The sequence below is a fragment of the Molossus molossus genome, unplaced genomic scaffold (assembly GCF_014108415.1).
Source record: "Molossus molossus isolate mMolMol1 unplaced genomic scaffold, mMolMol1.p scaffold_m16_p_17, whole genome shotgun sequence".
NCBI lineage: Eukaryota > Metazoa > Chordata > Mammalia > Chiroptera > Molossidae > Molossus > Molossus molossus.
Genome location: NW_023425352.1, coordinates 59,161,021 through 59,449,378, shown reverse-complemented (window position 1 = coordinate 59,449,378; position 288,358 = coordinate 59,161,021).

Genomic DNA, 288,358 nt, shown 5'->3' with positions numbered 1-288,358 from the left:
GCAGGTTGGCCCCTGGGCTTGTGAGGTGGTCACAGCCATTGGCCTGTGTCTGACTGTTCTAGAAGCTCTGACTGAGAGCACAATCAGAGGATTGATGCCAGTTTGAAACTGCCCCAGTTCCCTGGGATGCTGTGTTTTTCATGTATCGACTCTGCAAGCATCTACCGAGCCTAGGCCCTGGGGTGAGTGAACTGACTTCCCAAAAGAGCACATAGTCTGCAAGGAAAGCAGACGAGGGCCAAGAGACTTGCAATTTGCTCTTGGACCAGGTAACTCCAACTGATTCTGGAAGGTAAAGAAGTTGGCCAGACAAAGATAGAGGTGTGTGTGTGTGAGTGGGTGGGAGGTAGGAGTTTCGAGACACAGGAGATAGGATGGAGAGGAGGGAGAATTAATTCTGAGCGGAAAAGCAACATTCCCCAAAAGAGCATGGTTTCCTTCTTAAACAATTGTAGACCAGGGGCTGGTAAAGGACAGCTCACAGGCTAGATTCAGCTCACTTCCTGGTTTTGTAAATAAAGTTTTATTGGCACACAGCCATGGACATTCATTTCTTTAGAGCTACGACAGCTCTAAACTGAGTAGTCACAGCATGGCTCTCAAAGCCTAAAATATAAAATACAGTCAAGTATCTGACTACAGAAATAATTTGCCAACCCCGGTTCTAGACCTATCAATTAATTTTGAAACCCAGCTTAGAAATCTTGAGCCAACAACAAAATATCTAGCACCCACTGCACAACTCTGGAATCCAGCATGGTTTTCTAGAGCTCCCAGGAAGAATGACATTTGTATAGGGATTTAAAAGTTTACAGTGAGCTTTTACATCAATTATCCCATTTAATCCTTCAACAAGCCTGTGTGAGGTTAATGGTAATTGTATCCCATTTTTTGCAGATGAAAAAACTAAAACAAAGGGAAGTTAAGGGACTTGCTGAAGACACATGGCTGGGAGACAGCCGAGTCCGGGCAGCCTGATTCTAACATTCCACGCTCTTTCCACCACATTAACCTACAGATGTTTCTCTGTCACACATTCCGCTCCTGAGCTGCCCTCCCTGACAGCCACTCCTTCCTGACACCCTGCTGCCACGCAGGAGGCCTTTTGTCCATTGTGCTGCCTTAGTGGAGAGCGGGTTCGGAGAATCGAATTTCCTTTCTGCATCTGTTTGCTGGTGCCCAGTGCACCCTGGGATGCTAACGAACAGTGACAGATGAGCTTTAATGGGCTGGAGCGTGTGAAGAACCACTGGACCAGGTAATTCCAATCCACCTCCTCAGAACCCCATCCAGGGGGGAGCCCTGCCCTTGGGACCTTGGGGTGCTGAGAGAGGGCCTGTGAGGAACCCAGGAGGGGTGGGCACCCTGACTGACCCCTTCTGAACACAAGGATTGCAGCACCTTGCTCATTTGTTTTCACAGAAGCTGCTCTTAATAGAATTTTACTCCATTTATTAGATACAAGGACCCAAGACGTGGCTGCGTTGTATCAGGTGGATTGTGAAGGGGCACACGCGTGCGCGCACTTCCTGCAGCTCTGTGCTGCTGATCGGAGCTCTGCATGCTGTGGGTAACACATTTAGCTCGATAAAATATAATATACGATGGGATCATATTTAACAAGGAAAACAGGGCTCAAACGGACAGAGGAGCAGTGTGGCTGGGTTGCCATGGAAACCCCTGGTTCGGAATTTCCTGACTCCTAGGAGATTACATTTTCAACCTTAATGCTGTATTAACATAAGCTTTGGCACTTAATGTCTCTGTTTTTCACCTCCCCTCTCTCCCTTGCTTACAGGCAAAAGAAAGCATCCGCGATGAGCAGGGGAGGACAGAAGCTCCACTCCATGAAAGCTGAAACAGGATCCAGCTGAAAGCAGCCACCACACCCTGGCTAGGTGCTCTGCAGCTTCCGGAGGGGCTCCCATCCATTGTCTCTGAGCGCAGACAAGCCAAGAGCGGGTGATGTGAGGGCGCTGAGCCCCGCGTGTGCCTCTCCGACGCCTCTTGGGCTCACTCCCCAGCAGCACTGCCCTTTCATCCCTCGTGAGGGTGTTGCAACCGCTTCTCACCCTGCTCCCTGCTCCCCCTCGGCCCTTGTCCTCCCATCCCCTTGCTGCTGGAGGGATCTTTCAACTGCAGAGTTGTTCATCCTGCAGTTACTTCGCAGCCTACCACAGCCCCACCAGGTGCAGGCTGAGGTCCCACCTCCTGTGCATTCAAGGATCGCTACCTCTCTCTACAAGTTTCTTTCCACCGGTTCCCACCACAGGCCCTCCAGCCCTCCAGTCAGTCGAGGCAATGATGTGCTTTCTGAATACACTTCTGGCGGCCACACCTCGGCTCATGCCATGGACTCAGCCTGCGCCCCTGGCCTCTCCTGTCTTACTGGCCAACAATTCTGCTCCTTTAAGACCCCGCTCAGCATCGCCTACTTCATGGGCCCTGCCCACCTGGCTGCCGGTGTTTCCTGGTGCTTGTACCAAGAGCTGTTCAGTCCTTACCATCTGATGCTCTCCTTGGTTCTTCATGCACGGCCTTCTCCCCCAAATTGGGAGCTTGTCATGCCCAGAATGTATGTCTTCTTACTGCCATATCCCTGCCATCCAACATGGTTCTGGTACCTGGTAAGTACTCAAATGACACTGGTGAAATTAAACTGACAGGCACAAACACTGGAGCACAGAAAGGTCAAGAAAATGGGTTGAACACCACTTACCTGGTAAGAAACCCAGTTGGGGTCTCTCTCCTGTCACTCTCTCCCAGCCTCTCTGCTTGCTTTGGGGTCTCAGCACCATTCACAGCCCACAGAACACTTCTCGGTTTCTAGAACTACACTTTCTTTCTGTCAAAGCCTCTCTTCCTTCCCCAAATCCTCTCCACCAGCTGCTCAGCAGCCATGGATGAGCAGGGCTGTTGGAAAGCCTAGGTTTGGAAGAATGAGGCTCAGTAACCACCGAGACCCTTAATCCAAGAAAGCCCATGACTTTCTTCCCATAAGACTTGTCATTCTAAACACAAGGTCCTTAAGGTTGCACAGAATAGCCACTCATCCAAGCATGCTCACACTTTGAAGTTTCACAGTAAGGGTCCAGGGAGTCATGGTGAAGACCAGAATCTTGATCCCCTCAATCAGTGACTGGTTGCCAAGTCCCCTCACCCCCGCCCCACTCAATTGTATCCACCTGGAACCTCAGAATGGGTTACTACTAGGCATAAAGATCTCTGCAGATGTAATTAGTGTGAGGATATTGAGATGAGCTCAATCCAATGGCAGTTGTCCTTACAATAGAGAGAAAGAAGAGACGCAGAGACACCGGAAAGAAGGCCATGGGTAGATCCCTGTGAAGACAGAGGCAGGGGTTGGGGCTGTGTGTCTACAGGCCAAGCAACACCCAGGTTCGTGAAGAGAGAGGCCTGAAATGGAATCGCTCTCAGAGACTTCAGAAGGATCCAACCCTGCTAACACCCCGATTTCAGACTTCTGGCCTCTCGAACTGTGAGAGAGCACGTTATTTTAGCTCTAGGAGGTGAATACCACCATGCAGTGTAAGAACACAGGGAAAGCCCAGCAGGGCCACAGGGTTCCCTCACCCCTCACCATCACAGGTGGGCGCCACCGCATCTCACCCTGGCTCCTCGCAGCTTTCCCGAGTCTCTGCACTGCCCTCTAGCTGCGTTCCGCAGGCCTGCACCCCTCTCCTCTGCGGCCTGAGCTGTCCTGGGTCCGTCTCATTGGTGGTCTTTTCATTTCCCTCACATGTGCTGACCAGCCAACTCTCGTCACATTTAAACTGCCCAGGAGAGATGACCCAATGGTTTAATTAACTACCGCTTCCCCAAATGGGCACCTCATGGGCAGCAGGCCTTAGCTCTGCGTCTCCTGGTCAAGCTCACCTGGTTTGGTCATCGGTGGCCATGCAGGCAGGCCATGTGTTTCAACATGGAAGGGAGGCTCTGAGGGGGCAAGACAGGTGACCAGAGACAACCCTAGACTGGGGGCACCTTCACTGCTGAGCAGCTTCATACACAGTTGAGTAATATGCAGTAGGAAAGAGGGAGAGGGAAGAAGCAATTATTTCAAAGGTAAGAAGGAAGGTGTCACAGTTGAAGCTTTTGAAAAGTCGGAACTACAGCCCACTCACCCCCTGGCTGGAGGAAGTCTGCCTCTGATGGGCTGCAGAGTGTTCATTGCCCTGGGGAAGTGTGACGACCTTGGTGACAGAGGGGTGGGTGGAGAGAGGCTGGGCTGGAGAGGGGCTGCCAGGGCCCTGGCTGAGCGGAGATCAGCTGAGGGCCCAGGGCAATGGCTCTGGGGCACTGGGCTGCTGTCACTCTAATCCACTCCCTTCTTGTGTGTGGCACTGTGCTAGACACTGTCTAGACACCCTCTCGTGAACTCCCCTGGAGTCTCAGGGGCTGGATGTCAGTGTTGACCTTATTGTACAGATCAGGGACTGCAGGTGTGAAGGTCACAGGGCAAGGAAGTGATGAAGTCAGGATTCGAGTTCGGGTCAGAGGGGGCAGTAGACATGACAGCCAATTGCACTGCATGATCCTGGAATGGACCCTGGGATGCAGGGGAGACAGCTATAAAGCATGTTACGGGGAAAACTGGTGACATTTGAATATGGAATTCCAGATAAAAATATAGTTTAGTATCAATGTTAAATTTTCTGGTTTTGATAACTATACTATAAAAATCAAAGTGTATACTTTGGTAGGTTTTGACATATATATACATCCATGAAACCATTACCACTGTAAAGAAAGTCTCTTCAATCATATCCACAGTCTCTTCCTGCTCTTTTGTAACTATCCCTATCACCCCCTTCCCACCCCTACCCTCAGTCCCAAGCAAATGCTTTCTATTACTATAGACTAGTTTTCATTTCCTAAAATTGTATATAAAGGCGTCATATAGTATGTACTCTTTTTTTTTTGCCTGGCTTCTTTCACTCAGTATAAGCATTTTGAGATTCATCCATGTTGTGGCATGTAGAGATAGTTTATTTTTTTTATGCCTGCATAGTATTCCATTGAATGGACATACCACAGTTTATCTGTTCCTCTGCCAATGGACACGTGTGTTATTTCAGTTCAGGGTTATTATGAATAAAGCTGCTATGAATATTTGTGTCCAGGTCTCTGTATGAACCTGGTTCATTTCAATAGAACAGCTAGATCATATGGTAGGTGTGTGTTAAGTGCTTTCCAAAATGACTGTACCACCTGAGTATGCGAGGATTCCAGTTTCCCCACATCATCACCTGGGTATTGACTGATGTGGCATTGCCAGTATCTTTGATGAGATCCATGCTTGTGGACTTGTAGTTGTACGTCATTGTGGGTTTCATGTGCATTTCCCTAATGACTAGTGGTGTTGATGTTATCACCGTGCCATTTTCTCTCCAACTTCTCTGGGGGCACTGGGCTCCTTGGGGTGAAGAGGCATATGCAGTAAGCCTAGGAAGCTCAGTGACTGCCGCTCTGCGGCCCATAGTGAAAGTTCAAGTCCCCAGCAGAGAGCACAGAAGTGAATGAGCCCAGGTTGAAGACTGGAGCCCTAACGTGGGAGCTCAGGGCACTTACAAGCTGCGGTGCTGATTGGCAGACAATGCCCTTCAGATGGGGCACTTATCAGCTTAGTAGCCCAACCTGGGGCTTTTCCACAGGTGATCAGTAAACAAGCTGCATCAGGCCCCAACTCCAGGATTTCATTCACTTACTCAATAATCATCAAGTGCCTTCCGAGTGTCCAGTTCTGTGACCACCTTAAGTCTCCAATCAGCTTTGGTTGGTTCTTAGGTTACAGACAACTTTCAGAATGAAGTCAAAACTCCTAAGACGTATGTTCAAGGCCTCTCTTGATCAAGTTCTTAAATTAAGGTTTCCTACCACATACTTCTACCCAGTCTGTGCTCCAGAGCCAACAAATGCTCCGGTGTCCCAGGTGTGCTGACTCCTTTCTGCCTCTGCCCTAACCCTCTCTCAGCTTCTCCCTCTCGGCCGAAGGAGACCGTCTCAGCCAGCCAAGGCACAGCCTCCCTTGTAGCCTCCCTCATCCTCATGGGAAGAATTAATTGGGGCTAGCACTGTCTGAACTTGCATCCCTTATGCTACCCATGAGGACTGTGGTGGGCTGTGAACTCCTGAAGGGCAGGGCGCCATTGCACACACCTGTCTTTGCACATAGACGGCTTGTAGTCACTTAGTCACCATCGGCTGAATCAAGCTGATTTCTGCACTACACCCTCTGCATTTTAGGACTGAGAGGACTCACCCCCACCACCACCCACATGGTCCACAAATCACTCCAAAAGCCGGAGGTGGCACCTGCTACGTTGTGGAAGTTAAGTGCCTCTGCTACCTTGCCCGCCATTACCTGGAACAGCCATTATCGCGTGGGAACACATGGCCCAGGAGTTTAAATACTATAACCAATTCGTTTCTCGGGGTGCGTCATCTTAAACATGCCAAGCTCGACGAGATACGAGCTGGTCCTAGCAGGCTTCTTTCTCCCTTCGTCTTCCCCTGCTCCAGCGGCACGGACCCATCTGTGCTTCCGCCACCGAGCTTTACCCACTAGAGATGCCGCGAAACCTACAAATAAAATACTGAACGTGTGGATCTGGTGGTTTTATGTTGAGTTATGAAGCCGTTATTTAGGTCCCACCTTTTATTAAGCCCCGGGGTTCTCCTTTGGTCCCTAACGACATTAGGTTGCATCAGAATTAGACAGTTTTTTACAGGGGGCTGCATTATTTGTTGTGACTTGGTAATGCTAATGTTTAGATTTTGAGTCCTTTTACTGCTGATTAAACCTCTAAAGACTACAGCAGAATTTCCGCTTCACTGCGAGAAGAAAAGGGAACAGCGCCGTTTGTACTGAGATCACTTCAGACTGTGCGGGAAGGTTGCCGCATTTATGAATAAAGTGAGGCATTATCATTTTTAATAGGAATTAAACAGCTAGAGGGAGAAGTTGGGCAATGCTGTGATCAGTGCAAAGGAAAACAATCTAACAATTTTAATTAACTGTATTTTAATAGCTTTAGTTATAATTGAATAATTTAAATACCAAGGGAAACAGTTAAATCTCCTAAAAGCCTTTTTTTATTTACATTTTAAATACAGTTCATGGTGAAGAGATGACAGTGTGTGTGCTGGGGGGATCACTGGCTGACTCCTGCAGCCTGGTGAGCCTGGAGGAGGCAGGATGGGACTCGAGTGGTCCCGGGCCAGGGCTTGTGCCGCCGCCTCCGGACGAGACGGCCTCCTGAAAGGACCACGGGGACAGAAGTGGGCAGAAGGCGTTCCCTGCCTGCCCAGGGCCTGCACGCATCTGCTGTCACAACCCCCATTAGTGGGGCCTGGAGTAGGTCTTGATCTTCATTCAGCGTCCAAGTGGTACTTATTGCTAGTCTATAGTAACAGCCACCGTGGCAGTAATAAAACCGTGGACATAATCACTGACACCTGTGGAGGCTTCCTGACTGTTTGGGGCTGGAGATCATGTACGTGAGAGAGAGGTGGGCCCTGCCCTCCTGGAGTTTTTCCATTGGAGGGAGAGAGAGATAATAAATAAGTAAACAAAATTAGTGTAAATTATGATAAGAGGCTTATAGGAAGCAAAAAAGGATGTTAAAATAGAGGATAATGGGGTATTAGGGGTAATTTTAGATAAGGGGACCAGGGATGGTCCTTCCCTGGAGTTGAGAAGACTGAGAAGAATGGGATGGGGGCTGGTATCTAAGCCTGGGGCAGCTAGAGCTTTCCTGCCAGCTTGAGCATCATATGCAAAGGCCCTGGGGTGGGGAAGATTTGGTAGCATATTGGTGGAATAGAGATGAGTTAGCAGTGGGTAGAAACAAGGAGGAGGAGAGGGTGATGCAAGGTAGGTAGAGAAACTGCCAGGCTCAGAGAATCATGGGCAGCCATTGTAAGTTTTTAAGCAGTGCAATTACGCAATTTGATTAGTGATTCTCAAAGATCTTACTATTTTCATCAGCCTTGTGCTGGGGTGTGACCTCTTCCTTCCCTCACACTGCTGGCCTCCCCAGCTCCTTTGTCAGAATTCCTAAAGCCCCTGTTCTCATGCACACCCCATCTGGGAACTGGTCTTTGTTCCTCATCCCTTGCTGATTGGGGCCCAGTTTAGAACTGAGTAGATTCCTCCCAACCACTGCCAACTCCCAAATCACGGAGCTGTCGCCTCCCAGCTCCATATATCAGCACTCACCGAGACACCTGTTACTGCACCTCCAGCCCACATCACTGTCGACCGGCAGCTTCCCTCTGGGAGGCCAGCCCGTGCCCAGTCAGCGCCCCTACCTCCCTCCTCCAGTCTGTGGAGAAGGGCCCTCTGGCCTGGCAGCCAAGTCCTTTGAGGCATGAGAGTCTCGTCAGTGCTGAGAGGAACGCTGGGAGGAAAGAATGCCCACCATCTGCAAGACAGGCCCTGGGAGATAGCGAGGTGCGCTCTGGGGAAGCCCCTGGGTCGCAGCCGACAGTGCCAATGGACACTGCTTTGGATGACCGTCCCCTCCCATTAGAGCTGGGTGCTCCTGCAGCTCCGGGCTACCCCACCAGTCAGTGCTCCTCCTGCGGGGAAGGCTGGGATGTTTCACTCATGGGACCACCAGCCAGCCCGGAGAACAGCATGGTGAGCAGAAGACCTGCTGGGCTGTGCCCTGTTCTCAACTACGATGCCATCCACTCGCTCCAGTCCCAGCCCTGGCCTGACACGCTGGCTGGTGTCCTCGAGCAGCATCACCAAGCTCTGTTGCCCACGCTGTGCCCTCACCTGTTTGCCCCACAAACTATTATCTGTGCCTCCTCTGAGCCTCTCTCCATACCACTTACAGATGAAGAAACTGGTGCCCAGAGACAGGAGACTACATAAAAGACACCACTAGTCGTGTCCTGGAAATGAGCTGGTGGTCCCTCAAGGCCCCACTTCTCCACAGCTCAGTGATGCTTCTCAGAGACAGCTGCCTGGGCTGGGTGCCTCCTCACCCACAGCAGGCTGCCGGGCTGTGCAGAATGGGCCGCGAGGGAGGTAGGGAAGCACTGGCAGTTCTTTAGGGATAAGGGTACAAGAAGCACTGAGAATTAGAGTCCAAAGTCCAGAGATCAGGACCTGGTGGGTGACTCAAATGTCCTTCCTGCATGCAGAAGTTACGTGACCAAGGGGGGTGCAGGCGTGCACCCTGCCAGGGACCGTGGCTCTCTCTGCTCCCGGATCTGGAGTACCAGGTTGAACAGGGAGGACGACCACATTTTCTCCAGCTCCCCAGGCAAGGCTTGTCCTTTGGAGGAGCCCCTGGCCAGCACTAAGGGAGGTTGAAAGGAGGGAAGGCAGGAGCTGGCCTGGGCAGAGAGGCTGGGGGAGGAGGGCACGGATAAGTGGGTGGCAAAACTGTGTGGGGAAGGCTGGCCGCATGGGGCTGTCGAGACCAGTTCTGGGTATGCATGTCTCTCCTGCAGGACCGGAAGACATTTTTCTCCATCGAATGGGAAGGCTGTCAGCTGAGAGCCCTCCGTGGTTCGCCCTCTCCAGCTGTGGACTCAGCTAAAGAGTCACACTGTCAATGTCACGCCCTCTCCCTGGGGATACCCGCATCTACTGGCTGGCCACTGTGGAGGTGAAGAGGCCCTGCCCCTTTGCCTAAACTCTGGACCCCTCTGAAGGGCCGCTGACTTCGGCACTCCTACGAGGCCAGCTGAGACCTGGCCATGACTACATGGCGGCCTGATTTCCCCTTGGCCCACCTCTGCTTGCTTCTCTTTTCTTGCAGGTGTGGATCCTGAGAACATCCCCTAATTAACACCCACACTAATCTCCAGCTCAGAGCCTGCTTCCCAGGGAGCTCAGCCTGCAACAGCCACTGACCTAAATCTAACTTATTCGATAAATCTGCATCTAGTTCCCGTTATGGGCCAGACATGTGGGCTCCGGGGACAGATCACAGATGAACTGTCTTCCTTGTGCTCCAGTCTGGCTGGGAAGCCAGACAGGTGAGCACATCTGAGTGCTAAAGCGCCGGGTGCCAGGGAGGGTTTGCGCCTGGAAGGTACTTGTTCTTCCTGCATGCATTCCAGTGTCCTAGACTGAAAGGTAGGAAGAGGCCACCTTCCTTCTGAGGCTCGACCCCCAGGTAGTCGTCGGCCTTCTGGCCTCGAGCACCTCCAGCGACGGGGCGTGCCTGTGGTCCCAAGCAGCTCAACATAACTGGAACATTCTTATAAAGAATTCAGTCCTGTCTCCTTATAGCTGTCCACACACTGCTCTTGTTTTTGCCCTTGGAACTTCCAGGACAAGCTCATTCTGGAGTTGTGGAGTGAATCGGGGAAACTCTGGCGGGGGTGCAGTCACAGAGAGAAGCTCAGAGCATGGGGAGGGAGCTACACAAGTCTGCAGAGGGGGCGTCTCCTGCTGGCCAGTGTGTGCCCTTCTGGAAGGAATTGTCCTGCCTGAACCTCCGTTTCCCCTCCAGCCTTGGAATGTGTTTTCACATTTGGAACCAGAGCTCTGAGGATAAAGAGCAATTCGGGAAACATTGCAGGACTTTTCAGTGCCTACATCACTGATGTGCACTGGGAACCAGCCAGAGCAAGCAGGGCGTGCAGCTTCTCCCCAGACTTCTCTCTGTCTCTCTCTCTCCATATTTCTCAGGGCCAATGTTTTAGAGAATGCACTTTGAAAAAATGCTGTTTTCAGAAATTTCCAGAACTGCCATTGTTCTTGTTCAAAAGAGTCGCGCAGTAGAATGAAGGGGAAGGGCCGGCAGCGGTATGAGGCGTGCAGAAGGGGGCTGACGTGAGGGGAGGGAGGCGGCCATCGCCTGCCGTGGAAGCAGTGTGAGCTGTGTGGCCGGCCAGGGGCAGAGGCCTGGACACTCAGGTGGCTTCCCTGAGCCCCTGCCTCTGGCAAATGCTGCTCTGCAGTCTGACAGCAAACGCGACTGTGCACCAGGCTGTCCTAACTCTGCCGGTTGCACTCAGACGCCAGGCACTGCGTCCACCCTCCCTGACATCTGAGTTACGGCAGGGCAGGAGGCAGGGCCCTGGCGGCTCCGGAGCGGGAAATGATAAACAGATGTCTGAGGACAAAGGGGCAGGATGTACTGGAAGGTTTGTGGCACCTCAGGCCTGCTTGCAACAGCCCTCATCCCAGGGGACAAAGAGGGCGGGGAGGCCACAACAAAGGGTAGCCAGTGGCAGAGGGGTTAAGGCCATCGGCTTTGAAGTTCCACAGGCCTGGGCACGAATCCTGCCTCTGCCACTTGTTCGGTGTGTGACCTTGGACAAGTTATTTAACCTCATGTGCCAAGTAGGGAAAATAATAGTTCTTTACTTAGAGTGTGGCTTTGGACGGATTAAATAAGATGATGCATGAAAAGGACTTAACACAGTGCCTGGCATACAATACTCAACAAATGGTAGTTGTTTATGCTGCTGCTTGGGGAACAGTTCCTGCAAAATGAAATGTTTATTTGTCCAGCAAATATGGACTGTGCCCTTCTCAGTGCCATGTGCCAGGGTACAAACCCAGACTGGCTTTGACCCTGGCCTTAAAGAGCTGACAGGCAGCAACAGGCTGTGCCAAGAAGCCACAGCTGGTTGCAGAGTAACATCTAGTTACCCAGAAGCCTCTGGGCTAGCCCTCAGATGAGAAGTTGTGAAAGCAAGGGTATGTAGGAGCACCGAACCGTGTCAAGGCCTGGTATTGTCCTCAGCTAGTGACAGTGCATATCTTCCTGCAAGTTGCTTCTTCAGACAGACTCTTACTTAACCTTCAAAGACCAGACCAAATAGCCCTTTCTCCAGGCAGTCTTTTGCACATGGCCAGGGTCCTTCTAGCAGCTGATGCATGCCTTGGTTGAGTCACTTACCAACTTCTGATAGTGCATGTGTTCATTCTTTACTTTACTTGAGTCTATTTTTGTACTAGAGGGTCTGTCAGGGTAGGAAACATGTAGGGAGCAGTATAGACTGATATTTAGGGGTGTGGATTATGGAATCAGTGGCTTGAAATCCTTGGGTGCACAAGATTTGGTGACTTTGGGTGAATTCATTAATGTCTGTGAGCTTCAGTCCCTTTATCTATAAAGCCAAAGCAACATACAGATCTCCTGGAATTACTGTGAGGCTAAAAGAGGGACACTGGCCACAAAGGGCTTGGCCCAGCCCTGGCACACAGGGCTCTCTGAGGACACTCACTAGCATGGGTGTAGTTCCCTCTCTCTATCTGTCTAGTCTGAACTCACTTGGCCCATGTGAGTTAAGTGCTCTCAAATACTTATCAGTTGAATAAAATCAGTTCCCCACCCCAGGACTCAGGATCAAGTCTGTCACATGAAGCAACTTCAGATCAATTCCATGCTGAGGCAGTCCAAACCACCTTTTCAACTGACAGATGGGGAAACTGAGGCCCACACAGTGGTGTGGGAGCAGGGCAGGCAGGCGAGTGCATTCCAATCGTCCTTGGTGAGTTGCAATGGTATTTTGGTTAGTTCTGCAGTGCACGGGTTCTCAATAGCCAGTTTCTTTCCCATCTGACCTGTTTTTGTGTAGAGGAAATATCAAGGTGTATGATGTCAATGCAGTGAAGTAATCCAGCCAGCTGTGTAAACATCTGGAAGTAGTGGAGACAGCCCCAGAGCGAAAGCAGGGATCAGCACGTCCAGACGTCTCAGCGAGGCTCCTCAGCTGGAACCTGCGAGGAGCCAGCTAGGAGAGGCGGGCTCTGGTCAGAAACCCAAGTGTGCATTCTTCCCTCTTCAGGCACGAAGTCCAGGAGGGCCAGCGAGGAGGACAAGACCTCCTCTGTGCTTGTCTGAGCGGCTTTGGAAAGGGGATGTGAGGGTTAGGAAAACCCTGCTAATGACATGTCAGCAGCGGCTGGAAACAGCTTGTCAGATTCACAAGGACTGCAGTCCCTTCTCACTCTTCCCCACGCAGGAAGTGGGCGCGGCCGTGCCCCGATTCCTGAGCCCCGGAGAGGAGGGTGGGTTTGCAGGTTTGGAGTCTTGGGCTGCAGACTGGAAACCCCAGACCTGTTTCTCCTTAGAATCGACTGTCCGTGACCCAGAGCGGCCAGTGAGAAAGGACTCTGGACTCTGTGGGAGCTCCCAGCACAACACTTGAGTGGCAGGTGAGGAAACCGAAGCCCAGAGAAGGAAGCTGCGTGGCTAAGGTCACACAGCTGGGCAGCGAAGAGAGATCAGGGCTAGGAGCCAAGCATCCAGACTCCAGATCCACGCTGGTTTCCCTATAATCCAATTGCCCTCTCTCTTTATTTAAAATTCTTCTAATAGCACAAATTGTTTCTTTTTCATATCAAATTACAAAACTGACATTGTAAGAAATGTGCAAAACACTCAGTAGCACAAAATGAATTTGTCAACAAAATCTCTAGCTAGAGCTAGTCACCGATTTTTATTTTCTCCTCCACACACACACACACACACACACACACACACACACACACAGTATCCAGCTCCTTGACAGGTGTGGTCTGGGGCTTCCTGGGACCAGACACTGTAATTTGCATGTAGAGAACACAAAGCAAAAAGGCGAAGAGGATATGGATTCTGTTCATCCCTTACAAACCAGGAGGTCTCCTATGCATCTCACTTTGCTTATCTGTAAAATGGGTTATCATATGTACCTTAGACTAAATCAGATTAAAGCAAGGAGGTGCAATTGCTCATAAAATACAAAGCATGCTATTCAAAGAACAAGTGAATGACAGTGACAATGGCTGTCGCTTGGGGAGGGTGATGGTGGTCTCTGCGCAGGCCACCTGGATCTCACACCCAGCTCCACTCCGGGGCCGCTTCCTCCTTCCTCCCCAAGTCCAGTTCCAGCCTCATGCTGGTTCCCTCCCACTCCCTCTCCATGGCAGCCCCAGTGTCGAGGCTTCGCTCCAGAGCCCTCCGTGGCTAGGTGGACCGGCTGGACGGCCCAGCAAGGAGGTCAGCGCTCCCCCCCGTCAGGTGTCCATCCTTGGCTGGGCCGCAAAGGCTGCCACGCACGTCTCTCAGATTCCCAGCCCCATCTCGGGACTGTGGACTCTGTCTCAGCCCCTGTGTTGGAATTTCTTCTACAGCCTCTCACAATCTCTTTACTGAGTGCTGGGATTTTCATACCTATTTTTCAGATGAAGAAACTGAGGCCTCCTGCATTCCTCCTTACAGAAATACTTGCCTTTGAAAAGGAAGCTCTCTGAAACCGAAGGGAGCGAACGTGGGTGCTGTGTCTACACTGTTGATGGTTGGAGGGCAGCGGCCAGCTGGGTCTGCCCTCCTCCTCCCTGATCCGGCGGGAGTGTCACGTCCTCTCCTCCTCCCCTGCCCAGCCAGAATGGAGATGAATGGCATCCAGTCATTCCTGGAACCTGGCAGAGAGACGGGGACAGAGGCCGATGCCAGCTTACACCAGCCAGGCTCAAGGCCCAGCACCTGGCTTCCACCATGTCCATCCCTGGGTGTCAGCAGTCCAGGGCCCGAAGCTGGGAAGAGCCTGGGGCCAGGAAGCCACTCTCATTGCCACCTTGGCTAATTCCGGACTTCAGGGGTCAGAGAAGACTGGGGGAGGCCAAGGAGCTCCTCCTGAGATGATGACAGGCAGCTCCCAGGGTTAGCTTCACCCCCAGCCTGCAGAGTCTGAACAGATATTTTCACCCTCACTGCACCCCGATTTTAATGTCTGCAGAGTAGGCACAATAATAGGGCCCACTTTTTCTTTTCCTTGGGACAAATGAAGGCCTGCTTGAAGCTCTGTTTACTGTGAGGACGTGGCCTCAGGCCAGAATGGCAGGGGACCCTGGGGCCAAGGGACACACAGATGCTCACAGTACGGCCCTGCCTGTGGATGGCAATCTTGGCTTTACCACAGATGCCCAGAGTGGGCACCTTCAAGGAGCCAGCGCCAAACCCTGTCCCACCACACCATCCCTTTGTAAGGATCACTGCCAAGAAGGCCCGTTCCCCACCTCCTCCAGCTACGGGGACTCCCTGTCCCCTGGGGCTTCCCGGCACTGCTCCACTGGCTCCCATCCACTTGGGAGTGGGTGAGTCACTGTCTCCCTGGGACTTCTGCATAGTGGGAGATGCTTAGAGCTTGGCTGGCCTGCTTGGCCAGGGTTTGGGAGTTCTGCAGGTGGCAGGGGCTCTCAGGACCCACACTCAGTGTAAGCGTCTGACCTCTCCAGTGGGCCCAGGGTGGCCCAGGGAGGAGTCCTCTGGCTGGGCCCTCTTATCTTCTCTATCGGAAAGCAAGCAGTTTTCAACATCCAGCTCAGGGCGCCAATGGAATCCTAACCAGGTCCCTTTAATGGGTCTTGTCAAGCAGGCCCTGATCCAGTAGTGATAAGGCGGCCCCGCTGCGGGGATGGCAGCCTGGAACCAGCCCGGAGCGTCTATCTTCTCTCCTCACGGACAGTCACTGGAGTTCAGTGCTTCCATTTGTTAGGCAGATGTAATCTCCGCGATAGCTGCCAAGTCCTCCTCTTCCCAGGTTCCTTGAGATAACCGCTTCCCCAGGAGGCGACGGAGCACTTCCTTCACCAGGAAGAGATGCCATCTGCACACGGGTTTGCACAAAGCCGCTTACTTCCAGAGGCAGAGGTTGAAGGCTGCTTTCTACAACATCCATTCTCCCTCTTCTCCCCAGTATCAACGTGTACTCAGGCAGCAGTGCCTCCAGCAAAAGAACTGTTCCTCTCAGCTTCCCTTGGGGCCAGAGGGAACTGTATGGCTAGGTACTGGCCAATAAGGTAGAAACGGAAGTGGTAAGGTAACTTTAGGAAGTCTCCTAAAAGGAACGAGGCTGATCCTACTCTCCTTTTCTGCTTCCTGCTCCCTGGAATGGAGATGTCCTGGCTGGAGCTCTGCGTATATTTTGGGTCTTGAGGTGACCTATACAATAGGAGCCATATGCTGGAATGGTGGGAAAGCCATATTGAAGATATGGCCCCAACAGCCAAGTCCTGGACCCTTTGGAAACACTATTAACAACCCCAGATTGCCACCTGTGGACTTCCTTACAAAAACACGTAAACTACCTTTTTGTTTAAGCTACTATTATGGGTTTTCTGTCACATATTGCTAAATCTAATCCTAACAGATATAATACTTTGAATCCAAAGTCTGACAACATCATATTGCTTTATTTATTCACTAAGTCCTTGATTTCTTTCCAGTCACGCAGCAAACATTCTCTGTGCTAGGTGGTGTGTTGGGTGTGGAGGGCCTAGAGATGATTGACACCCAGCCTCCACCTCCCAAGAGCTTCCAGTCCAGGGTCAGGTGTGGTCCTTGTCTGCTCAACACTCTTCAATGGCGCCCCTTTGCCTTGGGCATGATACAGAGCTCCCCGCCCCTTTTCTCCCCACTCTCCCTCTTCCCCACGCGGCCTTCTTGGCTGCTGGGGCCAGCCAGGAGTACGAGCATGGCTCTCAATCCAGGCGCTGTTGGTCTGAGATCTGACACTGGCTTTCACTAGCTGAGTTGCCCTGACACATACCTAGAAAGTGCTCGCCTCTTTCCTCATCTGTAAAACAGAGATAATAGTCACCCTCTGACAAGACTTCAGAGACTTTGGTGAAATGACATGTGTCCAGCACATAGTGCAGTTCTCAGTGATACAACATGTCATTGTTAGCAGTCTCCATGTAACTCTCGCTTAGTGCTGACTGCTTAGGAAGCAGCTGTTTGCGCCACACACCATGCCTTCCCCAGTGCCCACGCCTCCCCCTGTCTCCCTGTAGGTTCATCTTTTACCCTGATGCCTGCACTTTTGGAACCCTGAGCCCAACTACCCCAGAGGCCTTCCTAATGCTCACAGAAGTCTGAAGTCAGTGGCCCTCTTGGCCAGTTCGTTCTTCTTACCCTGACTTACCCCTGCTTTACGGACATTGCATTTTATGGGCTGAGGTCCCTGGGAGTCAAGACCATGCCCTTATTTTTGTCTTTCTCTCCAACAGTAACTGCTGCTTACTGATTAGATGGATGGGTGGATGGGTGGATGGATGGGTGGATGGGTGGGTGGATAGGTGGGTGGATGGGTGGGTGAATGGGTGTGTGGAGAATGGGTGGATGGGTGGGTGGATGGGTGAGTGGATGGATGGGTGGATGGGTGGGTGGATGGATGGATGAATGGATGGGTGGATGGGTGGGTGGATGGGTGGGTGGATGGATGGGTGGATGGATGGGTGGGTGGGTGGGTGGATGGATGGATGAATGGATGGGTGGGTGGGTGGGTGGATAGATGGATGAATGGATGGGTGGGTGGGTGGGTGGAAGGATGGATGAATGGATGGGTGGGTGGATGGATGGATGAATGGATGGGTGGATGGGTGGATAGATGGATGAATGGATGGGTGGGTGGGTGGGTAGATGGATGGATGAATGGATGGGTGGATGGATGAATGGATGGGTGGATGGGTGGGTGGATGGGTGGATGGGTAGGTAGATGGATGGATGAATGGATGGGTGGATGGGTGGGTGGAAGAGTGAGTGGATAAATGGACTGAAGAGCTGGCCACACACAGTGAAGTAAGCACTGTAATAGATTAGTGCACACTGTGCATTGGAGGAAGAGGGGGTTTCTAACTCATCCGGGTGAGAAAGAACGGCAGAGGAACACTGTGCTGGATGTCGATAGGTGAGCAGTGCTCTCCAGTGGAGACAGTTACCTGTACAGAACTATACAGTGGTGGGATGGCCTGTGCTTCATTGCTCTGACCCCAAGTGCTGGGCTCTTCTACATACGCAGAACTTCCTTCCTGGAGGTGAAGAGAACAGGGGTCCCAAAGTCCTTTCTTGAGACTCTAAACCATGGGGCTAGAACATGTCTTGGATGAACAATTGTGAAACTTTTTCATGAAGAGGCCAAAGGCTGGTCTCGGGTAGCGAGGACAGGGAGGGAACACACATGAAAGGGCCACTGTGTCCCCGTCAGACACCAGGACCTCTGAGCTCCTCCCAATGATCAGGTGAGGAAGTCCTTTACTCCTCCCCTGCAGGTGTGAACATCAGGACTGGGAGGAGTCAAGTCACCTCCTCCCTGTCACCCAGCTGGTGGGCGGCAGAGAAGAACCTGGAACTTTGGATTCATGGGCCAAGAGCCCCACTTCAGGCTTTCCATGCTGCCGGGAGTGTTACAAAGGGGTTGGGGTGCTAGAGACTCATCTGGTGTCTGGCTGGGTGGGAGGGGTCCTGGTGGTAGAATGGGTGGGGCAGAGTTGCACACTGGTACCTCTAAGGATTCAGAGTTCACATTGGTCCTTCATCTGTCCACCTACTCATTCACTTATCCATGTATTCAAACGTACTTTTAGGTACTAAACACGGTTCTTGATGCTGCAGGTAACAAAACAGGTGGGATCTATAGATCTTGGAGTTTATGTTTCCAAGTCGGGCGGTGGAAACAAATAAGATGAGCAGATGGAGACTGCGTGAGAAGACGCGGGTAGGACTGAGATGCAGACCGCGGCCAGGGCAGGCGCAGGCAGGAGGGGCTTGGGGCAGAGTTCCAGGCAGAGAGCCCAGAGGGGTGGGATGGCATCAGAGCTGGGCAGCTGGAGTGCTCAGGGGCCCACAACCCAGGGCCAGAGGAGCAGGGGAATCAGAGCAGCTTTAGAGATGGCGGGGGGTCCCACCACCATAGCTGCGCTCCGGGAGAGGCCAGCTGGGAGCAGGTGGCTGAGACACGGAGATCTACGAGGGGCCTCCTTCTCCCTCACCATGGCAGCCAAACTTTGGTACCAATACTTGCTCAGCTGTGCTCAGTGAGAGAGAAAGTTGGCAGGCTCAGTGGCACAAACCCTGGCTCCCCCCACCCCCCGAGCAGAAGCTATTTGTCTCCTGATGTCCTTTCTCCCTTCTTTCCCTGATAGTAGGACCCCAGTTTTTATCTGAAAACCTGGCTGCCCAAATGACAGCTCACAAGCCCCACCTTCCATTGATGCTTAACCAAGATCTTGTCAATGAAAAGTAAGAGGAAGTGCAGTGTGGCCACGTCCTGTGAGCTGGTATTCCAGCATGCTGGCTGATGCTGTACCGGCTCTGGGACCGCCAGGTGGCCCTAGGAGTAGAGGCCACCCGTAGTAGAGTGACAAGATGGAAGGAGACTTGCTGGAGGGACCCCTGCAGAGCTCCAGACTTCCTCCCTCCCAACTGTGTCACCAAAGAGAAATAAACGCCTGTCTTCTGAAGGGGCTGTTATTTACATCTCCACATATCAGCACACTTACACAGCTCCTCCTGCAGGATGGACACATGCGAACTAGGCCAGCCCGAGGACACAGGAAAGGAGACACCAGGTGAAGGACTGGCCTTCGGGGCACCGCCTCCCTCGCCTGCAGAAGGAGGTGCAGAGAGGCCTGGCAGAGAAGCGGACCCTTCGCCACGCCGCCGCCCTCCAGGGGCCATCGCTGAGGCGGCACCGGCCCGTGCACCGGTCTTGTTAGCGAGTCTCGCCCTGACCAGGCCTGGGGAGGGACAAGAGGTGCACTCAGCATGGAGGGGGCAAGTTGCTATTAGAGTCCCGATGCCTGAGAGTACACACGATGGTTTTGAGTAGGCAGGTGTTCGGTCCAGATCCACAGGGCCCGGGACCCAAACACCTGGCGGCACAGTTTGATCTGGGTGGATTCTCATGTCAGGTGGCTGGGCACACTGACCAGAAGGACCATGTCCCTGTGTGTCTGAATGCCCGTGAGTGATGGTGGCTGTGAACATGGGAGGTGCAGAAGGTGTGACAGGTTGGCTGGCTCCCTGCTGCGCTGTACCCGGTATAGGCACAGAGCAGGGCGTAGGTATTTGGCCCTGAAAATAGGTTTTGTGAAAAGGCCTGGCCGCTCACATGAGTTAGACCACATCGTACCTGCTATTGTCAATCTATGAATGTGAAACATTAGGCTGCTGGATGGGTTCCTCCTGTCACCAGAGGAGAGGTTTTAGGGGACTTGAAGGAGAAATGGCCCGGGGAGAGGGGGCCCTCGGCTTCCTTCCAGCTGAGAGTGTGGCCTTCAGGCCCCTGACCCCTGTTCGCTGTCTGGTCTGACCCTCTGCAACTCCCACCCTAGGCTCTGTTTTGCTTTACTTTTCTTTACTTTGCTGTAAATATAAAAAAGTCAATTTCATAAAAAGTCAGTTGAAGGTCTTTCTGATCTCTAGAGCTGGAAGGCAGCGCGAGGATCTAATGTCTAGATGTCTAGATCTGGTCTGACTGCCCGGAGGGCCCCAAAACTCAGTGCCCATCCCCCGGAGCGCTCCCTGCTGCCTTGCACACTGGCCCAGCACAGACTTCTTTGTCCGGCAGCATGCCCCTCACACTTAACCACTGACTGCGGTTAAGCAGGTACCGGGAACACACCAGTGTCACAAAAGCGTCAAATGGCACAATGAGCATGGGCGGGTCGGCCCGTCCTGCCTTCTCTCTTCCCCGTGGTCCTGAGCCCACCACCATTCAGCGCTGACCCAGCACGGGGAGCTGGAGCAGGGGGCAGACTGCACTGCTTCGAGCAGGGTTTCTGTCTCCTCGGCAAGATCGACATTTTGGCCTCAATAATTCTTGGTTGTTTGGGACTCGGGGCTGTCCTGTGTATTGTGGGGTGTTTGACAGCACCCCTGGCCTCTACCCACTAGATACCAGCAGCACCTTCCTCCCCAAGTTGTGACCAAAAATGTCTTCAGACTTTGCTAGACACCCCCTGGAGGCAAAAGCGCCCAGGGTTGAGAACGCTGATCTCGGGAGAGTCCAGAGTGAGCAGAGGGAGACGAACCTCACCCTTTCCTCTTGGGCGGAGCGGGGCAGCACCATCCCATGGCTGCGGAGCTGGGACCCCCGCGTACAGCCTGTCCCCACCATGTCAGCTGTGTGCTGGGAGGGCCACTGCGTCTCTCTGTGCCTCGCTTTGTTCAGCTGGACACGGGGAACACGGCAGCTCCCGCAGCCGGACCCATGACAGTGACAGTGCCTAGCACTGTGCCACTGAGACACGCGTGCTGCGAGGGAGGCTGTGCTGGTACTCGCGTTTCCACCGCTCCAGAGTGAAGTCCTGGCTGGTGGTCAAGGTCTGCATGTCTAGTTCCTGACCACTTCTCCAGCATCACCTCTCACCAGGTCTCCTCACCTGTGAACACCACGCACAGCCCCGGAGGTGCTATGTTCTCTTCTGCAGCTTCAGCTGTGTTGCTGGTATCTGGTCCTCGGCCAGGACAGTCCTGTCCATCTCCTGCTCACCTAGCCTCCCCAGCTCAGGCTCTTCAGGACTGCTTGCTGCCCTTCCATGACAGGGTTAAGTGTCTCTCTTAGCTCCTGGTCCCCTTGCCACCAACTAGCTGCTAGGCAAGGGCTTGCTTGCAAATATTCTGTTCTGAAAAGTGATCCCAGGATGGGTGGGCAGGAAAGAGAGAAACAGGAAAGGAGAAGCCAATCCTCCGTGTGTCATTGAGCTCGTCACATCTGTGAGCAGCTAGGGCGCGCTCTGAGGAATCTTCTGGAATGTGCCTGGGAAACGTGTGCCCCAGAGCGTGGAAACAGGAGTGTTTCTCCAGCAGCTCATGTTCTCACTGGTCAGGTTGCCCCGGGGGGTGTCCACCCCTCACATGGCGAGCCTGGCTCACAGCTGACCCCTCCAGCGGTGCCGGTCCGCGCTGGGACAGGAGGCAGGAGGTTGCGGCGCAGCTGGGTTTGGTGCAGCCAGGCCACGCCTAAGGGCAGCCAGCGGCCAGAGCAAATGGTGTGCCAGGAGGTGGAAGAGGATATGAGAACACCTGCTGCGACACACCTCTTCCCTCTCCTTCGCTCCCGTCTCTCCTACCCGCCTTCCTCTCCGCACCACTCGCCCTGGGCTGGCATCACCCGTGCTCTGCCTTGCCCTGCCTGGGAGGTGGTGCCGCCTGTGAGCAGAACTAGTCCTTGCTGTACACCCAAACCCCGTAGAGCGGCTGGAAGAACAGATGCTAGTTGAATAAATGAATGGTGAGTGAACGAATGAGTCAGAGGTCGGCCTAGAACCCAGGGCTGTTACACTTCTGGGGCTGTGGGGAAGCCAGGACTCATGGGTGCCTCGAGCCATGGCTCAGTATCATCAGCCTGGAAGCAGCCGGTCTGGAGGTGAGGTTCTGGGTGAGGTGACAGGAACGTCTGGGAGGCTGATTTCCAGAATGCAGCCACTGCCCAGGGCCACAGCTGGCCTTTGCAAAGCATGACCTCAATGTAACATGACTTGACCACATTGGATGTTCCACTTAGCGCTGTTGCTTTGTATGGCCACCAGTCCTGAACATGGGTTAGGCAGCAAGGTCATGAGCGAGCCAGAGTGCCCGCTGAGACCGAAGGCTCAAGAACAGCTGTCAGTACCCAGGGCAGTTTCAAAAGACACCTATTTGTAACACTCAGGACTTTATGGGTAGTAGGAGACTCTGTGAGCACCTGTCCAAGGAGCTCGTTTTACAGACTTGGGAACTGAGACTCTGCCTGAGCCCCATAGAGCTGGGGTTTGGGCCTGGGGACCCTGCCTCCTAGTCCAATCTCTTGTCTCCTGTGTACACTATATACTGCGGAGCTGAGGACTGTTCTCAAGGAGATTTGACTGATTGTTTTACTTTTATTTTCCCCAAAGCAGATGATGATTCAAGGATGGGGTGCAGGTGTCTTATCAGGGAGGTGACTTCAGGAAGTAGGCATGAAGGAGTAGGGTGAGTAAGGCCGAGGAGGTCCCTGCCACCAGCAGTCGGGCCCAGTTTCAGCAAGCATAGAGACACTCTCTGAACTGTCTCAGGGAAGGCCAAGAAGCTGGGGCATTTGTTCACTGGTTCTGGGCCCCACTGTTTTATGCATTACTCCTGGGGACAGCGATTCCCCGTTCTTCACTGTGTGCAGGCCGAGTGACCCCTGACAGTGCTGGCGGGGCCTAGGGACAGACTATAGAGAGCTGCTTCCTGCACCTGAGGGGCAAGGCTGGCAGTGCTGGGTGAGCCTGAATATGCACAGATCTGCTCATGGGACTGAGATCACAGGTGGGTCAGCGAGATGGGACGCAGGCCCTGAAGTGTCTGCTTCTTGTCTGGGGTCAGAGACCAGCCTCACTGCCCACATAGGAAGTTTTACTGAGGTCTCCGGTTCAATCTGGTGCATCGTTCTGGGTTACTTACCGACACCTTGCAATCTGGTGTCATGGCCAACCCAACACTGCATCCCATACGGCCTGTCTGCTGTACCATGCCACTCTCCAATCAAAGCTGCGCATGCTCTGAGTCTGAGAAGGGCCCTCCAACAGGGAGCTTTGCATGCAAGCAACAGAGAACGGCTAGGGAAAACCTAATCAACAACGGATTGCTAGAAGGATCTCGAAAACTTTCGTAAGCAATGGGACAGCTAGAGACACAAGCTTGGAAATGAGTCAGAACCAAGAAAGGTGGGCTTTGTGTGGGTCAGTACCACCCAGTGGTTGGATGTGCAGACCCCTGGTTACTATTCCATAAGACTCTAGATAGTAGAAAATAACGTTTCTCAAAGGGAAACTGGCAAAAGTTAAACGTTGAGTTACTATATGACCCGGCAATTCCACTTCTAGGAATACACTGAAGAGAAATAAAGGCATATATCCACACAGAAACTTGTATACAAATGTTTGTAACAGCACTATTTACAGTAGCCAAAAAGTGGATACAACTCAAATGTTCATTAACTGATAAATAGATATGTGAAGTGTGATACATCCATACAATGAAATATTATTCAGCCATGAAAAGGAATGAAGTACTGATCCATGTAACACTATGAATGAACCTTGAAAATATGTTAAGTGAAAGAAGCCAGTCCCAAAGTACCACATGTTATACGACACCATTCATATGAAAGTTCAGAGTAGGCCAATTCTATAGACAGAAAGTAGATAAGAGGTTTCCAAGGCCTGGAAGGGATGGTGGGATTGACTGAGTCATAGCTAAAGTGTTCAGGGTTTCATTTGGGGGTGAAAAAATGTTCTAAAATTGATTGTTGTGATGATTGCACAACTCTAAATACACCAGAAACCATTGGCTTATACAATGTAAATGGGTAAGTCGCAGAGCCTGTGAATTATATCTCAATAGAGCTGCTTAAAAATAAATGGAGACCTAGGTGGGATTCACATGGATGTGACTTGTGCTCATTCATGGCTTTGCTCACCCTTCTGTATGGGAGTTACACGAAAATGAAAGGAACTCAGGTGGGGCTAAGGAAGGGACATGATAGCTAGATACCAAAGACCACAAACGCCGCTTCCTTTCCCCAGGCAATTTTTATGATGGATACACTTCTAGATGTTTATACCTATTCGTGCTGAGCATGGGCTCAGAACCCAAAGCCAAGCTCTTCAATAAAGCTCAGCTCCTCTGCCCTTATGGGCTGAGCTCAGAAGGCACAAAGACTCAGAGGAAGTCCTGACTCTCTTCCAGGACAAAGGACCTGAGCACCTTGGTCATGTGACATCTATCCCTCCTTTGACCCAGTGTGGGGGTTGCAGTGTCAGGCAGAGGCTGACCTATTTGTTGCGTTGGCCTAGGGCAACCAGTTGGAAGTCTTGGTCAGCGTGTCCAGGAAGGTTGACGGGTGTGAGCCCAGGCCCTGTCTGGGTCCCACGTGACATCCAAGTGCAGCAGCATCACAGTCTTTCCAGTTACTCTCGCCCCAAGGGCCTCTGTTTGTTTACATTTTTGTTTGATACTGCTCCAGATGGTCACTGGTCACCTGATCAGAAGAGCAATCCAGTTCTTAAAGTTGCCCCTCATGTGTGACTCACATGGGCATCCAAGTCCAGATGACTTAATTCTGTAAGGACGATGCAGCAGCTTTGCCATGCACGGTATGGCCCATCCCACAGCTTGTCATCTCTCCTCCCATCCTCCATGGGGGTGGGACCTCGACTCTGCCCAACACTGCAACCCCCACACTGGGCATGGGCTCACCAGCCCACACCACTGTCTCCACAATTTGCTTTTTCATCACTCCCCTCCCTGTCTTCCGCACCTCTGGGGACCAGAGAAGTTGTGCACAGGGAGCACTTCCGCTATCCACACTGGATCCTGTGTGGGAAACCAGGGCTCACTGCAGCGTTGGAGCCACTGAGGCAGGCAGCTTCCAGCTCAGGACTGGCCCGCCTCAGGCCTTTCAGAGCTGACCTGCCTGTCTGCAGATCTAGGGATTAACTGGGCTGCGAGCTCAGAGCCCTGGGCATCAACGCTGGTCCCAGGGACCATGCAGTGTCCTGTAAACAAGCCTTTGTTTCCTTTTTCACAAAGCGGGCATTTTCTTTGCCTTGGGTTCCAAGGTCACAGCAGGTGGACTCTGGAAACTGGATAGTTTAGTAGACACCAGGGCGGGGAGGTACATGGACTCAGAGAGGAGAGATGGGCAGGAACAGCCAATCACAGCAGTGACACCAGCAGGGATGCCCGATGAGAAATGTCTGTGCTTTGTGTCGTCATCTGCTAATCTACACAGAGGGTTATTTTCCCTTTTGAATTCCGCAGCTCTCATGGAGGTGGGCTTGTGGAAGGAAGACACAGGGTCTTTGTGAATTCCCAGTAAAATGGCCCCAGCCGAGGAAATGGAGGGTCAGCTAAACACGAACTGCTCCCCTGTCATCTGTGGCTGCTGTGCCAGGTGCTTGGCAAACATGAACTCATTTAGTCACCATCACACATGTCTGTGTGGTGACTTATTATCTTGTTCAATAGATGGTTCAGAGAGGTTAAGAGAGATGTTCAGACTACTCTGTAATAGGTCATCGGTAGTAAGTGGTGGGAGTGCATTGGACCAGTGCACTGAGCCCAGGCCAGGCAACGCTGAGGCGAGTCAGGCCCTGGAAGGACAGGGACTCCTCCTGTCTCTTCTCCCATCCTCCATGGGGTGGGACCTCACGTGCTCCCGGTACTCATGCCCTGGGCCCACCAGTTCACATGTGGACTCTCCGTTACTCCTCACCAGCACTCTGCAAGGTGGCTGCGACAGCCCCCGTCTACGGTGAGAAGACAGAGGTTCAGAGGGGTGAGTCAGGCGGGCGGTTGGCATTCTTTCCAACGAACACAACCTCTCTATTCTCTGCCTCTGGTGTGATCTGCTAAGTCTGATTTTCAGAACCCCCACCCCCTTGTTCCAGGAAACCACTTGAAAGCTTTTCCACCCTTGACGCAAAGTGTTCCAGGTCAGCTCACTTTCTAGAAGCATCTGTGACCAAGGGTATTTTAAGAGTGAGTGAGCCAGGCAGGGAAATTTGGAAAGTAGCCAACCCCCCCGTATGTGTCTTCTAGGTGGTCAATAGAAAAGATCTAGTTTTCCCTCCCTTCCCTCCCTCCCTCCCTCCCTCCCTCGCTCGCTCCCTCCCTCCCTCCCTCCCTCCCTCCCTCCCTCCCTCCTTTCTTTCTTTCTTTCTTTCTTTCTTTCTTTCTTTCTTTCGAAGGAACATCACTGCTTCTGAAAATACAGACTCAAGTGTGATCAAGTGTGAGTAAGAAAACTTGCACGTGGGTGTGCTTCACACCCTTGCTGCTCCAAGTGTGGTTTCCCATCTGTTGTTAGAAATGCAGATTTCTGGGTTCTACAAGATACCTACTAAGGAAGAATCTATGGTTGAACAAAGTGTCTAGGGTGAGTTGTATGCATTTGAATCAGAGAAGACCTGGTCTGCCATCTCAGCAAAGCACACGGCATGCTTTCATTTCCCACTTCCACAGGGATATGCCGTCATGGCACCACCGATGGGCACTGCCCGACACTGAGCTCGCCGTCCTCTCCCAAACTGGCTCCTGCCTCCGGTTCCTATTTCTACGGCTCCATCTCCTGTTACCGAGGGCCCAGCCAGAGACATTGCTTATTCCTTCTCCCCATCTTCCAGTTCCAAGGGCAGGGCTGCCACACCCTGAATACCTTGTATTGGTACACTGGTGCCTGTAGTCACTGTCAGTCCCATTCCATAAATGCCTCGCCCAGGCGTTCTGACAGTCTGGGGCAGAGTGCTCCTCCCTCAGCCAAGACCTGAGGGTGTCATTCCCCATATATATCTGGCTCCTTGCTGCCCCTGGAATGAGGTTCCCTCTGGCCCACTATAATCTGGTCTTGTTCATCTCTTTCGCTTCTCAACACTCACTCCTCCAAAATGATAGCAGATGTTTGTTCCTCTGTATATAACATGTATTTTTTATCTGGCTACTTTGCAATATCTCTTATCTTTGCTTTTGTTTTAGCAATTTGATCATGATGTATTATGGTTTGTTTCCTTTGTGTTTATTCTGCCAGGGGTTTGTTGAGCTTTTGGGATCTGTGGGTTTATACATTTCATCAAATTTGGAAGTGTTTAGCCATTATTTTGCCAAACAATTTTTAGCCTTACCCCCTTTTATAATTACTATTTGATATTGTCCCATAGCTTACTTAGGCTCTGCTAATTTTTCAATTTTTGTGCTTCACTGTGGATAAATTCATTTGCTACATCTTCCAGTTCGCTGATCATCTTCCCTCCAGTATCTAATCTGTTTCAGTGAAGTATCTAATCTGTTCCAGTGAAGTATTCTTTTCAGATATTGTTTTTTTAATCTCTAGAAGTTCCATTTTTTTCTTTATGTCTTCTACTTCTCTACTTTGTCTGTTCCTATTTTTCTTTAAACACTTTAATAGATAGTTGCTTCAGTGTCCTTGTTGGCCAGCTCTGCCCTCTCTGCTGTCTTTCATTTCTCTCTACGGACAGGGTTTTCTTCCTTCTAGCCTGCTCCTTTTCGTGCTTCTTGGTATGTCTGGTGATTTTAGGGGATGATGAACATTGTGAATTTTATATTATTGAGTGTCTGAATTTAGTTGTCTTCCTTTAAAGAGAGTTTGATGCTGTTCTGAAAAGCACCTAAGTTCCTTGTGGATTATTTGATCACTTGCAGCCTGTTTCTGAGATTTTCTAAGGAAGCTCTGGAACAGTCTTCGCTCTGGGGATAGTTCAGCCTGAAGATTTAGGTGTGACACCTCTGGGGTCACACCAAATGCCCAGTGATTGCTGGGCTCACATTCTTGTTGTCAGAGTTCAAACATCTTCTGCCTTGTTCAGCTTACAGCTTCGCATCGATTATTTGCCTGACTTTTGGGAGTTTTATTCTTTGTAAGCAAAGTCCTGTACTCATCAAAGACCCATGGAAACCCCTCTGCAGGCTTCTGGGGCTCTTTTTCTCTGCCCCAGAAACATGTTCTGCAATTTTCAGCCACTTCAATCTTCCCAAACTTCTATCTCTACCCTTTCAACTCAGCAAGACTGTGATTTCTCTTTACTTCCCGGGGTCTAGAACCTGCCTCTAGGAAGATAGCTGGGGTGACCACAGGCAGAAGGCTGGGATGATTTAGGGCTCCCCTAATCTGTAGTCCTTCTCTCCAAGGTCACGTTCTTGTGCTACCCGCTGTCCCATGTTTGGAAAGAGCTGTTCCAGTTCACAGCAGGAGGGCAAGTTCAGTCCATAATGTCCCATCCTGCCCCAGTTTTAGGGTTTTGATTATTTTCCTCAGGCTAGAACCCTCCTGTTGGCCTCTCCCATCCCACTCCACAGTCTCTTCCAGTGATTTCTAAATATACATCAAAGGAGAGCCTTTTTAGGGACAATTCTCAATTCTCTTTGTAGGGTTATCCCCAACTTCAGCTCTAATCTGGTTCCCGGAGCTTCCTGCATCGTCAGGAATAGTCAGAGCAAGTGCTGGTCACAACTTGGGTAGCATGTTGTAATAGACAAGCAAATTTCCTTTCTCTAAAATTATTTTCACAAAAAGTTTGCAAGGTGAATAAGACACGGAGGCTCAGAGATACTCAGGGCCTGCCCAAGTCATCAGCAGAGTCTCCTGACTCCGGAGTCTACGCTTTGGGATTTACCACCAGCAAGACTTACATGACCTAATTCTGGTCCTCCACTCTACTCTCCAGGGGTATGTGGTGGGAGATGCTGGCGTTGTCTTCTCGTTTGCAGCCGCACAGACTGCACTCCACCTGCTGAGTATGTGTTGAGACATTACAGTCTTTCAGGGCACACGATCCTGCTCTCACAGCAGCACTGTTACGATGCTGGCTGGAGAATGTGCAGTGGGGCCCAGGAATCACTGGGGAGGAAAGCTGTGTGGCAGGCGAGCCTGTTAAGAGTAGTGATAAAGCTTCCTGCAGGCTAGATGGCAAGAGGGAGCTGCCCTTTGAAGGGCACTGGCTGAGGCAACCATCAGTCACCGGGGTGGACAAAAGACTCTAACGCTGCCCTAGAATATGCAGGAAGGCCGAGAGCTGGCTAGATGGTGCGTGGCCCTGTGAAGAGAGGGCTTTTGAATCAAGAGGGAATATTCTGCTTAGCAAGAACCACTCCACGTGAAGAACTGTGCTAGGAGCAGTACCTCTCATCACTCTCACAGTGCTCTCTTTGGTGTATTTTTTTTGTTTTGTTATTACAAATGTAGTGTATGTTTATGGAGAGGAAAAGTAGATACAACACAAGAACAAAACAAACAAGTAACCTATCACTCAGGTAATAATTTATCAGTTTGCTGTATGTCCTTTCAGAAACTTTGTAAGGCAGCTCTGTTGGAGTATAATTTACATAGCACAAAGTCACCCATGTTAAGTACACAGTTCGATGAGTTTTAGTACATTCTTACACATGGGAACATATCACCACAGTCGAATTTCGGAGCACATCTAGCACCCTGGGAGCTCTCACCCCTGCCCTAAGCAAACGTTGATCTGCTTTCCTGTCTCTTCTAGAAATCTCATCTAAATGGATTTTGGCCATATCACTTTTTGTATCTAGTGTCTGATACCTTTCACTTAGCGTAATGCTTTTGAGGTTCTCTGTGTGTCATCATTCTGAATTCCTTTGTGAATGTACCAGTTTGCTTACCTATTCACTAGTTGGTGGACATTCAAGTGGCTTCCAGTAATGTTGCTTTGAAGCATCCTGTGCAAATATTTGTGTGGACACATTTTCATTTCATTTAGGTACATATCTAGGAGTAGAATTGTTGGTCTCTGGAGTAGGTGTATAATTTAACTTGATTAGGAAATTGTCAAACTTTTTTCTAAAGTGGATGTAGCATTTTATATTCAAATAGCAATGTAAGAAGGTTCTAATTTCTCCACATTCTTTCCAACATTTGGCATTGTTAGTACTTGGTTGTTGTTGTTTGTTAATCCTCCCCAAGGATAGATATTTTTTCCCTTGATTTTTAGAGAGAGTAGGAGAGAGGAAGGGAGGGAGAGACAGAGAGGGGGGGGGAGAGAGAGAGAGAGAGAGAGATATGGATGTGAGAGAGACACTGATTAGAGACACTGATTGGCCAACCAGGGCCAGGGATCAAACCTGTAACCCTTCAGTGCTGATGCTCTAGCCACTGAACCATGCAGTAAGGGCGTGGTAGTCCTTTTGATTAGAGCCATTGTAGTGGATGTGTAGTGACATCTCATTTTGAGTTTAATTTACATTTCCTTAATGCTAATGATGGTGAGCCTGCTTTTATATGCTTATTGGACATTTATATATCTATTCAAGTATTTTGCTTTTCTTTAAACTGTCTTGTTTACCTTCTTATTTGCTGTAAAAGTTTTTTTTAAAAAATATTCTACATACACATCCTTTATCAGATGTCTGACTTCAAAAGTTTTCTCCCAGTCTGTGGTTCATCTTTTCATATTCTCAATGGTGCCTTTTTAAAAGCAGTTTCTTTATTTTGATGAAATTTTTTTCATAAATTTTAATATATAAACATATTTTAATATATTGAAAAGGCGCATTCATGTTTTCTCTTATTATTTTTAACTCTATCTCTTATTACTTTTAACTCTATACATTATGTTAATAGATTTTAAACCTACCATTTCCAAATTATACCCTACCTAATCATAGTGCATTATGCTTTTGAATATATTTCTGAATTCTGACACATATCCCTACTTTATTTAGACTTTTTACATGTAAATTCACTGGTATTACTATTTTGTAGATTTGTTTTTTTGTATATTATCTTTGTCAAACATGGTTATTAGGAATAGTCTAACTTGTAAAATAAATTGGGTATTGTTTAACCATTTTTTAAACATTCAAAATAGTTTGTGTAGGTTGGTAAGATATATATGCCTTGTAATTTTGAAGAGAAATCAGTGTGAAACTAGTTAAGACTCACTTTCTTACAAAGCTGCAAATTGTTTAGAAATAAAATTCATTGATTTTACTCCCATTTTTTCAGGGTTTTGCTCTGATAAAATTTCTATTTTAAAGTTAATTTTAGCAGCATATATATTCGTGGAAAATCATACATTTTATCACGACTTCAAAAATTTTTACATAGTTGGCACATATATTTTTATTTTAGTCTTACGATATTTTTCCATACTATACCAATGGTCACATTCACTGTCCCAGCCCTAATTTTGAGCATTGTTTTACCTCTACTGCTTTTCTTCATTAGACGCACTGGTTGTTTTCCCGTTTTGTTGTTTCCTGTGTTCTCACTCTCTGTGCTCCCACCCCTGGTTTGATCAATTCATTTGTTTCTAAGACAGGACAGTTGATAGATTCTTTTTAATGCAAATTTCTGGAAGTTGCAGCAGTCCTTCCAAGGGTTGTCATTTTACAGATGAAGATACTGAAGTTTAGAGAATTCTCAAGACAAGGAAAGTGGTAGCATTGGGAGGCAAGGCCAAGCCTCCTTCCCCAACCCATGTCTAATCCCTGGAGGGTGAGGAGGGTGCCTCAGGGTGAAATGACCACCTTTCCCCACAGATGCACAGGACATCAGGAAACAGCCAGTGTTAAGGCCCACAGGACGATGACCCCTCATGTCTGAGGGCCGTAAAGTAATCCCGAAGTCTCCTCATCTCATGCATGGTCTTCGTCGCCATTCCAAACCTTCTCCGTGAGGCTGTAGGGCCGGGACTGCAAAGCCTCTAAGCTGTGAATTTGCACATTGAGACCCCAAAGCATCAGGCCATACCCTTCCTTCAGTGTCAGGATGTGATGGGGCTGTTGTGGGGGTGATGTGGGTTTTACGTGAGAGGGAAGCAGACAGCAAGCACTTGTTCCTCACCAGCACTTCCCAGGGAACAGAGGTTGACCAAATATTTAGCAAGATCAAATATTATGGTCTCCGGAAAGATGTGCTCTAAAAGGGAAAGAGAGGGCTATGCTACGAAGTTCTGCCATAGCCTGTGCCCATCAACCTTGGTCCCCAAGCCAGGCTCAGCTAAAACCCACTAACCATTATTGTGTTTCCCAAATTTTTGACACTTGGGTAATGTATACAAACAGTTTGGTTGCATAATTGTGAAGTAATAAGTAGTCTTTGGCTATCTAAATACGGCAGGAAGACATCCTGTAATTCACAGTCACAGAATTCCCAAAACTCCAAGGCCCCCTCCGCACGAAGCTGCCCTGGCCCCGGTGGAGCAGCGCTCTCTCCGACGCCTCCTGGGCTGCCTGGCTTTGCGTCTCTCTGGGCTCTCCTCAGGGTCTGCCTGCGTTCACTCATGTACACTTCTGTTCAGTATCTATTAAGACACACGGTGCTATGGGACGGGCTACAATGGTGCATAATCAAGCTGGCGCTTGCCCTCATGGAACTTGTAGCCTGGCGGCAGGGAGAAAACATGAACAAGAGTTTGTTACAAATTCTTATCAGTGCTTCAAAGGATAGGCATCAGATGGGAGCTAGGGGAGAGGGGGTCATTGGAGAAAAACAGAAGGCTGAAAGCCCTGTGCGTGGTGGTGGGGAGAACAGGTGGGCAGCAGGTCCTGGGAGGGGAACCTCAGGGCCATGTGGCTACAGCACAATGAGGAGGGGAGGGTAGTGGGGTAAAGGGAGGGATGCAGAGGCCACCTGCAGCATTGCTGACCCCTGGCTCCTCGATGTGCCTTCTCCCTTGGCACCACCCTGTCACCACCAAGACTTTACTAGGTGTCCTCCTCCAGCTTAAGAGCACAGACTGAGTCTGAGTGGTCCCCAGGTGCCTAGCCCAGAGCATGGGGTCTGGCTCTGAATCAGACCACGACGAAGGAGTGAGCAGAGCCGGAGCCAGCACCTGCCTTGGTGAAACCGCAGACATGGGAACTACGTGTCAACCAGACCAGGACTCTCTGGAGCACAGCACCCACCAGGCACACCGACTGGGGCTGGCCCCTCTTCCGTCCCAGATTCCTTGTCTCTCCCAAGAGCAGCTCTCATGCCCACTCGCACCCAGGGCCTCCGCAGGCGCACCATCCAGTGAGAACATGCATCGAAAGCACTGCGGAACCTCCAAGTCACTCAGGTGTGACTGAGGGGTCCGTGCCCCTGATTTATGTTTGAGGAAGAATCTTCTGGAGCAGCTCATCCCTTCCCTTGTCCCACTTAGGCCTTGGAGCCCTGGCTCCCTGGAGCAGTCAGCTGCCAGTGTCTCCGCTCTTACCTCTTCCCCAGGAGTGGTGTGGGGACATCTGCTCAGAGGGGACCGTCAAGATATGTCCCTGACATAAGAATCCAGCCTGCGAGGCACGTTGGAAATGTGCGTAGTTGACGGACCGCCTCATGGAGGACCTCCCGGAAGACCAAGGTGACAGCAGCCGTGCTTGGTTACAGCAGGAATTCCTTTGCCATCCTGGTGTGGCACAAACCTGGTGAGGAAGTCCCCCTGGTCACTAGGAAGATCCTGGTTTCAGCAGGCCACCTTGGGCCACTCAGCCGCACACTCTGGCTGCTGGACTCGGAGCAGGCGTCAGGCTCAGATCAGGGCTCGGCACCCTGAGGAGGGCAGCTGAGTGCTGGGGCCCCCACGCACTTGGGCAGGTGCACAGAGAAAGCCATCTCTCCCAAGGCAGGGACAGGAGAGGGCGTGTGCTCCGAACGTGGAGGTGTTACATGGCTGCTTCCACTGTGCGCTATTCACAGAGAAGGATGAATTCATAATCCACACTTTGAATTAATGTCATTGAGTTTCCAAAAGGTGAGGATTTCAGGGGCAGGAAGGAAGTAGCCTGCCCCCTGCCCCCTCCCCCAACCCCCGCCAGTTGTTAAGTGGCGGCACACAAGCTCCCTTGTGCCAGGTCACTCAGAAGGTTCCATTATCGTGTGTTGGAAGGTGACTCATGGGCTCTACCTACATTTTCTTTTTGACCTTAGTAAGAAATTACAATATCCCTAATTGCCCCAGGATCTTCCCCTGTGATAGAAGTACAAATTTCAAATTAAATGACTTCTTGTCTTCCCTGAGGTTGGCGAAGACAGCCTTGCAGACACAAATCCCTTTATGCTCGGACACAGAGAAAAGAATCGAGATGGATGGCCCGGCCACCCCACGTCCACCCAGCCGTCCCGTTCCAGCCACCTCCCCCCTGGCTGGTTCCTGGGCAAGTTCACGGCTGTGCTCACAGGGGACAATCAGCGGAGGCCTGCTTCTGGGGAAGTCAGTGCAGGCCAGCAGTTCCGCGGGGCTCTGTGGATGAAAGGCTGCAGAGAGGCTTTGGGCGCCTCGCAGAGGGACCCACGTGCGCACATACGTCAAGAGAACTATTGTTGGGAGCAAACAAGTTGTGTTGGAGACTTTGGGAATTGCAGGGAGGTTTTGCAAGAATTCAAAGAAGCAAATAGGAAAGAAAAGACACAGCCAACATTTGTTGAGTGCTGGCTATGTGGTAGGCTTCCTCTGAAGCCTTTCAAGTGATTGTCTCAAGGACTCTTCAGAACCCGAGTGCACTGGCTACTGTGATTGACCTTCAGAGGTTACACAATCCTCCAAAGAGACGGACGCTCAGTTGCAGGCGCCCGGCAGCCATGCCTGGGATCCGTGCGCAGACCCCGCTGTGCAGACAGGAGGATGCAGGCCGTGGGTGCCCCGACCGCGGTAGCAGCCACAATGAAGCCCGGAGCCCTGGCCTCACCCCTCACCCGTTCCCAGCTCCAGGGGCACTTGGAAATGTCCCTTTGCTGCTCCAGTCCCTCTCTTCTCACTGGTGAGACACAGATCCCAAGTGCACGGCCCCTCAGGCCCCACTCCGTGCCCGCTCCTCTCAGTCCGCAGAGGTGAGCAGTGTGGCTCAGGAACAGGGCCTTCATGTTGTGTGGCCCATCAGATCCAACTAGTCCCAGGGGCCTTGAAGCTCCGGGCCCTGCTGTCGAGGCCTCTGCGGGGGAGACGAACGAGGCCCAAGGCTGCTCATCCGCCTTCGGGGAGGGCTGCACATGTCTGCTGCCTGCCAGCCCCGAGCACTGTGGGCGGCCGCTGCTCATTCGCGGAGCAGATGCCACCTTTCCAGCACGGCGTCCCGAAGGCCTCGCTGTGTGCCGGCACCAGCAGGGGGCTGGGTGGACTCGGGGCAAGCCACGGCTCGCTGTGATGGAAAGAAACTTATTTCCAGCAGTGGCCAGTTAGAGGACGGCAGTGGCCAGTGGAACGAAGAGCACGCAATATGGCGTCTAGGGCACCTGGCCCAACTGTTTCTGACCCTCACCGGTCGTGTGAGTCCAGACAAAGCCCTTCACAACCATGTGTCTTGCTTTACTTGTCTGAATAAAGAGTGGAGGAATCAGCCCACTGAAGTCAAAGCGCCAGAAAGGAAGTGGGGTGTCCAGGGTGCTCAGGTGCCGCCGTCTGGAGCGGAACCGAGAGGAGGCGGTGCGGCAGGGAGGGGCGTGTCGGCGCTCTGCGCTGATTGGGGAAGCCGAGCATCTGTCACGAAGCCAGGCCCACTGACCTGCGGTGCAGAGAAGTGCGCATAATATGACCCCATTTCATAAAATTAGGAGCAACAGAAGGTATATTTATATATGATTGTGTGAGCACTGAAGAAGGTATGTGGGGGACACACTTCCGATCATTAACACTGGCTGCCTGGGGGTTTGTGGAGAAGATCGCAAGGTGAAGTCAGGAGGAGGAGGAAAGGAGAGGAGGGGGAAAGAAATCATACATAAAGGGGGAACTGGAGTGAGGTGTCCAGGAGCAAGGAGCAGCGTGTCTGTTATGTATTCGCATGCACAAAGAAATGAATGAAAACGTGGTCAATAACAAGTGACTCTTCTCACTAGGACGTTAACATTGTCTTAGAGAGCTGTCCTAGGGGCCAGATGATGTCATCAAGTCAGGAGAGACCGAGACCGTCCAAAGCTGCATCTTCAGAGGAGATTCAAGACTTGAATCCCGTGTTCCTTGCTAAGCAGTCATGGACCGACATCTTCCTGTGATTGACTTGCTGAATATGGGACATCGATTATTAGTTATTCTGTCAGGCTAAGAGCGTAAATCAAAACAGATGACAGTTCCTCACTCTAGGTGGATGAGTTTCACCCAGTCAACCACGAATGCTGCAATCATGATGTCAAAGCAGCAGTCACATTTCAGTTTAAAAATAACTGGAGGTGCCCACTTGAACTAAGTATGTGACAAGCATGAGGCTCACGCGTGGGACCAGGGGATGATCTCTGGCAGTAGCCCGTGGTCGGACACATGAGCTCATGCCCGTGAAAGCCAGGACAGAGCTGGCTCTGTGCTGGATACGCCTTCTGTGCAAAGCATTTTGCATGAATCATTTGAATGAACACTACCAAGAACCCCAGGTAGGTGCCCCACTTTCCAGATCAGGAATCTGAGGCTCGGTGAGGTTAGGTAACCTGCTCAAGGTTTCTTAGCCTGTGTATAATAGAACCAGGATTAAAACCCTAGGGAGTCTGATTCCAGAGCCCAGATTTGTAACCCTACACCACACAGTGCACCTCTAATGGGGAGTTTATTTCAGGCTTTATTCATCTGTGTTGCTGTGTGTGTCCATAGTGATCTAACACAGCTGTTCACACTATCAGTGGTGGCTTAATTACAGTGTGCTCCCGATACTATTGGAATGTGGTATTTTTCAGCGTATTCATTTGCAATGGGGTATACCTCGCAGGTGTAATTTGTGTGTCCTTTGGTGTGTTATTAATGTGTGCTCTCAATAAAGGTTTCATTTTGGAAATGGTTTTCCATATCATTGTGGAGTCTTGAGAATTAATTGGAACAGCATCTGTCTAAATGAAAACAAAAGCACCCTGCTATTCTCTCAAGGTCACAGTGACTGCTGAGAACACAGACTAGTAGACTGGTCTTGTCCTGCTTCCTACTCCACCTTGCTGCATGTGGGACACTGTGGCTGTTCCCTCCCTGTTGCTGTCTCTCCTCTTCCCACCATGGGTCCGCCATGAGTATCGTCATAAAGACTCAGATTTGTGGAGATGGAGGAGGTCTTGGTTGAGTCATCACTTTCTGTGGCTCAGCTAACGCTGGAGCTTCCCCAACGAAAACCCTGTTAAGCTGGTTTCCAGCATCTACTGGGATGCCTCTCATATTGGGAAACTCACTTCCTTATGATACAGTAGCTTCACCTTTGGGCAGCTGTACTGCTCTTCTTTCGCTCAAAATATGGAAAGGACCCTCCTTCTTGCAGAGGGCTCTCCTTCTCGGTGCCAATTTTAACCCTTGGGCACAGGCATTGTGTCTAGTCCTTTTCATTTGACAGTCCCTTAAATAGTTGAAAATAGAGAATATTCAGCTACTAAAACTTTTTTTTAGGCTGAATATCTCTTCTTTCTTTTACTCTTATGATGATGTTTGAGCATGTTCAAGGTTGTCAGTTTTTTTCCTCAATCTTGGGGCTGAGAACTGAATACAAGACTCAGGGGAGGACTGACTAACAAAGCCCTTTGACCTCCTTTGTTCTACACACACTACTTCTGTTAATGTAACCCCAAATTGCTTCTGGGCAATGAGAGCTGGAGCACAATGCTGATGCCTAATGAATGCTGATGACCCAAACTCTCTTTTCTCACTCAGGCTGCCTTTTTGACAGAGCTCTTTCCCCATGTTATACAGTAGAGGTTTGGGGGCACAATTACAGATGCTCATTTTTTCTCATTATTTTATTATATTTCTTTTGCCTTGTAAGTTTTGTTGCATCACTACAACCCACTGAGAGCTTTTTGGATTGCAGTTCTTCCATCTACCTCATTTGTCATCCTCTCCAAGTTCAGTGGCATCCACAGATTTGATAAGGAGCTTTCTATGCCTTCATTCAAGTATTCACAAAATTTGCTTTAACAGGAGAGAGCCAAGGACAAAGCCTTATCTCAGGCCCCTGGAGAGTTCCTGAAGTGACAAGCTCAACAGGAATGAATTAATCAGCAAGCCCTGGGCATGGTTCTTGAAGTAGTTACAAGACTACCTTCCTAACTGTATTATTACCTTAGCTAGAGTGTTTCATGTTACCCAAAAAGATATCATAAAAATGTATTATATACCATGCATAAATCCAAATATACTGTGACCAACTGCATTTTTCTCTCCTAACAATCTAAGAATTGCAAACACTACCAAAAAAGGAAAGAAGGAAGAAAAAGAGGGAGGGAGCAAAGAAAAATATCAGATTGCTTTATCAGGACTCATTTTTAAATGTTTTTATCGATTGATTCTTTAGAGCGAGAGCAAGGGTGAGAGAGATAGAAACATCGATGTGAGAAACATTGATTGGCTGCCTTCTGCATGCCCCCTACTGGGGATCGAGCCCAAAACCCGGGCATGTGCCCTGACCGGGAATGGAACTGGGACCTCTCAGTCCATAAGACGACGCTCAATCCACTGAGCCATATCATGCTATCAGGACTCATTTTTAAATGGACACCCTGATTGTTCAGGACCAATGTAAGTTCATAGACCATCCTTTTATAAAAACTATCCCTTTTGTTGCTCAAGAACATTAGGCCTGGGCCTTTAATCGTAAGAGCCTTGCTCATCTTCATTCATTGTTCAGATTTTTCAGGGACCTGCTCTGTATAGCACTGGGCTAGCAGCCAGAGTTCAAAGTATGGGAAATGCATGGAGCAGAATCAATATACTCAGCATCTTCACTTCTGTCTTATTTCACAACTCCTTCAACACCTCTGGCCAAGAATGAGTGACCATGTTCCAGTTGCCTTTATGCCCAGTGGCCAGAGGTCTTAAATTAATTTAAAACTGCCAGGTGGGTTTCTCTTCCTTCTTCAGAACCCTAAGCATCCCTTTTGAATTCAAAGAACATGGTCCTGAGCTAGAAAGACAAGTCAGTTTCCATCATCACAGCTGTGTTATCTTATTGGGCCCAAGCAATGGGTTAATTTCATACTCATCCTTCTTGCTCTGAGTATGAGTTTAAAAGCTCATTTCTCCTAGATCATAGTCTACTCTGGGTCATAGCCCTTTTGACACTAGAGCATTAGGACTTTTGTATTTGCAATGATGCAGAACCAAGTGCAAAGCAGCTAAAGCAGAAACAGATCGTGTGCTGGCTCAAATAGCTGAAAAGTCTGAGGACAGACCATGCTTTGGGAACTGTGGTCAGGGCTACACAGCAGCATCAGCACCAGATCACTGTCTCTGTTTCTCTGTGTCTTAGTTCTCTGGCTTCATTTCCAAAGGGCAGCTTTGCCCTCCTAAAAGATCTAGGTTTTATCTTCATTGCTGTAGAGCATAAAAGAGAAGTATCCTTGTTAATCACATAAATAAAATACTAGAATGAACAGTACTTTGGAGCCTTGGCTTCAGACACATGCTCACCCCTGACCAATCACCGTTGCAAGGCAATACTGTGATCTGATTGGCCAAGAAGAATCATATGTCCACTGCCATAGTTGAGGTTAGAGCCAGCTCCACCTGACACCTGAACTGAGTGTGGGCAGGTTTCCAGAGGAGCACTGGGGACTGCTACAGAAAGAAAGGGGAATGAATGCTGAGCTGTCAAAAAAAAAAAAAACCTAGAAGAGTTCCTCCATGCTTATAAGGCACCTGGCAAAGAGAAGCTACTCAATACATCTTCGTTGAATGACTTGAAATCCTGGCATCCATTATATTTGTGCATGTCCATCTTTCTCTGATGTCTTCAGCAAAGTAAGCTGATCCTATGGTAGTCTATGGAAGAACTATTCTCTCTATCTCCCTTGTAAATAAAACCTGATTTGTCTGAAGCCTTCATGCCTAAGGGAATATGATGTCGAGATAAAACCTGATTGATCTAGACTAATGGTTCTCAAACTTCAGCATGCTCACAAACACCTTGAGGGCTCCAGGAAGCAGACTGCTGCCAGTGGAGAGACCATGCTTTACGAGGCATGTTCTAGAAAGATCACACCAGTACAGGATGGAGGCTAAGGTTTGAGAACCTCTGTTCCAGAAAAAAACTCAAACAAGCCAACAAACAGAAAAGCCCAGCTTGGATGGTGTTGGTATGTCTTGACTCAAGGAAAAAAAAACGGGCCAACCCTCCTTATCAGGGTTTTCTTGGCCGCAGCTTGTCTTCCATAGCTTTCCTCCTGGACACGTGGAACCATGATCTTTCATGGATTTCTGCCTGTGCTCGAGCTCTTGTCCATCAGCCCATCCTCCACGGCAAAGCTCTCCCGGGACGGCTGCCCCAACTCCCCCTCCCCTACTCTCTTGCTAAGCCCATAAATGGGCAAACCACCGAATGCAGTGCCACAGTGTGTCTTCCTGCCCTGGATCAACTTCTGGAGGATGGACGCCTATCTCCTCCTGATAATCCAGTGCCCAGCACTAGGCTGGTTCATGATTAGTTGAATGAAGTTCCCGAAGGGCAGAAATAACATCTGTCATCTGCGTACCTTTCACCCTGCTGAGCACAAAAGGTCCTCTGTAAATAATGGCTAAAGAATAAGGCATCTGAAGGGCCACTGCACACCTAATGCCATGCCAGGAAGCTCAAGGCCAAGAGTGCCAGTGTGAACATCAGACAAAACAGTGTTTGATCCTTGCTCTGCCCACTTACTAGCTGTGTGACCTTGGGCAAATTATCTGAGCTCTCACTGTCCTCACCTGCAAAATGGGAGTATTGATAGAACCAAACTTATTCGTATTAAGATAATGTGAGTTGAGATGCTTAAGGCTTTAGGCATCGTGCTTGTCACACAGTAAGGCTCCATATATGCCGGATCTTATCATTATGTTATGATGATCGTTCAAATATTACAACCAAACAGGTACACCAGCTTGGTCAATTCTGATTTCCGTGGCCTTGTGTCTAGGAGGGAATCCAGCTCAGGATAAGGGGCTCATATAACTTGGCCTAAGACTGCTGAAGCTGCTTGATGCAGCCTGTTGGATCACATGATGCCCGACTTGTTCTAAGCAATCTTTGTGCTGAGGAAGAGCATGTAACAGTTCACCAGAAACGAAGGCACAGTTCTACAGAAACACTCTCTCTGGATTCTTCCTCACCCCCGAGATGTAAGCTAAGCATTCTTTGTCCAGAAGCCATTCTTGTGATAGTGTTATTGTTTAGCTCCAATGTCACCTCTGTCTCGGATTCTTACACCTGCTTTAGCTTCATCCTCACTGTGTGATTCTTAGTTATTGACACGTCTGTCTTCAGCAGTGAACTGGGAGCTCCTTGAGCCTAGCGCAGGGCCTGGCACAGGAGGGGTGGAAACTTGGTGGTCTTCCTCTCTGGGGAGCTTTCAGTGTCTTTGAGGAAGTCTCTATTGACCCACAAAACGACCACAGTGAGCTTTAAGTGGTGTGGTGCTTTATGCTTCAGCCTGGGCTCCAGGGCCCATCAATCCTGTCACCAAGCTCTGCGGAGGAGGGAGAAGGCCTGGGTTGTCAGATGAGTCAGACAGCCACAAGATGAATGGATTTATGGGGAGGAGGAGAAGAAGGATGGCCAGGAAGTGAGGACAGCCAGAGAGGAGGGAAGGAGCCTACAAGACAGTGACCGCCACAGCCCTCTGCATCTGCTGAGGCTGCTCTGGGCTCTGTCCCAGGCCCAGGGTCACTGAGGCGGCTGAGCCTGTGGACACCCAGCATAGATGGAACCTGAGTTCTAGTTAAAATATTTACATGGGAATTTGTTTACTGGGTTTGAGACCAGCTAGGTAGCCTAGGGCAGTGGATGGCATCACTGATCGCCACTTTCCCTGTGATTTCTGTCCCACATCAGCTCACAGCCGTTCGGTGAGGACCAGAGCTGGCTGAGTCTGAAAGAGTAGCACACTGGATACATTTGAGGCATTCCGAGCACTGTCATTGGGCACATCACTTCATCCGCAGTGTGGAGGAGGACACACCAGGAACAAGCTTCTTGTCATAGCTGATCATGGTGCTATATCCACAGGAGCCTCTTCCTAATTCTTCATGTCTATCTTTTCCTTTATTCAAATCTCTAATACTTGTGGGCTACCCAAAATACCAGAAGTCAGTGCCACCATAAAAGCCAAGAGAAGGAAACAGAAAAACTGGCTATTTCGTCTTTCTTGTTAACTCAACAATCTCATGATCCACTGTATGTGTTTTTAGAAAAGGGAGCACAGAGGCCAATTCATGCATCGGTGATCCTGATATTTCCATCAGATGAATCGTTTGAAACGGGATCTCTGTTTGCGTCAAGCGTGTCAGTGTGGCTCACAATGAAACGTGTCCCACGATGCGTTTAGACGGGAAAAAGGTTCCATCTCAGCAAAGGTAGACAGCCGGCACCACAGCCCGGAGCTTCCTGAACTTCGGGCTTTCTTGGTTGGAACTGACTTTACCTAAAAAGAGAAGGAAACTCTGTGTAACCAAACTTAGTAAGGAATGAATGGAGCCCAGTCCAGTTTCCATGGTGGTAAAGTAATGCCACCACCCACAAGCCACAAAACCCCAGCCAGAGGAAAAACAGGAGGCTGACTTTTTGCCAATTGTGCCTTTTATTCTTTTCTTCCCACCCTCCTTTCTGTCCCACACACAGGGTGGGAGAAGACAGAGCCGTTTGTGCAGATCAGGCTCTTCTTGTAAATTTTCTTTTGTAGCTGACACCTATTAATAATTTAAAATGCCTGCTCTTTTGAACAATGATCAAAATTAAGCTATTACCCACAGGGGGATATTTACATACAGTTAGTCGGCAGCTGTTTAACAGCTTTTTCCACTCAAGATTCCTCATGACCCTCACATATCATTTGTAATCAGAAGAATATTTGGTTATTGTATGATTTCCCCCGTATATTTGACAAACAGCCACTGGGAATCGCTTAGGAAGTAAACAAGGTAATTCCTTGTGATTTCCGCAGGCCGCTCAAGTGAAGGGAGGAGGGCAATTACTTTCAGATCCCTCTACATGCAATTTACTAATAAGCCACAGAATGCAGCGACATGTAATTAGTAATTACTATAGTATGTAGGGATGCGGTGCTTTCCCAGTCTGTGGGCCTCTGATCTAGTGGCAGCAAGCGAACTTGGCTCGGTGCACCTGAGCAAGCCCTGGCACATAGGAAGGGCGTTGTGATGATGAACTTAACTGCTACTTAGAGACATGCTGGAGGGGACACCAAACGTTGTGACATCCAGGTCTCCCCTGATCTCCACTACAGGCTCATAAGAGAATGCCTCATTGCCCCCAAATAAAATGAGAGGCCAGACTCAAAAAATGTTGAGAGGCTGCCTGAGATCACAGGCTAATGAGTGGTGGAACCAGGCCCAAATCCTGAGCCTCAGGCTCCAGGCCCATCCTCGTCAGCCCTATGAGGGCATTGCTGGCCATGGTGCCAGAGAAGGTACACGACATCCTAGGACTCAGGATCCAAAGGTGCATCTTCATGGCAGAGTGGGGGCCATGAAGAGAAGAAAGAAGAAAAGTGGACATAAAACAAGTGCCTGGAATGCACAATGGACAACAGACACTTGACATACACTGTCTTATTTACAATTGCTAGGTGCTATTGCGCCCATTTTACAGGAGAGAACATTGAGGGTCAATCGAGGTTATGTCATTTACTCAGGACCACTCAGTGCACGGTGGCAGAGCTGGAATGTGACCCTGCATAAGTCTGACTTCAATAAAAATGATCTCTCCCTCTTACCAAGAAGTTATTCTGATGTACATGACTACTTATTTCAGGAAACCAAGTGTATCTGCATCAAATATCTTAAAAAAAGGTCTTTCAGGCAAATTTGGGGAGTTCACAGAGAGCAGGATCTTAAAACTGATTACTTTCAAACAGTAATCTCAATTTTTGAAATTTATCCTAAAACAAAGACAATCTAGGCCTGGTTGGTGTGGCCTATTCGGGTATCATCCTGTGCCCCCCAGGGTCGCCAGTTCTCTTCCCAGCCAGGCACATGCTCTGACTGTGGGTCAAAGCCCATCAGTGTTACACTCTCATATCGATGTTTCTCTCTCTCTCCCTCTTCCTCTAAAATCAATAAACTATTCTTTAAAAAATACAATTTAAAAACTGCAGGTAAGAGTTTACGCACAGAGATATTTAGCAAAGATATTATTTATAATAGCAGAATCTGAGGGAAAAATACAACTATCAACCATCACCTAATTTCAGAAAAATTTCACAATCCCATATACTTTATTTTTTTTATAAGATTTTTTTCTTTACTGATTTTTAGAGAGAGAGGAAGGGAGAGGGAGAGAGAGAGAAACATCAATGAGCAAGAATATTGATTGGCTGCCTTCTACATGCTCACCACTGGGGATCAGGCCCACAACCTAGGCATGTGCCCTGACCAGGAATCGAACCAGGGACCTCTTGGTGCATGGGTCAACGCTCAACCACTGAGCCACACCGGCAGGGCCCAATCCCATACACTTGAATGGTCACTCTTATTTCCCCCAGTACCCCAGCACCTGGATAACACTAATATATTTTCTGCCTCTATAAATTTACCTATTCTGAACATTTTATATAAATAAAATCATATTCTGTGTGGCATTTTGTTTCTGGCTTCTCTCACTCGGTATAATGTTTCCAAGATTGATTCTTGTTGTAGCATGTCTTGGTTTCATTCCTTTTTGAGGCTGAATAATATTCCCTTATATGGCTATATCACATTTTGTTTATTAATTCATAAGTTGATAGATATTTGAATTGTTTCCATTTTTGCTAGTATGAATGTTGCTGATATTAACATCGACGTACGATGTATTTTTAGTTCTCTTGGGTATATACTGAGAAGTGAAATCACTGGTAAGTCCATGTTTAACTTTTTGAAGAACTGCCAGTCTGTTTTCTGAACTGGCTGCACTGTTCTGTATTCCCACCAGCAGAGACCAAGGCTTCCTGCTGGTCTACATCATTGTACGTACTTGTTATTATTTGTCTTTTTTATTTTAACCATACTAGTGAGTATGAAGTGGTATCTCATTATGGTTTTGATTTCTATTTCCTACTGACTAACTATGCTGATCTTTTTAATTTGTTTTATATCTTTTTTGGAGAAATGTCTATTGACATTCTTTACCAATTTTTTCATTGAGTTACCTTTTTTATTATTGACTTATTAGAGTTATTTTTTGAATATGTTTTTAATTGATTTGAGAGAGAGAGACAGAAACATCAATGTGAGAGAGAAACATCAATTGGTTGCCTCCTGCACGTCCCCTACTGGGGATCAAGCCCACACCCAGGCATGTGCCCTGACCAGGCCTTAAACCGGTGACCTCTCAGTACATGGGACAACACTCAATCCACTGAGCCACACTGACCAGGCTAGAGTTCTTTCTATATTCTGGATACTAGTCCCTTATCAAACATATGATTTTCAAATATTCTCTCTCATTCTGTAGGTTGTCTGCTCACTTTCTTCATGATATTGTTGATAACACAAAAGTTTTGTGTTTTGAGAAAGTCCAAATTATCTATTTTTTCTTTTTTCTGCTGTGCCTAATTGAAGGTCATGAAGACTTATTTGTATGTTTTCTTCTGAGAGTTTTACAGTTAAAATTTACATCTATAGTCCATTTGTATATGGTTGAGGTAAGAATCCAACATCATTTTCTTGTATGCGGATATCAGTTATTCTAGAACCGTTTGTTGAAACGATTTTTTTGCCGTGAAATTGTCTTGGCAGCTTTGTCAGAGATCGGTGGATCGTAAAAGTAAGGACCGTACATATGGAGTTTCTGTCCCACTGACCAGCGTGTTGGTGTCAGTGACCCGCTGCCTTGCTCACGGCAGCTTTGCTGGGAGTCCTCCACCTTTGTTCTTCTTAAAGATCATTTTGGCTCTTTTGAGTACCTTGCAATTCCATGTGAATTTCAGGATTAGCTTGTCAATTTCTACAGAAATGGCAGCTGAGATTTTGACAGGGACTGTCTGTTCGCTGAGGTTCGCTACCCTGTTGACAAAATGATGGCTAAGCCCACTTCAAACCCCGTGGCTTTTCTGAGCTGTAAGTGAACACCATCTTCGCTGGCAAGAGCAGGGCAGCTCCATGGAACATTAAGGCTTGGAAATTACATCTGTATAGAGATGACCTATTAGGACGAGGCACCGCTCCCCCGAGGCCAGTTCTCAGTCACTCCACACACCATGCGGCTTCTATTACTTAGGCCGGCATGGTTTAAATGCCTCTGGGCACCCCCTCCACCATTTCCTGTGGAATACTATTTCACAGTCTAATAGATCTTTCTACAGGGAATTTCCCCTGTTACTTAGCCTACATTTCCTCTCATGTTTTCCTTGCTGCTTCCTCGGGACCATGCCATTGCAGGCTGACTCGCCTCCTTGGGATCCCATGTCTGACAGCCTCAGAAGCCATGTTCCATGCGATCGCTGGGCACACTCTGGCTTGCAGATAAGAGCCCTCAAAGGAGTGCCCTAGTGAGGGCTGACACCAAGCCCCCTTGGTTCACGAAGCCAAGAGCAAATGCGGTCAATCCGAGAACACCAAAGAACCAAGGTTGCATTTGCCAAGAACTTGGAGAGCACTTTCTGAAGTTTAGGGAAGGATGTCTTGCTTCTCTGGGCCCCTCTCTTGTTGTTCAAAGCTGGGCTCTAACTCTCCTGGGCTCATACCTGAGCAAAAAGGGCAGGGTGTCAGAGGTGAGCCAAGTGCCTGCTTGGTAACCTCACAGGAGAACTGGGCCTCAGTTTGCTCATCTAAGGAATGGAACGAATGCAATGTCACAGGGCTGCTGAGAGAACTGAGTAGGATAATCTAGGTGAAAAAATCGGGCTCAATAAATGTTATATTGCATCCTGTGGATGGCTGATCAGGGCCATTTCTCCAAGTAATTTAGCAAGGCGAGTGTCTGCATTCCCTCTCCTCCCAGCCTCCTGCCCTGCACTGATAAGTTTTATTAGCAAAGAGGGAAGGGATTTTCTATGACCTGAATTCTTTTGGGCTTTCCAGGAGAACCTGACGAAGCTGCTTGGCTCCTTGGCCCGCACCTCATCCTGATGGGATTGGCTGGCCTGGTGGGGACTGAGTGCTATACAAACCTTTCTACCTGGGGAAGGAGGGCTGGGCAATGTTATTTTTCTGAAGGGAAAATCATCATTTGGCTTCTTGGGTTTATGTGCCCCGAGCACCAGGGAAACAGCTGAAATTTGCCTGGAAACCGCAATGTGTCTGCTTGGTTCTCAATAGGTGACTGGGGACATCACCTGCCTTTCTGCTCTGCATAATAAAAATCAATTCTTGAGGCATTTCATGGGCTCTGCTGAGCTCAGGGCTGCTATTCCGTTTCTTGAAAAGGGGTATGTGTGCAGGTATGTGTGAATGTATGTGTCTCTCTGTGTGAATGTATATATATGCATGAGGGTATATATGCATGTATGTGTGTGGGGTATATGTATGTGCTGTGTGTATGTATGTTTGTATGTTAGTATGTGCAAATATGCATGCATGTGAAGTACATGTTTGTGTCTGGGTGTATGTATGCATGTGGGTATGTATATATGGGTGTATGTGTATATGTGTGTAAATGTGTATGTGTCTATATGTGTAGAGCATATGTATGGATCTGTGTGTGTAAGTGTATGGGTGTGTCTGTGTGTGAATATGTGCATGTTTGGGGCACAAGTAAGTGTAAGTATGTGTATGAAGATTTATCTGAATGTGTGTCTGCTTCCACTGGGTGCTAGGTGGGGGGCCCAGAGACATCTGAGGAAGTCAAGCTTTGGGAGCTAGAGACACATAGGCGGAAGCCCCAGCCAACCAGTGACCTCACTATCTTGGGCAGCAGTGGAGTGCAAGGGAAGTCCGCCGAGTCCTGGGTTGGCCTCACACAAGCTGGAGAGCTCATGCTGCACCTCCTGTCTCTGCACCCTGATGGCTACCAGGGGAACTCTTACTCAGCTTGAGCTGCCCTCTGTTTCCTCCTGGATGCCCTCTGATTCTGACTCCCATTCCATGCCTGGGTTGAGTGCCTCCTCTGAGCTTTCATTGCGTCAGCATTGAGATGCCATCCTGAATGGGCACAAGGCTCTGTTTGCACATCTGTTCCTATGCTGGACTGTGAGCACCCTGCGAGCAGGGTTATTTCTGCTCCGTATTCCAGGGGCTGGTACTGTAAGCACCTCTTAGACACTCAATAAGTATATGTGGAACGAGTAAATGAGCATATGTTCTCGGTGTGTGTTTCCATCTGTGAGTTGCAGGTAAAAATACATGGTTCCTGGGAGGATGACCTGAGATGAACTCTATGAAAGCATGCTTTAACGTGTTAAAGGTTAACATAACATGCAGACTTTGGGGCCTGGGGCACCCCAACAGCAGCAGGCACGATAGAAGGGAAGTAGGCTTTGGAGTCAGAGGTTCTGGTTCAAATTCTGGTTTCTCTACTCACTGTCTGACAGACCCTCAATGAGTCACTTTGCTGTCGGCCTTCTCTCCTCACCTGTAGGACAGAACCATCAGCGGAACATCTGTGAGAGCTGGTTAAACAGAGGAACGTGTGCAGGAACATGGGGGTGCGCAAGGAAGTGTCAGGAACCTTGAGCAGGGAGGCTGAGGATGCCCTAGAGAAGGGGGGCCTGGAACAGGGCTCAGAGAACAGGGGGCTTGGAAAAGGAGGAGGGAAGATATCCTGGTGGGTGGGCCAGAGTATAAATATGGGCCAGAGATGAAAGGGGTGATGGGAGTTTGGGGTGTGTGATAAATTCCCGGACACTTAGTGGCTTAGAACATTTGTTTGTGACCTCAGACTTTCTTCACTCAGAGTATATGCAAAGCTTCATGGGTCTCTGCTCAGGGTCTCCCAGGGTTGAAATCAAGGTGTCTGCTGGGCTGTGCTCTCATCTGGAGGCCTGACTGGGGAAGGCTGTGCAACCCTGGTTTGTTGAAAGAGTTTTCCTTGCAAATCTGGAAATGATGTTGCCATTTTTTTTTGCTGGCTGTTGGTCAGGAGTCCCTCTCAGCTTCCAGAAGCTGCCATTAGATTCTGGTCGCTTGTCTCTCCCGTAACAGAGTTTACTCCTTCCTTACTGTCTGCTCACTTCCTGTGAGGGCCTAGTCCTTGCAGTAAGTGCTTCCACTTGATCAGGTCAGGCCCACCCAGGACAATCTCCCTTTTCATTAACCCAAATTCAGCTGGCTTGGGACTTCAATTACATCTGCAAAAATCTTTCACCTTTGCCAAATGCAACCTAATTACAAGTGATATCTCATCATGTTTACAGGTCCTATTCACACTCAAAACAAGGAGATTGTAGGGGGTTTATGCACTGGAGCTGGGGCATGGCCATCTTATAATTCTGCCCACCAGAGGGCTACTGGGAAATCTCCTCTGCTGGGACACGAGGCTGGAATTATGTGAAGAGCAGCTTTGCTGTCTGTCTTATACCATCCCCGCAGCTAACAAAACCAGCTGTGGAAGGGTGACCATGTGCCCCTTGGCTTAGATGGCCCTGGTTTATGCCTGTTTTGGGGGTTGTCGTTAGTAACAGTGTCCCCTTTTCCTCTCAAAGGGCATCCAGGTTGAAGGAAACTGTACACTGTCACTTGCACAAAAGGAAGCAGCTTCTCCCAGTCTTCCAGGCCCTTTGGGAAGAAGAAGGTTGAAGGCCTGTGAGCTGCTGTCATGGGCCACAGGAATGAAACTGCTCAGCCAGGGCCACACTTCAGATGAAGGTAAAGGCCATGGGTATGTGTAGAGGACTTTCAAACACCGAGCGATGTTCATGAGGTGTCCTCCTGAATTCCCATGACAGTCCTATGAGAAAAACAGCATCACCCGAAATTTATGGCTGAGCAAACGGAGGCTCAGAAGGTGAGGCTGACTAGTCCAAGGTCACACCACCAAGAAGGGGGTGATTTGACCTTCATGGACCTCACCTCAAGTTTGCTGTACCTGCCCCCTCCTGCCACCTGCCCCCTCATGGGCTACTCCAGAAGCTCACCTGGACCTTCCCCTAAAGGTCATCTATTTCTTTCGCAGTGACATTTCCCCCACTGAGACAGCAAGTTACAAGGCTGAATTCTGAGATATAATGAGCTCAAACCATGGGTGCTGGCACCTGCTCTTCTCTGGGGATATCAACCATCTCTCGAGCGCTGGATTTCGTCCAAAGGGTGAGGAGCCACTGCTCGGGAACAGGCTGAAATGTCAGCTCCGCGCCAATGCTGCTGCGTCTTCATCGATGCTTCCGGTGTCGGCAGAGCTCCCGCGGCATGGTCCTCGCCAAACATTTGTTCAAAGGATGAGTGAATCCACTCCCGACCCAAGGGAAACTCAACTTTAATGTCAGAGCCAACTTATCTCCTCGAAAATGGTTCTGACAATCAGCAATGCCCCACACTCTTCTACCTGTCTGGCTGGACCTTCCATTGATAGACCCAGCATCACGAGAATGAAATAATACACATTTTTAAATAATGACTGAGACCATTGATTCACGTGAGTCTCCAAGGCTGAGAGCAAATTAACCAATCAACACCAATTCAATCAACTCACCCGTGGTTCGCCTGAGAGATTTACGTGGAGTCCTGACTACACACGAGGGTGCTGATTCTGAAGCGTTCACGACTTGTGTGACGTGGCCCTCGTGGAACCGGAGATCAGAAAACCTCATGGGAGATGTTTTGTACGGGATGAAGTGACGATGCTGATTACTGGCCTCGCCTCGCCGTCCTCGCGGGTAGTCCTGATTGCAAGGTGATGCAAGCCAGAGCAGGGCTTCTCCCTGCTGAAAGGGACAGTGGAGCGTCTGATGGCATTTGCCACAAAATCCCTCCTGATTAATCAGGTTGCTCCAATCTGTGAGTCAGAATTTCTCAGGGAAAGAAATCCATCTTGAGTGGAGTTACCCTGAACCTTGATGCCGATGCAGGAAATGTATTCGAAGCAGCCGGCTCCCAGGCAGCCAGACCTTGTGCTGGAACAAACTTTGTGGGGAGAAACGGCTGTGCAGGAACAATGAGAACGAAAGGCTGGAGAATAATACTTCCAGCCATCAGAGACGGGGAAGCCCACGGAAGGGCACTGTAGTTTTCCATTCAAGGCCATTTTCTCTAAAAGCAGATGCATGAGCACCGGGGTCCTGGCCCCAAGGCTGGCCCCCTTCCTACCATTTGTTGGCGGCGTGACCTGGGGGAGCTGTAAATGCTTTGGCCTTGCTAAGCGAAACAAGCCAGTCAGAGAAAGACAAGAGTCACGTGATCTCGCTTAGCTGTGGACTCTAATGAACAAGATAAACAGAAGACAGATCCAGAGACGTGGAAGCAGGAGACAGACTGAAGAACCTCAGAGGGAAGGGGGAAGGGGGTGGGAAGAGATTAATCAAAGAACTTATATGCATATATGCATAACCTGTGGACACAGACAATAATGCGGTGAAGGCCAGGGGGTAAGGTGGGAGTGGGGTGGAAGAGGTCAATGGGGGAAAAAAGAGGGACATCTGTAATATTTTCAACAATAAAGATAAATTTTAAACAGGTAGTTTGACTATCACCATTGAGGTCTTCCATTTTAAAGGTTAGTTAGGGATATATATGCAAATTTTCAAATAAAGATTTTATCTCTTTTTATGCACAGAAAATATGTTTTCAGCTTTGATTTTTCTCATTCCTTAAAGGGGGAGAATAACAACAACCCCACTCGGGTGTTTGTGTGGAGTGCCATCCCGTGTGAGGACCCCGAACCCGGAGGGAGCGCGGGGTCTCCCCATCACTCACCCACAGCGCAGCCCCCAAGGTAATGTGTCTGACAAAGGCGATTTTTAAAAAGTTTATAAACACATTTGTAGGAAAAGCCTTAGTGGTATATATTAACTCACATTGAACATGCTACTTTTATCAAAAATAATAGAATTACACACAAAAAAATCCAGAAACCAAGGACATGTAGGGCTGCTCGACACTCTCCTAGCGGCGCTGGTGGGCTCTCGGGCCTGGGCGGGAAAGGGGAGCGAGCCCCCTTCCCTGGGCAGAGCCAGCCTGCGCGCTGTCCAAGCTGGGCTCCGGGCAGCAGGCGCGTCCATCCAAGTAGGTGAGGTATCTGGGCGGAGTTCCCACCCCAGCTGGAAGTCTCTGCCCACCGCTTCCCCACCCCCGTCTGTGACCAGTTGCTGCTCTCGCCCTCGCCCTCGCCCTCGCCCCTTGAATTTCCCCTTCCTCCCCTCTCCCTGATCTTGGATCTACTCCTTAGAATCCTGCTGTCTGCAGTTCTTCGGGGAACTCTTTCCACTTCACCCAAGGAGAGGAATCAAATAATCAAGGGGTGTGTCTCCATGGAAACAAGGATGCTGATTTTTGCATTTATCACAGGTCAGCACCTTTTTTTTCCTTCAAAAGATGGATGAAGCAAAGATCCCAAACCCAGGGAACCAGGGAAGCAGCAGGGTCTGTGAAAGGGAGACCTCTCCAGGCCCTGCAATATTCACAGCTAAGCCACCCTGACGCCTGCCAAGCAACTGAGTATTTTTTAATCATTATTACTCTCTTCTACGAAAGAAAAAGAGTCATTTGTAGCTTGGCAACAGAGATCTGCATGTTCTTCTTTCATGCCAAGCCGTAAACACAGCCTTCTCTCTGCTAAAGCTAATGATGCTAAAAGGCCAGTGACCAGGAGAAATTAAGGCAGCATCATCGCCGGCAGCGGACACTGCTGGTGCGACCAGGCCAGCAGGGCGTGTCACAGGAATTGGCACTGTGACCGATGGGCATTCAGGAGGAACTCAAAACTCTCTGGAAGAGTCTTGCATTAATGGGCAGGGGTTCCTACCAGACTCAAGGCTCCCTTTTCTGCACTGGTCACTGAGGAGCATCTGGAGTCCAGCGGGGGATAAGAGCACCCTGGAGAAGGGCTACGGCTTGAGTCCGTCAAGGGGCCCTGCTCACTGCCCTGCCTCTGTCCCAGAGCCCTTCCAGCCTCCCCTGGGCATGCCTCCTGGTTGCCCTTGCCACCACCCACCTGGCCTCCATGCCCGGCTCCTCTGCACTGCACTCTGGCCCCGGCACCAACCCTTCCCTCCGTGGAAAGTGTCCTTACAGCGGAGGAAGAAGCAGGCCGAAGGCACGAGTCAGGTGAGCGCACCCCCACCGCACGGGGTCTCAGGAAGTCTGCGTGGAGAACTGGTCAGAACACAGCCTTGGGGTCTGACTCCCTGGAAGCAAATCCTCATTACAAGCAGGGTGGCCATGAAGTGACTTACCTCTGAGCTCTCTGTTTTCCTCTATGAAGTGGAGACAGATGTAATTCCTATAAAGTAAGAATCTAAGTGAAGCACTTCGAACAGGGGCTGGCAGTAGGAAGTATGTGCTATGGAGACATTAGGGATTGCTCTTATTATTCCTATTACTACTACTGCTCTTACGGTGTGGACGAGTAATGTAGACACTTGGTTTTCTCCTCTCGGGATTATTGTGAGGTTAAAATGAGATCATGCGTTGAACTCATTTAACACAGTTCCTGGTACAAAGTTAATTCTTTAATCAACATTATCTCTTGGTTTCCTGTGCCTGCTTTGCCGTGTTGCTCTGTTCCCCCAACAGAGCCAGGCACACAGCAGGAGGACAGAGGCCAGGTCATCACCCCACAAAATACCTTCTCATCCACAAAGGGAACAAAGTAAGTTTACAGTGAAGAGACTGGCAGACACCACCTTCACCAAGGGATGAAAGCAAACACGACCAATAAAAAGCAGGACAGACCCACACACGTGCCCTGTGGTGTGACGCACTGAGGAACACAAGAGCCCTTCAGTGGGATTTTTGCCAGGAATCTGAAACCTGCGTCTTACCTTGAGAGCGTATCAGACGGACCCTACTGAGGGAGAGTCTATTAAGCAGCTGGCCTGTGTGCAGAAATACCAAGGTCAAGAAATGAAAAGGAAACCCGAGGAACTGCTCCAAATCAAGGAGACTGAAGAGACCTGAAAACTGAGTGCAGCACAGAAACCTGAACTCGATTTAAGAATGGGAAAAATGAGTGTAAATGACAATATTGGCACAACTGATGAAATTAGAATATGGGCTGTGGATTAGATAATACTATTATGTTAATGTTATGTTTCCTGATTTTGATCATTATACTGTGACTACGTAAGAGACCATCCTTAGTCTTCAAAAATATGCACTGCAGTATTTTGATATACACTGAAATATTTATGGACAAAGGGCAAGAAGTCTCAAATTTTCAATGGTTCAGAAAATTGCATTATATTATATAATATCTATCTATCTATCTATCTATCTATCTATCTATCTATCTATCAAGAAAGGGAGTTATATCTCTATATCTATCTATCATCTACTATCTATCCAGACCATGTTAGTTATTACTCTACCCCAAGGATATCCATTCTCCTGATGTCTTCTCAGTTATAGTGTTTTGGGACTATGTCAATGAGATCACATAGTATGTACTCTTTCATGTCCCACTTCTTGGCTTTACATTGTGATTCCGAGATTCATCTATATTGTGTATAAGAGTGGTTTGTTTTTTTTCAATGCAGTGTAGGTTTCCAGTGTATACAATATGTATATTTTTATATACCCATTCTGCCATTTTTGTTCATTTAGTTTGTTTTCTTCTTCTGAGCTACTGTTAATGATATGTCTGAAAATTCTTGCTCAAGTCTTTTGCTGAGCATGCATGTAAATTTATGTTGCATTTATTCATAGAAGTGGAGTTGCTGACTCATAGGGTATGTGTATCTTCCACTTCAGTGGATCCTGACAGTTTTTCAAGTTGGTTAGACCATTTACACTTCCAGGGGCAGTGTAAGAGTTCTAGTTGTTCCATATCCTTGTCAACACTTGATACTATCAGCTCTGGATTTTAGCCACTCTAAAGGGTATATGACAGTATCTTATTGTGGATTTAATGTGACTCTCTCTAATGACTATTGAAATTGAGCCCCTTATATTTGCTGAACATTTTGGTATATAGTCATAATGACATTTTAGTCAATGATACTACATATACAACAGTGGTACCATAAGAGTCTAAGGGAGATGAAAATTCCTGCCACCTAGTGACATTGTAGACATCATAATGTTATAGCTTAAGCATTACTCATGTGTTTGTGGTGATGCTGGTGTAAACAAACCTACTGCACTGCCAGCCAATATAAAAGCATAGCACATACAGTGTATATGGTACATATGCTTGATAATGATAATAAATGCCTGTTGCTGGTTTATATATTTACTATAATTTTACTGTTATTTTAGAATGTATCCTTTCTACTTACAAAAAATATTACTGTAAAACAATATGCTGTGTTATGAGGGCAACAGCCTCATACAACTTTTGTTTACCCATGCCCTTGATTGTGTCATTTTCCCTTGTGCTTGATTCAATTTCACGTTGTTTTGTGCAGTAACATACTGTGCAGGCTTGCGGCCTGGGAGCAGGAGGCCCCAGCACATGGCCTGGATGTGTGGGGGCTGAACCGTCCAGGTTTGTGTAAGCACACTCTGTGATGTTCACACGACAACAAAATCACGTAACGGCATTTCTCAGAACGTGTCCCCATTGTTAAAGGGCACATGACTGTACTCTTTTGTAAAGTGCTTATTCGAGTCTTTTGCTAATTATTTTTCTGTAAGCAATAATTTTTGTTGATTTGAAAGATTTTTTTATATTTTCCGGATAGAAGTTCTTTGCCAGATACACTTATTGAAACATCTTCTGCTCTGTGGCTTGCCTTTTTGCTCTCTTCATAGTATCTTTTGATGAGCATACATTTTAATTTAATTAAGCCCAAATTATCAAAATTTCCAGAAACCCATGTGATGGACATGGAGAGGATTCAAATATATGCTCCACCTCTGAAGAGGGGAAAGGGGAGAACCCAGCTAGGAGCCCTGAAAGCTGTCAAATCCTGGCGGGCTACACAGAGGAGGCGGTACTGGAGCCGGGCCCTGCACACCCTGCCACCCCCTCAGCTGTGGAGGAAGCAGTAATCCTGCTGAAGGTCACCAAGGAATTCTGAGTTGGTCCCCAGTGTGGCAGTGAGGGCTGGGGACTCTCCTCCTAGTGCAAAGTCCTGGTAGGGACTTGGAGGGAGAGGAGTGGAAGTGGGCAAGGTGGGGGAGCTGACCTCTGCCCCTCAGAGAGGCCACTCAGGCTGCTTACCTGTTCCCGTGACTGGGAGCCATCTGGAAGTAGCTGCAGTAATCCTTTGTGCGAAAAGGTTACGCAGAGTTCTAGCTGCTCCTCGGAGAGTGCTGAGCAGAGCTGCTCTGATGTGCCCCTCGGCCCTGGGCCGGGAGCCCTGTCCACAGATGTCATGTACCACGTGTTCCTACAGGACACAGCCCCCACACGTGCACACACGTACCGCACATACAAGCATGCACACATACCTCTGCACTGTCTTCGTTTCCATCTTCTTAAGTAACTAAAGCTTGAAATCAGAGCTAGTATCAAAGACTAGACACTTCATCACACTCTTTTCTCTGTCTCCTAATGATGTTTCTACTTAAAAAAAAAGTTTTTGTTACCCTTTGAACAGTTCACGTTCAGATGCACAACCTGTACCAGTGTGTTTTCCTGTCTCAGTCTGTCTGGTTTCCCTCCAGGTGGTGGAGACGGGCGTGGCCTGCAGGTGGGCGCGCAGTGGAGTGTGGGAGCGGCTCTCACAGGTTTATGAAGGCGCATCTCTGCTCAACTCCATGCTCGTGATGCCGAACAGGGGGCTTGCAGTCGGCCGTGGTGGAGGGTTTACACCACAGAAATTGGCAAATGCTACAAATCCAACTTTATTTTTTTCCCTGGGAGAGCTGGTTGTTTAACATTTACCAGCACACCACTGGGACAGGTGGATGGGTTGTCACCTGTCTCAGCAGCAGCTGATGCCGGGCCCTGGTTAGAGGTTCACGGCTCAGTCAGTTGCCTTGTCTGCTGTCATTGCAGATGTTTGTATTGAGCAGAGCCCTACCTGACGTTTATTGTGATCGTAAGTCTCTCAAATGCAGGAGTGAAAATGCAGAGGGAGAAAGGCTGGGGTGACTGGCCCCGTTGAATCCTGCTTCCTCACACCCTGAGCGGACGAGAAACTCAGGCAAGCTGTAATGCGATTGATTCCACACCGATGTTTTATAAATATCATTCGGTAGGAATTTAGAGGCAAGGTAGGGTCTGTGGGCGGAAAGATGCAGAGTGGGGGTGGGGAGCCTGCCTTAGTTTTGACTGGGAAGGGGCACGTGATAGAAATAGAATCACAGTTGTTTAATAATTATTAATCTTGGGAAACTGAAGGACATGTTACAAGAAGGAGAACAGGCTCTGAAGGTAAGGCAGCCTGAAGCTCAGATCAAGGACAGAACCTAGGTGAAGGGACTAATCTTTGCAAGGACAATGAAAGAGGCAGACCCTGGGAACTCACTAACTTTACCTTTTTTCCCGCCCACTAACGTTATATAAGAGTTTGCTTGAAATGAAATGGATCAGAGCAGAATTTCCAGGGTGGCCGACTGCTCTCCCCATACTGCCGGCATTATTGGAATAAACGCTCAAATATGATTCAACGGTGTCTCTGTTTAATTTGGCTCAAATAGTGACAGGCAGCCTCGGACCCCTCGTGTGCGGTATCAGTCTCTGCTCTCTCGCTCCCAGTTGGCCAGCTCCGGCCCGAACTCGCACAGCCGCGCAGCAGTCAGTGCTCGGCTCGCCCTCCTGGGAAGGCGGGCGGGGGGCCGGGGGCGCCCAGTCCTGCGGGGTTCTCTCCGCCCACCCTCACTGCTCCCAGGGGCTCCCAGCGTCCTCTCGCTCCTCAGGGGCTGGCCCAGCGTGCGTCCTGGTGAAACACGTTCCTGTCCCGTTGCCTTCCTCGGCATGTCCAGGCTCCCTGTGCTGCAGTCCAGCTGGCCTGTCCCTAAAACCACCCCTGTGGACAGAAAGCTGCATGACGAGGCCCTCTCTGGCTGGCAGCCTTAGAATTGGCTCAACTGACCCATCCTGCACCTTGGTCTCTTCCCGCTTTCTCCTTCCTCCACCAGTGACCGCCCTGCACACCTCCTCCTTGAGCTTGGTGAAGTTCTGGTAACCGTGGTCCCATCCAGGACCTCAGGCTGGGCCATTTGACTGAGGCCCCAAGCTGCATTCCCTGGCCTGTGTCACCTTGCTGACCCCAAACGGCCCAGCGTGGTGAAAGAACACCCGGGGGAGTGGTTGGAACCCAAGGGTCACCACGGCTTGGATGTGAGCCCCATTAGCTGACTATGCAGTGTGGGTAAGACATTTCATTTCCCCAAGCCTCAGTTTCCCCATCTGCAAAGTGAAGTTGATAATCCACCTCTTGAGTTTACTAAGTGTCTTCAGTTGAGAGTGTAGCCTAAAGGCACCAATGCCTCCATTCAACAGATATTTGGGGGCAGCTCTGTGCCAGGCCCAGAGCCAGGAGCATAGTAGTACTTAATGGGTAACTCGTTCCTCTCCACCCCTTCCCTTCATGCAGATGACTACAGAAAATGCAAGAAAGAACTGACAGATGACCTACACTCCTCTCTTCTGGGCTGCCTGGAGGGGAATTGTGTCCGACTTGGGGCCACTGCCCTAAGAACAGGTGCACAAGGCACAGTCTCCGTCCCTGCAGGCCACAGGGTCTGCGCAGCTGGCAGAGCATCCCTTGGGCAGCCCAGGCCTCTGCTCTCACCTTGCAAAGGCACAGCCCTGGGCGAGTGTGCTGTGAGCCAGCCACCGGGCCCCAAGAAAGGCAGGGAAAACAGATGTACATTCTTGAAAGTCTAACCCTCGGGCAGCGCTGCACCAGCAGGTTCGGGTCTGACCCAGGTCAGAATGGACAGTCCAGGCAGGTTGCAGGGCCTGAGGCTTGAGGAGGGGCAGAAGGCAGGTGAGCAGGATGCAGTGCAGAGAACATTCAGCCTGGCTCAGAGGATCCTCGCCAGCACCGGGCCCAGGCTTTGCAGTGACGAACATTCTCTGTGACCAGCACTTCCGACACATTATTTTATCTAATCCTCAATCAGCCCATTTTACAGATAGGGACACCGAGGTTCATTTGGAATCAAGACCTTGTCTAACATCACCTTAAGTGGAAGAGATGTGAAGAGAACTCAAGTCTATTGACTCTGCCTGCTACTTAACTACCGACCTGCAGCCCTGGGAATGTGTTTCATCAGCACCTGAACAAAACCAGACCCTGAGCCTAACCCTAAAACAATCTATCTGTAGTAAATGTTAATGTGAGCACACCCCGCCCTGTCTCTCACCCAAACACCTAATTAGTCTGTACAGACAAGAACCATACCCACATCTTTTATTATTTAACTGGAACTTAAGTCCTAGTAAGGGTGCCATCCTGGGCTCAGAGAAGAAAGCCGTGGCCGCCGCTTCCCAAAGAGTCCCATGCGCCAGAGTGGTCGTGGGGGCTGGGCTGGTGGAGAGAGCCAGCGAGAGGAAGGCAGTGCAGGCAGGGGCGTGCTGAGCGCAGAACTAACCAGCTCCGGGTTTCAACCTGGAACATGGTCACGAGCGTGCTGAAACCACCATGGCTCAGGTTTTGTGTGCCAAGGCATGCACCGGCATTTTTGTTGAAGGGAAATCAGCACAGACTGCTCACCAAACCCATCCCCAGTTCCTGCGCGATCTCGGGAGGGCCAGCCTGCACCAGCCCTCCTCCCTGGCTGCTGCACAGCTTGCCTGTGCCCATCTCCTCCCCAGCACGGCACCACCGGCTGGCGGTGGCTCTAGAACTGGAAATCCCAGGTGATGCAGGAGCTGCAGCCTAAAGACAAATGGTTCTGGGGTGTTCCCTAGCAACCTGAGCTGCTCTCAGCCGCAGCTCCACAGCCGATGCCCTTCCATCCATCTGCAACCAGCATTGGTTTTAGGTGCTCCAGGACACTTCCTGCTGTCCCTTCAACGATCCACAAAGCCTTTTGCTTATAAAATCTCCCTCTCTTGCCCCCACCCCGCCCTTACACCAGCCTTTAGTGCAGTGAACCCTCAGCGGCAGACGCAGCCAGCAGAGCCCTGGGTGGCTTGTTGAACAAAGCCCTCCTTCCACGGTGACAGCAGTGTGTGGGGGACCCCCTTTCTGTGGTGCTGTCCCGTGGGCTGCACTGGGGGGGGAGGAATGGATGGGGCTGAGAGACAAAAGCAAACAAGCCCAGCCAGTGCCAGACGGGGGGGGAGGGGGGGGAAAGGCTGAGGGGAAAGACGAAGGGGAATAGGGGTGCAGGAGGGAAAGGGAGGAGAGAAAGGAGGGAGGAAGGGGAGGAGGGGAGGCAGGAAAAGAGAGGCCACTTCATTTATTTATTATGATGCCAGTTGTAGTGTTGGTCTCATGTGTGGGGAACAGACTGTATTTTATGTTTTAATCCTCCAAGCTGTGTGTGTGGGCTGGGGATAATTACATTGAAAAATGTGGATAATATGCGGAAGGTTCTTTTTGTGGGGAATGGGATCGCTCCAGCGGAATATCTTCCTCATGGCAACCAGTGCCTTTTCCAGAAGCCACTCAGGAGGTGCCAGTAACTGGGCGTGTGGTGGAAGCCTAGGGCCACCCCCAGCCGCCAAGTCCTCCTCTGTGGGCTGGCATCCTTCACCCCCACCTGCCCCAGCCGGTGGATGACAGGCAGGATACAAATGGGAGGCCTGATTGCTTTCTCCCCGCAGCCTTGGGGCCGGCCGCTGAGGAATGCAGGAGGGGATGACAGGCAGGCTGCTAGGAGACAGAGCGGGGTGCAGATTGCTCGTGTGCAACACGCATGCACACGTGTGCATGTACATGCATTCACCTCCTGTACCCATCTACACGTGCTACATGCGTTCATGTGCATACACACAATGCACATACATGCACACACCTCACTCACTCCTCCGCACTCACACCTGTTCACACACACACATGCATGCTCACATGCACAGTACACACACATGCACTCAAATGCCCACTAAATCACTTTAACATGCATACATATTTACAAATACCCACACACTTACCCATACCTATACATGTGTGCATGCATACTTTCTCACTCTCTCACAGGTCACACATCCCCTCAATACAGGGTGGGAAAAAGTAGGTTTACAGTTGTATGTTTATTCTTGTATTATTATTTATTAATTACTGTATTATTTCAAAAACAGACGACTGTAAGCCTGCCTTTTCCCTACCCTGTATACTCACACACACATACACAACTGCTTTCCTGGGGCTGACCACTGTGAAGTGAAATCAGAAATATTGCCAGTGACATTTTTATTTGGAATTAAAAAGAAAAAAAAACAAAAGAAATTGACATCTGTCTTCCCTAAAGAGCCACAAAAGAATATCCACAACGCTGACGTTCTCGATGTTTATTTTTTAGTACACGCTTTAGTAACTGCACAGCTCACTTAATTCAAGCCACATGGCGTTTGCAAACTTTCCTTTGGCTCACGGAGGCTGCTGACCTGATGCCTGTTTACCCAGAAACTGCAGACCCAGTGGAAAAAGTGCCCCAGCCTACCGAGGTGCCAATTAGCTGCTCTTCCCATGGTGGACCAGCCTCCCACAGAAGGAAATTCACGGGCAGAGCAGCATGGTCCCCGGAAAGCCTGGCTGTGATGAATGGGGCTTCTGACTCCCCTGGGACTCCACTGGTTATTTTGTAGGAAATTGAATTTCTTGGTACATTAGAGGATGTGCTAATGAGCACTAATGTGAGGCCGGGAGGGCTGGGGTAGGCTCTGACCTGGGCATCAGCTGGGTCAGCTTCCACTCTGCCTCCAGAACCCTGGACCCCCCTCCCCCCTCCCCCCCATCCAGGCTCCCACGGCAAGGCCAGCACAGTCCAGCCCCACCCCAGTGCTCCCCTGACAGCGCTCCGGCTTCAGTCCAGGCCCTCTTTTCTCTCTTAAGAGTCAACGCTAAGCTCAAGATGCCCCCTCAGCACCCGGCCACACCCAACCATCCACGGGCTACTGCCCCTTGGACACTTAGGACCTGCAGAATTTAGCCAGAATTTCTCAGCTTCTTTAAGCCTCTTACAGACGCTTCTCTGCAACCAGCCACCCTGCCTGGGCTTACCTTCTTCGATTTCTCTACTCCTGCCCCCCTGGTGGACCAGACAGCACTGGTCATTATTCCCTGGCCACCCCCCACTCCCACTCAGTGGGAGAAAGCTCCATGTGCACCTCGGTTACCTCCCATTGCGGTGGGAGCAGACAGGCCAGAGTCCCGGGGGAGGCGGGAAGGGTGTCCAAGGCCTGGAGGATCTGGCTCTGAGTTGCCTCCTGTTAAATCCCCCTTTGTCCACTCTGCTCCAGTCATGGTGGCCACCTCGTGTGCTCGGGGTACATCCCACTGCAGGCCTTAGCACTGGCTCTTTTTGCTGTCCGAGGGGTTCTCCACCCACACATGTGTGTGGCTCCCTCTCCACCTTGCTGGGTCATCCCAGGAATGTCACCTCCGTGAGGCCCTGCTCAGCCACCTTGTTGACAGTACCACCCTCCCTCCAGCTCTCCCCCCACTCCCCTCTCTCCTTTCCCCTGCTTTCCTCCGCGGCCCTGGCCACCGCGTGCCCAGACAGCGAGCAAGCTTCCCAAAGGCGCACAGTGTGACCGCCTCAGCCTGCCATGTCTTCTGCACAGGCACAGTGACTTAGCTGATCCTCAGCTGATCCTCAGGAGCCCGTTCATCTACTGCTGCCCGCCCAGCCTTCCCAGCCCATCCCCGCGGGCCTGTTCTGGGTCCCTCTTTGGCTGTCCAGGAAAGCTGAGCTGTTCTTTCTCTCTACTCCAAACTTCTTTTGAGGATTCTTTTTTTTTTAAATCCTCACCCGAGGACATTTTTCTATTTCTTTTTTAGATAGAGTGGGAGGGGGAAAGAGAGAGAGAGAGAGAGAAACATCAATGTGAAAGGGACACATCGAGTGGCTGCCACCTGCACAACCCAACCAAGTCCGGGGACACACTGCAAACTGTATGCGCCCTTAGCAGGAACTGAACCCAGGTCTCTCTGGACCACAGGCCAATGCTTTAACTGCTGAGCCAAACTGGCCAGGGCTTCTTCTGAGGATTCTTGCTGCATGTTGACCCAGACAATAGACCTGTTATTTTTTAATTAACCACATATTAAGAATTCATTGTGTTTTTAGGTATTTTACATGTATTATCTGATTTGTTATTCACAAAAAATACAGTGAAGTAGGTACTATTATACCCCTTTGACAGATGAACAAACTGAGGCTCACAGAAGTGAAGTATCTCATCCAGGTCACACAGATTTCACTTTCCTGTGCTCTTTCTGCCGGACCCCCCACCCCACCACCACTTTTTTTTTCTTATTGCTTTTAGACAGAGAGAAAGGGAGAGGGAGAGAGAGATAAAAACATCAATGAGAGAGAACATCAATTGACCGCCTCCTGCATGCCCCTCACTGGAGATTGGGCCCACAAGCCGGGCATATGCCCCGACCAGGAATCAAGCTGACTAACTCTTGGTGCGTGGGTCATGCTCAACCACTGAGCCACACCAGCCAGGCCCACCACCACTATTGAAAACCCTTCTCTTTGGTGGGCAGTGACCTCTTTCCTTAGCCAGCACACAGCTCTGCACACTGCGCTAGGCCATGTCCGAAGTGTGAACCACTAGAGAGAAGGCCTTACTCATCAGCCCAAAGAGCATGGCTATACCTGAGACCCAACCAGACAATCTGTCCCCATTGAAGAGGGGGTTTTCCTTTCAGGGTCTCTAATCCAGCACTTCTTGACTTCCTGGCCTTGGGCATATTTCTTTACTCTTTGGGCCTCTGTGTTCATATCTATAAAATGGGTAAAATACCTGCCTCCAGGACAGTCATGGAATGGCATAGTCCTTGCACAGAAGGACCTCAGTAAAGTTTAGGCATGTTCTAGCCTCCAAATCATCTTTCTTTTATAAACAATTTATGAACTCTGGACTCAGGGAAGTCCACCGCCCCAACTGAGGTTTTAGTCATTGCCCATGATTGCTTTCTCTGTCTGGGCAGCCACCCGGCCCTGGACCCACGAGTGGTAGGCAACTACAGGTGCACACATTTGTCCTCAAAGCCTCCCTAGAACACAACTCCCGTCTTTGAAGTGGCTGTGGCGTCAGGCTGCCCAGGAGGGCTGCACGGGATACCGGGAGGGGAGCCGCAGGGGGACGGGCCCAAATCCAGGCCTGGGTGAGAGGACAGGGAGGCAGGAGCAGGGAGAGGTCCCCCTCCCCCATGAGCAGGGACGAGGCAGGGCTCAAGGATGAATGCTGGCGGGAGATGGATGTGTTTGCAGCCCGGATCCTGTGGACACGTCCACGCCACAGCCTCTCAGCCACCGTGGAGCAAACAAAGCCAGAGGTGCTGCGGCAGACATTGCACGCGGCTGGGAAACAGGGGCCGTCTGTACCTTTCAATGCTCTCATCTCATTAATCTTGTACCTCTGCAGCCTTCTGAAGAGCGCACTCACAGCGGCTCATTCATTACAGCCCTAATAACAGCGGCAGGCGTTCAAGCACCGGGCTGCGAGGAGTCGGCCTCTGCAGCTGCAGAAAGCCAATACCTTTTTAAATGCATTTACACTGCAATAAATAAAAGCGGTCTCAGTTTACCTCTTTATTAAACTCTATTTGCTCGTCAGAGTTAAGGGCCGCATTTGTGTCTTGCTATTCAAATTTATTCGTGCGCGTCTCCTAGGCTGGCCACATTTATTCCATAATGCAACCATGGTGGCTGCAGTGTAACAGGGCCTTTCATCGCCAAGCAGCCCTCATTAAGGGCTCTGCTCCCGGCCCCCGGGCTCAATCTGACCACGGCGAAGACCACCCCATCCTCCAGAGGGGAAGATGGAGGCAGAGAACTAACACGCCTTGATTAGTCTCGCCCAGCAACCAGCTGGCTGATGACTTGAGGCTGATGGATCAGTGTCCCCCAAAGTCTGTTCCACAGAGACGGCCCCCTAAAGGGTTTGAGGCATCTTACAGCACCCACTTCCACAGTGTTGAAGATTCACAGGCGTGTCAGCACAGTGAAGGCCCTAAGAAAGCCTGCAACCTGTTCAAAGTGATCTTGACTTTAATCTTCTTTCCCTTTCTCTCTCAATACCTGGTCCTGTTCTAAGGAACTGCCATCCTGTGCATGTTTGTGGGGAGCTCGGGGTTTGCCAATACGGAAGGGTCCTCCGTTGAGATACCGTGACTGCTCCCATCATGGACAATTTCTTGCTTCCATGGACAGTTAAGTGAGAGTCCTGCTGCCCCCTTGTCTCCTTGGAGAACCCCAGATTCTGAAAGACCCCAGTGGATGGACAGGCACCCTCGCTGCCTTAACCCTGCGCCAGAGCTCATGGGCTACAGTCATTCTTCACATTGTGGTGCTCCAAGGCCTCAGGGCCCAGGCGCTGTCCCCACACTCAGGCCAAAGCAAATGGGTAGCAGGGTGCTGGATGATTGTGATGTGACCAGAAGACCTAGGTGGGATGGGACTCCCTGGGCAGGTGCTGAGAACAGGGTTTTGCAGCAGCAACATGGGGAGAGCCTGGGAGGGTCACGTGACAGGGCCTGGACGCGTGCCTGGCCTCTCGCAGAGATGAGCGGTGCCTTCGCCCCAGCGAGGTTCAACAGAGAACGACTGGTCCTCAGCTCACCTGCCGAGTCCTCTTCTCCACGTTCCGTGAATGGCTCACCTAATGACAGTGAGTGACACACCAGGGACACATTACTGTCTCCAATGAGACAGCAGACCTGGGAGAGAGCAGGACGATTGTTCCAATTTCATGGATGGAAGTGGGCACAGAGAGGTCTGCTGTCTTGCTCAAGGTCACACAGTCAGGACTCCAGTTCAGGAGACTCACTCCCCTTTCTAACCTCTGCACTGCCAACCCTGCAGAAGGATCAGCTCCACACTGACAGCCAGATGACAGGAAACACATTACAGATGGAGGGGGCACTGTGGGGGGAGACCCCTGCGTGAGGGAGAGGGGGGGCACTGTGGGGGGAGACCCCTGCATGAGGGAGAGAGGGGGCACTGTGGGGGGAGACCCCTGCGTGAGGGAGAGAGGGGGCACTGTGGGGGGAGACCCCTGCGTGAGGGAGAGAGGGGGCACTGTGGGGGGAGACCCCTGCGTGAGGGAGAGGGGGGGGACTGTGGGGGGAGACCCCTGCGTGAGGGAGAGAGGGGGCACTGTGGGGGGAGACCCCTGCGTGAGGGAGAGAGGGGGCACTGTGGGGGGAGACCCCTGCGTGAGGGAGAGAGGGGGGACTGTGGGGGGAGACCCCTGAGTGAGGGAGAGAGGGGGGGACTGTGGGGGGAGACCCCTGAGTGAGGGAGAGAGGGGGCACTGTGGGGGGAGACCCCTGCGTGAGGGAGAGAGGGGGCACTGTGGGGGGAGACCTCTGCGTGAGGGAGAGGGGGGGGACTGTGGGGGGAGACCCCTGCGTGAGGGAGAGAGGGGGCACTGTGGGGGGGAGACCCCTGCATGAGGGAGAGAGGGGGCACTGTGGGGGGAGACCCCTGCGTGAGGGAGAGAGGGGGGACTGTGGGGGGAGACCCCTGAGTGAGGGAGAGAGGGGGGACTGTGGGGGGAGACCCCTGAGTGAGGGAGAGAGGGGGCACTGTGGGGGGAGACCCCTGAGTGAGGGAGAGAGGGGGCACTGTGGGGGGAGACCCCTGAGTGAGAGAGAGAGGGGGGACTGTGGGGGGAGACCCCTGAGTGAGGGAGAGAGGGGGGGACTGTGGGGGGAGACCCCTGAGTGAGGGAGAGAGGGGGCATTGTGGGGGGAGACCCCTGAGTGAGGGAGAGAGGGGGGGACTGTGGGGGGAGACCCCTGCATGAGGGAGAGAGGGGGCACTGTGGGGGGAGACCCCTGAGTGAGGGAGAGAGGGGGCACTGTGGGGGGAGACCCCTGAGTGAGGGAGAGAGGGGGGGACTGTGGGGGGAGACCCCTGAGTGAGGGAGAGAGGGGGCATTGTGGGGGGAGACCCCTGAGTGAGGGAGAGAGGGGGGAACTGTGGGGGGAGACCCCTGAATGAGGGAGAGAGGGGGCACTGTGGGGGGAGACCCTGAGTGAGGGAGAGAGGGGGGACTGTGGGGGGAGACCCCTGAGTGAGGGAGAGAGGGGGGGACTGTGGGGGGAGACCCCTGAGTGAGGGAGAGGGGGGGACTGTGGGGGGAGACCCCTGAGTGAGGGAGAGAGGGGGGACTATGGGGGGAGACCCCTGAGTGAAGGAGAGAGGGGGGACTGTGGGGGGAGACCCCTGAGTGAGGGAGAGAGGGGGGACTGTGGGGGGAGACCCCTGAGTGAGGGAGAGAGGGGGCACTGTGGGGGGAGACCCCTGAGTGAGGGAGCGAGGGGGCACTGTGGGGGGAGACCCCTGAGTGAGGGAGAGAGGGGGCACTGTGGGGGGAGACCCCTGAGTGAGTGAGATTGGGGGCACTGTGGGGGGAGACCCCTGAGTGAGAGAGAGAGGGGTGACTGTGGGGGGAGACCCCTGAGTGAGGGAGAGAGGGGGCATTGTGGGGGGAGACCCTTGAGTGAGGGAGAGAGGGGGGTACTGTGGGGGGAGACCCCTGCATGAGGGAGAGAGGGGGCACTGTGGGGGGAGACCCCTGAGTGAGGGAGAGAGGGGGGACTGTGGGGGGAGACCCCTGAGTGAGGGAGAGGGGGGACTGTGGGGGGAGACCCCTGAGTGAGGGAGAGAGGGGGGACTATGGGGGGAGACCCCTGAGTGAAGGAGAGAGGGGGGACTGTGGGGGGAGACCCCTGAGTGAGGGAGAGAGGGGGGACTGTGGGGGGAGACCCCTGAGTGAGGGAGAGAGGGGGCACTGTGGGGGGAGACCCCTGAGTGAGGGAGCGAGGGGGGCACTGTGGGGGGAGACCCCTGAGTGAGGGAGAGAGGGGGCACTGTGGGGGGAGACCCCTGAGTGAGTGAGATTGGGGGGCACTGTGGGGGGAGACCCCTGAGTGAGAGAGAGAGGGGTGACTGTGGGGGGAGACCCCTGAGTGAGGGAGAGGAGGGGGCATTGTGGGGGGAGACCCCTGAGTGAGGGAGAGAGGGGGGTACTGTGGGGGGAGACCCCTGCATGAGGGAGAGAGGGGGCACTGTGGTGGGAGACCCCTGAGTGAGGGAGAGAGGGGGGACTGTGGGGGGAGACCCCTGAGTGAGGGAGAGAGGGGGGACTGTGGGGGGAGACCCCTGAGTGAGGGAGAGAGGGGGGACTGTGGGGGGAGACCCCTGAGTGAGGGAGAGAGGGGGGCACTGTGGGGGGAGACCCCTGAGTGAGGGGGGGGACTGTGGGGGAGACCCCTGAGTGAAGGAGAGAGGGGGGACTGTGGGGGGAGACCCCTGAGTGAAGGAGAGAGGGGGCACCGTGGGGGGAGACCCCTGAGTGAGGGAGAGAGGGGGCACTGTGGGGGGAGACCCCTGAGTCAGAGAGTGCGGGAGGCACTGTCGGGTCCGAGTACTGAAGGCCCCAAGTCCTGCTGTCATTGATCCACGTTTAGTGGAATATTGGAGTCCTCCTTCCCCAGGATTTTCCACCACTTTTCTTTCATTTCCCCCCATTTCACCCCCAAGAACAACCTGGAACTGACAATGATCAAGAAACAGCAGATGAAGATTCTGGTGCGAGATACACAGATCTCGAGCTGCAAGACCTTGGGCAGGTCACCTCACCTCTCTGGGCTTGTGGGAGTCAGAGCATGAATCCACATCTTAGACATTATTCTAAGCCTGGTGCAGAGATTATGTTTGAAAACAAGAGCGCAGGCAATGGTCTCGGGCTGGCCTCGAACCCTGGCTCGCTGACTCACCAGCTGCGCCATGGCAGGCAAGCCTTTTCCCCTCGGGCTTCACTTTGCACACTGGAGCAAAGCGAAGGAATGCGGGACCGTCCACAGACGTCCACATACACAGCTCCCCGAAGGGCTGGGACACGCAGGAGGCGCCCAGCCCCCAGCACGCAGCAGGGGCCCCGTGACTACTTGCTCAGTTCCCTCCCTCATCTTAGCTCAGGGCCGCAGGCAGGGGAGGAACTCGAGTTTCTGTGGCAGTTCGGGTGCAGCAGAGCAGCTCCCCTGTGTGCTGACAGCATCCGAACACGGATGCACCACTCGGGTCATGATGCCACTGAGGGGAGGGCGAGGCCCCAGCTGGGTGACCAGAGGGACGGGCTGCTCTGCACGCCCCCCCCCCCCCCCGGGCCAGCGCAGTCGCTGGGAAGCCCACATTCATGCTCATTTCCTTTCCCTTGTCTGCTGGAAATCAAAGCAGTGACTTTTCTAGTCACCCTTGCACTTAGGAGTGGTCACAAGGTTGAGTTCTGGCCAATGAAACAAATAAAAGATGTAAGAATCTTCAAGGTGGGCGGTTGGCTTCCGGAGAAGATTTTGGGGGTAAATGGGACATTCATAGGCTTGATTCTGATGATGGTTTTATATGTGTGCATATATAAGAAGAAATCATAGTCAATGATACTGTGTTGCATATTTGAAAGTTGCTAAGAAAGTAGAACCTAGACGTTCTCATCACAAGACAAAGAATATTATAACTGTGTGTGGTGATGGATATTAACTAGTGGCAATGATTTTGCAATATGTACACATATCACATCATGTTGTAAACCTAAAACCAATATAATGTTATATGTTAACTATATCTCAATTTTTAAAAACTGGTCAAACTGTACACTTTATATATGTACAGTTTATTATCTGTATGTTAATAAAGCTGTTTTCTAAAAGTCTACCGGGGTTCTGAGAAAGACTGGCTTCCCGAACCAAAGGGACCTTCATGGAAGATGTCTTTACCTTCCCCTCTTCCTGCTTCAAGTGCTGACCGAGTGCCTGGAGGCTGGTTGGCCACCTGATAACCAAGAGTGACCGATGTGCTGGAAAAGCCAAGGTTGTTCCTATCAGGTTGACCCTAAACCTGTTCAGAGGCCCCTTTTTGTTAAAGAAGAAAAATTAACAACAATTTGTTTCAATCTCTGTAAACGAGGTCTTTGGTTCCTTGCAGCCCAAAGCCTCCTTAAATGTACTAGGTGCTCAATCAATATTTGTTGAATAATGCACTAAGGATTGAATCAACCAGCGTGCCGAGAGGAAGGAGAGGTTGCTGTGACCTCCCGGGCCTGGTTAGAGCTGGGTCTGGAAGGGTGGGGAGCAGTCGGTTAGGGAGAGAAGCACAGGGAGGACTAGGCAGGGAGAACCATAGAAACAAAAGGTGCAGATATGAGAGAAGCAAGTCACCTGCTCCCAGGCAACCCCACCGGGGAAGAGGCAGTTCGCCTCTCATCACGGCTAATAAGGCACCCATATTTTGGTTTCCTTCCCACATTACATTTTTCAGTGGCAGAAAATTACAGCTGACATGTGGCCATTGATCACTTGACACTGTTTGAAGCAATGATGTTGCAATGGGAAGCAATGCTCCCAGGAAAGAGCCCGATAGTGGAGTTGGAAAAGAACTCCCTCCAAGACAGACAGGGGCGGCCGGTCTGCACCATGTAGAGCTGACCAAATCCCCTTCCCTTGTGACTGCAGTTCACTGCTGCCTGGAGATCCGCAAAGATAACTTCTGCTTCAACTCCACGGGCAGAGGACAGGCCAGTGTCAGGCAGGCGTCCCAGCCTTGGGCCTGCTGAGACCCCTCCCATCAAGGGCCCCTCCAACGCCCACCTGACAAGAGGGTCTCTGCGGACCCAAGTCTGAGCACACAAGACCAGCTTCTACAGAAAGCAGATGTCATAATCCCCCTAGTTTAGAACAGCCAAGGACCCCTAACAAAAGCAGATCCCCATGGGCCCCCAATATTGACTTAAATTATTGTATTTGAATGTTTCAGATGAAGAAATAAGCTATAAAACCAGCAAAAGTGAAGCGACAACATCAATTTGGTGTGAAAGCCCGTGCTGTCTCTGCAGTACCGAATCTGAGACCTGCATAGGACGACCTGCTGCGGCGTGGCCTGTCCTGGGGGAGTTTCATGTCCCCAATGCTGCATGACGCGTGATGATGCAAATCCCCCCACCTCTCTACTCTAGAACCTCTGTAAAGTGTCCGTTCCCTCAGCACGGCCTTAGGGCTATTGGCCCTCCCCTGGCGGGGGAGGCGTCACCAGGCCTGCCCTTGATCTTTCCTGGTGAGTCTGCAGCAGTTACCCCGGCGCCATCATGACTGTAACACATTCACAGAATCCGCACGTGTAACGGGAGCGGTATAGGGCCATTACCCGCATTGGTGTTTCCTAACCTTCGCTGCCCATCGGAGTTGCTTGGAGAGACTTTAAAAATCCTAATACTCAGGCACCAGAACCACATGGAGAACTTGCTAAAATCCAGATCATCGCATCCCACCGCAGAATTTCTAACTCAGCGCCAGCATTTCTAACCTGTTCCCAGAGGCCGCTGATGCTGCTGGCGGGAGAGCCATGTGCTGAGAGCCACCAGCTCCGGTGATCCGGATAAGCTCACATTCATCGTCTCAGTTACAACAGAAATGAAAGCATTTGCACCAAGAACTCATGAACCCCAGAGAATGCAGCTAAGAACCCCAGTCTGAGAAATATCCATGCAGTGGAACCCACATTAAATTTGGAGTAAAAAGAAAAGGGCTCAAGTCCTACCTATAATCCTGTATCACCTACTCACCTCTCTGAGCCCCAGTCTAGGACTTGGAGAGACAGGAATGATGTCTGTCTCAGAGTGGCTTGGATGATTAACATCAGTAATCATCAGGGAAATGCAAATCTAAACCACAATGAGATACCACTTCACATCCACAGGATGAATACTATTAAAACAACAACAACAGAAAATAACAAGGTTGGCAGGGCTGTGGGGAACTGGAACCCATCTGCACTGCTGGTAGGAATGCAAAATGGTGCGGCAGCAATGGAAAAAGAGTATCCAGTTCCTCAAATAATTAAAAATAGAGTTTTCATATGATCTAGCAATTCTACATCTGGGTGGTGTACACACCAAAGAGTTAAAAGCAGATAGTGTAGAGATATCTGTGCACCCATGTCCATAGCAGCATTGCTCACAGTAGCCAAAAGTGGAAGCAACGCATGTGTCCATTGACGGGTGAATGGATAAACAAAATGTGGTCTATACCGACCACAGAATATTATTCAGCTTTTAAAAGGAAGAACATTCTGACATGTGCTACAACCTGGATGGATTTGAGGACAGACACTGTGCTAAGTGAAATAAGCCAGACACAAAAAGTGAATCCTATAGTTTCACTTATATGAGGTGTTTAGAGTAGACACGTTCATAGAGGTAGAAAGTAGGTGGGTGATTGCCAGGGTGTGGAGGGAGGAAAATGTGGGGGGAAAGTTGTTTACAAAAAGAGAGAGAGCGCCCTTGGGGAATGCGGTGAGACACTGCATGGGTTAGGGGGAGAAGACCCAGGCTTTGTCCCAGCTCTGTGGCTCTCTGGCTCTGTGACCTTGGCCAAGGTGCTTATGAGCACTGTGAAAATGAGAAAAGGGCTAATATTAGCTGACAAGCTTGCTATGAGGCTCCAGTGTGTGTGGAAGTACTTTTTAAACCGCAAAGTACTAAGTGGCTTATTTTGTAAATTAAAATATATTTCAAAGGTTTTAGAAACACTTTAGAAACGGTTTACAAAGGCCACACTAGTCCACCTCCTCTGTCCATGTTCATGTGGTTTTCCTAAAGGGACCCTACTGCAGGTTGTTGAGAAGTCTCCTGTGTTTGCAAAGCTGAAAAAAATGATCTGAATCCCAAAGATGGTTGCTAACGGGTGGCCCACACAGGGGACCAGTCTCTCAGTGTCTACTGTCAGGGAACTGTTAGCACACGCTCCTCTCTACTCCGGCTCCATAGAGAGCGGACACTCGGTGCAAGTCAAATGAATGTGTCAGTGAATGAAAAGAATAAAGGATTTTAAAGACATCCCTTCATAGCTCCGTTACCAGAGCTCAGAAGTTTGCTGACACTTCAACATGTGTACCCCAGCAAAGAAGAGGATATTTTATGAGGAAACCAAGAAGGATCTTGGAAAACCAAGTAATTGAGTAACATGACAGCAGGTTAATTTCATTGAGGAGAACAGTGTAAAGGGTTCACACGAGCTGGTGGATTTTGAATTACTTGGAACCTTTGAGGAAAAGGAAGAGGACAAGATCTCGGTGCAGCTTTGGACAACTCGGTGGAGCAGTCAGAACACAGTGGCCGACGTCACAATTAAAATGTTCAATCTAACTGGGGAGGGGAGAAAAGAGGTGGAATTTATCTTGATGTCTTCAGGAGAAGTTCATCGAGAGGGGCCTGGATCACTCCCTTCCAGACAGGCCTGCACCCTGGGGGGAGGGAAGAGAGCCAAGTTGTAGGTGTGTGGAAAGCAGTGGTCCAAAGGCTTTATCTTGTTTGGAAAACTGAAAAATAGCAGCTAGGAACTGAATGAGGGGAGTTCAATTTAGGGGCTCACATTTATGTCATTCCATTTGGTAGAAGTCAACAGTTACTCAGAATGAAAAGCCCCAAATTTAAAGCAGAAAGACAGAAATCACTTGTTTCTGGGCTGTGTCTAATTAACCCTCGGAGCAGCACAGCCATTTTGTTTTATGGTGACGTCTTGCTTAGGAAGACTCAAAAATAAAGATTAAATATGGGGTGTTCCTGAGTGGCTATTCTCCCCAGGGTGTAACTCACAGACCCCATCCATCCTTCTCTCCAGAGGAGCTCGTGGGGCAGAGGGAACATCTCTGCCCCCGCTGTCCCACACGCAGAGTGAGATGCAGTCGGGGGCAAGTTCGTCTTCTGGGGCCTGCACCTGTGGTTCCAGTTTAGAAAAGGCTATGAAAGGTCAACTGTGTACTTACTGCTGCCCACTCGTCAAGGCAAGCATGAATTTCCTTTGTCTGGGACCCTGACTCTCCCAAAGCAAGACTTTGTAAGTAGGCACATACTTTCTCACGATCAGCTCTCTCATTCTCTTGAGGTTTAGGAAAGGATTTCTTAAATTGTTGGAAAAGCTATTTGAAAAAAAAGAAAGAAAGAAAGAAATTCTCAGCCCACAGGTAGTCGATTCCTTCGGGCAGAGTCCATCTGAAAGTCTCCTGCAAGAAAGGCCAGAGCTGCTGGCACACTCAAGCGGGCCTGCAAGCCCACCTGCAAGTGGAAGGAGGCTGGGGCTCCTCCCTCAATAGCTGCAGGAGCACCACCGGCAGGAGTAGCACAAGCTCTACCTTGAATGTGCTAAATGTCCTCATTATTCAAAAGGCGTGCGAACTGCCAGGTGCTCTGTCTAAATGAAGAGACATCTTGCAAGCCAGCACCCGAGAGTCAGTGACAGGCCTTCTCCAGTTCAAGTCGATCCGTTGTACAGAACGTCTAATTTCCAGATATGATAAAGCAGAAGACCATGTGGCGCTTATGTGGACAAAAATGATCTCTAAGACCTCTTCTACTTTTACTCTTCTATGACTTTTGAATCTTTGGGCTCCGTGTGCACCGCAAATCAGAAAGCAGCTTCTACTGGTGAACTGTGATATTGCGACCCAGCCCAAGTAGACATGGAATCAGAGCCAGCTTGTTTAGGAGGTGCCACCTATGATATTAAATGTTTATGTGAAAGTCACTGGTTGATGGTGAAGAGAAAAGTACAGGTTCAAAAGTCAATTATGGAACAATCCTGAAACAAGAGATATGGGAGGGGTGCTGAAGAGATAACAGAGCATACATAGCACGTGTGATGGAACTACCCCCCCCCACACACACACACACACACACCAGAGGGAGCAGGTGCTGGTGCAGACTTTTCCTTTACAAACATTCTTGATTTCGTACTTTGCAACAAACACCTAACTTTGTAATGGAAGCCAATGGAAAAGCGATTCGTTTAGTTATCTCCTCACAGTCAATTAAAAAAAAGTTTTCTGTTGCATGTGACAGTCACACAGGGCATTCTGAGTTCTAAGGTACAGCAAGTCAGTTCCTCAGAGAGCAAAGGCTGATCTGTCAGTGTGTTTAACATCGCAAGTCATAGGATAGGGTGCGATGCACAGAAACAATGGGTTAGAATTGGAAGGGTCTCAGGAGTCCATCTTATCCAATTCCCCCATTGTACAGATGGAGAAACTGAGGCCCAAAGAGCAGTGGTGATGTTCCGAGGGCCTTTCAGCAAGAGGTTAATGTAATCATAGACAGATTCAGGGCTTACTGCTACCTGCCCAGAGCTCTTTATAATTTGTTATCTCAGCTCCTGGATTTTCCAGTAAACTAGGCTGTACTATAAGTCCACCAAAATATGATTACATATTGTAAATTCCAGTAATTCTGCACCAAAGTATATTTCCCAGATGGTCTCTCCCCTGAGGAGGGCCTGATTTTGATCCGGAAAGTATGGTTATGGTAGCAGTACACCCCTCCAATCACATTGACCCAGATGACTGTGCCAGCATTGTAAGGGGCCCCTGGAAGGTTAATCACAGGAGCATGGTAAAAGGAGCTGACCCTAACCCACCCGGAAACCTCTTCCTGCAGGAGGAGCAGCTTCTGCCTCCAACCCTCAGGACCCCTTGTGGGAGTGGAGAACTTTGTGCCCTTCAAGAGACATTAGAGTCATCCTAAAGAAAGCCGAATTAGGGAGAACGAGCCTCCATGGACTCAAGAGCTTCTTCCCTCCCAGCATCCCTTATGTTCCTCATAATGGATCCTTTCTTTAAACATTACACCCCTCAATTAGCTCATAATTGCTGTCCGTGCCATATGAATTATGCATCATGCAATGCAAATCCAGGTTCCCTGGCCCTGGACAAATCACAAGCTGTTGAAGAAGCTGGAGTAATTACCAAAACAATCCCAGGAGACCTGGAGAAAATGAACATTATCTGGTCGACGGACCACCCTTCCGGCCTGCCTTTCCCACTTGCAGCCTGGGTTCGCCCGTCCCCTCAACTTGAATAAGAAGTTGCTGGATTTTGAGCATACACTGTGTGCCAAGCAATGTGCTAACATATACCATGCTTTAACATTTTTATTCCTCGCAATCCTGAGCGGCAGGACTACTGCTTTATATATTACACAACTCAGCTTGAACACCGTCTCCGTCTGTGGTGCTGGCTTCACACGCTGTCTCTGTGATATAGGGGAAAAAAGGCTTGTTTAAGCAAGTGACAAGTGTCATGACAAAGGATGGCTTAAAGCTATATTTTAAACAAGGACAAAGAGGGCACTTTGGAAGCACTCAATGCATTCGTTACTAGTCATATTACATTTATTAAAACTACTTCTTGAGAAACTCTAAGGGAGGGTTAATATATATCCAAAAGCCTGAAAATGGCACTTCCCATATATTCAAATTAATCTGTGCAGATCCTCAACAGTCTATCTTTTCATATAATCATCTCAAATCGTTTAGCCAATACTACAGATACACACACACACGTGTGTGTCGGTTACATTGAGCGTGATGGTTCGGAGAGACCCGTGTCTCTCGGGCGTGGTGGCCTTGCTTCCACCGTCTCCAGACTCGGATTTGGAGAATAACCTACCTCTGCAATTATACCCCCATCCAGGTTGTTTCAACACGATATAGCCAGACTTTTACATCCAAGTCATTTGCAACAAAACAAATTATGCTCTATAAGTTCATTCACTTAAGAAGATAAGTGTTTCTTTTCAGCTTCTTTCATTTTTTAGAAATAAATGTATAGCTTCCTCTTCTATACCCTGCCCCCCTTTCATGAAAATAATGCTGAGCTAATTGCTGCTTCAAGCTTTTAATTATTTAATCATTTTCTCAATCATTTATTCATTCCTTAAAGGTTTATTTAGGGTCTATTATGGACCAATAAATTGAGCTAGGAGCTGGGGCTGCCAAAGAGGAATCACAGGGGGTCTTTGCTTGGAGGCCGGCGGCGGATGAGCGCCCGCCTCGGTGCCTGGCCTCGGAGTGGGCCCACGGACTTGGCGGCAGGCGCCTCAGCACCACTCGCTCACTGCGCGATCACTGTAATGCTCAGTTTTCTCATCTAAAACATGGGACTAAGTAACAGTACACACGTGTCTGTTACAGCACTCTTCGAGTAGCACTTCAGAATTCATTTAGGAACTTTTGACATGTCAGGCGTGTAGCAGAATTTTCACTGAAAAAAACTACAAGAAGCAGACACCGTTTTGAAATCGATGCTAACGCAGAGCAGATTCCTGAAGGGACACCCGGAGACTCCTTCCCCTTTGCTCTCTGCCCAAGGACAGCTTGCCTATCTTGTCTGATTGCTACTTTCTTCATTGGACAAAAGATGAAGTTGAACAAATGGCCTTTAAGGTAGCTTTGATGTTTAAAAGTCAATGATTTTATTTCTAGGTAACAAATCCTAAACCCCTTTGGTGGTCTTCCCATCTGCCTGACATATAATTGGGGTCAGGCCCGATGGGGTGGATGGAGAATGGGTTGTGGTGGTTGTGATGGGTGGGCGGTACCTGGTGGTTTGTGAGTGATGTCGCCAAGGTGCCAGCAGGGAGCTGAGGTCAGGAGAGGAGAGAGCCAGAGTGTGTGCATCAGACTTGAAGGGGAGATAGAGTTTAAATAGAAGAGCAACATCAAAGTTGATAGTAAAGGATCTCAGGATTGATGTAGGGCCTGAGTGGAGCAGGCCTACGTTTTAGCATGGAAACTCCTTCATTCATTCACTCAGCCAACAGATATTTTTTAGATCCTACTGTGTCCAGTTGTGCTGTGTGAGCAGTGTGAGTGAGACAGGCCCCTGTCCTTGTGAGGGTTAAAGTCTCATGGGAGAAGCAGATAATTAAGAAAACACTTAAATATACAATTATCATCCCTGATACCTGCTCTCATAGAGTACCCCAGGTTGTCATTAAAGCAGAAAAAGCAGACCAGATCAGGACGCAGTCAGGGAAGCCATCCTGGAGGAAGTGGCATTTCAGCTGTGCTATAAAGGATACATAAGAACTAACTGGGTGAATTCGAGAGAATAATTTCCATAAATGACAGGCACTGTGAACACCCCAATTTATATGGACTTTAAAAAAGGACACAGGGGAGAGATTCCTTAAATAGGCTAATCAAAACAGAAGGGCTATCACATTTTGTCCTCATCTATAAATGGGTTTTTACATAAATACAGAGACAGCGTCAAACTATTTCTTGTTTATCAAAGTTTCAGAAACTGCTGTAGCAATATCTGCTTGTTCTGCTTGTTCTTCTAAACAGAAGCTGGACACGAGCCCTGATTAGCCTTAAGCGGACCCCCTCCTCCCACCCCCACCCCCACTCCCACTCCCTGCCCGCGACCCTTCCTGGGGCCCACTGCTTCTCCACCTTCCGAGTGAATGGTGGAAGGCCAGAAATGGACAAAGTGAGGATTCATGAAATTTGCAATTATTCTACTGTTTCCAAAGTGTGTTAAATAGCAAAATAGTTTCACCAAATGTTAATAAGTGTTAAATGGGAAGAAAAAAGGGTCCAGAATCCAATATGCCCAGGAAATAGATTAAAAGGTTACGCAGGCTTTTATTGCAGGATTTATCAGAGGCTTTGATATCATAATGTGCATTTTAAGTCTTTAATTGGGAATGTAATTAATAACAATTTCCAAACATATTTGACCATGGAACATGCTTTTCCAGGAATATTTCTTGGGTGTGTTCTGCTTGAGAATAAATTTTGGTAAATGTTGTTTAAATAAGTAACTCAAAATTTGGATTTAAAAGTGAAATGGATCTTAGAGATCACCTCATCCAAAACTCCCATTTTACAGAGAACTACGAGTAAAATCTGCTAGTTTAAATCCATTTCTCTAACATTATTTTATACATTTCTCTTATACTGTGGCTGCCCATCCTCTAAAGTTGTAGGAGGGAAAGATGCTATAAAGAGATAAGGAAACTCTTACACAGTGCCATTAACTTTGGGCAAGTCACTGGCTTCTTTAGGTGTGGAATGAACACGAGGTGGATCCTTGGGTTGCTAAGAGCCAGTGCTGTATGAAAAGCACCTGGGACAGAGGAGGCACTCAGCACATTATTAGCTCTCCCCCTTCCCACCCTGGGAAATAAGCATCATGCTTTATGTAAATACTATATGCAAATATTCTATATTCTATATGCAAATATTCAAGATATTTTTTATCATGTTGGGTTTTATCTGCATCCCTAAGGGAACATATTAATGCAAAGTAAAATACTCTGTTCAGTTCTGCTGGTTTAGTATGATGCCTCATTTTCCCAGGAAACTCCTCTTTTATAACCTAATGTTAAACTACATTAAAGACAAATACTTTGCAGTTTATCAACGTTTATAGAAACCCATGCTTCAGAAGTACAGCATTTCAAACTCCAGGCTCCTTTATACGTTAGCAGAGAGAAGCCGGTCTCCCGAGGGGAAGTGACTGGCTCCGAGTCTCCGCGTGACCTGGAAGCAGTCCCAGTCGTCAGTGAGGAACGGCTACTTGGGTCCTTTCCTCCCAACAGGCAGCCCCTCATTTATTTCCTTGGAAACTCCCGCATGCTGAACTCTTTGCTCTTGGAGCCTCTGTACGTCTGTGACCCAGGAAACTCCAGGAGATTGTTGTTTCCTCATTGAGGGAAGATGCAGTTTGCTGAAAGGAGAAGAAACCCTTCACTGGCAGAGTTTGGCGTTCTGTGCCAAACGGAGGGTTCAGCAGGTTGTAGCAGGGTCTGAGCTAGAGTCCAAGCGGGGCACCGACTGCTCACTTTCTGAAACCAACCAGGAGGGAAGAGAAAATGCTGGACTCCAGAGCAAGCCTGCTTTCCGACATCCACATCCACAGCGGAGTGGGTATCGGGCTGCAGCGCCACGGTTATGCAAATCAGCTGCGCAGATTTTAGAAAGAAAAACAAAGGTAAACCAAATCGCTGAATGTAACTTTCTATGCAATGTGAGTGTTAGTGATGAGAGCACTGATTCTCGCTCTCTGGGGCTCACTCAGCGGTGGGCTTGGGCAGCACTGCGGCTGGAACAATGACAGACCTGGGCCTGTGGGTCTGGGCTCTGGAGCTGCCTCCACTCACTGACTGGTGCCCTGCAACCAGGCATGTCCTTCCTGTCTGATCCCTCATCAGCCCTAGGGGTGTGATAGCTGCTTGCCTTTTTCTAAGAATGAAAGCCCCTGCTGGGGTGGCTCAGTTGCCTGGGCATTGTCCTATGCACAAAACGTTCACTGATTCGATTCCCAGTCAGGGCACATGCCCAGGTTGTAGGCTTCATCCCTGGTGCAGGGTGTGCAGGGGGCAGCGATCCATGCTTTGCTCTCACATCAATGTTTCTCTCTCTCTCCCTCTCCCTTCCTCTCTCTCTAAAAATCAATAAAAAATATTTAAAAAATTGTTTAAATAAATAAAAACATATTTTAAAAAAGAAATAAAAAGAATTTAATGAAAGGCTGCAATCGAACATCCCCTCCTGTGGCGTTGCTCCTCCAGGTCAGGAACTGCATTCAGGAACGAGAACATCTTCTCGGCCGTCCTGGGCCCTCTCTTCCTGGGCACTTTCTTTTCTTTTTTTAAGTAAATGATTATTTACTTAGAATGAGAAAATAAAAAAATACAAACTTATAAAAGTTGACATCCATCTCAAACACCACAAATCATATAGTTTTTTTTTTATTTTTTATTAATTGCCTGAAATGTCCTGGGGCACTTTCGTCCCAGATTCTGTGATAGGCACTATCCTACAGCATCCCTACAAAGTGTTCAGGAAACAGCAAGGGAGTACAAGGCAGGCCTTGGGGACACCGAGGGGATGCACCTGCTTATGCCTGGCCCACAGCAAACCTGGGCTTTGCAGCCACAGGGCTCTTGAACCCAGTGGTGGGCTTCTGTGAACGACAGTCTGGTCTGCTCGAACAAACTCGCGAATCAGCCTGGCAAGTAGGAAGCACAGGAGACAGATCCCTGGAACTAATTGTGAAAGGAAGTCACCCTGGCAGTTAGTGCTAAGAGGCTGAGTCTCCCAGTTCACAGGCGTGGATCCAAGCTCCCAGTGTGCTGTGGGGTTTCAGGCAGCGAGCACTGTGTTGTAGCTCACCCAGAAGTTGCCCAGCAAGAGGGAGCAAGTTCTCCTGAGACTGGAAAACAGACTAGTCCTGACACGCTTGTTCTAACCAGACCCCAGCTCAGTATCAGATCTTGGAGAGGCCCTGGCTTCTCATCGGAAGGAGGGCTGGAAGGGCTGTAGAAGGCAACCAGGGGTCGTCTTCTCAGATCAGGTGCTCCTGGAGTCACCCAAAGACCCTCTGAGAAGGTTTTCTCCCCACCTGGCAAGTTCCATCCTAAATATAAGGAAGGCTCTTGCCAAGGCAGCAGAGCAGGTTTGAAGTGGGCTGTAGACATCCTGTCGATCTCCAGCGTCACAGATGAGGGGACTGCCGCAGCGAGGACGTGTGAGGGGACACACATGAGCAAGTGGCAGGGCTGCTTCTGAAACCCAAGCTCCCGAACCACAGCTCCCGGGAGCCCGAGCCAGTGCTGAGCACCGCCGGGGAGCTTCAGGGCGTGTTCAGAGCATAGCCTGGCGGGAGGCGCCCTTGACCGGGGTAGGGAGCGGGGGTCAGCTCATCCGTATGGCTCAGGCTTGCTGGACATACCCTGCTCTCCTCTCTCCTCTGCAACAGCCTGTGCCACCCGCTCCCAGCCAGAGACTCCTGGGCCCTGGGATCATAAACATAATCCCATCCAAGATGAAAACATGCGTTCTCCCTAAAGCTCATACACGACTTTGGAACTCTGACAGGGGACATTACCTAGCGACAGTCTCAGGGACAGGAAATATCGGGGCAGAGGCACTGTGTAAAGTATGCGATTATCTAAGCACTGTGCTGTACACCTGAAACCAGAACAAAATATCACTGAGTGTAAACTGTAATTAAAAATAAAATTAAAAACATTTTTTTAATAAATAATATTTTGCGAACTAAAATAAAAAGCATCCATGGCACCTTAAGTTTAAAATAAGTAAGTAAATAAACACTCGCAAGGAGTGCACTGGGCAAGTGGCCCCTGGGGGCAGGAGTGTGCAGTTGGTAGTAAAGATGTAAGGACATTTTTAACCAGAGAAACATGACCATTCATCTTCACAGACATTTATTGAGTGCCTACTATGTGCAGGGCACCCAGCATGTTGACGGTCCAGACATCTAATCGGCACTACAGGCAGCGTCCAGCCGTCTTTCTGAATGTCAGCCGCCCAACCCTGGGCTTTGTGCTGGCTCTCTTTCTTCTTCACTCTTTCTTTCTTTCTTTCTTAAGCCACCAACAAAACTCTGACCTCTCCCCAAGCACACAATGCAGGCAGTCACTCATGCATTAACAACCGCCGGGCCCCAAAGGTCGTTTCTATGACAACCCCTGGGTCCTTAATGACCCTGGCAGGCCAATGATTTTGTTTTGTTTGAGAGTGAAGGAATAATAAGTCAGGCTGGCTTGCTCCGCGCTCTCCCCCCCCCCCTCGGGCTCCCCACCGCCTCTGCCGCCTAAGCTGATACACTGTTCCTTATCTGGCGGCGCATCTGCCCCAGAGACGGGGAGGCAGCCAGCAATGAAAGACAAGAGCCCGCTGCAGACAAAGAGCTGTGAAGGACCAGAGTGTGCCCTGCACAGAGGGCTGCCAGGGCTTCGTTAACTCCGTCACTGGCCAGCCAGTGGGAACCCGGGCCCCGGGACCCAGGCTCCCGGACTCCAGTGCAGCCATGTGAACCCCCAGACACCTCTGGGCTCTTTGGAAAGGTTCAGCTCGTGCAGGGCCCTGCCCAGGACGTGCTCCACGTCGCAGCCAGGCAGCCCCGCTCCCAGTGGCAGGACCCCTCCCCTTAATGACAGGAAGGACGAGGCGGTCAGTGTGCAGCCCGTGAGCTTCCACACGGTCACCAGTAACTTTGGAGATCAAGTTGAGACAAAGGAGGCAGCGTGGCCTCCTAGCTTTGCCGTCCGCCATCCACCAGTGATGGCGCCCCGGCTTCTCCGGTGGTTTTCTGGTTCCACCCTGAGAAACTTCCTGGGGGAAGCTTGCATTGCCTTCCGATCTTGGGGAAAATGGGCCTCCAGCTTGTCACACTAATTTTCCAAAGCGATGTTTGGCAGCGTGGGCTTTTGCTAGCAGACACTTGAAATTATTTTTGTTTTGTGTGCATGGCTGAAATCCCCTAGAATAAGTCATTATCCTCTAAAAAAAATCAGCTCCTACTGGCTGCCTGGTGGCCCAATCAGCTGACTCATTTTCCACGCTTTCCCTCAAGTAATTAGCGTTTTCATTTTTCCCAACCTGCCTATTAGAGAAACTCCGGGATCTCATTCGGTGGAAGCACATTTCTGCGGTTTGGAGGCGCCTTGCTTCCGCCCCTCCCCAGGAAACAAAGGCGAGAGCGGGAGAGGCACAAAGAGACGCGTGAGGCAGGCCTGTGTCCTCCTGCCTGGGCTGTTCATCGGGCAGGAGGGGATGAAAAGGGCAGCGTCTGTGGGCCAGGACCCCAGGCAGGGCCCTGCAGGGACTCCGGCCTCCTGCGGGTCTCGGCAGGTGTCTGGCACGGTTTGAGCCAGGATGTCTGGTCACAGCCAAGCAGCAACCTCTCAGAGTTCACACATCCAAGGGGCAGCAGCAAGATGCTGCTGGTTACAGGGATAGCACCGGTCACCCCTGGCCTCTCTGGCCCCAGTCCCTCTCAAATCAGTGGCCCGATGGAGATCAGGAACGTAAGACTCAGGCCCACAGGCCAGCAGGCAGCCGGGGTGAGGGCAGGGCAGGCCCAGTGCGGAGGCCTTGGAGACGGGGTACACGCCCGCTAATCTTGGCAGTTGCACATGTGCTCCGGCATCTGCTGCCACGCAGGGATGTAGGCCCAGCACTGACAGAGGCCTAAGGGTCCCCAAGAAGACAGAATGCAGTTTGTTGCTTTAAATCCGAAATCGTCAGATTTTTAAATGTTGTTAACTAATTCTAACTTTTCAGAACATTATGCTAATCAAAAACAACAACAACAACAAAACACTGCATGTGATGTGTGGTCCTTGGCCCCAGTTTGCACCATCCACTCTCAACCTTGGCAGCTCCAGGTGTGGTGAGATGACCATGTTCGGAAGCAATGCCATGTATCTCCCAGGACACCGGAGTCCGCTGTCACCTGTCCTGAACTGAGACAGTCTCCAGAACTTGCCCTGAGTGCCGGCCTGCTCTCTGCCTCCTGTTACCCCCGGGTGTAGAAGGATGAGCTCGGCCCAGGGGCCCGGCCGCTCTGGTCTGAACCGCCCCCAGGCAGAGGAAGAGTCTGGCCGTCCAGCAGACAGCTGGTTCTCTTCTCCGGGGAACGGCGCTACTCATCTCGTAATAGACGCTTGTTTTTTCAGTCCTCACTTTCTCAACTTTATAGCCTTTGACACAACTGACTATGCTTCTTTCCCGAAATCCCCTCCTCAGCTGACATTGTCCTGGTCACATCATTTACTCGAAGGCCTCTCAGCCTGCTCCTGCAGGTCTCCTTCCTTCTGGAACATTCCCATCGTGGGCGGTCCCCAGGGCTCGTCTTTGCTGTCTCCAGGTGAGTCCTGCTAAGCACTTACACCTCCGACTCTGGGTTTCAGCTCAGACTCTCTGAAGCCAGCGGCAGCTTCCCACTGCTTGATGCCAGCTCAGGCTCAAATGACCCAGGACAGAGTTACCTTTGCCCCAGAATTGGTTCCACCTTCCATCACCCGGTCAGTTTTAGTGGCCTCATCACTCAAAGCTGGGCAGCTTGGCGGAGCAGAATGAGCCACAGCCCTGTGTTGTGATGGCCACCACTCACCTTACGGTTCCTCATCTTCACGAGACTCCTCTAGGAGTAAGCAACCTGGAACCTGGCAAGTCAGCAATATGCTTATAAACATACTTTGTTTTCCACTCTCAGTTATAATTAACAGTTTTTTCTCACCCTCCTCTTGTGCATATCACAGCTGCAAAAGGTGGTCAATGCCCCTCCTGCGGGGTCTCTCTTGCCTTCCTTGCCAGCACCGTGGCCCAGCACTAGCTTCTCACCAGCACTAGCTTCTAGGCTGGGCTGCTGGGAGACCTCTGGCGACTGCGGGAGGCAGCGTGCTAAGCGAATTCTGCTTGTCTGAAACGGGCAATGTGTCCTCAGTGCATCCTTCCCCGCGTGAGCCGGTGTGCCCCGCGCTCTTCCACACGGGCTGGACCGTCCAGGCAAACGGAAGGCACGCGCTTTTCACTGCCAGCCGAGCCCGTAGGACTTCCCTGAGCCGGAGTGGTCTTCACTGCCATTCCTCCTCAATCTAAGTGCGTCCAAGTGTTTAAGGCTCAGCTCAAGGCCACCTTCTGCTCTGCTCCCCGAGTCGCCCCTCCCTCCCGCCTCCTAGTTCAAGACCACTTTGCTCTTTCTCCTTCGGGTACGTGGTGGGCATCGTCTCAGCCTGCTCAGGCTGCCAGAACACAACAGCACGGACCAGTGGCCTAAACAGCAGAAATGTATTTTCTTACATTTGGGAGGAGAGACAAGGTCAAGGTTCCAGCCTGTTCAGTTTCTGTGGATGGCCTGTTTTCTGGCTTGCAGATGGCTACCTTCTCGCCGAGTCCTCATATGAACTTCACTCAGTTCGAGGAGAGAGAGACAGAGAGAGGGGCTCTCAGGGATCTTCCTCTGAAAGGACACTAGTCCTATAGTAGCAGAACCCACTATTATGACTTCATTTAACCTTACTTACCTTCTTAGAGGTCCCATCTCCAAATACAGCCATGCTGGGGTAAGGCTTTAGCATATGCATTTCAAGAGGACACATATATTCAGTCCATGCAGGACTTGCATTGGTCATGTGCACATCTCATTTCACCCTCTAAGCCCTAACCTCTTCGAGGACAGACTCTGTGTCTTGTGTGTATAAATGGTATTTGACGGCACCATCCATGGAACAGTGCTCAGCGAATATTTGTCAGATGAGTTTGAAAACAAGGTCTCCGTCACCCTCCAAGTCAGCGATTTCCAACCTCTCTCATCTCATGGCACACACAAACTAATCACTAAAATTCTATGGCACGCCCAAAAATATATTTTTGCTAATCCAACACACACAAAAAAATAGATCTAATTTGGAGTCATTCTCACTGGACGGTTATGGTTGTGTTAGTGCTGACATTTTCCTTTTTTCATTTGACAATCTTCTAAGGGAGAACAAGTCAGTGCCCCTGACTAAATAGTCAGGAATTGTATGTTTTAAAAATTCTTGTGACACACCAGCTGAAATTGCTGCTCCAAGTCATCAGAAGCCAAGGTTGCCAGATGGCTCACGCTGTTTAGGTCAGTGCCTCTGCCCACTGCAGTCATGTCCCTAGCTCCACCTTCTCTCCCTCTCCCTGGGAGGTCGGCATTAGCTCACCTGGCACTTCTTTTAGAGACTCCACCTGAATCTACCAAGTAAATTAAGGCTTCTCACCAGCCTGGTGAGCATCTTCAACTCTGTCTTTATTGCCTAATGACACGCATTTGCTTATAGGCCCATCTTCCCAAGTGGGGTCCTTAAAGGCAGGGCCTGCGGTTCTTCAGTATTGTAGACACAGCACCTGGCATGTTGCTCGACAACTAATAATAGCACAATTAAATATTTCTGAAATAAGGAAAGAATAAAAACAGGAACATTAAGAAAAATTCCCCCTATCTTTCCTATAAACTTCCTGAAATTGCCTTTTAAAAGCAAATTTATTATGACATTGCAGACGATTACTTTACGTGACTGTTCACAGGGTATTCTCATTTCAGATCCCATGACAATGAACAAAATGATTAGTATACAAAGAAGGTGAAGGAAGAGAAATATTAAATTTGAAAAGAAAATTTCTCAGTACCAGTAGCTCCTTGCTATTCATGAGAAGTATGTTTTTAAACCACAAATACTCAGTTTCACTTGTTCTAGCGAAGCACAGAGTAACCCTGCAGAGCAATGCAGGCAAAATGCACGTGGGCCCATTGGGTCCACAACAATTCTAATAACAGCAACTATAAATGATAATAACTTATAGAGCCAGGATTCAGCCAAACCTTATGAACATATTTGTATACAATGTTCACAACAATCATAAAAGGTCAAAATTATTATTATTTCCATTTTACAGTTATAGAAACTGAGACTCAAAGAGATCAAGGAACTTACCAAAAGACATGAAACTTGTCAGTAGCTAGCATGACTAACTATTCTGGTTTGCCCATGATGTGGGACTTTCAGTGCTAAAATTCAGGTATCCTGGCAAAGCAGGATGAGCTGGTCATCTTATAAGTGACACACCTGGGCTTCGAAACCAATGTCGGATGCCAGAACTTTAGCTATAAACACGATTCAGTACCTGCTTGGTAAAGATTTCAGCTACCGTGTTTACAAACTAAGGTAAAATTTTGGAAGTGGTGAGCTCAAAAGCATCATCCTACGTTGGGAAGTATATGTGTTTATATTCCGAGACTAGAAGCTCCCTGAGGGCAGGGGCTCTGTCTTGTTTCTCTTTCTTCATCTCTCAGTCCCAATAGGACACCTTATACACTGCCCACGTTCAGGAAGAGCCTGTTCCACGAGAAGTCCTTTGCCAACCCGTCATGGACTGATCACTCTGCTCCTGAAGCACCACATGCTGCCAGGGGGTCCTCCCTCTCTGCTCTTCTTCCCTCCCCCACAGGCACACGCTCAAACTGCTGCCTTTCTCCCAGTCTTCCTCCAATTCCTCAGCCTGTCTGCTGCTCACGGGAGAACATGTGCTTCTTTATCCGCTTCCCTTTTCCTTTTTAACACTGTCCCCTAACTCTCTCTGAAGTCACAGCTTTCCTGTGGGCCATCCTGGGTCCCTCCACTGGGGGATTACTGACTTGCATGCAGACTCCGGGTGCCTGAACCTAAGTGCAACTGGTGATGAGCATGCAGCTCGACACACTCCAACGTCTCTGTGTTTTCCCTAATCTAGGACTTTGTAAAGGGTTAGTCAACATGGCAGAGATCTCTGATTGTCACCCAATATTCATTTTCCCTTCTCCCATTGAAATGCAATGCTTACCAGAGTACATGGCTGCCTTGAACCACATCTCCCAGCATCCCTTGCATGGCCATGTGACTAAGTCTTAGCCAATGGGATGCTAGCAGAAGCACCTGTAAGACCTCCTGAGTCCTCTCCTGAAGAGAGCGCATGTGCACACTTCATTCCTTCTTCTTTGTCATTTTCTCTCCTCTGGAACAGAAATGCCCCTTGGACTACGAGTGCTGGGGCCACCCTGAAAAGACAGCAAGGTGGTGATCTAGAAATTTCCTGGACCTCTAAACTAGATGGGTGCTGTGCTGGCCTTTGATCTGCCCTCCCAGACTTTTATATAAAAGTCTATGTTTTTTTTTTTACTTTTGTTTAGTTGCAGTTTTAATCCTCAATAAAACTTGCAGTGGTTGAGGTTACTGCATGAGATGACAATACATGTCCCACCTGATGCTCAGTTTACACCAACGAAACAGAGACACCGCTCAGCTGACAGTCACACCATGGAGGCAGAAAACAAGACCCCGGGTGGCCGTGGGATCGGCTACTTCTCCCTGTGGTTTGGGGTCGTTTCCCCGTCCCCTGTACTCCTCACTGGCCTGTGGTCCTTGCTGAGCTGCATTGGAATGGTTGTGTCCGGGCTTTTATTTGAACTGCAGATGGTGTTTTCATCTGTGATCACACGCAGTTGACACTTTAAGTGGAAATTCTTCACCACCTCGGTGTCTCTCACTCTGGCTCTCCTCGTTCCCATTGGTCAGCATGCTGGCCATTAGATTCTGGAACAGAGAACTGTCCTTCTGCACAGACTCCGCCGAGTACCTTGGGAGCAGTGCCCCTCTGAGGACCACTTGCTCTGTCCATCCCACTCTTGCATTTCTGATCTCCATTCCAGCGGAAGGAAAGATTTTCGCAGCTCCCGATTTTTGATGCTCTTCATAAAACAACTTCCAGGGTAAATACAACAGGAAAAGGGTTCCCCGAGATGCTGCAGTAAACACAGCGCGCTTGCCACCCACACATCACAATGGACCACAGGCTTCCGCGCCGAGTCTGCGCAAGCGAGCAGCTCTCGAGGGGGCCTGGCCCGCGTGGCACAGGGTGCTAGGCTAAGTTGGCTGAATCGGAGTCATGGCTTATCTCCCAAGTACTATGTCCTCTCTCATTTCATCTCTCTTGGGCACATGCTGTCTCTTGCCCTTTATAATGTAAAGCTTATATTAGCTTTAACCAGTAGTTTGTTATGTAAAATGTTCCACATGACAGCTCGGCTTTGCCTAATTCTCCCATTTCCTGCAACCTCTTAAAGATCTTTCTTAATGTCCTTGCTCTGTAATCCATTAATTTCTGTTTTATGAGTAGAGACTTCCCTTGATATTTCTTTGCTACTAGCCTTTTTTCCCTTCTTTCTGTCTCCCGCCCTCCTCTTGCTATCCTCTCCTGCCAAGCTCTTCTCCATATTTGGTACAAACCTTTCTTATTTTAAGTTAGGTCTTTTGCCCAGTATCTCATCATCCACACAAAGGAAAAAAATAAGTGGTCAAGATGGCCTTCTCAGAAACAAAAGCAAAAAAGTATTTTTTTTGAAAGTGCACGGTGAGACCTATCTAGAGCAATGTGCCCGCTTCACCCTTTGTGTCTGTTTCTCCCCTTTTCCTCCACGACTCCCCTGCATTTCTGTTCCTTGCTCACAGGCTGATGATGCATGTCTGATACAATAAGACACTCCCTTCGCCTTCCTACTATGAAGTGAGCATTTTTTCCATGGGGCCAAATAGCAGTAGGTTTTGCACAGATGTTAAAAGATTAGAGACTGTAAGCTACTCAGCTCTCTTTGTTGTATTTTTTATATATGTATATATTTTTCTTTATTGATTTAGAGAGGAAGGGAGAAGGAGAGAGAGATAGAAACATCGATGAGAGAGAACATTGATTGGCCGCCTCCTGCATGCCCCCACTGGGGATCGGCCCACAACCTGGGCATGTGCCCTGGCCGGGAATTGAACAGGCGACCTCTTGGTGCCTGGGTCAATGCTCAGTCACTGAGCCACACCGGCCAGGCATCTTTGTTTTAAATTAATAATTTTATGATTGTAAACTAAAAAGCTACTGGAGTTTTTCAAAATTAACTGATAAACTGGGCTTTGTTAAAATAAAACTTACGCGTTTTGTTAAGAGAATAAAAAAAATAAGCCACAGGCTAAGAGAATATAAAGGCCTCGTATCTGAATATTTAAATAATTTAAATAATCGTTAATAAGAAAACAACTCAAAAAGTGGGCAAAATACGTGAATAGCTACCTCATAAAAGAACACATGGATCGAAAACAAGCTGCGGGGCCTCCAGCATCAGGTTTTAACTTGTGGTTAACGCAAGTTAAAACCACAAGAAGATGTCATTTTTCTGTTAAAGTGACTAAAACTAAAAGACTGACCACGCTGTGTTGATGAGGACAGGAAGGACCCAGAACTCTCACACGTGGGGAAATGGCACAGCCACTTAGTAAGTTTCTTAAAAAGTTAAACATACACCTACCGTATGACCCAGCCTCCAGTCCTCAGTATTTACCCACAGGACATGAGAGCATATGTTCACGCAAAGACTTGTAAATGAATCTGCAAAGCAGCTAGATTTGCAGTAGCCCAAAACTGGAAAACCTCTTATGTCCACCAACAAATGAGTAAACTGTGGTATATCCTTACAATGGAATACTACTCAGCATTAAAAAGGAATGGATATTTGATATACATTACAACATGAACAGATCATAACATAATTATGCAGAGTGAAAGAAACCACCCCCAAAAAAGCCTACACTCTATGATTCCATTGATATACAAATGAATCTACAGTCAGAGAAGGCCCATGAGTGATTGCTTAGGACTAGGGTAGGAGGTTGTGGAGGGGCTACAAAGGGATGAGAGGAAATTTTGGAAGGGTGATGGATATGCTCACAATCTTGATGGTTTTATGGGTGTAGATAGATGATAGATAGATAGATAGATAGATAGATAGATAGATAGATAGATAGATGACAGATGATTTTTATTGCTGTCTCCATCTTCTAATTGCTTTTGTTTTCTTCAAAACCTCCTCTAGTCTAGCTGCTTTTCTCCCCATTAAACAAAGATGCCACTCACAGAGCTAGCAAGGGGCAGATCTGGCCTTTCATAGAACTGACTGAAGGGTCTATTGACTTTGGGAAGATGGGATGCTGTTGCAGTGTGTCACTCACATGTGTGTCTCATGCTTTCCTCAAACACCTTGTCTTCAGCCTCAGTTAGAAACAGTCAAGTGGGGCACATGCAGCCTGAGCTCAGAGAGTCTGGGGTCACTAAATGCATGGATGACCCTGCTCAACAGAGTTGGCTATGAGTCACAGCCTGGACCCTTGGAAACTGCCCAAAGCAAGCAGAGTTCTCTCTGTAGATAGATAGATCAGTGCTAGGATGCAAAGTAACTTTGACCATGCAGTGCTGTTGAGATTTATCTTCCAGAAAGCAGGGAGCCATCGAAGGTGTTTGAGCTCCGAGTTGGTGAAAGAATAGTATGTGATAGTACGTGTAGGACGGGCTGCTCTCAGGATCAAATGAAGGGGAACGACTGGAGGCCAGGTTCCAGGACACCTCTCAGAGCCACAGAGCTTTCCTGGTTACATTTCAAGCATGACCCCCTTCATCAGCTCCCAGCTCCCAGCAGGAAATCTGCTGGAGTCTTTTCGTGCCAAGGCTAAAAGTAGCGCGGAGTGACAGAGGGAGACATAAAGGAGGTCTGGAGGGCATTTTCCTTTCTTTCCCTCCAACCCTCTATGCTGAAACAACATTCTGGTCAGCAGACCAGCTCCCAGGGACCGGGTGAAGGCAGGTGCTGTGAGCGTCTGGCTCACTTTGAGGGGACCCCACCCAGCTGAGGACTGGGCCAGCATTCGAGGCCTCACGCATCCCTCATCACCTTACTGTTCAGTTTTGTTTTTCTTTGGCTTTTTTTTTTTTTTGTCTTTATTGATTTTAGAGAGAGAGGAAGGGAGAGGGAGAGATAGAAACACCGATGAGAGAGAAGATCGATTGGCCGCCTTCTGCGTGCACCCCCACTGGGGATTTGGCTCACAACCTGGGCATGTGTTCTGACCAGGAATTGAACCGGTGACCTTTTGGTGCATGAGTCAATGCTCAACCACTGAGCCACACCAGCCGGGCTCCTTTAGCTTTTTGAATGCTCTGCAAACACATAGACATCATCCCCTCTTTCCCACCATCTGTGGTGTCCTCTTTCTAGCTACCTCTCAGCACTGGGTTCTGTGCTGCCTGTCCAGAACAGTGCTCCCAGCAGGTGGGTCTGTGCAGGGTACCAGGCAGCGCTCCAGACATAGCGCCAACCAGAACTCATCAGAGGGTCGAAGGAGGCACCACGTGGGCCAAGGCCTTTCTCTGTCCCTCCAGATGCTTATCTGATCACCCTTTCTTCCCCTGTGATTCTGGGGTATGTAGACAGCTAATGATACACAGCAGTGGTTTTCAGCCAGGGGTGATTTTGCCCCCAGGAAATATTTGGCCATGTCTTGAGACATTTTTGTTTGTCACAACTTGGAGTTTGCTCCTGGCATCTTGGGTAGAGGCCAGTGATGATGCTAAACCTCCTAAAGTGCTCAGAACAGTGCCCACAACAAAGCATTATCCAGCCAAAATGTGCTAAGGTTGAAAACCCCGATACACAGTGAGGCCCTGTTAACTCTAAGGTGAGAAAGGACTATTCCAAAGTCCATGCTTATCACTCCAGAGAAGAGGGGAGATGCTTCTTCCTTCAGGGAGCCTCAGATACATAATTATTGGGTGGGGAGGAGATAAGAGCCCCAAGGATTTTATAGAAGTGACAGCTGAGAGCAGAAAAAGTAATGGTTATTTGTAAACAAGGCTGAGAAGGAATTAATTGTGGTTAGTGTCAAAGGATGGAATGTCTTCTAGAAATAACTGATGCGTGCACAGTACTTAATAGTTTTTATGAAGTGCTTTTCAAAAACCTTATCAAAAATATTGAAAACACTTTTTAACCAAAATAGCAGCTTCAACAACAAGACCCACAGGCTTTGGCATGTAAAAGTTTAGTTAAATTTAGCTGAAACATAACTCAGACAAATGAGGTGCTGCCATACACTTTGTAGACTTCTAAATTTTAGATGATAGAAATGACCTTATAAAGATAATTTTGTTTACTTGAAAAACTTTTATTTATTTATTGCTTATTTTAGCAGGTGGAACAAGATCTTAATGGGAATATTATATGATACATGCAAGTGAAAAGAAGAAAAAGACCCATGATTCTAATATTTAAATATGAGTGCTGTTTATATCTTAGTGAATAAATTCATATTTTTATTATAAATGATTATCACATTATGCATGCTATATTGTGAATTTTTTAAAATGTATATTATAAACAGCTTCCCACCTAAATATTCATATATACAGCCCCAGCTGATGGCCAGATGGCTGTGGTATGCCACTGCAGTCAGTAGCAGTGAACATCAGGCATTGTCTTCAGATAATGTGAACGTGAGGGACTCCCTGAAGTCTGAGGAAGGTTTTACTGTTGTTGTAGTTCTTTGGAAAACTCAGCACTAAATATGCCTGCATCCCAAGTCTCTCCTGCATTCTGTGTGCCGTATCCCTGGATGGGAGGTAGGCTGGATATGATCATTTTATGTGTCAACTTGGCTGGGCCAGGGTGCCCAGATATGTTCAAACATTATTCTGAATGTTTCTGTGAGGATGTTTTTAGATGAAATGGACATTTGAATTGACAGCCTCTCAGTAAAGCAGATTGCTCTCTACAGTGTAGATGGGCCTCACCTAATCAGTCGAAGGCCTAGATGGAACAGAAGTCTGACCTTCCCCATACAGGAAGGAATTCTGCCAGCAGGCTACCTTCAGACTTCATCTGTAACATCAGCTCTTCCTGATTCTCCAATAGACTGCCTTTGGTTTCAAACTGCAACTCTTTCTTGACTCTCTAGGCTTCCCCAGTCAGATTTTGGAATTGCCAGTCCTCTACAATCATATGAGCCAAGTCCTTGAAATTTGATTTATATATACACACATACATATATATATATATGTATGTGTGTATGCATATATATAAAAATATATATATAATATATTTATATGCGCATATATAATCTCCTATTGATTTGGTTTTCTGGAGATCTCTCCTGACTACTGTGTTAGGTAAAGGCCCCTCCCCTGGGTCTTGGCCCTCTCAATTGCATCTACAGGATGAATCACAGCTGACTCTTAGAAGTAGCAGATACACGAGACTGACTACATCTCCACTGACCTGGCAATGGAACCAAAAAGGATACCTCTTCTTTGTCAATAGCTGTAATAGAATACTGGTATCAACACATAGTCCTAGCATGGCCTACACTCACCCTCGCGCCAGTAATTGCACTAGAGTTACACACTGATACCTCTTACAGCTCCTGGATCATCCTATTTTCCAGGTGAATAAACAGGCTCAAGGGGATGTTATAGAGAGACCCTGGGTACCAATCCAGTGTGTCCAACTCCTGTGTAATGGTCTCCCCACCAAGCCCCTGACAGTGCATTGCAGGAGGTTATTTCCTCCTGAAACAGAGGGCGTCCAGGGACTGATGGGCCAGAAACTCAGCAGCAGGAGGACTCTGTGATCGTCACAGGAACTGGGGACATTTGTCTGGAAGAAGAGAGCAAAGGAGGATTGTGGTTGGTGGCTCTACTGACGAGCTTATTATGGAAGAGAAATTCAGTTTACATATTTCAGTAGGCAGAGCTGGGATGAATGGGTAGAAGCCAAGAGAGGCAGATTTTAAATCATTGTAAGCTGTTTGGGACAGGTAATGAGCTCCCTTTGACTAGAAGAACGAAAAGGGACAGGCTGCTGAAAAAAACTTAGACTGCGTTGGACGGGGTGATTTTTCACGTCCTGACCAAGCATGGACGCTGTGACATCTCACCATGGGCAACCTGGACACAGGAGAAGCCATGTCCCCTGCCCAAGCTGGATAATGGAAAATAAAGGCAGAAGAGGCATGAAATTCCCTACGAGATGTTTCTGAGGAAGGTGCCTACTTCGGCCCAGGGGGTCACCCGGGTTCCTGGCTCTGCCTGCCCAGGGGGACACGGGCCTTGACTCACCCAGAGAGCTGAAGATGGTTTCTGTGAACAAGGCTTCACCCAGCCGGCAACCCAACTGGCTTGTGCTCCGCAAGGCACGGCCCCCAGCAGCCCAGGCTCTGCACACGTTCGCAGTGCTCCGGCCAAGTGGCCACGTAATTGATGACAGGCCGTGGATATTAGGGACTGAACTAAGAAAACTGCTCCCTGAAATGGATTCCGGCTCATCCCAGCCAGACTCCTTGCCCGACTGGGGCCCAAGAGGGTCCTCCTCCACCAGTCCAGGGCCTGAGAGGCTCTGAGATGAACCGTACAGCTGACCTGGGGCAGCCTGGCTGCCACTTCTCGGGGAACTGCAGGCTGCACGCTGGTTTGCAAAGCCTCCCTGCCCTCCTTCCTGGGGACACCGGCTGCAGGAATGTCAGAAGACTCCCTGCTGCCAGGGGCACGGGGATCTGAGGCTTCGGGGCAGAGGCCTTGTGTGGAAAGGACATGTGTGAGAACGGCTTGCGCCGGCTGGGGCGGGCTCAGCTGCGTCCACGTTCCGTGGCTGCCGGAAGAGCTGTGTTCTCGAGGAGCCTGCAGTGTTGGGAGGGGCAGCGACAGCCCCGCGCTGCCCCGCTCGGATCGGCTCACAGCTGTTGCGCTTCCCTCTGGTTTCAGAAAGGCTTTGCCGGAACTGCGGCAGGGCCGCGGTTGGGAGGTCGCCCGCAGGGGCACACAATGTCCCTGCCCTCTTCCAGGCGTGCTGGCCAGAAACAACGTGGTTCTAGAGAGACGGAGGCAGATTCTGCCCGAATGAAAGGACTCTGTGGCTGAGCAAGCAGGCGCAGGGAGGCCCTCTGCGGAGCCGCTCACATTGCCACCTCCCCGACAGCGGAGCGCGAGGCCACGGCCAGAGAGCGGCTGCTGTGGATCCAGGAGCCTCGCGTTCTGGCCTCCCCGGCACTCCCCAGCACATCTCCTGTCCTTGGTGTATGCGAGTTGCCATGGGGATGGACATGCAGGTGATGCCTCAAGACCGACACGTCTGACAGAGTGGAGAAGATGGCCTGCAGGGAGGTCACACCAGTGGCCACTGGGCTGTGAGGACATCAGGAGGGTCCATTGACTCCAGTTTACTAATCCGTAAGTCACGTCAGGGACTGTGTCCTTCCCTAGCGGCCGGAAGAGCACCCGGCGTACAGAAGATGCTAAGTAAGCGTGGACAGCATAAGTGAGCATCAGGTCATTCCGACAGGTTATGTAGGTCTTACTGGAGGAGGTGAGACTCGAGCTGGGCTCTGGAGGGTGGGTGAGACTGGAATCATGATGGTCTGTTACGCTGGATATAGACTTGCCTTTCTGCACCCAACATGTCTGCCCCAATTCCCATGCGTGGACTTGCAGAGTGCCTTTTCCACGTCACGGCATTACGCACCATTGCTTCTGATCAAGGAATTCACCTCACAGCAAATGAAGTGCAGCGATGGGCCTGAGCTCCTGGAATCCCCTGGCTCGCCTGTCCCTCATGTCCCTGAAGCAGCTGGCCTGCTGGAACAGCAGGATGTCCAGGAGACAATGCCTGCAGGGCGGGGCAATGTCCTGCACGGAGCTGTCTGTGCTCTGAATCGGCAGCCCCCGCGTGGTGCTGTTTTTCCCATCGCCAGGATTCAGGGGTGCAGGAGCCAGAGTGGAGATGAGAAGAGCTCCGCTCACTATCTCCCCTGGTGATTTCCCAGCAACATCTCTGCTTCCTGCGGCTCTGTTGGTCTAGAAGTTTAGTTTCAAAGGGAGAAATGCTTTCACCAGACCACAACCACAGTGATTCCATTGAACGAGAACTAAGACCGCCATCCCACGCACTCTGGGCTTCTCCTGCCTCTGAACCAACAGGCACAGAAGTTACTGCACTGGCAGGGCGAGTAACCCTGACTACCAAGGGGAATTGAGTTGCTACTACACAATAGACGTAAGAGGTATGTCTGGAATACAGAGCATTTCTGAAGGTGTCTCTTAGTATTACCACTCCCTGTGATCAAAGTTAATGGAGAACTGCAATAACCCAGTTCAGGCAGAACTGCTAATGGCCGAGACACTAGGAAAGAAGATCTGATTTACCCCCCATGCAAGAACCACGACCAGCTGAGGTGCCGGCTGAGGGCAAAGCAAAGGTGGGATGGTAATTCTAAATACCAGCAACAAAAAACCACATGACCAGCTGCAGACATGAGGACTATAATTGTTATGAGTATTTCTTTATTTTGTTATAAATATGTTTATACATGTAGTAACCACATAGTTTTGTTTTCTTTTTTCTCTTTATCCCTTATTCTGAACATAAGATACAGTTAAGTTTATATCACAGCATTTAAGGTACAGATTTCAAAACAGCAGCGTGAATATTACGCAGATATCCACACCCTCTTCTGCAGAAAGGAGCAGCATAGTTTCAAGTGCGTCTTTTCAAGGACAGCTGCACCTTGGGTGGAAGAATGGATTTGTTATCACCACTACTTGGAGGCTGAGTATGGCTTCGGGAGATGTGTGTGGGTGCCACGTTGCCAAGGGGTAGACTGTGATAATCAGTTTTGGTTGTCAACTTGGCTAGGCTGCAGTTCCTAATTATTCAGGCAAACATTTACCTAATGAAGGTATTTTGTAGCTGTGACTCAAGTCCATCGACAGTTGACTTTAATTAAGGAAGATTATCCCAGGTGGTCTGAGCTGATCAGCTGGAAGGCTGCGAGAACAGAATGGAAAGTTTCTGAGAGCAATTCCGCCACTGGCCCACTGCTTTGGCCGAGACTAGTGCCCTTCCTAACAGACTTCGGATTTTCCCAGCCAACCCCCACAGCTCCATAGTCCAGTTCCCTGCAATAATTCACTTGCTGTGTATCTCTCACTGGTTTTGTTTCTCTAGTTGAACCCTGTCTGATATAGAAGGCATGGTGGAAGGGGCTGGGGAGAGGTGGCGGCATGTTAGGGCTGTGTCAGTAGAGAATGACAATACAGGGAAATGAGGGGCACTCAGTGCAGTCAAGCCAAGAGAGTGGGTAAGTAATGGTTGGATTGAGGAGTATGTTGCAGGCTGAAATGCCAGGCTGAGGCGTCCGAGCTCAGTGCTCTAAGCGACGGATGCCACACAGGCTTCCATACTAAACGCAGATGATAAGCGTCCAGACCACAGGAAGATTCCTCCGGCTCTCGGGCCAGAATTGGCGGGCGCTAAGAGAAACCAAAAGCAGGGAGGTGCCCTTTTATTGGTTCTGTTCTAGCAGGAGAGCTAAGTGCCCCACGCAGGAGTTTAACTGAGAACCATTCATTTAACAGGAAGTAACTTTGTGCATCTCTGATGAAGGTGGGTGGAGGCAAAGATGTAGAAATGATGGCAATATATTGACTCAAGAATAGGAATAGGGAGAGATGGGGGGAAATTGAAATGTCACATGGAAGATTGGATCATTATTCTCAATTCTTAATAGCCTCCCCGTATTAGAATTGTACCTCCATGCCCTTTGTCAAGAGACATTTTGCAGTTCTTCCTACTAGAGATGCAGTCCTCTCTACTCTATTTCCCTGACCCTCTGATGTTGGGTCACTTCTTTTGGACAATGTCATGTAGCTGGAAATAATATGATGGTTCTGAGCCAGTACATCATGTTTTCACTCACTCTCTTATGTTTCCATTGTTCACTGTGAGAAGAGCTTCCCAAAGCAGCTGCCACCCCCTCAGCCTGAGCCTCAGACTGAATACATGTGGAGCTTCTCAGAGCCCCCCGTGCAGCGTGGAACCAAGTGCAGTCAGCTCACAGCCTGAAGTAGACTTGTCTAGCCTAGTTCATCCTGGGTTAGCCAGTCTCCATTCATCTACAGACCCATAGCATGAGAATAAACCTTTGCTCTTGGAAACCTTGAGTTCTGGGGAGGTTTGTTACACAGTATCATTGTGGCAATTGTTGACTAATATATTCTATCCTTTGGATTAAGGGAGTGTGGCTGCCTGTAACTAACGAGGAGTATTCTCCTATAGCTCTGACCATTTCTATGGCTAAGTATGTGCTGACTCTAGAACTCTTGACCTCAAAGGAAGAACCTGAGCTGTGGGCCAGAGGTAGAAATAAAGTCTGTGAAGTTACCAGGATGTGGAATGAACATGTACTGGAATTCAGGAGACCCCAGTTCTAGACCCACAACCACCACTAATTCTCTGAGTGACCTTTGGCTGATCATGTCCCCACTCTGGCCTCCCTTTCATAATCTATAAAAGTTGGTGGTCACACTAAACACCTCTTGGTCGAACTCTTCTCAATTCTAATATCAGAATCTATAGTGTATTGAGTGAGTGCAGTCAGTAGTGCAGTGTTCATGATCAAACTTCCTTTCCAGTAGCAGATAAAAATGTTTGGCCTTACTTTCAACTCTGAAAACACTCCTAGTGGCTGCTAGGCCTGCCTTGGGAAAGAGACAGCTGCATCCAGGGTCAGCACAAACGAGCTCCATGCTTGACCTTCTCGGCAGTGACCAGGTGGTGATGTGCTATGTCACTCCTGAGGTTACCTGTCCCCGCTGGAAAGCGGGACACGGTGGTGTGTGACAGTGCTGCTTAAGGAGGACCTGTTGAACCGGAGGCCTGTGGAGCTGAAGCAGCTGTTGTTGGGTGCTCCTGGCACTGAGAGCCTTCTGCCCAGGATCATGTGCCTGGTACCCAGCAACACATCCTCTGATACTTTGAAGTGATCGAATAAGTGATAAGAACGTGTCTCCCTTGGGTGTCTTGGACAGCATGTGGGAAACAGGCTGTGCATTGCCAACTGCAGATCCCCCATGGCTGTCCATGGGAGCCCTCATGACACTGTTAGCCACTGTGCTCTCCTGAGACCTGCAGTGCTGATGGCACCGTCCTCTAAAGGGCTTGGGAGAAGTACCCAGAACTGTGTGGGAGACGCTGGGTCCCAGCTGCACCCACAGCCCCCTGTGTGGTCTTGGGAACGTTGCTGGGCGTCTCTCAGCCTCAGCGTCCTCATCTCTAAATGGTGATCACGCAGCAGAGGTAAGAACCAGATAGAACTTGGGCTCCAGGCTCCCTCACAGCTTCTACGTACTCAGTTTTTATAGAAATGGAGTTCAAATAGGAAAAGTTTTGGAACAGAAGACTGAGGGGTTTGAGTCTAGAGTCTTTGAGTTATAAATGGTAGAAAAACTGGCTTAAGGAGAAAATATATTTCGGCTCATATAACTAACAAGCGCAGGGATAGGATTTGGTTGCAGGCTTGGCTGGATCCAGGATTCTAACACCACCATCTGACACTACCACATCCAACAAAGCCTCCATTTGACTCTATCTCTGTAGTAGTCCCACCCCTAGTCAGGACTCCTTCATTCGGTGGCTGTAAGCAGCTCCAGATCCCCCATCCTCTGAAAACAAAAGACCAGCAGAAAAAAAAAAAAAAAAAAAAAGCTGTGTTTCTCCTTTTTTTTCCTATCAAAAGTTTCAAGATTGTGTCTCAGTGGACAGCTCAGATTCTGTGTCCATCCATGAATCAATCACTGTGGCCAGAGTAGGGTCCAAGTCCTAAGCCAGGGTTGATCCTACTTCTAAATATGTGGACAGAGAATGGGAAAAGTTGTGCAAAGAAGGGGAATGGATGCCGGAAAGACAATGCAACAGACTCGCATACCATGGAACAAGGGCTCTGTGTTTTAGCTGACAGCTGACCCAGCCAGGAGACATTCCTGAGGCTAGCAAAACCAACAAAGAGAAAAACACCCAGTCACTCATTAGCTGGTGCAAAAACACCAGCCAGCATGTGTGCGGCGTCTCCCATGTGCTCAGCACCATGCGCGGTGACTGTTAGCATTTTTTTAAAGTGCCATATTGCAAGACTCCAGTCACTAGAGACATGTGCTGCAGTGGGGAGACCAAGGTTAGCACAAAGCAGTGAACGAGGTGGACTGAGACCTAAAGTATTGGATTCGCACCAGTGCTCGGGAAGTGAGGGAGCGAGGGGTCATTGTGGCCCAAACAGGAGAAAGGTGGGTGTTCAGGATGCGGGAGGCATCAGGGTGTTGCCGGGCTTGTGGATGAGACTGGAGCAGGCTAAGCAGACAGGAAAAGGCAGGACCCAGACAGCAGCAAATAGGAGATTTACTCTGGCAGCAGTAGAGAGCCATGGTAGGCTTTAGAGCAGGGGCAGGACAGGACACTGAGCTCTTACTGCTAGCTTTATAAGTCAGGCTGGTACAGCACCACATCCCCAAGGACTCAAGAGTGTCCACATTAAAAGTGCACATGTTAAAGTTAAAGTAAAAAGGGAAAGCACAACACTATACACATTGTATGACCCCAATTGGATAACACACTGGGCACTCTGCTGCCTACTGCCAACAGTGAGTCCTTATATTCACTGATGCTCCCCAGAACAGCTGCAGGGCATTCTCGGTTCATTAGTCCTCACCCCACGATGCAGGTTCTGTCTTCCCCTTTTCACAGTTCGAGAACCAAGTTTTCCATGGAGTGCATGGCAGAGCCTGGGTGTGACATCAGGTGTGTCTAAATTCACATTAGCCCATGGGTTGCAATGCTAACTGTGATTATGACTCTGTGGGCAAATTACAAGGGATTTTCATGTTTCTTTTTATACTTTGTATAGTTTGCAAACTGTCTACGGTGAATATATGTTACTGTTGTCAGTAGAAGACAAATAATATACTTCACAAACATCCCCTAGGTGCTGGGGGACCTCAGGTCTCCAGAGAAATTTCTCCCCAAACTATTGTTTAATTCCTAACTCAGCGGTGCAAAGCCTGCTCAAGGTGGCAGGCAGAGGTTGGACCCGCAGACTCCCAGTCCCTAGTATCCACTTCATTGTTTGCCATTTTCTTTCATTTTAAAATTAATTTTAATTGAATAAGTGGTATCAGCATACCTGCTCCTTATAAAAAATGAAACAATTATTGGTGAGACTAAAATACCACATGAGCACTGCCCCCTCCCCCCCACCCAGTGACAGTTGTTCACTAGAGTTATGGATTGGGTTTGTCCATCTAGATCTTTCGCTATGTATTCACGTCTGTAACTATGTATCCAGAAAAAGAATATGTTGAGCATAATTACATTCTACTGTGTGTACTGTTTTGCAACTTGCCTCACTTATTCGCCAGGATGCGACAACAGGATGCCACGACAGTCCTGTGGAATTGTCAGGAACCAGGACGCACAACAGTCCTGTGGAATTGTCAGGAGCCAGGATGCACAACAGTCCTGTGGAATTGTCTGGAGCCAGGACGCACAACAGTCCTGTGGAATTGTCAGGAGCCAGGACGTACAACAGTCCTGTGGAATTGTCAGGAACCAGGACGCACAACAGTCCTGTGGAATTGTCAGGAGCCAGGACGTCACAATAGTCCTGTGGAATTGTCAGGAGCCAGGACGCACAACAGTCCTGTGGAATTGTCAGGAGCCAGGACGCACAACAGTCCTGTGGAATTGTCAGGAGCCAGGATGCACAACAGTCCTGTGGAATTGTCTGGAGCCAGGACGTACAACAGTCCTGTGGAATTGTCAGGAGCCAGGACGCAAAACAGTCCTGTGGAATTGTCAGGAGCCAGGACGCACAACAGTCCTGTGGAATTGTCAGGAGCCAGGACGCACAACAGTGCTGTGGAATTGTCAGGAACCAGGATGCACAACAGTCCTGTGGAATTGTCTGGAACCAGGATGCACAACAGTCCTGTGGAATTGTCAGGAGCCAGGATGCACAACAGTCCTGTGGAATTGTCAGGAGCCAGGACGCACAACAGTGCTGTGGAATTGTCAGGAGCCAGGATGCACAACAGTGCTGTGGAATTGTCTGGAACCAGGATGCACAACAGTCCTGTGGAATTGTCAGGAGCCAGGATGCACAACAGTCCTGTGGAATTGTCAGGAGCCAGGACGCACAACAGTGCTGTGGAATTGTCAGGAGCCAGGATGCACAACAGTGCTGTGGAATTGTCTGGAACCAGGATGCACAACAGTCCTGTGGAATTGTCAGGAGCCAGGATGCACAACAGTCCTGTGGAATTGTCAGGAGCCAGGACGCACAACAGTGCTGTGGAATTGTCAGGAACCAGGACGCACAACAGTGCTGTGGAATTGTCAGGAGCCAGGATGCACAACAGTCCTGTGGAATTGTCAGGAGCCAGGACGCACAACAGTCCTGTGGAATTGTCAGGAGCCAGGACGCACAACAGTGCTGTGGAATTGTCAGGAACCAGGACGCACAACAGTCCTGTGGAATTGTCAGGAACCAGGACGCACAACAGTGCTGTGGAATTGTCAGGAACCAGGACGCACAACAGTGCTGTGGAATTGTCAGGAACCAGGACGCACAACAGTCCTGTGGAATTGTCAGGAACCAGGATGCACAACAGTCCTGTGGAATTGTCAGGAGCCAGGATGCACAACAGTCCTGTGGAATTGTCAGGAGCCAGGACGCACAACAGTGCTGTGGAATTGTCAGGAGCCAGGATGCACAACAGTGCTGTGGAATTGTCTGGAACCAGGACGCACAACAGTCCTGTGGAATTGTCTGGAACCAGGACGCACAACAGTCCTGTGGAATTGTCAGGAACCAGGACGCACAACAGTGCTGTGGAATTGTCAGGAGCCAGGATGCACAACAGTGCTGTGGAATTGTCTGGAACCAGGACGCACAACAGTCCTGTGGAATTGTCAGGAACCAGGACGCACAACAGTGCTGTGGAATTGTCAGGAACCAGGACGCACAACAGTCCTGTGGAATTGTCAGGAACCAGGATGCACAACAGTCCTGTGGAATTGTCAGGAGCCAGGACGCACAACAGTCCTGTGGAATTGTCAGGAACCAGGACGCACAACAGTGCTGTGGAATTGTCAGGAGCCAGGATGCACAACAGTGCTGTGGAATTGTCTGGAACCAGGACGCACAACAGTCCTGTGGAATTGTCTGGAACCAGGACGCACAACAGTCCTGTGGAATTGTCTGGAACCAGGACGCACAACAGTCCTGTGGAATTGTCAGGAACCAGGACGCACAACAGTGCTGTGGAATTGTCAGGAGCCAGGATGCACAACAGTGCTGTGGAATTGTCAGGAACCAGGACGCACAACAGTCCTGTGGAATTGTCTGGAACCAGGACGCACAACAGTCCTGTGGAATTGTCTGGAACCAGGACGCACAACAGTCCTGTGGAATTGTCTGGAACCAGGACGCACAACAGTCCTGTGGAATTGTCAGGAACCAGGACGCACAACAGTCCTGTGGAATTGTCAGGAACCAGGATGCACAACAGTCCTGTGGAATTGTCAGGAGCCAGGATGCACAACAGTGCTGTGGAATTGTCAGGAACCAGGACGCACAACAGTCCTGTGGAATTGTCTGGAACCAGGACGCACAACAGTCCTGTGGAATTGTCAGGAGCCAGGATGCACAACAGTCCTGTGGAATTGTCAGGAACCAGGATGCACAACAGTCCTGTGGAATTGTCAGGAGCCAGGATGCACAACAGTGCTGTGGAATTGTCTGGAACCAGGATGCACAACAGTCCTGTGGAATTGTCTGGAACCAGGATGCACAACAGTCCTGTGGAATTGTCAGGAACCAGGATGCACAACAGTCCTGTGGAATTGTCAGGAGCCAGGATGCACAACAGTGCTGTGGAATTGTCTGGAACCAGGATGCACAACAGTCCTGTGGAATTGTCAGGAACCAGGATGCACAACAGTCCTGTGGAATTGTCAGGAGCCAGGATGCACAACAGTGCTGTGGAATTGTCAGGAACCAGGATGCACAACAGTCCTGTGGAATTGTCAGGAACCAGGATGCACAACAGTCCTGTGGAATTGTCAGGAACCAGGATGCACAACAGTCCTGTGGAATTGTCAGGAGCCAGGATGCACAACAGTGCTGTGGAATTGTCTGGAACCAGGATGCACAACAGTCCTGTGGAATTGTCTGGAACCAGGACGCACAACAGTGCTGTGGAATTGTCAGGAGCCAGGATGCACAACAGTGCTGTGGAATTGTCTGGAACCAGGACGCACAACAGTCCTGTGGAATTGTCTGGAACCAGGACGCACAACAGTCCTGTGGAATTGTCTGGAACCAGGACGCACAACAGTGCTGTGGAATTGTCAGGAACCAGGACGCACAACAGTCCTGTGGAATTGTCAGGAACCAGGACGCACAACAGTCCTGTGGAATTGTCAGGAACCAGGATGCACAACAGTCCTGTGGAATTGTCAGGAACCAGGATGCACAACAGTCCTGTGGAATTGTCAGGAGCCAGGACGCACAACAGTGCTGTGGAATTGTCAGGAGCCAGGATGCACAACAGTGCTGTGGAATTGTCTGGAACCAGGACGCACAACAGTGCTGTGGAATTGTCTGGAACCAGGACGCACAACAGTCCTGTGGAATTGTCTGGAACCAGGACGCACAACAGTGCTGTGGAATTGTCAGGAACCAGGACGCACAACAGTCCTGTGGAATTGTCAGGAACCAGGACGCACAACAGTCCTGTGGAATTGTCAGGAACCAGGATGCACAACAGTCCTGTGGAATTGTCAGGAACCAGGATGCACAACAGTCCTGTGGAATTGTCAGGAGCCAGGACGCACAACAGTGCTGTGGAATTGTCAGGAACCAGGACGCACAACAGTGCTGTGGAATTGTCAGGAACCAGGACGCACAACAGTCCTGTGGAATTGTCAGGAACCAAGATGCACAACAGTCCTGTGGAATTGTCAGGAACCAGGATGCACAACAGTCCTGTGGAATTGTCAGGAGCCAGGACGCACAACAGTGCTGTGGAATTGTCAGGAACCAGGACGCACAACAGTGCTGTGGAATTGTCAGGAACCAGGACGCACAACAGTGCTGTGGAATTGTCAGGAACCAGGACGCACAACAGTGCTGTGGAATTGTCAGGAACCAGGACGCACAACAGTCCTGTGGAATTGTCTGGAACCAGGACGCACAACAGTGCTGTGGAATTGTCAGGAACCAGGACGCACAACAGTGCTGTGGAATTGTCAGGAACCAGGACGCACAACAGTCCTGTGGAATTGTCAGGAACCAGGACGCACAACAGTGCTGTGGAATTGTCAGGAACCAGGACGCACAACAGTCCTGTGGAATTGTCAGGAACCAGGATGCACAACAGTCCTGTGGAATTGTCAGGAGCCAGGATGCACAACAGTCCTGTGGAATTGTCAGGAGCCAGGACGCACAACAGTGCTGTGGAATTGTCAGGAGCCAGGATGCACAACAGTGCTGTGGAATTGTCTGGAACCAGGACGCACAACAGTCCTGTGGAATTGTCTGGAACCAGGACGCACAACAGTCCTGTGGAATTGTCAGGAACCAGGACGCACAACAGTGCTGTGGAATTGTCAGGAGCCAGGATGCACAACAGTGCTGTGGAATTGTCTGGAACCAGGACGCACAACAGTCCTGTGGAATTGTCAGGAACCAGGACGCACAACAGTCCTGTGGAATTGTCAGGAACCAGGACGCACAACAGTCCTGTGGAATTGTCAGGAACCAGGATGCACAACAGTCCTGTGGAATTGTCAGGAGCCAGGATGCACAACAGTCCTGTGGAATTGTCAGGAGCCAGGACGCACAACAGTGCTGTGGAATTGTCAGGAGCCAGGATGCACAACAGTGCTGTGGAATTGTCTGGAACCAGGACGCACAACAGTCCTGTGGAATTGTCTGGAACCAGGACGCACAACAGTCCTGTGGAATTGTCTGGAACCAGGACGCACAACAGTCCTGTGGAATTGTCAGGAACCAGGACGCACAACAGTGCTGTGGAATTGTCAGGAGCCAGGATGCACAACAGTGCTGTGGAATTGTCTGGAACCAGGACGCACAACAGTCCTGTGGAATTGTCTGGAACCAGGACGCACAACAGTCCTGTGGAATTGTCTGGAACCAGGACGCACAACAGTCCTGTGGAATTGTCTGGAACCAGGACGCACAACAGTCCTGTGGAATTGTCAGGAACCAGGACGCACAACAGTCCTGTGGAATTGTCAGGAACCAGGACGCACAACAGTCCTGTGGAATTGTCAGGAGCCAGGATGCACAACAGTCCTGTGGAATTGTCAGGAACCAGGACGCACAACAGTCCTGTGGAATTGTCAGGAACCAGGACGCACAACAGTCCTGTGGAATTGTCAGGAGCCAGGATGCACAACAGTCCTGTGGAATTGTCAGGAACCAGGATGCACAACAGTCCTGTGGAATTGTCAGGAGCCAGGATGCACAACAGTGCTGTGGAATTGTCTGGAACCAGGATGCACAACAGTCCTGTGGAATTGTCTGGAACCAGGATGCACAACAGTCCTGTGGAATTGTCAGGAACCAGGATGCACAACAGTCCTGTGGAATTGTCAGGAGCCAGGATGCACAACAGTGCTGTGGAATTGTCTGGAACCAGGATGCACAACAGTCCTGTGGAATTGTCAGGAACCAGGATGCACAACAGTCCTGTGGAATTGTCAGGAGCCAGGATGCACAACAGTGCTGTGGAATTGTCAGGAACCAGGATGCACAACAGTCCTGTGGAATTGTCTGGAACCAGGATGCACAACAGTCCTGTGGAATTGTCAGGAACCAGGATGCACAACAGTCCTGTGGAATTGTCAGGAGCCAGGATGCACAACAGTGCTGTGGAATTGTCTGGAACCAGGATGCACAACAGTCCTGTGGAATTGTCTGGAACCAGGACGCACAACAGTCCTGTGGAATTGTCAGGAGCCAGGATGCACAACAGTCCTGTGGAATTGTCAGGAGCCAGGACGCACAACAGTGCTGTGGAATTGTCAGGAACCAGGATGCACAACAGTCCTGTGGAATTGTCTGGAACCAGGATGCACAACAGTCCTGTGGAATTGTCAGGAACCAGGATGCACAACAGTCCTGTGGAATTGTCTGGAACCAGGACGCACAACAGTCCTGTGGAATTGTCTGGAACCAGGATGCACAACAGTCCTGTGGAATTGTCAGGAGCCAGGACGCACAACAGTGCTGTGGAATTGTCAGGAGCCAGGATGCACAACAGTGCTGTGGAATTGTCTGGAACCAGGACGCACAACAGTCCTGTGGAATTGTCTGGAACCAGGACGCACAACAGTCCTGTGGAATTGTCTGGAACCAGGACGCACAACAGTCCTGTGGAATTGTCAGGAACCAGGACGCACAACAGTGCTGTGGAATTGTCAGGAGCCAGGATGCACAACAGTGCTGTGGAATTGTCTGGAACCAGGATGCACAACAGTCCTGTGGAATTGTCTGGAACCAGGACGCACAACAGTCCTGTGGAATTGTCTGGAACCAGGACGCACAACAGTCCTGTGGAATTGTCTGGAACCAGGACGCACAACAGTCCTGTGGAATTGTCAGGAACCAGGATGCACAACAGTCCTGTGGAATTGTCTGGAACCAGGATGCACAACAGTCCTGTGGAATTGTCAGGAACCAGGATGCACAACAGTCCTGTGGAATTGTCTGGAACCAGGACGCACAACAGTCCTGTGGAATTGTCTGGAACCAGGACGCACAACAGTCCTGTGGAATTGTCAGGAACCAGGATGCACAACAGTCCTGTGGAATTGTCAGGAACCAGGATGCACAACAGTCCTGTGGAATTGTCTGGAACCAGGACGTACAACAGTGCTGTGGAATTGTCTGGAACCAGGACGCACAACAGTCCTGTGGAATTGTCTGGAACCAGGACGCACAACAGTCCTGTGGAATTGTCTGGAACCAGGACGCACAACAGTCCTGTGGAATTGTCTGGAACCAAGACGTACAACAGTGCTGTGGAATTGTCTGGAACCAGGACGTACAACAGTCCTGTGGAATTGTCAGGAGCCAGGACGTCACAACAGTGCTGTGGAATTGTCAGGAGCCAGGATGCACAACAGTCCTGTGGAATTGTCAGGAACCAGGACGCACAACAGTCCTGTGGAATTGTCAGGAACCAGGATGCACAACAGTCCTGTGGAATTGTCAGGAACCAGGACGCACAACAGTCCTGTGGAATTGTCAGGAGCCAGGATGCACAACAGTCCTGTGGAATTGTCAGGAACCAGGATGCACAACAGTCCTGTGGAATTGTCTGGAACCAGGACGCACAACAGTGCTGTGGAATTGTCTGGAACCAGGACGTCACAATAGTCCTGTGGAATTGTCAGGAACCAGGACGCACAACAGTCCTGTGGAATTGTCAGGAACCAGGATGCACAACAGTCCTGTGGAATTGTCAGGAACCAGGATGCACAACAGTCCTGTGGAATTGTCAGGAGCCAGGATGCACAACAGTCCTGTGGAATTGTCAGGAGCCAGGACGCACAACAGTCCTGTGGAATTGTCAGGAACCAGGATGCACAACAGTCCTGTGGAATTGTCAGGAACCAGGATGCACAACAGTCCTGTGGAATTGTCTGGAACCAGGACGCACAACAGTGCTGTGGAATTGTCTGGAACCAGGACGCACAACAGTCCTGTGGAATGTCAGGAACCAGGATGCACAACAGTCCTGTGGAATTGTCAGGAACCAGGACGCACAACAGTCCTGTGGAATTGTCAGGAGCCAGGATGCACAACAGTCCTATGGAATTGTCAGGAACCAGGATGCACAACAGTCCTGTGGAATTGTCTGGAACCAGGACGCACAACAGTGCTGTGGAATTGTCTGGAACCAGGACGTCACAATAGTCCTGTGGAATTGTCAGGAACCAGGACGCACAACAGTGCTGTGGAATTGTCAGGAACCAGGACGCACAACAGTCCTGTGGAATTGTCAGGAACCAGGACGCACAACAGTGCTGTGGAATTGTCAGGAACCAGGACGCACAACAGTGCTGTGGAATTGTCAGGAACCAGGACGCACAACAGTCCTGTGGAATTGTCAGGAACCAGGATGCACAACAGTCCTGTGGAATTGTCAGGAGCCAGGATGCACAACAGTCCTGTGGAATTGTCAGGAGCCAGGACGCACAACAGTGCTGTGGAATTGTCAGGAGCCAGGATGCACAACAGTGCTGTGGAATTGTCTGGAACCAGGACGCACAACAGTCCTGTAGAATTGTCTGGAACCAGGACGCACAACAGTCCTGTGGAATTGTCAGGAACCAGGACGCACAACAGTGCTGTGGAATTGTCAGGAGCCAGGATGCACAACAGTGCTGTGGAATTGTCTGGAACCAGGACGCACAACAGTCCTGTGGAATTGTCAGGAACCAGGACGCACAACAGTGCTGTGGAATTGTCAGGAACCAGGACGCACAACAGTCCTGTGGAATTGTCAGGAACCAGGATGCACAACAGTCCTGTGGAATTGTCAGGAGCCAGGACGCACAACAGTCCTGTGGAATTGTCAGGAGCCAGGACGCACAACAGTGCTGTGGAATTGTCAGGAGCCAGGATGCACAACAGTGCTGTGGAATTGTCTGGAACCAGGACGCACAACAGTCCTGTGGAATTGTCTGGAACCAGGACGCACAACAGTCCTGTGGAATTGTCTGGAACCAGGACGCACAACAGTCCTGTGGAATTGTCAGGAACCAGGACGCACAACAGTGCTGTGGAATTGTCAGGAGCCAGGATGCACAACAGTGCTGTGGAATTGTCTGGAACCAGGACGCACAACAGTCCTGTGGAATTGTCTGGAACCAGGACGCACAACAGTCCTGTGGAATTGTCTGGAACCAGGACGCACAACAGTCCTGTGGAATTGTCTGGAACCAGGACGCACAACAGTCCTGTGGAATTGTCAGGAACCAGGACGCACAACAGTCCTGTGGAATTGTCTGGAACCAGGATGCACAACAGTCCTGTGGAATTGTCAGGAGCCAGGACGCACAACAGTCCTGTGGAATTGTCTGGAGCCAGGACGCACAACAGTCCTGTGGAATTGTCTGGAACCAGGACGCACGACAGTCCTGTGGAATTGTCAGGAGCCAGGATGCACAACAGTCCTGTGGAATTGTCAGGAGCCAGGATGCACAACAGTCCTGTGGAATTGTCAGGAGCCAGGATGCACAACAGTGCTGTGGAATTGTCTGGAACCAGGATGCACAACAGTCCTGTGGAATTGTCTGGAACCAGGATGCACAACAGTCCTGTGGAATTGTCAGTAACCAGGATGCACAACAGTCCTGTGGAATTGTCAGGAGCCAGGATGCACAACAGTGCTGTGGAATTGTCTGGAACCAGGATGCACAACAGTCCTGTGGAATTGTCAGGAACCAGGATGCACAACAGTCCTGTGGAATTGTCAGGAGCCAGGATGCACAACAGTGCTGTGGAATTGTCAGGAACCAGGATGCACAACAGTCCTGTGGAATTGTCTGGAACCAGGATGCACAACAGTCCTGTGGAATTGTCAGGAACCAGGACGCACAACAGTCCTGTGGAATTGTCAGGAGCCAGGATGCACAACAGTGCTGTGGAATTGTCTGGAACCAGGATGCACAACAGTCCTGTGGAATTGTCTGGAACCAGGACGCACAACAGTGCTGTGGAATTGTCAGGAGCCAGGATGCACAACAGTGCTGTGGAATTGTCTGGAACCAGGACGCACAACAGTCCTGTGGAATTGTCTGGAACCAGGACGCACAACAGTCCTGTGGAATTGTCTGGAACCAGGACGCACAACAGTGCTGTGGAATTGTCAGGAACCAGGACGCACAACAGTCCTGTGGAATTGTCAGGAACCAGGACGCACAACAGTCCTGTGGAATTGTCAGGAACCAGGATGCACAACAGTCCTGTGGAATTGTCTGGAACCAGGACGCACAACAGTCCTGTGGAATTGTCAGGAGCCAGGACGCACAACAGTGCTGTGGAATTGTCAGGAGCCAGGATGCACAACAGTGCTGTGGAATTGTCTGGAACCAGGACGCACAACAGTGCTGTGGAATTGTCTGGAACCAGGACGCACAACAGTCCTGTGGAATTGTCTGGAACCAGGACGCACAACAGTGCTGTGGAATTGTCAGGAACCAGGACGCACAACAGTCCTGTGGAATTGTCAGGAACCAGGACGCACAACAGTCCTGTGGAATTGTCAGGAACCAGGATGCACAACAGTCCTGTGGAATTGTCAGGAACCAGGATGCACAACAGTCCTGTGGAATTGTCAGGAGCCAGGACGCACAACAGTGCTGTGGAATTGTCAGGAACCAGGACGCACAACAGTGCTGTGGAATTGTCAGGAACCAGGACGCACAACAGTCCTGTGGAATTGTCAGGAACCAGGATGCACAACAGTCCTGTGGAATTGTCAGGAACCAGGATGCACAACAGTCCTGTGGAATTGTCAGGAGCCAGGACGCACAACAGTGCTGTGGAATTGTCAGGAACCAGGACGCACAACAGTGCTGTGGAATTGTCAGGAACCAGGACGCACAACAGTGCTGTGGAATTGTCAGGAACCAGGACGCACAACAGTGCTGTGGAATTGTCAGGAACCAGGACGCACAACAGTCCTGTGGAATTGTCTGGAACCAGGACGCACAACAGTGCTGTGGAATTGTCAGGAACCAGGACGCACAACAGTGCTGTGGAATTGTCAGGAACCAGGACGCACAACAGTCCTGTGGAATTGTCAGGAACCAGGACGCACAACAGTGCTGTGGAATTGTCAGGAACCAGGACGCACAACAGTGCTGTGGAATTGTCAGGAACCAGGACGCACAACAGTCCTGTGGAATTGTCAGGAACCAGGATGCACAACAGTCCTGTGGAATTGTCAGGAGCCAGGATGCACAACAGTCCTGTGGAATTGTCAGGAGCCAGGACGCACAACAGTGCTGTGGAATTGTCAGGAGCCAGGATGCACAACAGTGCTGTGGAATTGTCTGGAACCAGGACGCACAACAGTCCTGTGGAATTGTCTGGAACCAGGACGCACAACAGTCCTGTGGAATTGTCAGGAACCAGGACGCACAACAGTGCTGTGGAATTGTCAGGAGCCAGGATGCACAACAGTGCTGTGGAATTGTCTGGAACCAGGATGCACAACAGTCCTGTGGAATTGTCAGGAACCAGGACGCACAACAGTGCTGTGGAATTGTCAGGAACCAGGACGCACAACAGTCCTGTGGAATTGTCAGGAACCAGGATGCACAACAGTCCTGTGGAATTGTCAGGAGCCAGGATGCACAACAGTCCTGTGGAATTGTCAGGAGCCAGGACGCACAACAGTGCTGTGGAATTGTCAGGAGCCAGGATGCACAACAGTCCTGTGGAATTGTCTGGAACCAGGACGCACAACAGTCCTGTGGAATTGTCTGGAACCAGGACGCACAACAGTCCTGTGGAATTGTCTGGAACCAGGACGCACAACAGTCCTGTGGAATTGTCAGGAACCAGGACGCACAACAGTGCTGTGGAATTGTCAGGAGCCAGGATGCACAACAGTGCTGTGGAATTGTCTGGAACCAGGATGCACAACAGTCCTGTGGAATTGTCTGGAACCAGGACGCACAACAGTCCTGTGGAATTGTCTGGAACCAGGACGCACAACAGTCCTGTGGAATTGTCTGGAACCAGGACGCACAACAGTCCTGTGGAATTGTCAGGAACCAGGACGCACAACAGTCCTGTGGAATTGTCAGGAACCAGGACGCACAACAGTCCTGTGGAATTGTCAGGAGCCAGGACGCACAACAGTCCTGTGGAATTGTCAGGAGCCAGGACGCACAACAGTCCTGTGGAATTGTCTGGAACCAGGACGCACAACAGTCCTGTGGAATTGTCAGGAGCCAGGATGCACAACAGTCCTGTGGAATTGTCAGGAACCAGGATGCACAACAGTCCTGTGGAATTGTCAGGAGCCAGGATGCACAACAGTGCTGTGGAATTGTCTGGAACCAGGATGCACAACAGTCCTGTGGAATTGTCTGGAACCAGGATGCACAACAGTCCTGTGGAATTGTCAGGAACCAGGATGCACAACAGTCCTGTGGAATTGTCAGGAGCCAGGATGCACAACAGTGCTGTGGAATTGTCTGGAACCAGGATGCACAACAGTCCTGTGGAATTGTCAGGAACCAGGATGCACAACAGTCCTGTGGAATTGTCAGGAGCCAGGATGCACAACAGTGCTGTGGAATTGTCAGGAGCCAGGATGCACAACAGTCCTGTGGAATTGTCTGGAACCAGGATGCACAACAGTCCTGTGGAATTGTCAGGAACCAGGATGCACAACAGTCCTGTGGAATTGTCAGGAGCCAGGATGCACAACAGTGCTGTGGAATTGTCTGGAACCAGGATGCACAACAGTCCTGTGGAATTGTCTGGAACCAGGACGCACAACAGTCCTGTGGAATTGTCAGGAGCCAGGATGCACAACAGTCCTGTGGAATTGTCAGGAGCCAGGACGCACAACAGTGCTGTGGAATTGTCAGGAACCAGGATGCACAACAGTCCTGTGGAATTGTCTGGAACCAGGATGCACAACAGTCCTGTGGAATTGTCAGGAACCAGGATGCACAACAGTCCTGTGGAATTGTCTGGAACCAGGACGCACAACAGTCCTGTGGAATTGTCTGGAACCAGGATGCACAACAGTCCTGTGGAATTGTCAGGAGCCAGGACGCACAACAGTGCTGTGGAATTGTCAGGAGCCAGGATGCACAACAGTGCTGTGGAATTGTCTGGAACCAGGACGCACAACAGTCCTGTGGAATTGTCTGGAACCAGGACGCACAACAGTCCTGTGGAATTGTCTGGAACCAGGACGCACAACAGTCCTGTGGAATTGTCAGGAACCAGGACGCACAACAGTGCTGTGGAATTGTCAGGAGCCAGGATGCACAACAGTGCTGTGGAATTGTCTGGAACCAGGATGCACAACAGTCCTGTGGAATTGTCTGGAACCAGGACGCACAACAGTCCTGTGGAATTGTCTGGAACCAGGACGCACAACAGTCCTGTGGAATTGTCTGGAACCAGGACGCACAACAGTCCTGTGGAATTGTCAGGAACCAGGATGCACAACAGTCCTGTGGAATTGTCTGGAACCAGGATGCACAACAGTCCTGTGGAATTGTCAGGAACCAGGATGCACAACAGTCCTGTGGAATTGTCTGGAACCAGGACGCACAACAGTCCTGTGGAATTGTCTGGAACCAGGACGCACAACAGTCCTGTGGAATTGTCAGGAACCAGGATGCACAACAGTCCTGTGGAATTGTCAGGAACCAGGATGCACAACAGTCCTGTGGAATTGTCTGGAACCAGGACATACAACAGTGCTGTGGAATTGTCTGGAACCAGGACGCACAACAGTCCTGTGGAATTGTCTGGAACCAGGACGCACAACAGTCCTGTGGAATTGTCTGGAACCAGGACGCACAACAGTCCTGTGGAATTGTCTGGAACCAGGACGTACAACAGTGCTGTGGAATTGTCTGGAACCAGGACGTACAACAGTCCTGTGGAATTGTCAGGAGCCAGGACGTCACAACAGTGCTGTGGAATTGTCAGGAGCCAGGATGCACAACAGTCCTGTGGAATTGTCAGGAACCAGGACGCACAACAGTCCTGTGGAATTGTCAGGAACCAGGATGCACAACAGTCCTGTGGAATTGTCAGGAACCAGGACGCACAACAGTCCTGTGGAATTGTCAGGAGCCAGGATGCACAACAGTCCTGTGGAATTGTCAGGAACCAGGATGCACAACAGTCCTGTGGAATTGTCTGGAACCAGGACGCACAACAGTGCTGTGGAATTGTCTGGAACCAGGACGTCACAATAGTCCTGTGGAATTGTCAGGAACCAGGACGCACAACAGTCCTGTGGAATTGTCAGGAACCAGGATGCACAACAGTCCTGTGGAATTGTCAGGAACCAGGATGCACAACAGTCCTGTGGAATTGTCAGGAGCCAGGATGCACAACAGTCCTGTGGAATTGTCAGGAGCCAGGACGCACAACAGTCCTGTGGAATTGTCAGGAACCAGGATGCACAACAGTCCTGTGGAATTGTCAGGAACCAGGATGCACAACAGTCCTGTGGAATTGTCTGGAACCAGGACGCACAACAGTGCTGTGGAATTGTCTGGAACCAGGACGCACAACAGTCCTGTGGAATTGTCAGGAACCAGGATGCACAACAGTCCTGTGGAATTGTCAGGAACCAGGACGCACAACAGTCCTGTGGAATTGTCAGGAGCCAGGATGCACAACAGTCCTGTGGAATTGTCAGGAACCAGGATGCACAACAGTCCTGTGGAATTGTCTGGAACCAGGACGCACAACAGTGCTGTGGAATTGTCTGGAACCAGGACGTCACAATAGTCCTGTGGAATTGTCAGGAACCAGGACGCACAACAGTCCTGTGGAATTGTCAGGAACCAGGATGCACAACAGTCCTGTGGAATTGTCAGGAACCAGGATGCACAACAGTCCTGTGGAATTGTCAGGAGCCAGGATGCACAACAGTCCTGTGGAATTGTCAGGAGCCAGGACGCACAACAGTCCTGTGGAATTGTCAGGAACCAGGATGCACAACAGTCCTGTGGAATTGTCAGGAACCAGGATGCACAACAGTCCTGTGGAATTGTCAGGAGCCAGGATGCCACAATAGTCTTGTGAAATTGTCAGGAACCAGTACGCACAACAGTCCTATGGAATTGTCTGGAACCAGGACGCACAACAGTCCTGTGGAATTGTCAGGAGCCAGGACGCACAACAGTCCTGTGGAATTGTCTGGAACCAGGACGCACAACAGTCCTGTGGAATTGTCTGGAACCAGGACGCACAACAGTCCTGTGGAATTGTCTGGAACCAGGACGCACAACAGTCCTGTGGAATTGTCAGGAACCAGGATGCACAACAGTCCTGTGGAATTGTCAGGAACCAGGATGCACAACAATCTTATGGAATTGTCAGGAGCCAGAAAGGTCATCCAGCCACACCACGGCCCAGGGGGCCTCCCACCACACTCTCCAGCCATGCCTGAGCTTCTGTTCCATCCCTGGAGGGTGGGACCATGTCTGCAGAGGGCCAGCAGATGGTATGAGTCCAGCAGGTGGCAGTTCTTACCTGCCGCCATCCACGAGGGGACATTGTCAGTGCCCCGGGAGGGAGGCATGCCACCCTCATGCAAACCACAGCACCATATTTCCCCTCGCTGACTGGGGCCCGGGGTCGGGGACCTGGCTGAGATGCAGATGGGCCTGGACAGAGAGCTCCTTGGTGTCTGCCTCACGCAGTGAGTCAGGGAATGGAGGCGGCAGATGGCGGGTGGAGGGCACTGCCAGCATGGTTTGGCTTTTCTGAAAAGCTCTGTGTGTGGGAGAGAAGTGATGATGACCGATATGAGCTACAGGAGGCGAGGAGAGGGAACCACGCCACTGGTGTCTGATTGCCTAAGCAAGAGGGGCTGCGCTTTCGGGGGGCCGGGGAGGGGCTCTACAGGGACAGACCCAGACTCCTCTGGAACCCTGGGGAGTGGGGACTCTACCTGGATTAACCTGATGTAGAAAAATGTAGACATATTGCCTTGTGTTTTCAGTGTCATGGTCGAGTTTATAATCCCTGTGCACGTCCCAGGGAGAGTCTAGAAAACTGGCCAAGGTTCAGCATGAGCAGAGGAAGGCCCGGCTGCTTCCCAGGCAGAGGCTGTGTCTAGGCGGCCCCCGCCCTAGGTGCACCACACGAGAGTGAGGATCACTTGCCCTTCGGGCCTCCCTGCTTCGCCTTGGTCTCTGACCAAACCCATCAGAGACGGTCAGGAAATGGAGACCAGTGGAGAGAAACCCGACAGGGGTTCAAACACACCCAAGTTCAAGCTCCAGCTGATTCCTCCCAGCTGGTGGCACTGAGTGTCTGAGCCTCAGTTTCCTCCTCTGTGAATGGATGCTCACCGAGCAACATGTGTGAAAGGGCCTAACACACGTGCTCAGAGAACGCGGTTCCCCTTCACATCAAGTCCTCATTCCCACTTCCGAGGAACCAGAGATCGCTGATAGCCCATGACTGGAGTCTCGAACGAGGACACAGGCTCCTGGAGCTTTGAACCAGGCCCCAGGACCCCCGCCTGCTGCCCCAGCCTGGCCTGCCCTCGCCCAGCCGACTCCCTGCAGCCCCAGACCCGAGGCATGCGGTTGGGGCAGCGGCTGACAGAAGCTTCTCCAAAGGAGGCTGCCCCTCTCTCCTGTGGCCTTCTTCCCTGCTAAAGCCATCTGCACCCTGCCGGGGTGGACAGGACCGTTCCTGCTGTGATTGCGCCGAGAGCGAGCGAGCGCCAGGAGGGGTCACTTAGGGCGCCTCTGTTTGTTTGTGGGGCTGATGCTGTTACCCAGCAATGGGCCTGCAGAAGCAGGAGCGTTCCTGAGCCGCTGGCGGCCCGGTTCTCACTGGGGGTGAGAGACGTCGTTCCAATGCGTGCAGGGCCCTGGCAGCTCCAGCCGAGTTCCCAGGATAATTACTTATACCAGTCACTTCGCCCAAATGTTTGTGCAGCTGCGGAGGACGAGAGTGCTGGAGAGAAAGATCAAAACCCAGTTATTGTGAGACTCGGTTGGGAAAATAGATGAAGGTTCTTTAAGCCAAGTGCTTGGAATGTGGGGTGTGTTTAAGCTACTTACCTCACTGGTCTGGTGAGAGACACCCATGGTCCTGGGTGTCACCTTTTCCGAAACCCTTTCCTGACTCCACCACGCCAGAGGGGCCCCCGTTTGGTTTCACACAAGGTCCCTGCTTACTCAGTCCTGCCACTGTCTTTATCGTACTTGATTGCTATTTCTCATTTCTGAGTGCCCCTCACCGGACCTCCAGCTCTTTCAGGGCCTACAGGCCTGTGTGTGATTCAGCTCCCTACCCCGGTGCCCAGCACACGGCCTGAACAGAGTTGTCATAGTTTGTCAAATGTAAAAGGAAAAGAAGCCCAAACCGGAAGCCCTGGGTGGAACGTATGACCCAAGCAGCCCCCACCCAGCTCTGTGTGACCACCTACAGAGCAACCAGGGGCCAGAGCAGGCTCCTAAGGGACCCCAGCTTGGTCTCTGGCTTCTGCGGCAGCAGTTCAGCCCCCCACTGCCGGCCCATCCCAGGGCCACCATCCTTGTTCGATCCAGTGTCCACCCAGATTCACAACACCGAACCCTCCCCGACCTCTCCAGGGCCCTGCACAGGCACCGTGGAGGTGTGCCGCTGCGTGTCCGTGGGCCCTGGGTGTGCCGACGACCTCGGCGCTGGCATTGTGAGGGACACCTGGCTGTCCTTCCCCACGGGCCACTCCCAGCCCCGGGCCATGCTGCCCTCTCCTCAACTCCAGAGGCCACACATCCATCTTCCCTCAGAGCACCAGCAAATATTCCTCCGCTCGCTTCCCTCACACTCAAAAGCCTCCTCTGGGGACTGGAAAATTCCACCATCGTGCTCTGAAACATCAAACATTTAAAATTAATAATAATCCCCTGGCAATAAAGTTTCCCAAACTTTGAGAAACACCATGCTGCTTTCTTCCGGGGGAGAATGGGGACAGAGGGGGACGTGCCTCCGCCTTCCCTGGCAAGTCTGGGAGCACCACCAGGGGCCCTGAGTGCCCTTCCCGGGAGCTGCCCTGCGGGGAGTCGTCACCCTCCCCCCACAGTGTGTCCAGGCCATGCCAGGCTGCAGAAGTTGAACCTTGGATCGTGGTCAGTGGGGAAGAGCCCAGGTCTTGCCTGATTGGACTAGGGACTGCAAGGTCAATGTGTTGTACAAAAGTCCCTTCAAGAGGTCACCCTCATCAGGACAATTAGTAGACCTTTCTAGGCCGATCTGGCACGGCTGTGTTGTGGTAGTAGACCTCTTGGCTTTAACCTGAACAAGTATGATTCCTTGGGAAGACGTGAGAGGGAAGCCACGGGGTGTGTCTGGTGGACACTGCAGCCACACTCAGTCGGTCAGCTCAAAGAGGAGCTGCGTGTGTCCTGCCCTGAGCACACGGGAGTCTGCCAGCGGTGCTGCCAGCCTGGTAGAGCGCGTGGCTCTCCCTGGACGGAAGCGGCTGCCCTGCACTCCAGCTGAGGGCAGGCCTCCCCTCTGCCCCCCAAGTAGGCCCAAGGGCTGGTGAGATCGGGGCATGCCCTGGCCCTCCGCCCCGTTCCCTCTGTGCCAACGAGAGGTGGCAGGGGCAGGGAGCAAGCCTGTGTGCTGGACCTGAACCCTAGGAGGTGGAGGTGAGTCTTGTCTGGCTCAGCTCAAACAGAACCAGAGAGGAGTGTGTAACCAAGGTTATGACTTGGCGACAACACAGCACTTGGCCAGTAGCCAAGGGCTGCAGGGTCGCAGGTGCTGAATGCGAGGGATGGGGAGAGCCGGCCACGAGAGCAGCGCCTCGGAGGGCCCAGGACACAGAGCGGAGGAACCGGGAGGAGAGGGAAAGGCGTGGCTTCCCTGGGCACTGAGGGGAGGGCAGGCCTTGCCCGGGCCTTCACTGCGCAGTGGGCAGACGGGCCCATGGACAGGCACTGTGGCCAGGGCACCGTGCTGTGGTGGACAGCAAACAGGAGGGGCGTCGGGACACTCATCTCTCCTCTTCAGCTCATTCATGCTGGGATCTTGGGCAAGTCTCCTGCCTTTTCCAGCCTCTGTTTCCCCATCTCCCGTATGCTCTGTGACCTTGAGAAGTTCCCCTGGTGGCCCCAGGCAGTGGTTCTGAAAAGGAAGGAAGCCAGCTGGGAGCCTCACATAGGCACACTGGCCCTCTTCTGTGACCTCAGCCACTGGCTGAGGGCCCTGTAGGGTCCCACCACCCAGAACCCCAAGACCTGAGTTCAAGGAGCTGTGAGACGAGCTGGACAGTCGGGCAGGAGAGTGAGGAGCAGGCCGAGGACAGACGGCCTCACAGATGAGTAGTTCAGGCAAAGACCCCGACCCCAGCCCCCGGCCCCCAGTTCCCAGCCGACCCAGACCCTGGCTGACGTCCTGGAGAGTGGGGTCCTCTGCCAGTTTTCGGCTGCCCCGGGGGCAGCAGTGCCCTTGGGGGTTGTGAGAGAACTCGGAGCCCTGTCTGCTTAGCGCCCGCAGCCGACAGAGCCACGAGGAGCAGCCAAGATCCCTCCTGGTAGCTGCAGGGGGTGCGCCCAGTTTCAGCCTCACACCCCCATTCAGACTGCCCAAGTTGGGGAGTCATCGCCTAGAGTCTTGTGGGGCCCGAGGATGTGGGCCTGCTGAAGGCAGAAAACAAGGGGACAAACGTCCAATCTTACCCATGGCCTCCTTCCCAGACATGTCGCAGTTAGGGACAGGGCATGTTGACGCATCTACAGGGGACTGTGGGGGCATTGCCTTGCTGATTCTGAGACGCTTGACATCTGCTCTAATTCGCTCCTCAAACATGGAAGTCCGACTCGCCGCTCTTCCCAGGAAGCCTCCAGCCTGCAGCAGCTCCCAGGGCGTTTCTCACATTCACCGGCTTGTCACAGCAGCTTGCACGCAATTCTTCTCCCACCACCTCACACTTGTTATATTTTCTCTGCACCTAGCATGGGATAAAGCCTCACCCTAACACTGTTCGTGGTTCACCATAAGAGGGTTGGTTAGAAGCCATCAACAGTCAGTAGAAGTACCCTGTCTTCTTATTAGCAGAGGGCTCCATGAGGGACCACTTGCAGTCCAAAGTCTTCATTGCACAGATGGGGAAACTGAGCCTCAAAGAGAAGATGCGCTCTAGCTGAGGTCACCGATAGTGAGTCAGTGGTGGGCTGGCCCAGAGCCCACAGCACTGCAACCTGAACCTCACAGCCAGGCCTTTCTGAACCCCCACAGATGGCCTCTTTGCATGGATGCTCCCCGCTCCTGGGAGCTCGGCCCAGCGGAAGGCGGCGGGCACACTGCCGGGCTATCAGAACCCTATTTTTCTCAGCAAGCAGAAGTGGCTTCACTGCAACCCCTCCCACAGGTCCACCTTCGCCACCCATTCACTTGTTTGTTCTCTCATTCAGCCACTCATTCATTCAACCACTTATTGACCACCTGACCTGTGTCAGGAGAATTAAATGTTCACCTCTCAGAGCAGACGGCTGCATAGAGTGCTAACGGCAGGGTGTGAAACTCTGAGCTTCTGGAGAAACTCTTCTGTGTCTTCAGGGCCAACCACAGTGAGCAGCACTGCAAAGGTGCCCTAAGTATTCATGGAACACCAAAGAAATAGTAAATGATACTGATGTGAATCAGCAGAAGGTTTGTTCAGGGTACGGTGGTGAGAGGGAACAGCCTGGCTGGGGGAAGGAGCAGTCCAGGTGGACTGTGACCTAGGTGGGGAGAGGGTGGGTTAGCAGGTGGAGGAGGGGGGAGGGCTCAGCAGGAGCAGAGATAACATCACAAAGAACAACTGCATCTGGCTCCACTAGAACCTTCTTTTGGAGCCATTAAAGGGCAAAGAAATGAGGCAAATGGGGACCACCAAGGGCTCTGAAGGCTGAGCTAAGGTGCCGGAGTTGGCCCTTGAGGTGAAGGGAGGCAGCAGCTGTTTCTCCGAAGAGAGCGGCAGGATTGGAGTAATGCTTTGGAAAGATCACTATGGTGACCGTGTATGGAATGCATCCGTCAGCTCATGTGGGACCCACTGGGAAGCCAGTGCAATTGTCCAGGTGAGAGATGATTACAGGGCGGCCAAAGAGCAGTCATTTCCCAGGTGAATGGTAATTGGGCATTCAAAATGCAGTCCCAGGGTCGTCAGTATCTCAGCCATCATTTCCTCCCCGCGCTGCCGGCTCGCCCTGTGTGAGCAGCTTGAGCAGCTCACGGCTAGCCCGCTGCCTGCTCTCCTCACAGGCCGCCGGCGGGCCCCTTGGTGGGCAGAGCGTGCTTCTGCAGGGGCTCCGCCTCTTTCTCGTCCCTTCCCTGGGCCGCCGTCAGTCCCCGCAGCTTTCTCAACATCTCTGCAGCAAACGAGAGTTCTGGCATCACCAGGAGGACCCCATGGCTCTCAGACCCAGACTGTCGGTCATTGCTGCTGCAATCGGCATATGTATTTCTAATCAGCTCTTCAAAATGGCATCATTCAAAGGCGCTTAACCACATTACTTAATTCTCAGACTGTATTGCTATTGATTTCAAATATTCTCCTCAAGATATGGCCCATCATTCAATGCAGACGTCTGTTTATATAATAATCTTATCTGGTTACTAAAATCTGTGAAATCGCTTCAATTGCCTCTAATGCAAAACTGGAGGCTGGTTGCTAAATGAGTCAATTTTACTTTAATTTGGTTTATTCACAGTACATGTTTTAATGCTCTGCATCCCCGTGTTTCACAGCGACACGGAAAAGAAGGCAAATGCAGGCAGCGGGGAGGCCTGAGCTTTTCTCAGTCCGCGGGAGAGGAGGAGCCGGGCGGAGCTCCTGAGCTGGGCCCTGCACCAGCCCGCGGGCCCCGCGGTCCTCCAAGCCAACAGCGACGTCCCTGCGCTGCCGTTCAGTAAAGGTCTTGACACTGCGAAGCCTCGGTTTCCTCATCTGCGAGGGGGGTACTGTACCAGGCTCCCAGGTGTCTGAGACTAAGAGGGTAATGTGGTAGGCAGTTCATAGGTGAGATTCCCCAGCTCTTTCTGCAGTCTCCTGTCCTCATGGATTAGCTCCCACTCTGACTGGCTTGCTCTTGGGCTGAACGGCTACCTCAGTCAGCCCCTTTACATCAGAATGGTTCTCCCTGCACCCTTCACTTCATACCCACTGCTAAGTGACAACCTCCTTCTGCATCTCTGATGACAGGCCAAGGGGGAAAGGGAAATGAGTTGGCTCATTGTGAGAGCCAGGCCCTTGAGTCACAGGTGGCCTGCTCCCTGGTCCAGTCGCCTTGGGCTGGGGCGCAGAGGCCAGGATCAGCGTGGAGAACCTGGCCTGGCCTCTTCTGCCGAGCCCAGCACGTGCCAGGTGGGCCCTTGCTGTGTGCTGTTGGGCTCTGGCTTCGAATTGCCCCTCGCCTCGCTAGAAAGACATGAAAGCAGATGGGATGAGACGGCACGGCCGGCGGATGTGGCTGGGCTGCGGGAGGAGGGCTGGGATGATAAACGAACCCAACACTCGTTTATACCTTTCTGCTGCTACGGGTGCGAAAGGAGCGGGAACCCCAAGCTGCCTGCGTGTCACTCGTCCGCAAGGCAGAGCTGAGGAGCCCTCTGCCTACAGCAGGCAGTTCCCGTCCGGCCCCTGACGCCCTGGTTCCCCGGCCGGTCGGGTGTGAAGCTGCCATTCCACGCTCATCGTCCCCAATTAACAACAGCTGGTTCCTATAAAGCCAACGGGTGAGATGGTTTGTTATTGGGAGACAGTGTAACATCATTAGGCGTTAATGGCTCCGGCCTCGTTCCCTGGCCTGAGTTCGCGGGGTTAATGTGGCGGGATGTTGGGTCTCAACCCACAGAGCTCCGAGGCTCCTCTTCTCCTGCAGGCACCCCCTTGAAGCCTCGCGTCGGGCTCGGACGGGCGGTGCAGGGAAGCTGAGGAGGGTCTTGACTTCCTGGAAGGGAGATCGTACAGGAAGCAGAGGACCCCCAGAGCAAGGAGATCATCTTCAGTTGAAAGAGAACAAATTTGATTTCAGAAAGTTGGTTTTTTAAAAAATTCTTTCTTGTGTCTAAATTAATCAGCCTGTCTCCATTAGCACCTGGATAAGCATTCCTTTTCTCTCTCTGTTTATTCCTCTATCACCTCCTCTGCCTCATTTGAGACCCCGATTTGAAAGGTAAGAGGTGAACAGCGGCTGTGTGCAGACAAGGGCCCCTTAGCTGGAGATTTAAGAGCTTGACTGGGAGCAATGACCGTGGGCAGGCTGGGACCTAGAGGTCACACTAAACAGATTTGGCATCAAAAATAACTTCGCTAGACTTAGCTCAAACTGGCCTCCTACTGTGAAAATTTCATCGTGGGCTTATGTGTTTCTTTGTGACTTAAAAGCAAAGCTTTAGTCTGCATATTCCCCTTGATCTTAGCAATAGTGACTGGTAAGTTTCCATAAGGACGTCTCCCTTTCAGTAAGCCAATCACAGTCTCCCTGGCATTCATTCATCCGCTCATTCATTCACTTAACAAACATTAAGTGACCACCTATTTCATCTATCTGTCTCTATGCCCAGCTCTGCTGACAAAAACATCTGCTACTCTCAACAAATGCAGTCAGACTAAATGCATCCTGTGGGTTTTGTTAAAAGAAAATTTTTCTATTTATTCTTTTCTCCTTCCATCCTTTCATAAAATTTCCCAAGCATTTATACTTGATATAGATGTCAATAAAATTTGGTTTCTGTGCTTAAGAAACACATTTATTACCTACACAGAGTGGCAAAATTGCACCTCCACCAAGAGGAAACCCAAAGCCCAGACAAGGAGCCCCTGGGGCTGACAGAAACCAGCCCTTCTGCACGAGGTTGGGACAAAGCCTTGGGGTGAACAGAACTCCTGGACTGAGTCAATGCCTCCGGTTTCTTGTGTGTTTACTCCCCTGTTGTCCGCCCTTGACGTTCAAGCAAACAGACTGTCTCGCTCTGCTGATGGAAGCCCACGCAGATGTGGATCCACCGCTGGCCGGGCTGCACTGGGAAAGGAGCATCACGGTCAACGTGGTGCAGCAACACCTTTTGCACCCCACATACCCCAAGGAAAAGGTGAAACTTGGGGAACCACGGAGGACCATTTGGGCCAGGCCCTGTGAAGGACCTGTAGGGAGGTCTCAGGTTCTGTGCTGTTGAGGGAGGACGGTCCAGACTCATACACCCTGGGTAGGCGTGGATTAAGGGACCCGCTGTCTGTCCCGCTCCCAAGGCTCCTAAGCAAACAGTGCTTCGAGTGCTCGCTTTCATTTCCTGCTGGCGGTGTTCTTTCCCTTTTCCTGAGAATAAGTTTTAACCTCTATCCACAGGTGCCCAGAAGAAAGAAACAAAGAGATGTCGATATTTACTTTATTGTTTTAAAACCAAAATTAGGGCATACATGCTGGCAAAGGATTATTGTACCCTTTCTGGGAATGGGAAGCAATCTAGAAAAGGTAGCAACATAAACAGCAAAAGTATTGATATCTGGGGAAGTCGTATAACTTTCTAAATGGAGACTTGGGGTATCTTCCCATCTTAACCACCTGCAAAGCGCGTGACCACAGGCAGTTATCCCAATTATCCCACCGCTCTGGGCGTCAACTTCCTATTTGAAGGTGAACTGTTCCGGAAAACAGATGGTGAACCGTTGTCGGAATCATAACTCACCACCCCTCTGCACCCCTAGCATTTCCCATGAGCCTCAGCCCCGCATACAGCTGGGTACAGAAGCCCCCAGCCAGTAAGCCTGGGATGGATGGAAAACAACACTTTACAAGCAGGAGACATGCTCCCAGTGGGCCACCCCCCGAGGCTCTTTGCAGTAGGACTTTTGGAAAATCTCTCCAGATGCAGCCTTTTCGGGATACCGATTTCCTGCAAACCAGCTGACCTGTATTTACAGTATCTACATTTGTTTTGGAAAAAATCCAAATGTCCACTTAACTGGGCTGGAAGCCAGCATAATCTTCCTATATTGTTTGTAACCACGAGATTAATGGTGGGCCTTGCCCTGAACCTTCTGGTTACATCATTCACCTGGGTGTCTCTTCAGTGCAGATAACAATAATGGATCGGTCCTCACTGTGGCAGTTCCAGGAGCCTGGCTTCTGTGCGGAGGCAGCACGGGGACAGACTCGCATTGCTTTGGAGACAGACCACGGTAAGCGCTGAGATAAGCCCCAAGCCCCACTCTATCACCCCTGCACCAGCTGCGTGACATTGGGCAAGTCACCTAATCTCTCTGAACCTCAGTTTCCTCATGCATGCCTAAGGGCCAGATCACTTCACGCGGTTGTGGTGAGGATTAAACAAAGATGCGCTTCATGACTGCTTGTTCTGTCCATTGACCCGCACGCTCACTCACAGCTCTGAGACCAGTAGGAAGACGCTGAGCAGGTCATTTGATGTTGAATAGGACGTGCAACTCTCCAATAACAGCAAAACCAAACACATCAACAAGTGGGCAGAGGGCTTGAATAGACATTTTTCCTAAGATGGACAAATGGACACGAAGAACTTAACAGCACTGCCATCGGGAAAGTGCAGATCCAAATCACACGAGACGCCGTTCCACGCCCTTTAGGATGGCTGAAGAAACTCACAAAGAAACAAAACACAAGAAATAAGTGTTGGTGAGGATGCAGAGAGATTGGAACCCGTGTGGACTGCTCTTGGTGATGTCAAATGGTGCAGCCACTGTGAAAGCCAGTGTGGTGGGTTCTGAAAAACATTAAACAGAATTACCACAGGACTCATTAAACTTCTGGATACATACCCCAAATAAGTGAAAGCTGGGTTCAAACAACCATTTGTATTCCCACGTTTATTCCAGCATTATTAAAAATGGCTACAAGGTGAAAGCAGTAAGTGTCCATTGACAGATGAACAGATAAAGAAAATGTGGTCTATACACACTGGAATATTATTCGGCCTTGGACAGGAAGGACATCCTGACACATGCCACAGCATGGATGGACCTCGAAGACATCAGCCTGAGTGAAATAAGCCAGTCGCAAAGGACAAATACTGTACGACCCCACTGCAGTGAGGTGCTAGAGCAGTCAACTTCATGAAGACAGAAGTAGAAGAGTGGTTGCCAGGGGTGGGGTGAGGGAGGAGGAAACGGAGGGTTAGTGTTAAATGGATACAGAATTTTAGTTTGGGAAGATGAAGAAGTTCTGGCGATGGATGGTCATGTTGGTGGCACAACAATGTGAATGTACTTATTGCCACTGAAGTGTGCACTTAAAAATAGAAAAAATGGGCCCTGGCTGGTTTGGTTCAGTGGTTGGAGCGTCGGCCTGCAGTTCAGAGAGACCCGGGTTCGGTTCCCGCTAAGGGCACATATCTTGGTTGCAGTTTGTCCCAGTCCTAGTTGGGTCGTGCGGGAGGCAGCCACTCAATGTGTCCCTTTCATGTCGATGTTTCTCTCTCTCTCTCTCTCTCTCTCTGTCCCTCCCATTCTATCTAAACAAAAGATGGAAAAATGTCCTCGGGTGAGGATAAAAAAAAAAAAAAAGATAAAATGGTAAATTTTGTGTTATATATCTATCTATCTATCTATCTATCTATCTATCTATCTATCTATATTGATCGACATATATATAGAGAGAGATACAGATATATTCAAAATTTTAAAAATCTGAAAAAAACAAACAAAAAACCAGGACATGGGTTGTGATGCTATTTCTAATAGAAAACTCAAGTTCCTTGGGGTTTTGATTCCCAAAGGGACTGCAACATTCCCTCAATTATTTGTATTTGCTAAGATGATGATAATGCTAATTAGAAGTGATGACCTTAATCACTGCAATTTTGCAGTGTTTTGAACCATCAGAGGCAATCTTATTCTTCCTCACTCTGGAAACACCTTATTTTCCGTAGATGAGGAAAGCGGAGTGGACGCACTGCGAGGCGAGGGCTCTGAGGTCACCAGCTGTTTGCTGGCAGTCGGGCCACAGCACAGCTGGAGCAGTGTGGGCTGGTCACCGGGCCCTCCGGCGGAGCACAGGAGCGGACGAGTCTCCTTAGCGGCGGGCTTATCCAGGCTCTCCAACTAAGTCCTCGAGTTTGGGGAACTCCCAGTCCTGTTGAGGAGCTCTGTCAAAAAGCAGCTGACCTCTGCTGCCCCTCCTCCACAGGACACAGGCTGAGGAGGGGGTGGGTTTCTAGAACCAAGGTGGTCACCAATTCCTTAAGAAGGTGGATCCTGACTGAACTAGGGATGCTGGCAAATATCAGTGGCCTGGACACTCACAGACCTGGGCTTAGTTCTATCAGTAATTTCCTGTGTGGCCATTAACCTCTCTGGGCCACTGGCTTCTCTCTGCACTTTGTACCTCTCAGGAGACTGGTCTTGAACAGTGGGAGTGGATGGAAAGGTCTGTGTGAGCCACAAAACACGTGTGTGAGGGGCATGTGCCCCCTCAATCAAGGAAGGAAGAGCCACGAGGCTGGGGGCAGTTTCAAAAGCACAGTTAAAGATTCACGTTTAGCCAGCATTTATGGAACATATGCACATCTGGCTGTCTGCTGAGCATGTTTCCAAACGGTATTCTGCTTCCTCTACACACAGCCTGGTAAGGTGGGCATTGTCCTCCTGTCTTCCAGGGGAGGCTTGGAGGGCTTCAGAAATGTGCTCAGGGCCATGCAGATCCTGAGCGATAGACTAAGGTGAGTCTGCCTCCTTCTGAGCCCGAGTCAGGGTCCCTCCCTCAAGGCTGTAGTTTAGGCAGCAAGGAATGCCAGGTGCCGCCTACAGAGGCGAAGGTACAGTCCCTGCAGCTGGGGATCAAGTCCCACCGATAGACTGTCCCCATGCACAGTGTTGGGTGCCGGTACTCATGCCATAGCATGTTTGCCATAGACATCTTTGTCTCAAGAATTTTTACTGCATAATTAATTGGCCATAAAGCAATTTTGTCATTAAAAAATAAATAACTGATTGATAGCTTGTTGGATTTTTTTTCTTTTATCAGTTTGGTTTCATTTCCCCATTGATGAAGTTCTCACAGTTACTCTCATTTTTATAGTGTACATAAATCTTATACATTATCCCTCAAATGGTCTATACAGTGATGAGCAGACATGATGGTGATCTCTTCAAATAGTGAGAATGTCTTCCAAATGACAATTCCCTCCGAGAGTTGGTTTCCCACCTTTAAACACACTACATTGGGAGGAGAAGGAGCGGCTGAGGGGCCGCTTGGATGTCCCCGAGTTAACACTCTCACAGAATGAGGGCATGTAGGTACGGTGCACGGAAGAAAGCTGCTATCTGCGGTAGTACCATGAAGCGGCACACGATCTCAATGTGCTCAAAATAGTTTGTGTTTCACAATAAAGTGTTTCTAATTTTGTTATGTCCTTTTTAATGTCCTCTTTTACTTCTCATGATTTTATCTCTATTTTTTTTTTTCGGCAAAATTGCCTTATGGGCAATTAGCTATGCAGCAAGGACATCTATGGCAAAGCTGGTATAGTGAACCTCCGCGCGGGACTGCGGGGCGCGCTGGGCAAGGAGCACGCGGAGGCCCGGAGCGCGGGGCGTGGACACGTCTATGGCAAAGCTGGTGTAGCGAACCTCCGCGCGGGACTGCGGGGCGCGCTGGGCAAGGAGCATGCGGAGGCCCGGAGCGCGGGGCGTGCACCGAGGTGCCGAAGGGCCCTCTGGAAAGCCTGCAGATGAGCCGGGCTGAGCAGAGTGCCATACGGATTGGCCAGGTGAGGAGGGTGGTAAGGTGTTCCAGGCGGAGTGCCTGACGGGGCAGCCACACGGAGGCACAGACCAGCATGCTGTGTTTACTGAACCGGATTCCTGTGGTCCACTTGAGGTAGGGAAGAAGAAAGAGCTGGAGAAATGGACAGAAGCTCAGGTGGGCCCCAGGGGCCTGGGTTGTGTTCTGCGGGCAACAGGAAGCCGTGGGAAGGTCGAAGTCAGGACACCTTCGGCACCCACGCTCAGTTGAGAGAGCAAAGCCTTCAGCTGCAGCATTGAGAATGGGTAGGGGTAGTGGTGAGCACACATGTCAGAAGAGAGTCTGGGGTCCTTGTTCAGAGGCTACTGAATAGTCCAGGCTAGAGCTGAGGGAGCCCCGAGCTCAGCCTGCTGCGAATCTGGATCCCGGGTTCCTAGTGCAGGGCCAGGCAGCCACGTGAGATGGTCCCCAAGGGGGGTTCCCAAGTCAGGCTCCTCATCGCAGCGCCAGCAGTCACCAGCCGTGCAGCTGGGATGTTATTCCATCTATATGTGCCGTTTAAATAGAGAGCAGCACCGTGCGGGACTGCGGTGAGGACTGCAGAGCAGCAGGTGGCGGGGACGCCGAGTCCGGGCGGGCCTGCCGCAGCTCAGGAACCGCGCCATGGCCTGCCCGTGTGAAAGGGGCACCTTCCCATCCCTGCGAACACCCTCCACATCCCTCCCACCCAAGCGGAGGAGGGGGTGCGGCTCAGCGTTAAACGGCCTGGATGAAATGCATTGCGCCGGCAGCTGCCTTCATTGCCTGCCACAAAAACACATCTATATTTAAATAAGCTGGGATAATTCTTAACTTTTATTAGTACTTAAATATTTTGGCATGTTTATTTCTCCTGGAACAATTATGGAGGTTTCATTGTTTTACTCACAAAAAAAGAGACTAAATCTTCTCTTATAATAACCCCCTGACAGGTTGAATATGGTGTTATCTCCAGCACGTGTCCTGTTCCCATCGAGTCAGCTCGGGAGCGGAACCAGAACCAGGAGGAAGGGGTGGTCCTCGGAGCTGTGCCTGTCCGTGGCCTTGGCCGTCTCCTTTGTGTCCCTCCCCATCTGCTGTCTGCCTTCTCCACGGCGACCACCCAGGGAGACCTGTGTTCTCCGGCTTCCCGTCCAGTCTCACCAGTGGGCAGCTCAGGCAGGGGAGCCCAGGGAGGGACGACGGAGAAGCTGGAACTGGGCTTCTGGCTTCTTCCCTTGGGGTCACTAGAGGCCTGTCCGGCCATGCAGCTGTCACCCTGCACCCTGCGGTCTTCCTGTCGTCATGACTGTTCCCTGGCCATGTGCCGTCAGATCCAGCGTGGAAAGGGTGCCCACTCCCACGGGCTTCCCACGCTGCATTGGTTCGACGCATTTCCACCCCGGCCTGGCCTCTGTGCACAGTCCCTTCTTAGCTCCTCCTCAGTGCCCATCTGAGTGAGCCAGCTGTGGGCACCCTGGCAGGTGCTGAGCCCCGGCAGGCCTGGCCATGGAGGAAACACCTGTGCACCTGGCACTCTGGTTACCACTCATAACCCCTCGCAGGTGAAGGGAGCAGGCAGGGCACACCCGTTTCACTGACGGAGACAGCGTGCTCAAGGGTGGCGAGCATCGGGTCTGGCCTTCCTCCCACCTGAAGAAGATCCCACTCTCACCTGCGGGACAAACCCGGCTCAGTGATGCGGAGGATTTGAGGACTGGCCTCGTCCCATCTTAGCTATGTGACCTTGAGCAAGTTGCTTAAACTTTTGGGGTCTCTGTTCTCCTGCGCATCTTGGAGGTAATAATACTCGCCTGCCAGCAGAACTCAGAGCCAACATGACCACGTTAGCTTTGCGGTAATGTTAATGAAGGGTTGCTGAGTACACACACCTGACCGGGGCGATTCTAAGCATTTTATGTCATGTCCGGTCGAGGCCGCTTCTGCTGTTATCACTGACAGGTATGGAAATCAGAGCACAGGAAAGTTCAGTGGACCCTTTCCCTCTTGCCATTGCTGGACCCCAGAGCCCACTCAACCTCTGCAGAAGAGGAGCTGCAGAGGGCCTTGGGGCGCCCCAGCCCAGGTGACCGCAGGTGGGGATGTGAGGCCTGGGCCCAGCACATGCCCTGGCCAGGATCACGCAGGAATAGGGAGCAGGCCTCCAGACCCCAACTCCATGGATTGTCCCTGTGGAGTTACCAAAACACAACCCACTAAGGATCAGCACCTGACTATTCCTCCAAGTGGTTGGTCTCTCCTTCACTCCTCCCCCATGTGACTAGAAGGACCACTGAGCCTGTTCAGCTCCGGCACCTGGGGACCCCCAGGCCCTCCAACACACCGCACTGATGCAGGCATTTGGCCTCTGAGGGCAGAGCTGGGGCCCAGCAGGAGCACCTTTCTCGAGAACAGCTGTGTTGCACAGCCTGAAGTCCAGTCTGTGAATGGACCAGCCCCTCGCCTACCCCTTGAGGCTGGCTCGGAGGAGGCCTGACCTTGCCTAGGAAACAGGGAGGAAAGTGGGTGCTGAGGCTGAATGGAGAGCTGTGGGGTTGTGTGTGCCACAGACACTCCAAGGGCCAATGCCCACTCTGCACAGCCTCACTGTGGCTGTAGGTAATTTACTTCTCCCGTCCGAGTCCGGTTTCCTCATCCATAAAGCTGGACATCCGTGAAGCACACGACTTCCAGGAGGAGTGGTGTAAATACCTCACAAGGGTGCCCGTGGGAGCGACCGGCCGGAGCCGGGCCTTAAACCCCAGCGCCGCTTTCCTAGAGCCGCGCACGGGTTGGCTGGAGTTAGGGAGACACGTTCGCAACCGGTCACCTGGCACATGCTCCGAAAACAGAAGCCATTGTTTTATTTGTAAATTTCACAAGCCCTGGTTTCCTCCAGGTTGTGACATTTTCGACATTTCAATTCTTTACAGCGGGCTCATGGTGGAAATTTCATTACTGCCACTCTAGGTGCCGGGAAATGCCATCCACTGTTGGAGAGATTTAATCCAGTCCTTCAAACACCGGGTGAACAGCCCTCCGCACCCGGCGCTGGGAAGGAGGCGGGGAACTCGGCAGCCTGTGTCCTCAAGGAGACCCCAGATCGGGAAGACGCACCAACACGTCTCTCAGGAAGAGAGACGCTCAGTGCAAGGACGGAGGCCGCAGAACACGGGAACACAGCGCAGGCTTCGAGTGTGATGCCTCTTCCATTTCCCAGCTGTGAGGCTGGGCAAGTCCGCTAACCCACCCACGGCCCCACCCACACGGTTCCTTATCTGATAAATGAGGGGTTGCTTTGGGGACTGACTGAGGTCCTGCCCCGATGAAGCAGCTGCACAGGGCTTGGCACCATTTGCTCTTCTCCTCACCAGCTGGCCTGGGCCCTGGGGGAGGAAACCTCGCTCCAGTTTAGGTGGTCGGGAAGGGCTTCGTGGAGGAGGTGGCATGGAGCTGTGTTGCAGGGTGAGAGGGGCTCCGAGGGGTGGAGAGGGCAGAGAGACAGCCCACAGGAGGCAGACATGGCGGGAAGGGTGTGCGGGAAGGTGGAAGTCTGAACACCGAGGGAGCCTCAGAGAGGCGGCCCGCGGGAGCCCGTGCTCCTGGAGTGTGCTGATCCTTCTTGTGAACTCATCGTACTTCCAGTGGGGAGAACGGCTCTCATCTCAAGATGTCGTCTGACCTGGCTCAAGCCCCACAGAAGCTGCCTGCGGGTCCTGCCCACAAGGCAGCAGGAAGGAGCTCTGAGTAGGGTGGGCCTAGGAGGGCAGGGGACAAGTGGGTGGGCTGAGCACAGCGGGGCACGTGGACAAGACAGCAGCCTCTGCCATGCAGAGCACTTGGCAGGGACCAGGCTCTGGGCAGAAGCCCCTCCCCCAGCCACGGAGTTACTAGAGGAGAAGGAGGGCGAAGGAGCAGGGAGACCTTGAAGGAGGAGCTTGGGGAGGGAGGGAGGGAGGAGGAGCCTCTTTGATGTCTCTGGATGGCGCAGTGGGAGCTCTCTAGACTAGGTGAGAGGGAGTCTGGCCCCTGTCCCAGGCCCGCCAGCAGGGCTTGCTACAGGTCACCACTTCTGGGCCTCGGTTTCCACTCTTGACAATTCGGTCATGACCCCACACCCAGCTCTCTGTCAGGCACATTTTAGGGAGACTGGAAAAGCCAGGAGGGAAGCCTCCATGGCCAAAGGAACCCCCAGCTGCCCTTATCCAGCACTGCGGACAGAGCTGGTGGGAGAGGAGTCCTAATACTTCTCATCTCTGGGCAGGAGAGCAGGTTCAGTGCCAGTCCAACTAGTTCCTGTCACAAGGCCGGATTCAACGTTAGACAAAAAGTCAGTTCTGAAGGCCCCAAGAACAGATTCGGAAGAAAAGTGTGTTGTCCCTCCAGCGCAGCTCCTGTGCGCTTGTTTCTCGGCTCAGCGCTTAGGGGAGCGGCCCCAGCGCCGTCGCACACATGGTCGTGCTGACCGAATCCCAGAATGGAGTCCAGGAGGAAACCACTCTCCTCTGCCAGCCAGCCATTGTGCAGGTGGCAAAACTGAGGCCATCCGGACCGGCAAAAGCACAACCAGGGGGAACAGAGCCCAGATTAAAGCTGGGACCCAGGTCTCCTCCCTCCAGGTCTCTGCCCTGGGCAGGGTTATTTCTGACCCGGAGCTCAGACATGGATTCCAAGGAACCCAGCCCCTCCCTGACATCTGATGCAAAATGTCAGGTATTTGTGCACTTTTCCAGAAGAGGATCTATAGCTTTCATTGGGTTTCTTGTTGGTTTGCATCTTTATTCCCCAAAATGTTTTCAGGAAAAAAACAGCAGGCACGCATGGCTATGTCCTGCAAGTCCCCATCCCTCAGCCTGGAGGCAGAGAGCCCCACAGCCTTCCCTCACAGACAGGAGGCAGGTCCTGTTTCCAGTCTGGAAGTCTGCTGTCTTCACAGTTACGGCAAGTCCCCTCCGTGCCTCTGACACGTTTCCCCAGGCCCGGAGCAGGGCTGCTCACACATGCTCGCTCACATCTCTCATCCCACGCAGCGGCCTGCTCCCTGAACCCTGGGGACTTGCGGTGGAGTCGATGTGGGAAGATGCCAGAATGCCACGGTCACATCTGTCACCCTCTCCATTTTGCGTGACATGCTGAGAGAGCTTAGGGCTCGTTCTCATTTTATAGAGGGAAAGATGAGGCTGAGAAAAGAGAAGAACCATTCTCATACGGGCCCCTGGATTCAGCAGAGGTTCTTCCTCTGTGCAGTCTAATCGCGAGGCTGGCCTCTCTCGCGAGGGCCAGCATGCTGGTCTGAGCTGGTCCCGGTGCCACAGGCTGTGGGCTCCCACCAGCATGGGCACGGCCTGCCCGGAGAACCGTGTGAACCCCACGCAGGCAGCCTTGATAAACCAGGACTATACATAGAGCACAAAAGAACGAACTCACTGACTCAATCACTCATTCATTCAACCAATATTTATTAAGTTGTTACAGTAAGTTTTATGCCAGGGGCTAGTTAAACAATGGTGACCAAGGTAGGACCTGAAGTGCTGAGTCTTACGCTGTTGTAGAATCAGCACAATGAGACTTCCACCAAAGGAAGGGAACCAGATGTGTCTCCTTACAGAGTTTGCAGCATCATAAGTATATCCAGCAGGCTGGAGATGATGTACAGCGCAACTCGCTACTGACTTCCAGTTTCTTCCCCTTCTCAGGTATAGGTGAAACCCATAGTCTGTACTAGCTGCTGGACCTCCCCTTCCTTCCTCCTTCCTTCAGGCCTTAATATGTACCGTATGCCAGGAAAGATGCTAGGAATGCAGGAGGCTCTGGGAAGGAAGCCCACTGGAAACCAGATCACTGTAACGCAATGTGACAGTGCTTTGGTAATGAGCAAGGCCCAGGGTCTTCTGGGAGCTCCAAAGAGGGGCCCCACTCACACAGGAACGCCTTGCTCAGCCGCTGCAGGGCAGTCATGCTGAGCCCCGTCCTTCACCTCCCTGAGCACCTGCCCTGTTTGAGGCACTGTGCGGGGCTGGTGTGAGCATTGAGGAGGACAGGCCAGACCCCTCTTCGCAAGGACCTCTTCTAGGGCGCCCGCCTCGATCACCCCATCCCAGTCGCACATCGGCTACTGTAGTGCCCTCCAGGCTGTACCACTGGCCTCTCTTGCTGTCTGGTCTGAAGGAGATTGTCTCATTGTCATCAAAGGGCTCCCTACTCATGGGAGGATGCTCTTTGTCTACCCCTCGGACGGCTCAGAATTCCAGTCCTCACCTGCCGCCTTTCCGGAGCTCACTGGTGCCAGAGCACTAAGGCGAGGAGGACCGAACGCCTGCCTGCGGGCTGCCCTGCAGAGGGCCTGGCCCCAGTCACTGCACCGGGCACCCTCCACGGCCCGCTGCCCTCTGAGACGCCTCTGTGACCTGCCACGTCGCAAAGACAGGTGCGGACCGGGTGTGAGCAGGAAGAGTAGCTTCTGGTTTGCATCCAGAGGAAGCGCTTCCTCCACGGTCCGGAACCGTGCCTCCGCCAGCCCCCGTTAGCCGGGTCGGAGTGCCCGGAACTGGCGGCGCTGGGGTTTTAAGTCACGTGGGCTCCATCTGCCATCAGCACACTTCAGGAGTGGGTTCAACTGAACCCGTTAATTCAATACAATTCGGGCATGAAGCGGTTTAAATAATATAAGCAATATGGCCACTGTGCTTAGCAACAGGTATTTGATATTTTAAAAAATAAGACTTTATTATTCCAAACCAAATTTTGATGAAAAAAAAAATGTAAAACTGACCTATTTCCTGCTTATCAGTCTCCATGTTGTTCAAGTAGACTAGCAAGAGAATCAAAATTAAAACATGGGTCTTACACCTCCAGAGGCAGTGTCTGTGGTGAAGTACAAATACTATTCACTGGGGATTTGCTGTGTGACCCTAAGCAAGTCACTCCACCTCTCTGCTCTAGTCTCCTCATCTATATTATGGATTATATCACTATTACCTGAATTATGGAAAAAGTGAATGACATTTAAGAAGTGAGGGTAGCCCTGGCCAGTGTGGCTCAGTTGGTTGGGCATCATCCCATGCATCAAAAGGTTGCCGGTTCAATTCCTGGTCAGGGCCTGTGCCCAGGCTGTGAGCTCGGTCCTGGGTAGGGCTGTGCAGGAGGCAAGCGATCGATGTGATGTTTCACTCTCGCATCAATGTTCCTCTCTCTCCTCGTCTCCCTTTCTCTCTCTCTCAAAATCAATATATATAGGTATATATATTTTAAAGTGAGGTTAGTTTTTACGTACTACTATTTGTTCATTGCTTTGGTTGCTTTTTATTTGTTTTGTGGTGTTTTTTTTTTTCCATAGCCCTCTTTGAACCGCTCCGGACTGGAGCTGGGAGAGAAGCAGGGTGCTGAAGGCACGTGAGGGCTCACCTCCTGCTGCCTGATGGCAGAGAGACCCCTTTACAAGAACTGAGAAACGGTCTCCCTACAGGGGCCCAGAGGAAGGCAGAGGAAGCTTCCACACTTCAGGTTCAAGATTTCTACACATCCACATTCAAGATGAAACACAATTTTCGAGGGGCCCGGAGTTTGTTCCTGGGTTTGGGATGAAAGGGACAATAGGCAGGTTTACCTTCAAAAGTCAACCCTGGCTTCTGTAGTTTCCTCACTCCATCCAAAGCCATCGCTTTGAATTATGCATGAGGCGTTTGCAGGAGCTGTGATGATTTTTCAAATATTTCTCTAATTGATGAGAAGGGCTTTGATAAATTACTGTAGAAGCAGGAGCATCTGATCACAAGGAATTTTGTCTTGTTCCTCCTTGACAGCTGTTTATGTGACTTAGAGGGGTGTAGTATCCAAAGGAACTACTTTTCTCTCCTGGAACTTTTATTGTATTGAGGGAAAACAAGTAAGGCAGAAATTCTACGGTTTTGTTTTTAAATCCAAACAAGGACAGTTCTCCAAGGTCGGAAGTCCTGTGCCTGCCACATTAAGATGAAGGGCTTGGGGCTGGGAGCTGAGTGCAAGGTCCCTGTCCAGCCTCAGTTCTTGCTTTTGCATCATGTCCTCCTCGTGCTGACAGGGGGACCAGGAAGCACAGGTACCAACCAAGCAGAACTTCAGAAGGGGCATCAGCTACAGGCCGAGGCAGGGCCTGCTGGGCCAGGCATTAACATTTATTTGCTGGACTGAGGTGGTCCACGGGCCCTGGGGAGGGCAGCAGAATGGTGGGGTATGTGAGGAAGAAGTGCAATAAGTCAGGGGATCTTGAACAGTGATTTTGTTGTTGTTGTTGACAATATGGAGATATTTCCCTGCTTTCAACACCGGCATGCCCAAACCAGCAGTCTGGAGGCCGAAAGCCCAAGATCAAGATATGAGCAGATTTGGTGCCTGGTGAGGACCTGGCCTGGCTCATGGGCAGCTGCCTTCTCACATGGCACCAGGCCACGGAGTGCTCTGGGGCCTCCTTTATAAGGGCACTCATCCCACTCTGAGGGCTCCCCTATCACGACCTAATCACCTCCAAAGGCCCCACTTCTAGATACCATCACATTGGGGATTAAGTTTCAACATGTGCATTTCGGGGGGACACAAACCTTCAACCTCTAACACGGGAGCTCACTTCTTGCTGCTTTGAGATCACCTGCAGAAGACACTTCTCCTCCAAGCCTCGTGTCTCACAGAGGCTGGTTTGTGTGGGGCCTGTGTGTCGGGGCTACGAAGGTTAGACGGGTGAGCATGGTTGCAGGGTGTTAGCGAGCTTCCTATCTACAGCTGAGCAATGCCCCCGAGATGGCTTTATCAGGATCAAAACACTGCCTGATTCCTTCCTGCGCAGGGGAAATGGGAGGGGATGTTGTTTTTAAGCTCCCTCAAAACCCTGAAGTCACAGATCCCATAGGCATTAAAAGGGTAAAATGGAAATAGTATAAATTCAACAACTTAAATAAAATGGATGAATTACTTGAAAGCAATAAATTACTAAAACTCAGTAAGAACTAGATAACCTGAATAGTCCTGTATTTATTAAAGGAGCTTCCCACCAAAGAATACTCCAGGCCAAGACAGTTTCACTGCCGTATTCTGTCAAACATTTAAAAAAAGAAATAACAGCAATTCTATATAACCAATTCCAGAAAACAGAAGGAATACTTCACAACTCATTTTATAAGGCCACCATTTTACTCTGAAGTCAAAGTCATACAAAAACAGAGCATAAAGAGAAAACTATAGACAGATACAGATCATGAACACGCAAATATATTCAATAAAATATTAGCAACTTAAATCCAGCAATATATAAAAAGAGTAACACATCAAACCAAATGGTGTTTATCTCAGGGATACAGGACTGATTCAATATTTGAAAATTTATCAACACAAGCTATCATATTAATAGATTAATAAAAGATATATAATTGTATCAATTGATACAAAAAGAAATTTAACATATTTGAACATACATTTGTGATTTAAAAACAGGCCTCTGACAAACTATGACTGGAAGAGAACATCCTGAACCTGATTAAGAGTGTCCACAGAAAACCCACAGCTAACGCCACCTTCGTCGTGAAAGACGGAATGCTTCCCCCGAGAGAACAAGGCAAAGCTGCCCACTCTCATCACGGATATTCAACAGTGCGCTGGAAGTCATGCAATAAGACAAGAAAACAAAACGAAGCAGCCATACAGGCAATAAAGAAAAAAATAAAATTATCCCCATTTACAGAAAACACAATCATAGAAAATCCCAAAGAATCTACAAAAAAAAAAAAAAAAAAAAAAGCCCTTTATTTATTAAAGTTAGCAAGTTTGCAGAACAGTTGAAAACAGCAATCATATTTTTATATGCTGGCAATAAACAATCGGAAACTAGAACTTTAAAACCCAATACCATTGAAAAAATATTTCCCAACATTAAATACTTGGCTATAAATCTAAAAAAAAAAACATGTTCAGGACTCACATGATGAAAACTACACAACCCTGACGGAAGCAGTGACCCTGGATCTGTGGGCAGACACACTGTGCCTCTGGACGAAGATGATATGCAGGGTGGGCAAAAGTAGGTTTACAGTTTTGAGTATGCAGAACAGTTTATTCTTATAATATTATTGTATTATTTTCTTTTTTATTAATTAGTTAAGTTTTGTTACAGATATTTCTTTTCCCCTCTAGATACCCTCCTCCCGACCCCACCTCCCCACATAGGATTGTCGTCTGTCCATTGGTTATGCATACATGCGCATAAGTTCTTGGGTTTATCTCATTCCTCCTCCCAACCCCCCTTCTCTGAGGTCTGTCAGTCTGAACTGTACTCCTTTCTATGTCTCTGGGTCTACTTTGTTCATCAGTTTGTTTTGTTCATTATATTCTACAAATAAGTGAGATCATGTGGTATTTGTCTTTCTCTGATTGGCTTATTTCGCTTAGCATAATACTCTCCAGGTCCCTCTATATTGTCTCAAAGGATAAGAGATCTTTCTTTCTTACAGCTGCATAGTACTCCATTGTGTATATGTACCACAGCTTTTTTATCCATTCATCTACTGATGGACACTTGGGCTGTTTCCAGATCTTAGTATCGTATTATTTTCTAATGAACCACTGTACACCTACTTTTACCCCACCCTGTAGTTAAGACTCCAATGCTCCCGAAATTTTTCTATAGATTTAATGCATGGCTAATCAAAATCCCAGAATTTTTTTTACAGATGTAGACAAGCTGATTCTAAAATTAATAGGAACAGAAACCAAAACTAGTATTGCCATAACAAATTCGAAAAAGGTAAATAAGTGTGGAGGACTCACACTACCTGATTTTAAGGCTTACTATAAAGCTCTAGTAATCAAGACTGCAAGGCATTGGTGAAGGGATAGACACATGTAGGTCAATAAAACAGAGTAAATAACCCAGAAATAGGCACAAAGTTGGATTATCTTTTCAATAAGCGGTGTTAAAACAATTTAATATCCATGAGGTAGGGCTGAGGGAGGACTTCATGAATTCTTTATACAGAATGGATCATAGATCTACATGTAAAATAATAAAACTTTAGAAGAAAACTTGAGGTAAGCAAAAAGTTCTTAGATATAACATCAAAATCATAATTCATAAAAGAAACAAATTGATACATTGTCCTTCATCAAAATTTTCCCTATGAAAGATACAGTTGAGAGAATGAAAAGGTAAGCTATAGGCAGGAGAACATGTCTGTAAATTATATATCCAACAAGAAACTTGATTTCAGAATACACAAACAACTCTCAAAACTCAATGGAAGGAACATAAACAAAACCGATAAAAAATCGGGCAAGCAATTTAGACAGATACTTCTGCAAAGATACACAGATGCAAATAAGTTTATGAAATTCAAAATAAAATAAAACCACAAGATAGCATTAGAATCTATGAAAATGGCAACAACAACAAACAAACAAACAAAAGCCCACAAATGCTGGCGTGGTGTGGAACAACTGGAACTCACATCGCTGGAGAGAAGCAGAAAGAACGGTCATCTGGAAAACAATCAGAAAGTTTCTCATAAAGTTAAACATGCATGTGCTGTGTGACCCAATGATCTTATTCTTGAGCATTTACTCAAGAGAAATAAAAATGTGCTCATGTAAATAGTGCTTCATTTACAATTGCTAAAAACTTCAATGGGTGAATGGATAAACAAACTCTGGAATACCACTGCTAAACAGTTAAAAAAAAGGGGGGGGCTTTTAATTCATGTCACATGCTTAGTGCCAAAGCCACATCGTAAAGGAACATATTGTCTGATTCCACGTAGGTGACGTTCCGGGAAAGGCAGATGGTCGGGATGGAGAGCAGACCAGTGGTTGCAGGGGCTACAGGTGGGAGGAGGGTCTGACGAGAAGGAGCAGCATAAGGAATTTGTGTTGGTGGGGGTGATCAAACTGCTCTGTATCTTGATTGTGGTGGTGGTCACTTAAATGTGCACTCACACAACTGAGTGCACACACGCGCACACACACGCACACACGCACACGTGCTCCTTCACCAGTTTGTGGCATCACATTAGTGCCATCTTCCTCCAGCCCTCCCAGCAGGTCTCCGCCCAGGGACCCTTGCCACAGAAGCTCCGTGAAGACCTCTTAGCACAGCCACTGTTCCCAGTGCCCACCCATAAAAACTGCCAAGGGGTGGTCTTCTTGTGCTCCCCCAGAACCTGGCACTCCCCCTTGCCCTTGGCACTGCCACCAGCATGCCAAGTACCCAACCACAAGGAGGGCCACCAGTGCTGAGGTGTCCCGTTGGACTTACCCTTCCCAGACCTTCGAGCAGTGAAGGAGAAGCTATTTTGTGATAAAGGGAAAATAATATCTGTCCCCTTCTCTGCATCACACTTTCATAGACATGTTGCAAAGCATTCCTGACTTACAGAAGTTTTTTTGGAAACAGCTCATGCAATTTTAGTTTCAGTAACTGCTGAACCCCTTACCCCATTTCCCTCCCCCTCAGCCCCAAAGCACAGGGCCGAGCTGGAAAACAAACCTGAGTGGGAGACCCCATGCTCTACTGAGACACCCTCTCCCTCCATCCGCTGAGGTCCTCTTCCCTTAGGGTGAGTCGGCTCCCAGGAAACACAGTCCCCAAAGACATGCATGCCCTAACCCCGGAACCTGTGAATGTGTTATGTTACATGGCAAAAGGGTTTTTGCAGATGCAGTTAAGGTTGTGGACCTTAAAGTAGAGAGAACATCTGAATTATTTAGATGGGCCCAACCTAGTCCTGTGAACCCTTAAAAACAGAACTTTCTCTGAGTGGAGACAGAAGAACTGAAGCAGACGGAGAAATCAGACTCCTGCCAGCTTTGAAGACGGAGGAGCAGGTGGTCTCAATGGGCTGAAAGAGGCTCCCACAACCCCAGGAAGGAAACAGTAGCTCCGCCCTGCAGCCACAAAGGATGGAATTCTGCCGACGACCTGGCTGAGCAGATTCTCCCCGGCGCTTCCAGAGCCCAAGCCAGCCAGTACTTTGACTCTGGCCCCGTGAGACCTGAAGCAGAGAAACTGGCCCAGCTCGCCCAGGCGCACAGAACTACGAGCTAATATTCTTGGGTTGTTTTGAACCCCTGCGCTTGTGGCAATTTGTATGACAGCAATAGCAAACAGTGCAGTCATCACACTAATAAACCCCTGGCAGGCCCTCCAACGCACCAGACACGACTGAGCCCAGGGTCCCAGGGTCCCATGGCCACCCTGGAGCCCCCTCGGTAATTGCCGCTGTCTTTTCTCCTCTGCTCTGTCTGCTCATCCCAGCAGCCCAGTCCCCTGCACTCAAGGGCTGGATGATAGATGCCTCACTAAACAGGCCACAGAGGGACTCTCCCAGAGTCTAAGAATTATTTAATTTGAACAAATATGCTCTAGCTCTTCCTTCACAAGCCCCCACAGACACAGCATAATTGACAGCTTCAAATTTAGGCAAAGATACAAGCTCCCCATCAGCCTCCTTTAATCCCTTTTCTGGAATCCAGGCAGAATATAAATGTGGCCAAGGAGAAATGGGGCCGATCTAAGCCACCTCCTCTGAAACCAGGAGCCAGTCCCTTCTTTCCCCGGTCCAGTTTCCTCTACTGGAACACGAGGGGTGAGCCAGATGGGCCCCACATTCCTTCCAGCCTTAGGGATCTGGAAATCGAGGACACTCCTACCACCACCAGGCAGTGTGGCTCCTGGAGGCGGCAACGTGCCCACTCCAGCAGAGACCCTCTGGGCAGAAGTCAGGAATAGAACATCCCAGGACATTTTATTCAGTGTCATGGGTTGAATCATGTCCCACTAACAGATATAACAGAGTGCTAAACCCCAGTGTCTGTGAATGAGATATCATATGATAATAGGATTTTTGCAGATGCAATCAAGTTAAGACAAGGTCATTAGGGTGAGCCCAAATCCAGTATGACTATTGTCCTTACAAGAAAGGAGAAGACAGAGACATATAGAGAAGATGACCATGCGAAGGCAGAGGCAGTGATTGGAGTGATGGTCTATAAACCAAGGAACACCAAAGACTGGTAGCCACCACCTCCAGAAGAAAGGGGTCTCCCCTACAGGTTTCAAAGAGGGCATTGATGTCTTGATTTTGGACTTTTAGCCTCTGGAACTGTGAAAGAATAAATTAATGTTGTTTTAAGCTACCCTGGTTCTGGGCTGGGGGATGAGGGCCACATGGATCATGGGCTTATGGGGCTCTGAGAATGAGATCTTCTGGGACCCAGCTTGGGGAACCCCAGTGGTGCTGTGACTGGGAGCTTGATCAGACAACAGGTGGCTCTTGTGTAGTATAAGGCACCCACCACTCCAACCCAGAAGTCTTACTAGTTAGGACTGTTAAAGGGACATGGGACAGAAAGAAAATGAGTTAGTGTGATATTTTGGTAAGATTCTTAAGAGTAGCTTAGAGTGAATAGGTTGAAGTTGGATCCTGGTGCACGCCTTATACTTCTCATGCTGTACACCACTCCCTTGCTATGGGTGGCAAAGGCGCCACAGACGCTCAGTCACAGGGAAAGGACTTGAGGAAGGCGGGGAGATAAAGAACAGTCTCAGGCCCCTAGCTGAGGCCCGGCCTGGCTGCTGAGCCGAAGAACCAGCAGGCACAAGAGGGTCAAAGTGAGTGGTTAAGGCCAGTCTTTGAACTCAGACCCAGGCTCCAATCTCTGTCTGCCCCTTGTCTATGGCATGACCTTGGGCAAATTAAGTCATCTCTCTGAGCTTCAATTTTTCTCATCCGCAGAATGAATATATATATATATATATATATATATATATATATATATATACACACACACACACACACACACACACACACACACACACAACTAGTGTTTATGTGAAATTGCTTCTGGGGGGAGTAAGTGGGATGGTTAATGCAACTAGTTAGCTGCTATGGTGGCCAGTGGGGGAGGGACCCCATAGTAATGGCCCACAGGCTGAGCGGTGCAGGGAAGAGCAGGAAGGGATTAATGGTGGGGAAAAAAAGGAGACAATGCCCAACCTGAGGCCAGAGAGTGTGCAGTCAGGCCCTCGCCTCCCTGTGGGCATCGCGACACAGGGCCTGTCCAGGGCAGGAAGAAAGAAGGGATGGGGCCAGATGACTACAGCTCGGTTACCTTTCAATGCCTCCTTTCTCAGGCTCCAACCCTGGCCCGTGCGTGGGTCTTATTCTGGTCTCATGTCTTCCTTGGCCATGTGCACTTCTGCCCTCTGTAACCTCCCAGGGAGAGCATCCACGTTCAGAACAGGTCAAGGCGACCAGGTCCACTGTTCCCTATTTCCGACAATGGCACTGCTGTCCATTAGGCTTGGATATTTCCTACTGCCTCACCCCTCCCGATAAAACCTACATAAGCTCATGCTGATTTGACCTTTGAAGCACCTCTTGAATTGACCCATTTCTCTCCAACTCTTTCATTATCACTCTTGACCAACTGACCACTATCTCTTTTCTGCACGGATGGTGCAAAGTTCTTCTAAACAGATGTCATCTTTTCTCATCTCCCCTTTCCACTCTTATGCACCAAAGCTGTCAGAATGACCTTCCTCGGATAGATCTGAGATGTCACTCCCTGCTTTACATTACTTAACGACTTCCCCTTGTTCTCGTGGAGAGGCCAAGGCCCTTACCTGCCCACAGGGCCTCCATGCCCAGGTTACCTCCGTCTTTCCCCCCTCATCGCGCTTCAGTGACCTTGCCTCCTTTGAGCTCATCACGTGGGCCCCACCCCCTGCTACAGGGGCTCTCACAAGCCATGCCCTTTGCCACGAAAGGTCTTACTCTCCGCCTCCTGTTTCTTGACTCACCTTCTACTCCTCCTTCAGAGTGTAGTTCAGGGGTCACTTTCACAGGGAATTCTCTTCTCCAGATTAGTTGTTCCTCCTTCACATTTGTCTCCAGCACTTTCTCGGCTGTGCTCACCTATTCACATGTGTAGATATTGTCTGCGTCCCAACCAGGCTGTCAGAGCTGAGAAAGCAAGGATGTCTCCTTCTCTCACCATGTGGCCTGGCCGCTGGCTGTCCCTGGAACACAGCAGGAGCTCAGTAAAGGTGTTATTGAATGAAGGACTGGCCCTCCAGAGATGATGCCCATTCCTGCGTAACTACGCTGGTCACCTCCAGACGCTTTCAAGACCTCACATTTGCACCCACACTCACAATGCCCGTTGCTCACAATGCTCCTGATTGATCTCTTTCTCTCTTCATCAGAGACTCATATAATGGGGCCAGCACAGCCCACTGAGCTGTCCAGTGTGGTGGGAGGAAATCCACGGGAACAAGGTTGGAAATTTGCTTGGGGCTTTAAGTACTTGGCCCCAGAGCTTGAGGAGCCTGGGGTGGTATTTAGCAGGAGAATAGCATGAAGCAAGGGCTCCCAGGATGCTCAGCCTCCCACGCAGAGTTCTGTACCCAGCTCAATGCTTCTGTCCTGGCGGAGGCCCGCATATGCCTGGGTGGCTGCAGGAGTCTCAGGTGGGGGCGGTCAGCTGGGAGAGGCCCACCAGCACTTCAGCGACGGAGCGAGGCCAAGCTCGCAGCATTTAGAGTCAGATGCCTCTTTCAGTTATCGGCTGACTTGCCTCCTCTGGGACTTCTTAAACCATTTCTCTTTCTGGCACATAAACAGAGGAGGGAGGGAGTACTAGACCACACAGCCCCGGAGAGCAGGGCGGAAGGTTCCGGGATCTCCCCAGCGCAGCTGAACGGAGCGCGCTCATGGGCACGTGGGTGGAGTGCGGCGGGCGGGACCAGCTGGCCCGGCACAGAACCTGCGGTACACTCCGCCGGTCCTGGAGGGCGGCGCAGGTGTCCTGCTGTCTGCACCTCCCCCCGCTGGCCTCAGAGCAGGCTCACTCCCGGGGGCTCCGAGAGAGTTTTGGCACAGCCAACGTGGCTGCGACATTGACAAATCCTTCCGCGTTGCGGGGTCTCACTTCTCCCACCCCCAGGAGAGGGGAGACGCCGTCTCACCGCGCATCTCGTGCAGCTGAATTCCTAGCGGGGAAGCGGCGGCTCCTGGTCTCCTCCCCTTGCTGTTGTTCACAGGACGGAAAGCCAAATCGTCTGTCTGAGGTGGTCACTGAAGCAGGGGAACATTCGAGGACACTGGTGTCACATCCCGAGTTCAAAGTCCAGCTGTGTCCCTTCCAAGCCATGTCTCTCAACTGCAATTTTTATCTCTGTGAAACAGAAAAAACAGCATCTTTGTCATCGGGTTGTTTGAGAGACAGCAAGGTAATGCACACCACATAAGCCACCAAACCCGGAGGGACAGCACAGTGCTTCCGTTTCTTGGTGGGAGGGGACACCGATTCCACGGACTTCTGGCGTCTGTGGGGTTTGTGGCTCCCCTGGGGGTGCCACCTCCAGCTTCACCCACTAGCAGTTGTACCGCAAGCATGCAGAACCCTGGAGAAGAAATCTCAGGGACAGGTCCTGCCCAGAGGTGCCATGAAGAATCACTGAGGACAGGGCAGCTGGTGAGGACCACGCTGGCTTCAAGCTCAGGTGCTTTGACGCATGGCCATAGCTCATGAATCCAGGGCCCACACAGCCTGAAGCATGAAACCCGTTTTGAATCCCACTTACAGGGCTCGCAGGCCCTGGAAACGACATTACCCGGGAGTGAATGTCTAGAAGCTTAGCTGGAGCTTTACCCTGGCAAGTGTGTGCCTCCATTTGCCTGCCACAGTCGAGGACAAAGAAGGGTTCTGATACCTGGAGCCAGAGTGGTCCTCAAGTGGCGAAGTGACCTGGGCTAGTACAGCTTCGCCGAGCTCTGAGGTGGCACAGCCCTGCCCCGGAGCCCTCTCCGTCACGGGACCCGGTGGTCAGGTGGCGAATGCTCATCTCCAGTGAGCAGAATGAAGACGGAAGGAGTGACCAGGAGGTGAGGGGCTGACCTGGGGACCAGACACTAGGTGACAAGAACCAGATTGTCCCCTCCTGGCTGCACAGCACTAGAGAACACACCGATCCTCCTCAAGTTTCCATATTTTCCAAAGAGTGAAAAGGGCGATCAAATCCCCCCAAGAGAGGTGTCCTGAGATTAGGTCTGGCAGGTGGAAATGCTGGGCTCTCTGCTGGTCATAATTGGCCGGAGACGAAGGGGTGGGTGTCGGGAGGCTGGCGGGCACCCACGACACCCTTCCCACGCCTGCGGGGCTGGGCCAGGGCACGGGGAGGGCGGACACAGCCCAGCCCTGTCCGCCTCCTCCGAGGGGGTGTGTCTTTTCCCAGCATGACTGCCAGGGGCACCACACAGCGAACATGGCTCTTTGTGTGAAATCAGACCCGTTCTCTATGCCTCGGGCCAGGCGTGATTTAATAAAATCCTGTTTACCTCTGGTTGGAGCTGCAGTTTTCAAGATTTCCTGGAAAACACATCCCAGATGGCCCTGGGCAGCTCACTTCCTGTCCACTAGGAACACAGCGCACGTCCCTCTTGGGCGGCTGCTCCTCGTTCCAGAGAGATGGCTTCACTGACCACATGCGCTCAGGGCTCTGGCTCCTCTGGCCTCCTGCCCGTGCCATCAGCCACTGGTCCCGCAGAAAGAGCCTGGCTGGGCGGCCCCTTGCCATGCAGGGGAGGCGGGCTGCAGGGGGGCGGGCTGCATGGCCCTTCCCCACACCTCCTCTCTGCAGAAACATGCGCAGGGTGATCCAGGCCCGGCCGCGCACGTCTCCTAGTCAGATGCCAGCAGGCTGCAGATGGCGACCCGGTGTACCAGCCTTACCCCCGACAAGCTCCTGGGTCTGCCGCCTTCTCTCATCTCCGTGTCCCTGCACCCCTCACCTGTGCTCTCAGGGCTCAGGAGATGCATTTATGTGGCAGCATTTGGGGCTCTCGCCCTTTGGTTTCACAAACAGGCAGGGAGAAACACAGAAGATGAAATGACAAGTGCACAGGCTGCCAAAATCAGGGCTCTGCCTGTTTCAGCAGGAGTCCTTGCAGAAAATCTCTAATTCTAGAGATGGAGAAACTGAGGCCCAGTGATGGAAAGAGAACTCCCTGGGCCGGCTACGGGCAGAGTGAGGTCAGAGCAAAGGGGTTTTCCAGAACCAAACTGCATTTTTCCATCTGTCACAGGTCTGGAGGCAAATGAAGCAGGGGTGGGACTGAGGGCTGGTGGTGGGCGGGGTCGGTGGCCCTTCCTGCACTCAGCTGAGTCTCAAATCCAGAGTGTGATGCTCACCCTTCTCCCCCCTCCCCCGCAGGGCTGCACTGCGGGGCCTGGGAGAGCGAGGTCGGCACGGAGGGCGGGTCACCTCGGCCTCCGGCTCCAGCCCTGGCTCCGGCACTGCAGCGTGGCCAGCAGCTCCAAGCGGCTGCTGCCAGGGGACCTCAGCTGCTGGCCTGGGCTCCGAGCTGCCTTGAGGAGAATTAATCCAGGGCCTGGCTGGGCGAATGCTCACAGCTCTGAGCCCACCTGCTGTAACTCTACTCTTGTGTGTGCCATGGAAAGCAGAGGTTGGATGTGACAGAGAGGTGGTTCCCGAGGAGGAGGCCCCTCGATATCATCAGGTTCACCCCATAGGTCATGATTGGAACTTGAGACATCAAGGTGGATACTCTCCCCTCTTCTCTGCTAGTAGGAACTGGATTTTGTTCAGGGGTAGTTTTATGTCCAGCTAAATACCCATACCTATTCTTATCCTCTTCTGTGACCATGTGACCAAGCGCTGGTAAATGAGTTGGAAGTCTCTGGGAAAACTTTTGCTTTCATTATAAAAGTGGAGAAAGCCCTGGTCGGTTTTGCTCAGCGGTCAGAGCGTCAGCCCACAGACCAGAGAGTCCTGAGTTCAGGTCCCACTAAGGGCACGTACCTCAGTTGCAGTTTGTCCCCGGCCCTGGTTGGGGTCGTGTGGTTGGCAACCACTCGATGTGTCTCTCTCACATTGATGTTTCTCTCTCTCTTCCTCCCTCTCTATCTGGAGATAAATGTAAAGAAAATATCCTCGGGTGAGGATAAAAAAAAAAAAAAAAAAAGTGGGGAAAAATGGCAACGGCCATCCATCATTAAGGTGCAACAAATATTAGGGAATCAACCCGAGACTGGCAGAGGGAAGACCTGGGCATTGTTGAAACACACTTCAGTCCTGATGTCTTGCCAAGTTAGAAAAACAAAATCCTTTCTGTTGAAGTAAGTGAGACTTTTCATTACTTGCAGCCTAGAGCACTCCTAACTAATCAATACTCAGAGATGCCGAGTGAATTGGAAGGGAGAGGAATGAGCTCGGGACCATCAGTGGGGACAGGAGACAGGCCTGCATCTCGGCATCACTCTTACTATCTGCATGGCCCTGCTCAAGGGGCTGCATGGCCGCACACGGACCCCTGCATGGGCCCTTTGCAGAACTTCCTGCTGACTTCTCCCCTGAGCGCCACCTTAGACCTCATTTCTCCTCTGTGGGTTTCCTTACTGCTCCCCACTCTCCAGTTATCACTGTTGCCTGGGCATCACTACAGTATTTTATGTATATCTTGTTTATAGCACTATTAGGATTTGAGGGTTTTGAATAATTATAAACGCCTTTCCTTCCAGTTTGGACCAGTTGAGAAGTAGACATAGCAGCCTGATAGCAACCACATCCTGACCCTGGCGCTGGCAGAGCAGGGCATCTACGCTGAGCACAGAGAAGCTACCCCATTTGATCAGCCAGCAGTGACATGTTCATCATTACCTCTTACTCATTGGCTCAACACAGGCTCATTAAGGGTCCACTACATGTCAGACGGTGATAGTGCCTCCCAATATAAGAGACAGTTCCTACCCTTTGTGAAAATTGGAATTCTATAAGAAAGATAATTTAAGCATATATTTATTTTGTAAAAATTAAGGATAAATATATCAAAAGAGATCTTCCCAGTACCATAATAATATATGATAGAGACCTGACCTAGCCCACAAAATTCATTCATTGTCTTTGCTTGTGTGTTTACTGAGGACCAAAACTTGCAAGTCCTCTTCCAGCACTAAGAAAGCAACAGGGACAAATCCTTGTCTTCAGTAAGGTAGAAGGCAAGTAACCAAACTACAGACAGTTAGCCTGGTAGTGAACATAAGGCAGGATGAAGGACAGAGGATGGAGCAAGGGCTGCTTTAGATAAGGTAGGAGGCAGGATCTCCCGATGGGACTACAGGAGGCCTGGCTTTCCTGAGAAAGTGACTTACAGCTGAGATCTGGACCTGCACAAAGATCCCAGAGACAAGGTGGGGAAGTATTCCCAGGAAGGAGCTTGCTCACTCACGGAGCACAGGTGAAGGAGAGGATACCTCCTGACGAGCCTAGAGCCAAGACAGGGCCAGTCGGGACACAAGACCCTGGAGGAAGTGTGGCGTGTCCGGGTGGCGGACACAGAGCACTGTGTGCCAGTGGAACACTTAAGCAGGGGCAGTGTGCTCTGGTTAGTGAGCTAAACAGCAGTTCTGTGGTCGTGGATTTCCGTGTACAGGGAAATCATCCGGGAGCCTGGGGTCAAGGTCTGCAGATCACATGACAGGCAGTCACTACCCATCAGCCTTGTCTACCAGACTCTTCTGTCAGGTCAGGCGGCCAATGGCCAGGCCTCATTTACCTTTTTGTCTCCATGCTTATGGCTCATTACCAGGGTCACCTTGGACAACATAATCACCCTCTCAGATTTCTGTTTCTTTTTCTCATTCATTTGTTCGTTCATTCATTCATTCATTCATGCATTCAATGTCAGTGATTGCTTACTCTGTGCCTAGTATATGAGATACAGCAGTGAAAAAAAGGACAAAAATTCCTAAACTCATAGAGTTTAAATTCTAGTTGGGGATAGGGGAAGAAAGAAAAAAATTAGAAAAATTAAATGTTAGTCGATAATGATATGGGGAAAAATGAAGCAAGAGAGGAAGCCGAAAAGAACCATGGGTGGGAGTAGAAGGAGCCCATGTTTTAAATAAGCCGACCTGGGCCCTGGCTGGTTTGGCTCAGTGGTCAGAACGTCAGCCCTTGGACTGATGAGTCGCGGGATCGATTCTGATCAAGGACCCATATCTTGGTTGCGGTTCATCCCCGATCCTGGTCGGGGTCGTGAGGGAGGCAACCACTCTATGTGGTTCTCTCATGTTGATGTTTCTCTCTCTCTCCTCTTCCTCTCTCTCCCTCCTACTCTATCTGAACAAAATGAAAAAATGTCCTCCTGTGAGGATTAAAAAATAATAATAATAAATAAATAGATAAGCTGGCCTGGGATGATTTACGATGGCAATGTGAGCAAGACATGCATGAGGCAAGGGACCAGGCACAGGCCGCTGGGGCAGAGTGGCTGAGATGGAGGGAAACGTGCAACTCAGGCAGAACTGTCCCTGGGAAGGGCTGCGGCAGGGCACTCCCAGAGAGACCTGGGTCTGTGAGGGAACAGCTCACAGTAGGTGCTCAATAACTGTCACACCCCTTCCGTTCTCGACGTTGTAGCAAAATGACACGTTATTTTATTTAAGGGCTTAAAAAAATGCAAGCTCTTTTTCAAAGCAGTTAAAGAAATGTAACAAATTGCATGGTGTCAAGTGAAAGGTGGAAAAGGAAATCAAGAAAGAACTTGGACCAAAAGTCTCTCAGGAAAATGTCACCACTGGAAGGAAGCTAAACAGTCACCTTCTCCAAAACTCATCGAAGAGGAAGCTGAGGTCCAGGGAAGGGGTTCACTGAGGTTAAACACTTTAGCAAACTGCCTCTCATGTAGGAACAAACAGGCGTTCTCATGGCAAAGGGCACACAGATCCTAACAAAAGGGCAGGTAGGTGTCCTCTGGAGTGACGCAGACCTGGGTTTAAATCCTGGGAATGTTAAGCTTGTGAGGCTGCTAAGCAAATGGACTATCACATGCTCCCGGTGGGAATATAAAATCGTGCCACCAGCTTCGAAAAAGATCTGACAGTGTCTTATAAAATTAAACATACACCTATCCAGTAACCCAGCATCCCCACCTAAGAGAGATAAAGAGACATGTCTACCCAAATTCTTGTACAAGTATGTTCAAGGCAGCTTTATTCAAAATAGCCTCAAACCGGAAAAACCCAAATGTCCATCAAGCAAAAAAAAGTTGTGATATATTCATACAATGCAATAATACTTAACAATAGAAATGAACAATTCATAAATACTTACAAAATACGAGTGAATTTATGAAGTTACTTGAACAAGAGAAATCAAAAGTAAGAGATGAAAGCAGCAAAAGGGAATCAAAGTGATGGAAGAACTCTAATACTTCCCGTGTTTTCTTACTGCCCCGAACATTTTGAACATCCCTGTTGTATTTTATAAGCATATTACTTTATGAATTCTTTCTTCCCAAGCGATCATCGGAACAGTTCCTTACCCAGCCTCCTTTGCAGCTAGCATGAGCACGTGACCCCGCTGATCCGAGTACCTGCTGGAGAGCTGGATTTGGAACCGAGCACCTGGAGGAGAGAAACTGAGCGCAGAGTCTACTCGCTGGTGAGTGGAGACTGGGAGTCCGGAGGGCTTTCTGGTAACAGCAGCGACTGCATTTGCATCTGAGTACAGAAGAGTCAAGGAACGGATAGCAAGCATGATTATGGCAAAAATGAAATCCTGCTTTCTCTAGTATTTGGTTATGATAGGGGCTGCGGGGGCATGGTTCCAGGCAGTGTTTGTGGAAGCTTAATCTCAAGGCAGGTCCTCTAGTCCTTGCAGTAATTTCCCTGGCTCCCCAGGAGGCTCGCCATGGCCCCAACCAAACTCCTCGTTTCAATCACCCACTCCCACCTGTCTCCCCAACAGCGAGCTCTACCGCATTATTCTTCATCTCATGCAGTGATGCTCTGTTCTTGACTCCTTTTTCTCTCGTATGCAACAGCTCACTCTAGCAGAACACTCTGTTGGCCTGACCTTCAAAATAGACCCAGCACCCAGAATCCTCATCCCCTCAGTGTGGCCACCTGCTCTGAGTCATCATTTCCTATCTGGATTTGAAAAGGCTGATTAACGTGTCTCCATTTGCACACTACTCTCTAGCTTCAAAACTGCGGCCAGAATGGTCCTTCTAAACCCTTCGTCAGATGTCCTCCCTCCCCTGGGATGCCTTTGGTGAGTCCCTGTTTCGTAAAGGGTAAACACCAAAGTCTGTGCAGTGGCCTACACTGACACAGAACTCTAAACGTATGCTCAGACAACTGAGTATAACAGTATATATTCATACAATGGAATATATATAAATATGTGTGTGTGTGTGTGTGTGTGTGTGTGTGTGTGTGTGTGTATTATCATGGTTAAATAGGATTTGTCTCAGAAATGCAAGAGCCATCTATCTATTCATGTGATTCCACATATTAATGATAGAAAGGGAAAAACCATCATCTCAACTAGAGCTGAAAGTTCAATACTAATTTATCATTTTAAAAAATGACTTATACAAAAACGAATAGATGAGAACATCCTTAATTTAACAAAAATGTAAACTAAGCATGTAGAAAAATCACTGTACTTAGATATTTCCTTTCAGTGAGGAATATAATGAGTAGAGCCGCTCCCACTGCAGAGATACACAACTCCAGGGATTCCTGTTGACAGGTAAAGAAAAGAACAATGGTGTAAACAGAGTGAAAAGGGAGAGAACTCTGCCCCATCATTAACAGCTGATATAATAATCTACATAGAAAACTCAAAACAATCAGCGAAGCCTAAGAACTAAAGGGGAAAATTCACCAACTTTACCATGCACAAGACCAAAATGTCAAAAGTAATGATGTTCTTCTACACCTCCATTAAAAACAAGAAAATGTAACATAAAATGTCATTTATAATAGCAACCAGAACTACAAAGTAGCAATAAAGTTATTAAAGTTTTCTTTAATAAAAATATAAAACATTTATGAAGAAAATTTAAACCTAAGGAAATAAAATATAGTTTATGAATAGAGCAACTAAACATTATAAATATATCAATTCTCCCCCAAATTATTCTGTACATTCAGAATAATTTTCATCAAAACCATAACAAGATTTTAGGGACAACTTAACAAACTGATTCCAAAAATTGTACCAGACAGTGAGTCCTAATAGATAAGTCAATGTTGACAGGCACCAAATTTGGGAACTTGGCTTACCAGACATCATTGAGACTTATTACAAAATCATGCTAGTTATAATAGTTGGTATTTGTATAAAATAAAAAAGATAAATATACTAACAAAAAAATTGTAGAGTCCCAAGTCCTAAGAGAACTTGGTGTTGTCAAAAACTGGTAAGAGTCTGAGATTTTAAGTTAATAAGTTAGCCTGCCACAATTTCACAGCCATTGGCGGGATACACGAGATCCCAGTTTCGAAGACTACCAAGGACTCTTTATTGCTCACACTGAGAGCAGTAGCCAGAGTACCACCATCTGTGCCAGTCCCCTGAGTCCCGACTCCTACAGGACAACAGGAAGCAGTCCGAGAGCCGGTGCCCACAGGGGTTAAGTGACGGGAGAGGAACTAGGGTAAGGAACCCAAATCTTCACAATTTGTGCTTTTCCCGAGAGAGAGAGAGAGAGAGAGAGAGAGAGGGAGAGGGAGAGGGAGAGGGAGGGAGAGGGAGAGGGAGGGAGAGGGAGGGGGAGGGGGAGGGGGGAGGGGGAGGGGGAGGGGGAGGGGGAGAGGGAGAGGGAGAGGGAGAGGGAGAGGGAGGGAGAGGGAGAGGGAGGGAGAGGAGAGGGAGAGGGAGAGGGAGAGGGAGAGGGAGAGGGAGAGGGAGAGGGAGAGGGAGAGGGAGAGGGAGGGAGAGGGAGAGGGAGGGAGAGGGAGAGGGAGAGGGAGAGGGAGAGGGAGAGGGAGAGGGAGAGGGAGAGAGGGAGAGGGAGAGGGAGAGGGAGAGGGAGAGGGAGAGAGAGAGAGAGAGAGAGAGATTATCTGTATTATTCTGGGCAGTAAACAAATCTACTTTTTCTCTGCTTGGAGACACTGTCTCTAGTCCTAACGTTGTTTATTATATAAGCATCCTCAAAAATATTGTTGCAAAAAAAATCTGTCACGGACTCTGATAACAAGATGTGTAGAAATGCAAGAGCCACATGAAGGATGGTCTATCATCTGGTCTATGGTAGAGTTACCATTACACATCACTGGGGGAAAGGATAACTTATTTAGTAAATTGTGTTAGGAACAGTACCTTTCTGTGCAGAGAAAAATAAAGTTGAGTCTCTACTTCATTGTCTGTTTAAAAACCTAGGTGTGATAATTAAGACTAAAAATTAATTTTTGTAAAGGTATACATTTTTTACTCTGAAGTCATGAATTAATTCTCCAGTAAGACCCCAAAAGCAAAGACTAAAAGGAAAAAAGCATAGATTTATATCAAAATTATGTTCCTCAAAAATGCACCATTATAAACCTTAAGAGGTACATGACAATTTGGGAGGAAGACTTTGGCAAAGTTTAAAATCAGCAAATGATTAACAAGTAGCTTGTTCAAGTAATTCCTATAAATAGAAGGAAAAAATAGAAGAAATAAAGAAAAAAAGGAAAATAGATAGAAAATGAGCAAAGGATATGAATAGGCAATTCACAGGCTAAACCCAAAGTGCTAATAAATTTCTGAAGAGGTGCTCAAACCGTCAAGAAAGCACAGAAATGCACATTTGGGTGGGTACCATTTTATATCCCATCTGGCTGGCAAACATTAGAAAGTTGGAAAACATTAACTCTTGGTGCAGATGTGGGGAAAATGGATACCCTCAGGCACAGCTGTAGGAATTATGTTATAGCTGTTTGGGAGAGTCATACAGACCTACTTAGTAAAATTAATGGCCCTGCAAATTCTGCTCCTTGGTATATATTTTGGAGAAAGCCTCGTACACGTCCACAAAGAAACATGTCCCGTGGCTTTCATGCCCACCTTTCTCTGCCGGGCTTACCCCTCAGGCGTCCTATCAGACTCAACTCAAGCTCGATTCTCCGAAAACCTTCTCCATGCCGGTGACTGATGCTGGGCCCTTCTTCCCTGCTTCCATCTCAGTCCTGGCTGCACTCTGTCTACATAGTTATCACATTGCATATTTGCAGTTGCGTTAGGTGCCATCTGCATCTTCCATTAGGTTGGGAGTTCCCTTATGGCACTGATTACCCTTTGTTCATCCTGGGTCTACAGCACCTCACACTATGCTTGGCGTGGAGCAAACTTGCAGCTGCCTGGAGTGAGTCAGTTCATATAACATAGGGCCTGGGTCTGGCGCCTGGTGCCTCTAAGGCAGAACATCTCCCTGGGGTTCTGAGTCCACCCTCGCTGCAGTATCTCTGCTGGTCTGATAGGGCAGGGAGGCTGCTTCAACCTGGGGCTTCCGGGATCAGCAGGAATTCCACGCATCCACGCCTGGCGTATCTGTTTGCAGCGAGTCGGCTAATGGCCTGTGTCGTTCGGGGGAAGGCGTCTGCAGGCCAGGATGTGATATGTGCTCACACAGCTGGTGTTTGTCAGCCACAGGCCTGGCAGTCTCACGGAACTTCCAATCCTGTTCCCCTGTGTTCAAGAATGTGAGGCCTGGCTCCCTCTGGGCTCCAAAAGTGCCTCAGGCTGGCTTCTTTGAAATCCTAACCTTTCCTCCCGCCTCTATTCCCTGGGCACCACCACCTTCATCGTAAAATAAATTATGCAAGTGGAAAGAAAAAAGAAATCCAGTGCAGAAAGACCATATGTACAACAACATCACGAAATCTTTCTAATGTCCCGAACGCCGTGCTCAGGCCATTTGGAGGATACATTATCTAGATAAGTATTAACAGAAGAGCCTATCACAGAAACATTGCCCGAACTACCACCTTTTATTAAGCCCCCAGGAGAACTTAAAACCAGTTCATTACTCTGATGTCTGGGACGGACCTGTTTCTGGGTTTTCCCCTCTAGCCAAGGCCAGCTTAAGTACCCTAGAAGAGGAACATGGATTAACCCTAACACAGCTGAGGGCCAGCGCCTTCACGTCAGAAGCGGGACGGAGGGAAGCTTGGCTGCCAGCTGCCACTAGGAGCTGGGCCAAGCGTCAGTCACCTTGAGCTTCTGAGCCGAAGGGAACAGGGAGAGCTCAGTGCTACTCGATGGATTTATTGTCTGCCTTTTAGTCTTTCTTCAGAAGCCAGAGCACCCAGGAGACACTGAGACTTGAATTTTACCGCTGCTCCTAACGTGCTGTGTGACCTCCCGCAGTTGCCTAAGCTCTCTGGATCTTGAACTTTCATCTGCAAAAAGGGAAGAACACTGAGTCACGAAGTGGCCTTCAGGAGAGGCCATCCTGGGCCCGGAGCGGCCTCCAGAGGGGCCAGCGACCAGTTCCACAGCTCTTTATTTCCTGGCTGTGGTTTGGGGGTGCTTGGATGACCTCTTGAAGTCTCATTTCTTCATCTATAAAATGGGGTTCACAGAACCACTCCTGAGTTAATAAGACTTTATATGTCAAGCACTCAAAACAGCTCCCGGAGCATAATAAGTGCTCAATAAATTTTAGTGCGTAGTTATTATTATTATCACTAAGCTTCTGTGGTAGGTGGCCTCCAAATGGTCCCATAACCCTACCCTCCTGGTATTCACACCCTTGTATAGTGCCTTCCCCAAGAGTGTGGGTGGGACTTTGCAAATTGCTCTTAATGAGCACACTACAAGGGAAGTCAAGGGGTGTCACGCCCAGAACCAGGCTATAGGAAGGGTGCGTGTTCCTCCTGGTGTATGTCCTCCAGGCTCTCTTTGCTCCCTCTGAAGGAGCCAGCTTCCAAGCTATGGGGCTCCCACGGCAAGGTCCACACAGCGAGAAACTGAAGGCAACCTTGAGCTGTTGAGGGACTGAGTCCCCAGTCCAAACCTGAAGAAAACACACTCTTCCATCAACCGCGTGAGTGCGTGTGGCAGAGAGGCCCCCGCCAAGCCTTGAGATGCCCGCAGCCCTGGGAGGCGGAGCAGAGCGCCCGGCTGAGCCGCACCTGGGGCCTGACCCACAGGAACTGGGAGCTGTTCATTGTTTTTGTTTTAATATGTTTATTATTTTAAACCACTCAAATTTGGAGTAAGTTGCAGGCTTCTTTTGTCTCCAACACATAGTCTTTCAGAGATAATTCCAAAACGCAGCTGATTTCTAAGACATCTGGGGACACCCAGTGAAAACTGGGGTCTGCGGATAAGGAAGCATTCATGGCGCTCCCAGCACAGGCGAGCGCGTGGGTGACCTTGTATCTGTATGGTGGAATACTGTATCACTGTGCAGCGTCTATCTTATCTGTCGGTGGACATACTATATACTGCATAGCTCTGTAATAACTGTTGAATCTATTTTGTGGAAATACTATCAACTCTGTAACATCTGTTGTTTCTATATGGTGAAAATACTACCTAACTCTGCTTTCATACTGACAGCTTGGAATTAGCTATGGTTAGAGTATGACACCATGGAAATCAGCCAATGCCACAAATCAAGGCTTTTGAGGGGTTTGTTGAGATTATGTTAACATTTACCAGCACACAACTGAACTTAACCCTTAGAGGTTGTTATCCTAAGAATTCCAGGGAAACTCGAAAGAAAGAAAGATCTGTCCTACTTTGGGAAGACAGCAGGCCTGAGACACGGCTGTAGGCACCAAGCTCTCCTGCAGCCCCTCTTGCCCTGGAACCCACAGAACCAACCATTTCAGAGCTCAACTGCAGCCAAGAACCCTGCCTTCTGAATAACAGCGAGCTAGGTTCAAATTCTGGATCTGACTCTCCAGAGCTGATTGCCTTGGGTAAACTAACCTCCACTGGCTTCTTCATCTGCAAAGCTGTTACCTACCTCCCGGGTTATTGAAGACCAAATGCGTGCGTAAGTACCTAGCTCCATGCCTGGCACACAGCACGTATTCAACACATGCTCTGAGGAGCCTGTTTGTCCATTTCCCATGGCAAGAGAGAACTGGATTTGGGGTCAGGGAGGGAAGAGGGTGTGAATGTCAGTGTGTGATCCTACACTGCCTGCACTCTGAGTTCATGCTCGATCCTAACGTTAGGGGGCTACTTGAAGTGGGACTGCAAGAGCTCGCTTTGAGCTGTGAGGCTGGGGCATGTGTGAGAATCGGACCTTCACGGTGGTTGTCAACATCAAGAACGACAAGGATATGAAAAGCCTTACCTTTGAGTGCACCAGACACTCAGTCCTTAGCAGGCAAAGAGGACAAAAGCAAAGTCTCATCTTCTTAGCTTACTGTCATTCCCCAGGGTGTATCCCATTGTCTGAAACACAGTAGATGCTCAATAAATAGTTTTTCCATGGATGAAGGTCTTGAAGACTGCTTGAGCTAGAGATCTTAGGCAATGTTATGTCCCATCAATGCATGTGTGCCCATTGTATAGACAAGAAAGCCAAGTCTTACCGTTATTCAGGAAGTGGGTCTATTTAGCTCCCAGGCCGGACACTCTCCCCAGAGCCACATCTCGCTCACGCTCCAAGGGGAAAGCCACTGGGTCTGGGGTTTCTCTTAGCCCTCAGATTCTAGTCTAATGTCAGAAGACTTCAGAACAATGAAGCATGTTTCAAACTCAGCAGGGAAGAGAGAACTTTCAGGCTGGTTTTAGGATTTTTTTAGTTTAGTTTGACTTTTTAACATTGAGGAAGCACCAAGGTAGATGCAGGAATGACGCCTCACAAAACAGACTGGGGGCACATGGAAGAGTAGGAGGGGAGTCTTGTGAAGCTGAAAACCTGCTGGTCCTCATTAAAGAGAACAGAACAGCATTCTCCCCTCCCCCAGAGCTCTCGGGTTTGACCCTCCTCCTCCAGATCCCCTGGTTTTATTTTATAATCTAACTCGGCTGCAAACTCCCTAGCTATGTGGCTGACGTTTTACAGCCATGACTGGGGAATGACTTCATCTCGGTGAATTTATGGGTCACGGCAGAGGATGAAGCAGAGGAGCTTTAAGGGGGAAATCACAGCCAATCCCACCGTGATGATTTTCCCAGCCCTGGCCGCACAAAGCCGGTTCCTGCCCCGCTGTGATGAGCTATGGTGCTGGGCCAGAATCCTCTGCGGCTGCCTGGCTTGTTCTGTGAACTGTCAGCAGGACTCGGTGCTGGGGCTGGATGAGCACGTCCCAAAGCACTGGGGGAGGGGCAGTGTGGGGCCCTCTGAGGAACTGGACATGGCTGAGGTTGGGGTGACAGCTTAGAAGATGTCTGCTTTAGACACCAGCACTGTCTGTCCTTAGCCAGAGCCCCTTCTCCTGGAAACCCAGCCCTGAGACTCCAGAGGAACTGACCGCTGTCCTCCAAATTCAATGCCAGTGCCTGGGGCTGGCAGCTTTCCAGGTGCCGACCTGCCTCCTGATCTCCTTGACAGCACCTTGCTAAAGCGAGGCTCCGACAGCAGGCCCTGCAGTCCAGCCTCTGTGCCTTTCCGGCTGCTGTTCTCTGTGCCTGGACACCTCCTCCCCCGAGCTCCTGGCAGGAGCAAAGCTCCGCATCTGCGTCGTCTCCTGTCTCCTCCTGCCGCGGCCAGTGCCCAGCACAGGACCGGCGCTCGGGCGCAGAGGGCCTCATCACAGGCACGTCGACAGCCAGGCCTCAGACCCCAGTGTCTGACAGAACAGAGCGTGTCCCGCTGCTGCAGTCCCCGGCAGGGCTGGCACTGGCTGAGACAAGTGAGGTGCTGGGGCGGCGCCGCAGGACTGGCACTGAGAATAGGTGCCTTGTTAAATGTCGCACCTCTCTCACCTCGCCTTGGTCCCAGCCTGGTCGCTAGAGGGTCGTCTAAAACAAAACTTGGACCTCGTACCCTCCAGTCCATGAACTTGGACTCGCTCAGAGGTGGTGGGGACTGTGGAAGAATTTGGGCTCAGGAAGCCCAAGCTCAAAGCTGCCTGTTCACTCTAGGATTTGGGCACAATGCTTAATCCTCTGGGCTGCAGTCCCTCTCCGTCCACTGGCATGCAAACCGCCCATCTCAGCAAGAGGAAACGAGTGAACGTGGTCCGGGGTCTGGCGGGTGGAGGCAGGTAAGGGGCACCCGCAAAGGCTTTGAAGCTGAATGTGACCCTTGGTTCATTCCAGTAACTGACTGGGAGCCAGACCCTGTGCCTGGAACCAGAGATCTCGAGACACTCCCAGACGAGGCGAGGCAGACAGGCGGGGTCTCTGTCCCCCCACGACGGGGCTGGCACGTGTGCGGTCAGGAGAGAGGACAGGAACCCCGTCGGGAAGGAGCGTTGCCCTGAGAGGTTTTATCCGGCTGGAGTGATCACGCAGCTGAAGCGGAGCTTCAAGGGGGAGGTTTTCAGATGATCACAGAGAAAAAGAGTGTCCAGGGACACTAGGGAGGGAACTAGCACATGCCAAAGAATGGAGACACTGCCGATTTAGGCGACCTGGAGGAATAGCAAAGACATCGGTCGAGCTAAAGGGAGCACGGTGGTGAAGAAGGAAGATGAGAGCCCGGACAGGAAGGTGCTGATGAATTACATAAAGGATTGTACAGCTTCCTTCTTTAAAAATCTTGCCCAGACAACGGGTGTGCACACATGGGGGTGTCTGAGCACACGGGTGGGAGGTTGTTGGAGCAATAGCGGGAGTCTGGCTATTGAGAGACGCGGAAGGAGGCTGTGGGTCTCGGGGGGAGTGCTGGGCTCTGCATAGCCTGGGGGGTCCCTGAGGCGCTTGCTCAGGCTCACCCTGAGGGCATTAGGAAGCTTTCCCCAGTGGCCCTGTCCCCAGAGGTCCCACCAGCCTTGTGGCCGAGCCTGGGCCTTCGCCCAGGGGAGGGATCCAGGTCCAGGCCCTCACTTGGGGCTGTGTGCCTGCGCCTTTGGGGACTCTGGTTACCTTGCCACGTTTCCCCCACCCTCACCTGCTTCCCTGCACGGAGCCTCCTAGTAGCATGGCTCACAGAGCTCACCTGCAGGCAGCTCCTCCGCCTGTCCCGGGTGCCGTGTGCCCACGCCCCTGCCCACTTGTCTCCTTCCCACCGCCCGCCCTCACAGCGCCGCACAAGCCTTCTCCGCCTTTCTCGTCCCTTCGGAGTAATCACTGTAAGAAAGCAGGCTGCTCTCTTTCTCCAGCCCGTGGAGATCTGAGCGCTGCCGCCCCCGGCGTGTTTGATCAGTCTTCCTTCCCGTCTTGCCTACTGTCAGGGAAATTGGAATCAGACTCCAACCCGTAACGAGATTAATGTTGTAAAGACAAGCGTGCACCTCGGAGTGGAGTTGGGCTGCTGCTCTTTGATAATCTGTTCGACTTCTTCGGCGCCACCGTTAACAGAAAGTGTGTATTCTGTGATGATTACAATATACATTAATCAAAGACACGTTATGCTGAGAGTTGAAAATAACACTTCCCTTTCTTCCCATTTGCAGGAGAAAAATACTCCTCTGTTCAACAATAAGGGGACAAGTATTTAGAGCTGCAGGAAACAAACTGTGCACCTCATTTTGGAGAGCTGGTTCTGCAAACAGGGAAATTATCATTAAAATGCCTTGGTGCTCAGAAAACAAAACAAAACCACACAAGGCAGGGGACCAGGGGTGACCTGGGTTCAGAACCCAGTGTTTGTAACTTGCATCAGAATCTTTGACAAGACCCTGACCCCCCACAACTGGCAGTGCCCTGGATCGATGATGTCAAGGTTCCACTCAGCATCACCAAGGTCTGATCTCGCTGTCAGCAGCACTAGCTGGTCTCCCGTCACCGCCAACAAGGCCAGCCAGACACTGCCATTCCATTTCCAGTAAAATGCAGCAAGCGCTGATTCTTCCACTGGCCACACAAGCCCTTCCCAGGACAGGCAGAGCGGCGGGGAGGGAGGGTCAGGAAGTGCGGGAGCAGCTCCAGGGACTTGCTCTCCCAGGGCTTGGTTTCCTGCTGGTCTGGCCTCTAAGGCTCAGAACAATTTCTTGTTTTCCAGCATCAGCACTGCCCTCTCAGCAATGGGGATAACGGTGTTTACTGACCAAGGTCCCTGCAGGGATTAAATCTGCCGCAAGTGTGAAGTTCTCCGCAGAGTGGAGAGTGCCCCACAGACACATGGTATGTTCAGACAAGGCAGTGTGGGCACCAGTCCGCCCTCAGTGCTGGAGTCAGACGTCCGGGGTTTGGATGTTGACTGTCACTTGCTAGCAGTGGGACTGTGAGCCAGTTATTTAACTTTTTTGTTCCTTAGTTTTTTTGTATTTAAGCTATGATAATAGTACCGACCTCTAAGTGTCTTAGGGCTGTTGGACGAGTTCACCTACGTAAACCAGTTGGATTGTGTCTGGACTAGCGAGCATTATGTGTTTGCTATCGCCACTGTTTAAAATCTTCAGTGAAATTTATAAAAAGTACACACACAAAGTTGGGGTAATAAAATCATTTGTTAACAGCAGGAACCACATCTGCCTTGCTCCCTCCTCTGACCCCTGTGCTCAGCGTGATGTTAGAACAGAGATGCCAAATGGAAACTGTTGGAGAGTGGACATCAACGTGACAGAACTCCATGGCAGCCCAGCAACAAGGGGAGCCCCCGAGGGAGCCGGGCGGTGTCACCTGCGGGGGCAAGGAGCCTCACCTCCTCCTCCGTGGAAGCACACTTTGTCCTGGTACCAGTTCTTACAAGAATGTTACAGATGACTTTTGGGTTGAAGGAAGTCAAACACTAACGGGTCATGCCTTCAATAACGGCTAGCCAGAGGCGGCAGAAATGTCCTTCATCTGACCTTGGCTGACAGATGGGCCATAATATTAAAGTATATTTTGCAGCAAGACCTAAATAAATAAGAACAGGAGAGGTGGCTTCTCTGGCCATCATCTTAATGTAAGAACCAAATAACCATTCTTGGAGTGGAGATTCTTAACCTGTTTTAGAGTTTGACTCATCTCTTTGAAGAATCTAATAAAAACCTAAAGACCCTCTCCCCAGCAAAATGCGCCCGCACCCAGCGTTCCACGCCCACTCCAGGCACCCCTGAGCGGACGACAGCTCCCTCGGAAGACGGCCGCAGATGCCGTGGAGGAGCCTCCGAGTGCGCGGCGGTGGAGGGCGGCCACTGTTCCTCACTGGTTCAGCTGGGCTCAGGGCCAGGAACAGGCTCCGGGCTGAGCTCCTTGGCAAGAGCCTGCAGTGTGGAGAGTTTTATTGCTGCTTGAAGGACAACCAAACTGTTTAGATCTAAATGGGGACGTAGTTTAGACAACTCCCCCCCACCGCCTTCTCAGGCAGCCAGGGCACTGGGTAGCCACCCGATGCCACCAACATTCTGGGTGCTGGTGGTTGTGAGCTGTGAGCGCCATGAGGCGGAGTGCAGCTCCTCCCAGACAGGAGCCCCCCACTGTCCTGGGCCCGGCCACGACAGCCTGCTGGGGGGACCCTGCCTTTCCAGCAGCAGTGACTTCTGGTGTCCAAGCCAGAGAAGGGGGTTGAAGCTGTTTTCAGGTCCCTGGGAGATTTTAATGATGAGAGAACCCCTAAATCTCTCTGTGGAGATGAGGTCTGTGCTTATCGGAAGTGAAGGCCAGCTCGGATGTGGCGCCAATCTCCTGCCACTCTCTTTGACCCAGACGAGATAGAACAAGATGCTGCTTCTGATTCTTCCTGGCAACAAGCTAAGAAGTGCCCACACGAACTCAGAACCCCCTCCGGCCTCATCACGGCCCTTCTCCCCAACACACGTTCACCCTGCGCTCCAGCGACAAGCACCGGAGCTGCCACCTCAGGCCTGAGCGGGCTGCAGCCTCCGCTCTGCAGGGGCGCGCTCCCCTTTCCCAAGTGGATGGCATCCTTTTCACCCTTCAGCACCCTCCTCTAATATGACCTGCTCCGCGAAGCCTGCGGGGGCATCCCTGCGGGGGCTCCACAGCACACCCCCATCTGCTCACCCAGGGAGCACCATGCTGCGCGTTCGAGCTGGCTTTTTGTCCACAACATGGGGACACTTGACAGCCCTTCTGAGGACTGCATGTCACCACATGGAAAGGGGCTCAGGGCAAGTCCTCCACACATCCCAGGGCAACACTGCTTATGACCACAGTCCGTGCAACTCCCCAGGCATGTTCACACGCTTGTCTTAGTTAATCATCGTCCGAGTGTGCTGTTGAAGCCCAGTCCCCTCGAGAGGGGTGGTGGCAGGATCCAGGCCCCGGCCCGGCTGTTTGCAGGCTCCTCGTCTGTCCCGCCAGCACCTCGGTTCAGAGCTGGGCCCGGGCAGGACTGAATGGAAAGGCGCGGTTCCCAGGAGGAAGCTTTGCATTTCCAGCTTCCCGCTCACTGGGGGAGATTTGGGGACGGCCCCTTAACACCCTTGCTCCCCAAATACACGGCAAACAGTGTTGCTGCAGCGACTCTCGAATGAGTGCAGAATGGTCAGTCCCACCCCAAAGGTGTGACTGGGTCCACCCACACGGGACCAGCCCGAGGGACGGGACACAGCGGAGCCGACTGAAGGACACACGCCCTGCAGAACAGGGACACGACACGGGAGCTCCCGGCCGGCACGGTCGCTGCCTGACAGAGGGATGCCTGGCAGAGGGAGGACCACGCAGACTCCATGCCCGTGAATGAGCCCAACCTCATTTCCAAAAGCCAGACTGTCCATATGGCCAGCGGCAGGGGCCTCGGCCCTGCTGAGGGGCTGCCGGGCTGCTCTACGAGCCTGAGAAGGTGGTTTGGGCATCTCTGTCTGGAGGAAGGGGAGCCGCTTTGGGTTGGAGGGTTCACGTTGATCCACCTACATTGGGTTCAATGTGAAATTCTTACCACCTTGGCTGATATTTGAGGAGGAATGAGCAGGAGCTGGGAAGCAAGGGGAACCTGTAACATTCTGACCTCTGTTTAAGGACTGGGATGGGACAAAACGAAACATCACATTGCAGTGCCTGACACGCATGAGGCCCTTTCCAACCTACGACTGTTCGTATCTGCTCTCCTTTGACTCCCTAGGCAGCCCTGTGTGCCGACCGGGCCTGCACCTAACACTCAGAAAGGAGAAAACCAAGGTGCAGCGAGGGACTCTGCTTGCCGGAGGTCACAGTCTGACTGGAAGAACTGAGTTTTTACATCCAGGGCTTTCTTTGCAAATCATCCTTCCCCCAAAGGTCTGTCCAGGGATAAATGACATTGAGACCAAGCAGGAGCAGAAGGACAGTCACAGGGGGTGTGTGGAGGGCCGGGGCATTGCGTCCAGCCCAGCCCTCAGTGCCTGCAAGTGCTCCATAGTTTTCCACCTGTGGGCTCTTTCAGGAGCTGCACGGTACCTTGTGAAGACAACAGGGCAGAGACTCTAATTCCCAGGGGCATGTGACCTGGCCAAAGTCTCCAAGCTACTCACAGATAATTGGGGCACAAACAGCCAGATCTCTTCCAGCATCGATGGCTGGTCACCGCTTGGATCAGCCGGTTGCCTCCCTGACCGCCCCTCTGTTCAGCAAGCATTAACTCCCGAATATGACTAGCCACCACTGATCACCGGGAGAGAAAACAGAAGCTGATAATAAGGTTTTCTGTTTTGCTGATATGATAGGTGCTGTAAGTCCAAACCCTCCCACTAACTCCCCTTCGCAGGGGCTCCGGCGACTTGCACACACTCCGGCAGAGTCTGGAGGAAGACTGCATCTGAACAGGCACGGTCTCCCCTCCCGACAGCCCTCCACACCACTCTCTTTGAACAACCTGCTGGAATATGCTGCAGAGGCCAGAGGGCCAGGGTGAGACATGCTGCTTCCTCCCCCTTGAACCTGAGATGGATACGTCTGCAGCACAGCACCCCATCTGATGCCCCAGCACACCAGGCTGGAAAACAGGAGCAGAGCGAGAGGATGGCACTGGGCCTGCTCTAGGCTGACGCTGGTCGGCAGGAGCAAAGTGGCTACTCCGTGGGACAGAGGAAAAGAGGGCATCCCCTACACGACCCTAACTGTTAACACCGCGACCTGTCCACTAGGGAACATGGCCCTGTGACGATGGTGGGCTGCGCCCATCACCAGTGCCTCTCCCCACGCCCTGCCATGCCCTCTCCTTCACCACCCCGAGGAGCTCTTAGGAGAAAGTGGGTAAGGTTCCCTCTCTGAAAGCGGAAACCCAAGAATACAATTAAACACAGATCAGCCTTTTAGGGAACCTAAGGCTTCCCAGGACAGGAGTACGTCCGTTTAGCTGAGTCCGAAGGCATGCCATGCGCTCAGTTTAAGAGAGGCCAGGTAATCGCTCCTGGCAGGTAGAGCCCGATGGCTGGCTGCTCTTGTTTACCACATCTGGTTTGGAAAAATAGCAGCCAGATGTTCGGAAAGCAGTTTTCTTCCTTCTTTATAAGTGAAACAAATTCTGTGGTCAAATGTGGATTTGTGTGTATTTCAAAGCGTATGCTGTTGGTTACGTAAATATTTAAAAGCTGTCCTGTGTGATTACACTGAGGACCCTAAATAAAGCCCCAGTGCTCAAGGACGGAAGGCAAGACGTTTGCTCGCCACCCGACACTTTGTGGCTCTCTCTCCCCCTCCTCCCTTCTCCCCTCTGCTTTCCATCTTGTCCCCATATTTCCTCTGGCTCTTTTCCAGGGCCGTATTGCGTCGAAATATTTTCAGCAAACAGACGAGTGGAGTTTCCGTCTCAGCTCGGCCAACAAGCGTTTGAGTGACCTTGGAAAAGTCACTGACCACCATCACTCAACTTATCTCCAAGGTGAAAGCAAAACGCTGCCCAGCTCTCTGGGTCTACTCGCTAAGGGACGCCGCACGTTGATTCAGTGGCTCAACAAACATTTATTGAGCACTTATTTGTGCTGGGCATCATTCTAAGATAAAAGGGACAATCTCTAAGCCATGTGGTTATCAGAAAAATCGTCAATTGTTTTTTCCAGCATAAGGGGCTCTCTGGGAATATCGTTCCCTCCTAAGTCCCCAAAGTGGCTTTCCAGTTTCCACAGGGCAAAATTCTCGAGGGCTGGAGGAGCAGGCAGGGCCACATCGCAGCAGGAAGTCACCTGCTTTCTCTCCCAGGCCCACTTCATGACAACTTCTCTTCGGCCCATGCCAGCCGCCCTGCTCCCCGCCTCCCTGGGCACCGTGCTTCCTGGGCTTTCCCCTTGGCCTCTGTGCCAGCTGCTTCCTCTGCTCAGCCCCTTTCCTCCTTTGACACCTGCTCATCGTCAAGTCCCAGCAACCTGTCAGCTCTTACGTCAGCCGCCCAAGCAGGGCCTTCTTCACCGGGGAAGCTGCTGACTGCGGCCACTTACACCTGCAGGGCGGGAGCCAGGCCTGGACGGCTCGCCTCTCCTCACAGGGGGTCCTTCATGCATTCTTCTGTGGACTGACACCTGGTGGGTGATCTAGGGGCCCCTCGGTGTACACTGGATGTTGCCTTCACTTTGGAGAAAGAGTTTCGCTTGCAGATCCCAGAGCAGGAAGGGCCGCGGGGCTGGGAGCCCAGCCTCAGGGAGACTCGCCTCTTTGGCCGAGAGAAGGGCCTGCACCACCCGTCTGAGCACAATCCTTGAACTTGGGCTGAACCCTGCTCAGGAGCATCACCCTGGGAAAACAAACTGCATTTGCATCGATTCTCCCCACAGCCATTCTCTTCGGGGCCATACATTGTTCCTTCTTGACATGGAGCCTGGGGAGCAGCACCCCGCCCCCCTCTATGTAAATACAAGCTCCTTGTAGGATATTTATTGGCCTGCAGGAAAGATGCAGGGGAATTTTGCTCTCTAGGTGAGTGAGAAAAGAGAGCGGTGAGCGGATATGTTCACCAGCTTATTTACCGCAAATCTCTTATTTATGGCCTCATAACCTTCTGCCTAGTCCTCTCCTCCCCACCTGGTTTCCTTCCCAGGTGGAGAAAGTGCTGAGCTGAGGACTCTTTGTCTAAGGTTCCTCTCTGCTTCTTGTTTCGACAGCTGGAGCCGGGCCCACTGATCTCCCTGTGCCCGTGTGCACGGTGCTGAAGTCCGCAGACAAATTCCTGGCTGCAAAGCATGTTGGCTCATTACGGCCTTGCACCTGATGATGGGGTCGAGGCCACATTTCGCCTCCACGGCGTTCCTGGAACACCCACTGTGCCCAGCGCCATGGCCGTGCCAAGAAGGGAAGGACAATGGGGCTCTGTGTACCTCCCTTTGACCTCTTCCTCCAACTTTCTAAACAAAACGGAGCAGCTCCCGGCCAGTCCCTTATACTCAGCTGATCCTCTTGGCAATCCTATGGGCTAGAACACGTCCCCACACCAAACTCATTGTGGGTTTCTGAAGCTCGCTTTCCCCATCTCTCAGTGGAGTTACAGACTCCTCGGGTGTTCTCGGTCCTCCCGCAACAGGCAGCCAGGCCTGCTGATGGTGCCTCCTTCCCACTTGACCTTCCGTCCCCTGGGCTCCATGCCCCCCTGCCCCCGCCTGCTCAGCTCCCACCATGCCTGGCGGCATGGCTGCCACACAGCTCTCTGGGCCTCAGGTGCTCAGCACCCGATTTGTTCTTCCCTCTGGGTCCCTGAATGGTCTTTTCAAAGCACTCACTGACCATGTCGTTCCCCTGCTGAAATCCTTCAGTGAGTCCCCATAAACCCAGGACAACATCCAAACTCTTGGGTAAATCAAGCAAATTCCTGGGGAGCAGGCCCAACTTTGGTGCCGTTTTACACCCTCTCCTATGCTCCGGGCCTGCTGAACCACTTGTGGTTCTCTGCGCCCCCCTTGCCTCTCATCCCCTTTCTGTCTGTGCTGTGCTGGGCCTTCCTCCTCGACGCCACCCCACCGTCCCCACCGCCCGCTGCCTTCGACTCGGACTCGGGACTCATTCCCAAAGCGGCATCCTTCAGACCCCTTCCCAGACCACCTTCCAGCAGGCCAAGTGCCCTGCCAGCTTCCTAGGGTTGTCGTCACAAACGGGTGTCTTAGAGCAGCAGACGTACTCTTTCATGCTTCGGGAGAAGCCCAGGGTCAAGGTGTGGACAATCCGGCTCCTTCTGTGGTTTGTGGGGGAGAACCACTGGCTTCGCTCCTTGGCTGCAGCACCTCGCCGCCTCAGTCCTGCCGGGGCCTTCCTCTCTGCGTCTGTCTTCTTGAAACGCACTCTCACCAAAGCAGGCGTCCCTGGACGTAGGACCCACCCGGATCATCCCATTTTAAGACCTTTATGTTCATTACATGCAAACACCCTCCTTCCAAAGAAAGGTGCACTCCCAGTAGAGGGTTAGGACCTGCTTATGTCCTTTTGGGGCCCACACTCCAGCCCACTGCCCCCCCCACCCCGCATTCCTGCGCACCTCAGTGAGACCCCTCCGGGCCTCCACCTCGCTGGGAATGGAGGCTGTGGCTTAGCTTCCTGGGCAGATGTCTCTTCCGGGCAGAGACTTTCATCTCTGCCTCCGATGGCGCATCGGCTGCAGGCCTGGCCCACAGACACGAGAATAGTGAGTGGTAGTGGATGAATTGGGTGTTGTCTTCCATTGTCCTGATGAGGGGAAGGAGATGGGCCTAAGGCCATGGGACGAATCATGGCAGAGCCGGGAGTCCGTCCCCGGACCTTGGTCTGGGCCCTTTCCTTGGCACCAACCGCCCGCGCCAGCTGGGACCAGAGCCACCCCCAGAAAATCTCTCTTCCCAATCACTAAGAATATGAAAAAGATCTTCACACCCCATCCTGTTGACAGGCTTCCTCCCAGCCCCCACCCCTTGGATCCCCTCCCCACTCCACGTGCCCACTCCTCCCAAATCAGAAACACATGTTTCGTTTGACCTTTGTTGTTTGTGACTCCCCAAGTGGTGGATTTCCTAAAGGTCTTTTTTTTTTTTTTTTGTACGTGCCCCTAGTGGGAACCAAACCTAGTGGGGACTCTGGTCCACAGGCCGATGCTCCAACCGCTGAACCGAACTGGCCAGGCTCCTAAAGAGCTCAGGGCCCCTGCTGCTCTGGGTTCTGTGCTGAGGCCAGCAAGTCTCCACTGGCTCCGGCTCCCGGAAGGCAGGAGACCCCGGGGCCGCACCTCCACCACGGGCCTCTCATCCCCGACACGAGGTGCAGCACTGCATAGGAACCTGAGGGCAGGGGGATGCACTGCATTTCACAGAGGAGGAGCAAGCGATGATATGGCAGAGGAGGATCTGAAGGCCCTGTCGGACACCCCATCATGCCCCTCCACGATCCCATCTCTCCCAGGCCCCTCGAACGCAGAGGAAACAGTCTGTCTGAGAGGCACCTGGCTGGGCTGTGGGCTCAAACATCATTCCCAAAGGGAGGAGGGTTGCCCCCAAACACCCACCCTTTGTGACACATTATGGAAAACCCCCCATCTGTTCTGCGGGCATTACAGAAATGACGCATGAGACAATGAGGCCCACCCCTTGCCCCCCCAGGGCTTTCCCTGGCTGGCTGGAAGCTCTTTCGGGTTCCGTGGAGGGCCCCCCTTTCCCCCGAGCTCTCTGAAGCCAGGTCCAGCCCTGGCTGGCTGCAGGCCCCTGGGGAGACTTGACCTCTCTAAACAGTTCCCTTAAGGGAGAAAATGAGACAAACAGCACCTACTTCACCAGAGGTCATGAAGAGTGAGCAGCACGATGCCCGTGCCTGTGAATCTGCTGTGTCGCGTGCTGCGCGAGTACTCGCACGCACTGTCTCCCTCAGGCCTCTGGCCACCCTCTGGGGAGGGCCTTTGCCATCACCCCATTTTACAGGGCATGAAACAGAGAAAGACAGAGGTTCAGGACTTGCCCAAGAGTGCTCAGCCCTTAAATAGAAAGGCAGGAACCAAAGTGCATCTGCCTCTTTGCCAGTGTTCACTGCTTTCCGTTTAACCAGGTGCCTGCTGCTGTCCCAGCTGAGCACAAACCAATTATCAAGTGTCCAGTGTGGGTCAAGCACAAAGGATGAAAAGACGCCATGACATGGCTGCACGTTCCCGCACAGTCTGGGAGCATGGGCACAGCAGATAGTCGGGGGAGAGAGAGGGGAGCAGGGAGAGAGGTCTCGGCGGCGGGTCTGTATGTGGGGGTGGGGAGCACTGTAGCGGGCAGTGATGATCTCAGAGGAGAACACGCATGGTGACACAGGCTTGGGGAAAAGCTAGGCCCTTCCATGCAGAGGACCCGGAGCTGTTAGACAGCCTGAGTACCCCGCATGACAAGGAGCTAGGTGTGCCCCAAACGCAGAGTGCCAGGCAGGGCGTGAGGACAATGTGCTTGGAGAGGCAGGCGGGACAGGGAGGTTTTAAGCAGAAAGAGACATGGTCAGATCTGTGTTTCCAAAGGATTGTTCTGACAATTTTGTATGGCTCAGGGAGCAGCCTTGGTCAGGGAGATGAGAGGTGCTGAGGTGCTGAGTGGGGATCGGGGCGCAGTGACAGAAGCGAGGAGGCAACGGCAGTAGGAATTGTGGATGAGATGAGGGAAGTGTGGAAGACGGCGAGTCGAGGATGGAGTCCAGCTCCCTCACTGGGGTCCTGGCTGGGCCGTGAGCTGGGACCAGGGAGAGCTGCCTCAGGGCAGTCTGGGCAACCACATGGCGAGGTTCTGGCTCACAGTGCTGGAGGCTGGGGCTGCCCGAGGCTGGGGATTCGAGGGGCTGCTTCCAGGGCCCACTGCTCGGGAGACAGGAGTCAGCGGGAGCTGGGGGCTGGGACTTGCCAGCTTGCCGACGGAGGTTGACTTCTTGGAAGTGTTGTGAACAACAAGAGAAGCCCAAGAAAACCTCGGAGAAACACTGACTTTAAAATGTTTTCTTTTCAAATTACAGCTGACATTCAATATTACATTAGTTTCAGATGTAAATCATAGTAGTTAGACATTAATGTAATTTATGAGGTGATCCCCCTGAACAGTCTAATACCCACCCGATACCATACATACTTATTACAATACTATTGACTGCATTGCCTGCGCTGTACTTTGCATTCCCACGACTGTTTAGTTATGCTGACTTCTAGGGGGAGAGCTGTGCAGGATAATCCAGGGAGGGTGCTAAACTAACCAAGAGAGAAGAGGGCAGAGTCTCGGGAGGAGGCGATGGTCAGCAGGCCAAGGTTTGCAGGTAAGGACTGAGAGGTGTCCACTGGACTTGGCACTCAGGGTCACCAGACTGTGTCTGAGATGGATTTCCTGGGGGTTGGGAACAGATGTCAGAGCAAAGGACACAGCAGATACAGGGGGCAAGCAAGTTCTTTTTCACCATTGAGGGATGAGAGAAAAGAGTAGCATCTGAAGAGGAATGTGAGGCCAAAGAGGGGTTGTTTTTCTCAGAATGGAACAGACTTGAGCGTGTCCACTGGGTTCCCGTCAGAGACGCACTGACTGTGAGACGGACTGCAGATCTTGGCAAGGCCTGGCAGACACAGAAGGCCGGGCTCCATGGGGAAGGTACAAAGGTGGGATCTTCCCTTACAGAATACCTTGAAGGAGCACCTCCTGGCCATTTTTTTCATCTGGAACCCCTGTCACCCCCTCCTTGCTTTCACTCTCTCCAGTTACTTTTGCTGTACAGCACCACGTTTACATTCATATGATCGTGGGTTCTCACCAGACGTGAGCTCCAGGAGGACAGGGAGGCTGTACTGTTCACAGCTGCATCCCCAGCAGGCGGAACAGCTCCCGGCACATAGGAGAAGCTCTACTGATGTCTGCTGGTGAATGGAGGTATGGATGCAGTGGAGACCTTCCCACACACGGCGATCTGAATCTAGGAGACGTGGGTCCAAATTTTGACGGGTGGAGACGTGTTAGGAGGGGCATATTAGACACAGAGGAACTGTAAGCAGGGCCTACTCGGAAAAAGACAAGAGGTCCAATATTCTTTCCTTCCTCTCCTCCCTCCCTCCCTCCCTCCCTCCCTCCCTCCCTCCCTCCCTCCCTCCCTTCCTTCCTTCCTTCCTTCCTTCCTTCCTTCCTTCCTTCCTTCCTCCCCTTCTTCCTTCCTTCCTTTCTCAACATTCATGGAATCCATACAATGTGCCAGAAATTACGGATGCAAAGATGAGTAATACAGACTCTCTCTCCATAAGGAACTTATAATCCGGTGGGAAGAGAACAGGAGAGAGGGACCATCAGAGTCCAAATATGATGTATGTTATATGGGTCATGCATTTGGCTGAAAAAAAGAGAGTGAGGCCAAATGTAAGAGTCCTTGAATGCTGGGGTAGGACTTTAAATTACTGAAATATAGATTTTCTATTTCACTGGAAGCCGCTGATGGTTCATACCAGGGAAGCACCAGAGTCATCCCTGCATCTGGGAGGAACTCTCGGGCAGCAGGATGGGGCCATGCTGAAAGGGGCTCAGCATGGGGAGGGAGGCTGAGGAAATGTTTCCAATCAGTGCTGGAGCCACTGTCCACTAGCACAGTCCGAGCGGAGTGTGCCCCCTCTTCCCAGCTCCTCCTTTAACGACATCACCATGGACAGCTTAAAATTGGCCGTAGTGGCGCATTTATACCATGGCAATTGGCAAACTGTCTCTTGGAGTTCCAGTTTCCCCACACCGATGAGAGGTGGGCTCCCAGCATGACACAGGACCTTACTAACGAGCTGGCTTCTCTGCTCAGAACCCTGTAGGACTTGGTCAGCTCGGACTTGCATCTCAGCTTCTGTCTTCTTTCTCCGGGAACAGACGATATGTCTTCCCCACTTGGACCACTGTGTCTGGTCCTGTCCTCCGAGTGGAACAGACAAAATCAAGGCAAACTAAGAGGGTAAAAGGGCTTCAGCAGCCCCGAGACGGGCTCCGTTATGTTATGTTTTGTTTTGTTTTGTTTTTATAGCTTAGAGACCTCTGGATCCTGGGGGATGAGCCACTGAGCAGTGAGGGAACAAAATGTTTTATCTTTGTGTGGTGTTTGCAGCCAAATTACCTGACCCAGAAGCAAGAAACGTGGAAGGAAGAGAGCCAGTGAGCCGAGCTCCTCCCTCAGCCTCCCAGAGCTCCTGTCCTCCAGCACCGAGGGGGGACCACAAGCCAGCTGAGCCGCAGGGGCTGCGTGCCCGCACAGCTGGGAGCTGGGCCACCAGGAGAGGGGCTCCCTGAGAGGCTCTCTCGGGTGCTGTCCTTGTCTGTCTGCCCTGGGGGCGCAGCCGCTTTGTGTCTAGGTAAAACTCAGCAGTGTCTCTCCGGCGTGGCAGGAAGAGAAAGGGATTTGCAGGGACTCCATAAAGCTATTGACTCTGATGTTAGTTACAGTCTGAGAGTGGAAACAGGCATGCCGGTTGAACTGTCACAGTTTTGAGGAGATGTCAGCCATGAGCAGTGGTTTGGGGGGCATGTCGCACAATGCCTGGGCAAAATTGCCTGTTACTGCACAGGCGTGTGTGTGTGCACACACATGCACAATCAGTCATTCAATAACCAGAACATCGTCCCGTTGTCTACCTCAAAACAGGGCTCCCCGTTTTCACGCTCCTTCTCCCGGCTCACCCTCCCCCCACGCCACCAGGGAGGCTCGCTTCCATGTTGTGTGCCCTAGAGACTCCGAGAGGTGCATTTCTAACACCCCGTCTTTACCGGCATCCCTCCTCACCTTTTATTCTTTTTTTTCTCTTCTCTCCTCCCTTCTGATTCTCACAGACTTGTTTCTTTGCTTTAAATCTCGGACTCTCGTCCACAGTCTGCCTGTCCCCTCCTTACCGCTCCCTCTTCGTCTCCTCTCCTTCCTGTCCCTTTTTCTTTGTGGCGCCTGCTCCCTGCTCTGCCTCCTTTCTCCTCTCCGTTTCTCCTCTTCCCTTTCTCTCTCACTCAGCGGTCCCTGCGTCCCAAGGTCAACAAGCAACTCTGCAGACAGCTTCACGCAGAAGAGCTCACTTCGCTTTAATTAGGATCCTTTCAGAAACCCTGACCCCAGAGAGAGCCTGCACTCAAGCTGCCGATTTCCTTTGCTCTGTCTTATCACCTCCCTCCTCTGTGCCTTTAAGAGCAAAAATCCAATAAAAGAGATTTAGAATAGACATATGGAAGAGGAAAGGACTGAAGACAACCCACCTCCTCCTCCTCAGTTGTATGAACAACAAAACGGAGGTTGGGAGAGATACCATGACAGGACAAGGTCACGTAGCCAGTTAGGGACAAGAACCAGTGTTAGAACCCTGGCCCCCAAGCCCCTCCCCATCCGCTGCTCCCTGGACCTGGCCATAGAGGGACTCCAGAGAGCATTAAAGGAACCCTTCTCAGAGGTTCTGACATTTTTCCAGACATGCCCCAAGGCATCTTGGGAAGAAGCTACAAAGTTAAACAAAAACAAACGGTGAACTTGGTAATTGCACACACTCCTATATTTTTAACATACTGACTGGATCTTATTAAGGGAGGCTTCTGAACGTAGACAGAGAGAACATAGTCGTCACCCATTAAATATGTCTAGTTTCACACACTGTCATGTAGCTCTCCATCCAGCTGGCTCTCCTCGGAAGAGGAGTAAATGATTGTATCTTGGCTCATCCCTTAGCACGTAGGTATTTTCACAGGCAATATTAGACCTACTCTAATTGTCTAGCATTGGTAATCTTGTATATTTGGCATCTTTGGCAGACTTAATTTTTCTAAAACAGAGACCTGGCTATTTCAGACAATGCCATCTGCCTGGTGCAGATGGGACATTTTGTCCTGCCTAAGTCTAGTCCCATCTCCAGTCCTCAGTTTTCCCAACTGTAAGTCGAGAATGGACCACGTCTCCAAGGACCCATTCGGTGCTAAGCTTGTTGTTGCTCAGACTCGCTCTACACTTGCCAAAACCTTAATTGCACAAAAACGCTGAGCAAAGTCTGGTTTTTGTTAGAGCCTTTGCTTATAGAGCTGTCTTCCAAACCAAGGGCCTTCCTGATGCTTCTTAATAAGCCAGTGCCTTAAAGAAAGATGGAAATGACAGTATGGAGCCTCTGAGTGCACTCTGCTCCCTGAAGCGAAATGTGCAGGAGGACGAGCTCCCGGTTCAAGGGCTTTGTCCAAAGTTATAATAACTTAACAGTAATAAGCTAATAGTCAAATGGAATTAATAACAGGAATGTGGCCATTTAAGCAGTGAGATGGCCCTGTGTCATGGAATTTTTGCAGCTAAACCCTCTTGAGTTTCTATAAGCTAATAGCAATTAGCTCCTGAGTTAATGGCAGCCGCGGTCATAATGAGATTGGAATTGATCATTTAGAAGCAGCCTCCCATCAGCTGGTCTTATGAGGCACTTCCGTGTGAAGCACTGCCTTGACCCCTTCTTCTCATCCCTTTCATTGTGACCCCATCTTCTTCAAGGCTTCCGGGCTCAGCATGCTCCTTCCCCAGCAGCACACAGCTCTCCAGGACCCCGGGAAGGAAGCCCATCGAGGTGGGCTGCACGACCTGCAGACCAACAGCTCCGAGCCTGCGAAGGACGGATTCCGCCCCAGTCCTGCTGCGCGAGCCTTCTCCAGTAAGAACCACCTTGGCAGGCTAAGTCCATCTTAGCATCAGCATCTGGCTAGCGGACTAACTTCTCTGAGCCTCAGTTTCTGCAACTGTAAAATGAGGAGCACATTATCAACCTCACGGGGTCATGGTAATGATGTGCTAAGGAACTCTATGTAAAAAGGCCTTATATAGTACCTTTCATAAAGAGATGCTCAATGAATGTCTTTTTTCTGTATTGGTCAGCTTTTGCTGTGTAACAAATCATCCCCAAAATTTATGGCAAAAAATAATAATCATTTTATTTGGCTCTCAACCATGTGGGTCTGCTGAGTGTTTTTTGGTCTAGATGAGGAAATCAGTTAAAACGAGATATGAACATGCTTTATAAGACAAAAAGCACTCCAATACTCCCACATATTTTGGGCATGAGTCTTTCCCAAGCATTGGTTTTTTACATATATTCATAGGCATGGAGCTTGTACCAATGACCCTCCCACTCTGTTTTCTGGGGTGATTTGGAAGATGTTGTTGTCCAGAGGCAGTTGTGGTCCTGATGCTTCTCCAAGGAGAGAAGGGGGAGGGGAAGATGTAACAATAACATTCCCTATGTCACTTCTGTTTGTTTGTTTTTTTATCCTCACCCAAGGACATTATTTTTCCATATTTTGTTCATATAGAGTGAGAGGGAGAGAGAGAGAGAGCGAGAGAGAGCGAAACATTGACGTGAAAGAGACACATCAAGTGGTTGCCACCCACACAACCTAACCAGGGCCGGGGACCAACTGCAACCGAGGCACATGCCCTCAGCGGGAACCGAACCTGGGTCTCTCTGGAATGCAGGCTGACACTCTAACCGCTGAGCCAAACCGGCCAGGGTGTCACTTCTGTCTTTGGTTGTTGTTGAAAATTCACTGTATGAGCCCATATGTAGATACCCTTGAGCCAGCTCTGGAGACTGAACACAAGCTGAATAAATTACTTAGGACTCAATTTCAAAGCTGTTTTCCTTTCTTATCTAAAGAGCACAAACTGTTCTCTCTGGAGGATAAGAATCCATACTTTAGAAAAACTGGAGCCTCACACCATGCCTGCCAGAGGCCCCAAGCACGTTTATGGCTAAGGGATGTGTGGGGACATAGAGGTGAAGGCTGACTCTGCCTTCCCCATGTTAGTTACATCAGTGAAGCCTGCCGAGGGAAGTGGGGGATAAAGCTCCCCTCCCCCTGGTTTACTGTGGGTATTTTCTCTCTTCCCATATGTCTTGTGGTATTTGATCAGAAGGGACGCAGGGCCCACCTTCTTGACAACACACCATCTTCTGTCATGTCGGGTGTATCAGTCAGCATCATCTATGTTACACTGCAGTAACAAAAACCCCTCTCGGGCCTGCAGTAACAAAGGCTTGCTTCTCACTGACACTGTATGTTCTTCACGATCCACTGTAGCTGTTCTACGCTGTCTTCCTTCCGGTGCAGGGCTGAGACAGCAGCCTCAGTCTGGGGCTTTGTCAGTGTGGTGTCTAGCTCTCCCTGCTCCTGTTCAGAAGTGGCACACTTTACTTGCACTCACATTTCATTGGCTAAATCAAACCCAATGGCCAAGCTTAATGAGGTAGGGAGAAATAATCTTCCATGGAAAAGACCAGCGAATATTTTAAACAATAATATAATCTAATACATATGGCCTCTGTGTGGGTCTGCCCGATGTTTAGACAAGGGTGTGAGTTTTCCAGAGCTGGGCTGCAGTGGGGGGGAATGAGACCCTGGAGTACCGCGGGGGAGGGGCTCTGGCTCTGCTCTGTCTCCTTCAGTCTCCAGTAGAGGAAATTTAACAGGCGCTTCATGAAGCCATTTGCTCATGAACTCCACAAATTTCCAGACATTTCTTCTTGAAGCAGCCCCAAGATTTGCTGGAGGAAAGCCAGCTGCCTGGGCTGTCTGGCCCTCTTCTGAAGAATAAAATGTCCCCTCCTCTTCAGGTCACCCAGGGCGGGAGGCTGAGTACTGTTCAGAAAGGTGGGATGGGTCCAAGTTCTCTGTAGGGCCAGGTCATCCCAGAAGCCCTCCGCTCGGGCCTGGACCCCACACGCTGCGTATCAGCCTCGGACTGAGGACGGGTCCTTCGACCCCAGCTCCGCGCCTTCACTCAGCCGCGTGGCCGCTGGCAGTCAGCTGTCCTCTCCGAGCCTCATCAGTTGAACGCGGGTAATAGCATCAGGCTGCCGTCATGTACTGAGAGATGGAAACTTCTTCAGGAAAGTAGACAGTGGTCTGCCTCGTGCTCCCTAGAAAGTGACAGTCAGTGCACGTCATGTTCCTGTCCCCGCTTGTCTCATGAGGACTCGGAGGGGGGGCGCCTTCACCTCTGAGACCTCTACAGGGTGGTCGTGGGGCAAGGAGAGCAGGCACATCCCCAGGAGGGCAGAGACTTTAGATCACAAGAGAAACACTTTCTGACAAGGCCAGAGCTACAGGCAGGCCATGGATATAATGAATCCGCACCGCAATCTTCCCAAGGATGCTCTAGGTGATGGTCGGCATGGGATAGGTGTGAGACTGAATGCCTGCAGGTCATGGACTCTCAGAACTGCACCGTGTCCAGCACTCGAGAGTAGAGTACTGTGACGTCATGGATGCAGCCACATATGCCCCCTCTGCCAGTCCGGCCTGCAGTGACACACAGGCCCCTGGTGAAGTGCAGGGTCCGAGGGAGAGACGGGCACGGCAGAGCGGCCCATGTGCTCGGGAAGACGGGAAAGCAAGGCTTTGCTCCCCTCCAGCACTTCACCTGTGTGCGCTTCAGCCTCACTTCCCTCCTCTGGGCCTGTTTCCCCACCAATAAAATTAGGGTTTGAAGAACTATAGGCTGGAGTTTTCCTATATTGAAATATCTGGACACATTTCCCAAGACCCCAGCTCCCAAAAGAGGGACCCCCCGCAGCCACTGAACAAAGTCACTGGGGATAAATGAACGTCGGCAGCCCCACCTAGGCCCCTCTGGTGTCTCCACTTGCTTTGAGCCTCCCCTTGGTGACAGTGCATCTGCCTTCAGCTCCCCTCAGGCACCGTGTTAAGCTCTTTGTGTACCTGGCTGCTCTCAATCCTCAGCCACCTGTGGGAAAGGTATCACTCCTCTGTTTCACAGCTGAGAAAACTGAGGTGCAGCAAGGTGAATGATCCGCCCAAGGTCACAGAACTGGATTCCAGTGCAGGGTGCTGAGGGCCGCGCGTCCTGCCTCGAGCCCACTGCTGCTCTGGGTCCCAGCCCCGTGTTGACAGACCCCCCTGAGATCGCCTACAGCTGAGCTCCCTCTCGCCTGCTGCCTCGGAGCCTGCCAGGAATTAGGACAGACAGAGGAACAAGATAAACAGAGACCAGTGGGAACAGAGGGCTTCCAGGGGAATCATTTGCAAAGCTGCCTTTTCTGCAAGCTGCCCCTCTTAGGAGCTTCAAAGAGAAACCAGCTCCCAAGCAAGATCTTTTGCCTGAGCCAAAAGCCATTTCTCTGGAATATTAATATACCAGCAGCTGCCTGCTGCTGGTCACACACTCCCACCAACGATCCCTCGCTAGAATGCTCCGAGGCTCCGGGAAGCTAATGGGCCCCTGGGGCACGGACTAGTTACCTTTTGTTTGGCTTCCCGGAGCTTCCTGCAGGTTGCCAGCCCAGCGTGCCTCAGAAGGGCACCTCTGGGGTAGGACAGGGCCACTGACCACAGAACCTCACCCTCCGCACCACAGGGATGCTTGAAAAAGGAGACTCTGCAGGCCCTGAAGATCCAACCCACACACTACAGCTAGCACCAGAGTCGGGCTGGGGGCTCAGCCACATCTTGAAGAAAGGGCACCGGATCTGGACTGGGAGATCCGCTTCCAGCAGCAGCTGAGCCACGGCAACGCTGTGCAACGGGCCAGCCTGCCCCCCCCCCCCCCGGGCCCCCCGGACCTCTTCTCTCTGCGAACTGGGCTACTTGGACTGGATGCTAAGAGTCCTCCAGAAGGAACAGAAAGGAGACAGTGATGCCCTCGGAGCACTAGGTGGTCTGAGGCCTTGGGTTCAAATCTGTCTCTGCCACAGCACAACCTTTGTCGATGTGCTGAGGGTCCTATGGCAGCAGGTTTGTCATGAAATTTGATTATCGCGGCCAGGACCCAGCGGAGGGGCCTCATCTGTGCAATCTGTGGAGTCGCAGGACATTTGCTGAATCTGAGATTTCATTCACGACCTGAGGCCAGTGCAGAAAATCCAGCTGGAAGTGAGTCTACTTCCTCTGAGCTCCACCTTTAGAAGACTAGCGGTTTATAATCAATCACAATGAACAGCAATGGGAAATGTTTCCTGGAATGTCCCAGTGCAGACCGCTCGCATGGAAATATCTTGTGTTCTACAAGGTCAGTGATCAGACATCACACTTTTATGATACCAGCTCTCATGGTCACCCCTGCCAACCTGTAGTTCAGCCCCTGGCACGTGGTAGGTCTTAATAACTGTTGCCCTACTTTGCCCTTTTAGTGGAATTTCAGAGGAACTACTCGGTAGTGACAATAATAGCAAACACTTACTGGCAATTAACACATTGCAGTTTCTGTTCCAGTGCTTTGTATATTTTAGTTCACTTACTGTTTATGGCAACTTTGTGAGATGGATAATAATACTTTAGAGACTGAGTTTAAGAAACTCACCCAAAGTCACCAAGGTGCTAAGTAGCAAAGATAGAATTTTAAACTCAGAGAATGTTGTGTGAATTTGCTTCTTAAACACTAGGCCAGTGGTTCTCAAACTTCACTGTGCATCAGAATCACCTGGCAAGTGGCTGACATGCAGAGCACTGGACTCCACCCCGAGAGTTTCCATTCACCTGGGTTGGGTGGGGACTTCGAATTTGCATTTGCCCAGAAGTTCCCAGATGTTGCTGGTCAGGGGACCACACTCCCAGAGCTCCTGCTTTGGCCATTCTGCCTCAGAATCAAAGAGAAATAGCGTTGAGTGGACCTCAAAGTCACCCGAGGCTCCCAGATCCCAGTCTTTCCCAAAGTATTATCCACAGAAAACCCCCTCACACACGGGTTTCTGGTAGGCATTATATGGTAAAAACAGGGGATGGGATCTGAGGTCAGGTATGTTTGAGAAATTGGGTTCAATAGATTTATACAGATTCCTTGCTGGTTTTCTACTTTGTGTTTGTTTAGATAATATTTGAATGTACCGTAACATATTTCAGCAAATTTTCTAAACATTTTGACCTCGGTATCCAAAGTAGCACGTAGGAGTGTGCTCCCAGCACGCCTTCGGAGAAACTGCCCAGGCTCATGCTCTCCACCCCGTGTGGGGAGCCTACGGGTCTTCCACAGGAGGCCCAGGGTCCATGCAGACTATCTTGGGTTTACTAAGATAATCCTCCAGATGAACTCCATGAAGTGGGTCAGAACCAACGTAGATTTCACTAGAAAAAGATCCTGCCCCTCTTCCCTAACCCAGTGGATCACACCTCATAGCTTCTGAGGTTCCTGAAGCAAGTCCTCTTGTTGCAGGGGAATCTGGCATGATTGCAGGGACGTTCCAGCGCAATGCCACTCCAGCCTTCAACTATTCCAAGTCCTGTGTCTTTAGGACCCTCGGCAGGCACACAGGTGCCATCCTCAGTGAAGGGGGAAGGCCAGTGTTTTTCACTCAAACCACCAAGGAGAAAGATGAGCTCTAGATCACAAGTCTCTGATGAGCATTTATGCTGCTCCTGGCGCGGGAGGGCGAAGAAGAGGAAAGCAGACCACCGCCTAGAGCGTGCTCACGGTGTGCTCGGGGAGGCCACCTGGCCAAATAACCTATGGCAAGGCAGGCTGCAATCAGAGACGACGAGCGTTTGAAGAAGAGAGTCACTTCTCACTAAAAATCAAGGAGCTATGTCAGAAGACAGTATTCTGGGAGAGAAATGGCTTCCCTCCCCACCTAATCTGACCACAACTCCTTCTTCAGGGGTAGTAGGCACTGGGGCCCGTGGGCAAGGGGATCTGCAGATTGTGAGCAAATCCCAAGGTCTGACAGACAGAACAGAATTTCATTTTCTTCTGGTCCAGGCAAGAGTTGGGTCTCAGCCACTAGGAGCAGCAGGAGAAGATCAAAACAAGAGAGTATCCTGGAGAGACCTCAGTCTCTGGAGAAACGGAAGGACCTCTTAGGCCAGCTTGAGAATTCCTGAGAGAACCGCTGGCCTGTCTGACCAGCCGAACAGGTGGGTTGCACAGGTGAGCTGGGCCCGCACCATTCCTGTGGTAAGGAGACAGGAAAGCAGAGGCTTCCTCTGAGCGCCTCAGCCACTGTGGGTCTGACAATATGCCAGCTACATTCACACGAAGACTTGACTGAGACTGACTGGGGACCTGCTTCCAAGATGACTCATTCCCATGGTTGACAGTAGGAAGCCTCAGGTCCTTTCTGGTTGTTGGTAGGAGGCCTCCATTTCTCACCATGCAGATGTCTACATAGGGTGGCTTGTGTGTCCTCAAAATATGGCAGCTGGCTTCCTCCATGACCAGTGATCAAAACAGACAGCAAGAAGGAAGCACAGTGCTTTTTATGGCCTCATCTCAGAAGTCACACACAGATGATGTTTCTACTTTCTACTCATTAGAAGCAAGTTCAGCTCCACACAAGGCAAGGGAATGAAACTCTACCTCATGAAGGAAGGAGTTTTGAAACACGTTTGTACTTATTTTAAAACTACCATACCATGTAAGAACAACAGTAAAGGAAGAATTTGAACCGTGGAAATGAATCAGGTCCTGGCTGGTTGCTCAGTGGTTAGAGCATCAGCCTGTACACCAAAAGGTCATGGGTTCAATTCCCTGTCTAGGGCACATACCTGGGTTGCAGGTTTGATCCCCAGTCCAGTTGGGGTTCATACGAGAGGCAACCAATCAATATGTCTCTCTCATATCAATGTTCCTCTCTCTCTTTCTCTCTCTCTCTCTCTCTCTCTCTCTCTCTCTCTCTCCCTTCTTCCCTCCCTTCCACTGTTTCTAAAATTTCCCTTTAAGACACCATGAAGGGACCTGGAGAGTATTATGCTAAGCAAAATAAGCCAGTCAGAGAAAAACAAGTGCCCTGTGATCTCACTTATATGTGGAATCTAATGAACAAAATAAACTGATGAACTAAATAGATACAGTGACATGGAAGCAGGCACAGATTGCTGAATCTCAGAGAGAAGGGAGCGTGGCGGGAAGAGATCAACCAAATAACTTATATGCTTATATGCATAACCCATGGATATAGACAACAGGGTGGTGAAGGCCATGGTGGGGCAAGGGGGAGTGGGGTATAGGGCGTCAGTGGGGAAAAACATGGGAGATATCTGTAATACTTAAAAAGAATTAAAATTTAATAGAAAAAATTAATGGAAAAAATATCCTCAGGTGAGGATTAACAAAAAAAAAAATTAGAACAAAGACTGTAGAAGACTGAAAGAGATGAGAGAGAGAGAGAGAGCAAGAGAAAGAGAAATAGCAGTGAGTAATTAACCTATATATAGTTAAATTTAAATGGATAATTATAGAGTTTCTTGGAATGTGTAATGAAAGTGCTAAATAAAGATCCTAAAATAGAAATGACATAATATTAGAGGGAAACCTAATAACAGTCTGAAACTAATTATAATAAAATTATCTTGGGAAAAACTTGGATTTTGAGAGGGCAAAGAGAGAGAAGGTACAAATAAAAGGGTTCTAAAGTTCTCCTCTGTCAGAAGAGTGGGGAATTAAAAGGATTTTAAAGGCCATACAATATTGGAGTAAAGGGAGAATCAGTGGGGGAAATATTTGGCATTTTGTTTTAATAAAAAGAGAAGCATGTGTTTAATTATAAGTGTGGGGAAACAGAAGGAAGCCATTAGTAAAATAGAAAACAGAGTTGAAATTACAAATACAAAGGGAAAGAAAAATGAAGGATAATAAATACCACAAAAAATAAGAAAATGGAAAAAGAAAAAGAAAATTATGTAGAAAACATGACATCATCTGAAGGAATAAAACTGTGGAAAGATGTTGCTACACTAATAGTGAATGGACTAAATTTTCCTATTGAAAGGTGGGGACTCTAGTCGATTTTTAGAAACCACCAGAAGGAAATGAAAAAGCTGTCTATATGATGGAAGACCTTGAAAAAGGTCAAGATAAAAAAGCAGGGCAAACGTGGGAGGAATCTGTATGGCACATTTGGGGACCTGAAATCATTTCATTATTTTTGTCAGTACTGACCCTTCAATAGTTCCTTACCCCCTTGCTTCCATTCATGTCAAAAGTGAACAGACAACCAGAAAAAAATTCTAAATACATAACCTGAAGCTCACATTTGTTTAAAAAATCCTGGAAATCCATACCGCAGAAGAGTTGCAGAGAATTGCTCCTTCCTTCCTTTGACCCAGCTTTAGAGAGCCTAGCGGATATTTCCACTGAGGTTCCTTTCTGTGCAATATGCTAGTACTGAGTCCTCGAGTTAACTCTTCAAATAAGAGAGAGTCTCATGTGGGAGCCCTTTCTGGATACCAAACAGTTGCCATAAAATTCATCCTGTATTCTTCCTTTCCCTGCGTCCCAATAGTGGAGGGCTGGTGGCTGTTTGCAGGCATGTGACATGCTGGCATCTGAGGAACAGGAGGGTCAGATTTCAAACATTATAGGCTTGAGATACAAACTCTTGTGCTTGAGCATAGCTTCATTCCCAATTTTCCTATCTTATTAAAGAATTGTAAAGTTCTATAACAGAATATAGATCACTGATAGATACTTGTTTTGCAACTGCTCAGTGCTAGGCCCTGCACCAGACTCTGAGCACACAGAAGTCAACAAAACTGAAAAAGGCAACAGAATAACTATCATATATAATATAATATAATATAATATAATATAATATAATATAATATAATATAATGAAATACTGGTAATGGTCAGTGCTATAAAGAAAAATAAAGCAGGCCAGGAGGCCAGGGACTCTGTTATTCTAATCTATCAGACCACAGGCTCAGGGCGGTGGTGGAAGTGGAAGAGAATACAGGGGGCTAAATGGTAATAGAAAAAAAGAGAGAAACCAGCCCTGGCCGGTTTGGCTCAGCGCTTAGAGTGTCGGCCTGCGGTCCAGAGAGACCCGGGTTCGGTTCCCACTAAGGGCGCGTACCTCGGTTGCAGTTTGTCCCCGGCCCTGGTTGGGTCGTGAGGGTAGCAACCACTCGATGTGTCCCTTTCACATCGATGTTTCTCTCTCTCTCTTCCTCCCACTCTATCTGAACAAAAAAGAAAAAAAGAGAGAGAGAGAGAAAACCATAGGCTCATTAAGGGTACAGTCCATGGTCTGTTCATCTCTGTACCTGTAGGACCTCAGTGCAGACCCAGATGGTGTGTAATAGTTGTTCAAAAAGCAAATGTAGATAAAGACTTCTAAGGTTGGTATAGATTTGTGCTTATTCATTATGTGGCAGATAACAGGTAGGAGGGAATCAATACAGGTTTGGGGCTGATGTGAGCAAATGTGTGTTTCCAGGAGGTTTGATTCCAACCTCTGTGTGCAGGGTGAGTGAGCGCTGGTGGGGGCGGGCAGGGGACCCACTCTGAAAGCCGCCCCCCAGTTTCTCAAGCAGCACCATCCAGTAGAACTTTCTGTGGCGCTGGAAGAGCGCCCTACCCTGCTGTCCAGTACGGTGACTAGGGGTTCTTTACACTTGAAATTAAGTGACTGAGGGGCTAAGTTTTTAAGTTTTTGAATAGATATAAATGTAAATATCCACGTGTGGCTAGTGGTGGCCATACTGGATAAGGGGCTCTAGGGTGAGCCAAGCAAGGGTCTTTGAAGGCCTGACCTACAAAAGGTCTATGAAGGGTCGCTGAAGGGTCAATGACGGGCACTGATGGAGTGACCAGACAGAAGGAACCAGCAGAGAGTTTAAGTTTAAGATCTTGGGCAATTTACTTAACTTCTCCAGGCCTCAGATTCCTCCTTTGAAAAATGGATATAATTAGACTTGTCTCTCACTCACATGAACATAAAAACTACAAAGGAATGTCATTAACTATCAAACGCGGCTCTGTGATCAGCGGCTGGTTCTACATCACATTAGAAGGGGAGCGTGCGATCTTCTCCGGGGCAGTCTGGAGAGAGACAGACGACAGATGGATAGATTAGACAGAGAGAGAAATAGATTAGACAGAGAGATCGATATGATAGATAGATGATAGATAGATAGAGATAGATAGATTTATATTAATATATGTGGCTAGTGGTGGCCATATTGGATAAGGTGAGTCTATATATATAAATTTATATTATTAAATATATAAATTTATAAATTTATATTATTTATATATTTATTTAAAATGTTTATGGCCCTTGACATAGTAAGTCTCCTTTTTAAAAATATATCCTGAAGAAATAATTAGAAACTCAGGCACAGATATAAGCAGAAAGATATTTATTTAACTGTTATTTATAGTAGCAAAGTTAGAAGCAACCTAATTAGTCAACTATAGATACAATAAAAAAAGCCTATCCATATACGTATTCACATATATACACTAATAACACAGTGATGTCAAATAGTATTTAATAAAATGCGTGTGGCATATTACTGCTAATTAGCTAGCTCTCTGCACTGACAGGCTGAAGGGAAGCCGCCCGACCGCTGGCGGTGGTCATCGTTAGCTGATGTGATGACCATTCATGTTTTCTTTTTTCCTATATCTTTTTATGTTTTCCAACTTGTCTGTGATGAGCTTGCATTATTTGCTCTTGTAATGAAGTAGTGGAGGTGGAAACAGGTTATTTTTTAAAAAGAAAAGCAATGTTTTATTTCTAAAAAGAGATTCTTTTTGAAATGAATAGTACCACTCCGAGCTCCCAAATCTTGACATTGAGGAAAGGTGGTTTCCTAGAGCTATAAACTAAGTGTCAGGGTCCTGAAACCCTCTGTAGGCTCCAGAGGTCCAGGAATGTGTTGCAGCTGGGGTCCTGGCGCAGGAGTCCTCGGTCCCTCCTCCGCAGCTGGGCCAGCCCCTGGGCTTCCAGGCAAGAGCTGGTGCAGAACCCAGGGAGTCCTAGGGCCTGTTAGGTCACGGCAAGGAGGGGCTGTCTCCACCTGTCTTCACCTGCAATCCTCCGATTCTGTGTCCTGGGCCTTGCTGTCCTGGTCTCTCTGCCTTGCGCCCCTGTCTCTGCTCTCAGCACCCCTCTAGCTCCGGCAGTGTGTGTCTCTGGGCCCCATCCCCGGGCAGCCTCCGCCATCCCACTGTCTGCCCTCTGTCCCGGGGAGGCTGCGAGCCTGGCAGGGTGCTGACGGTGAATGCGGTGGCCTGCCGAAGGCCGGGAGCTGTCACTGTGACTGCAGCTGCCTCTGTCACGACAACATTCTCACACATCATGAATCAGAGGAGGGTGTCTGCAGTTCCTTCCGCCTGACCTCAACAAAGTCCGCAGAGAGTCCCCATACTGCACCCCCGCCCCCAAGTGCAGGGAGCAAGGCAGGGGGCACTCTGACAGCTGTCCTAGAACATGTAAAGTCACTGAAGGGACAGAGCAGGCCAGTCACACTCTGAATGCAGATGAGTGGAGAGGTCTGCCCTTACCCACCCGTTGCCCACCCTTAGGAAATGTCTACACTGAGCATTCTGTGTGAAAACATCTCCTGCAGCCAAGAACAGCAGGCCGTGGTCTGGGAGCTGAGGCCCCGCTAAGCATCGCCCAGTAGACCTGACCTAGCAGGACACAGGGCACAGGGCACAGCTGGGCTTGGAGGAGGAAGGTCCTCACTTCTGGGCTCAGCTGCCTCTTCTGCTGCTGATAAAATCTCAAATCCATGCACCTAGAGACCCTGAGGAACGCGACTCCGGCTCCCCAGCAGCCAGCTGGCGGAGGGCCAGGTGAAGCTGCGCTGCTGGGCAAGGCAATTCAGCAGAATCGGAAACTGCTGCAGAGGCGGGGGGAGGTCGTGAGCAGGCTCTTGTCTGGGGAGGATGATCTGGGAGAGCAGCAGGTCAGGCTGGAGTGGCCCCGGGTCCAGGGGCTCTTGGAGACCGCCGCACATGGAGGGCAGCACCCTGTCTCCTCCTGCTGGGCTTCATTTTGGTTCTCCTTGGCTGCCCGACCTTTCCTGCTGCCCAGGAACAGGCTGTGACTGTGAACAAAGCACCCCCTCTCAGCCCTGTGGTCTCCCCACCTGGAGGAGGACAATCGGAGCTCCTCATCTCCTGGGGAAAAAGCTCAGGGGAGTAGCACGCCCCCCTGTCCTTGGCCCGGATTTGAATGTGGAGTCTGAGCTTCTCCGCTTTGATGAGAAGGTTTGCTGCTGACGGGAGATGAATCCTCTTCGTCTCCATCCGGTCTTCCAGGCTCCGCCTGCCTTCCTGTGGGCCGTGCTGTTTCCCACAGTGACCTTGGGGCAAAGGGCCCCTCTCTCTAGAAACACTTGTCTTCTGTTTTAACCTTTGTTACTTCATCTGTGAAATGAAAGTGGCCTGAGCTGGAGGATCAAGGTAGCAGAAGGTGGAGGGTTTGCCCCGGGGCAGAAAGCCATTGATTGTTAGCTGATGTGAATTAAAAAGTGCTGGGGTGCTGGACTCTGGGTTTCCCCCCAGACAATGGAGGTGGTCCTGTAGGCAAGGAGGCTGGTGCCTGCCTGCGGGGCACACGCCAGCATGGGAATCCTTTGGAGGTTGTGCCAGGGAATGAAAGTGGCAACATCAGCTTTTAGTTATTGAGTGGGTACTTTAGACATCACTTCTCTGAGAATCGAGTGCAAAACCAGACACAGAGAAACTATTTGTTGGATGAATTTAATGGATGAAACAGTCATTGAATCAATGAATCTATATATATTGTTAACCCTATGTTAACTAACTGGATTTGTGTCTCTCATTATAAAAGTCTCCCACATTCTTTTGAGAGAGAAATGAGGAGAGGCTGGGATTTTTATTGCTTCTTCCACCCTCTCTCTATATTTAAAAGTTCCCGTGAGTCAAAGTTCTACTCTACTCCAGAGCTGGGCTGCGTGCAGGACAAGTGCCGTCTCCAGGGAGACGTGCTGCCACCTCCCCGACCCCGTCTCTTGCCCTCTCCTCCTCTCTTCTGGTTTATGAGGACCTTATTCTCAAGGCTCACTCAACAATTTTCAATCTCCATCTTGACAAGTGGTCTTTCAATGACCAAAGAGCTTAAAAGATTTTTTTTTTTAATTGTTTTCTATTGGAGGAAGTTCAAGTTGAATATCCAAGGAGATATTTTTGGTCAAGGTCACGGTTGTGGAATAAATAACACCTGAGGGCAGTCTCATGTGCAAACAAGATTCTGTGTGTCGTTGGGCTAATTCCTAAAGCAAAACTAATGCATCTCAAACACTGAGCAGGCACCATGGCCGGGCACGCTGCAGGTCCACACGAGGGAAGCTTTGGAGCCACATGGGTTTTGGAAATCAAACCATTCGAGATTCTAGAAAGGTAATATGATATGTGTAGTTCATGTCACCTAAAACTCCCAGTAGGCACTGAAGTATTATTACCCTGTAAACAAACACATCAATATTTCTGCAGCAAAACACATGAATGGTCACATAACAACTCTCAATAGTTTTACATCAGTGAAAGTCAGATTTTGTTGCCAAAAGAGTTCAAATGGGATCAGAATATACTGCCAAATGAATTATAAAAAATGCTATCCGTTTTTAGAACTTTCTAATTTTGGAATTGTGTATATGCTTTGCGGTCCTATACTAAATACCTTCCTTGTATTTATCTCACTATCTCATAAAATTGCCAAGTGAATAATACTATTATTATCCTCAAATGTCTAGATGAGAAAATGAAGACTCAGAGACACAAAGTTACTTGGCAGAGGTCAAGCAGCTCATAAATGGCAACGCTGGGCTTAAGCCCAGACGTGTCCTCTTCCAAACCTGGATTCTATTATTTTTTAATACTATTATTGATTTCAGAGAGGGAGGGAGGGAGAGAGAGAGAGAGAGAGAGAGAGAGAGAGAGAGAGAGAGACTGACATGAGAGATACATCAATTGTTTGCCTCCTACATACACCCCAGCTGGGGTCAAACCTGCAACCTAGGTATGAGCCTGACCAGGAAGTGAACCTGAGACCTTTAGGTGCACAGGACCACACTCCAAGCAACTGGGCCATGCTGGCCAGAGCCAAACTTGGATTCTTAATCATCATCTCATCTTGTCTCCTCTGCTCTGTGCCCGGACCCACGAGAAGAAACCTTTGGACACAGCCCCTTGGGAAACTCCTTGGTTAGGCTGAGAGGTTGCCAGGGAAGAAGAAGGGAATGAGGGAGAGAAACTTCCTTTTACAAAGGAAATAACAGCTCTGACTGGTTTTGCTCAGCAATTAGAGCGTTGGCCTGCAGTCCAGAGAGACCCGGGTTCGGTTCCCGCTAAGGGCACGTACCTCGGTTGCAGTTTGTCCCCAGCCCTAGTTGGGGTCGTGCGGGAGGCAGCCACTCAATGTGTCCCTTTCACATCGATGTTTCTCTCTCTCTCTCAGGTGAGGATAAAAAATAAATAAAAATAAATAACATATATAACCTTTCCTCTCCAACCCCAGACCTCGAAAGAAAAGAAAGGCAAGTTGAACCAAGGTGGCTAGTAAAAGGGAGTCCTCCAGATTGTTCTTTTTGTCCCCTGGTTTGTGTTTGTGGAGGTTAGACTTTCGTCACACTGTTGCCACCACACTTAAAAAAATTAACTATTTTATTTTATTTTATTTTATTTTTTGGCATCTCATTGAATTTATTTATTTATTTATTTTTATTGTTAAAAGTATTACAGATGCTCCCCATTTTCCCCACTGACCCCCTCCTGTCGTCCTCAGCCTAATGTCCCGGTCAATTGGTTGGATATATATGCATATAAATTCTTTGGTTTCTCTCTTCCCACCCCTCCCACCCCCTTCCCTCTGAGGTTTTATTTTAAAATGGGTTTCACTTTTAAAAAATGGAAGTCCCAAGTTACTTTCAAAGCATGATACTTGGAAAGAGCCCTGGGCATAACCCCCTGCAGATGCGGCTTCCATCTCAGTTCTGTCACTTTCTGGCTATAAAAATGGAGAATGTTTCCTCCTCTCTACAGGGCCTGCCTAGAGAAAAGTCTCTCTTCACCTCCACCTGTCGGACCACATGAAAAACTCAGCTGGAACCAGCCTCCCAGCCTCAGCCCGCCCCAGGAAAGAGGAAGTGTGCTCTGGGCTCAGGGAGCGGAGCCCCTCCTCCCCACGGCCCTTCACTCAGAGCGACTCCCTTACAGAGTCCCTCTTTGCACCTCACCCCAGGTCCCCAGCATGGCACAAGTCTGTCCCCTCATCTGATGTCAGACCTCTTTGGAGTCGGCTAGGCTGTGGACACCTCTGTGTTTCAGCCTGTCCAGCAAACTATTCTAATGAGGTTTCACTTCCAGATTTTATGCTGAAAACAGAGAAATCTCCCTTTATCCATCCACTCACTTCATACTAACACTGATTGCTCATCGTGCCCCACTGTGCTAAGCAGAGTTCTTTTTTTTTTTTTTAATTGAACAGACATTTATTGAGCATTTGCTATGTGCCTTCAATGTACACAGCACTCTGAATCCAGCCATCAATGACGTGGAAAACAGTACCTGTCCTCATGCAGTGTAGATGTAAGTCAGTCAGGCATGGTCCCGCCAACCCAGAGTTCACTGTTTGGTAGGGGAAACTTAAAATACAGTGTGATACCTAGTGTGATGGGTATAGAAATATATGCACCAACCTGAGGTCATGAAAGCTTCCTGGGGAAAATAATAGCCACAGAAATCTGAAGGATGATTAAAGATTATTATCCAGAGCAGAGGAGAGTGTCTGGAACAGATGCAATGTGTGCACATAGAAGAAGGAAAGAATATATTTCCATATATCATGGAAACCTCAAGCTACAGGGAACTGAAAGGAGCCCTCTGGGGTCAGGGCAGAGGGTTTGCGGTAGCATTAATGGAGATGGGGCTGGAAAATTAGGAGGAGCACATCTCATGTGCCTTTTCTTGACTGCAGTGGAGAACTGGGAGCAGGTTCCAAGCAGAGGCAGAGAGGGAAGAATGGAATCGTCCCTTATGGTTACAAAGGTGCACTAATGGCACATTTGGAAAAATGACCTCACACCCATATGGAATGGGCGGAGGGGAACTGCCCGATATCTGCCTGGACTCCTGATGCCTTTGGGGCGCCTCTGCCTGAATCCGAGGTTCTGAAATGAAGCTGTAGGCTGCAAAGGTGGTGTTGGTGCCTGAAGCCGCAGCTTGCGTTCCTATCATCATTAAGACAAGTTCCTGAGCTGCTGGGTAGCTAACTCTAGTCAGTGTCAGGGTAATTAACCAAGCTGCCTGAACTTTATTCACAGCCTGACAAGGTGCACTCCTGGGACTTGTCACTGTGGTTAGTCGGGGGCGGGGACTTGACATAAGGCTGATTAGGGAGTGTTTTACACAGCAAGAAGCTCTCTGATCTTCAGCTGAGTGGGGCTCCCCCCTCCTATCTCATATCAGAGATGCCTGCAAGGCGAGAGAATAAAGATCATCCAGCCCAACCCCCTCGTTCTCAGACGAGAGAGCAGCGGTTCTGAGCGCGGCCATGTTTTCCCGAGGCCGCGTGGAGAACTGTTCTGGAGCCGGGGTCACTACCAGGCCCTCCTGGCTCTGCTCACAGCCCTTTCTCTATTATGCGCTTCCTTCATTTTTTTTTAAAGACTGTTTTCTCACCACTGCTTCTCAGACTTAGTACACACAAGAATCCCTGGGGAGCTCGTGAAAGTGCAGATTCTGACTGAGGCTGTCTGGGGGGCTGAGGTCCTGATCTCCAGCGAGTCCCACGTAATGTTGATGCTGCTAGTCGATGGAGCATATTATGAGCACCCAGGAGCTCGCAAGACCCTTTCCCAGAGGCCCCTGCACCTTCAGGGGCTGGCACAAGGACCCGTGCTTGGGGCTCTCTGGCTCCGACAGGCCCTGAAACCCAACGGTCCTCAGAGGTGGTACAGTGGGCTCCTGTGCACACCTGGGTCCCCTTGTTCTGGTCAGGGCGCTTTGACATTTCAACAAAGCATCTCAGCTCACTGCACTAAAGCAGGGTTTAAAGGATTGCAAGGAAGCCGGGGCAGGAGAAGGCATCTGCACTGACCGCTCCTCTCCCCTCTCTGAAGACTGATGAGGTCGTCAGGTTATGCATGCAGAATCAAACAGTGCCTGCCACCCAAGTTCTCAATGCTGTGCCGCTTTCTTTCCTTTGGTTTCTTTGATTTTTTAGAGAGAGGGAGAGAGAGAGAAACATCAAAGTGAGAGGGAAACATTGATCAGTTGCCCGACCAGGGATCAAACCCACAACCTTTTGGTGTATGAGACAATGCTCCAACCAACTAAGCCACCGGCCAGGGCAAGGCTGTGTCACTTCCAAACCTCAGGGCCTATAGCAGCTGGCAGCATTTTTCTCTGCTCCTTGTTCATTTCTGAAAGGGATAATCTGATGAGCACAGCTCATCTGTTTGAGTTGTTTTTCTTCTCGGGCCTCAGAAACTCCTGCCCCAAAGTGGCAGAACTTGCCTAGGAGGTCTTTCAGATACTCCCATGTATTGATTCTCTCTAACTCTAAGGTTCTTTGCAACCAACTGCTTTTGAAAAACACCTTTATCCTGGTCACCGGGAAGACATTTACTCAAAGGAATTGTGTTTGGGACTATTCTCTCCAGTCGGAGAAGTAACAACAAAACATATCCAAGAAAAGTACAGTTTCGTGTTTCAGTTAAGTGGCTGATGCCCAGATACCATTTCCAAGTGGCAACCATCCCAACAAGAACATGAGGAGACACAATCCTCATAGAGGCTTTGTAGGCATTTGCCTGAGAACTTAAGGGCTAAGCTTTGACACACCTCTGCGGTAAGTCCCCTCACCTCCCTTGGCCATGGAGGTCATTCTCACCCACACCTCATTTCACAGCTAAGAAAACTAAAGTTCTTCTTAGATCTGGTATTCAATGAGTCCGACATAACTATTATTTTATTTTAAGTCCTTCCTTAATTGGATGAAGCTTGGAGACAACACAGGATATTGCTACTCCTACCACCTCTGTGCACATCTGTGGGTCAGGCCACACTGGGCGCCCCAGACCACAGTTCCAGGGGTGTCTGTACACATTACACCGGAAGTGTCGGCACCCCCAGTGGGGGATTGTTTTTCAGGTCACACTGAAGAAGAAAGGCTTCTTTGTACCACAGAGAATGTAAACCTTTCTGCAGCCTCCTGCCTCATATTCCCACAGAGCCTGTGACCCCCACTGCCCAGGACAAAGGAGAGGAACTGTCCTAAGGGAAGACATAGTTACTAAAAAGAGTGATGCAGAGTTTTCAGCAACTAAGGTCACCTAGCCATGACCAGGACTTTTAACACTTAGGTTTTCCTAGTTGGAAGACACTGTTCTGGCTCAGACTGGGCTACCGGAACCAGAGCGCGGCGCGGCTCCTGGGGGGTGCAGACGGGGTGGGGGGTAATGCCTTCGGACAGCCACATCATGGTTCCTTAAACTTCCAGGGTCTCGGAATTGAACATCTCATGAAAATTAGGGACTTCCTTTCGAAACAAATGCCCATGCACAGACATGGATAAAGTATTTTCTGTAGTTTCAACAGTTGCTTGCCCACCCTAAGCCAACTAGAGAATCTACCTATGGAGCCCTATTCTCCAGGATTGCCTTTTTGTATCTATACCCAGCCGTGTGGGCCCTGACCTGGCTTTGAGGCCAGTGCCAGAGCCCAGGTCGACAGCTGTCCTCTGGCACTGTCTCGGGCTGTGCACAGGTGATGCTCACATGGGATGTCCTTGGTTTTCACCATTCAAGCAACTGTTAACTCACGGAGGAATGTGTGGCTGATGTCCATTATGGGAGCCAAGACAAGCAGGGTCTGTTTTACAAAAACTGACTTAAAAAAATATTGCCCAGTGCTGAAACCTGCTCTGCCCAGACGTCTGTGTGTGAGCATCAGCTTACAGCAGGGAACAGCCCTCCGAGGGCTCGCAAACAGCGTGCGCGGGGGCCAGGTGCAGGAGCTGCGCCTGTGGCGAGGTGGCACAGGGCTGGAGGCTTTGACTCTCACTTCTTTTCACTGTCCAAACAATGAACCAAAAATCGGGAGACCTGGTTCCGAGTCTGTCTCACACCCCCCTTGCCCAGCGGCAAGATTCCAGCTGCTGCCGGGTCTTAATTTTTCTGCCTGTGAAACAGGGAGGAAGTGGATTTCACGGTCTCTGCCTCCCGCCTGAGCATGTCCCAATTCTATATGAAGGAGGAGGGTACAGACAAGAGGTCCCACTCCAGCAGTTTGCTCCTTCAGAGTCTGGTCTGGGGCTCCTGATACCCAATACCAGCGGGTCCCTCTTACCCCTCCCCCAGGCCTGAGAGCTGGGGCTTTGTGGCAGGTAACACAACTTGCCTTGTGTTCTGCACTTGAGTGCTCTTGAGTTTCTGCTCCCCAGAAAGATCAGTTTCTTGCCAATGTCATCACTTTTAGCCAGCGGGGACCTATCAGTGCCTCCATCAGGCACTGGGGGCCCTGGCCCCCTTGGCTTTAAGTCTGAGCCCTGGGAACACTGGGGAAACTTAATTCTCGAACACCTTCCACTCAAAGAGCCACTGTTCTGCAAAACCAGTGCCGGCCCCTGCGTTTCAACAGCTTTCAGGTGGGTTTCCCACCCCAGACGTCGATAGGGCCCAAAACGCCTGTGAATGTGTTGACCTGACTTCAACCGCAGGCTCAGTTTCAAAGCGCTGGCTGAAATCTTAGCCCGCCCTCATTCCATGTGGGGCTCTGCTCCTGGAAGCCTCCGGCTGGGTCTCAGTTACTGGGAAGGCCGTACCCTGAATGTGGGTTTCCACCCAGTGCCTCCCGCTGAGCCTGTCTGGGGCAGGACGCCCACCTTGTGGGGAAACAGCCTTGGTTCTGGGAACTTCTTGCCTCATCCTTCCTTTTTTCTATGCCAGAGGCTGATATAAAGGGCCCCGCCTGTGCCATCAGAGGACCTGTGTGCAGCCCTGCCACCCTTCCTACTGGCCCTGTGCCGTTGGGCAAGTCATTCCTCCTCTGTGGGTCTCGGTTTCTCCTTCGGGCTAGTAGCGGGTCTGCCTTCCCTGCAGGGAGGAATGAAAATGCCTTGTAAATAGGAAACAGTGCATAGTGCTTATCAGGGAACCCACTCAACAAGGAGTATTTTGGACTTTTTGCTATTTCCCTTCTTGCAGCTGAGAAATTAGCAGGCACAGATTGTGGAAAACCAGCCTGGGCTTTGTAATTACAAATGTGCACACATCCCACTGAGCATCATTTTCAAAAGGCATATTAAGCAGCAGAGACTGCAGGGGGGACCCATGTAAACAGGCCTCCTCAGATCCTGGCAGAAAGGGCTCAGAGAACACAGCCGTCCCATGAGTCACTGGTTGTTCCTGCAAGCCCACCGCTCAGCCCTGGCGGCTGAATGCTCACCTCCCGTGAACAGGGCTCCAGTTCATGGCGAGTGGGTGGGATCCTGGCACCCTGCGGGGTTAGCGCTGCTCCAAGCCCACACCAGTCCTTCAGGACCCAACCCTCTTGGACTTGAAGCATTCCTGAAGCCTGCCCCCAGAAAAATCGCCCTCAGCCGTGGGCAGCACCTCCCTGCAGGATTGGCCTTTTGCCACGTTGCGTTAGCGTGTGCAGTCCGTGTGGTACTGCTGCACCAGGCAGGGAGCTCGCGAGGGCAGGCTGTGTGTTTTCTTCATGGTTTCTCTCTCGTGAAGCCCAGCGTACAGTTGGCTTTCAGTGCATTTTGAATGGAGGGAGGATGGGAGGAGAGACAGACCTAAAGCGTCATTGTATCCTTCATCTATGTTATCTCATGTCCCCTCTCACCAGCCCGTGGAGAACGCTGCTCCTGCCTGAGCAGTTCAGGTGCCGATGCCCCGTCAGTCTGTGACCAGCTGCAGACCACACTCCTTGCTGTGAGGTTGGGATTTGACGCCACATCTACTCAAAGCCCTTGCTGGACCTTGCATGCTCTCGTCAGGCGGTCTGGAGGCACAAGTGGAAACTGGTGTGAGCAGTCAAGAGCCTTAACCCGTGACATGAGGGCCATGTGTCAGTTAGACCCAGGAGTCTGTGCTGGTGCAAGGGCAGGGGCTCCTGGATGTCTAGGCGTCGTGGCTGTGCTGGCTGGACCGCCCCTACTTTCCAGCAAGGATCAGGAGCTGTCACTGTGGGGTTCCAGAGCTCTAGGGACCACTGTTATGAAGGACAGGAGGGGCTCACTGTTGCCTGAGCTTTGGAGGGTTGTGCTGGGCATGCCTCGCCTCTCTCTATGGTGACATGCCATTTGGCTGTCTTCACAAGTCAGCTCTCCTGAGTATGGGTAAAGGGGTCTCATCAAAGATGGAGACACTGACCAGGAAGCAGCCAAGGGCTGAGACATAGCACCACCGTCTCACTGCTGTGGAGGGAAGAAAAGGAAACTAGGAGAATGTGATTGAACCTGGGGATGGTTAATGGAAGACTTCCCAGATGATGGGGCGTGAAGATTGATTCTGAAGCAGGAATGGATGCTATTTAGGAAGGGAAGGACATTTGAGGCAGCGATGTAGTACAAGAGAGCATCAATCATTCAACGACTGCAAAGAGTTGGATTTGACTGCAGTGGGAACTGAAGGGAGCAGGGCTGGAGGAGAGGGCAGGGGAAAGGGCAGGGGTGTGGCAGGACCAGGCAGAGTCATGGGGGTCCTTATAAGCCAGGCTGAGGAGTCTGAGCTTGATCCTGAAGGCAGGGAGATGCAAGAAAGTTTTGAGCAAGGAGTGGTGTGCTCAGAGGCAGGTTCTAGAAAGATCCCTCTATGGGCAGGGAGGAAATGCTGATCCCTGTCTTCAGAAGGGTCCATGTCCAGGCACTGAGAGCCAGTCTTGGTTCTGTGAACAGAAAGTGCCCCTTTAATGATCTGCTAATTGCAAGCTGACTGGTCACACTCTGGGGTGCTCTTGCCCCAAGGCCCCAAGTTCAGGTCCACTCATATGAGTGATGAGTGTGGGCGTCTACTAGGAAGTGGGACAGCCTGTGTTCTCGGAAAGAAGCAGTCATTAAATGCAACCTTGAGATGTCAAGGGCCCCCGAGCCGTGTTTATATTTGTGTGCTGATAAAGTCAGAAAGGGAAGCCAAGCCCTTCCGAGAGGCTGCCCTGCCTGCCTGGATTGCTGGGTCTGCGGGAAATCCCTGGCTACGAGGGCAGTCGGCGGATGCGTGGGTAACAGCTTCAGAGGGGAGGGAGGATGAGTCAGCCTGGGGAAGTTGGCACATGGGGCGGAAGGAGTTCTGACTGTGACTACACGGCTCAGGGTCCGAGAGCTGCAACCACATCTGACTCCACCAGGGAGGCTGCGAGCACCCACTGTGTGCAGAGACCTTCGTACAGACGCCGCAGAGCCAGGGGCCCTGCTGGAGAGGAGGGGCTTCTCTAGTTCACGCTTCTGAAAGGGAAGACCGGTGCAGCCTCTCTATCTCCGCTTCTTCACATGTGGTTTATAATTTTTTCTGGCCCTGGAGTTCTCACTGGAGGAATCCAAATTCCCCAACCTCCTAACCCATTTCTTGCTGGAGCAAAATGTCCCAATAATTTAGGATGCCATGTGTGATAGACAGCCTCTAAGATGGTCCCTCAGGTCCCCACCACATGGTATTCACACCTCTATGTGGTCCCCTCCACCTTGTACCAGTGCTGGTCTGTGTGACCAACTGCATCCAATTGAAGTGATGGCACGTCACTTCCAAGGTAGGCTATGGAAGACACTTGTGTCTCGGACACGCTCTCTCTGTCTTGGGCCATCGTTCTGAGGGAAGCCAGCTGCCATGTCGTGAGCAGCCCCAATGGAAAGGCCACATCAGGGGGAACAGGATAAGCTTCTGCAGCAGCCTGGAAGCAGAGCCTCAGTCCAACCCAACTTTAGATGACCTCAGCCTCTGCCAACATCGGAACGCTGTGAAGTGCTCCTAGATGCCTGACCCTCAGGAGTTTGGGGGTAACTTGTTACACAGCATTCACTAACTGATACACCTTGGAAGACATTTTAATATCTAAACATGGGTTAGAGAGGGACCTGGGTCTGAGTCCACACCAACTCTGTGATTTTAGTCGTTAGTTAACTTCAGTGACTGATCTCATTCCTAACATGCAGTAACAACAGTGTCTACCTCCAAGAGTGGCAATGAATGTGTCAGCTAATGGTGTGATGTGATGAGCTGGGCCTAGTGCAGAGTGCGTGTTCAACACACAGGACTAAACCCACGTTTCCAGCCTCTCCCCCCACCACAGCACACGTGGCTGCAGAGCTACACACACATCACTCACTCATCACGTCACTCACCTGGGCCTTGCTGCCCTTCACTGTGCGGCTGCTCCTGCTTCTGTTAAAGACCTTTCCTCCGTCCTTCCACCTGCACCCTCTTCGGTCAGGCTTGCTTGGGTCTCCTTTGCCCCATCCCCATTCCTGTAGATTCTAGGGTGTAGAATATGGTCTCTGCTTCCGGCCCCAGTGGGCACTGGTGATTGTCACGGTGTTTCTTCATCATTCTTCATTGTCATTTTTCTGGGCTACAACCGTCTCTGTGTCCCCTGGGACGGACGGGCATATACACACACACACACACACACACACACACCCCTGAGTGGACGGCTGGCTCCGCCCTGGCGTGCTGAGTGGACGGCTGGCTCCGCCCTGGGGCGCTGATTGGACGGCTGGCTCAGCCTCGGGAGTGCTGAGTGGACGGCTGGCTCCGCCCTGGGGCGCTGATTGGACGGCTGGCTCGGCCTCGGAAGGACACCCTGAGGGCGAGGCCCGCTGGACGCTGGGTGGAGGCCGCTCGCGCCTCGGGCAGCCCTGGGCTGGGTGCTGTGCTTCCTTCGCCTGTTCCTTTGCCGCCACAGACAGCCCTTACTATTTCACCCCGTTCCTTTTCGAATTGTATTTGATCTTTTTCTTTAATCTCTTTTCATAATTTCATCTCCCCTTTCATCGCTCTTTTAAATAGGAGACCGGAAGTACGGGTAGGGTTGAGGCCGCATACGCATACATTAATTACAGGAGTTGACATGACTTCATTCCTTCCATCGGGGGTCCAACCCAGCCCTGTTAATCCCTTCATCAGAAGTCAATCAGAGGTGGAGACGCTTGCGCCCATTCCCCTGCGCCACCTCCCCCATACTTGCCCGCCCGCATTCAGAGAACCCCACCCAGGGGCGGCCTGCACCCCATGGCTTCTTCACCCAAGACCTTGCTCTGAGAGAGGAAGTCGGAGCTCCGAGAGGCCTGGCCCCTGTGCACCAGGGACGGAGGCTCCCCAGCAGGGGGAATGCCAGGAGCCCAGCTGGGGCTTCACCCACACACCGCCTCTACCTCGCTGGGGACAGGACACACCCCCGGCCTCCGTGACCCTCTGTCTCCGTCTACATGTCAGGGACAGTGACACCATCCAAACGGCATCCGTGTAGCTCTGTATTTCCTGGGTGCAGACTCAGCCGTGCTCGCGCTAGGTCAGCGTGGGCCTGGGGCAGACACACCCCTGCTCTCTAGGAGCCTCTCAGCCCGAGAAAAGCAGGGTCTGTAATCAGCCCCTCTGCAAGGAGATGGCAGCTGCAATGACTGAGAGGGGCCGAGGACCAGGGGGAACAGGGAGGAGGAACAGCCAACCAAGGCCCCCTGTGCTCAGGGAAGGTTTCGGGAGGTGGCGCCCCCCCGAACTGAAGGAAGTCTGAAGGATGAAGAAGACAAGCCCCGGGGGCAGTCCAGGCCGGGAGCTGGGGAGCAGCAGCGCAGACCGTGCGTGGCGTCTGTCTGCAGGTGTGCGGGAGGGAGCCTGGGCAGCACCAGGGCAGGGGGAGGAGCGGGAGGGCCTGGCAGCACCAGGCAGGGGACAGAGAATGTGTAGAAGAGCTTGGTGAACTCCAGCCCTTGGCAAATGGGAGGGCTGTCCCTTGTTCCAGGGCGCTTTCCTTCCCGCCTGCCATAGCCATGCTCACAAAGATGCCGAAACCAGCGCCTCTTTTTTTTTTTTTTTTTTTTTTTTTTTAATAACCATCCTTTCTACAGACTTGCAGAGGACAATCAAGTATGTGAATGTTCATGAGTTGTCACATAATCAAATGATTGGTGATTTTCTTTCTAATTTCCCTTTCTTTACCCAGTTGTGTTTCTACTGATTTCACATTTCAGGAACATAAATGCCACTTCTCCATGTTTTTAGGAGTAAATCTGGAGGCACCCACTTAATTCCATTATCTAAGAGACAAAATCACTTCTCCCTCCCTGCAGTCTGCAATCTAATCACCTGCGCAGGAGATGAGAAAGGAAATTACTCTGTTTTCCTTTTGCTTTTCCCCTAACTCATGGTATTTGAGAAAATTAAGTACGTTGTGCTTGATATTCAGGGCCCAGATCCTCAGACAGTGTTGGGGAATAAATGGGAGAATGTTGCTTGGTTACAGAAGCAAATATTTCATGGCATCTGTCAGCCCCTATGAATGTCTTTGTAGATAAATAATGTATTTTGTTTCGATACTACCTTAAATATTTCCGTTAAGGTAGACTCAGAACACTGTAAATAATCCCTGTTTATCACACCTGTGGAGATTACACTTTTCTCCTTGGGAGTGTGAGAGCAGGGAACCTCAGCCTAGTGGGCCAGTGCCTTTGGCCTGAGTCCTGGTTTGCAAATGGTATAGCCTTGGGCACAGACTCCCAGCTGGGGACAGCTGTAGGCGGTTGAAAGAGCACTGGACTTGGATGTCAACAGCCTGGGTTTGAACCACAACTCTGATGTTTACTAGCTGTGTGAACTTGGGCAATTTACTTAAATGTCTGAGGTTTTGTTTCCTCTTTTTGTTAAATAGGGAAAATAACACCCACCCCCCTAGATTACTGAAGAAAGTGAAAGAATGAGATGGTAAATGTTAGGACTGAGTTAAGCCCAGCACATGGCTTGCTACATACAGTTGCACGGTTTCTGCCCTGCACAGAGATGTCCAGCCAAGGGGCGCTTGTGGCTGATATCTGGCCTTGCTTTTTTGATGTGTGTGTCAGTCATACAAGTCTCTTTTTTTAAAAATGTATTCACCTAGAGAATTTTTGGATGTTTCCTTCCCTAGAGAGCAAGCCTCTTTGCAATTTATACAAAGGTGTAACGCTGGGAGAGGGGTCCCTGAGTACAAGGAGGTGAATCTTCACCCCGTTCCATTGGTTTCTACTCCTCCAACCTCCTGCTAAAGACCTCCCAGCCTACAAAGAAAAGCAGAGACTACACCACATCCTGACGCAGCCCGGCCATCTTCCAACGTCTCTGTTAACAAGTACTTTCTTTTAGTTCCACTTTTGCAAAATGAAAAGAGTTCTGGAGATGGATGGTGGTGATAGTTGCATAACAATGTGAGTGTCCTCAATGCCACTGAACTGTACACTTAAAAATGGTTAGGGTGGTAAATTTTATATTGTGTGTATTTTACTTCAATTTAAAATAAAATTTTTAGCCTTGGCTGGTTTGGCTCAGTGGTTAGAGCATCAGCCCGCGGACTAGAGAGTCCCAGGTTTGGTCCTCGGTTGCAGTTTGTCCCTGGCCCTGGTTGGGGTCGTGTGGGTGGCAACCACTCCATGTGTCATCAATGTTTCTCTTTCTCTCTCTTCCTCCCTCTCTCCCTCCCGCTCTATCTGAAGATAAATGCAAAAATGTCCTCAGGTGAAGACAAAAAAAAAGAAAATTAAAATTAAATTTTTAAATATTCAAACATTATTTTTTTAGGAAAGAGTCCAGTTCCGTTTGGTGCTGAGAGGCAATAAACTGATACCTTGCTCAGCTCGGGAGTGGAGATTTGCCCTCAGATAGTCAGCATTGAGAACCTGGGAGGGGAAAATATTGTTTGAGCTGAAATCCACCTTCGTGTAACTTTTCTCCATGGTGGTCTTTGGGGCCCCGAGAGCAAGCAAATCAGTAAATATCATGGGCTTGTTGGGCTAATTTAGCATATTGGTTAGATTAGGTTATGTCGTGCCACGCGGCAGAAAACAATCTCTGTGACTAACACAGCAGGGATATACTTCTGCCCCGTTCTGCAAGTCCATTACTTGTGGGCGGAGGTGGGAGCACTCCCGCAAGGTGCAAGCCCAGGATGGCATGCTGTGGACCGCTGCTGTGAGTCACGGCCAGGAGAGGCTGGAGAAGCCCACGTGAGCGTTCTCTGCTGTGTCTATAAAGGGATACATTTCACTCCAGTGGACCTTTCACTGGCTGGTCACATGGCCCTGCCCACCTACAAAGGGTCCATGGAATACAGGGGAGCAGATGGATGGTCCAGTGAGAATCTCTCTGTGGCTTCCATAACTGTGGGCTGATTTGGCTGGGATCTCAGACAAGATGCTGTCCTCAGACCTTAGTGCTAGTCTGGGTCCTGCAGGCAACAGGGCTCAGTTTACCTACCAGAAAACAAATGTGCTCATTGCCATGCTGTCCACAGATAGGGCTTGGGTGTTCCATACCGTGGTTGTCCAACACGTGCCCCTAGGCTTGAGGCATTTGAAAGCACAGCTGGGAAAGACCTCAACGAATATGGAAACGTGTAAAAGAGAAATCTGTCCAAGAAACCAGAGCTCCTTTTCAAATGTTTGGCCCTCGTTCGCTCCAAAACAAATTATGAGTATGGGGGTGGGGGAGTGCATTTCCGCTCCTATTTCACCAGAGCCTGTGATGCCTACAGAGCTGCCCCCTTTTAATAGCGCCTGGGGTGGGAGGAAAGGCCTGGTCTGTGGCCACAGAGAGAACTTTTGTCTCCAGGAGTGTCTGACCTTCCTCCATCCTGAGGATTACCGTAACTTTTTAATTAAGGCCAAGTTTGTAGGGAGTTTGCTCTTTTGATGTGGCAGCTGTAGCTGGAAAACAGACCCACGTTTAAGACTTTACTGCCTGCCGATGGCTCAGCAGCCTGCCACCCACATATCAGAGCCCACACCCCATAAACAGCCTGGATCATGTTTCTTTACAGCAGGGTGTGTGAGAGGGGCCTGGGACCACCATGACATGCAAGGACCACCATTGCTAATAGTCTTATGGGGACTGGACCACCTGAAGGTCCCCCAAGGAATGAGGGTGGTGTTTTGAGATGGCAGAGCAGTGGATAAGGTGACTTCCGGAGACTCATGACAATGCTTTTATTCTTGGCCTTGATGTTCTCCAATATCCAGGCCCGACTGGTGTGAGGAGAGGCATGGAGCCGGGATGACCTAGGGCATCATCACACCAGGTATACATTTCTGGCCCTGCTGGACAGAGGAGGGACCTGCCTGCCTGTCGTCTTTGTATCCCAGAGTCCCACATAGAGCAGGCTGGTCCTTAGGTATTGACAGAACAGAAAACTGTATCTTTGGGGAGAGGGGTGGATCAAGTGCATTTTGAATGTGTCTCCCTACTTATATTCAGTATAATTTCACTGAACCCCTACTGCGTACCAGGCATTGGGCCCAGGCACTGAGGAGTTGTCAGTGAACAGTAACTCTCCCCTCAGAGAGCTCATATGCTGACAGATTTGAAGTTTATGACACTACCAGGATGCATCCAGGTCACCCAGCTAGTCAGTGGCAGAACTGAGACCAGAATCTGGGTTTACTGGCTCCCACGAGAGCCGGGCTTTGCAGACTCTCCCACAAAGGAACCCTCACCGGGTGTCTGGGGGCAGAGTCCAGAGCAGCCAGATACAAGTGTGACATTTCTTTGATATCCCAATGTTTTACTTAAACAATTCATACAACTGTTATTCCATTTCGTATTCATGCTTGTTTTGCTATAAAGTAATGTTGTGAGTTACTTAATATATAAATTTTGAAGTTTCCACCCCATTGATCCTGCATCTCTGGGTTTCCCTTGGCACACAGACGCACTCTGGGGACCCGCAGTGGGGCAAGCTCGCTTCCAGCTCACGCGGACTCTTCAGGACATTCACAGGCCTCGTGACCCAGCTCCTCTTTGCTTTTGTTTTAAAATGAGTCACACCATAGGCAAAGTTGAAAACAAATGACACACTGGGAAAAAAAATATTTTCCAATTATATTGCCTTAATCTCCCAAATATAAATCCTGCAAATGAATAGGAAAAAAGACCACCAGTTCAATACCATCTGCAACCATTTATTTGAATACACAAATGGCCATCAAACATAGGAAACTGTGTTGAACCTAACTCATAATAAGATAAATACAAATTCACGTTACATTGCGATACTGATTTTTAGCTATTAAATGGGCAACAGTCCAAATACTGGCTAGCACACTGTGTCAGTGAAAGTGTACAGACACAGTCGTGTTCACCTGCGGTTGCTGTCGGTGTGCAGAGTGGTGCAGGCCCGCGGAGAGCAATTTGGCGATATTATAGAGAAAGCACATTCATAAACAAGATTTTCTTATTAGGTCAACCACTTCACTTTGAGGGTCATTTATTTATTCAGCACTGGCTAGAAACTCTGTGGGAATAATGGGGGCTGTGCACAGAGCCTGCCCCAAGGAGCCTGCGACCCTATTTAGAGGAGTCAGAAATAGGGCATAGTAAAAATAACGATATCTTATCTCCTGTTTATTGAGAACTCCCGAATGAAACAGGTCATTGAGCATCACAGCAACCCTACAAGGTAAGTATTTTTATTTCCATTTTCCAGTCAAAAAGCGGAAGCAAAGCATAATTTTCCCAAGGCCACATAGTGTAACCCTGGAGCTGAATGAACACCCTGAGATTCCCATGTGCTTTCCACGGGGACCAAGCAGCCTGCCCAACGGACGGTGTGGCCACTAGCAGACCTGCGTGGGTGAGTCGAAGACGTGATGGGATGGAAGCGGCGTCGGGCAGGGCACTGGCGAGCAGCCTGGGGATTAAGAGGTGGCATTTGCATCACTCTTACCTGGGTCGGAGGCTTTCCTCTATTACTTGCTATAGCGTGACCCTGGATGAGTTACCAGACCTCGCTGAGCCCTAGAATTTTCCTCCATAAAGTACAGTTGATAATAAGGTTTTTTTGTGTGGAAATTAATCGAGCTAATGTCTTTATCACGGAGTTTGCACTCAATAAATAATGGTATAAAGGAGGAAGAGGAGGTGCTGGTGGTAGTGATGGGCTTTGTGAGAGGACCGCCCTGAAGGGTGGGTGAGATTCAAGTGTGTGCACGTGTGTGCACGCCTTGCACGTGTGTGCACGTGTGTGCTGTGGACCAGGAACGAGAGGCTCCTCCCAGAGCCGAGGCCCTGACGTTGCTGACACGGGCCAAGAGTGTCCTCGGATGTCACGGCAGTGGTCACGAGGCCCAGGAGTCGGCGTCCAGCCGGGAGGACTGGGCCCGAGCCGGCTGTCAGACGCTGCTCTTCGCGGAGGAGACCGGAGCAGCGGGGCGCTGCAGACCCGGCCCTCCCCCCGCAGCGCACCGCGGCCCGTGCCTGGCGGCCTTGGGGCAGCCGGAGGCGGAGGGAACAGACTGGCGTGTGGGAAACTGGTTCCCCTTCCTCCCGGGCCCCCGGAGCGCAGCAGCGGAGCCACTGCAAGGGAAAGTCACATTATTCTTGACTTTCCACAGAGGGTTAAACACTACTGGGGATTCCAGAGGCTTCTGGCGGAGTCCCCAGAATCACGAAGTCCCTGGACCTCTGTCTCGAGGTGAACTTTTAACTCTCACACTGATGTCTGAAAGCTCTTTTTTCCTCCCTGTCTCCGCTGCCAAACTGACTCCCCAAGTCTGCCCTCCGTGTAAAAACACAATAAAACCTTATACAATCAGGAAGGTATTCGAGACTCATAATAAATAATTGCCCTGTGACCGGTGGATTGGATCCTGCCCCGCCCCCCATGTACCTTCAATGGCCTTTTTCTTCAACAGAACAAATAAAAGGAACAGAGGCGAGGCCTCTTGCACTGACATCACAGCCTCGCGTGGGCCTGAGGAGGCGTCAGTCCCTCACTTAACAAGTACACGTGGGGACAGTGAGACACTGCCTGCCCCAGGGTGCTGCTCTGGGACACCACACATCTCTGGCCACTTTCTTCCTGGGTGTTCTTGGCCTGCCCTCCCCTTCGCTGCCAGTGAGGGCACATGTCCACAGGAGAGCGCCACGGCCCAGGTGGCGTGTTCCATGCCAGGCTGACCTCTTCCCCCACACCACTTCCTGTGGCGGGTGGGACGGCCTTCGTCTCACACCTGTTCCAGGTCTCCCTCCTGGCCCGCTTTGTCCCCCTCCTACACCTGTGCCTTCACTGGACTGGAAGCTCTTCGTGGGCAAGGCCCGTGTCGCACAGTGCTCAGTGCCCTGGCAGAATGCCAGGACATAATAGGCACCCAGCACATGCTTGTCAAGCCAACACATGAAATGCAAAACACAGTGCATGTTGAAAAATTGGAAACTAAGGAGCACCCTCCCTGTGTACTCTCCAAGTTCGGTCCCAGGGCATCTGCAGCTTTGGATGCCTCTGCTTCGACCCCCCAAGCGTGTGGTGACACTCGGCCACACTTGGCTCTTCTGAGTGGAGTCCTGTGAGACAGCCCAGGACATTTCTTACACTGCTGTGAACAGCATGTGGGGGCTTGGGGGCACATCTGTTGGCTCCACCCACCCAGCACACAGCCCCCTTGTGCACAGAGCCGGGGCTTGCCTCTCTGGGACCAGCCTCCTGCCCTCCCTCATGTGCAGGTCTGAAGGGCCTGAGGTCTGCTCAGCGTGGGCCCAGCCCGGGCAGCCATCAGGCCCTCTGTCTCCCAGGGATCTACACCCCCTTGCAGATGATAGAGGGCAGGAACGGGTGACCCTGCAGTGGCCTTGGAGACTGACCTTCGGTCTCTGCACATCCATGCTGAGGCCCCGCTCCTGCTCTTTACAAGACCTGGTGCACCCGAGCGGCCCTGCATTCTGTCTGTTCACCCCTCGCCTTCCCATAAGTTCCTGTTTATACTTAAGTTGGCTGTGGCTTGTTTCTGTTGCAGAAAAGAACCCAAACACCCAAAGTCAAGTTTTCTCAGTCTCCACTTTGTGGACATCTTGGACTGGATGGTTCTTTGCTGTGGCATCTCACTGGTCGCCCATGTGACAGACAACCAGTGATGGGGCAGGGCCTTGACACTCAGATGCGGCCTCTTGTCCAGCAGGTCTGCCGACCGCAGCCCTGCTGGTATTTTTGGGCTGGATAATACTTTGGTGTGGAGGCTGCCCTGTGTGTTATAGACTGTGTACCAGCATCCCTGGCTTCTGCCTACGAAACACCAGTTGCAGCCCCCTCGTTGTGACAAACGTCTCCAAACACAGCAAAATTGTCCCCGGAAGGTGAAACTTATGCCATAAACTGAGTTACTGGCTGAGAGCCAGTGGCCCTGAACAGGTGTGATGGTTGAGTCTGCGTGGTTCAGCGAGGCATCGAGTCGGGAGTCAGAGGGTCCGGATCTCTGGCCCTGACCCTCCTCCCCTTTGCCCCAGCTCCCTGAGCCAGCCTCCCTCGGGCCACCTTCCTCCCAGGCTCACCCCGAGCACTGATGGGAACAGCGCAAAGATGCCGTCGGAAGATCGTGGCCACCTCCCAGTGGGTCTTTACCCGGCAGAGAAGGTAAAAGCTGCTCCCGGGCCAGCTGGGTGAGCCTGGTGATAACCAGAGAAAGTGAGTAAACACCCAGACCAGCGGAGTCCGTCTGAAGTATCGCCATTTCACTTACCGTATTGGGTGGCATTCTGCAGACAACAGAGAAGTTGTTCTGCGGAGACAAGCCTGTCTTTCTTCCATCAAATGCTCTTTCTGCTATAATGACCAGTGTGGCGGGCAGGGGCGGAACAAGGTGAAATTCTAACCCTCAAAGATACGAAGGCTCAGAAGCCGCCCTTCCACACCAGGCCCCACTCTGACCCTTTCTCACCCTTCAAACTGAAACCTCTGAGCCTTGATAAAACACAGACTGACATTTTGTTCTCTCCTTCTCAGCCAAGGTTTGCTCACCTCGGTGCCTTCCAAGACCACTTAGGCATAGGTCCAGTTCCAAACAGGTAACGCTTAAAATCCTGACCTTTGACCTCTGTGCTTTTCCAATGCTCAAGTAACAGCTCAGGTTAAAGGGGAGGGAGGCAGTATTCAGTGTGGCCTGAGAGTCAGGAGACCAGACACGGGTCCCAGCTCTACCACTGCCAGAGGCTTGGGGACATCTCTTCCCTCCTTGGTATCCTCCCCACTGGCAAACTGGTGTTGGAATGGATCAGTGAGTCTTCACCTTTTTCCAGCTTCTCTTTGTTCATCTGAACCCCTCCCCCAAGAATAAACCTTTATACTCACATAGACACAGCATTTCATAAATGTCATGAGGGTTCGTGGAGCCCACCCCACCTGTGAAGTCCAGGGCCAGGCCCCCAGAGCAGCTTCCCCTTAATGAGACATCCCTTTCTTGACCCAACATCATGGTAGCCCAAGCCCACAATTTAGGTTCATGCTACGACAGAGAACATGAATTCTAAACCTGTCTGGTTTGCAGTCCCAGCTCCCTCTCTCAACAGCTCTGTGATATTGAGCGAGCTTTCTAACCTTTCTAAACCTTATTTTCTTTGTTTATAAAACAGACACATTCACCTGTATTTAGTTCTAAGCATTAAATTACATATTGTACGGGACCACCCGACACCTAGAAAATTTTTCATTCATTTGTGCATTCCTACCATCTCCCTCTTCCTCCCTTGACTCCTTCCTGGTAGTAAGCTCCTCTTAAAAGAAGATCAGAAGAGTAGTTAGTACATCAGGTTATTCTGGTGTCTGGGCAAGTCCGAGGGAAGGTCTGATTATGATCAGGTGCTCACAGAGGAAAGAACACAGGACACGGCATCCCCGGGGAGGGATTGACAGGGCAGGACGAAGCTCTTTACCAGCTGTGTGGAGTTGCTTAATTGGACTAAGCTCTCTGAGCCCCCATATGTAAATGAGAATGATGAGCCGCCCTAAAATCCGCCCCCAGAGGACTGCTCCTCGTGCCAAGCACTGAGCACTTTGCCTCTGGTCCCTCGTGTTGGCGGCTCTGCTGTGAGGGCGAAGCGAAATGCCCTTCGTGGAAGGGCTTTATAAACAGTGAGGCATGAGGCAGGCACTTCATGTCCACCATGATAAAGGGGTCTCAGGGGCTTGTTTTCCTTTGTGACAGCAGGAGGGGCTTTTCCAACCAGAAGGTCAAGCACCTGGAGGAGAGAGTGACGTTGAGCCCAGGGCCATGTCAGACAGGAGGTGCCTGCGGCTGTGAGCTCCAGAGTCTTGGTGAGAAACAGGGAGGACAGAAGACAATGCCATTTCTCTCCTGTTTCTCAGAGCGAACTTCTCTCGTCGCCCAAGGCCCAGTCCACCCATCTCTCATCTCGTGCTCAGTGGATTGGCTGCTGCAGCCCAGCGGCAAAGTGCTGAGGGAAGTGGTAAATCCTGTAATAAAATATCTAAATGATTTATAAGTATGGTGTAGGGAGGCTTTGGAAGGTAAGATGGCACACGGCTAGTCTAACAAAATCCCCCTGTTTCAGAAACTCCCCCCCACACCATCATCCAGCTCACAGACCTTTTTGTCTTTATTGAGCTGAGCTGCTGACTCGAATGTGTGCAAATACAGATCTAACAGGCAATGTGCAGCCGAAGCCAGGACTGTAAGTGTTTGAAAAAGCAGATCTGTTTGATGAGCAAATAATGTGTGATCAATAAAGACTTGTCGAAGTGAAATGAACAGAGAGCAGCTGTTTACTGAACATCTAGTCTGGTGCAGACAGTATGCAGACAGAGCAAGAACAACACAGCAGGGTGGGAGGAGGGTCGCACCTGAACCGTGTGTTTTACAAAGATGATGCTGGAGTTCGTGACAAATGTGGCCACCTGGACTGGCAGTGGGGTCGGCCACACTCCAAGAAGGCCCTGCCTGAGGCACCAGGTGTCCTCATGCCAAGGATAGGAACATAATCAGAAGCTGATTAGAGAGCTACCCTAGGCTTGTAATTCACAACAGCAAAAAGTGGAAGCAACCCATTGTCCACTGATCGATAAACAAAATGTGGCAGATCTATGCAAAGGAATATTATCCAGCCTTAAAAAGGAAGAGTATTCTGACACATGCTACAATATGGATGCACCTTGAGGACATTATGCTAAGTGAAATCACTTAGTCACACAGGGTCATATATTGTTTGATCCCACTTACGTGAAGTACTTAGAGTAGACAAAGTCAGAGACAGCATGGAGAAAGGTGGTGGCCAGGGCCCGGGGGAGGGGAAGTGGGCATTACTGTCTGATGGGACTAGAGTGTCAGTCTGCGAAGATGAACATTTTGAAGATGAACTGTAACGACAGTTGCACAATGATGTAAATATACTTAATGCCACTGAACTACAGACTAAAACATGGTTAAAATGGTAAATTTTATGTTGTGCATGTGCTACCACAGTCAAAGCAAATTAATATATTTTAGTACTTGCCCCATTCCTACTTGGTTTTTAGTTGACATATTGTCAAGCACCCCCATTAGACAGCAAGTAACTAGATGTCCACACACACACACACACACACACACACACCTCACAGCTGATACAGTGGTTTTCAAAATGTGCTCTGTGGACCACTGGGAGTCTCCAAGATCCTTTCAGGATGTTCAAAAAGTCAAACTCTTCTTGCAATGTCATAAAGATGTGATTTGCGCCCAGCCGGTGTGGCTCAGTGGTTGTGCGTCAACCCATGCACCAAGAGATCACCGGTTCGATTCCCGGTCAGGGCACAAGCCCAGGTTGTGGGCCTGATCCCCAGTGGGAGGCATGAAGGAGGCAGCCAATCGATGTTCTTCGTTATTGATGTTTCTCTCTCTTCTCTCTCTCCCCTCCTCTCTCTCTCTAATCAATTTAAAATGTTTGGGGGAAAAGATGCAATTCACTGCTCGCTCTGATGGCGGTGCCGTTCGCCCGAGGGAGCAGAGTGCTGACGCCTTACCGCGGACCAAGGCTGTGGCACCAGGCTGGACGAGTGGTCCCTTTATTCGGAGGCACTCACAATGTTAGAAAATGTATTTCAGAATGTCCTTGAGGGAGCCATAAAATTTATTAATTTAATTAAAGCACAACTCTTGACCACGCATCTTTTCAGCATTTTGTGTGACAGCACGGGAAGTCTGCACAGAGCATCCTGCCACACACGGAAGGACAGGCCCTAGGGACGGCCGCGGCGGGACCTTGTTTGTGGAGCACACTCTAGTTGGAGGCACCACAGACCCATGGATGCAGCTCCTTCAGGTGGGCTAGTGGCAGACATCTTCCTGGAAACGAAGAAAGCTAGCCTAGCCCTTCAAGGAAAACAACTCACGGTGTGGTGGCCAAAACTGTCAGAAGAAACTGAGGATTTGGGATAAAGTGCATCGAAGGCTCCCCAGTAATTAGAGAATTTTCTGATGAGAGCAGGTGGTGATGTAAATTAATGTGAGTCTTGATGTTGTATAACTAAGTGGATCAACATTTCCAAAGGTTTGTGTGACTCAGTGAACCAATATCTTCTAAATAACTGATGCTCCCAAATCATGCCTGAGTAGAATACATTTAAAGCCCAAGACAGACCAGCAGATTTTAATGTAGCCAGGAACCAAAAGTTCACTGACCGGGTTTCAGATTCCATATCACAATTAAACTTTAAGGAACTATTTCTTGCCCTGGCCAGTTTGGCTCAGCGGTTGGAGCATCGGCCTGCGGACTAGAGAGTCCTGGGTTCGGCCCCCACTAGGGGCAAGTACCAAAAAAGAAAAAAGAAAAAAAAAAAGAAACTATTTCTTGTTGAGTCTGGTATAGTATCAAAAAAGAATATCCACAGTAACCTGAAAAGGCAGTGCTCCCTTTTCCAGGGGCAAACCCCCGGGGCAGGCTTTTCTGCACGTGTCCCAGCAGAAACAGCGCAGTGCGGCCGTGAGCAGGCTGCGCGCTGCGGCCGTGAGCAGGCTGCGGAAGAGCCCAGCTGTCGGCCCCTGCGCCTGCTTTCGAAAGATTCGCAGAGATGCCGTGTCACTCTTCGCACTGACCGTTTTGTTTTGGAAAATGGTCATTTTTGATAAAAAATATGTATGCTAACGCGCAGTCGGTTTTTATTAGTATTGTTAAACGCATTATTAAGTAAGCATTATTAACATTAATAAGTATTAATTTTTTACATTCATAGATACAACCTACATAAGCAAAAGCTCTTTGAGCTCTTGAGTAACTTTTAGGGGTAAAAATGGGCCCTGAAATTGGAAAGTTTGAGGTCCTGTGTTCTAACACAAAATCTTTAACGTCTTAATAAGTGAATGAATGAGTGAATGAATGAACAAATGCACGAATGAAGAAGTTGCTGGCAAAGAAAAAAAATATGATGATGAATGGTGACAGGAGAGGGGGGGGGCAGGGCTTCCAAAGCTCATCCACAGTAGGAGGTAGTTGTTTCTGATTTGAGGATTTCACCGATTGATAAGATTTTCGATTTTGGGAACCCACATTAAATGGTCAACTTTTATTTGGTCAAATAAAAACATTTGAAAAAACAAGTGCAATCTACCATCACAGTTATTTCATAAAAGTCAAGACATGTTAACAGAAAAAAAGGAAAGTTACAATGTTGGTATAAAGAGCAATCTCCAGCCCTGGCCAGTTTGGCTCAGCGGTTAGAGCATCAGCCTGTGGTCCAGAGACCCGGGTTCGGTTCCCGCTAAGGGCATGTACCTCGGTTGCAGTTTGTCCCTGGCCCTGGTTGGGTCATGTGGGTGGCAACCACTCGATGTGTCCCTTTCACGTCGATGTTTCTCTCTCTCTCTCTCTCCCCCCCCACTCTATCTGAACAAAAAATAGAAAAATGTCCTCGGATGAGGATTAAAAAAAAAAGAGCAATCTCCATATTGAATACATTTCGCTTTTGGAAACTCACCTTCGGGTGCTTGTTTTTCCTGCCTTGTCGTGGTCCCAAGGACACTGCCCCACACCCGACTTGGTAGCCATCAACCAGAGCAGGTTCAGTAAACTTCTTCTGCAGAGACCAGAGAGTAAAGACTTCAGGATCTGCAGACCGTGCAGTCCCTGCTGCAGCTCCTAACCTCTGCCATCGTGGCGCGGAAGCAGCCGTGGGCCGTACAGACAGAGTGAGGTGGCTGTGTGCCAGTACATTTTTATTTATGAAAACACGTGGAGCCCATTTGGCCCAGCAGCCTTTGGTTGCTGACCCCTGACCTAGAGATGGCACATGAGGTCCAGAGAGAATCATTCCTACCTGGTCACCAAGGACTCAGGATTGCTCAGACAACCAGCATTACCATTTTCCTGACAAATGGACCAGGAAAACCTGCTCAGAAAGCTGGCTGGCCTATGGGGGACACTGAGCCTGTCTCTTTTGGCGTCTGAGGAGGACGGCATTGGCGAAGTCACCAAACCTTCCACAAAGGGAAGTGCTAAGGCACAGTGGCCACGGCCCACCACACTGGCACTCAGAGACAGAGACCAGATAAAAAACGGAAGAAAGGCAGGTGAGATGACCTGTCCACAGTGACACAGGAGGGAAGGGACAGACTGGCCCTTGGACCAGAGACCTTCGCCAGCACCACAGCTCTAGCATAAGGACACTGTCCTTCTGCTCCACACCTCTCATGTGGGGAACAGATGCTGCGCTGGAGTTGAAAGTGCATTTAAATGCCCCAGTTTCCAGAAAGCCCCCAATCCACTACTTTCTCCAGAACAAAGGGATGCATTTTTAGAAAGGGAGTGTCCCTGCCATCTTCTCCCCTACAGGATGTCAAGATTTGCCAGGCAGCCCTCTGCCAGCCACGGGCATGTCCTCCCTCCGGCTGCCGATCTGCCCGTCAGATTGGGGCACGCACATATGGTGGCAAAGGCAGGGGAGAATGAGCCACGCCACGTGTGACATGTGAACACCAGAGCTTCAGGCGTATGGCCAGGAAGGCTCTCCAGACATTCCACGGACGTCCCGTGCAAGTTGAGACCGAGGCATTCAGGAACTTGCATCCAGAGAGAGAAAGAGAAGATGGAGAAAATGTTTTTCCTTGAAATATTTACAACAAATGTGACAGAGAAGAGTTTATATCTGTAATGCAAGGAGCTCATTGGAATCGTTAAAGAAAAAGGTGAAAACCCCAAAAGAAAATTGGAAAATGACAAGCGCCAATAATTCGTAAAAGAACCACAATGGTCACTATACTAAAAGCAAACTTTGTCTTTACTGGTAGTAACAAATGAAAGTTACAATGAATAGCAATGCGGGAGTGAGAACAGTGAAGGGCTCCGGCTGGGAACCGACCTGGTAACAGCACAAAGAATTGAAACAAACTGTAAATTTTGACTCAGTAATCCCACTTCTCTGAGTACGCAGAATATACAAAGATCACCACCTCCCTCTGACGGAACATCTACCTCTCTTAGTAGAATCCATGCTGCTGCTGACTTTTCTGACATTTTCACAAGTCACTCATTGCGAACTACTAACTAAAACTCAAACACTCCCTTTTTCTCCTCCGCAGATGATGCTGCAAGCTCATGTACTCGTAGCTTCCTCCCTAAGCATGTGTGAGTTTTGAGGTTCCTGAGCAGAACTCAGCATTTATTCTTGGATGAGTCAGCCCACCACTGAATCATTTGGATCCTACATCTGTCACTGGAAACAGCCTCAGCTTCTCCCAGCTTCATGTCATGTGTGAGTGACATCAGTCAGCCTGACTCCTGAGCCATCACCTACCTTCACAGGAGGCAGTGTGACAACACGGCTGAGGGTGAGCCCAGAATGGGCCACTAGACACCTCCTTCTAAGTTGTTACGGTCCTTAACCAGCAATGGAAGCTGTTCAACCCCACAGCCTGCTTTGCTTAACTGGGGTCTGGATGCATCCCTCTGTCTTCTCCACCTGTGGATGTCAAATGCATAAAGTCCAGTAGGAGGAAACTATAAAAGGGAAGAGGGGACCAGGCAACTTGAGGGAAATTTTTCCTGCTCTGCCTCTCTCTCCAACGTGCAGCCCAGATCCCCCCTCCTGGGCTTCGTTCCAGGGCCATTTCCTAGTGTGAAGTATCAGTTAGCTCCCCCTGGCTCAGGGGGCACGAAAAGGGGTCCAGAACTGTGTTCAGCTAGGGATTAGGGGCCTCACTTTACCATTTGCTATGTGCACAACCTCAGGCAAGTCACTGAACCCTCTGATCCAAAGTTCCTGCCTGTAGAATAGATATCGTGTTCTTGTTCCTCTACACCCAAGGGTGCTTGTGAAGCTGCAGAAGCCAGGGGAGGGCACCACGCCGGGTAAGCCAGAGGACCGCCAGAGTGGAGGCTAACTGTAGAGGCACCACACCCTAATCAACTGTATTCTCCTTCTCTGGTGCCGGGAACGGGCAGTCTTTCTCGAGTCTTCACCAGACACGTGAGGGTGACAGGATCAAACCACGGGGGCAGCAGCCTCAGACTCCCCTGCAGACTGACACAAAAATGGTGTGACATCAGAGAACTGGCTGGGCTGAGGTTCTAGAACCCTTGAATGCAGGCCCCCCAGAGCCGGTCTGGCCCCCAGCCCCTGCATGTAAGAAAGCCTGAGCCTCAAAGCAGGGAAGAGATGCGCTGGAGGCCACACCATGAGTAAGTGGACAAAGGGCCCTGGGCCCTTCACACCACCCCAAACTGCTCTCCCTGTCTTTGCCTTCAACAATGCTCATTTGAAGGAACACAAAAGAGGTTCTGGGAGGTGAAATAAGAAGCTATGAAAATGCTTATTTTAAATACATATCGTCAACCAATGGTAGTTGGCACCAATTCAACAACCAACGGGAACCACCAATTTGGGGTGTGGTAAAGAAGGAAGTTTTATTCAGTGCAAAACAGCTCAACTGTGATACAGCACAGCTGTGAGGCAGCCCAGGGCCAAGTGGCCCTAGGACCAGGCCCCTCTCAGGCTAGACAGCTCTGCTCTTCCACCGTCTTCTCTGCTTTGTGCTGGTCTGCTATGTGTTGCAATGCTCTGCCCTGGTCTGCTCTTCTCCGCTCTGCTCCAATAAGACATCTTTGGTGTTTTGGCTCAGCCAGGGAGACCCGCTCCTCAGCCTCCAAGAGAAAGAGAAAGTGTGCTCCCAGAACCAGAGGGGAGCTGCCTTATATGGACAGAAGTTCCTGCCCCTGGCCCCTGATTGGTGCATCCTCATGCAAATGAGGACTCCAAATTCTCACAGTTTGATTGGTCCAAAATACACTGTCCTGACTGGTCAGAATAGAGCCACTCTTGTTGGTCTGATACACAGCCTGATTGGAAGGGGAAAGCCTCAGTCCTGTTGGGGGAAATGGGATCCCGGGAAGTCCTTTGTAAGGGCAGCTCCCATGGCAGGGGCACGTGCAGAGGCAGGAAGTTCAGTTCAGGGTGCTCCCTGAGGTGGTTTGCATGAGAGGCCCCTGTGTAGAAAAGGCTGCTAGGCTCTGTTTTTGTTTTGTTTTGTTTTTGAGCCCAGTTAGCCACCAGGAGCCCTTTTTAGTAGGTGTCTTATTTCTGAGGGTTCACAACACACACACACACACACACACACACTCCAAAGGAACAAGCTGTTCCTTGATACCCCCACGTGCAGCGTATCCATGTTCGCTCAAGTAGCCCGTCCGAGTTTGCCACGTTGCGGTCAGTGGAGAAAGGGAGTCTGTGCAGCACCTACATCTCCAGCAGACTTGCCCCCGCCCTGAGTCCACTGGGAGACCTCGCGTCCACACTCCTGCTTCCAGGAGAGGAAGCTTGGGGCTCTCCTTAACTCCCCTCTTTCTCTTATAACACAAAGCAGGGACCTTTGACTGTTGTTCTCTGGTGACCTCGAGCCTAGAATCATGCCTAGCTCACAGCAGCACTCGATAAATCCTGTGGCTGAGGGATGACATTTGTTGAATGAATTAATGAGTCCCAGGCGCTAAACTGACTTTCCCTAGAGCTCCAGACACCGGGGGCCAGGGCTGGGATGAAAGTGCACCCGCCCCCTCCTGTCCCTCTGCTCACGGGACACTCAGGTCAAACAGGCCTGCACGGAGCACTTTTCCCAGCAGCCTCTGAAGTCCTTGGATTTCCACGGTACTCTTCCGGCGGCCACACTCAATGTTTTCAGTCATCCATCACTCAACAAGGATTTGAGGAGTACTCATTTTATTCACAGCAGAAAGTGAAGTCACACAACATCTCTGAACTCCAAACCCCTTCCCCCTCCTGTTCAGAGATGGAAATCGCACTGGGGTTGGCAACCTGCCGTGCTCTAGCTAGGCACGTCTGCCCGCAGCTCTCTGCACACCCCGCGTGGAGTGGCTCGCTCCTGCTCTTTGCCAGGTCCAGTGCGTCTGTGCATTCTGTCCCTCCCCAGCTCCGAGTTTCTAGAAAGGGTATTTTTTTTTATCCTCACCCGAGGACATTTTTTTGCATTTATCTTCAGGTAGAGTGGGAAGGAGAGAGGAAGGGAGAGAGAGAGAAACATCAATGTGAGAGACACACTGAGTGGTTGCCACCCACACAACCCCAACGGGGCCAGGGACAAACTGCAACCAAGGTACATGCCCCTAGTGGGAACTGAACCCGGGACTCTCCGGTCTGCAGGCTGATGCTCTAACCGCTGAGCAAAACGGCCAGGGCAGGAGAGGATATCTTGACCAAGAAGCTCCACCTGCCTAAAGTGCCAAACCATGCAGGTATGAGGGTGCAGCTGCGTCCCAGCCATCGGAGCTTCTGAGAGGTGGAGATGGCATCTGAGTGCCAGTGTGGTGATAGGTCCTTCAGGGGTTCAGCTTGGGCACATGGGACCCCTCAAGACATGGGAGTGTCAACATAGGCCCAATGAATTCCTCACACAACAGAATTCAAACCACAGTGTCACCTCCTCCTTGCGGCTGGTTGGGAAGCCAAGGCTTAGCCCTCAGCACCCTTCAAATGGAAGGACCGTCAGCAAGCTTCTTGTCCTGAACATGAGAAACCCATGCCTGGTGACATTAAACAGCACGCCCGGGTCACATCAGAGCAGTGGAAGTGAAGAAAACTTAGACCTTTGGGTCATGGGTCCACCACCGTGCCAAACACCGCCCGCAGATAGAAATCCCATTTCAGAGTTCACGTGCTGTGTGGTTTCACTCCAGGCTGTGTGAGCACTGGTGTGTGGTTGACAGACTGTGTTCATCAGTAAGGAAAGGACTGAGTCCATTTGGGGACATCCTTGGGATGGAATATTATGTAGCCAGTAAAACGCCTCTCTTCAGAGCATATTTAAAGGTGTGTGGCAATATTCACGATGTAAACTCAAACAGCAGGAGACCAGTTTATACATGCACAATGAACCCTGCCTTTGCACTCTCTGTGGTGTTTCCTCTAGAACGGGAGTGATTTTAAGATGCATCATTGACTTAATATTTCAAAGAAAAGAAACATTAAATCAACTATAAGAAGCATACCGATTTCAGAAACATTAACAATGAAAAATGCACTTTCAAGAAGAAAGGCAATGTGACATAAATTTATCACACAAATGTGTGTGTGTGCGCGCGCATACAACCCGCAAGAAGTACATTAAACATTAGCACTGGTTATCACTGAGTGGAGATTTTTATTTCAATTTTATCTCTTCTTTCCAGTATTTTTCAATTTTGTCTCTAATGTATACATGCTAATTTTATAATGGGAAAAAAGAACAGCGAATGTAAGAAAAATGCACATGACTTTTTGACTCGCCTGAGGATTTCAATTCTTGACACTTTAGCTCTTCTTTATTGTGTTATGTTTCTCCCTCTGGTTTCTAAGCACAGTTTAACATTCCATCTTCCATGAACCATTAGCAGGCTCCCATAATGCTTTCCGCACCCCACTGCATTTTAGTGGTGTGCCCTTGGTTTTCAGCCAGAGTCACTTGGGAAAGTCAGGTACAATTTCTTGGTGCGGGTGCTACAGGCCTGTTTAAGATCCCACCCTGCTCTGCAAGCAGAGGCCTTTGTAAAAAGCACCCCTGGGAAAAATTGTTTAGACTCCAGTGCTAAGAAAATCTGTCCTTTCCTTTGAGAAAATGGTAAGCTACATTTTTTTTACCCAACAATCACAAGTATTATCTTGATTCTCTATCATTTCCCTTTTCCCTACCTGCTAAAAAAACCTCAGAGTCAAATTTGAAATTCAAATGATAACTCTGCTGGTCCCAGCAGTGGGGCTATTTGTGCACTTTTTTCTTTTGGCTCTGATTCTTAAAATAAATGTTTTATTTTGTTGTTTGTGTTCTTTGGTAAGAAGCTGCAAATCACAGGTAGAAAAGGAACAGAAAAGACAACCACACAGACTAAGTCTCTGCGATCTTCTTCTGACTTCACCTTCCACTTCTCCCTTCCTTGCACTCACTGTCATCAACTCCTGCCCGTTATCCTTCTAAACTATGTCCCACTTTTGTCCACTTCCCCCGTCTTCACTGTCACCCTCCTGGCCCCACGCAGTGGACAGTGACAGCAGCCTCCTTAGTGGCCTTTCTGCATCTTCCCTCGTCCCTCCTCTGTTCCTTTACCCCACAGAGTAGCCCTGACCACCCAAAGAAAGCAGCCCGCCCACTCACTCACCCCAGCTCATCACCGATTTGATTGCCCTTGTAGCACTTACGATGCCTCAGATTACCTTCATTTGTTGGCTTGTCTGTCTGTCGCTCTCCCTCCCCGTCCCCGAGGGAAAGCTCCACCTGTTTCCTGCTTGGTCATCAGTGCCCAGAACTGCCCGGCACTCGGTGAGTCCTCCACATCTGCTGGAGACACGGAAGCCTGGCTCCCCTCCGCACCCCCAGCTGCTCCTGCGGCGCTGGGGCTCCCGGGCCGCCCTGGTGGTTTCCAACGCCTAACAAATGGCCGTCCTGCCGCCCCTCCCCTCGCAGCCAGGGCCCCCCGCCTGTGCGTGTGGGGGGAGGGCGTCACCACAACCCTGGGGAGGGAAGACCGCAGTGTGACAAGGACCCCCGCCCAGGAATGCGTCAGCAGGATCTGTCACTGCTGAAAGGCCCCACAGGTTGTCCCAAGGCTTACTATTCTCCATGCCTTCAGACTACTTCATTTGCCAAATATCCAAATGTCATATTAAAACTCTACCCTGAAGGAGTGAAGCTTCGCCAAGTGACCTCATCCACTCTTGAGGCTTGTCCGTGGGGGTGAATTCTCTCTAAGGCGAGGAACTGGCCCTTCCCTCTGGCTGTGCCCTCCCTGCACACTGGCGTGCGGGCCCAACCCCTGTCCAGGACCCCCTTTCTGCCAAGACGCCCTGCCCCTCCCCAGCCTGCAGGAACCCCTGCCTGCTCCTCACTGTCCTGGACCCAGGAAGTTCTCACTGGCCCCAGGAAGACATGTATTGGGGGGCAGGGTAAAAGCTCCCCATGCCGTTCAGAAGAGATTCTACCCAGTTATTCTAGGGACTGGTAACAATCCCTAATTTATGTCGCCTTCTCTTGGAGTTGCCAATGCAAATCAAGACCAAGGAATAGCCCCGAGTAACCTGTGGTTTCAACAAGCAAGAAGCTCTGGTCCCCCAGAGTAGTACCTTCACTGGGGCGCGGTGAGGCCGTGACAGGCCTGGGGCGAGTGCTGGGAAAACCTCCAGCCTTCCCGTCCCAGGAATGGCAGCACTCAGAGGACAGCAGAGCGCTGGGCGGGAGAGCGTGCAGCGGGCAGTGCGGGGGTGGAGGAGGCGGGGTGGGCAGACACCACTGCATCTGGTGGTGCTGGCGGCTTAGAGAAACGGAGCCTTAAAGAATTTGGCTTAGAAATCCCAAGTACCCACGTGGATGCTCAACCTGTCCTCAGCCCCCAGACCTGCCCAGAACTCCTGGGAACCTGGGAAAGGGACTCGAATCCAGGCCGATTTGGGGAAACGCAAAAGAATTCTAGAAGTTTAGCCATAAACATCCTCTGTTTCCCCTTTACAGCTGAGGAAACTGAGGCAGAGAGGGTTATGAAGCGGCACAAAGACCGACTGAGCGCCCTGGCTTTGATCCACCACATTCCAAGGCTGCGTTGAATCTGAGTATAGGATTTCCATTTCCCCCCTCTTCCTGCAGGGCCCAGCTGAAATCTATGTCATACACGTGTATGAAATATTTAAGCCTCTCCCGAGGAGCCCCGTGTCACTTCTAAATCAATTTATTTTAATCTAATCTTCATCTGCCATGGTTTTCTGGGCCAGCGCCATGAAGGAAACCTCTTGGCAGGTGCAAGAAACTGAAAACACAGAACATTTGTTCTTAACGGTTCCTCCACAGCCAGCAGTTTCCAATATGGCAAAGTCCGTGCAGACCGTGAAATATGACTGGTCCTTGGAAATGACCCCGGTGCACTCCGAGATCCGTACAGATGGGTGCTCGCCAAACTGCGCACATAAAGTTGTCAGGAGCCCCTTAAAACGGTAACGAGCATCGAGGGCAGTCAAGAGGGAAACGTGCCGGCTAGCAGCAGAGGGGAGGCTGGGAGAAGTCCTGGCGGAGCTCGGCCCAGCCAGCCACCCTGCTCCTAAGAGGACTTGTAATAGCTTCAGCCATAAAAGGCACCGTTTTCTCCCTCTCTGCCTGGGCTTCAGAGTATTCACCTTCTCCTAGTTTCTTTTACTTTGATAGGACTACAGACACTGGCCTCACGCTCCTTTCCCATCAGGCTCAGTTGCGGAACTCCAGAAGAAAACTCCAGAAGATGTGGGCCCAGGGCCCAGGAAGCCTCCTGAGTCCTCCTAGTGGTCGCATTGCCCGGAGCACGATGTGCCAGGGAAAGGGACGTGGAGGCCCCTCCCACTGGACCCAGGATTCTCCCACCTCCACCTGAAGGTTCCTGCCACACTGAACTGTCAGTTGCCTGCCCCTCCCTGGCCCAGTTCCCACCAGTCCCCACCCCTGGGCCACCTGACCAGGGCAGGAAGAACTGCCACAGCTCTGCTCCAGGGCATGTTGACCTTAAACCTGAGAGCCGGGCAGAAAGAAGCTGGGACTTCTGAGTCTGTCTTTCCACCATGGGTCAGTCCCGTCCGTAAGTGGTTTTGCCCGCCCTGAATTCCTGTCTCTGGGTTGGGAGTGAGGTCCCACCTCAAACCCAGCCTGAGAGAGTGGCTGTCTCTCACATCCACGGTTGTAGATTCAGGGACTATCACAAACTGTTAAGAGGCCAATACTTCCCTATCTGACTGGGAATTTAATGTTGGAGAACTCAATCTTGAACAGAATGGAGTTCAAGCCTCATCTCTGGCACATGCTGGCTGTGTGATGTCAGAAAACCACTCCAATTCTCTGTGCCTTAGTTTGCCTGTCTGGAAAATGGGTATGACCATGACCATCCCTGCCCGAGCACTAAATGAGATTGTTGGGGCAGTGTTCTGCACACTGCCTGACAATAGAAGCCCCCACACAGGCAGCCATTGCAGATCTCAATTAGTGCTACCAGATCTGGTTGTTCCCCACTTTACGGACACAAGGAGGACACCTGCCTCTGTAGCTGGCGACTATTGGCCAACTGGCAGGGAGCAGAAGTGGCCTTTGTTTTCTCAGTGTAGGGCATGTAAGACCAGGCATGCTTTTAACACTCTCCCCTTCACTGGCGAGCACTGAGCCACCTGTTACAATGGCAGCGTCACCAGGCAACGGGCCTGAGAGAGTCTGTGGAGCAGAGCCCTCCACCAGCCCCTGCAGGCCTAAGCCACCCACCCCCATTACCTCCCCTCCCTGCTGGCTCACACTGCTGAGGACGGGGCAGGCGTGACCTGGACCAGGGCGAGGGCAGCTGGAGAAGCTAGCGAAGGAGAGAGCTATCTGGAGCTCCAGCTGGGTCTGCCCCTTTGCGGGCCAAAGCACTCCGCTTTGACTCAAAGCCCAGGGCAGCTGCAGCCCCTGCCCACTCCCCCAGCTCCGCGTCCTAACTCCTCTCGAGATGCAGCAAAAGGTCACTTTAACGTCATGTTTCCTCTGAATCGGCCAGATTTTCACTCTTCTGATGGGACCTGGAAGCTAACACAGACAGCATTTTCCACAGAGTTGTACAAAGTCATAGCTGGAGGGACCATCCATGCCAATTCCGTTGTGCAGGGTAGGAAACCGAGGCCTGGAGAAGGCCAGGACTTGCCCAGTGGCATAGCCAGGCAGTGACAGCCGTGAGACAGACCCCTGCTGTCAGTTTAGACACAGGGCACAAAGGTCATCCAATCTGATCCTTCTGCAGTCTGAGCTCTGCTCACACAGCTGAGGAGTCTGGCCAAGGAGGCAGCCTCCACCAATCAGGGGGTCCATTCTGGAGACCCCAGGTTGCTCCCAGACAGAGAGAAACCCCAGAGGAGCTACTTGCATAGCTCTACCTGCCTGGTACCAAGCAGGGCATGAGTTTTCCATGTGCCCAGAAGGGAGGCCTCCTGGCAGGTCCACCGCCCTCACATCCCATCAGTCCCCACCCGGGTTCTGACCTTAGTGTGGAAATGAGAGACCCCAAGGATCAAAGAATGTGGTGCAGGAAGGACCCTGAAGGCTGTGGGTGGATGACCACCACCAGGTCATTTCCATGGTCCTCTTCAGAGAGGCCATCTGTCCCCTGGCTAGAGCCCCACTGTCATGATTAGCACATTACCTCCCATGGCCCACGGCCCAGCTGTTCCATCTTGGACTTTGTCTTGCTATCTGATGGGATGCCGTCCTCTGCGCCAGGTCTGCCCTGTGGGGTCATGTTCAACCTCTCTGTCCTTTGGCAATTCTTCTAGAATGGGAAGCCCTTTGTGAAGCTTCCCTCTGCTATGAAGCCCAAGGCTGTCATGGAACTTGGTGTTCTGTCCCCTCCTCTGCAGGCCCCTTGCTCCTCAAGGTGCTCCAGCAGCATGGACATCCTCAGGAAGCTTGGAGAGAGACAGAGTCTCAGTCCCACCCAGACCTACTGAGCTGGAACCTGCATTTTAACAAGACCCCAGGGCGCTTTAAGTCTGGGAAGCTTGGCCTCACACTGTCCGCGGTCTCTTAGAGTAGAGCACCCAGAACTCAGGTGTGCAGCAATAGGACTCCCCTCTCTCTTCCTGAGGCTTCTTTTCAGCTTCAGGATGCTGATAACACAGAGCATCCTGAGTCCACTCAGACCCCCGAGTCTCTTTCCCAGGAAGTGCTCCCCAGCTGCATCTCCCATCCTGGGTAGGGAGGAGTTGGCACATACAGTTCTGATACACAGACCAACGTTTAACCAAATTAAGCAGCATTGTTTTTCAGCTATGACTGCTCTAGTATTTAATCCACCAGTTTTCAAACCTACCTACACATTACGATCACCTAGTGAGCTTTTAAAAAACTCTGATGCCGCCTAGCCGGTGTAGCTCACTGGTTGAGCATCGACCCGTGCACCAAGAGGTCGCTGGTTAGATCCCTGGTCAGGACACATGCCCAGGTGATGGGCCTGATCCCCAGTGGGGGGCATGCAGGAGGCAGCCAATCGATGTTATCTCTCATCAATGTCTCTATCTCCCTCTCCCTCTCCCTTCCTCTCTCTCTAAAATCAATAAAGAAAAAAAAATAAAAAACTCTGATGCAAAAACCCCATCCCAGTAGAATCACTCTCTGGGGAGTGTTGTGGGTGTATGGCTGTGTTTGTTATGTTCCCTAGGCAATTCTAACATGCAGTCAGGATAGAGTCACTGGTTTAACACATCCATTAGTAGTGAATCATTTTTGTGTCAACTCCATGCTCTGGAGTCCATTGGTGTGGGCAGCTCACCTCTTATAGTGATGCTGAGCTCATGGCAATGTATCTGTTAGCTATTGGCACAATGCTGCTGTGTAACAAACAACCACAAAATCAGAGATGATGAAGTAAGAGACACTCATGTAAATAACAAATCTCTGGATCAGCCGTGTCAGCTGACCAGTCTGTGTTTGCCCAGTCTAGGGTGTAGTGCATGCTGACTGTCTTCACTGTGGAGCTGGGTTGACCATGCTTCTCTCTGAAAATATGTGGGTAGGCTGACCAGCTCATCTTGGTTTCCCAAGACTTTTTTGATTTAGCACCAAAAGCCCCATGTCTAAGCACAGCTCACAGTCCAGGGAAAATTGGGATGACTGAATACTCTTTCTGTGGTCAACTTGGGTAGCTCTGCTTCCCATTCTCTCATCTTCCTTAGACCAGAGGGATAGCAGGGCACAGACTTCTTAAGACAGTGGCAGACTCAGGACAGTAAGCAGAAACAAGAGAGACCTAGGCGAAGACTAGCATGCTGTCACCTCCCATCATGTCAGCTCTGTCGGCCATGCTGGCCAGAAATCTCCTGTCCCAGTGAAACTTTACCCTCTTGGATGGAGCCTCACCCTGGGCTGCCATGAGTTTTCTAGATCTTTATTCAGGCATCTGGTACATGCCAAAACAGGTTGCACAGCTGAGCCCAAAGTTAAGGGGCATGAAAAATACTCTTCCCTGATGAGGCAATGGTGGGCATGTGGGTGAGGAAAGGGGTGCAAAATGGGGGCCAACCATTCCACCTCTCACAGGCAGAGGGGTGTGGCTTGCAAGTGCAGATCACCTGATTCCTTCCTGGCTACTGACTGTCCACAGGGAGCCCCGTCCAGGGCCCAGGACCCTCTCAACTCCAGTACCCACCCAGTTCCCAAAGCACATGTCGCCCTCTGTGGCCTCCTCTCTCTACCCCCCCTCCCCTTTCTTCCCCATCAAGCATTGGAAAGAGAGGGGTCGTCCTGTGTCAGCCACAGCGGCCATCTTGACCAAACCTGCCTTTGCAATAAACTCCAGCCTACCAAACCCAGTCTCACTTTAGCCCAGTAGGATCTCTGGGGCCCGGATTCACTAGCCAGTACATTCCCCAATGTCCCCAGCTCCGCCTTCTGGCTATATTTTTAGTGCATCCATTCAGATGCCAGCTATGGGCCCTGCAGATCTAGGCACACTTGGCTGGAGCCCCCAACTCCTGGCCTGTGAGCCCACAGATCCCTCCCTGCCTTTGGCTTTTCCCACTCCCAGCAGCTTCATGCTAACACCCTGCAAACCAACCTGGTGCCCACAGAAGTGACTTTGAGCCTGCATCCCACACCTCACAGTCCCCACAACACCCGAGCCCTGGCCCCTCCACCGACCCTGCCTTCTTCCCCTTCGTGCACGCTCTCTCCCAAGCTGCACCTCCAGCTGGGTCTTTCAGTCTCCACGGGGGCCCTCGGGGATCTTAGCTTTGCCTCAGGAGGAATGTGGGGAAATGTCCCCCATCTCGTTACATGTCACATATTTAGGGCCAGGTTTTAGACCTTGGGGCTCTATCTTTCCCCAGCCACTCAGCAAGCATCTGGGCTCTGACCCCAGTTGAGTGCAGTAAAGCACAAAGAATGAATAAAGATTCAAGAGAAAAAATTTAAAAGACCTTCATTGCTTTGAAAATTATGTGGGCTGACTCATCCGCATGTACAGGCTCCGCAGAAGAGGAGGAAAGGACTCCTGACCTGGAGCCCAGCCAAACTCTGCGGCCTCGCTCTGAGGCCCATCCACGGCTTGCCCCCAGCCTGCCAGCCAGCACGAGACGCAGAGTTCAGGGGCCAGCATGGAGCTCAGCACCTGCCAGTCAGCGTCAGGTCCTGGCTGACTGCGCCTGGACAAGGCCCCTGCCCCACCCTCGCCCCTGCTCTCTGCTGGATGACCCTGGTGGACAGGGATATTACAGAAAGGACGCCAAAGAAACAGCATTGAGGAGGTGCCCCAAACCCGAAAAGTCCCCCCCCCAATGTGGGGTGCTGTTCTTATTTGTTGAACTCAGGAAATGCCGCTGATTTTGACACATGCCTCAGTAAGTCCCTAATTAGGAAGGAAATCCACTGTCACAAAACCACATGTCTCTTCCCCCAGCCAAATGGAGTGGATTTCTGGATGGGCTGCTGCTGGGAGGAGAGGGGCTGCCTCCCTGCCTGGCAGAGCGGACCGAGGGAGACAGGCTTTGCCACCCACTCCCCAGGCTCTGGGTCTCAGGTCATGAAGGGGGTCTGGCGGCTGCAGACAACAGAGCAGGAGGCCCGAGCAGCTGGCCTTAGGTCAGGCACAGGGCCCTGGGCTCAGCAGAGACGGCCAAGTGCCCAGCTGCCACCACCCCGTGCTGGGGCCCTGCATCCGGGCCAGGTTGGCAGCTCCCCTCTGCAGCTGTGGGCTGCCCAGACCGGGCGCCGTCTCCAGCCTGCCATGCCCGCCCCTCCCTTCCCCGTGTCCTCTCTCTTCACCTCTGCCTATATCTCCTCACGCTCTCTTTTATTCTGTTCCATTTCTCTCTTTGTTCATGTGTGCATGTCTTTGTGTCATCCTATGTTTCTCTTTTTTGCATTTTTTCCCCGCTGTTTCCTGGCCTCTCTCTCTGTCTCTGGAGTAAAGGATGGGGGAAAGGAGATGAGGCAGGGCCCGGGAGGAATCTCAGACAAAATTGAGTGGGGATCTCATTCCATCCCACTCAGGACCCAGACCATGGAGGGGGCTGGGATCCTGGGAGCGTCTGGACTTGGGACTGGGAGGCATGGAGAGCCATAGGTCTGTTTGGGCATCTTCGCAGAGTGAAGCCAGGGCCCTGTGCTGAGCTCCCAGGACGGGGAAACCGGCAGTCAGCTCTCAGCAACACCACAAGGGTCCTCCATTGAGCAGATGTTCTTCAGGTTTTCCCTAGGCCCGGAGCCAGGGCTCAGAGAGGGAGGCATGGGGCCGAGACCCTGCTCGACGGAGCCCAGGCCTACCCAGCAAAAGGGTTACAAAGACTACTACACAATTCGCCCATCTAGGGGAGGACCAGGGCAGTGGGCCCAGCAACCTGTTTTCCCTGGAGAGGCAAAGTGGGAGCCGAGCCTGGAGTGGCTCAGAGAGTTCTAGGCTGACAAGCAGGGAGGGAGTCTGGAGCGTGTGTCTGAAGAGCAGCAGGCATTGGCTCCAGCGCACAGGCAGGAGATGGAGACAGGCGGGGACAAGACTAGGAAAGGCGGTTCGAGTCATGCCGAACATTAAGAGTTTCCCCTGCCAGAGGCAGTGGGTGGCCCTCAAATGATGGGAGCCATAGGTCCATAGCGGGGAGGCTCTTGTCCCTCTGAACTTGGGAAAATGATCATTTCCTCTCCCCACTTCTGTGGAGAAGGGGGTGTCAAGGAAGAGGCCATGAGGACATGGCTGTCTGTCCTGCAGAGGAGAGAGGTGTCTGCCTCTCTCAGTGTTGGGAAAGGCGTCATAAGGAGCTAATGTCATTCATAGGGAAGTGGTAGACCACACACTGGGGCTTAGTTTCTAAGTTAAGAGCAGAATCTTATTTTAACATGATTTCTTGTGTAGCTGGGTGGAGGAGGCAGCTATGAGGCCAAGAGATAGAGTATCAGTGAAGGAGGCAATAAAAGGGGTGCCTCTGGCCATTTGACTTGAGGCCCCTATTGGGGTCATTCACCCCAAAGCCATGCCTTTCCCTGCCCAGCCAAGCATGTGTGCTCCTCTCCCTGCCTGCTCCAAAGGTGCTCTGAGACATGAAGATCACAGACGCCACAGCTGTCGTGTGCGTGGGAAACTGAGGACAGAATGGGCAGGTGCTCACCAAAGGCCACAGGATTTGCTGGAGCCAAGTCAGGGCGTTGGGCTCCGGATGCCTGTGCACATCTGTTCATTCCAGGAGCGGGGCCACCCCGGCTTCCTGGGGAGTTGGAGTGTGGCCTGTGGAGGGGCCCTGAGCATGAGCTGGTGATGCGACTGTCATCCATGCACAGGAGGGGCTGGGAAATCCAATGGCAGGAGCGGACGGCTTCTGAAGACCATGTGCCTACAGCTGGCCACCTGCACTGTCACTCTCATCGCCACTTTGGTCTGTGACAGTCGCCGTGTTTGTATCCCAGATAAGGAAACTGAGGCTCAAGGAGAGCAGCGGTCCTGGCTGAATACTGAGACCCAAACCAGAATCTCCAAGCACTAAAACTGATAACCTTTCTTCATCCTGTCAGACATACATGGACATTTGCATTGGAACATTGCCACATGATGCGGGCATGGGTAGTGTTCACGTACGTTTATGCATGGTATACACACATGCATAAACACATAGATGCACACACTCACATGCACACACACACAATTTTTTTAAATCTCCACTGACTCCCCTTTGCCCTGTGCTGCATGGAAAATTAGTTTATTGTGCAATCCCTAATCCTTTCCATTTGGATCCAAGCAAATGACAGGATCAGTCTCCATCACTGCCATGGCTAAACCCCAGGGCTCTCCCTAGTGCCTTGAATAAGAGTCAAGATGACCCACTTTCTCCAGCTATTCCCTGTCTCCCGGCTGCTTTGGTTGGGAAACTGTCAACCTGGTAAATATCACAGGCTCAGCAGGCTGGTTCTGGCTTTCCAAGCCTGCCCTTTTTTGGCTGCCCACCTGCTTATGAGACCAAACCCCAGGGTCCTGTCCCAAATGCCAGTGTTTAGCTGCCCATATGCAGACAGGACTTGTCTTTCCAGCATGCCAGTACCCGCAGAGATGCAGTGTCCAAGTGCAAACCAAGGACACTCACTTCCTCAACAAGCACTTCCTGGGGCCTGGCTACATCAGGCTACACAAGAGCTCAGGATGGGAGCTGAAGAAGCCGGATGTGCACTTGTGAAGATCCCAGCATGGAAGGGAGCTGGTCGTGAAAACAACCCCACAAATAAACAGCTGAACAAGCCAAGTGTTCTCTGAGCATGGGAGGAACTCACTTCTGCTGGATGATCAAGGAAGGCTTTCGGAAGACTCTGGAGTTGAGACTGGATGCAGATTAGAAGATGCCACATCAGGAGGCGGGGACGGGCCTTGCAGGTGCGAGGGACAGCAGGAGCTGAGGTGTGGCCGAAGAAAGAACGAAGGCACAGCAAACAGCTGGAAGGGCAGCTGGCACCAGAGCCTGACGAACCTTGGATCCCACAGCAGGGACACATTTGTCCTCCAGGGCAGAGAAGGCCCAGCAGACGTCTAAGAGGAGGCATTGCAAGATGCAGACAGCCTGTCAACAGGCCCTGTCCTCACCTTGGACCAGGGATCTCATCTACCAGTGGGTGCCCTGCCCTTCTCTCTCTCCCTAGGACTTCCCTTCCTGTTGAGTATAGAGCATTTTCTCCAGACACCAAATACTGCTCAGGCCCAGTGCTGGTGACCACAGCCCTCCTGCCGGGCATTTGCTGAATAAGGAGAAAGCAAAGAAAGCCCAGAATCCCCAAAGGCCGCTGCTCCCCGGCACAGCACCAGCCATACAGGTATGCTGTCTGTGTTTTTCAGGGGAACAGACCCCAAGACTGACCTTTGACTTTGGCCTCAAATCTCCAGAAGCCAAGGTTGAAAGAGACAGTTGGGCCCGCCTCTGTGTTACTAGGGCCTTCCTGGAGCAAAGGCCAATCACACCCAAGACACCAAGTTATTCAGGGGACAGGAGGCCGCCTCCAAGCCTGGAGCCCAAGTGCTGTCTCTGAGCAGGTGGCCCCTAAAGCTATTCCCTCTGCGAGGCCTTGTCACCGAGGGGTACACGTGGCTGTGGGTGTATGGATGGGAACAGGATGGGAAGGCAGCCGCAGGTACAGCCTCAGTGCCTGCCTGGCTCTGTGGTCCTAACACGGGGAGAGAACACTGCAGATGCTCAGAATCAAAGCATTCTGATCACCCAAAATCTTCCCCCTTCCCCTTTTCATTCAGTCGCTCTCTTCCTCTGCAGCTGCAGGCAGCCATGCGCTGCTTTCTGTCACTATAGACCAGATTTTTGTAGCGTCTAATACGAATGGAATCATATGATATAAGCTATTCTTTAGTGCCTGGCTTCTTGTGCTCAGGATTCTGTTTTTGAGATTCATCCAGTTGCCTGTACCAGCAATTCACTCCTTTTTCATTGCTGAGCAGTACTCCATTATACGGTCACATGCTTTGTTTATTCATTTGCCCATTGACAGATGGCTATATATATTTTTTGGCTTTTTGAATAAAGTAGCTATTAATATTCATGAACGAGACTTTGTGCGAACACAGTTTTACTTTTCTTGGGTAAATACTTAGGAGTGGAATTTCTGGATCACATGGTAAATGGATCTTTAACATTAAAAGAAATTGCCAGGCCGTTTTCCAAAGTGGTGGCACCATCTTACAGCCCACCAGCGGCGTATGAGAGTTCCCATTCCTCCGCGTCCTTGCCAGTGCCTGTTATGAGCAGTCCTTTCTCATTCGAGTTCTTCTACTGAGTGCATTTTACTGTGGTTCTGCTCTGCATTTCTCTGACTAGTGACAAGAGTGTTCTCACATCCTCATTTCGGTCCTGAGTCTGCCGCTCTTTACCCCCCGCACAGTGCCCTTCACCTGTCCGGATTTTCATTCCGTGCCCGAAGGAGCTGAGCACCAGTCTCCGCCCGTCTTTGTGGAGAGGGCCTCGGATACGTGCATGTAGCGGAGCCCACGGCGTTGCCGGGCAGAACTCGCCGCCGCCACCCACACAGCACTCAGCTCCCTGTCTCTCGGTTTCCCTTTATCCTTTCGTTGCCGCAGCCCCCTTGCAGCTCACCTGACTCCAGTCTTCCCCGCCTCACCCTCTACAGCGCAGTTAGAGTCTGTATCAAAAGCGCCCTCAGCCCTGGCCGGTTTGGCTCAGCGGTTAGAGCATCAGCCTGCGGTCCCGAGAGACCCGGGTTCGGTTCCCGCTAAGGGCGCGTGCCTCGGTTGCAGTTTGTCCCCGGCCCTGGTCGGTCGTGCGGGTGGCAGCCACTCGATGTGTCCCTTTCACATCGATGTTTCTCTCTCTCCCTCTCTCTCCCTCCCACTCTACCTGAACAAAAAAAAGAGCGCCCTCAGAGCCTGGCCTTCCTTTGTGCTGACCTTTCCCAGGTTTTGCCGTTGTTACAGGATTCATTTCATTCTTTCAATTGTAATGTTGATGGGAAACCCGCCATGTGCCCGGCACTGCTCCAGTTACTGCAAATGAAGGATTAAACCTAGCAGAGACCCCTGCTCTTCGAGGATGCAGACCCATTTCCTGACTATGTGAAGATAACAGAGGCCCAGAGAGATCAACGGGCTGCCCAGTCACACAGCAAGCCAGCAGCAGAGCAGGGATGCGAACGAGGTTCCTGGTCCCCATCCTGAGACTTTCCCCCCACTTCCAGCCGGTGCCCTCTCCTCCGGTTGCTTTCCCCAGCCACTTGGTCCAGAGCTAGGCGGAGCCAGCCTGCAGGGGACAGCATCGAAGTCCACCCCTTCTCCTGGGAGCCCAGTGGGGAGCTCCAGTGGGTCCCGGAGCCCACCGCCCCTTTCTTCAGAAGCCCTGTCACAAATAGTTGCTTCTTGTCAGAGCCCAGTGCTGTGACTAGTTGGTAACTGGTGCTGCTGATTCTGCCTCCTTCCCCAGGCACCTCTTGATTTCCAGCCCGGCGATGCTCCGTCTGCTAAGAGAAGGAGCAGAGCAGCAATCGCCTTCGGTTGCTTGTGGCTGTCAATCTCCCTTTAAATAGGAAAGCCTTGCACGGCGAGGTGGAAAGAGGGCCCTGCGGTACCTCCAGCCTGCATTCTCAGCCCACGTGTTCCCTGGGGCATTCCAGTCCGGGGCCACGCAATGCCAGGCTCGGGAGTGGATGGATGAGGGCACCGGAGTCCCAGAAAGAGGAACAGACTTGCCAAAGTTTATGCATCAGGCAAAGAGGAGACGTGATTAGGAACTCAGATGTCCCACCTCCTAGACCAGTATCCTTTCGGTATCCCTTCATGGCTCTGAAGAGACATGCTGCCAGCAGCCCCTCCCCAGGACCCCGGACTCCCGCCCGATAACCTGCTTGCACCTGCCACCCCCTTCCCATCACACATGTATTTGCCAACACACATCCGCACAGACAGCACGAGCTAGATCCAGCAGAAAGAGGTCTAATAAAAGGTATGAGGTGCTTACGATGTCCTTGGAGAGGCTCTGGGAGGAGTCCAGCTCACTGCTGCCAACCTGCTGGAGGAGCTGCTCCCTCCACATACCAGAAAGCCAGGGGCCCGGCTGTTGGCTGAAGGAGCCATGCTGTCTCTGTGTGCCCTGGGGTCAGGGGGCCGCTGGCCCAGATGCCCCTCCAGGACTGCACTGCCTCAGAGCCCCCGACGGGGGGAGGCGCTGGGCTGGAGGTACATGTACATGAGCCCGTCTGTGATATCTGTCCAGGGAGAAAAGACTTAGCCCTTAGCTGTTAAGCGAATGTCTTTGGCCTGTGTTTGAGCCATGGTGCAAAGCTTTATTTTATTTACTCTGAGCCTGTGTCTTGGGCTATCAACTTGTACAAAGAGGCACAGGACAGAGCTTAGGACACAGTGGAAAACCCAGCTTCACACCTGAGCCCTCCGAGAGGGCACCGATGGGGGCCAGCACAGGCTCTAGAACTTTCCACTTGTGGGTGCTCCTGGCAGCGCCCCATGCCTTTGTGCCTGTGGGTGAGTCACTCACCCTCCCTGCCTCTCGGTGTCCACACCTCTGTCCTGAGAACAATGTCTGTCCCTGACAGAGCAGTTGCTATGGACTGAACTGTGTACCCATGAAATTCACATGTTGAAGCACTAAACCCAAAAGTGACTTCATTTGGACATAGGGCCTTCGGGAGACAATTGAGAAAAAATTGGGTCATAGGGTAGGGCATTTATCCAATAGGATGCGTGTCCGTATGAGAGGAGGCGCCAGAGCCCCACCCTGCACTGCCCGGGGGCACGCCCAGAAGCAAGGCTGGTGAGGACAAGGAGCGGCTGTGTGCAAGCCAGGAGGCGAGACCGCCCTGGACGCTGACCACACTGGCACCTTGATCTGAGACTTCCAGCCTCCAGAACTGTGAGAAATAAATTTCTCTTGTCTAAGCCACCCTGCGTGTGGTATTCTGCTGTGGCAGCTCGAACAGACTGAGGTGGCTGTAAGGAATGAGAGTTATCACTGTTAGTCCTGATGGTCCAGCTCCGTGATGTAGCGCTGGCTGGCTGAGGTCCCTGAGCCTTAGTTACCAGCTGTAGGTCAGCGTGTCTCCACCTCGCACTGTTGGCAGCTGGGGCTGGATAACTCGTTGTGGGGCCTGTTCGGTGCACTGCAGGGTGCCAGTAACGTCTGCCCCTTCCCACATTGTGATCCTCAAAAAATGCCTTCATACATGGCCACATGACCCCTCGGGTGTGGAGGACAAATGTCCCTGACTGAGAACCACTACTTCAGGACATGGGACAGTCTTATTTGTTTACAGTGTTGTCACATAGACTCAACAAGGCAGATGTGACATTGCATGTAACCTAGAAGTCCCCCACCCCTTGAGTAGTAAATAGTTTGCTCACACCTTAGCTCAAATCCTGTGGGGGACTCCACGTCCTCCCCACATTTCTGAAGATTGCTGAGACATGGCATTGCTCCAATGTTCTATTTCTGAAAAATGATCGATGTTTCTACTTTTGCCTTTGCATTGGGGGAAGTCCCTTATGTAGGAGATAAACCCTTTTCCTTTATTTTCACAAAATGGCACCTGCAGATGGCCGACGAGCATACCAGGGCTGTTCCTGAGGTCCCGGTGCCTGCAGTCTGACAGGCCACTGGGGTTTGCGTAGGAGCTCCCCAGCTCGACGTGCCAGGCAGAAGTCCCCAGGCAGCCGTGCTGCTCACTGCTGTCCCTCGGGAGCCACCGCCAGGGCTCCCTTCTCGGGCTCCTCAGGACCTCTGCATCGAGCACTCTCGCTAGCTGCCTGGCCTGGGGCCGCCCTCTCCAACCACAGTCGCCACCACCGTGCTTTTTGTAGAAGACGGAGATGCTGAAGAAAGTGCCCTCCCCACCTGGACCAAAACCACGTCTCCCACTACAAACACAGAGAGCTGCTGGCTCAAATACAACACAAACACGTCTACAACCACATCCATGAACTTGAGAGCAAGCAGGGAAAAGCCTCCCGGACCAGAAACAAAAGACAATCCGAAGCCAGACCAGTGAGCAGGACTGAAGTCCAATGGCCCACAGGGGTGGAGGCGCCGAATGAAGTGCTGTATTCTAGGGCCCACGGGGCGTGAGCAGTGAGGCAGCCGGCCCTGCGCACAGAGAGGCCAGCAGCGATCTCCTGCAGAGCCGGGAGACTGGGAAAGCTGTCCCTTCAGTACAATAAAAACCGGAGAACTACCACCCACCCCGCTCAAACGTGGACCAACGTCCCCGGGCTCCAGGTGAGACGGGGCACCGAGGGCAGTCAGAGCTCTCAATCTGCTCCCTGTGCACAGAGGGCCCCAGGGCGCAGCACCCACCAAGTACAAGGCCGAGGAAAGTAATTGCAACAAAGCCTGCCCAGGGCCGGGGAACCCAAGGACGGTGCAGAGGCCAAGGAGAAACGGGAATGTCCCCTGTGGGAAACAGCACTCCGAAGACAAGCTCAGAGTGAAAACAACAAGGCAGGTGAGGAAAGGGGAGCGAGACCGGCTCTCCCACCGCGGCAGAAGCCCTGGCGGAGGTGAGCGGAGAGGGGCGGAGCGCACCTCAAGGACGCCGGCCCACGGCCCTCCAGGACGGAGATACAGGTGAGTTCTTGCATGAAAGATGAAGCTTAGGTTCCAAGCAGGATAAACATAAACACGGGCTCACATTTGGAGAAGGGAATCAACTCCTCAGGAGCTGATAAATCAAGCAATCAATAAAGAAGGATATTTTTTAAAGTGTAAAGGAACTAATGATAGCAACAAAACATGGGAGAAAGTAAGGTAGAGGAAGAAAAATAACTTCCTGGTTTCTGCTTTATTTTTAATCCTCACCCAAGGATATGTTTTTATTGATTATAGAGAGAGGAAGGGAGAGAGAGAAACATGGATGTGAGAGAAACATCAGTTGCCTCCTGAAGGCACCCCAGCCAGGGACTGAACCTGCAACCTTTTGGTGTATAGGACTGTGCTCCAACCAACTGAGCCACCTGGCCAGGGCAAACTTCCTTGTTTCTTATGGTGGGAAAACCTCTTAAGTTATAATTCAAGAAATGAATATAACTATTGTATATAGTTATAAGGCAACCACTAAAGGAACTGAAAATACTTCATAAATCTTCCAAATTATTACAGGGAAAACCAATACCCAAAGCAAACCACAGAAACACAGATCATGAAATAAAAGACTTTTAAGGAAGCATTAAAATCAGAAAGCATAATATAAAATAATATAACAGAACTGAGAATGTACAAATGTACCCTATCATATCATTAAATATAATAGGATACATTCCTGGGTTGTTTTTTTAAACTCTCATTTTTGGATCAAAGAGCTTAACAACCAATACGGACTGTGTACAATGCCTCCAATCCCCAGTTCAGACCTCCTGGCCTCGCCGGGTTGCAGCCACGTCAGGAGACAGCGCTGGAGCCTGGGCTGCCTGCAAGGTGGCAGGCTCTGGATGCAGCGAGCAGGTGCGTCTGCTCTGTGCCCTGGGCCCCTTCAGTGCAGGTGGGAGCTCTCTGAGTCCACACAGGTGAAGCTTGAAAGGGCAGAAAAATCAGCACCTCCAGGGAAACACCCTCCCAATGTTGAATGAAGCCCATCTTTGAAAAGATGTTCAACTCCATTAAGTCATCAGGGAAATGCAGATCGAGCTTTAAATGTAATGCCATTTTATTCTCATCTTAGGGGTAAAAATAAGAGTCTATCAATGCGAAGGGATAGAGAGACTATGAATCAAAAAAACCTCTTATGTATTACTAATAGAAATGTAAATTTGTAGAATCACATTAGAAAACAACTTGGCATTATCTTATAAAATTGAATATTCCCACAGCAAGCCCATGTCTGGTGTATTCCCAACAGAAAGTCATGCAAATGTACTTTTAGGGGACACTGGTAAATATATTCATGGCAACACTCTTCAGTATAGCGAAACCCCCAAAACAATCAAAATATCCATAGAAAGAATAATGGCTAAATAAATTGTGACATATCTACACAATTAAATATTATATAACAGCCAAAATGAATAAATCACAGCCACTTCAACAATGTGACCATATCTACAAAATATGAAGCTGAGTAAGAAAACTAGGTACTAGAGATGATATACTGCCTAATACCCTTTTTATAAAATTATTAAAAAGCAAATTCTAAACAACACAATCTTAGAAGAATAACTATAGATTCAACTACAATAAAAATAGGACTGGGTATCTGATATCATATGTAATGGTGAAGACTGAATGCTTTCCCCTAAGATCAGAAACAACACAAAGAATTTTCCTTCAACACTTCAATTCAACATTATAATAGATGTTCCAGCCAGAGCAATTAAGCAAGAAAAAGGAATAAATCACATCCGTATTACAAAGGAAGAAGCAAAACTATCTCTATTTGCAGATGAGATGATCTTGCATATAGAAAATCCTAAGGAATTCACTAAAAACTACTAGAATTAATAAATGAGTTTGGAAATGCTGCAGGATACAAGCTCAATATAAAGATCTATCATATTTCTACAAACTAACAACAAACAATACAAAAATGAAACTAGAAAAAGAAATTTATTTACAATAGCATCAATGAAACAAAAGATTTAAGAATAAATTAAACAAAAGATATGCAATAATTATGCTTTGAACCTTCAAAATATTGTTGAAAAAAATTAAAGAGCTAAATAAATGGAGAGGTACTCTGCTCATGGATTGGAAGATTTAATACAAATAAGGTAACAGTATTTGTTAAGCTGATCTACAGAATCAATACAATCCTTATAAAAATCTTAGCTTCTTTTTTGGCAAGGGACTGAGAATAGTCAAAACAATCTTGATCAAACATTTATTTCTGGACTCTTAGTTCTATTCCATTAATCAAGATTGCTTTGACTATTCTTAGTCCTTTGCATTTCTGCATGAATTTTAGGATCAGCTTTTCAACTGATTCTCAACAATAAATCCAAAATTTGGGGCAAAATTGTCTTTTCAACAATTGGCACTGGGACAACCGAATATCTGCATGTGAGTGAATCAAGTTAGGCCCTTCCTCACACCATCAATAAACATTAACTCAAAATGGATCATAGACATAAATGTAAAAGCTAAAACTATTCGCCTTTTAGAAGAAAACATAAGAGTAAATATAACCTTGGGTTAGGCAATGGTTTCTTAGATGTAACACTAAAAACACAAGTAACAAAAGAAAAAGCAAACAAACAGATGAATAGAACATCAAATTTAAAAGACTTTGTAATGTAAATGATAATATCAAGTAACTAAAAAGACAACCCACAGAATAAGAGAAAACATTTTCAAATTCTTTACTTGATAAGGGACTTGTATCCAGAAAGCAAAAATCTCTTACCAACTCAGCAATTAAAAAAATAACCTAACCATAAAATGAGCAAAGAATCTAACAGACATTTCTCCAAAGAACATACACAAATGACTCATAAGCAAGATATTCAATATCATTAAGAAAGACAATATTCACATTCACTAAGATGGCTAAAATAAAACAGACAGACAATAATAAATGTTGGTGAAGAAATGAAAAAATTGGAACCCTCTAACATTGCTCAAGAGACTGTAATAGAGTGCTGACACTTTGGAACACTATTTGGTAGTTCCTCTAAATGCAGTTCCTCTAAACATAGACTTACTACCTAACCCAGCAATTCTACTCCAAGCATAATGAATACATATGTCCCCACAACAACTTGTACACAAATTTCAATGACAGTATTATTTATAACAGCAAAAAGTGGAAGCAACTCAAATGTCCATAATTTCATGAATGAATGAATAAAATGTCACATATCCATACAATGGAATATTATTCAGCTATAAAAAGGAATAAAGTGCTGATGCATGTTACAACATAAAAAAACTTTGAAGACAGTATGCCAAGTCAAAGAAGCCAGTTCTAAAAGCCACATGTTGTATGATTGTATTTACATAAAATGTCCAGTTAGGCAAATCCTCAGAGACAGAAAGTCAGTGATTTGCGGCCAGCGCGTGGAAGGAGGGAAGAACTGGGGGTGCCTACATGGCTATTCCTTCTGGGCTGACAAAAATATTCTAAAATTAGATTTGGCTGATGGTTGCACAATTCTGAATATATAAAAAAACATTGAGTTGTATGCTTTAAATTGGTGAATCATGTGATGGGTGAATTACATCTCAGAAAGCTTTTCTTTTAAAAACAGGTGGGGAAGCAACAGACCATCAACACAAGATTTATAATGATGCTTAACTGAGGTGACAGGATTAAAAAGGTAGATACAAGTTATTATAAAATTTGTAGTTTTCATTGTGGGCTAAGTTCATAGATGTTTATTATTAAAAGCAAACAAACAAATATCCAACAAATAAATACATAGTGGAAGAGGGCCATGCATGGACCAATAATAGAGTGTGTCATAAGCCAAGGATGGGACTGATCTGTATCTTAACACCTGTGGTCCAAGCAAAAATAATAAAATAAAAAATCAAGAAAATAGCAAATCAACACATGGGTACAGCTAAACCCATGAGCATAGCTAAAACAGTACCCAGAAGAAACTTTACTGCTTTAATTGATTTTACTAAATAAGAACAAATGAAAATAACTCAATTCAAAAGTCACATAAAGAACAAAATATTAGGCATTGGGAAAGCAGAAGGATGGAATTAGTAAGGGTAAATATACAAAATAATCAATTACAAAATAAGAGACAGAGAAATTAGTACATTCAAAGAGTTTCTTAGGGGGGAAAAATCTAGATTTCTTGAAAAAGAAAAGCTAGCCAGACTAATAAAGGAAAAAAAATGAGTGAAATCACAAATACACAAAAGTAGATATGAAAATGGAGACATAATTATGAATACAAAGAAAAGTAAACTAACCATAAAGATTAATAAGTCAACCGTGTAAATAAATTTGACAACCTTTGTAAAATGAATAAATTGCTACATAAAATATAATTCATATACAGGGTGGGGGCAAAAGTAGGTTTACAGTTTTTAGTATAGAAAATAATACAATAATTAATAAATAATAATACAAGAATAAATTCTATTTTGCATACTCACAACTGTAAGCTTACTTTTGCCCCACCCTATAGTCAAAGTTAGAGACTATAAGACCAATTATCAGAAAATAAATTGGCGAAAATATCAAAAAGCTGTTATACTCCACTCCCCAAAATGTCAAAAGTTTCCCAGGAAAAAAATTTAAAACTTTTAAACACAGTCTTTGTTTCTGTGTTATCAAAAGGTGGAGAGATTAAGCAAAAGAAAAAAAACAAAACCTCACAGATTCAGACAACAGTATGATGATTCCACAGCTTTTTTATCTACGTATCTACTGATGGACACTTAGGCTTCTACCAAATCTTGGCTATTGTCTAATAAGATCTCATTATGGTCAGAGAGCATAGTCTACAATTTCCATTATTTTAACTGTATTGAAATTCATTTTATGTGTCAGGATATGACCTGTCTTGGTGAATATTTCATACACTTGAAAAAAATGTGTATTCTTCTGTTGTTGGCTGGAGCATTCTATATATGTCGATTAGATTTTGCTGGTTGATCATGATTTTGAGTATTTTCATATCTTTGCCTAGTAGTTCTAGAAGTTGCTATGTGAGATGCTGGAGTCCCAGCTATAATTTGCATCAGTCTATTTCTTTTTTTACCCTATTATTTTTCCCTTTTGTATTTTGAGGCTCAATTGTTTGGTGTATGCACCTTTAGAATTGTCATGTCTTCCTAGTAGATTGATCCTTTTATTATCAGTTAATGTCTCTCTTTGTAATAATTTTAATTGTTCTAAAGCCTACTTTACCTTATATCAATAAAGCCAGTCCTGCTTTTTGAAAACTATTTTTGTATGGCATAACTTTTTAATTCTTTATTTTTAGCCTATCTATGATTTTGTATTTATGGTAAGTTATTTTTTGAAAGGATATTATTTGATCGTGTTTTTTAATCCACTGTTTCAATCTCTGTCTTTAATTGGTATATTTAAATCATTTATATTTAAGGTAATTATTAAAATATTAAGAGTCCAAGCCTGTTATTTTATTAATTTGTTTTCTATTTCTCAGTTCTCTGTCTTCCTTGTATTACCTTCCTGTAGATTTTATAAACATCTTTTTAAATTCCATCTTGATTTATTTGTGTGTGTGTGTGTGTGTGTGTGTGTGTGTGTGTGTATTAGTGTATCGCTTTGTTTAGTTTTTTTAGATGTTGCTGTAGTTATTACCATATACATGCACAGCTTAGCACAGCCTACCTGTACTGATCTTATACTACTTGGTATGAAGTTTAGAAAACTTACTTACATTTAAGTCCATTTACTCTCCCCACTTTTAACTATATTTGTGTAAGTACGTCCTTCCTCTACATACATTGAGAACTACATCAGATGGAGTCATAATTTGTGCTTCAAATATCAAGTATGATTTAAGAAATATAATAGTCTATTATTTACTCCTGCTTTTATCCATCCCAATGTTTTTTTCGTTTGTTTGTTTTTTTGTTGAAGTTCCAACATTTCTATTATCACTTCTTTTCTGTTTAGAAAAATTTCTTTGTCATTCTTCAGGGGTAGGCTGGCTAGCAAAAACTTTCCTGGTTTATCTTCATCTGAGACTCTCTTCCCCTTTCACCCCTAGAGGATGCGTTCTCTGGATATAGAAGCCGCTAACAGCAAAGCTTTTCTTTCGGGACTTGAAAAATGTACACGTTTGGCCTCCATGAGCTCAGATGAGAAATTCTCTGTTGTTCAAATTGGTGTCCTCTGTAAGTTTATTTCTGAATATTTTTAAGATATTTTTCTTTGTCTTTGGTTTTCAGAGTTTAATTATTATGTATCTTGTTATGGGTTGGGGGTGGAGTACTTCTCCTATTTGGGGGTCACTCTGTTTCTTGAATTTATACACTTTTTTTTTTAACCAAATGTAGAAAGCTTTCAGCCTTGACGTCTTTGAGTTTGGGCAGTTTTGACTGTTTGTTTGTTTGTTTGTTTGTTTGTTTGTTTGTTTGTTTTCAGGCTTTGTCTCTCCTCTGAGACTCAAATAATGCAAATATTATTTCTTCTGTTACTGTTGCCCATGTCCCTGGGATTCTGCTTCTTTTTTGTTCAGTCTATTTTCTTTCTGTTTATCAGATTTGGTAAATTTCTATTGATCTGTTCTCAGGTTCTCTGAATCTATCCTCTTTCATGTTCACTCTGCTACTGAGCCCATCGGTGACTTGATTTGTTGTTGTATTTTTCATTTCTTTATTCCATTTAGTTCTTTTCTGGAAGTTATATTTTTTTTTTTGCTGAAGCTTTCAATTTTTTTCATTTGCTTTAAGAGAATTCATAATTGCTGAAGCATTTTTATGATAGTTGCTCCAAAATCCTTGTCAGATAATTCCCACATCTGATCATCTCAGTGATGATGGTCCATTCTCATTCATAGTGTGGTTTTTACCTGGTTCTTGGTATGTGAGTAATTTTTTATTATATCCATTTCGGAAGGTATGTTACAAGTCTCTCTATTCTATTAATATGATTTTTTATTTTTTGGCAGGCAGCCCCTCCTTTGGGGTGAAGCAGAGGGATGGTGGGTGTGTTTTCAGCTCCCTGCTGACCCCTGCTGCCACCAACAAGAGGGAAAGTGGGAGGCTGACTCATGCCATGCTGTTGCTGCAGGCCAGGGAAGGAAGCTTAGCTACCCCCACCCACTGGGGCCTGCTGACCACGTGGCACCAGGGCAGGGGAGGGAGAGATGGGAATGTCAGCTAGCCCCACCGACCAGCACTTCATTCCCCCTCGTGGTGCTCAGTGAGGGTGGAGGCTCAGCTCCTCACCTGTCCCCACTGACACTCCCCGGTGAGGGTACTGAAAACTGACTGCTTCCACCAGACAGCAAATGGAGACCAGTTTCCCACTGAGCCCCATCAACACTATCTCGGCAAAGGAACTGCAGTACTGCCTCCTGCTGCTGAGGAGATGAGAAGACTACCCCTCCACTTGGCCCCCGGAGTGGGGATCAGAGTGCTGTCTACTCCAGTGACGTGGAGGGAGCTCATGGGTTGGGGGGATGGAAGCTCAATTTCTGGTTCAGCCCTTCTAAAACCATAGTTGTGGGCAGGTATGGTTTTTCCATTGGTATTTAGCTGGAATAATGCAGGTATTACCAAAAAGGTTTTCCCAGTCCTTTGGCTGGGGGTCAACAGTTTTCCCTGGAGCTTTTTTGTCTCTGCCTGTTGGTTGGGTGTTGGAGGCCTCGCTCTGCAGCCCTGACTGGGATGTATGGGAGGCACTCTCTGCCAGGCTCTTTGTCAAGTCCCAAGGGTCCTCCTTCCACCTTCCAAAGTCTCTCCATGCTCATTTGTTGTGTTACAGCAACAATATTTCACTTGTATAAAAGGGAGGACCTGGGAGGACTGGAACTACTCTTTCTTGGCAGAACTGGAACTCTGGAATTTTTTTAATGTGCACTTTAAAAAAAAGAATAATGTACTTATGGGAAAAGGTACAGATCATAACTGTCCAGTTTGAGAGTTTGCATATTGAACACATCTGTGTAACTAGCACATAGTTCAAAAAACAGATGACCACACTCCCAGGAGTTCATTTTGTGCCCCTTTTAATCACTATACTTTCCCAAAGGTGACCTCTCTCTTGAATTCTCATGATAGATTCGTTTTGCCCAGGAGACCTCTCCTTTTCTTCCAGTGAGTGAGGGTAGTGGCTGTGACTTATTTTCGTCCAGGGTGAAGGCTGGATTCAAGCCCTGGTGTGGCTCAGTCTGCTCTTCATTTGCCTTAATTCCTTGGGAATAGTTAGTTCTCTGCATAAGAGTCCCTGCTCACTGACACCAAATATGTGGTGGCTTTTCCAACACCACTGGGTGTCCAGCCATTTAACTCGATTCTGACGCTGCCCACACTCCAGATGCCAGAGCAAGTTACTTCTGACCAAACACCTATAAATCTGGGGATTTCCACAACGCCCTCCTCAGGCTGATAACTCACTGGAATGACTCTCAGAACTCAGGGAAACACTTCACTTGCGTTTCCTGTTTGTTGTGAAGGCATATCTCAGGAACAGCCAACGGAAGAGATGCACGGGCAAAGTGTGGGGCCAGGGCAGCGGTGTGGAGCTTCCGTGCCCTCCCAGCCATGCCACCCTCACAGCGCCTCAGTGTTCATGACCCAGATGGAGGTCTGGAGGTGGGTGGAGGCGAAGGTTCCAGTCCTCTGATCAAGGCTTGGTCTTTCTTGACCAGTCCCCATTCTGAAACTTTTTAAGGGAACCCAGCCACTAGTCATCTCATTAGAATACAAAAGACACTATTGTCCCTCAAGAAGCTCTATGCTAGGAACCGGGGACAAAGACCAAATATATATTTTTTATTATGCCACACCATGGTTCTCAACCATGAGCTACCAGATGGGTCTCAAACTCGCATCTTTGTGTTTCGAGACTGACAAACGCTCTGCAGCTTTGCACAGCGTTCCCGCCTAGGTGTTCAGCTTTCTTCTCCATTAAACCCAGATTTAGTAAGTTGCTTGAGGTAAAATCTAGCCATATGCTTGAAACGCCTCCAAAGTCTCTGCCGAAAGATCTCATTTCTTTGCTACCATCAGCATCTCTCTACATGCATAAGGCCCAGAGCACCAGCCTCCCGTCCTTACCCAGAATCAGCAAATGGCCCTGCTGTAAAAATGGGTTACTCTTCCAAAATTATCTCTTCTCTAAAGCTGTCGCTTCTCTAGGTTTTGCTGCCCCTATGTTCTCTGTCACCTTCAAAGAAATAATGTTTGTATTTTTAAGCCATTTTTGTTGTTCTTCGTGAAACTGGTTTTCCATAAGCTATTCCATCCAACCTAGAAGGTAATCCCATTGCTAATTCAACTGCTTCCAAATTCTTTATCCATTAGACTAATATGTAATCAAAGTGGCTTAAAACAAGTAAATACTAGATCAAACTTATTTATGAGTTTTGATATAAAACTAATATTTCTCAAACAAGATATAGCAGTACATTAAAAATATAATACAATGGAAAAATACAAATTCTAGCAGGAATGCAAGGATAGTTCAAATTTACAATAGTAGTAAGTAAAGGGAGAGAAAAATAGATATGTTTGTCCATACAGATGAAATATTAAAGATTATTACAAAAAACAGCATCCAAGTATGAAAAAAAACTCAATAAAGTAGAAATATTTTGATACTTTCTTCATATAAGCCAAAGTCAGCACTGTACTACATATATAAAGATGTGAAAAAGATAAAGATTTTCAGAAAAATATTAATATTTTCCAGAAGTAACTATGCATTAAAGTTTTATTAGAGAAATATATAAAGATATAAAAATAGAAAAGAAATATATAAAAATTACCCTTTTTATAGATGATACAATACTTTATCTGTAGATCTCAAAAAATTCAATGAAAATCTATTAGACAAAATAAGAGAATCTGAAAAATGGCTGATTACAATACCTTTCTAGATATGTAATCAACGAACACTTAGAAAATATAATGGAACAATAGATCCCGTTTACTAAATAATAAAACATATAAAGAAATAGACATAACAGGAAGATTCATATTTTAAAAAGCCTAAAATAGCAAAGGACATGAAAGAAGTTTTGACACATGGGAATATACATCCTTTTAGTTTATCAAAACTGCAGTATTGTAAACATGTCAGTCTTCCTATAACTTATAAATTTAACACAATTCCAACAAAAATGACTATGTGGTTATTTTTCCCAACCAGACAATGTGACTTTTATTTTATATTTTTTATTTTTGAAACAAGCACAAATTTTCAAAGTACCCTACAAAGAACTCTTACCTTAACCATCTGAAAATAAATTGCAAACATAGTGCCCATCACCCTCAGATATTCGAGTGTGTTTCTTGTATTGTAATAACCACAGTAGTGACACTAGGAAATTAACCTTTTACATTACTGCCACCTAATCCTCAGATCTCATTCAAGCTTCACCACTTTTCCCAACAGTAAAAAGATAGAGTTTATAACAGCATGTTGCATTGAATTGTCATGTTTTATCAGTCTCTTTCGATATGATACTGTTCCTTAATCTTTTCTTGACTTTGAGGACCTTGAACTCTAAAAGATTACAGGCAATGCATTTATTTATTTATTTAGAATATCCCTCAATTTTGGTTTGTCTACTGCTTCCTTACAATTAGATTAAACTATATATATATATATATATATATATATATATATATATATATATATTACCCCTAGCCACTAGGGCCTAGTGGGAACTGAACCCGGGAGACTCTGGTCCGCAGGCCAATGCTCCAACCACTGAGCCAAACCAGCCAGGTCTAAATGATATATTTTTCATGTGAATATTCTAGAAACAATGCTGTTTTCTTTTTGCATCACATCACATGGCACATAATTTCAATGTATTCCGTTACTGATGTTTACTTTGATAACTTAATTAAGGTGGTGTCTCCAGGTTGTCCCACCATGAAACTATGTTTTCCTCTTTTAAATTAATAAATATTTTGAGGGGAAGTACTTTGAAACTCTATAAATATTCCATTCCTCATTAATATTTACATTTATTTAATCATTTATTTGTGTCCATGAATTCATGGGTTCCCGTTTTATTCAATGGGTTATAATCTGTAATGATCATTACTTATGTTGACCTTTGGGAGTCCCTTCAAGTTGGCCCTGTACCCTTTACAAAGGCCCTCGTTATTTTTTGAGTCCTGTCTTATTTTTGGTACAACAGGATGTTCTGGCCCTGGAATCAGCCTTTTCTCCAAGGACCCCTAATTCCTTTCGTGGAGAATGGTGTGGTGGGTGGGATGATGACACCCAAAGATGTCACGTTCTAACCCTCAGAACCCGTCACTATGTTACCTTACACGACAATATGTGGTTAAAGATAATAAGTCTGCGAGTTTATTCTGGATTATCCAGGAAGACTTTAAATGCAATCACAAGAGTCCTTTTAAGTAAAAGAGAGAGGCAGGAGATTTACAATCAGAGACGAGAAGTGAAGATGAACGGAGCGGTCAGAGCCACGTGATCGGTCCTTGCAGCCAGACGGGCTGGGAGCCAGGGGTGCGGGGAGCCTCTGGAAGCTGGACGAGGCAAGGCAGCGGGTTCTTCACCAGAGAGAACTGATGTCCAGTAGCCTGGACAACAGCTTGGTTTTCAGCTCTGTGAGAACTATTTCTAATCTCCATAATTATAACAAAATAAATGTATTGTGAAGCCACGAAGTGTGTGGTAGTCTGTTGCAGCAGCAACGGGAAGCGAATGCCAGTGGGTGTCCGCATTGCTGCGGGGCGTCACTGCTCCAGGCCTTCCAGTGACAGCTCTAGAGCACCTACACCACACACTTTTACATTTATGTTTATTTCTGGAGCTCTAGGTCCAGAAAGACACAGTTACAGCAATACCTTCGGTTCCAGTCCAACGTCGCAATTCCATCCTAGTTTTCTCACTTTCTGTATCTGCAAGTCCCTTCTCCAATGGCCAGAAACCTGGTTTCCATTACTTTGCAATACTTACCTATTTGACCAGTCGCCCTGTGTGGACCCAGTCTCTTACTGGGCCCCTCCTCCCCGCACGGGCTCTGCAGGCCGTCCCCCTGCATGTCGGTCCTCCCCGCATTTCTCCAGCTGGAAAATACGATTCAAAATTACATATGAAAAATAAACTTTGGAAAAGCAGCACAACAATCATGAAAATACAAGTGCTAAGAAGGATATAATCCAATTATCCCGTAAATCTAGAATGATTATGTATTAGATATTGACACATTAACAAAGAGACAGATCAATGGAAAAGAACAAAATTTTAAGTTTTTACAAAGCTCACAAATAGTAATTTAGTATATAGTCAATGTGACATTCTAAATTACAAAGAAAATATGAGTAAGTCAATAAGTAATATAGGGACAATTGACTAAATATAAGAAAACATAAAGTTCCCGTGCACCAAGAGGTCACTGGTTTGATTCCCAGTCAGGGCACATGTGTAGAGTGTTGGCTCGATCCCCAGGAGGGGGCGTGCAGGAGGCAGCCAATGGATGTTGATGCTTCTCTCCTCGATGTTTCTATCTCTCTCTCCCTCTACCTTCTTCTCTAAAAAAAAATCAATAAAACATTTTTAAAAAACCATGAAAATTTTATATAAAAGTTATATTCTATATAAACATAAATAACCTAGATATAGATACAGTATAAGTGATAGAGATGGAGACATAATATATCTAGCTAGCTTCAGATTTACAGAACATATGGAAAAGAACCTACATTATAAATAAATAAAGAGCACTTATAAATTAATAAGAAAAAATCCAACTACTGATAGTAATATGATTGACTTATGACCATATTGAAAAATTATGGAAAGCCACTTCTAATTAAGTAAATAAAAATTTAAATTATGAACAAAATTTTTTATATATCAGCAAAGAAAAAATAAAACTGTTTGATATACACAAACAGTACTGGCAAGAGTGAGAGTATAAACTGAGCCAAGAATAATTGACAATTTCATATTATTCAAATTAAATATATATGTGTACATATGTATCATTTCAGCAATGCTGATGTACATTGTACAAAGATAAATATATAAAGATGTCCATTGCTTTATTGTTTAAAGAAAATAGAACACTATATTAATCCAAATATCCACCAAAATTTGACTACTAAATATATTGTGATATAACCATAAACTCAAACTCTACATGGTCATGCCATCCAGTGCTTTAGGCCCAGGGACTTGAGCCTTAGAAGTCTGCCCAAAGGCCTAAGAAACTGTTTGAGGCCTAGGGGGAAAAAAGTTTTCTAAATATAAAAAGAAAATTCAAAATTAAAGAAGGTTTAACTGTATATGAAATGTAACAAAAAACAAATCAAGTGCAACTCAACTCATATAAATGTAATGACGTTTAAATCAGAACAAAATGAATTATTCATCTATTGATTGATTTCTTGACCCTCAGAGGCAGAGATTTTGAGTTTATAGCACTCTTCCATTCAGGGCAAGCACTTCCCACCTGTCTAGCCACAACCCTTCTCTTGTTTTGTTTTTCCACTGATAGGTTCCCTCCCTCTCTCCTTCTCATGGTAGGAACATTCTTAATGTGTTTGATGTATCACTCTCTATTAGGTGGAGAATTTGGTGACTGCATGGACTTTACATAAAAGTTAGCAGGCTACATATCTCATTTCTCTTTAGTTTCATTCAGTCCACAGTATATTTTTAGCATCTATCTATGTTGCTCCATGTACATTTGATTCATTGTTTCTAACTGCTCCATGTAACTCCTAATAAGCCTATTCATCTCCCTGGGGATGGGGCCCTAAATAGCTCCCACCATGTCACTCAACAATCGTGCAGCAGTGAAGAGTTTCTAGGACCAGTGGGAGCACCAGAGAGGATTCTAGATCATATGGTATCTGAACACTGAATTTCCCTATTCATACCAAACTGCTATCCATTCACATTTCCCAGAACCGCAGCTCAGCGGTCTCTGTTTCCTCTTTGGTCAAACTTGATGTTGCCAGGGATGGTATATAGTCACGCCTTGCTCAAATGTGTATTATGTTATTAAGAAGTGACATTCACCTCTCTGTCCCCCAGTTTCTCCTTTTGTGAATTGCCTGCTCATAGTCTTTGCCCATTTTTCCTCTCGGATTTTCTATCTTTTTTTTTTTTTAATCCTCACCAGAGGATATTTTTCCATTTATCTTCAGATAGAGCAGGAGGTAGGAAGAGAGTGAGAGAGAGAAACATCGATGTGAGAGAGACACACATGGATGTAAGAGAGACATACATTGATTGGGTGCCTCCCACATGACCCCAATCAGGGCCAGGGACAAACCACAACCAAGGCATGTGCTCTTGGTCAGAATCAAACCCGGGACTCTATGATCCACGGGCCAACATTCTAACCACTGAGCAAACAGGCCAGGGCTTGGATTTTCTATCTTTTATCTCTCTGATATGCATGGATTTCCTTGTATGGTCTTGATAATGATTACTTGTTCGTTATTAATTTTGTCTACAGTGACCTTTATTGAACAGAAATCCTTACTTTTGTTTTTGTCAAACCCATGAATTTTTTCCCTTGTGGTTGTGCTTTTCTGTTCTTGTTCTAGACATCAACCCTCACCTCAAAATATACAAAGATATTTGCCTATATTTTTTGATCTGAGGGCTGACGCTCTAACCGCTGAGCCAAACCGGCCAGGGCGATTTGCCTATATTTTTATCCATATATTTTTATCTCACATTAAGTTCTTGAATCTATTTTGAATTCACCTTTGTTATGTTGTGAAATAGAGAATCACTTTATTTCCATATAATGATAATCTTCCCAATCACCTAATAAACAAAAATCTCCCCCTTGGTTTGTAGGCACCTTTATCATATATTGTGTCCATGTATACCTGTCTGTTCCTGAGCTCTCTGTGCTGTTCCATGGCTCTGTTCTTAGGTTACTAACGTGACGTTGTTGTTGTTGTTATTATTATTATTATTATGGTTATAGCACTGCGCTAGGCCTAATCTTTGGTAGGGTAAATTCCTCATCTTTTTTTTTTTTTTAGCATTTAAAGTTGACTTTCTGTAACTATATGCTCCCACGTGGATTTTTAAATATGGTTACCAGTTCCTCAAATATTTGTGATGAGTATATTTTTATTTGGAATTACCCTGAATGTATAGATTTATTTGAAAAGCATTGATATAGTTTTAAACCTGTCTAACCATAAATATGGCTCATATATATAATCGTGTATGCAATATTTTAGGCCAACTTCTAGATATTTGTAGTTTTTATTTTTTGAAAATTATAATATTTTATATCAGATTTTTCTTATTGGTAATTGCTGGGGATTGTAAAAGAATTTTATTTATTTGAGTTGTGCTATGTTGTATAAGTATATAACTAGATTGTTTTTGAAAGTATATCCAAAACGTTAACAAGAATTGTTGGCTCTAGAGAGGAATACTTGGGGATCAGGTACAAAAGGAAGACCTTTTAATTGTATACTCATTGGGACTATTTGAATTATTCTTTCAGTGAAAAATTAGAACATGTGTCATTAACATATTAGTACCTGTCCGTGTAGAGTTAACGTGTGTGCTGTGTCTGAGAGCGATCCAGCCTGGGCAAGTAACGCCTGCAGACCTGCAAGTCCCGCCCTCGCTGGAGAAAGCCCCCTGGCAACACTGCAGACACCGGAGTGCCCAGCAGCCACGCGGCTCTCGGTTCTTTGCTTCTATTCAAGACAATGAATCTTTTCTAACTTGAGCAATCTCTCCTGCTACCTAGTTCATTTATTCAAACATTTCTTCATCTGGCAAAACAACTGGGCAAGACATGTATATGAATAGAAATTACTTTCAAATTTTTTGAGTTTTAGCAACCCTCAAAGCATTATTTGCATATTTTTCTTCTTTAGTTGTCTCCCTGTCACAGATGAATAGTTATTTATTTATTTATTGTTGTTGATTCTCACCTGAGGATATTTTTTCCAGTGATCTTTTTTTTTTCAGATAGAATAGAAGGGAGGGGGAGAGAGAAAAAACATCAGTGTGGAAAAGACACATGATTGGTTGCCTCCTGCATGACACCAACGAGGGCCAGGGATCAAACCTGCAACCCAGGTTCGTGTCCTTGACCAGGAATCAAACACACGTCCTTGGTCCGAAACTCTAACCACTGAGCCGAACTGGCCAGGGTACAGATGAATAGTTTTTTAACTAGAATTTCTATTATACATGCCTTTTAGAATTATCCATTCACCTCACCTGTTAGTTTCACATTAGAAAATCTAGAATTCCAGTTGATATGTGCTGGGTGACATATCTGGTATGAGAGAGAAGGACGTGACCTGAAACAGGGTTAATAAAGTGCTCCTGATTCGTCTAGTGTTTGAGAAATGAATTATAGAAGAGCGGTGCTTTCGTCTGCTCAAAACAGGGACAGGGCATTGTAACAGTGATGCTTTATTTCAAAGAAGTCTTACGTGGAATGCCAAGTGTGGTCGAGATGCGAAACTCGCCAAACATTCCATCTAATCCTCTCCTTTGCCAGCCCCCTGCAGCTAGGTGCCCACATGACCAGTTCTGGCCAAAGGGCTGTGCCCCCCGACCTCCACATCATCTCCTCTCCTGAAAGGTTCTGTCCTCTACTTAACACCTGCAGTGGCTCCTCATTTTACTCAGAACAAAGACTTTCAAAAAACACAAAACCTTCCACTACCTGCCTGCAACCTCCATTGCTGCCCTGACCTCATCTGTTACCTTCTACATGGTAGTTGCTCACTAAACATCTCTTGGAAGAATGATTCCCTGAATGGGCAGGCAAGAGCAAGGGATGCTTTCCATTAGTGGCTGATATTTTTGTTTGAATTAGATCAGTCATGGATGTTCTTACAACCCACCCACAGAGAAAGTCTGCTCTTCCTTTGCGACACGTATGCGTGTGCATGTGACGCATGCGCGCACACACACACACACACACACACACACGACCCAGCGTATAAGATGGACATGAATGAAATTAAGAGGAAGGAAGAAAGGCTTGGGGTGACAGCATATCACAATACAGGAAAACCTAAATCAAATATTACGTATCTCTTTTAAAAAGGTACCTCGGTCATTATTCAGCCCACCTCCTCTCCCCATTATTTCTTCTCCTCTCCTCTCTCCCATCCCCCCACATTCATATTTCTGGTTATCTTTTACCCATGCAGTGGTTTAGTTTCTTTTTGTTTTTTCCCTCTTTCCAACCTATGCTATCAGAGTTTCACCTTCATTCACAACCAAGTTACCACTGTTTTCTTAAACCAAGAGAGGCATCTCCCTAAGTGGAATTATTATATCAGGAGTTGAGATGATAATCATTCTTTTCACCCCACCACACTTCATCTTAAGTTCTAAAGCCAATGAATCTACTTGTTATTTGGGAGATCAGGTGTTCTAGACAAGTGACTGCAATTCTGTCTTCCCTTCTGAGTGGGAAGTCTGGGGTGGCGATCCGCTGTGACATTGTGGAAACTGATCAAAGGTGACTAAGCATCCACAATAGCTTTTCTCTTGCCTTGCACAGCCTCAGGTGTCCAGCGAACCCCTTCACATTCTCTTCGCTACACAGTCCATTGGCAGGAGAGAGGAAGAGCCAGGCTCCATGATTACCATCTGTGTGATGTTGGGCAAGTCCCTTAACTTCACTGTGCCCAGTGTCCTCGTCTTTGAAGAGAAGATAGTAACTATGTCTGCATCTTAGAATTACTATAAGAAACCAGTAAAATAAGCACAAGCACTTAGAAAAGTGCCTGATATACAAGCCCAGTAAATGGTAACCATGGTGACCTATAGCAGTTCCTCAGGCAGGGCTGGGATAAGAATAATAGATACTCATCACATTTGGCAAAGGTGCAGCATCAGCCCCAGGTCCTCCCACTGAAGCTCTGTGCTGTTCTCATCGCTGAGCACGTGATTTAGCTGAAATGCCCTGCACGCCACGCTGCTTTGAGCTCCAACACCGCTGCGTGATCTTGGATGAACTGCTTTCCTTCTCTGGGCTGCAGTTTCTCCCTCTGCAGCAGGAGCAGTGGGGAGTAGATGATCTCTCAGGGTCCTGTTAGTTTTGACTTTAGATATGTACAACTAAAAGAAATGTTTACAGCCCTGGCCAGTTTGGCTCAGCGGATAGAGCGTCGGCCTGCGGTCCAGAGAGACCCGGGTTCGGTTCCCGCTAAGGGCACGTACTTCGGTTGCAGTTTGTCCCCGGCCCTGGTTGGTCGTGCAGGTGGCAGCCACTCGATGTGTCCCTTCACGTCGATGTTTCTCTCTCTCTCTCCCTTCCTCTCTCTCCCTCCCACTCTATCTGTACAAAAATGGAAAAATATCCTCGGGTGAGAATAAAAAAAAAAAAGAAATGTTTACAAGATCTGTGCTCTATCTCTAAAGGAGATGCCTCCATGCCAGAGCCTCATGACCAAATAGATGACTCTACTATGTGGACTTCATAGGGCTTAACGGACATTTCTGGAGGAGTCGAATGCAATAGTCAACACTGCGGAGCATAGTACAGCCCAGCCTCTCCAAGGTCATGGGCACATGAATCCCCTGGGGGTCTCGCTTAAATGCAGATTCACTAGGTCTGGGATGGGACTTGAGATTCTGCATTTCTCACAAGGCCCCAGGTTTTAGATGAGAAGCATGGGCTTCCACACACGCTACTCCGGTACTCCAGAAAGATCGCAGACCAGAGGGAGAGGCAGTGCAGAAAGGAGCCATTTCTGCAGCTCCAAAGGCATGTCCCTGCCCCGTACTGAGTGCTGCCTGTCCCCGAGGCCCCAGCCTGCATCCACTCACGTGCAACCACCTGTACCACTGATTAAAGTTCTCAGCCAGGGACCTGGCCTCCCCCAGCTGTGGCACGTTGCTCTGCAGGGCAACACTGCCGCGGGAACTTTCCGCGGTCACGGCAGTTCAGTGTCTGCACTTTCCGGTGTGGTGGCCACTGACTACCGTGGCTTCTGAGCACTTGCTGAGGTGGCTGGTGAGAATGAGGAGCGGAACTTCAATTTTATTTCATTTCATGTAATACCAACACAACTAGTCATGTCTGGCTAGTGGCTACCATATTGATAATTCGGGGTGCTGAGGGCATTTCCACATTCTGTTTCCTGGAAAGAAAATGGACTTTAAAATCTTAAAATCAGATATCAACCCCTTCAATTATTATCTGAAGGGCCTCTGACAAATCACCAAACACTGGCACTTTTCTCACTGGTAACATGGGCACACCAAGCTAGCAAGCTTCACAGGGGATGGCCCAAAAATAATATCTCTTACCATGTTCCTCTTGTCACCTCTAAATACTGTCCAGTCTCCCCAACCCCAATATATGAGACCCCACCCTCAACCTCCTGTGGCCCCTCCTGTTCAGAACTGCCCTGGCCTCACTCTTCGGAAAGGCTGGGAGGAGACACAGGGCTCCCCCAAGTTGTGGGACATCGGTATCTAACGTCAGAGAGGGGCAGCTGCTATTTAAAGTCACACAGCCAGTCGAGTACCAGCTCTTTTCTCTCTTTTATGTTGATTCATATTTAGAATTAAAGTATTATTATCTTAAGTACGGACTCTGTGCCAGTCACAGAACCAGATCCCTCACCTGGAGCATCATTTGCCTGAGCAATGGCTTAAAGAAGAGAATTCTAATTTTTCTAAATGAGAAACTGGGGCCCAGAGGGGTAAGTCTTAAACACACGGCTGATTCGTGTCTGAATGAGGATTTGAACATGGTCTCTCCATTTTCCAAGTCTCAGCTCTCTCGACGTGGCTTCCTTCTCACTGGGTGTCCTCCGGGTGGTCTCGGCACTGCCCTGGGTGCTCTCCTCCCGGTCTGTACACTCACACACACACACTCACACTCACACTCACACAGTCACACACACGCTCACACACTCACACACACTCACAGTCACACACACACTCACACACACACACTCACACTCACACACACACACACACACAATGCTAGCATCCGTCAGGCTCACCAACCCTTGTCCTGAATGACAAAAAGAAACCATTTGTGCCAGATATGGGAGAAGTGTGACCCAACAGGAGGGGAGAACAACCACAGAGCCCTGGAGGGGCCAACTGAGTGAGCAGATGGACAGAGCGGTGTGGCTGGAGCCCGGTGGGCCAATGGGAGGGGGCACTGCATGTGCTAAAAGCCTCATGGTAAGAAATACAGGCTTCCTTCCAAGTTCAATGGAAGCCACTGGAATGTTTTAATGGGGAACAACATGATCTGATCTGTGTGTTCCGCAGATCACTGTGGCCCGATGTGGGGAAGTGTAAGTGCGGAGACCTGGGGCCAGAGCGACCAGTGAGGAGCGACTGAAATAAGCCAGCTGCGTCGCGGTGTCAGTGTGCAGGAGAAAAGAGAACCAGAGGCAGGCATTTGAAGGAGAAGAACTGGCAGGTTCATGATGGGGTTTGATGTGGAGAGAGAAAGCAGTACGGAGAGCTCCCAGGATGTTTGGACCGAACCACTGGGTGAACGTGTTGCCATGTGCAACCAATTGCAAAAAGTAGGGGTTCTAGTCTCAGCCTTATTAACAACACTGTGTGACCCCTCAGAACGAAAGGGTGCCCAAGGGTTTTCATGGCCCTAGTGGTCTTGTATGTCCCACTCTATTCTGAACATGCAAATAAGACAGCTAATGACATCCTAACGTGAGGTATCTGTTGTGCTAATTCAACTCCAATGGGTGTTCTCTTAACATCTGCAGACCACCAACCTGACCATAACTGCTGTATTAAATATAACTTGTGATTTCTGCTCAGCATCCCAGTTAAGGGGCTGCGTATAACCTGGACTTGGCAGCTGAGGCTGGATTGGCAGAGAAAGCCTATGTTCTAAGGGGTTCCGTGGACTCCTGGAATCCTCCTCATCAACCCATGATCCAGGGCAGGGTCAGAAACTAGACATTTCTCGTACACCCCAAAGCCCAGGAGCCTTCTTCAAGACCAGCGAGGTCCATGCAGCAATCAATGCAAAGAGCTGGAAAGGGCCTGTACCTCTACCCAAAGGCTTGCTTAGACAGAAGGGCCCCGGGACAGTGGGTGTATATTTATCTGCTGTGCACTTGCTGTTCTCATGTCCAGGAACATCTGGTTCCAGAAGTCACTTAATTCTGAGGTTAGCTTTCACATGCTCAGTGACCTTTCTTGACTCCCCAAGCTAAAGTGGTTCCCACTCTACTAATCTGTTTTACTGTGTTCATAGAACTTTACACAAACCAAACCATCATGGCTGTTTAGTTGTCTACTTGGTGCTTGGTTGACCATCATGGGCCATCTCTGCCACGTCATCATCAAGTCCCCAGAGCCTGGGACACAGTGCCCATCACTGAGGAGACACTCCATCCGTGCCTATGGAATGAACTTACTCAACAGCATTTATTGAGCACTTGGTAGCTACAACACACAATCCTAGAGTTGGATGAGGATACAAAGGCTCATGAGAGCCCACCAGTCCCCTTTAGGGGTCACAGTCCAGTGGCAGGGAAGGTCTCATGCAAACATCATAGGTAGGACACAGATTCAATTAGCATGGGTCAAATCCCTCAGACATGCCTGATGCTGTCACAAATTAATTGTATCATTCCCATTGAACAGAGAAGGATAGGATCTGAAGCCTGGCATTTTGCTCAAGTTCCTACAGCTAGTAAGTGCCACCCCCCACACAAGAGAGAGAGAGGGGGAGAGAGAGAGAGGGGGAGAGAGGAGAGAGAGAACTTGAACCAGCTTCCTCTGTGCCCAGCCTGATGTTTCATGATGTTTCATCCCCCACACCAAACTGTCTGGTGACCAGCTGCCACTGTGATAGTGTGAGGAGCCTGAGGAAAACAGGCAAAGTCTCACATGAGGGCACTGAGGGGCCACCGTGGGCCATGAATGACGAGTCTGCTTTTTCTATGGACAGATGTGGCTGAGGGGTTACCAGGGGCTCCATTCAGGGGTGTACTGAGACCCTTCTGTGCTCTGTAGTTCTATGCACCTACCTGGTATCGTGCTAACTGCAGATGTGCCTGGGCACTGGAGAACGTGAGGTGAACACTTCAGGCCATGGGAACAACCGGGCGATCACTTAGCGGTGGGACACGCAGAACGTCCACGGGACTGAAGCGCAGGTCAGCTGGGGCAGTGCTTTTCACATTTTCCCAATGAGAGCGGCGAAGCATGTGTGGCCGCGCGGAAGAGGGGTACTGAACCCTGGGTCACCCCGAGGCAGGCTCGCGGTGCCATGTGGCTCGGGAGAAACTGGGAAAGCTTCATTCTCGTGTGTGTCGTTGGGAGTGGGAAGTGGGGCGGTAGCAAGGAGATGACGTGATGTGAGCTGTGTTCTCATCTGTGACAGTACGCCATCGAAGCGCAGAGATACAATCTCCCCACCACTGCCCACCGGGTGAATTAACCACTTACTAGAGGTGTCTGAGAAGAATCCTGAGCCTGACCTGAACTACCTGGATTAGTGAGGCCCATAGTGGCAGGAAGGGGGCGCTGTGTGGCCCGCTCCAGGCACATAGTGTTCCTGGCCCACAGTGAGGAGCCTGGAGGAGAGGAGCCCGGGGTGGGGCCCACTGCGCTGGCCCACATGAGCAGAGGGAGCGAAGAGGAACAGCAGAGGAGAACACGGCAAGACTAAGACTGGATGGCCAATGTCAACTGTTGGCACTAGTCCAATGGCAATAGGAATTTTCCAGTTTGGGTGTGGTGAAGAAGGAAACTTTACCCAGTACAAAACAGCACAGCTGTGAGGCAGCCCTAAGCCTGGCGTCCCTGGCGCCAGGCCCCTCTCCAGCTGAGAGCTCCACCGCTCTGCCCTGCACTGGTCTGCTCCACTCTGCTGGGGCAGGGCACCTTGCCTTTCCGCTCAGCCAAGGGAGTCCCCAGGCTTCTGTGGAAAGGGAAAGTGCACTGTCAGAGCCAGAGGGGAGCTGCTTTGTATGGACAGAAGTCTCTGCCTCTGGTCCCTGATTGGTCTGTCTTCATGCAAATTAGGACTCCAAATCCTTGCGGTTTGATTGGTCAAAAAGGCCTGGCCTGATTTGTCAGAATAGAGCCACTCTAGTTGGTTGGAGCTGTGCAGCTGGATGGATGGGGAAAGCCTCAGTCCTATTGGTTGAGATGGATTCCAGGAAACATTTGTAGGGCGGGCTCAGCTGGCAGGAACCGTGCAGGTGGGCGTCCAGCACAGACTGCTCCCTGAGATGAGCTGAGTGAGAGGCCCCTGTGTAGAAATGGCTGCTAAGCTCTGTTTTCTTACATTTGAGCCCAGGTAGCCATCAGGAGCCCTTCTTAGCAAACGTCTTTTTTTCTCAGAGTCCACACCAGGTGGAAGTTGGAGAACATGAAGGAAGGAGGCCCAAAGGGCTCTGGAGAAGGTAACTCTTTGCTCTAGGGCCCCAGCTGGAGACACTGAAAGTCTTCCCCCTTTGGGGGTCCAAGAACCCCTGACTCTTCAGCCAGTGGTTCCCAGGGAAGACTTTTCCCGCTCTCTCTCCAGGAGGGAGGTCTAGGGGGCAGGAGGCCTCAACTCAGCACAGAGAACGGCTGACAGGATGGGGCCGCCAAGGTGCACTCCCTCCCGCACTGGCTTTGCAGCGAGGCAGAGGTGAGATGTGCCACGCTGTATTAAGGGGAAATATTTGCCTGAATCCATGGAGCCCTGCTTGTATGGGTCGCCAAGCTGGGAGGTCTCGGATGCTTTCTGCAGTTACACTGTCAATCCTACTGCAACACACATTGTTTTAGATGGGCTCCTGCCTGCGGCACAGGCGGCTCAGGCGTGTGAGAACTGAGCTCCGTGGGGTTGGCAGTGAGGCACGACAGTATCGCGTGGGGGTCAGGACACCTAGATCATGAGGCCAGTGAACCTCAGGGCTGGAGAAAACCTCAGCTGTTTCCTTTAGTTCATCGACGTCCCTGTGCAGTGGCCATCTAGCATCATGCCTCCGGGGACAAGGAGCTCACGCCTTCCTGTGCCTGGCTTGAACTCTTAGATGTTCTATCTCGTCAAACAGAAGCCCGTCGTTATTGAGGTTCTGTCCACCCTTGCCAGCTCTCTGCTCCCATCCCCACCACACCTGTTCTCAGACCAGAAGCCTGGTTCCTGCCATCACCTTCCTAGGACGGGTGAGGCCGACTCCTCCCTGACAGTGGTGGGGGACCCACGAGCCTCTGTTTTCCTTGTGGTGGGCCGTGATGACACAACTCAGCCACCTGGCAGAAACGCGGCAAGAATCCAACGAGACAGCAAGTGGTGAGCCCTCTGCAGCCAGGGGCCCCATCAGCTGTGTGCTCTGGTGCAGCCTGGGATCACCCAGTTTATGAAAGGGGGCGTAAGAAGTCGATAATGGGGTCACTGATCCCACCAGGGCAGGTTGAAGGCCTTTACGAGCCCTAAGCCCTGAAGAGGTTATGCACCTCCCATAGGTAATGTAAAATGAGATTAATTCAACCTGTTAGATGTATACAAGGATGTCCAACAATGTTAACGATCTTTCATTTGAAAACTACTTTTGTGAAATTATAAAACATCAAATTATTTCAAAAATACCTTTACATTTTTGTAAATTTGTTTGTTTCATTTTTGATGCACTTGCTTTTCTGATGCCCTGTCAAGTTTTAAGTCTTCCATCCAGGCAGAGAATGTAAAACTTAGGCTCCACCGTGTACAACACATCTTAGAATTCAGAGTTTAGAATCGGGCTTCTTATCAGGACGCTTGGGCCTGGTGGAGCCTCACAGGGTCTGTGAATCCATCGAAACCAGGTGCAGACCTGTGAGTTCATTCCTGGAGGGCCACTGAGCAGATTATCAAAGGGTCTGTAATATCAGAAAGCACTGGACCACTGACAGAGACTAATGAACTGAGGGTGCCCCTGCTAGACCCGATCCCCTCTAACAGCTGGCGATGTAAATTGGTGCAACTGCCTTGGAAAACCGTCCACAGCTCCTGAGGCTGCAAATTCGCAGATGCAGTGTTTCTAACCTCCTGGGTTTATATCATCGGAAATGTGCACGTAGGAACATCAAACAACAAGCACAGTGCTCATAGCAGCTCTGGTATACTTGATACTGCCCAAATGCTCATCCATGACACATGGGTACATAGACTGCAGTGTCCTCGTGTAGTGAAATACCATACAGGAGTGAAAATGAGCAGTTAGTGACTATATGCACGATATTGATGAATACTGTGCATAATGTTGAGTGAACGCAGCTAGACACAAAGATTACACAGCTGCCCCATTCCACTGCTATAAAATACGAAAGGAGATAGCATGAACCAAGAGTGCAGTAACACTCATGGGGCAGTCACCGGAGGGGACACGGGAAGGGGAGTCATCGGAGGGGGACACAGAAGGGCTATTGTTTCTTAATCTGGGGTCTGGTTATTTGGGTGCGTTCAGTTTGAGAAAAATATATTAAACTATATCCTTATGCTGTACGCATTTTTTGGACATGCCACACTTCAATGAAAAGAGGCAAGAAATTATGATGTTTGCAATGAAATTCAAACTCATCAAATTTGGGGCATTGAAGAACGTCCCCAAACTGACTTGAGTTTTTGAGCCGAGGGCCCCCAGAGGCCATGCACAGCCCTCACTGCATGAGGTGGAGGTTACCTGGTTAGGGGTCTGTCTGCCCATCTGGCAGGAGCCAGGGAATACCAAGAGTCCCTCTTCCGCATCTGACAAACAGGATTGTCTCCAAGCAAGTGTCTGGCCATGTCTGCTAAAAAAAATTGCTACTAATGTGATCCCTTCTTGAGGACATGAGGAAAACAGGACCTGGGAGCCTGCAGCTGTCCCTGGGCCCACCCCAGCCAGGAGTCACCGGGCATCTGGCCTCCTGGGGTTACGGACAGGGGCCCGAATGAAATCACAGCTGGCAAGCACTCTGCGCCCACTGCAGATCAGTCTGCCTGTGCGTGGGATTATTGGCATTGTTATTATTGTGGCTAATGAGAATAATGATAATAATAATTATTATTATTATGAATAAAAATAGCGTATTTTGTTCCCCTAACTGGGAGGCCCATTTGGAGCCCCAGGGGATAGCATATGGATGAATTCCAATTGGCTTTAGAAAAATTCATCATGAAGAGATAGATTGGTCTGGGCAGCGATGCAGACATCACCAAAAAAAAAAAAAAAAAGAGTGGAGGGGGCAGGGACTGCAGGGAGGGCTGGGAGCCCCACTCCCCTCTCCATCATCTGGCTGCTGCTGCCAGAAGCCAGCGCCTGCTTTCCGAGCGCAGTGAGACCCACACTCATTAGTGCAGACCGGCAAGTCTGGCTCTCGGGTTCAGAGTGGGCTATTGTTCCCTGCTCTCTGTGCAAGAGGGAGCGAAGGCTTGTCATCACAGAGCTCAGAAACTATACCCCCAGCTCGTGGTCCCTGGGGTTCTGGGGCAGACTCGTGGCTATCTGAGAACCATTTGTTTTGGTGATGGACACCAGCGGGAGGGGACAGACCTCAATCTGTCCTGTGTGGCGAGGGGGAAGGGGGCGGTCAGAATGGAAGTCGGTTGTCTCAGAAGACAGATCACAGGTCCTACTTTCCTTCCAGAATGAGCCAGAGGTAGCTCTGAGTGTGGGGGAGGGGAAGAGACAGGACAGATGGGAGGCCCAAGCTCAGCCCCAGCCCTCAGCACAGCCCAGAGGCGGAGTGCAGCAGGTATCAGGGAGCCAGCCCCAGAGGCGTCCTTGGTTTGTGAAAAGCAAGCACTGCACCCAGGCAGGCATCATCGGGAGGTCTTCCTGGGGCTGGCTCCGGGAGATGGAGCATCAGAGCTGGGAGATAGGCGTGGAGGGAGCGAGAGAGGGAAGAGGAATGTGAAGAGGACAGAAGGAAGGAAGGAGAAAGACAGAGAGAGTGAAATCGGGAGAGAGGACAGGAGGAAGGTTGGCATCCGTCACGTGGACTGCAGGACGGCAGTCAGTTCGCGCATCCCTCTGACCTTCCTTTTCTCTTCTGTCAAGTGGGAGGGGAGGGGACAGCCAGAGGCTGCATTACGTGCTCTAATGTGTTACCTCATTCAGTCCCACAAACTGGAGGCTGCTCTTACCCCATGACAGGGGAGGAAACCGAGGCGCAGGACAGTGAAGGAATGTGCTCAGGAATGGCAGCTGAGTTACAGGCCTGGGCTTGGTGCCCAGGCTCCCTGGTCCTAGAACCCCCATTTGAACCACCACACCCTCTGTCCGTGCAGGGCTGGGGAGCAAATTCCCCCAGCACTATTCACGGCACTTCAGCCACAGAACCTAAGACCAGGAAGGAACTCCTAGGCCCCACGAGCAGAGGGGTGATGACACACACTGGCTCTCCCTCACCTCTATGCCTCTGAGTGTGGCATGCCCTCTGCCTGGAGTACCTTCCCCTCGCCCCACTCCTGCCCCTTCTCCCCCAGAATTTAGCCCACTTGAGGTCCCCTTCATAAAGCCTTCCCTGACGGCCCAGTTCCACCTCAGTGCTCACGTGACCCCACGCCTTCTAACAGGCCCTCGCACTGCAGGAGGCCCATTGGCTCTGCTTTGCCCCCACTGGACTGGTGCCGAAGCAATGGGTCCTACCGTGCCCTCTTTCATATCCCCAGTACCTAGCACAGTGGTCAATTAATGATCAGCGCCCAAGGTCACTGAGCTGGGATCAGAACTCCAGGCCTTCAAATCTCCAGTGTCCATCAAATCACTCCTCCCTGCCCTCTGCTGAAATCACAGGAGCAACATCAGACTCTAAAACTGAACAGGGAAGCATTAAGTCTTCATGCCCAATGCCCCAGGATTGCAGATGCAAGGCGGGAGCCACGCCCAAGACCACGCAGGCGGTCAGCCCCAGTGTGCAAGCTCTCGACCCACCTGCCTGCAGTCTTGTAGAGCCGAGCGTTTGCTACCTGCAAGGAACCAAGGAACTGCCCTGTGGGCTGCAGCTGTGCGCTCTTACAGGGGACGCGGTTAGAAAGCTGGCCACCGGGGCCCCCCGCAGAAGAAGGTTCTTTGTTCACGATGGCTTTATACTAGAACGTGTTATCAAAAGATTTGACCTGGACTGAACCAGCAGCCAATTACATCTTCCCATGGTGCCCTCCTCCCACCCGAGCTGGGCTTACTCAAGGCAGACAGGCTGGTAGGGAAAACAACAGGAGGTGGGCATGTGATCCAAGTGACTGTACCTCTCCGGCCTGGCTTGCGTCCAGGACTCCATTAGTCGTGTTACTCGCTGGCTCTCCTTCAACTTGCTATAACTCTAGGAGGTAGGCATTATTATCGCTATTTCAAAGATGAGAACAAATGAAGTTCAGAGAGGGTAAGTAAGCTTCCTAAAGCTACACAGCGGGCCGCTGGAGAAGCAAGGATGCAAAGCCAGGCCTGTCAATCACAAACCCCTACTCTCCCCACTTGACAGAAATCCCCACATTCTGCAAGGGAGACACTGAGCCCCTTCACCTGAGCTTCACAGATCATATTGCCACAAAGAATCCCATGAGCTTCCTTGTACCCTGATAAGGTCCTCACCCATTTCACAGAGGACGATACTGAGGCACAACAGAAAGGGTGACAACTTCTTCCAGAGCCAGCAGTCAAAACTGGGGCCCCAATGTTTTCCACTGTGCCCCCACTCCTCACCTACCTCTCCTGCCTGAGGCGGTATCAGTAGCAGGTACCTCTAGTGCACGTATCACCAATATGGTACCTGCCAAGCCCATCCCTCGGGAATCTGTTCGCCACCAGGAACTGTTTGCCAAGCCTTCACCTTTCTCTGGGATAGACACCTCTGATGGGTCCCTCCCGCTCACCCTCCTGGAAAACAGAGCTCAGAGCTCAGGTGTGACTAGTAACTGTAGCTCCTGTTTGAGTAGTTCTGCGCACATGCAAACCACCTAACACGCATCCTCATTTAACCCTCAAAGAACCAGGCATGGGAGACACAGTAACCCATTTCACAGACAGGGCTGCTGAGACCAGAGAGGTTGCGATACGCACAGCTGGTAAGCAGTGAGCGGAGCCAGGCTCCTCTGAGCCCATTCATGTCCTCTCCTTTCAATCCATTGCCCTGCCCGCCTCTCTGGGTGGCCTCCCTGGTTCATCCAGCCCACTCAGAACTTCCTTCTCAGAGAGAAGAACCATGCCAATTCACTTCAACCCCACCCCCAGAGTCACCCCTGACAGGAGCCATTTTCCAGGAGTCTGTGGGGCATGAACTTTCCAAGCAGGGATCTCCCTGAAAGGGGTCTGCAAGCCCAGGTACAGCCCATAGGCCATCACAGGGACAGATGGTCACCAATGAGCCAGGCATTGGTACTGCCCCAGTCCATCTGTGCCCTATTCTGCCACTGTTTAGAAAACAGCCCCTCCTCAGGGCCACCTGTGAGCAGCTCTTCTACCGACTGGGACAGTTCTCACTGGCAGCTAGGACGAGGCAGCCAGACCGGGGGCTGGAGAGACTGAGTGCCCAGCGGACCTCCCCTGCCCACCCAGGAGCAGTGTTAGCTGCCCCTCGTGCCCAGCGACGAGCTGCTCGAGCGAGATCCTGTGCACCAGGGCCCGGGAGGGTCTGGATTACAGAGGAGAGCCCATCTCTGCTTCAGAGAGCCGCAGGGCCAGAGAGACTGTCCCCAGTAGCGTCACCCAGAGTGTGTGCTGTGACAACATCCAACCCTCCAGGGGCAGGTAAAGAGGAAAGCCTGTGGGTGACTGGTTTAGGGAAACTCTGACTTGAATAAAGCTAAGCAAGTGACTGCAGGACTTTTCAGAGCCTTTAAAATGCTAATGTGCTTCACAGTTCTTCAAGAGAGACAATGTGTAATATTTTCTAAATTTTCAGTTTTTCAGAGGACTTGAAAAGAACAATGTCTGTGGAATACCCTTGAGAAAAGTATGCTCTGGGTCCTCAGAGGAGGGAGCAAGGGCAATAGCTATGTGGGAAGGTGGCCTTTAAATTTATATTTAGTGGATGGAGCTGGGCCAGGAGGGTGAGAGGAGGACATGCGTTTCCAGCAATGTGGCATCACAAGTCCACAGGCTACATGTGGAGAGCGAGGCTTCCCCAGAACATATCCTCCTGCAAGATGGCAGCCCTACAGCAGCCCAACTTTTTATTGGTTTGCATGTCTGGCTTCCCAGGGAGATCGGATTGGACCAAAGGGGCCTGCCACAGATTGGGACACTGTGCTTCCCCACCGGCATCCATTCCCTGCTTCTGGTAACAGAATCTCGATTCTCTTTGAGGGACACGCCCCCTTCTGCTCTCAGTCCATGTGGGTCGCGGGCACTCCAAGCCCCAGGCCTCAGGCCTGCCGGTCGATGTGTTACACCTCTAACATCATCCTGTACCCACCCTCTGGTGGGCGGACAGGTGGGCAGGTGACTCGGTGGTCCCGTCAGACTCAAGCCAGGGCTCCTGCTGGAATCACTGGGAAAGGGGCTTCCTGCAGTGGAGGACGCAGGCCGGGGCTGCTGGAGGCGTCTCGCCCCGCGGAGTGAGCTTGCCTGCAAGTGGGGCCATCGCGAAGGTCGGCGGGGTCTGCAGACGCAGAGAAACAGGTCCGTCAGCACCCTGCGGGCCCCGCTCCCAGCCGTGCCGGTGTCGGCTGTGCCTCTGCATCTTGGCTCTTTCAGTTACTTGAAATAATAAATGATCTCGTGTCTAAAGCCAATTTGAGTGAGGATTCTGTCACTTGAGATTGACAGAATTAACTGCCTAACAATAGTTGAAACCTCTAAGTTTTGGCTATTAGACAAAGTGTTTGCTATTAAACACATTATTCATTTATTCGTTCAAAGTAAGAGATATTAGGTAACACGAACGTGCACATAACAGGTAAGGCTGGCACACACAGCCCCACCGGTGGTGCACAAATCACCTCGTGGGGTCCCTTTCACCAGGCAGCACCTGGGCTTACATAGTGTAGCAGCAGCCTCAGCCATGGGATATGGGAAGATAGAAACCAGCCCACAAGTCTCACCTGTACCCATGGTCTCTGAAATGACAACAATTTTTCTCTTCTCCCCGTGGAAATCCTTCCCATCCTTCAAAGCCCAACACAGCTGCCACCTCCTCCAAGAAGCCTTGCCTGATTGCCCCCCATCCTTCAAAGCCCAACACAGCTGCGACCTCCTCCAAGAAGCCTTGCCTGATTGCCTCACTGGCAGCAAAGTGGTTGCTTTGGAGGAAAATAGAGGACGGAAGTTGCATCAGGGTGAAGAAATGCCTGGGAACCTGAAATCCGAGCTCAGCAAATGCAGCCTGTTTTTCTTAATTCTTTCTCACGGGCGCTGCGGTGGGAAGAAAAGCTCTGAGCACTCTCATGAGATGGTTTGCAGAGAGCCTCCCGGCCACCCCAGAGTTCTGGCCTGAGTGGGGGAGGGACAGCTGTGCCCTCACCCACACCTCCACCTGCGAGGAGAGGCCTCTCTGTCACCTGCAAAGCCGAAAGCCAAGCTCTCTTGGACCCTGGATGCAGCGCCCACAGGGGCCACCCAGACTGCAGCTAATTCCCAGGCCATCAGGCTGCATTCTTCCCATTTCTGCCCGGTTTCCCATGGTTGGGGGAGGGGTAGTGACAGTGGGGGGCAGAGATGTCACATCTGGCCTGTCATTCTCCCCCAGGTTTCAGGGCAAGAGAGAGCACCACTCTAGCCCAGAGGGTCTGTCACTGTCCCCCCCATGGGGACACAACAGGCCCCCAAAGCCTTCCAGACTCCCTGATGTCTGTCTGCATTTGCACAGAATCCAATCTTTCACACCCCTCCCTCACACCTGGCCCAGCCCCTTCTTCAAGCCCCCAACCTAGGTAAAGAGCGAATAACCCTCATTAACATTTCATAGATGTTGTATTATGCTCTTCTCCGTTGTAGAAAACATGATACAAAAGACAGTGTAAAAAGAAACAAATGCCCTTCTCGAGCTATGTCCAGCGGGCCTTCTCTAATCCAGTCATCCCCCATGCTCTCCCCACCACCCCCACCCCAGCACACTGCAACTTTGCCGTTTGCCGGGCGTTTGATTAAAATGAACATGCTGTTCCTGCTGCCTGCTCCCTCCTTTGCAGGCCTGGCCATAAATAATTTATCCGAAAGCTCATTTGGTTGGCTACGTGTCCGTAATTGAAGGCCGTCCCCCACAGTTTATTGGCGAGTGCAGGGGCCCAGCCACTCAGCGCCCTGACCCCAGATGGAGCAATTCAAAGGCCCACCGCCGGTCCCTTCAAAGCCTGGGAGGCCCCACTCATTGATGTTCACGCCGCCTGCCTGCTCCGCAGACAGCTGGCCCACGGCCCGCCCCACGGCCCTCAGCCTGTTGGAAGGCAGAGCCACCGGGGTCTTCCCAGTGGAGCGTCCTCCACTGACCACAGACCCCACAGCCTTGAGGCCAACTGCCACCCACAGCACAGCCTGCTCTGCACCCTCGGGCCAGCATGTGCCCCAGGGTGTCTTCCGGTTCAGCCACGAATGAGCCCTGCGGCACAGGACGGGCCTGGAGATCCCACTGGAAACACGAAGGAAAGGCTGGAGCTGATGATCGAGGCCTTGAACTCACAGCTTCAAGAATTATTAAGTGGGCCCCGTGCCACCTAGCAATGCCTCAGGTGCTGCCCTCTCGGCTCACCCACCGTCTCCCCTGCAAACCCCCAGCACCCCGGCCCTCCCCACTCAGGGGAGGTTCTTGTTGATCTTGGGAACAAACCTGCCCACCACACCCCGCACTTGCCTGCCTGTGCTCAGCGAAGGACAGCTCCCCACCTGCCCACCTGCCCCCTCCCCTTGCCTCTCTGAAGGACAGCGCTCCGGGGCCTCCCCTGCTCCCGGGCCACCAGTTTTCCTCCCTCCTGGCCTCGGGGGTGAAGATGCGCAGCGCATGGTGGTTGAAGCACAGCCTCGGAGCCACGTCACGGAAATTCACATCCTAGCTCTGCCACTAAACGGCGACCTTGGGGGAGTTACTGAACCTTTCTGTGCTTCAGTTTCCTCATCTTCAGATAGTAACTAGCTTGTAGTGTTTGTGGTGTGTTAAGTGTACGAGATACTTAGAATAGTGTTTGTCCATAGAAAATGTTACATAAATGCTTACTCTCAACATAAAGTTAAAAATAAAACTTCTCTTTACCCAACCTCCCCTCCATGTATCACCCCAATATTCCTGGTATTCATTTATAGCACAGCCCCTGCAGAGAGGCAACTATATGTGTCCTGTCTCCAATCCCCCCCCCTCCTCTCCAAGCCCCTCCCACCAGGCTTTTCCACCCGCGGCCCGAGGCACTCCGCCACCTTCACGGTGACTCACCTTGCCAGCCGTGCTCACGTCTGAGTCCTCGCCACACAGACCCAGGGTCCCTGGCACAGTGCTCCTCCGTCTTCGCTCGAGCCTGCTCTTCGCTCGGGTGGGCCTCCACTCGCCCCTGCTCTCCTCGCTCCGTGGCCCTGTGTCCTCGAGCTCTACATGTCAGAAGTGTCAAGGGCTCGGTGCTATGCGTCTCCACGCCTGCCTCAGCACTGTCCCACGGAAATACAACAGGCGTGCTTTACACGGTCTAGGAGCTCTGTTAAAGAAGTGAAAAGAAACAGTGAAATTAATTATAATAATAAAGTTCATCTAGTCCAGTATAGCCAAAATATTGTCATTTTAACACATCAGCAATAAAGATATGGATAAAACATTCCATATTGGGATATGGATACTTTCTGTCCTGTAGCTCCAGAAGCAGGACCCGGCCATCTGCGCTCAGCAGCACTGCTGGGGGCCAGATGTGGATAGAGGCCACCACACTGGACAGCGAAGCCCTGGGGCATCTGCTCCATTCTCTTAACATAAATGCCATTGGAGCTACCAAAATTCAGACACTTTTTCATCAGTCTGGACCTTTCCCTCGAACCCCAGATTCTTGGATGCACTTGAGTACCTCAAAGACCCTTCAAATGTAAAGGGTCCAGTCCTGGCCGGTTTGGCTCAGCGGTTAGAGCGTCGGCCTGCGGTCTGGAGAGGCCTGGGTTCGGTTCCCGCTAAGGGCGCGTACCTCGGTTGCAGTTTGTCCCCGGCCCTGGTTGGTCATGTGGGTGGCAGCCACTCGATGTGTCCCTTTCACATCGATGTTTCCCTCTCTCTCTCTTCCTCTCTCTCCCTCCCACTCTGTCTGTACAAAAAAAAAAAAATGTAAAGGGTCCAAAAAGAACTTCTTGAAAGACCCTGAACCACTCTGACTCCTCTGGTTCCCTCAAAGCCCACGTGTGGTCCTTCTCCAAACGATGTGCGCTCCGCCTTAGACACAGATCCAGCTCCGAGCCTGTGTCTTCCTTCCTCCACCACTTTGTCCGCACTCCATCCATCAATCTCTGCGTCACCACAACAGCCTCCCGCCTCATCTCCCTGCGCCCCCCCTCAGCCCTCGGTCCCTCTTCCACCCTAAGCCAGAGCATCATTTGAGAACAGAAGCCAGATGCTCAGATTCCTCCTCGGACCCCCAGCGGCTTCCCCAGCTCCCTCGGGCCGAACCAAAGCCTCGGCAGCCCTGCCTGGTTCCCTCCCGCTTCCCCGTGCTCAGATGTGGGCCTGCCCATCACGCCCAAGCCAAGGCCGCTGCAGTGTCCTTTCATCTGCCCGCGATGCTCTCCTCCCAGGATCTGCAGCGCCTGCTCCCTCCCTGCCTCAGGTCACTGCTCCAATACCACTTCCTCCCGTGTCCTTCCCTGTCTACACTGTATAAAATTGCAAACCCGGCCCCCACACGGTACTCCTTACTCCCCTTCTCTGCCTTATTTTTCTTCATGACATTTAGCACCAGCTCACACAGGATGGGCTTTGTTTGCTGTCTCTCTCCCCTTTGAAAACATAAGCCCTATGGAGGCAGGTCTATTTTATCACTGCTGTTTCCTCTTGCACCAGAACATGTCATTACAACATACAATGTGCTTGATAATTTTTTTAAATAACTAAAATAATGAATGTTTTACCTAAATAAATGAACAAAAGGAGGGAGGGAGGAAAGAGGGAATCAGAGGCCTTCCTTGCTCTACAGGCATCCTCCCTGCAAGTTGGGAGGACAGTCAGCGTCTCCCACAAAGGAGCTGATGAGCACACCCCTGAGGTGTCAGTCACTGCCTTGCCGGCCCAGACCACTGCAGCACCGAGATGCTTACTGAAGACTAGACACCTCCATGTTTTATCTCCCTTCCTTCCTCACACCAGACATCAATCCTGACCCAGGCCAGTAGCCAGGAGGAGTCTGAGGGCCCAAGCCTATCCTCCTCCAGAGAAAGGGGTCTGGAGTCACCCTGTGACCCTAACAATTAAGCCTTCTGCCCAGCCTGTCCTTTTGCTTGGTTTGCAGCCACATAGAGGGAACACTGCATTTTCTCCCCACTCCTCCCAACCCTCCCAAAATGACTGGGATTCCACTTAGTCCCAGCAGTCCACGCCCTGCCAGGACAGCGACACAGTCCTTGGCCCTCGGGTTGCTGTTTGGGATCTGGTTTGGACTTAAACATTCCCCACCCCACTCACTGTCATTTCAGAATCAGGACCTGGTGTCCAGTCCCGTGGTGACACATCTCACGTGGAGTGTGCCACGCACAGCTCCCTGCGAGGGGGGACGCTGGTCCAGCTTCTGGAAGTGCGCCCCCAGCTGGCAGCCCCTCCTGCTGCCCTAGAGCTGCCTTGCCCAAAGCCGCCATCTTCACGGGACAGCTCATGCCCAGTGATGACAGAGGTAAAGTGCAGAAAGTTGGCTGATAGATCCCACGTGGGTGACTCTGTGACCGTCTGAGCCTGCCCGGCCTGCTTCCTTATCCCAAGTGGATGCTAATCTGTATCCTGCACACGGAACCCTTCTCAGTGACTGCTTCTTGGTAACCCAACCTGTGTCACCCACCCTGACCAGGTCCAACTCGCAAATTCTCCTGGGCAAAGTGTAGGGTAGGGGTCTTCCTCCCTGGCCCCAGCACACGGGCCAGCCAGGCCCTGCAACCCATATAATTGACCTCTGGCTCTGACGCCTTCCTCCTACCACAGGCCCACACAGGCCGAGGTTTCAGAAACAAAGCCCAATAGAGACTCTTAAAACCTCCATCTTGGCTTTGTCGTTATTATTTCAAATGCAAGGACCATGGTGCTTAAGGCCCATGGACACTGCAGGACCTGTCACTCTGGCCCAGGCCTGGGCAGCCCCTCTCCCCTAGCAGAGATGTGTGCTCCCTTTTGCCCTGACAAGAGGTACCCCGACGCACAGAATGGCCATCAGGGCCTAGAGACGGTGACGGATGGACGTTCCTAGTGAGTGCACCCCTCCTGCTGGAGAGAGGCTTACACTGAGATCGGGGTAAACGGTCTGCGAGGACCAGTCGGAGTGAGTAATTGCAGCAAGGAGTCTGCTCAGTCTTCTAGGTTTTCTTAGGAGATAGCACCAGTGACGGGGTAGAGCGTCTTTCTCCCTGGCCCCAGCCAGCGAGGAAATAAATGTATTCGAAAAGAAATGAAGACAGGAAAAGTTAGGGAGCTCACTGGACAGAGGGCGACTTTCTCCAGCCCAACAGTCCGCAGAATTGGACTTCCACAGAGCCTGAGGGCCATAGTCTCGGCTCAGTGAGCCCTGGCCAGGGAGGCCTCCATGAGCCAACCCACAAATGCGCACTGAGCGCCTACCCTTGGGCCAAGGGCTGCTTGTGGGAGAACCGTGGGGATGGGAGCATGTGGAGATCAAGGTGCCTTGGTGGTGAAGAGCAGACAGGAGGTCGGGGTTCGGGGAGCCATGGCCAGCTCCAGAGCAAGGATGAACACAAACATTTAAACACAAACAGCTAGGGAGCTGGGGCCAGGTCAGGAGCTGAATGGGGCAGGCAATTGGCCTTGAAATCCCAGGCCCCTGAAGACCCCATGCCCAGTGGTTCGAGGTCCCTGTCACTCTGCCCCAGGGACAACAGATATGAGCCCTAGTATCCCTGAGCAGGCCAGGTACTCTGGGCTTTAGATATCGAATGAGGCATGACACAGAGTCCCCGGAACATGACAGCATCCTTAGAGTGCCACCTTAGGGGGTCCCTGTTTAGTCTTTGCCTCTTATCCACCCTCTACACACAGTACACAGATTTTTTAAAAATGTTAATATCCAGTAGGCTACAGGACCAAATAATTGGCTTGCATTCTGCACCTGGAACCCCTCAAGTGCAAAGACGTGCTCCTCCTTGAAGCCCAGCAACTAGCCGGGTTTTCTCGCACTCCAACAAGCACGGCTGATCCACCTGCGGTACCAGAGTGCTCCTGAGACGCGGGGGACTGGTGGGCACTATATATTCTCTGACAAATGCTGCAGCATCACTATTTCAAACAGCTTAATGATCACTGTGCTTGTGCCCTGAGCAAAGCCGCATGAATAACTAAAATGTCAAATGTCTTCGTTTCAGCTGCTATTCTATCAACTCTGCTGGTCGTGCAAGCATGAGCCACATGCCAATTAGAATCTTTGATGGTCAAGTATAAATGTTTTTGTATCATAAAAATGAAAGAATGAGTTCATTATCACTTAAGTCTCTCTAGAAAAATAATCTTCTAAAACCGTAAGGTCCATGGGTAGGAGGGAGGGATGGTTGTTAAAGGGAGTCCTCCCTAAAGATTGCTTCCTTGCATTTGAACAAAACAAATCCAAGGGTAAAGTTGCCTGGGGCTGAAGTGAAATTCTCCACTGGACCTCACTCTACTTGTCAAGGCTGCAGACACACGCATGCACACACACACACACACACACACACACACACAAAGTCTGGAAGAGGGAGGGTCTCAAGAGTGATGGCATCTGCAGGGGCTTCTGAAATAAGATGAGGAATCTTTATGGTTTCCAAAGGGAGGAACCCCAGCTATGGCCTTCCTGGCACCGAGGACTGGGGAGGTCAGTGTTCAAAGCCCAGGGAGACAGCTGGAGGTCAGTGGTCAAGGGCCAGGGAGACAGCTGTTCTCTGAAGACCCCTCCCTAATGATTCATGCCTCAGCTGCAAAAAGATAGCCACAAATTCTGTTTTTCTAGAACAGTCTCAATTCCAGGATATTTTAATACATATATATAATACACACACACACACACACATATATATACACACACACATATATATACATACACACACACACATATATATACATACATATATATACTGGTGTATACATGCATATGTATACACATGTGTGCCTATATAAACACCCATAAATGCATGTGTGTGTATATAAAATATGATTTGAGTTATAGACTTATATCTTGTCTTTTCACAAAGCAAATAAACATGAATTCACCCATCAGGAAAATTCAGTTATTAAGATCCATGTCCAATTTTTACTTAAGAAAATAGCCCTTGTCATTTAGGGGACAGGTGTTGTCCAGAGCTGAGCGGAGGGCTAATGTGGGTCACCAGGGGTGTGCAGAATGAACCAGGATGTTTTCTCACTTTCTCCAGGACTGTGCTCTGTTGCCAGGTATGTGTGTGTGCAAGGAGTGGGGGGAGGAGGCTCGGGTCCCAAGACATGAGTCCCTGGGTGGGTGGAAGAGCCTGTGAGTCACTGCCCTGTGCTGCCTGTGCGGTCGGGCAGCCCTGTCTTCTAACCCCGTCTCCTCACTCACTATGTACCTGGATCTCAGTTTCCCCCGTCTGTCCAATAAGAACAGTTGTTTTGACCTTGTAGAGAGGCTGGAGACATCTATGTGATAATTGGTGATGATGAGCAAATGAAGTCTAGAGGGAAGAGTTGACCAACAGAACACTATGGGTCAATGAATGACCCAGAATAGAAACCTCGCCTTAGATTATCAGGCCAGAGCTCTTTCTATGTGCAAGGGATTTCAAAATACTGATCTACAAATATACTACCAGGGGTCCCTGCGTGGTATGAGAATTTTTATTAATTTGATGTTTTCATTTCAAAAATTGAAAAATATTAGAAAGACCTTAACGGTGCTGTGTGTGGATGGTCACATTATCACCAAACAACGCTTCAGGGATTCGAGGTTGCATTTACATTGGGTTTACTATCACGTTTTTGCAAAATGAAGGCCAAATGACTTCATGGGCTGCTGTGCAAACAAAGGTTCAGCAATTGTTCAAATAGAGACGAGAGGAGGGAGGATGGAGTCATCAAACAGGGCAGGGACACCGAAGGCTGGTGCTGACTGGACAGAATCCTTGTCACCATTTTGCAAGCAGATGCCAGAATGAATGCTCTTTGGGGCTGTAACAACTTGTGAGACAGCATCGCAGGGAGCACACACAGTTAGAAAGTGTCTTGCTGAATGATATAAAATTTCCATTTTTTAGGTTATTACATTGTAGGCTACTCAATTCACTTGATCAACACATCAAAATCCTAGGTTTGTGGTTAAAATATATCTATTGTAACACCTGGAAAATAATAATATTGATAACATTTCTATTTAAAAGACTAATGAAGTTGATAATCACTCTAAGGATGGCCCAGCATGCTCAAACCTCAAAACGATGCAGTGGATAACAGCTAGACTCAAAATGGGATCACATCCCTCCATTTTAAAACCCGGTGTTGGTTATATTCCTTTCAGCAAAACATCATCTGTCACATTAAATTAATGCCATTCATTTGAATTTTAATGGTTTTGCGGTTTTGTTTGCATTTAATTTGTAATTGTGCTTTGATTTTATAGCTGCGTGAAAGCTAAAAGCATAAGAAATTTATACTTTTTTGTTTGTATATATTTAAGTAACAAAATGATCGAAATAAATTTAGCCACCATTGGGGGTCTGCGACAATTTTTTTCCCTTTAAAAGGCCTATATCAGTCAGTTGTAAGAATCGTGGAGATTGCTCATAGCACACTGCTAAATGCACAAGAGTCCCTAATTTTAAAAGTCTTGGTGAGGTCGGATTTGGCTCAATGCACTGTGGGATGGTAAAAACCCTCAGGAATTTAGATCCGAGCTTGTTCGAAGCTCTGAGCAGTAGGGGGCATCTCAGACGGCTCAAGGACCTGTTAGGTCACCGTGTCCCTCTGGACTCCTGCTGTCGCTGGACTCAGCAGTGTGGAGCAATTCCATGTACTCAGTGCTAAGTCACTGCGCGCCCAGAGCTGTTAACCTGAACCGTACACAACACACTGCATACGTGCACTGTGCTGGAAGAGAAGGCCCACAGCACCCGGGGGTCAGGTTTGCACCCCCATCATTCTGGAGGGTCAGGACCCACTCCAAACACTGAGGGCGGTGGCTGGGTTTCTCTGGTCCTGACGCCACATTCGCGGCAAGTATTTTCTTCATTACCTTCCATCCCCATGTGAAAGCTGAAAACACAGGGGCTCAGAAAGGCCGAGTTACTTACCTGAAACCCACAGCTGAGTAAAAGTCTGAGCAGGGACTTGAACTTGTGTCCGTATGACACCAGAGCCTGGACTCCTAGCCACTCTGCCCACTGCCTCCCTCTCCCTGTGGATGTGGGTGAAGGTAGAAGAAAGTGGGGAGCGTGGCCCATGCTCAGGGAGTGTGAGTGTATGAGGGATTTATGTGAGGTAAAGCTCTCTGACTTCCCTACTCCCCGCACCTCTGCAAACTACCGGCAGGGTCCCTGGAGACTGTCTTGGAGAGATTCGGGTGCCTGCAGAGGGGACACTAGTGCATTTCCCAGTTGGAGGCTGACTGTACTGCAGGAACCCCAAGCCCTCTCCAGGACACAGATATTCCTGGGAGGGTTTATCACACACACACACACACACACACCCTGTTTGGGGTGCAGAGCACCTCTGTGAGTGTAGGAACTGAGCCTACTCTCCCCTGGAGACCTCAGGACAAGACGTTCGCAGGAAGAGAGGAAGGCCAAGGGCAGCTGCAGAGCCTGAAGACCCACCTCGGCTGGGAAGAGAGTATGAGCTTCTCCAGGGCCAGGAGGAGGCCACAGAAGGCAACCGAGTTCTAGCACTGTGTTGAGCACAGCCCAGAGAACGCTGGGGGCTATCCACACCCCACAAAATACCCATCATGGGGTGCCTGCCTAGACAGAGGCCTCGAAAGCAAGAGAGAAGTCGGGCAGCACCGTGCATCTGAAAGGCGAGGGCCCGTCTCCCCTCCCCTCGCACTCCGAGGCCCGGGACAGACCCAAGGAGAAAGGTGGATGAATTCATTCCTTGGAGCTGTAAGAACAAGTCCCCACAGGCTGGGGCTTCAGACAACAGAACTTTATCATCTGGCAGGTCTGGAGGCTTCAGTCCAAGATCAGGTGGCAGCAAGGCTGTGCTTCCTCTGATGCTCAGGGACGGTCCCTCCCGCCTCTTCCAGCTTCTGGTGGTGGCTGGCTGTCCTGGGAGCTTGTGGCTTGAAGCTGCCTCCCTCCAGTCACATGGCCATCTTCTCCCTATGTGACTGCAGGTCATCTTCCCTCCCTGCACGTCTGTCCTCGTGTCCAAGGTACCCTTTTGTAAGAAAACCAGTAGTAGGACTTCATTTTAACTGGATTGCCTCTGTAAGACTTAGTTTTCCAGTGAGTCCGAACCTGGAGGGAGGGTGTTAGGATGTCAACGTATCTTTTCCGAGGGACACAATTCAAGCCATCACAGTGGGCCTGAAGGAAGAGAAACTGATCACAGCCCCTCCCGAGGCCACAGCAGGCCTCCAGGCACCAACGTGCCCAGGCCTGGGCTGCTGGAGGGACAAGCTTTGACTGGGTGTAGAAGGAGGCTGTTCATGGGCTGGACGGGACCTTTTTAATATCCGAGAGTAAATGTGTTCTGTGTCTGAGAATTATTGGGAAGCTCCAGTACATGCCTGCGGTGCCATCAGGGGGAGGGAGCGAGATCCAGCCGGGCACGTTTGAAAGCATTGAAGGGAGAAATATAAAGCCATTTCCTGTTCGTACCCCATCGAGTTCAGCCCATTCAATATATAGTTATATATACAAGAGGCAACCAGGGACCAAGGCAGCACAATATAACATCAAGTGAATTAAGTCAACTGTGGAGGGAAAAGCGCACAGAGAGCACGTCCTCAGCCGGGAGGAAAGGCCCTGCCGGAGACAGAAGGCTGGGCCTTCGGGGGGGTGGGCAGACTCTGCCTGCTGGGCAGAGAGGGAGGTGACGGCAGGACCTGTGCAAACAGAGGCACCGGGCCAGGCCCTGCGCTAAAGCTGAGGACAGCCTGCATTTCTCCCCAGGAAGGTCCACGACCCTCTTAAAGAACGTTTACGGCCCCCATCCTGGGCAGCGGATGCAGATTTTATGTGTGTCTGCAGGAGGCTAAAACTGTCTTCAAACACAAAATTATAATGATCAGATGGCTGTCTCTGGGATGGCAGTGTTTCCGGGAGCCCAGAGAGCAAGGCAGACAGTGCCAGAGTGGATTATAAATAACCCGCCACCACTTTGCTCCTTCCCACTGCCGAGGCTCTGCCCCACGTCGCTCTCCCACTTGGCAAGGTCCCAGAGGGTTCTAATGAACAGTTTTGCTTTCTCAGCTGCACGCACCCAGGTTTCCTGGACTGGAAGATGTGCTTCCTCCCCCTCCGCTCCTGGTTTGTGAGCGAAGCGGAGGCTCTTTGGGGTCATGGGAGAGATCGGAAGGTGTCATTGGCCCACCAGAAAGGATGTTTAGAGGGAACTACCCCCTGCAAAGGGGAGGCCCAAAGCCTGAAGTTTGCAGAGAGGCGCTCAGCCGGGTGTCCACCTTTATTTCTGAACCCTGTGGGCCACAGGAACCAGTCACTAGTGGCTTTGAGTGGAGACCCCACGCTAAGCAGCTGCCTTCTGCCTTGAACAGACCGAGCTGTCAGAACACGGCCTCCTTCTCCAACCAGCGTGTCGGCTCCACCCTCTTCGGTCTGCTAGGCAGCGTCAGCCAATCTGGAGTGTGCTGCTCACACCCACTGCCCCAAAGCCCCCCCAGCCCCCAAAGCTGGCTCGGCTTTCCTCCAAGGCCTTCCTCCCACCCGGGTCTCCCCTGCAAAGCCCTCCTCCCTCCAGGCCGGCCTCACACTCGCCGGAGACCGCCTCCCAGGGCCTGAGACCCAGTCCCCCTGCTGACCCTGCACCTTCTATCTGCTTGTCCTTCCTCAAGCTTCCTTCTCTCAAGCATCAGACCTTGTTTGCCAGAAGGGGAGCTACAGCAGACAAGTGATGCCCGCGGAGTGTGCAGGGCAGGGCTTTGGGAGTAAATGGGGTAGGCAGCCGGCGGTGCAGCCCCTCAGGAGCGAAAGGACGGCGCTGAAGATGCAGGCGAGAGGAAACAGCTCGTGTGGTCCGTCCTTCCCCAGCTCCCAGAACATCACACGCCCAGGTGTGGTGTGTGGTTTCACGGGCCCCACTTTGGGAAGAGCCACAGGAGGGTCTGAGGTGCAGCACCGCCCATCCACCGGCAGGGCCTTGGGTGCCGTGGGGCGAGTCCCTGGCTCAGGTCTGATTCGCCTTTTCCCCGACACCTGCCCTGCGTGTGGCGCCCGGCCCCGGCGAGACTCAGGAGATGTTAGAGTGGGTGTTGAGGTGGAAGAAGGCACAGCTGCCCTCTACCTGTCTGAGCCCTGCTGCCCCTCCCCCGAGCCGGACACTGCACTTCACGAGCAGGCCGCAGTGTTCACCAACCCGCGAAACCTCGCAGACACGAGCTGCAAGGGGAAAACAGGAGGCCTTGGGGCCAGACAGACCAGGACCTGCTCTCTCACTTTTGATGGGTGATCGTAGGCGAAGGGCTTCACCCCTCTGAGCCTCAGTTTCCTTATCTATAAAAGAACCATTGTCACACCAGTGCACCCGTTGGCATGAAGCCCACGGAGACACCCTACAGGTGGGAAGAGTCCCAGTCTGGCATGGGGGGGGGGGCGAAAGCATGCTGTGGTCTGGATGCTGTTGGTGGCAGATTCGTGGCTGCGGAGCCACAGGGTGGGCATCAGGGTCTGCAATCTCCCCTGCAATCGCTCTGGAAGCAATCACCGGTCTGCTGGCACGCAGATGATCGAAGCCTGGCACAGGTCCTGGTGGTTTTCTGGGGAGCTCCTTCTGCTCCCCAGGCCCACTGGAATGGCCCAGGTCAGAGCTGCTGTGGGACATGCCTGCGCCCTCAGAGAGGGGCTGCCCCTAGGTGCACAGCCCTGGGACGGAGACCTGAAGAGCACCCGGCTCTGCAGCTGGGTCTCCGTGGCTGGCGGTCCCACCCCAGCCTCTGCCTCTGTCTTTACGCACAGACTTTCCCCCTGGCCCGACTTTCCTCACCTGGGCCCTGGAGGCCTGTGTAGCTGCCGCGGAGAGAGGGTGGGCTGCAGAAAACAAAGAAGCTGGACATGTCTTTCCGCTGTGGAACTCCAGAGACTCATCCCCATGGGAAAGGGAAGGACCAATGGCCTCTCACATGGAATACAGAGGGCAGACAGTGGGAAAGGGCAGCTGTCCCCTGCTCCCAAGTCTGGTGTCCCAGGGCACAGGGAATGGGGGACTGAAGGGAGTGATATCAGGGAGATGTCAGGCAGTCCCAGAGATAAGCCCTGTACACCGTCCCCAGGCAGGGAGCGAAACTCCCAAATAGATCAAGTGGAGAAAGAGCTGGGATGGAGGCAAGTTCTGGAAAATCAGTGGCTGCCAGCGACCAGGCAGATGGGGCCTCCAGCAGTCTCGCGGGCTTTCATGCCCAATGGGTATCGGAAGCAGCAGACTGGTTCTGTGGGTGTCCAGGACTGGTAAAGAAGAAGAGGGGATGCTGCCATTCTGAAGGGGGCTTGCAGATGCTGCAGCAACACCTTCTCTCCACCCGTGGGGAACACACCTGAGGGCCCAGGTGCCTGAAGGACAGGCGCAGGAAGCCAGGTGTCCCACCCTCCCCAGCACCTGCAGTAGCTGGCAGAACTCATGCATCCCCAGAAAGGGGAGGCCGCAAAGGCATAGCATCCTGTGTGCACTATCTCGATGGAATGGGAACCAGAAACAGAAATTGAGTTGTTGAAGGAAATTGCATTCCTGCACACCAGAGCTTCTGACTTACATTCCCAGCCACCAAACCGGTGAAGTCTCGGATCGGGAGCCTCCCATTTGACTGTGACATCAAAGACACCCGGATCCAGTGGGGACCTGCTGGGGACTAGCTGGGACCACAAAGCCCTCTCCTCTTCACCTTCGACCTCAGGTGGGGGAGGGGGGGCTGGAAAGGAGCAGCAGCCCTCACAGGGCCTCCACTGAAACCTCACAGCACTTTGCAGCTCTGCAGGCCTGGGCCTTTGTCCCCACTGGTCACAGGTCCTTGATGTTACATGTTAGATGAGATGCTATGCAGTGTAGCTAGTGCTGTGCCAGGTGCAGATTAAGCAAGCTCTTGATAAATGGGGACTACTGTATTCACCATGATCACAGAAAATACACCTCTCTACCTCCCCCTTCTCCTCGGCATGCTCCTCACTGTTGCTGACCCACCCAACACTCCCAAAAAGGGCCACCGAGAGTCGATTTGATTTGTGCTTGGCAAGTGCCATTTCTTAACATTTCATTAACATTTCTCCTGTCTGTCATTTTTCACTACGAACAAGTCACAGAGATCACGGCTCCATCCACAGCACCAATCAGCAGGGAAGGAGCGAGGACCCTGAGCAGATCTAGGGGCAGGGGCAGGGCCCAGCCGACCTCTGGGCCCTGAATGTCACCTTGGAGGATGCGCTGACACTCTGGTTCCAGGAATGGAGAGGCAGCCAGAAGACGGGGCCGTGACCTTGGCCACACTCTGGACCAAAGCAGAGACCAGGCCGGAGGCCTGCTGCCTCTCCGCTCTCTGCTTCTTCCCTGCTAGACGCTCAGAGGAGGAGAAGGCTGCTGGTCCTCACCACTAATGATGGGATCACTCACTCACTTGGACTGAGTCCCAAAAGGGTGGGCCTGGGAAGTCAGGAGGCATCAAAGCAGCCGGATAATCCCCTGTGTGCTCTCCAAAGACCTGCACTGAGCTAATGGACTCAACTCGGCCCCCTTTCCCAGGCCTGCAGAGTGGCCGCCAAGCCCTGCAGCTGCCTGACAGCTCTGAGGACCCGTCAGGTGGACCAGCGGGAGGGACAATGTCCCTGCTTTGTCTGTAGATTATTTCATGGAAATTCCAGCCTGGAGGGATGTCACCTGTTTTAATTAACACTGCCTGTGGGCCTGCCCTGTGCCATGCATGGAGGGGTGACAGCAAAGAAAAAGAGGGGGCCTGCTCGGGAGACCTCATGCAGGAGTCCCCATTTCTGTAGGTCTCTGCCCCTAGGCCACTCCCCTTCTGGTTTTCCTCTTTGCCTTCCTCCTGTCCCCACGTAAGTCCTACTCATCTGACTGGCCCCCTGCAGCCATCTGCATGCACATGCTTCCCTCAGGCTGCTCCCCATAGCGGACTAGTCTGAGTGCCCGGTTACCAGAGCTGGGCCACGGCTTCCCAGCGTGGGGTTCCGTTCGTGGGCAGCTGTGGTCTCAGGACTGCCCATCAGCCGGTCCTCACTTCCCCAGAGTGCTCTGGGGTCAGGCTCTTCCTGTCCACCTTTCCTTCCCTCTCTCTTTGCAGGTGTCTCACCTGCATCGTGGTCGAGGGTGCGCCCTGCCTTCTGCCCCTCATTGTACCCTCACGGCCACCTCCAGTAAAGGCAGGCCCAGCCCACGCGGACCCACACGGACAAGCACACGGGCACCGGCAAGAACTCGCCTCTCGTCTGTTTGTTTCTGTGGTGTAGCCTTGCCTTGCTCACTCGTTCCCTCTCCCTCAGCCATGCGAGGCGGTGTCCCCACTGCCGCCACTCCTCGAGGCCACTCACATCTGCACACCCGTCACATGCACAGCTCTGGCTCTTGGTGTGTGAATCCCCCTGGTAGCCCAGGGTCCTGAGAAATGTGAGTCCCCCCTGCCCTGCCCCCAGCCCTTCCTAACGACTGCGACACCGCCCTGGTGGACCCAGCACCCGGCCTTGCTGAGTGGAGCACAGGACATGGATCCTCCTAGACAAACGCACTCAGGTGGGATCTTAAATTATGTCCCCCATGTCGGGCAGTGGCGGGGCCTTGCCTCATGCTGGAGATGGGGAAACTCGTTGTGTAGACAGCCTCTCGCTGAGATTGAAGGGGACACACAGCAGGGATTTCTGCCATGAGATCAGCCCCTCGTTCCCCAGCCGCTGGCTGGCTCTCAGCATTGCGCTCGTCGGCAGCCCAGCCACACACCTGGGTTCCCTGTCCTTCCTCGCTGGCCTGGGAGGTGTGTTTTTATAGGACGTCTCTTTAAGGAATCCAAGGCCCCTGGGAGCTGGATCCCCCCTTTGTCTGCCACGCTCTCCTGTGACCCGTTCCACCTGCCTATGGCCTCCAGAGTGCTCTGCCGACAGGCCTCCCCAGCTCCCCATCGCCTTGAGTAGAAAGCCGAACACAGAGCATGACTGCTCACCCTCCGAGCCCAACACCAGCCAGCCCCCCTGCCCCTTCCCAACTCCTCCCCAGCACGCACACTGCACAGCACATTGAGTTGCCTGGCTGCACCCTGTATCAGGGGGCGTGGGTCTGGTAGACACCCCGCCTTCTGACTGCTCATTCCTTCCCTGTGTCTGAGAGCTTCCCCACTGCTCGCCCGGACACAGTCCACCTCATTCCTAAGGACACGATCCAGGGGGAGCTTCTTCGTGACCCCTGACTCAGCTGCCCTGAAGTGAGTGCACTGGTCCAGCCCCCGCGGGGTGTGGGTACGGCTGGACGGTCCCCGGCTTCCCGGCCCGGCTCCCTCCTAGACACCGACATTGAGAGTGAGTGTTGGAACTGATTACCAGCCATTGGATGGCACCACTGGCCTGCCACCTTGAAAAAGTTACCCAGCAACCTGAGTCTGTTTCTCCATCTATAAGGTGCAAACGATAGCACCGAGCACCTGGGAGAGACTGTGAGGACTGCGCTCCTATTTCATCTCTGTGTTAAGTGTGCATGTTCATGTCCTAGGAAACGGCCTGGGAGAGCTCACCACGGTGCAGAGTGTGGTCTCTGGGCAGCTGAGATTTATGGGGATCATTTCTTCCTTTGTTTTCCTTGGCTCAGTTATCTGTATATGTTTTTTAAATAATAAGCATGAACTGCTTTCATAATGAGAGAAAAACAAAAGATGCATATTTGAGGCCATAAAAAATGAGCAAGGGGACATGCCTGGCCTGCAGCAGGTCACCACCCCCGGGAGAGCTGTCTCTGTGCATCCTCAGCACCGCTCCTGGTCGCTGGTCCCTAGTGGGCACCAGCGAGCTCATCTGGCCCAACTCCCTCCCTTGGGAGATGGTGAGCCGAAGTCCAGGGAGGAAATGGGTGCCTGAAGCCACATTTAAATCAGTCTCTGAACCCCAGACCTCAAGCCACAGCCCAGGCTCTCCTCCACTGGCAGGGACCAGCAGAGAGAGGTGACTGACAGGAGCCACCAGCCCCTTTCCTCCTGCACGGCCTGCTTTCCAGGTTGGGCCACCACGCTCCATCTTGACCCAGGTTGGGCTGGTTCTAGCTCTAGAATGATTGCAACCCAGCCCCTGCATCTGACATCAAAGATCATAAGACCCACCGAGGTGCTGGGCATCACAGGGCAAAATCACTAGGACATGCGCAGCTCACTCAAAAGGGTTGGAGGCCTCAGAGGAGGTAAGGCCGCTGCATCACAGGGCCAAACAAAGAGAACCCCGCTCCCAGACCACCCTGCTTTCTCCTGCTGCCTCTCCTTCCTGCCCTCCCTCCCCTTCCCCTTCCTCCCTCCCTCCCCTCCCCCACTGCCCTCCCTCCCCCCCCATTCTTCTCCTCCCCTTCCTCCCTTTCTCTTCCTTCTCCTCCTCCTCTTCTTTCCCCTCTTCCTTCTCTTTCTCCTCTTCCTCATGTTTGGATTAGCCTTAGGAGGACCCATTTAAAATAAAAGCCAATCTCACGAAGTTTACTGTGATAGCTGCTCCTGGCAGTGACG